The sequence below is a fragment of the Pelodiscus sinensis genome, chromosome 2 (assembly GCF_052426305.1).
Source record: "Pelodiscus sinensis isolate ZL-2025 chromosome 2, ASM5242630v1, whole genome shotgun sequence".
In the NCBI taxonomy this organism is placed as follows: Eukaryota; Metazoa; Chordata; order Testudines; family Trionychidae; genus Pelodiscus; species Pelodiscus sinensis.
This window is the reverse complement of record NC_143053.1, coordinates 27,140,421-27,428,778: the sequence shown is the minus strand read 5'-3', so window position 1 is coordinate 27,428,778 and position 288,358 is coordinate 27,140,421. Positions and strand designations below refer to the sequence as shown.

The following is a 288,358-nucleotide window of genomic DNA, read 5'->3' as shown; positions in this document are numbered from 1 at the left end:
GGTTAAGGTAATATCTACAATAAAGTGCTAAAGCAGTACAGGTACAGCTGAGCTGCTACTGCCATTTATGGGTAGACCGGGGTGGGCAATAATTTTTGATAGGAGGGTTGGGGTGCAGGAGAGAGAATGGAGTCTGGGAGGGAATTTTGTGAAGGAGGCAGTTGTGACCTACGGCAGGGGACTGGAGTGCAGAGGTTTGGGATGTGACCTAGGGAAAAAGGGGACTGTGATCTCGGGCAGGAGATTTGGAGGGGGTATGGGTGCTTATGGAGTAGCAGGGCATGAGTGGGGGGCAGAGAGGTGGGGAAGAGAGGGACTGAGGTGCTAGAGGTAGATTCTGTTAGGGGAAGGGGAAAGACTGGGATACCAGAGATAGGTTCTGGCCAGGAGACTTACCAGTTAGCAGCCAAACCAGCCTGCTTGCAGAGCTTAAAATGTTTCTGCCTACTCGGCCATGTGCATGAGTGAGTGAGCAGGAGGTTGGCTGCCTATTATTCAAACAGGCAGCTTCCATTGGCCAGTTTCTATCAAAATACGAGCCAATAAAATTGTGCTGGGGTGGGAGGAGAGTCTGAATCTTCCCTCCTCCCCTTTGGACTCAGAGAAAGCACCCTGCAGCTATGTTTCTGAGCAGCATGGGGGACTGCAGGTCAAGCAGGGGAGTCTGCCTGGGGCTTTCCACTGCCTCTGCAGGCTGGATCCGGTGGCTTGACTTAGGCCAGATGCAGCCCATGGGCTATATTTTGCCCAGGCCTGATGTAGACAAACACTTAAAATACTGCAGTGACACAGCTATGCTTCTGCAGTGCTTTAGTGTAGATATTATGTAGGTCTATAGATTGTATTTTCCCATTGACATAGGTCTGTGAGAGAGTAGTTCTCTACACTATAGGTTAGGAAAGCTACCTTTCACCCTGAGAGATGTAGTAATACAAATGTAAATTCCTAGTGTAGACCAGGGCAGATGGTAAACTATTAATGGCAAAAATTCTGTGTTCAATTATCTCCCATTGAAGCAAAACTCTTACTGACATCATCGAAATCAGAATTTCAAACTGTCTTTCTTGCATGTGTAAATGTAGTTGCTAATGCTAAATAAAATAATAATAGTTAATAATAAAGTTGAATGTGTCCTATTAATACCCTTATTTTAATTTTGTCAATCTACATAAAAGTTATATGAAACCCGGAGCTAGGAAACTATTCAGTTAGTGCCAAAATATTTTGTAACTGATCATAGTCAGTGTTTTCAATGGCATTTGTGATAAGACTTCTCAGAGCTGAATAATATAATGTTAATGTACCTAATCCTTATTTATAACAGTTTCTGTGTTTCATGATGTTCCCAGACCTTATCTTAAGAGGCATCCAGTCTCTAGCAATCAAACATCCTACCACTCTTACACTGTCACTTGAACTCTTTAGTTATAGAAGTCTATCAGGACCTGATGCTCTTCTAATTTGAGGTCACAGAGCATTTCTTCAGGAACAAGATACAGGATTTCTGTTGCCATATTCTACCTTAACTTAATATGCTGAATTTAAGAACATTTTTTCTCTCTCTCTCTCTCCCCTGCCCCTCCCCTCGCCCCCTTTTCTAGAGAGGAGGAAGCAAAAGGGTGTCTGAGAGTATTGGATGTTCAACGACAGCTCTGATGGTATCAGATCCCCCAAAAGGATCAAGATGGGAAGGTTAGGAGAGTTCCCAGGACACTGCTCTCATACACACTAGTTATATCACACTTTTTAAAGGTATCACAAGTTCCTTCTGAGTACTCCCCCAGAATTCACTTAACTTTGACCCTGAGCTTCCATAGTACTGACAGCCACTTATGTCTGAATGCAACGTCTCATCCTGGCCTGCTCCATTCAATCAAAATTGCTCTATTCAATCTCATTATTCACCAATTTTGTTGCAATTTGGCATTTTCTAACATATCACCACAAGATTAAGGGTGTTTCTGCCTCCTGTATTTTGAAAATGTGCCTGTTGGGATGACTTGTAGAAGAGAATATCATTTATAACGTTAATCCCCTTCGATAAAACTACCCATTTTACAGATAAACAAATTGAATCACAAATACATTAAGCAATTTTCCAAAAGTCACACCTGTATTAAAACAATCTTGTAGTGCATTGCATGTAGTCTCATTACAAAATCATCTCTGTTAATAAGCACAATGGTCAATGGATTCCCTTCTCAGCAGTGATCCTCCTCTCACTTACAGCAATGTAAATCTGGTGTGTTGTCTTACTTCAGTGTTAAACTGCTGAAAATAAGAGTAGAATCAAGTCACTAGAGCAGGAAACTAGGGGCTAGCAGGGCACATTTTTATCAGGATGCTAAGATAGTTTTATGCTTTAAAAAAGAGAATTTCAAGAGCAGTGGGAAAAGGGCAGGAGGTTAATGTGGTACATACAGCACTGAAGTCTTTGTTATTTTGTTAGTAATATAGATTTGCTTGTAAATGCAAACACTGTCTGGAACTCAAGCATTAAAAATACAGGAACTGACTGAAAATATTCCTCATGGGTCCATGGTAAAACACAATAAAAACATGCAAGAAAACAGAGCTTCCCAACAGAGGGAATATGAAATAAGGAAAGCAAAATGCATCAGAAGAATAGAATGGAAGGCAATAGGTCCATACTCACAGTTGCTCCAACTAAAATATGTTCCAATGATCTCTCTCCAAGCAAATTTTATTCCATAAGATTAATCATTTCCCATGGAACATATGAATATTTTTCCCCTAAAGTATTGAAATATCTTGCTAGCTCCTCAGATAATATTGTGTCAAATACTTTGTCACAGACACCAAAAAATTTCTTCACATAAATGATCTGACAAATATTTTGACCTCTGTCTATGAGCTACAGGAGATTCTTGAGAACCCAATGTGCCTTTAGAATCCCAGATTAATTTGCTGGACTGGAGCTTAGATAATTTCTTTTTAACTTTATTTAGAAGTGAAATAAATTTGATCTGGAATAATTTGATTTTTCTGGGATACCAGTTTACAGAACTGGAATCCATGACATAACTTCCCTTGTGTCCGCTAAAGCATTCTTTGTTAAATGGTTATAACATACTTTGGGAGTGATAGCTAATTGAGAAACTGGAGCTATATGGAACCATGCTATAAATTGCAGAGCTATGCTATATTGAGAATTATTGTGCATTTGTGATCAACTCACCTGTACTTTATCTTCAAAGAGCAAACATTTTAAAAATAAAATATAATTAATATTGCTGAGTGATGAATGATAATTACATCTTGTGACAATTTTTGAGATTTAATTTTTTTCTTTTCTTACTAGACCAAACCAAAAATCCTTTGAATATTTTTGCAAAATAGAATAGAGTTTGAAATGTCAGTTTTCCTCTTGAAAAGGTCAGGTTTTTGATTCTTTCTGTTCAGGCATGAGCAAATAGACCTGGATCTCAGAAAACCTGTGAAGAAAATCTGTCTAAATACACATCTGAGAAACCTTTGGCTTTCATGCAACAGTATACTTCAGGGAAAATACTTTTTCCCAATAATGTTGATGAGAGCTCTAAAAAACAAAACATTACAAAACAGCTACCTCCCCACAAAACCTTCTTAGATAAAGATTTTCTTTCCTCTTCATTCCCACTGTTTGTAATAACTGAATATGGAATATCATCCTGAAGTCAACTTGAACTGTGGCTCAGGATATGTACTAGCACTGTATTTAACATCTGATGATTTACAACACATAAGAATTATACATAACTCATTTTATATCACTACAAGACAGGGAAGTTTCTCAGTTATTCCACTGTGACTCAGTACTACTTTTTATCTCTGGGGGTATGTCTACACTACCCCACTAGTTTGAACTAGCGGGGGTAATGTAGTAATCCGCAATTGCAAATGAAGCCCGGGATTTGAATTTCCCGGGCTTCATTTGCATGAAGCTGGCTGGCGCCATTTTTAAATTCCGGCTAGTTCGAACCCCGTACCGCGCTGCTACATGCGGCACGGAGTAGCTAGTTCAGATTAGGCTTTATTCCTTAGTAACTTTTACCATAGCAATCATAGATATATCAAGTCTGCCTTCACTAATGGACTTGTAGAAACATGTATCTGAGTTCTTTTAAAGTTGAATTCTGGCTCTCTTGAAGTCGTTTTTCTCAAAGAGAAATTGTCTCCCAAATTTATCCTAGGCGTTGGAGTTAAATAGAGGACAACCTCTTGGCTTTTATTGAACAACAGTCTAAAACCTACTATCAGTTGCTTAGATTTATGTCTCTTAATTCTGTCATAATGCATGTATTTCTCCAGTCTTCTCTAGAGCATAGAAGTCAGATTAATACTTTGATAGAATTAATCTCTCTAAGATCATTTTCTAAAACTTATTAGATACCTATTTTAGATACTTAATGTTATTTTGTCTTTTTAATGTGATTGTTTTTATGGAATATCACAGACTTTTTACTACTGTAAATTCACTATAATACAAAGTGTGTAGGAAGAGAAATTATATCAATAGGATTGGCAGAATTCAGTTATTGGGTTTAACAGTTTCAACAGATAATATTAATGTTTATTTTAAGCATTTTATTGCATTTGTATCAATATAATGTTCATACATGCTCAAAACTATTTCTTTAAAAACAATTTCCTATTTTTATCTTTTGCATTTTCATAGTTTCAAGCAATTAAGGGGGGAAGGTCAGACAATAAAGTGATGAGACAATAATTACTTAATGCCAAGATGATGAAATTCAAAAAGTTAAAGCTTTATAATTGTTCAAACACATTTTCAACATTATATCAAAATATACAAGGTATATGTTCTTAAATATCTAACTCTAGTAAGTTCTCAAGCAGCATTTTTCTTACTTTATCTATATGTAAATTTTGATTATTATCTATGGGAATATTATTCATCAGGTTGTGTGTGTGGGATTGCATTGATGTTTACTGACATTTGCAGATAAAAATTAAATCCAAGATTATGTATGAATTAAACATTTTTCTATATTTTTATTTTGTTTTTGAACACACTCCAAAGTCATCCTAAGCATCTTCACAATTACTTGTTGCCACTAAATCCCTCACGTTTGTCACATTAGTGCATTGCCATAGAAACCATTTTCTATAAAAAATATTTTTTTTATTTGAACACTCTTCTACATAGCAAAGTCTATTTCTAATCTAACAAATACCACATTGGTTAGAAAGAATACATAGGAAAGACTCATCTAGAGAAAATGATTTTGCATGAGGTATATTGTAGTCTCAAAAATGCTAGTGATTTTTTGTTTTTGTCTCTTTAAAATGGAATTTATAATTTAAATTAACTTCCTTTGATTTAAGTACGTGTATTTGATATACATTTCAGCAACACTGCGGTAATAGGATAGTGCCAATAAAAAGGATACAGAAGGAAGTGTTGCAGTTAAATCTCTCGTTAGTACTTTTCAGTTGATAATATTCAAGAATCTGACCAGTCTATAAAATGCACATTTGAGCAGTTTGTGCAGTTCAAATAACTAAACAGTTTTGATATTTCCCATTTGCTTGTCTCTCTATATAAATTAAATTTAGCAAATCTTCTAGTCAAGAAGTAAGCTACAGCATCTAGTTTGCACAGAATTAGTGTAATAAACCTATGGATAAGGGCTTATTCAGCATGCAGTCACATTTTTATACTATACACCTCTGCAAAGTCTTATAAAATTCTATTACAAGGCTATCAAATTTAATCATCCAGTCAGTTTTGAGCCAGAGCCTTGCACTCCCTACATCTTAAACCTGTCATACTAATACAAAACAGGCACTAGCTGTTTCCATTTTTGAAATCTTATTTTGATCACATAAATAAGTAAAGCAAAAGATTGCCTCTGGCCAGATTGTTTTTCTGCTTTGCCATTAAAGCATTCAGTCACCTCCAACCCACCCTCCCTTTTACAGTTCTGCCATTTACAACTACATTAAACATTCCCATTATAATGAGACGACTCTGATTGTTTTGATACTATTTTCTGCAAGAAGGGAAAAAGCAAAACCAAAAATGCAATTTAGAGAATCATTAACTAATACAAATGAGGACATTTATTTCTTTCTCTTTTGTGATTTTTCTACACTCATATCATTAACTATATTAAATTTGTTCCAAAAATATGAAAATCTATAATGAATCAAGACAGGCTTCAATTACAAGAGTCAGAAATAATCCTTTAAAACACATTCACTATTTAATAAGATCCAATTAGAATAAACAAATGATGCACTATATAGTCAAGTGCTTCTATCTCATAACCAGCAGTACAGCTCTGGTATTTGTGCTTTGTTAGAATTGCTAATGGAGGCCCTTTTTTATGATTGAAGTTTCAAGTCTATTAAAGGTGAAATTATGCTACAGTTTGACTGCTCACAAAATCTTCATTTATTTGACCTGTTTATTATTTACAAAGATGACTTCTTCCTTGATATATCCATCTTTTTTTACTATATGTACAACAACAGCAAATACCTGTAATTGTTCTAAGTAGTTCAACTCCTGTAGCCCTTTGTCAGTCAGCATCCCCATTGTATTCAAAGGGACCTTTGCCTCAGTAAGGACTTCAGGTATGGCTCACATGATCCTTGCGAACATCGTTCAAACATGGTCTTTTTGAGAACCTCTGTAAGGGCGGGGAGGTATGAAGGGGGAATGTACCTACCTTAAACCCACTCCAATCTTCTGCCTGCATTTAGAATCTGGACATTTTCAAGGCTATCTTCTGCTGTTGGACATACACTCATGTCTTCTGTTCACTTTGGTGAGAGCTACATAAATACATGAGGGCAGAATTTCCCCCAAGTTATACCCTTTCTGTTTCTTTAAAATGCGATTTCCTTTCCTCCTTCCAAACAGGTGGAATAATCCTCATTTGATATTTTCCTGTAAAGGTCACAGGCCAGATTCTGTGAGCTCCTTACTGGATGTGAAATGCGCAGCAAGTATTTCCTGATTTGTCATCAAAGACAAAGGCTGCCCATATTTCCAAAGGATCTAAATCTGTCAGAGATGCCCCACAATTGTAGTCCCTGCTTTTGCAGCAATAAAGGAGCTAATTTGTATCTATGGTACCCAAGGCAGACACCAGTCCCAGCCCCATTCCTGATCCATTCTACCCCCTTCTCTCCCCTCATCCCTTCTCCCCATGTCAGGTTCTGTCCTCAGGTCCTCCCCTGTTGTATATCCCTCAAATAAATAATCAGAGTTTTGTATTCAAACAAAAATGCTTTTTTATTTGGTCTGCAGGGGAAGGTGGGAAGGGAGTGCTGTTGCCAGGGAAAAGACATTTAAAGCTATTATGTTCAAAATGGAGCCTCTTTAGATTCCATCTTGTTTTCCTTCTTCTCCCTGTGTTACCCTTTTCCCGCCAAAACCTAAGTGCACACGGTCACCTGCTCGGTGCACCCCGCACTATCGTTTGCACTCAGTCCAAAACTGTGCACTAGGCACTAAAATGAGCTGCACACCGCTCAGAAACTGTGCACCCCTCCCTACTGGAGTGCTGCACACGGCACCATTTGCTGCACACCACCCTTGTCACCCTTTTCCTGCCTTGAAGGGCTTATAAGCCCTGACCAAGGAAGGGTTCGGGTTCGCCTCCGTCCGTCCGTATCGTAGCCTGTCAGTCACTGTCTGCTGTTAGTGTCTGTTCGTCTCCCGTGGTGATCCATTTTAGTTTGTGGGTTCTGGTATAAGGATTTGTTCGAGTGTGGGAACGCCCGCACTTAAGGATTATTGGCTTCTGCCACATGGACTTGAACTCATTTACCATCATCCTTACCCGCTGGATTGGACTGGAAGTCGAAGGGCTACCAAGCACCGATCCCAGAGGGAATCTACCCGACTCACTGGAGGCAGAGATCCACCTGCAGGAGGGCTGTTCGACTGGACTACCTTTCCCTGTCAGCGAGGGACTCCCTGCTGTCCTCCCCTAAGGCTTTGCACTAGCCACAGGGTAGAAGGTCGCAGGCATCAATCGCCATCTGCCTCTGATTTGTAAAGTATATTCCTCTTTGTTGTATCCGGGACTTATCTATCTTCTTTTCTTCTGGGATAGGGTGGGTTCACGCTGTTGTTGTTGATGTATGGTTACATTGTTAAAAAATATATGGTTTGGCCCTAAACATTGGTCTAGCCTGATTTGTGGTTACCCAATCCAACGGTGATCAGATACGTAACACCAGGCCGAATCTGGCTTCTGGGAGGGGGACACCCGGCTTTAGGCTGTGGGCTTAGTCATTGCCATTAGCTTTAACTCCCACAACAATTGCTTACCTCAGTTCCCCAGGTAACAGTGCAGAGGAAGGGAGAGGTGGGGGAGGAAAGGCGCGCAGGAGCAATGCAGAGGCCTCTTGAGGGGAGGCCGAGGGGGAGTCTCTCAGGTGGCCTTGGCTGATAATTCTGCCTCAAGGCCTCCCCTATGTGCACAGTCCCCTGATGTGCTCACCGAAAGGCAGCGGTGCCCAGCTGCTAAGAAACCCTGAACAGTCACTCAGTTTCTGCCCTCCACCCTGGCAGGAAAGTCTCCCCCTTGTTCTCATAGATGTTGTAGAGTACACAGCAGGTTGCCACCACCTGCGGGATTTTGTGCTCTCTGAGGTCCAGATGGGTGAGGTCCTGAACCTCTCTTTGAGGCAGCCGAAAGCACACTCGACCACCGTGCAACAAGTGCTGATCCTGGCATTGTAGGTCTCTTTGGTGGAGTACAGGTTGCCCATGTAGGGCTTCATCAGCCAGGGGTAGGCTGTGTCACCCAGGATGAATGTGGATTTGTCTACATCCCCGACCCTGATGGTGCAGTCGGGGAAAAAAGTTCCAGCATGCATCCTGTGGAAGAGGCTCAAGTTTCAGAATACATGGGCATTGTGCGCCTTCCCCGACCACCCAATGTAAATGTCCCTGAACCATCCCTTCTGGCCCATGAGGGTCTGCAGTACCATTGAAAAGTACCCCCCCCCCAATTGAATTCAGAGGCACAGTGGTTGGGGGCCAGAATGGGAATATTGGTGCCATCGATGTCCACTCCCCTCCCGGGTGGGGATGCCCATGGCAGCACAGCCAGAGATAATGGGGTCCACATTCCCAGGTTGATGACCCTCTGCCACAGCAAGGTGTTGATATCCTTGACCACCTACAGAATCAAAGGATTGGCAGAGACCTGAGAAGGTCACCAAGTCCAACCTCCCTCCCAAAGGAGAACCAATGCCAACTAACCATCCCAGCTAGGGCCTTTTCAAGTAGGGACTGAAAAACCTCTAGGCTGTGTCTACATTAGCATCCCTTTTCCGGAAAGGGGTGCCAATGTAGACACAGCCCTAGAGATGGAGATTCCACCACCTCCCTAGTAAGATAGTCAAACCTGCATGTGTACAGTCCCAACTATGATGAATTTCCCATGCCAAACTGGTTCTCCACAGAGTGGTAGCTGTCTGGCATGACGAGCTTCCAGAGGGTGATGGTGACATGCTTCTGTAGGGGACTAGCAGGTCACAGATGGATGTCCTGTCTCCTGAGGGCAGGGTCAAGAAACTCGCAGAGCTCCAAGATGGTAACCTTCTGCATGCAGAAGTTCTGGAGCCACTGCTGGTCATCTCAGTATTGCAGGATGATGCAGTCCCACCAGTTGGAACTGGTCTCCCTCCATCAGAAGCAATGTTCCACAGCGTGCAGAAAATGTAGTAGAATTTGGTGCACTGAATGCCAGGGCCTGGGTGAAGAGGTCCCCCAGTAGACATTCTCTATGGGTGGAAGAAAGAGGCCGCTAGTTGCTACTAATGGGCAAAAGCAATCAGCCAGCCTTACTTTTTTTTGGTTAGTATTAGTTAATGAGATGTTCATAGAACATCAACAGACAAAGAGAAGGAAGTAAAGGGGAAAAGAAAAGAGGAGGGAAAGCTATGAGCTAGTATGGTGTCATTGTGAGCTATGACTTATTGTCACCTGCAGAGGACAACTTGCAAACTTTCATGCAACTGTTCATAATCTTAGTATTTCTGCTGCATTATACTGACACAATTCCACTTCTAGATAGACTAAATTTAAACCCATTTGTCCTCAAAGAGCTTCCCCCCCCCCCATATTTCAAAAGGATCTAAATCTGTCGGCAATGCCTTGTTTCATGTAATTTCAGTAACAATGTGTGGTCTGGAGGCAGAGAAAATGAATCTGAACAAGTACAAGCTTTCAAAATGAGTTTTGGACATATTTCATATATCTTGTAGGCTCACTACAAAGATAATTTATTTTAACACCCGCCAGTCCTTTTTAACGGTGATATTCAACCAAACATCAGAATTCTCCGAAGTGCTGAGGATTTTTAAAATAACGATCTAATCTTTACTTAAAAGATACATTTATCAGTTCTCTTAGCTATCCATGCCCCCTTGGAGCCACATAGCACTAGTTACCACAAACCAAACTCAAGGGAAAGCAAACAATTAGAGATATTTATGAAACTTTAAAAAGCCATTGCAGATCCTATTATGGAGCTAAAGGAGGATTTTCATGCTTAAGCAAACTTGGACAAATGAAGATTTGTACTAACATAATTTGACTTTTGAAACCTTTTGTGTGCCTTAGTTACATGTGATCGATTCATGTGTCTGAGTAAGTGCTGTCCCTCTCAAAACTCAGCTGTTACTTTTACTTAAATGTATAGCAAATTATTCTTGATTATTGGTTACTTGTGAAACACCTGCCTTGTGTTCAGTGCTATATGGAACATAAGAGAAAATATAACCCTTACCCTGAAGATGAATATCATTATCTTTTCTCCAGGAAATGAATTAAAATAAATTAAAATCCAGTGCTATATGATAGCTGCAGGTTCACACAGGAGGAGAAAACTGTGAGGTGGAAAAGAAAAGGGAAGGAGGGAAAGTTACGAGCTAGTATAGTGTCATTGTCGGCTATGAATTATTGTCACCTGCAGAGGACAACTTGCAAACTTTTCATGCAACTGTTCATAATCTTAGTATTTCTGCTGCATTATACTGACTTTAGAAATCCAGGGAAAAGTACAGGTATTCAAAGGGAGGCAGACGGGATGCATGCCCTCAACTCTTGTTTCTCTATTCCTCATAAACCAGTAAAACAGCCTGTTTCTCCTCAGCTCTTCTTTTATCTTCTGTAAGACCTCTTAATTACATAGGGTATGTCTACACTACCACCCTAGTTCGAACTAGGGTGGTTAATGTAGGCAACTGAAGTTGCAAATGAAGCCCGGGATTTAAATATCCCGGGCTTCATTTGCATCTTGCCGGGTGCCGCCATTTTTAAAGCCCCGGTAGTTCGGACTCTGTGCCCGCGGCTACACGCGGCACAGAGTAAGTAGTTCAAATTAGGCTTTCTAATTCGAACTACCATTACTCCTTGTGGAATTAGCCTAATTCGAACTCATAGAATCATAGAACTGGAAGAGACCTCAGAAGGTCATCAAGTCCAGCCCCCTGCTCTAGGCAGGACCAATTCCAACTAAATCAACCCGGCCAGGGCTTTGTCAAGCCGAGACTTAAACACCTCTAGGGATGGAGACTCCACTACTTCTCTAGATAACCCATTCCAGTGCTTCACCACCCTCCTAGTGAAATAGTTTTTCCTAATATCCAACCTGGACCTCTCCCACCGCTACTTGAGACAATTGCTCCTTGTTCTGCCATTTGTCACTACTGAGAACAGCCTCTCTCCATCCTCTTTGGAACCTCCCTTCAGGAAGTTGAAGGCTGCTATCAAATCCCCCCTCACTCTTCGCTTCTGCAGACTAAACAGACCCAAGTCCCTCAGCCTCTCCTCATAAGTCATATGCTCCAGCCCCCTAATCATTTTGGTTGCCCTCCGCTGGACCCTCTCCAATGCGTCCACATCCCTTTTGTAGTGGGGGGCCCAGAACTGGACACAATACTCCAGATGCGGCCTCACCAAAGCCGAATAAAGGGGAATGATGACATCGCTGGATCTGCTGGCAATGTTCCTCTTAATGCAACCTAATATGCCATTAGCCTTCTTGGCTACAAGGGCACACTGTTGACTCATATCTAGCTTCTCATCCACTGTAACCCCCAGGTCCTTTTCTGCAGAACTACTACTTAACCAGTTGGTCCCCAGCTTGTAACTATGCTTGGGATTCTTCCGTCCCAAGTGCAGGACTCTACACTTGTCCTTGTTGAACCTCATCAGATTTCTTGTGGCCCAATCCTCCAATTTGTCTAAGTCATTCTGTACCCTATCTCTGCCCTTAAGCCTATCTACCTCTCCCCCCAGCTTAGTGTCATCTGCAAACTTGCTGAGGGTGCAATCCATCCCCTCATCCAGATCATTAATAAAGATATTAAACAAAACTGGTCCTAGAACCGAACCTTGGGGCACTCCGCTAGAAACCGACCGCCATCCTGACATTGAGGAGCTTGCGAACAGGTGAGTGCTAACAGGGAGTTTTGAGAGGGAGTTGGGAAGGGCGGGAGGTTCTTTTTAAATCCCTTTTCCAGGACAGCAGTGATGGTTGGTGATGGGTCTGCTGTTGTTACCTGCACAGCGTGTGCCATGTTTGTCTTCCTCCCGGAAGAAAGAATGGATTTCATCTGTACCAAGTGCAAGCTGGTCGACATTTTGGAAGAAAAAATTAGAGGACTGGAGGCCCAAGTGTCGACCCTATGATTGATCAGAGAGGATGAAGACTTCCTCGATAGAAGGCAGCATTTGATCCTTCAAGCACAGCAGGCAGAAGAGCCAGAGAGGGCAGTACGTGACCAAGAAGAGAACTGACAGAATGTAACTTCTAGAAGGGGAAAAAGGCCAGCTTGGAAATCCCCCGATGCTATAGAGGTAAGCAATCGCTTTCAATCTCTCTCCACAGGCTCTGCAGTGCTGAAAGCTCTGGAAGGGACCTCACAAGGAAGAAACCAGAAGGGAACACCATCTACTGGAAGGCATGGGATGCGTAGTCCTGCAGATGGGGGTTCCACGGCCACCACCCCCAAAAGGAAATGACGGGTGGTGGTGGTTGGGGACTCCCTCCTAAGAGGGACTGAGCCATACCTCTGCTGTCTGGACCTGGAATCTCGAGAGGTGTGCTGCTTACCGGGAGCTCACATTCAGGATGTCACTGAGAGGCTACTACCTACTACTTGCCGCATGTAGCCGGGGGCACGGAGTCCGAACTACCGGGGCTTTAAAAATGGCGGCGCTCGGCAAGATGCAATTGAAGCCCAGGATATTTAAATCCTGGGCATCATTTGCAACTTCGGTTGCCTACATTAACCACCCTAGTTCGAACTAGGGTGGTAGTGTAGACATACCCAAAGTTAATTACGTAAAGCTGGTGTCAAAGTATCTTAAATTGCATTTTCGCATTGTCACACTCTCCCTTGAACTTCCCTTCCTCTTCATAGGAGCAGGACTACCAGCATCAACAGGAGTGCCCTCTCAGTTTGAATTAGCCAGTCTTTACCAGACCTGCTCATCTGAGCCCTGGAAGATTGACTGCGGCAGCTGCGATCTTCTCTGTAGTGTAGACAAGCCCTTCCACTTTACTAACTTCCCTCCTGATCAAAGCCCAGTGGGACAATAGCCTCACATTGCCAGGTCACTTCCAACTGTTCTTATTTTTTTCTGCATGTTATTTCACAACAAAGCCGCTGTGCATCCCAGACAACTTTATATTTCATTGGCTGCTTTTATTGCCACCAGCACTGCACAAGGCTACATAGCACAGTGAGGGTGCCAGCTAGGGGTGACAGGAGTGTTATTAATAGCAAGGAGCTCAGCTCCAGATTGACTTTCACTCCAGTAACCACAGGCCTTCTCTACTCCTAACACATCTTCCCCCAAAGTACCAAACTGCTCAGAGGAAAATAGCTGTCTAACTAACTACCCTTAGAAAATAAGGAAAGAAACAGCTAGTTCTTTAGAAATAGCCATTATTTCAAGAAAAATAAGGCAAAACCACATGCATTTTTATACTGTATTTTAACTCTCATCTGTGTCATGCTCCTTGAGAGCCTTTTGAATACAATACTTAGATGGTTCTGCTAAAAATATATATCTTTTTATTTCTGCTGAAAAATAAGTTGCCAATGGAGGATCACAAAACTGTAGGAATGAAACTTGCCTTCTTGAGAACCAATGGAGAGAGTCTCAAATCTTTCTGGGAGGATGGGCTAAGTCCCAAGTGAAAATGGTTTGCTTCTATAGTTTAGGTAGAAACCACGGTTTTATGTGTTTTCCAATCCAAACCAGAAAAAGCGCAGAGGTTTCCACAAGGCTGTACTTTTAAGATGGTTGTTCATTTGAACCTGAACTCAAAGGATATAATTGATACAAGGAGAAACTGGATGGAAACTGTAAAAAATGCTGAATCCACTGATAACTAAATGCACAGTTTTTACCTGGGTCTAAGTGAAATTGGCAGCCTTTTTTCCTATAATAATGGTTGCTGATAAAGATAATTTAACAATAGGCTATAGCTAAGTCATTGAAATCACTCAAATTAAATTCACTTCCACTGAAAATCATGTTTACTTTCAGTTTTCTACTCCTGATTGTAGTTTTCATCAGCAGAGGATTAGGCAGAGTCACACCAGTAAAGGCAGGTTAGCTAAAAAAAATTATTTGCTGTTGTTTGTTGGTCCATTTATTTATTCCTTTTCTATAATGAAGGAGGAAGAGAAGAGAAGAGTGAGAAGAAGGGGACAAGTGGCTGGAAGTAAGGGACTGGGGTGGGGGATTTAGCTTTTGTTCTTCCCCATTTTACCCTGCTAGAAGAGTGGAATAATGAGTAATGATTCTTGTGCCACTCAGTCACTCCTATTCTCTGCCTCTAACTCATAATGGTCTAGACTCTGAGGGCCGTAATACTTTGGTCTAATTTTAGTTGTTGGGTTTGGTGCATAGGTGATGGGTGGTAAGGAGGTCAGACTAGATGAGCTGATAGTACCTTCTGGCTTTATCTTATGTTGTACATTTCAGTCGCACCATAATGTGTTCAGGTTTTGAAGATAATGTTGATAGAATAAACTGCAAATTGTTCTCACAGAGAGGCTTCAGCCTAGCAGATGAAATGTTAGAGTGTGAACACATTATAGGGTTGGAAGGCTTAATTAGCACAACAAATAAATGACTGATATTCCTGGGAGATGCTCATGCAAATTCACATTGTCTTCCATGCTGTATGCACACAACTTCAGGGATAGATGACAATGTGAATTGAACACATGCACATTTCCACAGGTAATCAGGCCCTTCGATGAACAAGTCAGATTTGGATTTTGGTCTAGTGGAAATGCTGGATTCAAATTTGTTGCCTGAGTGACCAAGATGGGTGCAGAGGAGATCAGAATAAATCTCTAACATTTTCTTATCTGTCAAATAAACCTACCATTTTTTGCCATTCTTTTTTGGGGGCTTCATCCTTCCACTGTTCTTTTCCTGATCCCCAGACCTAAGACCATACCTGGACACCAAATTTCTCTGCAAGATCTGCTGGTATTCATGACTATCTATGGGCTGTGATGAAGAACAAGATTTATATATGGAAATGTATTTCTACCTAGGTTTTGCCAAGACAAGTACCTACTGAGTTAGAACACCTGTAAGATGTCAATAGAGTGCCCTCCCTTTTACTTAAATGAAAACTGTTCCTGTCACTTAGATTAAAATAAGTAGCCGATCTTGTTATCCAAATGTCCATCAGTGTCTAGAGCACAGTATTATATTCTTAATAACCATATATAGATAACTCATTTTTTTACTGGTTATTTATCATGGACTCTGTTTTTTATTTCTATCTCATTCACAATTTTCAATTCTCTTATTAACTAAATGTCAACTTTCGGTAGTCAGTGATTGAATTCCCCTATAATACTTGCTTAAAGCAATCACAATTTAAATAAAATAAAGAATTCTTTTTCATTCCAATCATCTGGTTCCAGAGGTTTTGACAGAAAATCAAATTACCAATGACTGGATTAAATGGATGTCATTATACATAAAATAGGAATGCTACTACAGAATACGATAAGAAATAGATAAAACTCTATATACAACAAAGTAATTTCCGAGGCAATTGCTAAATTTTCGGAATAAGCATTACTTACATATGTATAATTATCCATTAAATTATTTCATGGGATAGTTAAGGAAATAACCATTACAATCTATTCAGTTTTTCCCTCCTTAGTTATCATAGTCAATTGTACAAAAATGCTTATTAAAATTTTTTTTTCTTTCTTTCCGCCCGCCCACCTTCCCACCTTCCCTCCCTCCCTGTAGGGTTTTTTCCAAAGAAGATATGCCAAATGTTGGGAAAAAACCCTCTTTTAGAAGCCCCCTTATTCCTTGTAAAACAAAGTGTACAAGGGCTTCCGAAAGAGGGTTTTTTTCCAACTTTTGGCCCCATGTAGATGGGCCAAATATCGGTAAAGCCTCTTCTGGAAAAAGAATCGGAAGAAGGTATGCAAATGTGAGTGCAATTTCCATACCTTCTTCGGAATTCCTCCCCCCCCCCCATAGTGTAGCCGTACCCTTTCTTTCTCACAAAATCTGCTTCCTACAAGTTCTCTCCTCAAAGTGAAATTACAGGTTGAGCCTCTCTTGTCCAGCATTCTCTGATCCAGCAACATCCAAAGTCTGGCATGATTTTAGTTTGCTGGATGTCCACTCGTCATGGGTGTGGCCAAGTTTCCTGCATTCCCAGAAAGTTTGTTTACAGCCCCAGTTCTGTGTGTCAGTGTTCTGTGCTGTTATTGAGCTCTAATTTACCCCTTAATATCTTCTAACTGGGCTCTTAGCAGTGGAAGTGTTTTGTAATGCAGCTAATCAATATTGATCTCCTGTGATTCAGCAAGTTCTCAGGTTCAACACCAATCAGGTCCTGAGGGTGCCAGACTAGAGGGCTATGTCTAGACTGGCATGATTTTGTGGAAATACTTTTAACAGAAAATTTTTTCTGTTAAAAGTATTTCCGCAAAATAGCATCTAGATTGGCAAGGATGCTTTTGCGCAAAAAGTGCCTTATCTTAAAATGAGGGATAAGGGATCTTTCGGAAAAGGCTTTATTTTCCGAAAGATCCGTGTCTAGACTGATGCTTTTTTCTGGCAAAACTCCGAGGTGGAAAAAAGCAGCAGCCATTTCTATGCTAATGAAGAGGGGGGATTTAAATCCCCGCTTCATTTGTAATTGCGATGTGTCTAATTTGCATCCCTTTTACAGAAAAGGGATGCAGTCTAAACACAGCCATTAAGTTTAGCTCACAGGTTTAGCTATGGTGCTTTGCTGAGTCAAATCTCTTTCTTAGTCTCTCCTTGTTTGGCAGCCCCACACAGAACTAAAACAGGAAGAGGAAGTCTTGCAGCAACAAAACCAAAGTAAATGCTTTTTAAAAGTATTTTGTCCCATCAATTCACAATTCTTAAGGAATGGGCTATAGTGATGAGATCTGGAAAAGGAAGGGAAGGAAAAGTATGATAGGACACTGGACAGGGAATGGGATGCATTTTCCCTGCAATATCCATGTAGATTACTCGGATTCTGAGGTAACAGTCATGGTGTAGCAGCAGTCAGTACAAGCCTAGAATTTTGAATCTCAAAAACAGTATTGGACCATTTACTTCATTGCAAGCTACAAAATCCATGTCTTTCAAGCCATGAACCATGTTCTGAAATAGATGAAGCCCAGTCTTCTCTAGAGTTGCTTAGCAGCACCCGAGGGAAGGCAAAGCTGCTTAAAAAGCTACCTCTGTCTACCTTGATCTTCAGCAGCCCCCACCAAAATTGAAAACAGCTTCATGGAGTACTACATGAACTGAAGATCAGGGATGCACTACATAGAGCGCCCACCTCACCCACCCGTATGATGAAACTGTTCCCTCTCTGCCCTCTATACTGTGGTAGGAGTGGTGGAAAGGGCATTGTAAAGTGAACTACACTAGCTTTACACCATCTGAGGTTTCCCCTACTCTTCTACACTTATCTGCTGCCTCAGGGGTAGTGAAAGGTAGTTAGGGCCTACTACAAAGATCATCACAAATAACAATAAGTTACCAGTGAGCTTCAGGGCCTCACTGAGGGGTGCAGATCTGGCCCAATGAGCTCAAATGAAAATGGAAAGTGTGACCGTGCCTCAGCAGTCTTGTTAGAACTAGATGAACAACCTGTGGAAAATGCAAAATGAACGGCTGAGGAAAATTTGCCAAGAAGCCAGATGCTGAAGTTGGAAGAAATGTTATTGCCAACCAAAAGAAGGGAGGAAAGAAGAGAGAATAGAGCCATTAATCTAACAATGTGCCTTTAAAAAAAGCAGCACATTTTTATGGTCAACCTATTTCCAAGGTTTTATATAAATAGCTATTCTGCGAATATTTATATACTGTGAAAGTTACTCCCCTTCCAATAGTAAGATCTCACTATGTGCACCAGCCCCTCTGCTTTCAGGCTGTGTCAACTTTATACCGAGGCTTCCTGCTTTGAAAGTTTTATTGAAATGCTAATTCTTCATGCTTCAAGGACACATTGACATAGGAAATCTAGGGCTGCATTAATGGCGAGACAAAAGTACTTTCTGAGGTTGTCTGAATTGGCACAGTGTGATCCAATAAACAAGAAAGTGTGAATAATTTCCCAACATCCCCAAGTAGCCTGCTATTTTGTAACCACTGTAGTAAGTGCAAATATTTTCACCTCCCTGCTGCCACTCTTTGTTAACCATTAAATAGAAATCACTATGAGAGTGTGGCTTTAAAAGATCTGTTTGGTATATTTTAAATTGTAAAACACTGTAATTGACTGATGCACAATTTAATATTATAAAGAAATAATATAAATACTTTTTCAAATGAGTGCATATGTTTGTGAGAAATGCCCAGTTACACTGACATTGAGGCTGCAAATTAAATCTAGCATCTTTCTTCATAAGAAGATAAGAACATAAGAAAAGCTATAGTGGGGTAGATGAAATGTCCTTGTAGCCCAGTGTCCTCTCTTCCAACAGTGGCTAATGCCAGGCGATCATCAAGTGATCCATCCCCTAGTATGCATTCCCAGCTTCTGGCGCACAAGGCTAGAGACACCATCCCTCTCTGTCCTAGCTAAGAGCCATTGATGGACCTATATTCCGTGAACTTATCTGGTTCTTTTCTGAACCCTGTTATAGTCTTGACCTTTACAACATCCCCTAGCATATAATTTAACAGGTTGATTACACTGTGTGAAGAAATACTACTTCTTGTTGGTTTCAAACCTGCTACATATTCATTTCATTTGGTGATCCTTAATTCTTGAGTTATGAGATGGAATAAATAATGCTTCCTTATATATTTTCTCCAGCTCAGTCATGATCTTATAGACCTCTTAATTTCTCTTCAAGTGGAAGCTATTCCATATTGCCAATCATTTTTTCTTTCCTTTTTCTGTACCTTTTCCCTTTCTAAGATATCTTTTTTGAGAGGGGGTGACCATGTCCACATGCAGTATTCAAAATGTGGGCATACCACGGATTTATATTGAAGCAATATGATATTTTCTGCTTTATTATCTATCCCTTTTTTAATGATTTCCAACATTCTCTTAGCTTTTTGACTGACACTGCATATTAAGTGGATATTTTCAGAAAACTTGCCATAATAACTCCAAAGACTCTTGAATGGTAGCAACGAATTTAGAGACCATAATTTTTATGTAGTGTTGGAATTATGTTTTCCAGTCTGTACTATTCTGCATTCCTCAATGTTGTCAAGTCATCCAGCCTTATGAGATACCTTTGCAATAATAGTTACCTTTACAGTGAGGCCACTTTTACTTCCTAATAGTATCCCCAAAGAGTTCATACCCAGTCAATGTTAGATGTGGATATTAATGAGCATTGAAAATTGAAAGAGCTAAGTAAAATTATCTGGCTAAGTACTGAGAGGGGTGTGTGTGTGTGTGCATGCGTGCGTGCAAAGCATATACATATTTTTGCATATTCTAAAATTGGGCTTGTTCAAACTGATGCACACAAGACCTTAGGCATTGCATTCACATGTGCACATTTATTTATTCACAACCATAACTTTTGCAAATGGGTTTCTAGTGCTGGTGTGCCTCTGGATACTTTTCAAGATTGCTATTTGAAGGACCGCATCCTCAATTGCTATGAATCAAAATAGTGCCAAAGCTGTCCATAAAAGGGTTCCTGATCATTCACACCAGTGCTACAGTGTGAACTCTAGGAAAATGTTGTATCTGTTTCTGTATGTATACATAGGATGGGTTTTTTTCATTGAGTTTTGTAATGAGAGCTGCACTAGATAATGTTTTTTACACAGGATACAGGGCTGGGAATGCTTCAGTTCTAATGCTGGCTATGGCATGGACTCCTTCTGTGGCCTTGAATAAATTAATTAACCTAACAACATTAACTCTGTATGAGATCAAGTAAGGATTAATGAGTTAATATTTGCAAAAGTTGTTTGAAAAACATTGTATGAAGTAGAAGTAGATTCAGGTAGCCATATTTTGGTTGCCAAAATCAAAACTCCCTTATTCTACTGATAAGAAGGGGTTCAAATCTCAATTTGAATTTGATCCAAAGTTCAGAATCTTATGGGAGTTATTCCTACTGTTAAATTCTACCCAGTTCTATACCCCCTTCTCAACATATGTTCTTTCCCCAGACATCACACATTAGTTCCTACTTGGTTGTCTTTTAGTGCAAGGCCTGGTGTCTACCTACACTTTGGTATCTTCTAATTTTGGATGGCCTTGGCACCTAATGGCCTCTCTCTCCATTCTCCTCCTTTTACACTGACAGGAGAAAAGGGCACCATTGTGGGAGGATAGGGGGGCTAGCAGTCATGTGCTCTGAAACATGGCTTGTTTTTCATTACATTCCCCAGAGGCTAAGGGAGTGAGGGGAAACTGCTTGCAACCTGTGCATGCCCCTCACACCTGGCTGGTGAAAGGAGCTCACCAGCCAGGTGTGAGAGGCATGCACAGATTGCAAGCACTTTAGCATCCAGGGAATGGGATGAAAAGCAAGCTGCATCCTAGAGCACATTGCTGCTGCCTCCCCCTCTCAAAATAGCGCCCTTGACAAGAGACACCATTGACCACTCCCCATGACTGCATATTCAAGCTGAAGTGAGAAGAGGAATGTAAGGCTACCAGATAACAGTCAACGTTTTCATGCAGAATAGGTTTCACACACACCCACAAGTGAACCAGCTAGCTCCCTACTTCAAGCACTGTGGATTTGCAGAGAGTGTAAGCCATTACACAATTGCAGACACTTATAGGTCCTATGTGTGGCTAAAGTAGGAAGTGAAATATCTAATCTTTGTTGTCCAGGATGAACTATTGATGAGAAGGGGCTTCGCCCCTTATCTGGCAATACCCTCTCACAATAATCCTGCGTTGGGAGGGTAGGCACAGATTGCTCAAATGAAGAAGGAGGGAGTTGAACACCAGATGACCTGCTTTGCCATCAATAGTGGGAAAGAACTGGGGATCTTGTTCTGTGTGGGAATGAGGAGTCAAACTGTGAATGGTCAGAGGACGTGTGACAGAGGTGGAGAACATTTTTCTTCTAATAGCTCCTTTCCGCCTTTGCTAGGACCAAAAACAAGTCCCAGGTGTTTGTTTTTATAATAAACCCATTAAGACCAGATCCAATCTGGGTCCTTAAATCCAAATTTCCAAATAATTCAGAGGAAATGTGTTTGGTTTTAGTTCTGTATAGGGATGGACATAAGTTCCATTTATTATGCTTTCAGTTTCTCTACCCTCTTTTTAATCTATTGATCCAAAATTTGATACATACACAGCTCTTTGGCTGATTGCAGTCTGTGTCACTGCCAGTTATATTGTTGTCAAACTCAAAATCCTGAGCTGAAATTTGATCTGGTTTCATTTTGTGTATAAATTTTTCTTTTAAAGGTTGTCTGTTTTATGTCAGTAGGTTTAAACCTTTATTTATGTTCTGATTTAATAGTCATATTTAAAAACCTGCAACTATTAAAAGAAAATCAAGCACACTTTATAACATGGACATCCTTTTCAGAGTGTCAGTTAAATGGAAGGTTGGAGCCAACCTCCATGATATTTGATTTGGAACAGCCATATTCAGGAAATCTAGTTTTAGTTAAATGATGATGTTTATAGAAGGATTATCACGCAGATCTATTACTTCACTTGACATTGTCTCTAAAACTATAAAATAAAATTAAACAATAGCAAAAAGGGAGGCCAGAATTATAAAGCAGTATTTGTTAACATTTAATCAACATCAATACACAATGTAATTTGCAGCCAAGTACAGGGTATGGAAGGAGAAAAACTGAAGAACTGTACTTTATAAAGATGCAAACGAACAAACAAATGTAAAATTAATCTTCAGTGAAAATTAAGGGCTTGACTCAAAGTCCTTAAAGTCCATGGGAGTATCTCTATTTACTTCAATGGGCTTTGCCTCAAGCGCTATATTATTATTTACATACTGATGGTGCTCAAAGGCACCAGTGCCCCATATTGAACTAACTGTTGAATAAAATACATTAGAAGGCATGGTCCCAGCACTGTAGACCTTAGAATCTATCTTCTATATGTACCTAAATGTTGGTATAATTATGAACTATGTCTAATTCAATACACTCGAAAACAAATTTAGATTTGAGCATGGGGAAAATTCTTCTCTGCTACATGAACCAGAGCAGAATTTAGTTCCTCATTTATAGCCTATAATTATCACATGATGGTTGTACAAGGAAAAAACTGAAGGTAAGGCCCCTTCCTAGTAAGCAGGACTTCAGAAGAAAAACTCATCCCAAAGGCAATGCAAAATGGGGTATCTTTCAGATATTACATCCTCTCATCTGTATAGAACTGTAATTCTCTGGAGCAGCTGGGAACATACTAGAGGTTTCCATGGAGGCACTACAGGAATCCTTGACTGAACCCATGCATGCCAGAACAGTTGTGTGAAGGTTTGTTGATATTGGCATGGAAATGGACATGCTAGGAGACCTTCATTACCTATTCACATCCTGTGTATCATTTTTATCTGCTTTAGAGATATAGCATCCCATCTCGTCTCTGAAACAGATACTCCCTTTCCTAGGCTGCTTGCAAATTTTTGGACAAGCTCCATTATGTAGTAAATGAAATTTCAAATTTCTAAATTTTGAATTTCACCAGAAAGGTGGGATTTTTCTTTAAAAAAATCACAGTTCCTTCGTCCATGCTATGATAATGTGTGCTAGCAACTGTTTGGCTGATAAATGAATACACGTTCCTGCCTCTATACAAAATACACATTTGGATATCGTACATTACAAAGTTATCATTTAACATGTACCAATGCACACAGATAATCCACTCAACCATACTTTACAATGAAAATATTGAAAAAGAACCAAAGACATCTTAAATCACATGTAAATTACTTTCCTCTAATGTGTCAGCAAGTATAGTTTTGAAAGATTGTTATAGGCTGTAATATTTAGGAACTGTTAGGGACTCATTTATATGTTTAGTGGAATTATTCCTGATAAATCTGATTTAACTGGGAAGATAATCAGGACCTTAATATTTGTGAAAGAAGACATCATCATTTCCCTGGCTGGACTGAATTACAAATTATTATAATATTTCACTAAAGCATTCAAGTAGCTATTAGCAAATCTTATGTTAATCTTAAATAATATATGAAGAAATGGGCCCGTGAATCTCTTAAATAAATATTACAAATATTAAGTTCTTCCCTAAATAGTAGCAAAATCAACAAACCCTATCCATAGCCTGGAAAATTAGGGACAAATGATATCAAACTATTGTATTCAATTCATAGATAAAATTCTGTTCTAGAATACGCTCCATGGATGCGTTGTCTGCAGTAGAGATCACCAGAAGATACTGCATGCAACTTCCATCTCAAAATATATTATTAAAATCCAGAACTAAATCATCAGTTGGCTGGTCTAATTTGTCATTACCGCATGGACTATAATAGAGGTGTTACAAGTCTCACCAGCTGAGAAACTGACTCTCATTCTGTGGACTGGAGAATGCTGGCAAATCAGACCCTCAACAGGTATAGATTTGTGTAGCCCCCTGAAAGTCGATGAAGTGGTATAAATTTACACTGAGACCCTTAGTTTAGACCAGATTTTTTGCCCTATATTTGTATGGTAGTTTTTATATGAAACAATCATAAAAATGCATTGCAGCTGATCACACAACACTCTTCCCCTTTCGAGTTATAGGTCATATTCTGCCTTCAGAATTGTGCTTCGGTTTTAAAGTGATGTCAAATCTAGACTGTGGCTCCAAAAGTTGGGAAAAAAATAAAGCTAATTATAGTGTAAAATTTAGTGTCAGTTCTGTAGCAGAGTATTAACCAATGTTCTTACAGCTCTGAATTAAAGGCATGGCACAAACTCAATTCATTGCCACCATGGAGTTAGACTTTATAGCACATAGAGCAGAAAAGAGAGTGAAAAATTGCTCATAGAAGTGCTTTCAACTTTCAAAGCCTCCAGAGAGCTCTACATAGCTTTGTTAAAGGATTGGTTTTTATTCCATTTCTTTCACAGTCTTAGCAGCATAGACTCTAGATTCAGAGAGTGCATTATTTTTAAGACTTTTCCCTTATTGACAAACCAGTGCACAGTGATATAGATGTTTCCATCTGCTTCCTTGTTTCTGCTTTAAGTTTCTATTTCATGGTCGTTTGTTTGCTGTTTTGATAAGTTATACATACATTGTATGAAGAGCTTTCTAGGTCTAATCTTTCCTGGGGGTTCATCTAGGCATGGATTTATATACAGAACCAAAGCTGTATGGGTTGGGAAAGATTTAGGAGTGTGAGGTTTGCATTGAATGGATCTCTAGGAGATAATTCAATGTACTGCTGGTCTGATTGACATCTGAGAGAGACATCCTTATTTCAACACCTCAGGGTAGTTTCCCTTTTCACAGTAGAATTATGTGACTTTGGGGGTGATCTTATGAAACAAGGCAAAAACAGACATCAGATATTCCACTCGGAATATACAAACTTGAAAACATCAGTATTCCTTCATAAAAACTTTAACTGGTGCCATTAAAATTACTTTTTTTTCTTTACACTGAAAAGCACTGTAGGATCAAATAATTTCCTTTCAGGACATGCAGTTCAACCAAGATAAGTTCCTCTGTTCATCATCAGCACAAAACAACAGTGGATATGAATCACTGAATTAAATCTTATTAAATTCTAAGAGCTTTTTTCCAATAACACTTACACTGCAATACTTAGTGCATAACCCTAAAGAAGTAGAATAATTGAAACTATCTAAACATCACTAATCACTAATAGTGTCGGGATTTTGAAATTTAAGGAAGTGTCATGTTTCCCTTGGGATGTGAACTTTAAAAACAAGTTTGATTTTTTATTAAAAAATACCGTACATTTAAAGGTAGTATCCAGCGTAGATATTACCCCTGGTCCCATAACAATTTCAAAAAATAAAAAATTGGGATAGAACATAATGTATGGTTAATATACAATCAGAAAAAAAACCTTGTTTGTTTCAATGCTGAAATTTGATATTTTCAAATATTCACAAGAACAGTATGTTTCCATTTGGACATAAAACCATTGGTACCATTTATACAAGCTATTTGAAAATTAGTGTATAGAACAAGTTCTTTTTTGCCTCTATTTTTCCTTAAATTCATCGCTTTTCTTTTTGTCATGTATTGAAGATATTCTTAGAAAAAGATTGTAGGCCACAAGGAGTTTCACTCCCTCTCTGCAATTCTGATTCGGGTACCTACCCAAGTGGCTGGATTCTTAAAAATGCTGCTGAAAGCTCAGCAAGTTTGAAATGTTGGTTGCATATTTAAATATCTAGATGAGGGCTAAGCTCTTTTTTTGTTTTAACTTGGGCCCTAATTGTGGGTGGTGAGCACTTGAAACCATAGCCCTTAAAAGAGCCTTTTGCAGGGTCTTTTCCTCTTGCTCCAATCATACTTTCATTATTTTTTCAAGTAGAACAGCTTCTGTAGGAGAGAGCTGGGGAGCCACACATAAAAGTATCCCAGAGCTCAGTAGTACACTCTCCTGGGATATGGGAGATGCCGTTGAAATCCTTTACTTCTGGCAGTGAAGGGGAATTGAACGTGAGTAGCTCACATCCCAGGTGAATACTTTAACCATGGTGCTTGAAGTTGTAGAGAAGGGCACCAGGACCTCTTTGTTCATTTTGTGCGGAGCTAGACAGGTGACTAACTCAGTGCCACTCAAATGCCTTAGGGCCTCAAGCAGCTTGTTCTTATTCAAGAATTGCTGTGTAGACATAAGTGCCTTCTGCAGCTTGAATTTAGGTATCTAATTCCATCAGAAATGTTTACAACATACTCCTCTGGTTGGCATCTCCCATTGGCTAGTTTAGGCTGCTTCCCACCTACCATGCTGGATTATATGGATTGTATTCTGAGGTGCCCGTCTCTTCCCCATTCATTGTTTGGGAGCCTAGATGCCTAAGTCAGGTTTGGGGATTACATTGTTCCTATAATTTTCTAGGTACCTAAAAGGGAGGTGCTGAATTTGGGGATTGGTGCCATTTGCCCCCTAAACACAGAAAGCAAAGCAGAAATCATCCACACACCCTTTTATTGTGGCATTGTTTGCCCTGATTCACACTCCTCAGGTTTCACGTGCTATACCCTACCTCTGTCACAGTAATATTTTGTTCAGCAGTCAGCCTTCTTATGTCTCTGTAGCTGACTGTATGCTGACATGGGAAGGTACTGCAGGAAGGGAAGGCTTTGCCTAGCAAAAAAAAGTCATGCACTGCAATGTAGCCACCTACTTGACTGCCATGAGTCTGAGAAGTCCATTGACTGACAACACAGTTCCCTGCTGCAGCTGATATCAGCACAGCATAACATTCACTGTAGATGGACAATCACAACAGATGCACACCAGGATGACTCCAGTTCAGAAACCTTCACCAAAAGCTCTCCTGATGTGAGCTGCCTTCTTGCCCTTGGAAAGCTCAAGCAGCTACTGGACAATAAAATCTTATATGAAGCACAATCACCCACACTTTACTTGCTACAGCATAAAAGGCTGCAAGTTCAGGTACAATCAACAGCTGCACTGGTAGCCAGTAAAAAAAAAAGGAAGAAGATGTTTACCTATCATAGGAGTTAAAGATTGAGAATGTGCCTGCCTGATCCATCTTGTGAGCTGGAGAAAAGACAAGCCATGATATCCAATTTTCTAAAACAAATGATCAATGCAGCACTGTAGGAACTTGTGCAAAACAACTGCTAGTCAGGACTGATAACACAAGTGAATTGAATCCTCTGGCCACAGAAGACTCGATTTAAACAGGCTGAAGTTACTTAACTTGAAAACAAATGCCAGACAGCTATTTAAGCAGGAATGCTGTCTAGAGATTATCTGTTCCCATCTCTCTGCATATCATGTACTGAGGCAAAAATGATAGCTAATTTGTCCATTGCCCTTCCTACTGGCATAAACTATAACTGCTGTGCAACAAAAAGTGTTCTGCTACTACAGTGCTGGATCTGGGAGGAAGAAGGAGGATTGATACCAATTTATAGGCCTACAGCTTGAATTTCTGCCATCATTAAATCTAACAACCAAAGAAGTGTTCAAAGATTAATTGAAAACATTTACAAAATGGTATGCTGACCACATCACAACACAGTTACAGGAAAGAAAAACATCTGAACAAATCAATATTGATTTATCCATGTTCTACCTAAAAATCAAATGTGGTCCGTGTTTGTTGGGAGTGCAATTGAAAAAACAATTTGATTACATAAAGAGAGTGTTTTAAGAACTTTATTTTGGCAGAGTTTAAAGTCATCAAAAGTAATTCAGTCAGTATTACACTGTGCAGACTACCTATTGCAGTTAATCCTCTCACACCACAGGGAATTATAAGTAACTCCATCAAATTTCAAATATGACTCTGGGTCAAACTGAGCTTGCCTTTTCTCTGTCTTATTGCAGACACAGCCATTTCAGCATTTATGTATGGAGACCAAATCATCTTAGTGGCATTGGTGGGTCCTTGCCAGCTCCGAAAATCAAGCCACTTTTGCTTCGATTACTATTGGTTTAAGTGTGAATTTATTTAACATTTCTAATATTAAGCTGTCAAGTTGGAAGGTTTTGGACAAAAGTTCTTCTTCAGTCACCTTCATAACTATTTTAGGTATGATTCAATTACATGCAGTAAGCAGAATCTTAATACTCAAGTCCAAAAATTGGCCCTCACATGTCTATAAAGCAAATTAGAGTTAGCCTTTTAGATTTTAATGCAGTAATATTGTAACTGATAGAGGCTGTGCCGTTTCAGAGAGAAACAGTAAGCCACTGCACTGTGAAATTTCCTTCCTAATTTATTTAAAGAAAGAAATTATCTTAGAACATTTTTATTACAGTATTTTGAAAGAGTTCATTGAAAATTGAAAAGCTGTTCTGCTCTTTGGCTTTTGTGTTGACAGTTTATTTTTAATTGGCTACAAATCCATTAAATAGCAAGGGAATTGAGAACACAATGTATGGCCAATGTGTGCTAATTTTAAACATCTGTTTGTGGTTCTTTTATGGTGTTTCAGTGAAAGGCTGTGTGGTTTTGTGGAAACAACACATTCCATTTATAATCTGCCTTCATATTGTATTTGTAGTTGAAATTATCAAAGGCCCTGATTCTGTAATGTGATGCTCCTGGAAGAACCTCAGTTCATTTTATTGAGATTCCAAATGGCATAGGGGACTATGCATATGCATCACATTGCAAAATGAAGACCCAAGTTCACTCATACTGTGCAGTGTTAAAATAATCAATTTCTAATAACTTATGGCATTTATCAATGTATTGAAAGTGGTTTTGGGGCCAATTATGTACAGTGTTTAACTGAAGTACATTTCACCCATTTTCAGATGCATACATACAGTAAAGAAGAAATTACTTGTGCATTACTCACTATTGAGTCTTTGAGATGGGTCCCTCTGGGTGTGCTTGTATCCCTGTCCTGCTGATAGGAGAACTTTCAGTAGCAGTGTCTGTTAGGCCTGTCCATGCACTGTCTCTCCTCATGTCCCATGTGCAGGCTAGCCAGCAGGTACAAGTAAACAAAAGTCCTCATCCCGCCCTTAACCTAGGACACCCATACTCTCTCCCTTCCTTACCCCTTTTCTTCTCATCCCACAATACCTGGGGAGAGGGAGGACTATGTCGGGGGGGGGGGGGGAGAAGAATCAGTGGGGAGTGGGGTAGAACTCAGCCCCTGCATGGAGCTGCTGTATATATATGGAGGGCTGGAGGAGGAGGAACAGTGGGAAAAGGAGCAGAATTATAGCCTGGTCCCACTTCTACAGAGCTGCAATGCCTCTTGTCTGACAAGGTTGGGGGGCAGGGCTGGGGGAGTTCTGCTTCTTTCTTTCCTGGTCCCTCCCAGTGAGGAAAGGAGCAAAACTCCCAGCCCTCGCCCCCAGACTTATATGTAGATGCATCAGCTCTATAGAAAGTCAGGAGGCTTGCAGTCATGCCAGAGAGCATGAGAGAATATGTGAGGGCAGCAACTAGCTCAGGGGTGGGCAATAATTTTTGATGGGGGGGCAGTCCAAGAATTTGGTAAGTGGTCAAGGGCCGCATTCCTCCATCATATTAAAGGAGGAGGTTGGGTATAGAAGGGAGCTTGGGGTAAGGGATTGGGGTGTGGGATCTGGGTGGGCATTTGGGTGAAGGAGAGGATAGTGACCTGGGGAAACAGCGCAGGGTGAGGAGAGGTAGCAGTGTCTGGGAGGGGAATGTGACCTGGGGTAGGAGTGCAGGGGTTTGGGTTGTGACCTCGGACAGGGGATTGGAGTGCAGGGTCTGAGAGGGATGTGGGTGCAGGACAGGATTCTGGCCCAAGGAAGAGATGTAGGAGGAAGGAATGCAGTGTTTGGGACCTGGGGCAAGAGTGCAGGAGGGAGTACAGGGATCTGGGCTGTGGTAGAGAAGGAACAGTCGACCCAGGAGTGGATAGGATAAAAGGGACTGCTTTATTGCCCACGCATGTTTACACCGGACATTCAACACAATGTCTGAGTGGCAAAAACCTGGTGCCAGTCACACCCTTCTATCTATTTTAGTATTCTAATTCACACTTCCATCACTACTTTTCTTAAAACCTTATTTAGTTTTAGTTTTTTAGTTAACTCCTACACAATGGATATTAATATTCAGGTGATGAATACAATTCTACCCACCTATTTGTTGTTTACTGTTTTTTAGTTGAATCATCATTACCTACTGTCTTAATCAGCAGCTTATGGGGAGGGGCGGAGGAAGCGCTTCAACCCTAAAAATGTTTTTACAGACAAGTGCAAAGACAAAACAAGACACTGTTCAGTGCAACCATCTTCTAAGGCTACCAGGACAAAGGGGAGAAACATGTTTAAAGGGCAATGACAATGCCTATTCTGGGTACACACTGATGTATAGTCATCCCAGACCCCAATTAATTTTCAGATATCCCAACTGGCTGTGACCAGGGATAGCAGATTAGGGTGCAAGTTCTGAGAGGTGATTGTGACCTGAGGGGGGGGGGGCATAGGACAGAATACAGTGTCTGGAAAGGTGTATGGGGGTTGGAAAAGGGGTACAAACGGTTTGGGCTACATGGGGTAGAGGGGCAGAGGGTTGGGGAAGTGGAAGCTCAGTTGCCAGAGGCAGGTTCTGGCTGAGAAACCTTGTCCTGGCTCCTAGCCAGCAGCCCAAAAGGTTCCTTAGCCAGGGTCCCTGCCTTCTAGCTCCTATACATGCTCAGGGGAGCTGCAGGAGCCATTCTTTACTGCTCTGAACTTGAATGCTATGAGCTCAGTGGATGAGGGAGAGGGGCACTTCACATGTTGCCTGTCCTGCAAACAGTCAGCCGCTATTGGCCGAAAGCGGCCAATGGGAGCTACTGAGGCATGTGTCTCTGCAGCTAGTTTTCCTAAGTGCTGAGAGGGGGTGGATCAGGCAGGGAGCCAGCTGAGGCTTTTGTGGGCCAGATCCAGCAACTTGGCAGGCCGCATCTGGCCTGTGGATCATATTTTGCCCATCCTTGAACTAGCTCCTCCTGTTTTATTCTGGTACACTGTACTGGCTAAAAATAGCTTGTTGGTTCAGCATACCAGAACATAATATCTTACTTGTGGTACTGATTAAACTACCACCTCTTCGTTCCTTCTCGACTGAGGAGTAATAAACAATAACTCCAAAGTAGAGGTGAGAACTCTCCAATACTGTACAAGTGAGTAACGTTTTCTTCTTCTTTAAATGAAGTCCTTACGAATACTGTCACTGTATGTCCTGTAACATAATGAAGTCAGTTCCTATACATTTCAGGCATCTCACTCGAGTGCAAATTCACTTGTGGGTATTGATCTGTAGACCATTTCTGTAAACAAGGGTACGTCTAGACTACAGGCTTTTGTCGACAAAAGCTTTTTCGACAGATACTGTCAACAAAGCTTCTGTCAATAGAGAGCATCTAGACTACATCCAGTTCTGTCGACAAAGCAAAGTGCTTTGTCGACATGAGAGTGTAGACGCAAAGGACAGTGTAGATGCAATAATGCCTTCTGTCGACAGAACTCTGTCGACAAAAGGCATGATTCCTTGTAGAATGAGGTTTACTGCCGTTGACAAAACTGCCGAGTTCTGTTAACATTATGTCGACAGAACTCAGCGATAGTGTAGATACAGGAATAGTTTTGTCAACAAAACCCTGTAGTCTAGACATACCCCAAGAGACATACCCCAAGTATATCATAGCTTTGGTGCCTTGATGAATGTTTCAGAGATTGGGCTCTCAGACAACAATTACTCAGGCAAGGTTATATCTTATCCCTGGAGAATGTAAGCTAGGCCACCACTCAGAGAACCCTGGAAAATACTCTCAGGAGTGATCAGAGCATGCAGGAAAGCACTCTGCACTACTAGTGATCATGTCCCAGAGTGAATCTGAGGAATCATCTGTGAGCTGGTTGGATTGAGATATGAAAATAGGTCCCCTGAAGGTCAAGGGATGAAAACCAGTCTCCCCGATCTAACATTGGATGGATGATTGAGTAAAGTGACCACCTTGAATTTTTGAACCTTAACAAACTTTGTTGAAAACTCAGAGGTCTAGTGTAGGTCTCCAATCTCTCTTCCTTTGGGGAATGAGAGTAGAGTCATTAGTGTAACTGAAGTACAGGTTTTAGAGCCCCTAACTGAAGGAGGTGATCTATCTCTAGTTGTAGTAAACTCTCGTAAGAAGGATGCCTGAAGAGCAAAGAAGAAAGGTGTTGTTGAGGATGTAAGGAATTAAATGAGAGTGAGTATTCAGTTCAAATTATCTGTAAGTCCCATTGGCCTGATGTTATGTGCTCTTGGGCACTTCAGAACACCACAAATCAGAGGCTTCATTCTGTATTGTTATTAAGCTTCAGGTTGCAGACAAGGTATAACTTTCTTACTGGACAGGGAAGAGAGGTGTCAGAGAAGTTACAAAAAGGCAAATAGCATCAAAGTGTTTTGTCAAGAAGAAAATGGTAATAATTTATATGTACATAATTCCAACACATATGATTTGGCCTGGAAAATTATGACTGGAAACATTAAAAGTCAATGTCTTAGCTAGAGCAACAACAAAATAGCATCAAAATAAATAATACTATCTCCTTCAGCTTAATTCCACCCTAGCTAAGCAATATACAACAGAAAAATAAAATAGGTTATGTCTATCTGGAAGTGACTGATACCACATCAGAAATTTGCTCTTCATCACAGTATACCAGAAATCAGAAGGAACCATGGTCAGCTGTGCCTATTGGTGAAGAACCATGATTGACTGTGCCTATCGGGGGCAGTGGTCTGATGGAATCTTGACATGCCAATCAAAAGGGGGTGATCAGATGGAGAGGACTGGGACAAAGATTGAGGGTCAGATGATTTGTGTTTAGGGAATTTCTTTTTTTTTCTTTGTGACTTATAGTGGAGCTGAGTTTAGTATTGAGGCACAAATGGTGTGTGCTGGAATTGGGGCTAAATCATTAATGATTGGAGAGTAGTCCTGGAATCCTTCAGTGTTTGAAGGAAAGCATCAAACTTCTTGGTGAAGAGCTTCTATCCCTCACATGTAAGGTCATCAACTGTGGAATATACTGCTTTCAGAAAGCCTGACAAATGGAGTCATGATCCTCGTTGTATCACAACAGCCAGGGAGCTGGACTTATCCACTGTGTTGGCCATGTCAAGGGCCCACTGCAGAGATGTCTTTGCCTGTAATTGACCCTCTGTGATAATTTGCCTTAAGTGAGTTGCAATTTGCTTCTGGCATTTTTACAATAAAATCATTCAATATTGAGTAATTTATATAATTATATTTTCCCATGAGGACTTGTTAATAGGTGATACAGAATTGCAGAGTTGCTGAAGACTATGCCTTTCTGCCAAAAGTGAAATCAAGTGTCCACCACAATGGAGTTTGGTGGTAAGCAGGAAAATAGCAATTAAGTTTCCTTGGAAGGAACAGAGTATTTTTTGTCCTCCCATTTTCAGGTTGCCACCACTGATGTCCAGGTATGCCACACTATCTTTGCCAGTTCTAAAATGGCCTTATTACTCAGGAGGGCAATCTTTGATGGGGACAAAGAGTGGAGAATGTTAAGGAATGGTGGGTATCCTTGACATCCTCCAGTAGTATCTAGAGGGTGTCTGGCATTGTCTTTGTCAGCTCATGGAAGAGATGGAAGTCATATGCCAAAAATGGTGGAAGAGGTATGATGACTTCACCTAGACAGGAAAAGGATCCAGTCCTTGGTGTCACTTCCTCCTTAGTTCTAGGTTCCTGTTCCACTATTTATTGATGCAACTGCAAACACGGATGCTACTGCAGCCAAGGGAATGTTCCTCCAAGGCTCCTAAGAAAGGCTCAAAGCCCAAGAGGCTTGTTAGCTGTGTGCTGCCCAAGGTTCTAAATATGACCATTGAAGTGGTGGTGCCCATAGACCCCAGTGATCGTGCCCATTCACAGGCATACCAAGATGATGGTGATGGGACCACCTGTGGGCTTTGTTGGTAATATGGAGCTTGAAACGAGCACTGTGATACTACCTCCTCTGACTCACTGTCTGAATGCTCATGAGAGTATATGGGCATGGCATGGCAGTGGGGATACTTCTCATGTGTGATGGAGACTCAGTACAGAGGTCCTCCTGGTACTGAGTGGAGATTCTAATGCATCTGACATGCAGAAGTATTTGGAGTGATGGGATTCTAATGTTAATAATCATTCGAGTGGTAATAGTGGTGCTGTGAAGGGAATGAGGAACCTTGTCGACACTGGCCACTATGCTGCTAGGTGAGGCATCAAGGGTGGTACTGCTGTAAGAACACATACCAGTGTCCTCTTAGAGAAGTACTTGTCTCTGTTGCCTTTGTCTCTCAATGCCATTGACTCAGTGCTCATGCCTATCAGGCCCATCGTTTTTTCAGGTCTATAAAGTATCTCCTGCTGAGAATTGTCATGAACTGAGGGTACTAGACTGAGAAGATCTTGGTGCCATGGTACTGAGGATATTAAGGCTACGTCTAGACTGGCCCCTAATTCCGGAAAAGTCATGCAAAGCAGGTAAGTCAGAATAGGGAAATCCGCGGGGGATTTAAATATCCCCCGCGGGATTTAAATAAACATATCCTCCGCTTTTTTTCCGGCTTTTCCCCAAGCCGGAAAAAAGCGTCTAGACTGGCGCGATCCTCCGGAATAAAGCCCTTTTCCGGAGGGTCTCTTATTCCTACTTTCAAGAGCTTTATTCCGGAGGATCGCGCCAGTCTAGACGCTTTTTTCCAGCTTTTCCCCAAGCCGGAAAAAAAGCGGCGGACATGTTTATTTAAATCCCGCGGGGGATATTTAAATCCCCCACGGATTTCCCTATTCTGACTTACCTGCTTTGCATGACTTTTCCGGAATTAGGGGCCAGTCTAGACATAGCCTAAGTGTGCCAGTGGACATTTATGGCTCTCTTGGGGTTCATTGTAGGGAATGCCCACTCCATTTTTCACTTATTTGTGAGGGGGTCCTAGGTTTGTTTCTTTAAATCTTGAAGGCTATGGGGAAGACTCCTACCTGCCAGGTGATTTGTGACACACCTCTGGACAGTAGCCTCCATAAAAATAGTCTTTTGCTTGAGCTCCCTATTATTACAAGACTGGGGCCTGAATTGATGGCTAAGTCCACACTTTTGTGGAAAGTGTCCTTCCCTGAGGCAGCAGATAGACTTGGAGTGCTTGACTGAGACTGGGATTGCCTCTTGCCAAAAGAGGCACTTCTTGAAGCCTGGTGAGCTGGACACACACTGTTGACAGAGGGATCCCAAATAAGGGAAAAGGTGAGAATGAAACTAAAATCTTCTTTTTTTAATTTTAAAAGGGTCATATAAAAAATAAGATGGAATTCTGACTTTATACTACAGCTGCCAACTAGGATGATAAATTACTATGGAAATGCAGATAAAGTAATAGTACTAAAGGGCCGCAAATAGCTCCATCTCCAACTAGAGCAGTTGTGAAGGAGCTGGAGGCAAACGGAGGTAGGGTGGCCTATGTGCTGTCTAGCCTTGTGGTACTGCACAATGAGAGACAGCACATGTGGGAGGCTAATGGACATTGATACCAGAGTTCTCCAATCAGCAATGCATGCACATTGACAGTGGAGCCCCTTATGCTCACTACTCAACAAAGAAATATAATTTATAGTACAATTTTCAGTTTTTTCAACAGTTTAGAAGCAAAGGCAGAATTCAAATTGTTAGACTGTTCTTTTAAAGTATAGAGGAATTTTCCCCTCATAACATACTTACAATACCTATCATTTCTAAATTAAACTGATTCCTTCTTCTGTATAAAGGAATCTGCCCTGTTCACATATAAAATATTTAAGAACAGTTATTGGCTAAATAACTTAATTCAGCTATACAGGTTAAAGCTCTCTAATACGGCGCTCCTAGGTCTGGCATCATCCGTGGACCAGCATTATTTTAGTTAGTAGATATACGAACATAAGAACGGTCGTACTGGGTCCGCCAACAGTGACCACCACCAGGTGTCCCAGAGAGGGTGCACTAAAGACAATGATCAAGCAATTTGTCTCCTGCCATCCTTCTCCAGCCTCTGACAAACAGAGGCCAGGGACACCATTTCTATCCCCTGGCTAATAGCCTTTTATGGACCTAACCTCCATGAAATTAGCTAGCTTCTCTTTAAACTCTGTTATAGTCCTAGCCTTCACAGCCCCCTCTGGCAAGGAGTTCCACAGGTTGACTACACGCTGCGTGAAGAAGAACTTTCTTTTATTAGTTTTAAACCTGCTACCCATTAATTTCATTTGGTGTCCTCTAGTTCTTCTATTATGGGAACTAATAAATAACATTTCTTTATCCGCCCTCTCCACACCACTCATGATTTTATATACCTCTATCATATCCCCCTTCAGTCTCCTCTTTTCTAAATTGAAAAGGGGTCCCAGTCGCTTAACCTCTCTTCATATGGGACCCCTTCCAAGCCCCTAATCATTTTAGTTGCCCTTTTCTGAACCCTTTCCAGAGCCAAAATATCTTTTTTGAGGTGAGGAGACCACATCTGTACACAGTATTCAAGATGTAGGTGTGCCATAGTTTTACACAGGGGCAGTAAGATATTCTGTGTCTTATTTCCTATCCCTTTCTTAATAATTCCTAGAATCCTATTTGCCTTTTTGACCATCGCTGCACACTGTGTGGAAGTTTTCAGAGAACTATCCATGATAACTTTCCTGATTTGTCATAGTCAAATTAGCCCCCATCATACTGTACGTATAGTTGGGGTTATTTTTCCCGATGTGCATTACTTTACACTTATCCACATTAAATTTCATTTGCCATTTTGTTGCCCACTCACTCAGTTTGGAGAGATCTTTTTGGAGTCCCTCACAGTCTGCTTCTGTCTTGACTATCCTAAACAGTTTGGTATCATCTGCAAACTTTACTACCTCACTGCTTACCCCTTTCTCCAGATCATTTATGAATAAGTTGAACAGGATTGGTCCCAGGGCTGACCCTTGGGGGACACCACTAGTTACCCCTCTCCATTCTGAAAATTTACCATTTATTCCTAGCCTTTGTTTCCTGTCTTTTAACTAGTCCTCAATCCAAGAAAGGACCTTCCCTCTTATCCCATGACCATGTAATTTACACAAGAGCCTTTGGTGAGGGACCTTGTCAAAAGCTTTCTGAAAATCTAAGTATACTATATCTACTGGATCCCCCTTATCTGCATGTTTGTTAACCCCTTCAAAGAACTCTAGTAAGACATGATTTCCCTTTACAGAAACCATGCTGACATTAGTCCAACAAATTATGTTCTTCTACATGCCTCACAATTTTATTCTTTACTATTGTTTCGACTAATTTGCCCTGTACTGAAGTTAGAGTTATTGGTCTGTAATTGCCAGGATCGCCTATAGAGCGCTTTTTAAATATTGGTGTCACGTTGGCTACCTTCCAGTCATTAGGTACAGAAGACAACTTAAAGGATAGGTTACAAACCGCAGATAATAGTTCAGCAATTTCTTATTTGAGTTCTTTTAGAACCTTTGGATGAATGCCATCCGGTCCCAGAGATTTGTTAACATTAAGTTTTTCTATTTGTTCCAAAACCTTCTCTAATGACACTTCAATCCGGGACAGTTCCTCAGATTCATCACCCACAAAGGATGGTGCAGATTTGGGAATCTCCTTAATGTCCTCAGCGAAGAAATCATTTAGTTTATCCTCAATGGCTTTATCATCCTTGATTGCTCCTTTTATATCTTGATCATCTAGGGGACCCGCAGGTCTCCTCTTTTATCCACTTAACACGGGTGTGGCCAATTTCCCATGGTCCTTAAAGTTTGTTTACAGTCACCAGACTTGGTTCAGTGTTCTGTGTTGTTATTTAGCACTAATTTACCCCTTAATATCTTCTAAGAGCCTAATAAGCAGTGGAAGTGTTGATAATGCTTCTAGACCGTATTGACCTCCTGTGATTTGGCAAGTTCTTTTGTTCGGCACTGGTCAGCTCCCAGGATTGCAGGACTAGAGATGTTCCACCTGCATTTCTTTTATAGTCATGTTAGAAACCCAGATACACGATCCATCCTTATCTATCACTGATAATTGTTCCAAAATAATGGATATGTTAAGAAAAATGCAATATTAAATAATAAATGTGATTGGTTGGTTCTTGAACAAGGTGCATGGATGCTCTGCTGTGTGGATTATCCAGTTTCTGTCTATCACGTGACCATCTGGGCAATGATATGAAATGAAATGAGAATGTGATGAAAAGGAGACTTTCTTTGGAATGAGGAGTACAGCTATTTCGGATTGGGAAGCCTAATCCGAACTAGCTACTCCATGCTGCGTGTAGCCGCACGGCACGGGGTTCGAACTAGCCGGGATTTAAAAATGGCGGCGCCCGGCTTATGCAAATGAAGCCCGGGAAATTCAAATCCCGGGCTTCATTTGCAAGTGTGGTATGCCTACATTACCCTCCTAGTTCGAATTAGGAGGGTCGTGTAGACATACCCTAAGATTTCTATTGTTGTTTTTTACTGGAGCAGTCAGCTGTTTGCCATTATGACTTTCTGAATATGTGGAAGGTGAAGAAAAAAAACAAAAGGAAGGCTTATAAAAAGAGATATTAAAACAAGAGAAGAGAGCAGTAAAATAAAGGGAAGATGAAATCCTCCCTAATGCAATATAGTTTCTGATTTTTCTATCAAAGTCGTTTTTTAGAAATTCTTAGAGACAAGTTCTGTTCAAAAATTTCCTCCTTTTTTCTGTTTGTACATTCCATAAATTGCATCCATCACATTGTAAGAAGAACACAACATGCTGCACTAAAACCTTACCCAAAGCCCATTGAAGTCAATGGCAGTCCATGTACTTTTGATCAGTTCCTAAGTCTTTGTACTGTGATGAAGAGAAAATTTCTGAGGTGGTATCAGTTAATTCCAGATAGACATAACCTATTGTATTTTATTTTTGTGCTGTATATTGCTTAGCTAGAGAGGAATAAAGCTGAAGGAGATGGTATTATTTATTGTGTTGCCATTCTGTTGTTGCTCTTGCTAAGACATTGACTTTTAACATTTCCAGTCATAATTTTCCGGGCCAAATCATGTGTTTTGGAATTATGTACATATAAATTATTACCATTTTCTTCTTGACAAAACACTTTGATGCTATTTGCCTTTTTGTAACTTCTCTGACACCTTTCTCTTCCCTGTCCAGTAAGAATGTTCTACCTTGTCTGCAGCCTGAAGCTTAATAACAATACAGAATGCAGGCTCATTTGCAAAGCAAATACCTGAAGAAGAAAACTGAATAAGAAAAACAAATCACTAAAAAATGAAATAAACAAGAAGAGGAATGGAATGTCACTTTCTTTCATACTTCAGACTTATATCTGAGATGAGAAAAATACTCCCGTAAGACAAGGCTGCCTAGAAATGCATTGTAAGAGACTCTCCAAAGAGGCATTTAGGTAGTGACTAAGATAAATGAAAACAAATCAAATTGCAAAGCAATACTTTCAGTTTTGGGGGGAAATATAGCCATAATTTTTCCTTTCGGTTCTCATCAAATATTCATCATAGGCCATCTGTAGGTGGAGATCTACAGTAGCGGAACCATTAATGGCAATTTAAAACAGCTTTATATCGTATGCAACTGTAATTCTGAATCTATAACCTTTATTGAACCAACTGTTTAAAGAGATCTTAATAAGGCACTATTTTTGTTCCTGTAATCAATTGCTGGTGCAGTTAATTGTGGGTGTGCCTGAGAGGAATTAGTTGTCAGACCAATAGTTCACTGGACCTGCAACTGGCAGCCCTATATAAAGTTATATGTGTAAAATCAAGAGGTAGTCTTCAAGTTTGTCCAATGAGGTTGAAGACTGTGGTTTGTTTCATGTACTTATACAGTCAACATTGCAGTAGTATCTAAGCATATTATAATTGTTAGGATAGTGCCAAAATATTATTGAGAATGGCTGTGATTGCTATGAATGAATACAGTGAATGTGAGTTTGGTATGGCTTGACTTATCCGAAATTACTAGAAGATTTTGGGACCTGTTAGCATCAGACAGCTGGTATGTAAATTTACTGAATGTGCTGAAATTGCACTTGAATGGTTAATGAAAGGCTCTGTCCATATGTGTGTATATCATAGTTAAAACTTTGGTAGGTCAATAGCCAGTTCACAAAAGTAAAGACGATTCTGAAGACATTTGAATAGTGAACTTGATACAGAAGGACCAGGGTTAAAATAGTGATAGAAATGTAGCCGTGTTAGTCTGGTGTTGCTGAAACAAAATACAGGACTATGTAGCACTTTAAAGTCTAACAAGATGGTTTATTAGATGATGAGCTTTCGTGGGCCAGACCCACTTCCTCAAATCAAATAGTGGAAGAAAATAGTCACAGCCATATATACCAAAGGATACAATTTTAAAAAAATGAACACATATGAAAAGGACAAATCACATTTCAGAACAGAAGGGGGATGCCGGGGGGGGGGGGGGAAGGAAGGTGAATGCCAGTGAGTTAATGATATTAGAGGTGGGGAAGGGTAGATGTCTGTGAGTTAATAGTATTAGAGGTGATAATTGGGGAAGCTATCTTTGTAATGGGTAAGATAGCTGGAGTCTTTAAGTCCCCTGCGGAGAGTGTCGAATTTTAGCATGAATGCCAGTTCATTCATGCTAAAATTCGACACTCTCCGCAGGGGACTTAACAAAGACTCCAGCTATCTTACCCATTACAAAGATAGCTTCCCCAATTATCACCTCTAATACTATTAACTCACAGACATCTACCCTTCCCCACCTCTAATATCATTAACTCACTGGCATTCACCTTCCTCCCCCCCCCCCCCCGGCATCCCCCTTCTGTTCTGAAATGTGATTTGTCCTTTTCATATGTGTTCATTTTTTTAAAATTGTATCCTTTGGTATATATGGCTGTGACTATTTTCTTCCATTATTTGATCTGAGGAAGTGGGTCTGGCCCATGAAAGCTCATCATCTAATAAACCATCTTGTTAGTCTTTAAAGTGCTACATAGTCCTGTATTTTGTTTCAGGGTTAAAATGAGCCTTTAGGATGGCACCACATTAAGAGCTTAAGTGAATGATTAATGAGATGGTAAACAAACTGATCTTTGGTCTTTGCCCATTTTACCACCCCCTTCTAAAATAGTTATCAGAAAAACCAATAATGGAACACCTACAGGGCATATTTCTGGGACATGTGATTACTTGGATTAATTAGTTTCCTAATAAATATTTGAAGAGATTGTGATGCTGTAAGACAGGGGAAGAGAAAAGAAGAAAAGAATTCTCCATCTAGTACTATTTGTTATATCTGCTTTATTTGCCAATCAGTAAGGCCAACATAATAACTGAGGGTATGTGTATAGTATAGAGAAGATTGAAGCTGCTGCTATGGATCTTCCAGGGTTTGAATTAGAGAGTCTACTGAAGACATGCTAATTCGAACTGAGAAGGGAATGTCGGTTGATGCAAGTAGTCCTGCTTCCATGAGGAGTAAGGGAAGTCAAAGGGAGAGTATTCTCCCTTCAACTTCCTGTAGCGTAGACAGTGACAAAAGTCGAATTAAGATACTTCACCTTCAACCTTATCCCATAGTGTAGACATACCCTGTGGGTCTATTTTTGGAGAACTGAGTTTTATTAGACCTATTACTGCTTGTGTGATTCTTTCTCAGATAAATTGCTCTTCATTGAACAAACTGAATTCAGATTTTCAATGGTATCAGTAACAACCTGTCCAGCGGTGGTTCATTAAAGATCCATTTCAACAATAATTCCATACAACTCTCTGAGGTACTTATCAAACACATTTTTCCAGTAGAGAAACTGAAATAATGAGATTAAAGAATTGCTCAAGATCCATAGTACATCTACACCTTGAATGCTGTGTATATCAGAAAATATATATTCAAATTGGAAAAGGGTAATAAAATTATTAGGGGGTATGAAATAGCTTCTATGTGAGACGATATTAAAAAGACTTGAGTGTTCAGTTTAAAAAAAGAGAGATGACTAAAGGGAGATATGATAGAGATCTATAAAATCATGAATAGCATGGAGAAAGTGAATAGGAAAGTGTTATTTACCCTGTCACATAATAAAGTGACTAGAGGACACCCAATGGAATTACTAAGCGGTAAGTTTAAAGCAAAGGAAAAAAACTTACTTTTTTATGCAATACACAACCTGTGGAACTCATTACTATGTAATATTGTTAAGGCCCAAAGCATAATTGAGTTCAGAGAAGAACTGGATAAGTTCATAGAGGAAAGGTTAATCAATGGCTATTAACCATGATGGGAAGGAATGGTGTTCCCTAGCCAGAAGCTGGGAATGGGTGACAGGGAATGGATCACTTGATTATCTGTTCTGTTCATTGTCTCTGGGTCACCTGGCATTGACCACTATGGAAGACAAGATACTGAGTTAGATGGACCTTTGGTCTGTCCCAATAAGGCTAGTCCCATGTTCTTACTAAAGACCCTGAATGGAATTTTTACAAATACTCTTCAATGATCTAATTCTACTCTTATCAAAGTCAATGGGAGCTTCTGATACAGAGTAAGGCCCAGTGAGCCTGTTTAAAAATAATCCTATCACCACATTATCATTATAGCAAATGAATTAAACAAGTTATTCCCCTCCTTTTAACTTCCAGTAAATGAAGGTGGATAAAATGTAAATTACTCTAAACCATTCATGAAATATGTTAGATGAATATAAAACCATATCTTAATATATTTTGAAGTCTATCATATTGCATAAAAAATTGTCAAGACCTGGAAAGTCCCAAGCAAGACAACTGATGGAGAACAATAAGGTATCATGCTTGGATGCTTAGTCATAAGGAAATGGTAAACTAGGTTTATTTTCTTAGCTCTGGGAAACCTTTCTAAGCTTCAAACACTGAATAGCTTTGAAACTTGTGAATTTATAGGGAATTTCAGGAAACAGTCCAATTCTGAGTCCAATTCTTTTCTTCCCTGACACAATTCAGAAGTGAACTGGATCTATATCAATTTTAGTGTTGTGAACCAAACCTTCCTGTTTCTATTTCAGTGTTTTAAAGTTAGGTTCAACCATTTAATTTGTCTTTTCAGCAGTTCCCTTATTTGATAAAAAAAGAAAACATTTTGTGTAACATTAACTTATATTAATATAAAAGTTTGAATGATTCCTATTAAGTGACCTGTCAGGTACTTAATGAAAAGAAAGCAGAAGAGCTACAGAAGCATTTTATATGTATTGTTTACTGAATATGCTGAGTCACAAACTTCTTCCTCTATTTATTTCATAAGAAAAATAGAATTTACTAATTTCTTGTGGAATCCCATTGCATATAAGAGCATATCAATAATAATGGTATTCAGTAGCAATACTGATTCCAAAACAAAATTCTTATGGCCAGAAACAAGAAACTTTGATCATTTTAATATAAATAAATGGAATACAGAAACTGTGAAGTTAAGCTGATAACCAACTTGTATTACACCAACTTCTGTCTTTGGTATATATCACTTTGGTATATATGGTTGTGCTAATTTTCTTCTACATATTGATCTTAGGAAGTGGGTCTGGACCACGAAAGCTCATCACCTAACAAACCATCTTGTTAGTCTTAAAGTGCTGCATAGTCCTGTCTTTTGTTTCAGCTAGACCAAACTAACACGGCTGCATCTCTATCACCAACTTCTGTAACATTCTTGTGTTGGGGTTCTCTCCCTTCATTTGTAGGAGGAAACTCGCTAAATCAAGATATATATTAAGGTAAAATTCATTGAAACAAAATCAGTAGGCAGCTGAGGAGAAACTCTATTTTGCTGCTTTAGTATATTTTTAAAATCTATATTTGCATTTTTCTTATAATACTTACGCAAAGATTACAAATGACTGGAGCCGCAGGGCTTATTGCTGGCAGTAACACCATTTTACTGTCCCTCTGGTATTAGCTTCCAGACATTGATGATCTTCACCTCTACTCTTTTCTATTACTTTGTTCAAGCCCTGATGATTTTGTTAACTTTCATGTTATTCCCCAGACACTGATTTTCCTCTAGCTCTTTATTTTTCATTGCAAGTCTTGATAGTCTCGCTTTCCCATCCAACACCCAATATTTCTCAGGCCACAGTATTCTAATTAAAACTGTGTATTGATGTAGTACTTAGTTCGGTTTAGTAGTGCATTAGTAAAGTAAAAAGTAGATTGGTGGGTGAAGTTTCACACAGCAGTCTGAGACATTTAAATTCAGTTGTTGAAATGGCTTAAAGCATGAAAAATGTGTACTTTTGTTCAGCTAAAAGTCACAGGGCCACTCATTTCCCATCTTTGTGCACCCACTGAACATGGAAGGAATAGCAGCCCCATTGAATCTGTTCTCTAAGGGTACATCAAACAGCAGCATTATTTTGGAACAACTGACGTTATTCCAAAAAAACAACCAGCGTGTTTACACTACAAGATTTTATTTTGAAATAATAGCAAGCTGGAGGATTTCTTACTCCAACTCCTGTAACACTCATTTTATGAGGAGTAAGGGAAGTTGAAGGAAGAGAGTTCTTCCTTCAACTTCCTGCTTTGTAGACAGCACCAGAAGCCAAAATAAGCTATTTCTACTTAAGCTACCCAATTGATGTAGCTGAAGTTTTATAACTTAATTTGACTTTAGCCCTGCTGTGCAGACATACCCTATGTTACATAAAGAAATATAGTAATTACATCTTTCTGTTTAACAAGATGTTGCCATATTACAGAGTGGGCAGCATTACAATACCCATCATATGTTACTTCTAGTGATTTTCTTTTGTTGGGGAGCATTTCTATAGACACACATTTAAGAGACTAGGCACATCTATCAAATGCTAATATTTAAAAACATGGACAGACATACTATTTTTTTTGTTTGAAGATTAATGTACTTTAAGTATTGAATAAAAGATACCCAAAGACCTAGATATCTGTCTAATTTGTTGGGAACATAATTAGTGAATCAGTTTTTCCATACCAGAACTTCCCATATTTTAACCATGTCTCTCTGGATGGGCTATTTTCCTTTTACCATAGCTGAACAACTACTAGCCAATGAGACATTAGCATTTCATTTTCTTTTGTGGGACCATTTCCACTAAGAAGATCTAGGAGGATTATCAAAAGATCATTTGGTAATAAATATCCAAGGATAATGCATTTTATTTGGTTATGAAATGCATGCCACTACTCTTTAATGTCTGGAAATGTCCACCAAATATGCACAAAATCTTCTTTTTCAACAGTTTCTCTAATATTCATCCCAGTTTAATCTGTATGTTTTGAATATATTAAGGTATAAATGCAGGGCTTTCTCTCAAAGCACATTCTATGTTATATTAGTACCTGATTGTAGATAACAAACTTCTTGTTAGCTTCAGACTTCTCCTTAATCCTGCCTATTACTCATGGCTATCACAACCTGTACTGTGCCTCATCCAGTTCACTAAGGGTACGTCTAGACTACAGGCTTTTGTCGACAGAAGTTTTGTTGACAGATACTGTCGACAAAGCTTCTGTCGACAAAGAGCATCTAGACTACATTCAGTTCTGTCGACAAAGCAAGGTGCTTTGTCAACATGGCAGTGTAGACGCAAAGAACAGTTTAGATGCACTAACACCTTCTGTCGACAGAACTCTGTCGACAAAAGGCGTTATTCCTCGTAAAATGAGGTTTACCAGCGTTGACCAAAACTGCTGAGTTCTGTCGACATTATGTCGACAGAACTCAGCGGTAGTGTAGACGCAGGTTTAGTTTTGTCCACAAAAGTCCAGTTTTGTCGACAAAACCCTGTAGTCTAGACACACCCTAAATGCTCCCAGGAACAACTACATGAGTAAAACCTGAGTATCACTGAATTCCTGAATGAATTTACACACACAAATTATAGACAAAAACTATGGGGGAGCCTATGGAGGAACCCTCTTCAGAAAGCAATAGCTGAACTCTCATTACTCATTCTCATATCTTTGCAAGATTGTGGAAAAATCATGAAATAAATAGAGACACTGGAGTTATGGCTTATTATAAATTAACCCAGGATTTCCTTCTTCCCTCAGCTTTTTTTCTTGCTGTATACACTCTCCCCACACACACGCACACTATCTGGAGAGGTATTAACAGGCCACTTCATCTTCAATGGTACCTTGAAATATATGTTAACTACTTATGCTAAATAATCTGTTCCACTTTAAATTTGAACCAATAAAAGTTATTACCACAGCCACTGTAGTAAGTTGGGGGTCAGTAATATGGAGTCAGCACGCCTAAGGCCTGCAATATGGAAACAGCAACAGGCCTGCAATCTAATGAGCAAGACTTTGGTTCAGTAACACAGGAGCCAAGAAAGAAGCCCTATTGATAATTCTGTGATTGTGTAAGTTAGGTCGAGCATGGAAGGACACAGGGAGGCACTGGGTACAGACTGTAAACCAAAGGGGAGTAGTGGAACATCTTAATAAGAAATGTCTTGGTACAAAGACTCCCTAAAAACTAATGCACATACCAACCTAGGATCAGGACCAGGTTGAAATTGACAGCATGAAGGATAGTAAGTAAGCCCGCCTTCAATAAGGTGAGGGGTGGTAACTAGGCAACAGAGGGTGGTAACCTGGTACGTAAAGAAATGATGTAAGTTGTTTGTACCTGCCTATAAAAGGACACCGCAGAGGGTGCTCTCTGGCTGACCTTGGGGGAAGGGAGGCGCACTAGGCGCCTGAACGGCAGCTGTCATTGCCTGAACTTACAGAACGCACAGTAGCTTAACTTTGACTAACTGCTGTTAATATCTGTTATATGGCAATAGGCCTGCCCGGTGTTGGTACCTTGTCAACGCAGGCCTTAGTGCCCAGTGGAGTAACATTGTACTGTTACCAACGGGTAGAGCTTCGCATTTGACAATAAACCTGCTCGATTGATTTCAAACTTTGCCTGCATCTGTCATTTCCGGGGCCTCTCAGAGATCTCTTGTGTTGACCCAAGTGCCCGGGGTCTAACACTGTAGATAAAGGGAGTACCGATTGTTACGCACGCAGCCGAAAGTTTATCATCACCAACGGAGTAGAGGTCCTGTCAGGAGCGCGCCAGGATGACCCTGACCAGATGACGCTGACACTGACAGTCCAGACCACCGAAGGTACCGAGGTACGAAAATACCGAGGTGCGACAGCCACCTTGTCTCATTCTTTAATTTGGCAGTTCCAACTGTAAGTCTAAACTGCTATGCAGTCACTTGCAAGCTGCAGAAGTGCAATGAATGACACAGAGGGCTGAAGATTTCATAATGGACCCTTTCCAGTGGGAATGTAACTGAGATTGATAATCATAGAATACTAGGACTGGAAGGGACCTGGAGAGGTCATTGAGTCCAGTCCCCTGCCCTCATGGCAGGACTACATACTATCTAGACCATCCCTGATAGACATTTATCTAACCTACTCTTAAATATCTCCAGAGATGGGGATTCCACAACCTCCCTGGGCAATTTATTCCAGTGTTTGACCACCCTGACAGTTAGGAACTTTTTCCTAATGCCCAACCTAAACCTCCCTTGCTGCAGTTTAAGCCCATTGCTTCTTGTTCTATCCTTAGAAGCCAAGATGAACAAGTTTTCTCCCTCCTCCTTATGACACCTTTTTAGATATCTGAAAACTGCTATCATGTCGCCCCTCAAACTTCTCTTTTCTAAACTAAATAAACCCAATTCCTTCAGCCTTCCCTCATAGGTCATGTTCTCTAGACCTTTAATCATTCTCTTTGCTATTCTCTGGACCCTCTCCAATTTTTCCACATCTTTCTTGAAATGAGGTTCCCAGAACTGGACACAATACTCCAAATGAGGCCTAACCGGCGCAGAGTAGAGCAGAAGAATGACTTCTCGTGTCTTGCTCACAACACACCTGTTAATATATCCCAGAATCATGTTTGCTTTCTTTGCAACAGCATAATACTGCTGACTCATATTTAACTTGTGGTCCACTGTAACTCCTAAATCCCTTTCTGCCGTACTCCTTCCCAGACCGTCGCTTCCCATTCTATACGTGTGAAACTGATTGTTCCTTCCTAAATGGAGCACGTTGCATTTGTCTTTATTAAATTTCATCCTGTTTATCTCAGACCATTTCTCCAATTTGTCCAGGTCATTTTGACCCTATCCTCCAGATTAGTTGCAGTTCCTCCCAACTTGGTATCAACTGTAAACTTAATAAGCGTACTTTCTATACCAATATCTAAATCGTTGACTAAGATATTGAACAGAGCTGGTCTCAAAATAGAACCTTGAGGAACCCCACTTGTTATGCCTTTCCAGCAGGATTGGGAACCATTCATAACTACTCTCTGAGTACAGTTATCCAGCCAGTTATGCACCCACCTTATAGTAGCCCCATCTAAGTTATATTTACCTAGTTTATTGATAAGAATATCATGCAAGACCATATCAAACACCTTACTAATGTCTAGGTATACCACATCCATCACTTCTCCCTTATCCACAAGACTCGTTATCCTATTAAAGAAAGCTATCAGATTGGTTTGACACGATTTGATCTTTACAAATCCGTGCTGGCTGTTCCCTATCACCTTGCCACTTTCCAAGTGTTTAGAGATGATTTCCTTAATTACTTGCTCCATTATCTTCCCAGGCACAGAAGTTAAACTAATTGGTCTGTAGTTTCCTGGGTTGTTCTTATTTCCCTTTTTATAGATGGGCACTATATTTGCCCTTTTCCAGTCCTCTGGAATCTCTCATGTCTTCCATGATTTTCCAAAGATGATAGCTAGAGGCTCACATACTTCCTCTATGAGCTCCTTGAGTATTCTAGGATGCATTTCATCAGGCCCTGGTGACTTGCAGGCATCTAACTTTTCTAGGTGATTTTTAACTTGTTCTTTTTTATTTTACCTTCTAAAATTACCCCCTTTCCACTAGCATTCACTATGTTAGGCATTCCTACAGACTTCTCGGTAAAGACCAAAACAAAGAAGTCATTGTGTATCTCTGCCATTTCCAAGTTTCCTGTTACTGTTTCTCCCTCTTCGCTGACCAGTGGGCCTACCCTCTCCTTGGTCTTCCTCTTGCTTCTAATGTATTTATAAAACATCGTCTTGTTTCCCTTTATTCCCGTAACTAGTTTGAGCTCATTCTGTGCCTTTGCCTTTCTAATCTTGCCCCTGCATTCCTGTGCTGTTTGCCTATATACATCTTTTGTAAGTTGTCCTCCTTTCCATTTTTTATGAGACTCATTTTTTATTTTTAGATCGTTCAAGATCTCGTGGTTAAGCCAAGGCGGTCTTCTGCCATATTTTCTATCTTTTCCGACATAGCTTGCTTTTGGGCCCTTAATAATGTCCCTTTGAAAAACTGCCAACTCTCCTCAGTTGTTTTTCCCCTCAAACTTGATTCCCATGGGACCTTACCTATCCGCTCTCTGAACTTACCAAAATCCGCCTTCCCAAAATCCATTGTCTCTATTTTGCTGTTCTCCCTTCTACCCTTTCTTAGAATTGTGACCTCTATGATTTCATGATCACTTTCACCCAACCTGCCGTCCACTTTCAAATTCTCAACCAGTCCCTCCCTATTTGTTAGGACCAAATCTAGAACAGCTTTCTCCCTGGTAGTTTTTCAACCTTCTGAAATAAAAAGTTGTCTCCAATGCAGTCCAAGAACTTATTGGATAGTCTGTGCCCCATAGTGTTATTTTCCCAACATATATCTGGATAGTTGAAGTCCCCCATCACCACCAAATCTTGAGCTTTGGATGATTGTTAGTTGTTTAAAAAAAGCCTCGTCTACTTCTTCCACCTGGGTAGGTGGCCTGTAGTAGACTCCTAGCATGACATCACCTTTGTTTTTAATCCCTTTTAGCCTAACCCAGAGTCTCTCAACATTTCCATCTCCTATGCCCACCTCCACCTCACTCCAAGTGTGTACATTTTTAATGTATAAAGCAACACCTCCTCCTTTTTTTCCCTGTCTATCCTTCCTGAGTAAGCTGTACCCTTCTATACAAACATTCCAATCATGTATTATCCCACCAAGTTTCTGTGATGCCAACAATGTCATAATTGTACTTATTTATTAGCACTTCCAGTTCTTCCTGCTTATTTCCCATACTTCTCGCATTTGTATATAGGCAACTAAGATCCTGATTTGACCTTGCCTCCCAGTTTTGCCCTGACCCTCCTTTCTCTCTGCCATTGTAGCCCACGCTCCCTCCCATTTCCGACCCATCTCTCAGGTCTCCATGTTCTCCACTTACCTGTGGGCTCACCTGTCCCCGTCGAACCTAGTTTAGAGCCCTCCTCACTAGGTTAGCCATTCTGTGTCCAAATAGGGTCTTTCCCTCCTCAAAAGGTGGACGCCATCCCTGCTTAGCAGTCCTTCCTGGAATAGCACCCCATGGTCGAGGAAGCCAAAGCCCTCCTGGCGACACTATCCTTGCAGCCAGGCATTCACCTCCAGGATGCACCTGTCTCTGCTTGGGCCCCTACCTGCGACAGGAAGGATCAAAGAGAATACCACCTGCATTCCAAACTCCTTCACCCATACTCCCAGAGCCCTGTAGTCACTCTTGATCCGCTCAGTGTCACACCTCGCAGTATCATTTGTGCCCACATGGATGAGTAGCATGGAGTAGTAGTCAGAGGGCTGGATAATCCTCGACAATGCCTCCGTAACTTCTCAGATATGGGCTCCCAGCAGACAGCATACCTCCTGAGATGAAATGTCAGGGCGACAGATGGGTGCCTCCGTCCCCCTCAGAAGAGAGTCTCCGACCACCACTACCCTACGTTTCCTATTCGCAGTGGTGGCAGCAGACCTCCCAGCCGTGGCGGTACGGGGCTTCTCCTTCTCCAGTGTAGGGGGTGATTGCCGATCTCCTGTATAAAGAAGAGAATAACGGTTTCCTGGTACCACGGTGGGAGGGTTTGGAGAAGGGGTGGAGCAGTGCCTGCTGCCAGAAGTAACCAGCTCCCACTGTCCACCGTGAGCAGTCTCCTCCTCCACCAGCAGTGTATCCACAGTCCTGTGTACCATGACAGCTACCTCAGCTGTCTCATGAACATGGTCCAGGAATTTCTCATGGATGTGGGTGCTCCTCAACCTAGCCACTTCCTCCTGCAGCTCTGCCACCTGCTGCCTGAGAGATCCACCAGCAGGCACGTTTTGCTTTGGATGATCTCCCCAGCCTGGATATCAATAAGCGGGAATTGCAATCCACAGTACCTGCAAAACCACACCAGGATCTGGGTAGAGTCATCCATGCTCAGGTGCTCTGTCTGGCTACAGGTGCCGGTGGAGGAGACAGAAGCAGTGCTGGCACAGGTGTTGTGGGTCTTCCTGACCATCGTAGGCCTTCCTCTGCCAAACTCCCTCTCAAACTCCCCTGTCTGCAGCTCCTGTCTGCTTCGCTCCCTGGTTGCTCTCTGCCTCTGGCTTTGAAATCCTGCTTGCCCAGGCCAGGCCTGCCCCCGATGAGTCACACAGGGGAAGGCTGACCAGATGCAATCAAGAGAGCAATCAAGGGAACAAAAGGTCAGGCACTCAGTCCCAACTGCCACAGCAGCTGAAAATGAAATTGCAGTCACCGGAAATCAAATTCAGAACTCAACAAACAAACACAATTCAAACAGTCTAGCAAACTCACTCACACCAAAATCGAGTACTCTCACCAAGTAGCCTGTTCAGTGGTGGGATCTGTTGCGGTCCCTCTCAAACTCCCCTGTCTGCAGCTCCTGTCCGCTTCGCTCCCTGGTCGCTCTATGCCTCTGGCTTTTAAAGCCTGATTACCCAAAGCTGGTTCCATCTGCATGACATTTAAAAGCGATGCTAAATAAGTTTCAAATTTAGGACACATCGTAAAATCTTTAACCTGATTCATGTCCCTGTTGATGGCCTTATTAGAGAGGGTAATGACTGAAGACTGAACTGGCTTATTATTTTTAAAGAGGTCCACAGCTGAAGCCCACTGATGAGACAATTTGAATTGCTGCTGCCCATTCTGTCAGTATCTGTAAATGAAGTCAAAGCTAGGATTTTTCATAAGTGCTAAGTTCATGAACTACCGGAGATGCTTTGACAAAGCAAACTGTATGATCGAGATAGCAAAGGCTACACTATGAGACATATCTTCTGCTATTAATTGCTATGTACAGAAAAGGGAAGCATATCTTGCCACAATATGTGAGGCTCAGATTCAACTCAGAGACCAAGAACAGTCTGAATGGACTGAGAGCACTGCTAGATGAACTACCAGAAATATTTATGATGATGGGGAAGCTAAGGAGAGCAGCTAGTTGCAGGCTGAATAATTTCAAACTTTAATCCACTATGTGCATTTTAAGGTTCCTAGTCACGAATGACTTATGCTCTGGGTAAGGTCAATTTCCTCAATAGTGTGGATACCCATGGGAAATTGGTAAGATATGGGACTATTTATAATGTTGACACAGTAATTTGTAAAAGTAATCTCTCCTTGTGTAGTTATCAGAAAGATACTGAGGATCCTGCTGAAATGGATACTTTGAAAATTCAGAAACAAGAACAAGGGCTAAAATCAGAGCTCAGTGCCTGTCCAAATAATAGCAGTCATCTATTTGTATAAGGCATTAATAGATGTACAGCCAGTCTAATGGCTGGACTGGCTGAATATTTCCAATCAATTTTAAAGAGTGCATGCTTCATGTAATAGAAAAAAACATTCCAAAAGATACTGCCACCCTTTACTCAAACTTAATAGTGACTCCATAAATAGTTTCAGCATAGGCAATATGACTGGCCCTAAAGTAGATAATTTCTAAACTACCTGTTTGATCAGGTATACAAACCCCACCATGGGCAACAAATGGCACTACTTTGGCATCACATGTAGGAACTATTCCTAATGGAAATGGATTGAAAAGCAGGGGGAATAGTTGATTGGGGGGCAGACCAGATAAAAGAGGAGGCCTACAACCTGAAACTCTAGCAGAGGAGAGTTGAGGGAAGGCAGAAATCTCTCCTTAAGACAACTCCCCAAAGAGTGGAGTAGTATCCCCCAGAGTTCAGCACTGAGACCAGTGCTGTCCAATATATTCATATATTACCAAGAAACAGGGATGTACAGTCAGATGGAAAAGTTTGCAGATAATAAAAAATTACTACCTGATAGTTAAGTCCAAAGCAGACTGTTAAAAGTTACAAAGGGATGTCAACAAAATGACAAATGAAATTCAGTGTTGATAAATGCAAAGTAACACTTACTCTGTTATATATGCAAAATGACGGGGTCTACATTAACTGTTACCACTCAGGAAAGAGAACTAGAGACACCATGGATAGTTCTCTAAAAAAAACCGCTCAATGTGCAGCAGTAATTTGAAAAAAATGTTGGGAATCATTAGGAAAGGTATCAGTATTAACACAGACAATATCATAATGCCTAGCACACCTATGGTGCGCACACATCTTGAATATTGAGCAAAGTTTTTCTCACCTCATCTCAAAAATATATATTAGAAAAGAAAAAAGTACAGAGAAGAGCAACAAAAATAATTGAGGATACAGAACATCTTATATATTTAGTGAGATTATGAAGACTGGGACTGTTCATTTTAGAGAAGATATGACGAAGGGGGAGCGTGATAGAGACCTAAAAAATCATAAATGGTGTAGAGAAAGTGAATATGGAAGTGTTATTCACTCCTTCACATAACACATGAACCAGGGATCACCTGATGCAATTAATAGGCATTAGTTTAAAACAAAAAAAAAGGAAGTACACCACATAATGCATAGTCAACCTGTGAAATTCTTTGCCAGAGGATGTTGTGAAGGTCAAAATTATAACTGATTTCAGAAAAGAAAAGAATTAGATAAATTCATTGAGTATTCAATGGCTGTTAGCCAAGATGATGCATCATCATGCACCAGGTGTCCCTCAGATTGCTGGATGTTGGCACTGGACAACAGTGAAAATTTCCTCTTTCTGTTCATTCTCTTTGAAGCATCTGACATTAGCCATTATCAGAAGATCAGATACTGGGTTAATGGATATTGGTCTAACTGAGAATGGCCCTTCTTATGTTCTTATACCTTATTCCCATATTCCTTTCTCTTATGCAGCTGTGAAGGGGTAGACACAATATGTCCTTTAGTGTTTAATGGAAACGCTCAGTGAAGTCCATCACTTAACCTTTAGCTTATTTGAACAGTTTGTGACTATTTATTGAACCAAAGATGAAAAAAGGATAAAGTTGTCCTCAAGTGACTGAAAGAGGTGGTCCAAATTTGCTCTCTGTGGAAACGTGCTAGGAACAAAATCCAGAAGCAAGGTGGGATGCTAGAGAGCTTAAAAACTTCCACAAGTAGGCATGTAGGTCCTGGAAAACAAACAAAATCTACATGTGGAATAGTGGATAAGTTACTAGAACTCTTAGGAATAAAGGCTTATGTTTACTTTGATCTCTGAACAATAATTGATTAAAGAACTGATAAACCTTATTTGCTGGAGTTGTATACCAATAGGCATAACTATCATATATATATATAGTAGCCCAGTGTCTGTGCATCTGCAACGCTGACGTACATGGCCACACCAACTGGCCATGTATGTCAGCACCCTGCCACCCTTCCCCTTTTGCCATGGTGCTCTGCACCGCTCAGCTGGGCCCCGGCGGGGAAGCAGGCGGTGGCAAGCGGCCGTTTGAGGTCCGCACTCCCCATGGGGAACTCAGACTCCAAACGGCCGTTTGCCGCCGCTTGCTGCCCCGCTGAGGCCCAGCTGAGCAGTGCGGAGTGCCACGGCAGAAGGGGAAGGGGGTCGGGGCGCTGACATACATGGCCAGGGGGCAGGGCCATGTAAGTCATTGCCTCCCCTTCTCCTCCCCCATCATGGCCCGGCAGAGGGGCGCAGCACTCAGCCCAGCCACCACGGTGGGAGGGGAGGGGGGAATGCGGTGACATACACGGCCGGGGGGGGGCTGTGTACATCACCCCCCTGCCTTCCCCTCCCGCTGTGGCGCTCAACTGAGTGCTGCGCTCAACTGAGTGCTGTGTCCCTCCACCGGGTCGCCGGGGGAGCCAGCAGCACAAGGGGCCATTTGGGCTCTCCCGCAGTGGGAAGGGAAAGGGGGTAGGGCGGTGACATACACAGCCCCGCCCCCTGGCTGTGTACATCACCACCCTGTCCCCCTCCCTCGCGGAAGCCCAGCTGAGCAGGCAGGACTCAGCCGAGTGCCACGGTGGGAGGGAAGGAGAAGGGGGGCAGGGAGAGATGGAGGGGAGAGAGAGGCAGGAGGAGAAGGAGAAGAGAAAGGGAGAATGAGAGACAGGAGAGGGAGAAGAGAAAGAAAGAGACAGAGAGAGAGACAGGAGGTGGAGGAGAGCTGAGGGGGTGGGAGGCAGTAGGAGGAGAGAAAGAGAGACGGAGTGAGAGAGCTCAGGAGAGAAGACCTGAAAATCCCATCTTGTGTCGGGCTAATTGGCTAGTATATAAGAGTAATAGAGTCAACTCATATGTCCTTGCCTTGGCAAATTCATCATTAGCGTGACATATCAAACACCATAATATACATAAGAATTGTATCTACTCATTTTATATATGAAAGAATGATAGAATAAGTATAATGATATTTTAAAACAATGTTGCATTACAATATCCTGTGTTCTAAATGCTTTACATAAAATATCAAAATAAAACAAGCAATATTTGTTTATTTAAGTACTTTCCATTGTAAATGGCCTTGGCTGCTTTTATATTTCATAGTACTGTACTGTCAATGTGAGTGCAAGTGAAACTTTTGCAAAAACAAAAATGCAAAATACAGAGATCAGGATAAAGTTTTTCTTGGTGTATCCTGCCTACACTGGCTGCTTTGAGTACAATACTACATGTTAACCACAGTTTTTAGCAATCTTTTTTTCCATTGTGTAAAGGACTTTATTTTATGTTACATTCACTGCTCTGATTCAAAAAGTATAATGTAAATGGCCAATTTCCTTCTTGACAGGATTTTTCCCAGGAAGAAAACTTTTCACATTAACAATGCTGAGCCAACACCATCTCAGTTTAATTGCACTGACATCATAACAGCACCTTGGCAGCAGTTATGCTTCCAATAATGTATATAGTGTATGCAATTAAGGTACAGAATCCTAACATCATCAGTCTATGCTTCCTTCTGAATCTAAATACTGTCACTGAATATCTCACTGTGCAAATTTCCCTTGGAAATCCATGGGATTTTGATTACTAGAAAATTCACATTGTGTAACACTGAGGCTGTGTCTATATTGGCAAGATTTTGCACAAAAGCAATCGCTTTTGCGCAAAATCTTGCCATCTGTCTACACTGACCTCGAGTATTTGCGCAAGAACACTGATTTTGTAATGTCAGAACACTCCTGCTCAGGGATAAGTCCTTTTGCACAAGTGTTCTTGCACAAGAGGCCAGTGTAGACAGGTAACATCAATTTCTTGCGCAAGAAAGCCCAATGGCTAAAATGGCAAGAGAGCGTCTACACTGACACGGATGCTTTTGCGCAAAGACACATGCCAGTATAGATGCTCTCTTGCGCAAATACTTTTAACAGAAAAACTTCCATTAAAAGTATTTGCACAAAATCATGCCAGTGTAGCCTCACAGTTTTCAGTGTCAATATCTACTGCGTACATTGTGAAGAGAGGGTATGAGAGAGGTTGTGTCAATTTTAAATATAAATACTGTATTTTGGTCATTCTATTTACTTTTGTCACACCACCAATTTGTTTTAAAGCTAATTTTAGAGAATACAAAGAACCAGAAAATGCAAAGAGAAAAAAAATCCCTCCCTCAACTACCATCTGCCCCAGAAGAACTATTGGTTTTATTGCTGTTCTCTGATGAAGATCTTAACAACATTCCAGTGCTTTTTGTTTTGTTTTCTATAAGATTTTAGGTTGGTGACCTGAAGATCATGTTTCATTGCAAGGCAATTTAGAACACGAAAAACAGATTTTAATGGAAATTGTACCCAGCTTTTAAAAGGAGTGGCACAAAGACATATCATTAGTAAATTTTATTTGAGTTCATGGAGTCAAGACATAGAGATGGGAGGCTTAATGGTAAGTGTGATGAGCTGCTTTTTCATTTTTAGGAGTAGACACATCTATTTCCTATTTTCTGGAGCAGTGAGATCACAGACAACACAGAAGTACTTAGAGTAAAATTTTAACTAAAGAGAATTTTAATCCTATTTTTCAAGTAATTTATGTACAAATATGGGGATTCTTGAGTAAGAGTGGAGAGGTCATTTTCCCTCTAGATTTGGCAATGACATGTGACCACTGCTGGAATACTGTGTCCAGCACTGGTGTCCATAATTCAAGATAAATTGCAGAGGATTCAGAGAACAGGCACAGCCATGATTACAGGATTAGAAAACATGCCTTATAATGATAAATTCAAGGCATTTGATCTATTTAGCTTAACAAAAGAAGATATTTGATTACAGTCTATAAACTATAAGTATCTACATGGGGAACAAATATGTAATAACAGATTCTGTAATCAAACAGTATGATTAGGTGGCTAGAATTCAAACCTTCACAAATTCAAACAGGAAATTAGAAATATATTTATACAGTGAGAATATTTGCACATTGGAACAGAGGTGATGTGGTGATGTCATTGTCACTTACTTACACCATTCTCTGGGTAATGTAGAGATCCTTGCTGCATTATGTGGGTTAGGCTGCCCTAGTATGTATGTGCTCAAATAATTGTAAATCACTTGTTTACAACTATTCTGCTTGAGAATGGCTAGTAATGGTCCCTTAACACCTGACTGTTGGTCACTACTCCTCTGCCACTGAAAGACTAGTCTGTGAGTTTTCTTACTCACATGTTTCACTAATGAACATATGTAAAATGTCATAACTTCATATGCAGTGATGAAAAAATATACATGACAACAGGACAGCACTGGTCAACCAATAATACTTTTCCAGTGATACTTCACAAGGCATGCTTTGTACAAGATTTATCATAGTTTTGTATAGGTGGCAACCACCATAGCGTAGACTGTCACAGATATCATTGCAAATGTGATTGTTCCTAGAGTTTCCCTGTAGGACAATGTGGTCATGTCTACACTAGGAAAGTATTTCAAAATTAGTAAATTCAACTTAAATCCTGATTTAACAAAGTCAAACAGCGTGTCCACACTATGGGGAAGCCTTGAAATTAGTCCAAGGCAGGCTCCATTAATGTGGACATGCTACCCTGGACTTAGAGCCCTAGGAAGCACTGGGGAGTAATTAGTTCAAATTACTCTAGGGAATAGTTATTTTCAAGTAGCAGCACCAGAGCATCCACGCTACCATTATTTCAAAAATAACCATTTCAGAATTAGCATTATTCCCAACGAAAGGCAGGAATACAGATTTGTAATTACATAGCCTATTATTTTGAAATAACCGGCTTGGAGATGTGGACGCTTCACTCATCAATTTGACCTTAGAGGGGTTATTTCAAAATAAAGTCCTAATGTAGACCAGGGCTCTGTGCCACAGTATTTAGCTCCCTCTGCTCAAATAGAGAATCATAGAATCCTAGGGTTGGAAGAGAACTCAGGAGCTCATTGAGTCCACCCCCTGCCCAAAGCAGGGCCAACCCCAACTAAATCATGCCAGCCAGGGCTTTGTCAAGGTAGGATTTAAAAACCTGTAGGGATGGAGATTCCACCATCTCACTAGATAACCCATTCCAGTGCTTCACCATCCTACTAGTGAAATATTTTTTTCCTAATATCCAACCTAGAACTCCCCCACCGTAACTCAAGACCATTGCTCCTTGTTCTGCCATCTGTCACTACAGAGAATGACCTCTCTCCATCCTCTTTGGAACCTCCCGTCAGGAAGTTGAAGGCTGCTATCAAATCCCTCCTCACTTTCTCTTCTGCAGATTAAATAAACCCAAATCCCTCAGCCTCTCATCATACATTATGTGTTCCAGCCCCCTAATCATTTTGGTTGTCCTGCACAGGACCCTCTCCAATGCGTCCACATCCTTTCTATAGAGGGTGACCCAGAACTGGATGCAGAACTCCAGATGTGGCCTCACCAGCGCCGAATAAAGAGGAATAATAACTTATCTAAATCTGCTGGAAATGCTCCTCCTAATGCAACATAATATTCCATTAGCCTTCTAGGCTACAGGGGCACACTGTTGACTCATATCCAGCTTCTCATCCACTGTAATCTCCAGGTACTTTTCTGCTGAGCTGCTGCTTAGATACTTGGTCCCCAGCTTGTAGCAGGGCTTGGGATTCTTCCATCCCAAGTGCAGGACTTTGCCCTTGTCCTTGTTGAACCTCATCAGATTTCTTTTGGCCCAACCCTTCAATTTGTTTAGGTCACTCTGGATCCTATCCCTGCCCACCAACATATCTACCTCTCTTCCTAGCTTAGTGTAATCTGCAGACTTGCTGAAGGTGCCATCCATCCCCTCATCCAAGTCATTAATAAAGATTTTAAACAAAACCAGCCCTAGAACCGATCCTTGGAGCACTCCACTTGAAAACAATTGCCAATCAGACATTGAGCCATTGATCACTATCCGTTTGGCCCGATTATCTAGCCAGCTTTCTATCTACCTTACAGTCCATTTATCCATTTAGATGCTCTAATTTTTCTTCATCCAAGTTTGTGCCACATAATCCTCTTGCTATTATGATGCAGCATTAATCACCTTCTATCTTTATTCAGGATTTTGACACCTGAGTTTAGGAAGGTTCAACTGGTCAGCCCTACGGTCTTATACAGCATCTAGAAACTATCACCACAGAACAAGGAATTTTTGCCTTCACCAGGTTTGCATGATAAGGCCCTATCATTCAGAAGGCAGAAAGTAAACTATGTTGCTTTAAACCAGCTGAGGTTCACTTTCAAATTCAGGCTGCTTATTAGGATTCTAAAGAAATGACCACTGAAAATAAAGTTGAAGTTTTAAAATATTGTCTCTTAACAAAATGTTCCTCACCTTTTATTCACCTATCCAATTTCCATTTTCACAGAAATGGGATCAGAAACCTGCTGGCAGTCAGCAGGTGATTGAGAGAATGTTCACAGCTTTCTGCCCCTGGCTGTGTCTGGAGAATTACCATACACGTATGAAAAGAGGGAGGGAGTGAAGAAAGACAAACTTCAAAAGCAGAAGCCCTGTTCTCAGATATGTATACTAGCCTTCCAGTGATGTGAACAAGAATTGCATGGATGAATCTGAAGACAATATTGGCCCCTAGAGAAGGACAAAGTTTATTTTTTGTGATGTTCTATGGAATTTCATATTCACTGTTTGATGTGGTTCTGTACTCTCTCAAATTTTACTAGAGTGCAGGAAAGGGATGTAATAACCTTATTTCAAAGGGGCCTGATCTTAGGAGAGAGTCTCAGGTTGTGTGTGAGCAAGAGCAGTAGAGAAGGCAATAGTTGGGACCCGACTGTGGAGGGAAGATTTGGTGGAAGATGTCCAGAGAGCTGGTTCTGAAAGATGAATAAAAAATCAGATTGTCACTGGCATAAGGCCAGGAGCTGCAGCTGTCGCAGAAGGAGGTTACCACATAGGGTGTGTCTAGACTACAGGGTTTTGTCGACAAAAGTGGACTTTTGTCGAAAAAACTATACCTGCGTCCACACTACCGCTGAGTTCTGTCGACATAACGTCGACAGAACTCAGCAGTTTTGTTGACGCTGGTAAACCTCATTTTACGAGGCATAACGCCTTCTGTCGACAAAGTTTCTGTCGACAGAAGGTGTTATTGCATGTAAACTGTCCTTTGCGTCTACACTACCATGTCGACAAAGCAGCTTGCTTTGTCGACAGAACTCAATGTAGTCTAGACACTCTTTGTTGACAGAAGTTTTGTCGACAGTATCTGTCGACAAAACTTCTGTCGACAGAAGCCTGTAGTCTAAATGTACCCACAGTGTCCTCCAGAAAAGTGTCAGGCAACTGCATCTGTGCAACATAACTGATGAAAAGACATTGCAATAAGACACTATTACCTTTATTGCTTCTGTACTGGACTTCCACCAGGAAGCTTGGATGGGAAGTGTTGGATTGATCTTTTATTGCAACTTACAGTCATTGAACAAAATTCTGGCTGCATTGAAATCAATGGCAAAACTCTCATTTACTGCAGCAAGGTTTGACTTCACTCGTGCTGATGTTTTCTGCTACTTTAAAAGCTTTTAGTAAAGTGGTTATTTGTTACTCAGAAGGTACGTGCTTTTATTAGCACCCATGAAAGGCTGGAGCCTACAGAGCTTGCCTCCAAGCTTATAGTACACAAAGCACAATACCATACATGCACAGTCAAGAAGTTAGATTTTAAGGAGAGAAAGGACCATCAGATCTTCTAGTCTGCCCTTCTGTTTTTCACAGGCTGCCAACTCCACTAAGCATCTGCACACTAAATCCCACACTGTTAGCTTAAGCAGAAAAAAATGTAGGGTGAACGTACACTGGGGGACCAAGGAAATTTGAGAATGTTTGCCGATGGGGTTGTAAAATCTTTCAAATGGCTTCAGAATTCATCCCTAAATTCAGAGAGGGAAATACTATTTTTTCAATGCAGATATGTGGCCAAATGTTGTTTGGGAATAAAATAAGGGCCCCTTTTTAAGTTTTTTGAGCATCGCATGCGCATTTTTATGGGATTATTTGGTCCACCGTAAAATAAAATTCTTGGCCAAATTACAGATCTTTTAATCTGATATTTCTAATAACCTTCATAAAATAAGAAGGATACCTTTCTGCACTAGAAATGTGCCTAATAAAAGTGAGAGAGAAGTCTGACCATAGGAGTGGGAGTCATTTCCTGGGGTATAATTCAAACTCTGACACTTAATCTTCCTGTGGTCTTGGTCAAATGTCTTAAGCTCTGTTGCCATAAAATTTCCATCTCTACAATGGAAGTAATACACCAGATTCCTGCTTAATCTAACTATGTTGCTGGCTATCGATGAGTTATCCCAGGGTTAAATTTGACCAGTTAAACATTTACCAACCTTGCACATATGTTGACAATTCATTGGAGATGTTAATAAAATATTATTATTTTAAAATATGAACACTGTCATTTTATAAATATCCTAGTGCTAATGTATGTCTTTATAACCACTGAAAAATTGTTTAACTATTTTGGCCTCAGGAGATTTATGATTTCCACTGCAGCAATTAGTCTGTCATATTAATTGTGATCATTAAAAGAATGTGTTGCAAGTTTTTTTTTTAAATAGACATGTTATCTCTTGATAATATATCAAATGCTTTTTAAAACGGACATATGATATTTTTCAATATGTGTCAAGGGTCTGTCTACTTGCTGCGCTTTGTTTCAGAGTCTTGCACTATTACTCAAGGAAAGATTGTTTCCTCATTCATATGTAAATCATTGTACTGATTCTCATCCAAAATCTTTAGCCTTTGCTGAAAATTAGTCTTGCAGGACACAGAAAATTGTGCAGGTTCTGTTTGAGCTTTTAAAACCCCTGGTGCATTGTACACATTTCTTTTGGCAGACAAGTTATGACACAGTGACAAAGCATGGTGTCAGCATGACCTTGCTACCTGATGCAACGTATCAGTGAGAGCTACCATGAGACAGCCCTGGATGAGAGTTGGAAATTGTTGCAGTGAATTACCTCAAGGATTAGGCTATACGCATTGCATGGTTTTAAATAGCTACGGTGCCTGCTTCTTCATATAATAGTTTGATTTTCCCAGTTTTGCATATAATCATCAATTGTATATACAGCTTAGTGCCAGACGGGTAACAACACAGAGAGCCCTGTCTTCCTTCAATAGCCATTGATGGCCTGGACCCATGAAATCAGCACTGTTCCATTGCAGAATGGGTGCTCGCACCCAGTATGGGCCTGCACCTCAGTGTGCGAGAAACACTCTGCCAGGAACAGGGATATTCAGGTGGCAAGGTTAGTAGAATTGCAACTACTCACTAGGCACTTTCCCCTGAAGACAGGGAATGATGCATTCATCCTAGCATCTCCTGCCGCACTGAGGTGTAATTACTGACTGCATGTTCTGGTGTAGGAGAAATTTCTTCCACCCTTTCCCCAAAGTATATATTAAAAAGGCACCACAACTTGGTTTACCTATTGGGGTCAAGGTTTGTGCCCAGACAGAGACTGGCTATAGGTGAGTGCAATAAACCTAAATTAAAATGAGTCAGGCACCTAAGCCCCAATTTTAGGCTCCACTGCAATGCATAGAATTTCTCCTTGGCTATGCTCTAACCAGTAGGATATAGATATATGCTCATACTTGTGCTCTCTCTTTGACCCAAATTACTCTTTAAGATTTTGTCTTCACTTTCATGTGTGTGTCTTTCTCTCTGCTGGGCTGTGTCTAGACTGCATCCCTTTTTCGTAAAAGGGATGCAACTTAGACATATCGCAATTGCAAATGAAGTGGGGATTTAAGTCCCCCCTGCTTCATTAGCATAAAAATGGCTGTCGCTTTTTTCCAGCTCGGAGCTTTTCTGGAAAAAAGCGCCAGTCTAGATGCGGATCTTTCGGAAAATAAAGCCTTTTCCAAAAGATTCCTTATCCCTCTTAAAATGAGGGATAAGGGATCTTTTGGAAAAGGCTTTATTTTCCGAAAGATCAGTGTCTAGACTGGTGCTTTTTTCCGGCAAAGCTCTGAGCTGGAAAAAAGCGGCAGCCATTTTTATGCTAATGAAGCAGGGGGGATTTAAATCCCCGCTTCATTTGCAATTGTGATATGTCTAAGTTGCATCCCTTTTACAAAAAAGGGATGCAGTCTAGACACAGCCCTGGTGTCCCCATTGCTGGAGAATTTCCCTGCAGAGGGAAAGGCACTGTCAGTGGAAAGAAGCAGGACCTTACTCTGCTAAAAATAACAATGTAAACATGTGAGATGTTGCTGGTGTGAATAAAGAGTTATGTATAGGGTTGCCAGGTGTCTGGTTTTGAACGATACAGTCCAGTATGTGAGCTTTCTGTCTGGGAAACAAATTGAAAAAATATAAATGTCCAGTATTTTCTAAATAAGATGTAATGTAGATTGTGATGTAATGTCAAGTGTGTCCGATATTTTTTTTGAAACCATCTGGCAATCCTATTATGTAGCGTATATACCCAAAGGTTCTGGCATGTCTATATTCTACTTTCTGATTTCTGTACTTCTATTTCACAGTCCACTCTACTATTTATACCAGTGGTTGTTGGACGTGCAATGTGTGTATGCCATATAGAGTTATCAATCCTCCATTATTGTCCTGGAGTCTCCAGGAGTTAAGAATTCATTTTTAATTAAATATTATGCCATGCGGTGAAACTTCCAAGAATATGTCCAACCAGAACTGGTCATTCTAACTCTCCATGCAAGTATAGCCATAGAGAATGAGAGAGAGAGAGAACACACACAAAGCAAGGTATTATAATCTGATGGCTAGCACACAAAATCAGGTTATGGGAGTTCCAGGATCTTTTAATTATTTATTCAGAGTGAAACAGCTTCATCTGGAGAGACTGAGGGAACCCTTGCCCTATCTCCTCATACATAAGAATATCCCACAGCCCCAAAATTAGACCACTCAGCTGAGATGGCAGATCTCTGTTCAGATTCCTCCTTCCCCTTGTCCACATTAGGGAATTGAACTGGAGGTCTCCTATATTCTATGTGAATACCTTAATTTTAAGGGATAAAAATTATGAGACGGGTTGTCTTTCTCCTATTTCTGGACTTTTTTCCAAAAAGAGCAGAGGCACCTGACACCAAAGAAAATTCCCAGCTGTAAATCAGTAGTAGAAATTGTAGCTTAAAAAAAAGCCTCTGCCTGAGCTTACTTGATTTACAAACATGCATTTTCTGAAACTACACTAAACTGTAAGGTCTAAGATTTTAAACTGCAACTCATTGTAATCTTTGTCAAACTTTGCAATGTTTGTAACTCTCAGAAACTTACTGTAAGGTGCAACTTTGTAATCTTTGTAACTCTCAGTCACCTTGCTTGTAACTTACTCTAAACTGCATTCTCTCCTGAGTGAATGGAGAGAAAGAGAGAGAGAGTGTGAATGTGTTTTTTGGAGTTGCTAAGACTGGAGCACATGGTGATGAGTCATCACAAACTGCTGTTTTTTCTGGATAAAGGGAAGTCTGGGCATGTTCCCTGATGATGAGGTGAATGAGTCACAGGAGTCATTCAGACACTATTTAAGGAGAGGGAGCACATGCTCTCCCCTGCTCCTGAGAAACCCCTCTCTACAGCCAGTATCTCTCCTTCTGATCAGCTTCCACAGCCATGATGAGCAGATAGACCCTCCAGGATCCACATGTCTTGGCTCCTTCTGCAACTCATATGTCTGTGTAAGTGTGTGAGTGCTTGAGGGCAGGAATGAATGTGTGTGAATGAGTGAATGACTGGAGGTGTGTGTGTGCTTGCTTGTTTGTGTGTGTCTGAGAGAGAGAGTTCTGTGTTTTCTTTAATTTAAACCTTTGATGGCTGCTCTCTCCTCTTTAGTTTTACCTAGTGGAAATAAATGCATACTAGTGTAGCCCTGAGTGGTCTCCAGTGAGAATATTTTTTAAGTAATAGAAATGGGCACCTCTCACCCAGAGGGGGGTGGGGCTTAGCCAGGCCTACTGATGGGGATGGTAAAGGGAACCCAGTGATACAAAGGGGCACAGGGCTCCTGGCCACTGCCGTTACCCCTGTGGAAGTGGCCAGAGTCCCTAACCATTTAAATTGCAGCTGGAGTGCCATCCCTTGGACTGCAGGAGTGCGGAGCTTGGCCCACCCCCACCTTGCCCAGGGGTCCACTGAGGCTGTTGGTCCTCTTGGACTTAGCATATACCCCTCTCATTGTTTAGCTTAGGCAGTTCTTTGCTGGCTTTTGTGAATTATAGAATAAGATACTCATCTCTCTCCATTCTTTATAGAAAAGCTTGAGTCCCTAACTCAGGCTTTGTGAATCACAGTCATCTTCTAGTTGCCTGAATCCCTGGTATTATGATTCTCAAGATCACAATGTCTAACTCCTTTCATCATCCAGATCTAAGTGAGGAACATACAATCGGCAAATTAATTGGTGGTTGCTCATCCTATGTGATTAAATGTACTAGTGTACCTGAGCCGTAACTTAGGCTTTGTCTACAGTGTCAACTGAGTGACAAAACTTTTTTGTTCACAAGTGCTTCTCTGTCTACCCTCTCTCCCCCTTGCTTCCAAAAGACATGACAGGTGGCAGTTTAAATGGCTCACTGTCAGCAGGATTGCTCTCCTGTTAACAACACAAATGCCTGTTCATAGGGGGTGGAAGTATTTTGTCAGCAAAGTTGCTCACAAACAGTATGTACATGGCTCAACCTTTAGCAACATGGCCATGTGTAGACAAAGCCTACATTATGTATGTCTTGGAAGCAATTATTTGGGTGCAATTTGCATTGCAGTCACCATGTACAGGCCATATAAGTTACTATTAGCCAAGTGATGATTGTGTTATTCACATGGGGAAAATTGCAAACTCCTTATTTTCACTTGGAAAAAGCTTGTTGACTTCAGAGAGACTTTTTGTGTGTATAATTACTCACCAGTGGGAATAAGAAATTCATAATCTGGCCTATAGTTTAGATGTTGAGACAGTTTGGGGAAATAATGATATATTGGGCCAGAATTTTTAGAGGAGCCTAATGGAATTAGTTTCTCAATTTACATTAAATGTCAAGCAAAATCGAGCACCGAGCTCCTTAAAACTCCTTTGAAAATACCATCTTTGAATATTTAATCTCTTTCTGACATTGCAATATATACCGAGTGCAGTAGAGGAAACTGTTCCTAGGGTTGAAAAACTAACTGGAAATTGTGATGTAATCATCACCAGGGTCCCAGAAGCAGGCAATCAGCAGAATCCTTCACACTTATGGCTCTGCTGTGTGTAATTCTGTCTCCTATATATTGCTTCCAGTCAGGACTGTGCATAGGCAGATCTATGTTCAAAACTGGGTTTGATTTCTGTAGTTCTAGTCTGTGCAAAGAAACCACGAAAGAGAGTACAAACCAGTTAAGCTATGTGATAAGTGTTTAAGTGAAATGTAGTGGTGTGCGGGTGGGGAGGGGGTTGTATGACTCTGCTTTAGTGAGTTTTTCCATTGTCTGGGCTCCTAAAGCATTACTGCAACATATTCTCCAAGGGTTTGTATTCATTAGAAAGTTAAGCTATATGACCTAGAGGAGCCACGCTAACTAAAAATTTGTTAAATATTAGAGTAGCAAGGGACTTGGTGAGCTTAATGCTGTGTTGCCTGGGTATGGGTAAAGTCCAACTTACTAAAAAGATTTTTTCTCAAAAAAAAAAATTGTGAGAGTAAGAGGATAAAAGAATCTGATGAAAATAAAAAAAAATTAACCAAAGGTCAGAATAAATTTAACATTATTGAAAAAGCTTTGTTAATTAAGGTTTATAGGCATAACAGTTGACTGAATTTTTACTGAATTTTTTCTTATTCACTAGTGAAATCCAAATAAGCTTGTTTTTCTAATATAGCATTAATTTTTCAATGCAATTGTATCAGAGCCTAAAGTTCAGCAACTGTAAGTAACGTAGAAATCCCATAGAAGTATGGCTGTATATGTGGCAGAAAACAGTACATGTTGATTTATAATGTGGAGTTCACTCTCAAGTTTCCAGTCTAAGTATATATTTTAGAAATGTGCATCTGTCATGCTGACTGTGAGTCTGTTTGTTCAATAACTCCTAAATGGTAAGCACTAGAACCACCAAATCTGGTATGCAGCTTCCAATTATCCTAACTTAAAGTAAGGTCCATGGCTGGTTGCACCAGGAAAATGGGAAGAGCCAGGAATGAGACTCTTTTTCTTCAAATGGAAAGGGAGGGGACACAGAGAAGAGGGGTGCAATATTGAGAAAGGCCACTGGGGGCAGTGATCGCAGGGAAGAGCTATACTGCAGACTGATCACTTGGAGCAGTTACACTACCAAAAGTGTCCAACAGAGCTGGCGCTTGCAATCTTGCTTTCTCCAAACACTTACCCCTCTCCCTGTCCCCCGCCCTTGTCTGCAGCACCAGGGAAGGAGAAAACCTCTGCCAGTCAAGAGGCCTCGGGAGGAGGCAGAAGTCTCCTGCCAGTTTGTGAGGCTGTTGGGAGACAGAAGGTCTCTGCCAGCTAGGGGGTTTGGCGAAGACAGTCTCTAGTAAGTAATAAGCATCATGAAAGAAGAGAAGTCTGAGAAATTATAGCAAATACTGTCTTGGATATATATATCCGTGGATCATCACTTTGTAGTTGCAGAGAGGCTTGTGTATTCCAATCACCCCCCGAGAGTGGCCATCCTTGGAGTTATGTACTCTCTTAGAGTCACCCGTGGCATGTTGTGCTTAAAAGAAGCACCTGGGATCTTTTTCAGGGGGATAAGGCAACATGCCACATTTATTGAACATACATAGATCAATCAATACTTTATCATATGCATATGTTACATTACATTCATGCACTCATACACACACAAGCACACTCCGTCTTCTTGTTACCAATAGTCGCTCCCCCTGACTACACTGGCCAAGTGAGTTAGATGGGGGAGGGGTGGAGCTGGACTTCTGCTGATCTGGATCGATGCACCGATGTTGACAAGATGAAAACCTAGGGTCCCTCTTCAAGATGCTTCATATTTATCCCTTTCATGCACCCAATTAGTCATCATTTACATATGCAGTGAGATACTTATGACACCTTTTTAATGCTGCTTCGAAAAGGGTCCTTCAGGCACTTGCTGCTTGACTCCCAAGGCCGTCTATGTCCAATCTTCTTTTCAATGAGCTCACTTCAAAAGTCTTATTGTCTTTGGATCTGTCTCCCAGCTCCTCTCCACCCTTGCAACTGCTGCTGGAGGTGCTCACCTTTCAAAGTTTCTCCATTCACACCCTCATTCATTTCAATAGGACAATCCATGAAAGGTGAGCAATCTATTCTGCTCCTAGAAAAAGACATTTTTCTTTACCTTAACTGTTCCTAAGACCTATAACATAAAGGGCTTGATACAAAGTTTCTATGGAAAAGACTAGATACAAGACTTCTCTTAATACAAGGGATTCTATAAGAAAGCTTAACATAAAGATATAGTATCTCTAAAAGGACTATATATATAATATATATATATGGACTTACAAAATTTGTCAATACAAAGTTATATGAGAATGATACATGGTTATATGGAAAGGTTACAGAGATTTATCCACGGGAAGAATAGTCAAGGGCGAGTTTCCAGACAAAGTGTGATACAAGAAGTCCTCAATGGCAGAGTAGACAGAGGATAACTGCACAATGGAGGTGAAACTGTTGTGTAATGTTATAGCAGCTGTGAAGACAGATGAAGGCTGCAGCAGATAGAAGATCTACAATCGTGGTAGTGTTCATGCCATTGGTTTCAAGCCCTCTATCTGACAAAGACAGTGTGGTAACTGTTGTGCACCAGTCTCCCCGCTTTCAGAAGATGCCTGTACAGGACTTATTTTATTTTGAGGAAACAACATATGCACAAGTCAAAAGTCTAGTGGTGATTAGTGATTGGTGAGTGGCAACGGGAAAAGGACAGTGATATCTGGAAGTTCCTAGTCACAGATCAACATACAGTTGGTGGGTGTGTAATTCAGTCATCTTGCTTGAGGACTGAGGAAGGCTGAGCATCTCAGTAGCTGCACCCATGACTGAGCAGTCCTCTTTAGGACCCACTCTGCTCACCCAACATGAAGAGGGAGCTGGAAAAAAATGCCCTAAAAACAGTCTTGCCTCTTTTCCTCTTGGCTGGATAGCTACATACAGCAGTATCACCAACCCAGTGGTCGAAAATGTAAGAAATTGTACAGCTTTGGAACATGCAACGTATGTACCCTGATGGACAACTCAGTCAGTGACTGACCAGAGCAACACACAGCTATCATTGCTTGTGAACTGAATTTGTTTAATGTCAATATTGCTTCCTTGTCCAAAACTAGAACTGATGAAGGACAGGTGAGGAAGGAGAAAGGAAGATACACCCACTTCTGGAAAGGAAAATCTTTAGATGAACCACAATTGCATGGAGTAGGCTTTGCTGTAAAGAAAAAGCTTATAAGGTCCCACTCTGAGCTGCCAGTAAGCATCAATGAGTGGCTTATGACACTCTGGGGCTCGCCAAAAATCAACAGGTACCTATTGAGTGCCTAGGTACCAACAATGGATGCCAATGACAATGTAAACGCAATTTCTTCTCTCATCTGGAAACCATTTTATCTGAGACCCCTAAAGAAGATAAGATCATTCTTCTGGGGAATTTCAATACATGTGTTGGCTGAGACTCAGACCTGTGGAAAGGAACAACAGGGAAAGAAAAAGTTGGCAAAAGCAATGCAAATGGAATCCTGCTCCTTACCAAGTGTGCAGAACATGAACACCCTTTTCCAACCAAAGAATAAGTTCAAAACATCTTGGAGACACCAACGTGCAAATCACTGGCATCTTCTTGTCTATGTCATAGTTTGTGCTCGAGATTGTAGTGACATACTTCTCACAAGAGCAATGACAAGTCCTGATGACTGCTGGACTGATCATCAGCACATTCAATCCACAATGAAAATCAAGATTGCCCCCAAATGGAGGCTGCAAAGGAAGCAGATCAGGTGCAAGCTGAAGGTTCAAGATCTGAAGTACCCCATTAAGTGTGACCACTTCTAAGCAGGCCTAGAAGAAAAACTTTCATCAGTTTCCAGAAGAAATTGAGGAAAACTGAAGCCAGCTAAAAGCTGCAATCATCAGTACCTGTGAAGAAACCATAAGCTACCACACTAGAAATCATCAGGACTGGTTTGATGAGAATGATGTTGAAATCAAGCAACTCATCAATGAGAAAAGAATGGCATTTCGTGCTTTGCAGAATGATATGAATTGCAATACAAAGAGAGAAGCCCATGCTAAGGCAAGGGCAGAAGTCCAACATAAAACCAAAGCACTCAAGAACAAATGGTGGACTGAGAGTGAAAGAATTCCAACATTTAATGGATGCCCATAGTACATGTGGTTTCTTTAGTGCCATTAAGACTGTTTATGGGCTAGCTTGTCATGCCATAGAACCCCCTCACTCCAAGGATGGAATCACACTTTTGAAGAACAATGAAGTCCTTAATTTCTGCTAGAAAGAACATTTTGAAGATCTTAATCATAACTTCGTGGTTGCAGATGAAGCTTGGAGACTCTCCCAATTTAAATGAGATATACAATGCCATCGAACAGATGAAGAAGAACAAGGCAGCAGGTCCAAATGGGATCCACACTGAAATCTTTAAAGATGGTGGACCAGCGTTAATTTGGCTGCTTACCTTGCTTACCCTTAAAATCTGGATAAAGGAGGAGATACCTAATGAAATGAGCGATGCCTTGATCGTAACCCTCTTTAAGAAGAGGGATAAAGCTTACTGTTGAAACTGTCACACTATCTCTCTCATTGCTGTTGCCGGCAAAGTTCTGGGACAGGTCCTTGCAAACCATCTTCTGCCCCGTCAGAAGAAATTTTACACGAGTCCCGGAGTGCTTTGCAACCATGTTGTGGAACTGTGGATACGATCTTCATGGCACATCAGCTGCAAGAAAAGTGTCAGAAGCAAAACCAAATACTGTACATGGCTTTTATTGATCTAACTAAAGCCTTTTGACTCAGTGAATCACTGTGCCCTTTGGATTGTACTTTTAAAGATTGGATGTCCTGATTGATTATATATATATATATATAATCAATCTCAATCAATCAATAAACTGATTGTTCCTTCCTAAGTGTAATACTTTCCATTTGTCCTTATTAAACTTCATTCTATTTACCTCCGACCATTTCTCCAGTTTTTCCAGATAATTTTGAATTATGACCCTATTCTCCAAAGCAGTTGTAACCCCTCTGAGCTTCATATCATCTGCAAACTTAATAGCATACTCTCTACTCCAATATCTAAATCATCGATGAAGATATTGAACAGAACCAGTCCCAAAACAGACCCCTGCAGATCCCCACTTGTTATGCCTTTCCAGCAGGATTGCTGCTCTCTGAGAACTGCTGGAAAGGCATTAACTGCTCTCTGAGAACATCAAGAAGACCAAAGTGCTCCATCAGCCCTCTCCAAATGAAGTAACATACCTCACTTGGAGAGGTACTGCAATATTTTGATCATTTTCGCTACCTTGGAAGTTATTTTTCATCCAAGGCAGATATTGATGTAGAAATCCACATAATCTGAGCTTTGCCTGTGCAGCTTTTGCTCATTTGCAGTTTTTGAAGATCACGACATTCAAACAAACACCAAACTTCTTGTCTAGCAAGCAGTTATTCTCCCAATATTATATGAGTCTGAAACCTGGACAATCTATAGACATCACTTGAAAGTCCTTGGGAGGTATTACCAAAACTGACATGAAGATCACATGGGAAGACAGGTGCACCAACATCAGTGTTCTGGAAGAGGCAATGATCATCCATCAGCAACTTTGCTGGACTGGTCACGTTGTTTGGATGCCAGACCATCACCTCCCAAAATAGGTCCTGTTTTCTCAGCTGAAAGAACGATACCATAACATGGGAGGGCAATGGAAATGTTATAAAGACTTGCTAAAGGATAACTCAAAGAAGGGCAACATTAAAATTAACTTTGGGAGACACTTGCCCAGGATCGCTCAAAATGGAGAGAAATCCTGCACAATGTCTCCCTGTGTTCTGAATTTGCCCCCCAACAAGCTGAGGAGAAAGAGGTACAGGAGGAAGGGGAGACTGGCTTCTAGTTATCGTCAACAGCCTCCTGCTGTACCAGGAAACATCTGTCCTCAATGTAACAGAATTTATACTTGTGGTTCAAGGATCTGTCTTATCAACCACCTAAGGGTTCACAACTCCCATGGAAGATGATCATACTCAGCAACAAGTGATCACCATTATATATATAGTGCGTAATGCTGAAATCCTTATCTTAAATCAATGGAAGTTTTCCTACTGGTTTTATGGGAATCAGGTTTCTTGCCCAAAGTATGTGTTTTAATTAGTGGTATATAAAATCCACCAGAGAATGCTACCTTCCTATGCTAGCAATATAGTGACTTCTCCAAATGGGGCACACTATACGGCCATGCTGCTAAGGACATAAAAGGAGTACTTAATGCAACTATTGTTACAGGAGAATTAAGTAGAATGAAATTACCTGTGGCCAGCCATTGCTCCTGAAGTTCATGACTTTATGGAGCCTATTTTTAAATCTGCTGACTGAAAGCTGGCAGTGCAAGTTTGAGCTTCATTTGGACAGTGTTGCAATGTTGAAGGGAGAAAGCCCAGGCAAGATTGTAGTCATCCAGAAGAGGAAATTAATAAAACAAATAATAATAATGCTTGTTCAGATTTTAAATCTGGATTTTAGTGGAGAATCTATACAAGTATATTCCCTTTCTCACAAAATTCACCTACAATTAAGCAGGCTAATTTAATATTTCATCTGAAAAATTACATTTGTGCCTGTATAATGTTAAGCAGAGGTTCATCACTGACTCAGAATAGAATACTACCAATCAAATCACATCCAAATAATGAATATCCAAACCATACTTATTTGATACGAATATAGACTAGTAGGTTTGCAGGAAAAGGTGTCTTGGCTTTTTTCTTATAAGTTATGTGCAACAATGCTCTAAAGCTAGCTGAAAACTGTCTACATATCTCATCATTATTGCACTGAGAAGCCAAGGGTAATTGCAGAGCTTTCCTGCTGGTAAGTAGAACAGTGATTCCACAGACAAGTTCATCATAAATTATAACTGTTCAGTTTTATACCCTATGAATTTTAAGATATATAGAGAGATTGAATCGCAAAAGCTTAGTAAAAGGAAATAAGTTATTTTATGTTGCTAGAACAAAGTTGTGGATGTGGAATGATCTTGCAGCCCACTGGGTTTTGTTCTGTGGCTTTTCTAAGGACTCTGCCCCACATTTACCTCCTTATACTAAGATAATTAATGTAACAGACCAGAAAGTTAGTTCTGGAAAAAGATTACAAATCTTGCAAGTATGGATGGGCTCAAGGACTCAGCTACCAAAAGAATGAATTTCTTTTTGTTTTAAAATGCAAAGACCTGACAAGTTAGAGCATATAATTCATTGTCTTTTTCTTCAAAAATAAGATCTATTGACTGTTTAGTACCTATCCCTGGCTAACTGCCAAGCATTCTATACAAATTATGTTGGAGATGGGGAGAAGAGCAAAAGTATCATAAAGGACATGTTCAATGCCTTGAAGTCAACGGGACACTATCCATTGACTTCAGCTGGTTTTGCATCAGGCACAAAATGCCTCATTGCTATGTTATGTGGATATCAATTGAACGTTAGAATTTTATATAGGTTCCATATCTATAAAGTCCAAGGGGTCTTTGTACTGATTTGAGAACTTCAATAAAACTATTTAATATTGCTCTGGATTGCTATTTTTTTCTGTAAAGAATGCTTAAGCAAGTTCATTTTGTGTTCTGCTGTGTAACTCAGCCAGCCCATGATATTACAATTTGCAAATATTAATCTGTATATTTAATAAAACAGACCTTAGTTATGGTCATAGAGAACTTAAATATGTTGGTACACCAGTATAGTGCATTTATATAAAGGGGAAGGATTTTTTTTTTTGTAATTGAGAATGTGCTACTGTGTGCATCTGCTTTTTAACTGATGATCATAAACGTAAAATTATTGACAATAGTTTCTCACAAATGTATACTTAGGCTGTGTAATTATCATTTATATTTTATTTCTATACATTCAATTCTTATGGAAGGTTTTTTAAAAAAAGCATTTGCTCAGTGGTTATAAATAATTTTACAATATTTTAAGCTGAACCCTGAGTTTTATTGTCTCTCAATATGCCATAGTCAAAGTATTATCTTTACTACATAATTGTCTGTACATTCCCAGAAAGCACTGGGAATACCCTACAGCCAACATTTCCAAATTTGTGGGCTGGAGTTAAGGATGAGGAGTTCAAACCCCATACTGAGACAGCTACAAAAAATGATTCTCAGATGATGAGCACATGTAGCTTCCATTGGATTCATAGGAATTGGTGGGTGCTCAGAATTTTTGAAAGTTAGAAACATAGTATTTAAGTGAGGACTTTAGGTATCCAGCTTTGGAAATGCTGACCTGAAAAATAGGGAGCAGGTTCCCAGTTTTAACTCAAATGTCCTAACTTTACCATCTTAGACAGTGAGGGGAAACCTAGGCTAGTGAGTGGGCTGCATAAGTGGCCCTCCTTCATCTCAGTGGGTCACAAAATTATTCTAACCAAGACAGCCTCTGGGATAGGGTAGTTTTGATGACTGTGGTTGCATACCTAGAATTTGTGGAGTGTGCAAACTGAACCGTAGCAGTGCTTTGATTAGATGCAAAGGAAGCACATGGCTCTCACAATGTTGTGTGTAATTAGTATGCACCTCTTTTCACATTCCCTTGCTTTAAGTGCAGGTAACTTTTGTAATATAGCTAGTCCCCGAGTTGCGAACGGTCCACTTACGACCATTCTCAGTTACAACCGAAGCTGTCATAAATGGCGGATCCCGAGTTACGAACGCGATCTGCGCTTACGAACAGCACGGTCGTGTGTAACTCTAATTGGAATGAAGGTCACATATTGTGGGTGCCAAGAAGACTACACAAACTGTATGTGTCCTTTTTTTCTGTACATTCTTGAGTAACAGGAGAGGGATGGTCTTTATATACTTGTGATCCAGTTCTTTGGCAGGAAAACTGTATTTAAGAGATAATCTTAAATCATAAACATGCATATTAATATATACTTCTTTAAAATTCAATCTGACAGCTTCTCCAAATTCATAGATTGCCCTGCTAGAGGCCTTCAAGGTCATGGTCCTTCAAAGCAGTGTTTGTCAAATTGCCCTGACACACCTCCTGCTGGCAAGCCTACTCTCACATTATTAATATTCCATTAGAATGCCACATGGCCTTGAATATTGATCTTAAGCTGCAATAGAAATGTCAAACTGTTCAGACAGAATAAAGTAACTGGAGGGGAGAATAAGGGGAGACCAGGCTGTAGTATTGAAAGGCTTTGTGTCTCCCTCAGATATTTCTTACTTCTAACATGTTTTATGGAACATTTAGGGTGTTCCAATGATGCAAACCTCATGTTGTGTAACACACACATGAATAGTCAAATTGATGCCAGTGGGATTTTAGGTAGTAATCAACATGAATGAGAATTGCAGAATTATGTCCTGGGCAATAGTTTCAAGCACACCAACTAATCTCCTAAAACTGAAACAGTGAGTTAATTTCTTAATAACTTTTCATGAATGAAAGGCAGAAAATAATTCTGCATATAGTAAGCTTTATTCTGTGCCTGTTAATATCAGTGTAAATCATGAGTTATCTCTGTGTGACTCAGTGGAGTCACATAGTTGGAAATATGATCAGAATAAGGTCCAATTTTTTAAGTGCACATGCAAAATAATTATGAAAATATAACTTGAACAGATTAAGCTTCTGGATGTAAATGAAAAGTAGAACTCTTGAGTGAAAATGAAAGCTTTAGTGTATATTAATTTAAACCAAGAATTTCAATACATTTTCTGCTTGCAGTTTTTTCAGTTTATAATGCTTATAATGCAAATTGGCCAACTGAATGTGGTCACACAGTTTTTTGTTGCTGTAGGTGCCTTAAAATGGAGGCTTTACATAGCTCAAAATGCCTGCCTGTTTCAACAAGATGAAAAATTAATCGAGTGAGATCAAAGTAGTAAAGTGAATATTTATGCAATAAAACACATGCTTTAAAAGTGAATCATCAGCTAAAACACATACTATTGCTTGTGGGTATATGTCATAGTACATCCATAATCAATATGACAACCCAAGTTAGACACTGTACTAGCAGAAACTTCAAAAAATGTCTTTGAACATTTATTGTTCATCTGCATTGCATGTCATTGGACTTAGCCTGCTTTCAATTTGCATCAGTCTAAGCAAAATGCAATAATCACAGCAAGAATATTTTATAGCTTTTAGGAAGAGTACATGAAATCACTGCATAGTTTTTTAGCTTTGTAACATTGTTAGTATTTTTTTTCACTTTGTAATAAGATAAATAGAGTTACTCACAGGTAAACATGCTGACTTTTACACCTTATTATTTTAGGCTTATGAAATAAGCCTCTCTGGGATTTTTCTTCCAAGATAGGCATATACAATTAATTTGACTTGACTGCACATATTCTAAGCTCCAGAGTAATGGAAGTAACTTTAGGTGGAAAATATCAGGAAAGTTGGAGATTGAAATTTATTAACTAAGATGCTGCAAATGTAAATGTCAACTTTCATAACTCTAGTTCCTTGGAGTTCACAATAGATTTTTCAACTGTCTGGGCAATGAAAAGTGCATTTTTATTTCAATTACAATGGAATGGCAAAACACCTGATACACAAAAATGTTGTGTTTTATTCTCTGTTTTTTACCTAGAGGGCATTTTCAAGCAAATCAATTTATGCTTGATTTAATCCATACAATTTTTTCAAGATAGGCTTTGTTTATACATCACATAGAGAAGTATGTATTCGTATTGCCAGTGAAGATTTGTTCATATTTTTCTTACTTCACAATAAAGCACAGTATGAGAGGAGATGCACATATCATAGCTTTTGAGCAGATCTAAACTGGCAAGAAAATAATTACTATCATTAAGCTGCGGCTTGGGGAAAACTCTGCCTAGTGAGTGCCTAATGATCATCAATGCAGTGGAAGCAACAAACAGAATAAGTAGAACACCCCAAAAATTAATAAACAGAAATGGAAGGAAAAGAGTCATGAGAGAAATACAATGTTATTTATTAATTATTTTATTAACTTTGTATTGAGTGGATTAATTTCACACCAGCATAAGAGGAAAAAAATGTGTGATGATCCACAGATGCATCAAATGGCAGATATACAGCTCTGTCTGGCAGAAAGTTGCTCCCTGTTATATTCAATTACTAAACTTGGGAGTATGTTTTGGAAGATTACTCCTACTTGTACACAAAGAATCATTCACTATCCGTATGAATATAATCCTCCTGCACAATGGATTGTGTGCCATGGTACAGAAAATTTCAGTTACATCATTTATATATATTTTTTTATTCTCAACATACAGTTCTGCTGTTCTGTATGGATTTAATTCAACCCAGTTCCAAGGGATGAATTGGATCATATTAAAATGCCATATAATGATAACAATATAATAATGCCTGGCTCTTAGTGAGCATTTTTTATCAGTAGATCTCAAAACACTTTACCAAGGAGGTAAGTATCATTATCCCCATTTTACAAATGGTAAATCTGAGGTACTGGGAAGTAAAGAAACTTAGCCAACATGCTCAGTAAGTCAGTGACAGAATCAGAAATAGAATTCAGATCTCCTGAGCCGATAACCAGTACTCTTCCCATTAGACAGCACTCCCTATTTTTTTAGATTTAAAGCAAAAGTATTTACCTCTGAGTTTTAATAATGAATAGAAGGAGGAAAACTATTCACATCAATGAATTCATTCAAGCAATGTAGCTCTTTTTGCTCTTTGCAAATCATCCCTATTCTATTTTACAAACATTTATTATTTTAAATTACTCAGTGAATGGTTTATGTAAATATAGATTATTTGCCAACTATTTGCTTTGACTATTGCTTTGGAAATTCACTATTCCTATTTTGTGATAGTGGTATGATAGTGATGATGATGGAAACCTAGGGGCAGTAAGAAAGTTGTAAGCACCATTTCATCTAAGCCTGATCAGAATAGAACTACATATTAGAGCTAGGGCAATTCAAATCACAGTATACCCTAAGATATATCAGACACTAATCTATATGCATTGTATGGAATTATTAAATCCCAGACACATGCTGAAAATATAACTCTGGTAAAAAAAACCAAAAAAAAACTACAGAGTGCATTGGGACTGTTCCAAAGTTAAGCTTATTTGTCAAGCAAATACAAGTACAGGTTGAAACTAGTTAGTCCAGCACACTTTTGTCCAGTAACATCTGTGGGCCAGTGTGATTTTAGTTAGTCAGTTGTCCACTTACCACAGGTGTTGCCAAGTTTCCTGCTGTCCTGTTAAGTTTGTTTACAGCCACCAGTCCTGGCTCTTAGTGTACCTTGCTGTTACTTAACTCTAAATTATCCTTGAATGTCTTCTCAGAGTCCAGCAAAACAGTAAGTGCTGGTAATGCTGCTAAGCATAAACATTTTTTTATGCTTTATCCACTTATTTCCTTGTGCCAATACAGTAAAATTGTGTAACAACACTAACACTTTGTTATGAAGACAGCTGATAAGCTTTGGCTAGGCATAGGTTTATATAGGATATATCAGAACAGTCGTACATCATTACGCAGCACTGCACGTGCTGTACCATTGTTCACCTTGGTGAAATAAAAATAAGGAGAGCCACTCACATTAGTATTTAAATTTGGCTTTAAGAATTATTCTTTCCAAAGTCTCTTGCTGTGCGAATTATTCCATTACTGCCTCAGTTTCCCAGTGTGTGAAATTGGTTGCAGGCTTAATCCCATGCTGAATCAGGGTCTTTAATACGTTGCAATATTTGTAATTCTAATGATAGAGAAATGTAACCCAGAATGAAGGAAAAGACCCCACATTGAAATTAGATACTACAAGCTGATCACAAACAATTAATTTATAAAAAAGAGCTTTGTGAAAAAGAGACTGATTGCTGGTAAGCTGTGTGTGTATATCTTGTTAATATGTTCTACAAAGTGATGGCAACATGCTGGAACCAAGCCTGTGTGTCTGTTTGGCTGTGTCCAGACTCAGGGGTTTTTTCGAAAAAAGTAGCCTTTTTTCGAAAAAACTTCACCTGCGTCTAGACTGCAGCCGCGTTCTTTCGAAATTAAATCGAAAGAATGCGGCTTTTCTTTCAACGGTGGTAAACCTAATTCCACGAGGAAGAACGCCTTCTTTTGAAAGTGCTCTTTCGAAAGAAGGCGTTCTTCAAAGCAAACAGGCTTTTTAGAAAGAGAGCATCCAGACTCACTGGGTGCTTTCTTTCGAAAAAGCGACTTGCTTTTTCGAAATTCCGCTTGCAGTCTAGACGCTCTCTTTCGAAAGAGGCTCTTTCGAAAGTATCTTTTGAAAGAGCCTCTTTCGAAAGAGGCTTGCAGTCTAGACATAGCCTGAATGACTCGTCCTTTCTTTCTGGTGAGATTATTTTCTTCGTATTCCCTTTGTTTTTGAGCATTCTGGCCAAAAAATTACCCAGGAAATTAGTCCTCTCTCAAGACCTGTTTGCTGAACTATAATTGGCTACTTTGACATTATGCTAATCAGTCTGGTAACTACTTACTGAATTTTAATGAGCAGGTCATAAATAGCCGGTCATCCTTTTTTTTCCGGAAGAGTAGATAGACTTTTTCAGCATCCCTGTAAACCTCGTTTTAGGAGGAAGAAGAGATGTTCTGAAAAAGGGTTTTTTTTTCCCAACGTTTGAGATTTCTGTAGCTTTTTCTGGAGGAGCAGTGCAGTGTAGAACATAGCCATCTAGTTTCAGTCCCTGTCCTGAAAAACATTTCCAACTGAGCATTAGGAGATACAGAGGCTATGTGAAAAGCTGTTCCCTGATGCTTCTTCCTGCTATGTTTGAACTTTCTTTGTTTCTCTGCCTTCTGATGACCATTTATTGCTGAAAGGCATAGTAGGCAGAACACATATTCCTTAATTTAGAACAGACCTATGTGTAAGATGTGGGATTTAGAACACGTGTTAATAACATCCTACTGTGGAATCCTATAACTTCACATACAGTGTTGCCACACATGTTTAGGATCATAGAGTATGTCTAGACTACATGCCTCTGTCAACCGAGGTATGTAAATTAGACATACCGACATAGTCAATGAAGCAGGGATTTAAATATCCCCCGCTTCATTAGAATAAAAATGACTGCTGCGTTGTGCTGGCTCAGCTGTTTGGCGGCATGAAGCGGCAGTCAAGACGGGGATCGGTCGGCAAGGAAAGCCTCTGTCGATAGATCCTGTAAACCTCATTGCACGAGGCATAAGGGATCGGTTGGCAAAGGCTTTCCTTGCCAACCGATCCTTGTCTTCACCGACGCTTCATGCCGACAAACAGCTGAGCCAGCACAACGTGGTGGCCATTTTTATTCTAATGAAGCGGGGCATATTTAAATCCCCACTTCATTGACCATGTTGGTATGTCTAATTTACATGCCTCGGTTGGCAGAGGCATGTAGTCTAGACATACCCATACTGACCACAAATTATATGAGTTCAAATGACACCTTACAAGGCATATTTTGTAGAAAGATTAATGCAGCAGTGTGTAGGGTATGAATACAGGAATACAATTTGTCATAAATATAAATTATAAACACAAAAGTTCATAGGTTATACTGAATAAACATATTTAAATATGGCTGGATTATATTTGCATACAATCATAGAACTATCCAGAGTGGATGCCATAAAGTTATTTTTATTTAAAAAAACATTTTATTTGCTTTAAACAATCATTCACAAAGTTTCTCTGACTGCAATTGTTTGATCAGTCTTTCAACATGTCAGTCTCAAGTCCAGACATCTGTTGGTGGTGCACTTGTGCTTGTTGCAGACATTGTAGTCTAGTGACTATTTTTTTTCTGAGGGTGTTCAATTATCTGCAGAATAGTCTGGATCTCAGAAATGTGTCATCCTTACACTGGGGCATCAAGCTCAGATATGAGCATTCTGTTTTTCCTGCTGGCTGAGGTGATCAGGCTGTGGCAGCTGAGAGTGCCAGAAGAACTGTCTCTCAGGAAGTCTCACCCATCACCAAGGTGTGGTTGCCCTGGGGAAACCTAACTTGATGGCATTTCACAACTGAAGGTTCAGAAAATTGGAGGGGGGGAATCAATCCATGAGGTGAGCTAAATGTTCCTTTCCTCTCTGTCTCCACTGCTTTCACTCTCTTCTCTTTTAAATAGTAATAGAGAGGTAGCAGTGTTAGTCTGCTTTAGCAAAAATACCCCAGAGTAAGAGGGTACTTCTTCCCTTCCAAACATCGGGCTTTTAGAGTAATGAGCCAAAGTTCCCTCATCCAGGACATCTGGGTTGCTGATTCAGCTCTCTACCTCGGGCAATGAGTCCCCAATGCTTCTGGGATGCTATCTTTGGCTTGGGCGGGGTCCACCAAAGTTTTACAACACTCACCTTACTTACAAAAAGGAGGTTGGAGGTTACTTGGGAGAAGTAAATCAAGGTTTGTGAGGATGGAAAAAAATCTCTTAGGAATGAATGTCCTTTACATCAAAACCATGTCTTTCCAGCTAAATGGTTTTGCTGGACTCTGAAGAAGCTATGAGATATAAGTATGGTCTAGATCAGAGGTGGGGAACCCCCAGCTCACCAGTCAGCTGTGATTCAATGGAAATTAGCCCTTAGTGAGCTGCCAAAGGTTTTGTTTACCTGCACATCCACAGGCAAGGCCACTCATAGCTCCCATTGGCCACGGGTTACCATTCCTGGCCAGTAGGAACCGTGGAAAGCAAAGCAGACTGGGCCACTGGTCCCCTCATTCTCTCTTTATCTTACCTTTCTGTTAATCATTTCTTCCATTTCATATGTTATGCATGTGTTACTTCCATAACAGTCCTCTGATTTATCTCGGCCTTTTCCCATTGGCTCAGAGAAGTCAGTCTCTTTTCTTCTTTCATTTCCTATTTTGGGTAATTTCTGTCTTCTCTCCTCCTGAAATGCTATGGAATCATAGGACTGGAACTGAGGTTGAAGAGGATTATTAAGGGAGTAGGAAGGAATCCATTGATCATCCTTCATGTAGGAACAAATGATACGGCTAGATTCTCACTGGAATGAATTAAGGGAGACTATGCTAGGCTGGGGAGGACGCTCAAGGAAATTGATGCTCAGGTGATCTTTAGTGGGATTCTGCCTGTTCCTAGAGAAGGGCAACTAAGATGTGACAGGATTATGATGATCAATAGATGGCTTAGGCAGTGGTGCTATAAGGAGGGCTTTGGGATGTATGGTCACTGGGAGGCATTTATGGACTGAGGACTGTTCTCTCAGGATGGACTTCACCCAAGTGAGGAGGGAAATAGACTTCTAGGATGGAGGCTGGCTCAACTGATTAAGAGAGCTTTAAACTAGGAATTTGGGGGAGACAGTTGGGAGATGTCCAGGTAACCTCTACACCGGATTTTAACACTGAGAGGGAGGAAAACGAAGTAAGAAAGGATATAGCTGGGGGTAGGAGAATGTACATGAGGAAGGGTAAGGTGGATACTTGTCTAATAGGTCATATTGGAGGTACAATGTCCGTGCCAAATTGGGTAAAGAATGTGAATGAGGCCAAACAGCAAAAATTAAGATGTTTGTACACCAATGCGAGGAGCCTAGGTAACAAAAAGGAGGAACTAGAGCTATTGGTCCAGGAAGTGAAACCAGATATTATAGGAATAAAAAACATGGTGGAATACTAGGTATGATTGGAGTACAGGTATTGAAGGGTATGTGCTGTTTAGGAAAGACAGAAATAAGGGCAAAGGTGGTGGAGTCGCATTGTATATCAAAGATGAGGTAGATTGTAAAGAAATAAAAAGTGATGGAATGGAGAAGACAGAGTCTGTTTGGGCAAAAATCACATTGGGAAAGAAAACTATCAGATCCTCCCCTGGGATAGTGCTTGGGGTGTGTTATAGACCACCAGGATCCAATTTGGATATGGATAGAGACCTCTTTAATGTTTTTAATGAAGTAAATACTCATGGAAACTGCGTAATCATGGGAGATTTCAACTTTCCATATATAGACTGGAGAACAAGTGCTAGTAATAATAATAATAGGGCTCAGATTTTCCTAGATGTGATAGCTGATTAATTCCTTCATCAAGTAGTTGCTGAACCAACAACGGGGGATGCTATTTTAGATTTGGTTTTGGTGAGTAGCGAGGACCTCATAGATGAAATGGTTGTAGGGGACAACCTTGGCTCGAGTGATCATGAGCTAATTCAGTTCAAATTAAATGGAAGGAAAAACAAAAATAAATCTGAGACTAGGGTTTTTGATTTCAAAAGGGCAAATTTTAATAAATTAGGAAATTAGTTAGGGAAGTGGATTGGACTAAAGAATTTCTGGATCTAAAAGTGGAGGAGGCCTGGGATTATTTTAAGTTAAAGTTTCAGAAGTTATCAGAAGCCTGTATCCCAAGAAAGAGGAAAAAATGTATAGGTAGGTATTTTGAACTAAGTTGGATGAGCAAGAATCTCAGGGAGGTGATTAAGAAAAAGCAGAAAGCATATAAGGAGTGGAAAATGGGAGGGATCAGTAAAGAAAGCTGTGTAGACGCAGACTATGTTATTTCGGAATAACGTTAGTTACTCCACAATAATGCTGTTGTGTAGACATAGTGTTTTAGATGTTTGGAAATTGATTCCTTAATTATTTGCTCCATTATCTTTATAGCTACAGAAGTTAAACTGACTGGTTTTTAATGCTGAGGGTTTCTTTATTTCCTTTTTATAAATGGACAATATATTTTCCCTTTTCCAGTCTTTAGGAATTTCTCCTCTATTCCCTGGCTTTTCAAAGATAATAACTAATGGCTCAGATATCTCCCCAGTCAGCTCCTTGAGTATTCTAGGATTCATTTAATCAGGCCCTGGGTGACTTGAGGACATCTAAATTTTATAAGTAATTTTAGCTTGTTCTTTCCATATTTTAGCTTCTGATTCTACCCCATTTTCCCTGGCATTCACTATGCTAGACATCCAATTGCCTCAAAACTTCATGGTGAAAACTAAAATAAAGAAGACATTAAGCCCCTCTTACATTTCCATATTTTCGGTAATATTTCCCCCTCTTCATTGAATAATTGCCTTATCCTATCCTTGGTCTCTTAGTTTGTGGTGTGCCTGATGGATCTCACTGTTCTACCACTTTGTTCATAGTGTACTGGCAATGAATTGAAAGAACATTGAAGTCCTCCAGCCAAATTTTGCTTCATTACATGTGTATAACCCTGCTGAATTTCACATGGTTGCACATATGTGTCTGACCAATTGTTCCTCGATCTCTAAAATGTCAGCACACAAAATTTAACAGTCTGGAACTATAGTCAGGAGAACAGAGATAGGAGGACAAAAACAGGATAGAAAACAATCCCAAATAAAAGAGTTTCTGTAACTAATACATTTTCAATGCTGTTCATGAAACAGAAGACTCACCACAACCTATGTGTAACACATACCTTATTAATGTATGCCATTTTAGTCATAATCTATACTGTGATCATAGTGATTTTTCTAAGAGATGGTAAAAAAATGAAGAAGTTTTTGCTCAGTTGTTTAAACAAGATTGTAAATTGGTAGGCAAAACAAGAATTCACGTGAAATAATTTTTCATATGACTCTGAATATGGAAATCATCTTACAATTCCATCACATAGGGTGTGTCTAGGCTACAGGGTTTTGTCGACAAAAGTGGACTTTTGTCGAAAAAACTATACCTGCGTCCACACTACCACTGAGTTCTGTCGACATAACGGAGACAGAACTCAGCAGTTTTGTCGACGCTGGTAAACCTCATTTTACGAGGCATAACGCCTTCTGTCGACAGAGTTTCTGTCGACAGAAGGTGTTATTGCATGTAAACTGTCCTTTGCATCTACACTACCATGTCGACAAAGCAACTTGCTTTGTCAACAGAACTCAATGTAATCTAGACGCTCTTTGTCGACAGAAGTTTTGTCAACAGTATCTGTCAACAGAAGCCTGTAGTCTAGACGTACCCATATACCAATGCTAACAATTGCATTGCAGATTTTTCTGTGATTTGCATACCCCTTTCTTCTTTCCACCAATAGTTTACTTTCAATAAATGCAACTCGAATGCTTGCTCTAAAATTATTGTCTTTGATATGCTACTGCATGATGGTGTTCAGGTTGAAATTATGTCTGTTGACTTATAACATGATAAAGGTGTATCTTTGTAAAACTGTTATTAAAGATGAATAATTAGCTGAGTTATTAGTTAAAAAGTTCTTATATTTCTTGCCATGTATTTATGTTCTTATATTTGTTGCCATGTGTCCTTTTATCTTCCAGTAAGCCCACTTGTTTGTCAAACCTGCCTAGTTTTTTAGACACATGAATGGAGACAACTGGGCTATGGGAATGTGGGGGTTTTAAACCCGAGCACCAGAAATATGAATTTATTAATAAAGAAAAAACTGAGTAGACCTATTTAACTACTCACTAAAGCTACTTCTTAAAGCATGACTTTAAAAAAAACAGTAAAAAAATGACCTACAAATCTGAAAAAAGTTAAAAACAATTATCTTTATCCTGAGTTTCTTGAAATCAGTTCTGCAGCAAAATCTTTAATGGTGAGTCTTTAGTTTTGTGTGTGTGTGTGTGTGTGTGTGTGTGTGTGTGTGTGTGTGTGTGTGTAAAATCATATACCACTTGAGCTGTGATTATTCCATTGTGAATCAAAGCCATATTTTAATACAATGTAGAACACTGAAACAATGATCGCTTACAACAATGCTCTCCACTTTTTATTTCTCTGGGAGAGAGATATCTTCTATTTGAGTGAGCAAACTAAGATTTTTTTTTAATTGACGTCATTGATGTTTCTGTAAGATGACAGTTGGCTTGAAGTTGAGTGATCTGTCAGTCATGGTTGAAATTGGAACCATGCACCTGAAACATGTCTTGAACTTGTGTTTCTTAGGTTTGGAGTTATGAGACTTTCATGATTTTGAATAATTTTGTAGCTTCTCTGTTTAATACTGGAACAGAAAAATCAGTTACCTCAGGGTGGATACTTTAAAATTTTGATCATTGAATAGTTCACCTGTTACTATTTTCATTTTCTTGAGATCTTTTCTCTTCCTTGAAAGTTCAGGCATTGTGACTACTTTGAACCTTAAAGTTTTTTGATGGATTTTGTTTCCAGCATATGTTATAGCTTTCATCAAATGGAATGGACTAAAGTGAATTGTCTCATTTTCATAAGCCTACTGTTGCCAAAACATCTGACCCTTGCAGAAAGTTGGACAGATTGTCCACCAGGTTTAGAACTTTTGAGCTATTCCAGAACCAAAGAGGAAATCTTCTTTTTCCATTTGAGCTGCTGTACCACCAGTTCAACTCTCATTGCCGAGTATTTTGATGCAATCTACACAACTTCCCAAGCTGCACACAAGTGCAATGAAGTTCAGTTCTTGAAGCTGACATAAAAGCTTCTGCTTAGTGTCCTTGTTGAATGGAGGACATAAATGCATAGTAATGTACTTAACATTTCATAGTTTCTATCCTGAAATACAACATCTCAGGGAAATTTTTAAATCAATGTTGTAATACTGTAAATAGTTTCAAGTGTTTTTCTTAAGATTGTATTGTTTTGAACAGTGTCCTGGCATGCCAAATTCAAAGCATGCCAAAGCAATGAGTATATGTAGTTTTTGGTTCCTTTTATCACAGTCTTGTTTCTACACTTTATATTAAATCTACTGTATTAATGGCACCAGCACAGAATTGTCCACCACGATTACTGAATCTCCAATTTAGACATAATACATCTTGAATTATAAATAGTCTGTACAGAGATAATTATATCTTGCACAATCCTGTGAACTCTTCATGAATATCCATGTCACCAAACACATATCACAGATATAAAACTAGTTGCTTTTTGTTGGGGAAGTCTATTGTTTCATCTATCATGCACACTGTTCTCCAGAATTTTTTTCAGAAACTTCTATTACAATTTTAAGAACCAAAATTTCCATTAATTCACTTTGAATAAATGGATACATGTATTTATTTTCACTCATTTTGAAATACTAGGACACTGTTCTGCCTGAAAATGAAACAAGTGAATAAAGTTTTAGTTATTCTCTCTATTTAAGAATGAATTTTCAGCTTTTTATTTAGTATAATGACCTAACTGTGTAAGTCCTTGTGTGTTAAGATAATGTACACTATTTTGTACACTAACAAAGATTAGCTTCCTAGTTCATTCTTTCTTCTGAGAATATTGATAACTTAGCATTTCACCCACATTAGGTGTAGTCTCTTGGGCTACATCTACACTTCAGGTATTTGTCGGCAGAGAGTATGCTAATGAAGCACTCATTAGCATTTGTTGTGCTGTCATTTGCATATCTCTGCCGATGCTTTTTGTGCAAGAGATTTTTATGCAAAAACAAGCAATATAGACAGTCCATTTTGTGCAAAAACTCCCTTTTGCACAAGATCCCTTATGCCTCAAAAAAAGAGATATACAGGATCTTGTGCAAAAGTCTTTTTTTGCTCAAAATGGACCCGTCTACATTGCTTGTTTTTGCGCAAAAACCTCTTAAACAAAAAGTATCAGCAGAGATATGCAAATGACAGTGTAACAAATGCTAATGAGCGCTTCATTAGCATACTCTATGCCGACAAATACCTCCAGTGTAGATCTAGCCTTGGAAATATCAACTGCTTCATGCTAATACAGTGTTGCTTGATGCCTCTCAGATTTGTACAGAGCATGTTTGCAATTAGACTGTCCAGGCTGCATGAAAGCTCCATCAAAAGTACTTAGTGCCTAAAAGCTGTACAACTATAAAAATAAAATATACTCTGTCAATAGCTTCCAAATAATTGACCCATTGAAAATAATTAAATCAGGATTATACAAAATAAAGGCCTAGTTTTCCAAATTTTCACACATTCATGGGTGGCAGGTATCACTGGCAGGGGGAGACAAAGCCTCCCCAAAGTGCCAGGTGTGCTCCAGCCACAATGGGGGAGGCACAGGTGGAAGGGGTGGGGCATTAGACAGAAGGGTTGAGTCTCTCCAAGCCAGTGTTCCACCCATTGCCTGTGCACACATGGAAAGACTGAAGTTGTGGTTAATGAGTTGTCTCAGAAATTGAAATGTCAATTAACTGGCATTGGGTTCCTGTGGCAAAGGATGGTGGCAACAGCTCATTTGCTAAAATCAGTGGAAGCTTTTCTCTTTTATGCAGCTATGTTTCAAGTTATTTCAGCCCTTTGAGTATATATGGTTTGTTTTTGTATTTTACTGAATCAATGGTCACCTACTTAAAAAAAAACATTTTCTATATGCCTGAATCTGCAGACTCCATTGGGTCAGATACTGTCATTTTCTAATGATAGTATACACATTACCTCATAGACTCATAGACTCCAAGGTCAGAAGGGACCATTATGATCATCTAGTCTGACCCCCTGCACAGTGCAGGCCACAAAATCTCACCCACCCCTCCTAGAATAATCCTCTTACCTATATCTCAGATATTGAAGCCTTCAAATACTTTGAAGACCCCAAGATGCAGAGAATCCTCTAGCTGTGGAAACCTAAAGTGGTTTCAAAAGAATTGGCTTCTAGGCACAGAATAAATAATAATAATAATACATATACTTTTTTATTTGTCATAAAAGGCCAATTGGCACTTATTAATCATAGATTAATAATCAAAGATTAATACAAAGCCAGAAAGGTTGTATATTACCAGACTGATTCCGGAGAAGTGTCTCTGTAGTTGGTTTCTCATTCCTATGTAACTCTAAAAAGTTTCTTGTATACTATAGCTGTTCTATAAAAGGAGACAAAGGAATTCCCTTTTCCCCCAGCCTAATTATTTGTGGAATTTCTTTTATGGTAGCTCAGTTTACATGACTGATTAACTTTCTAACCAACTCATTTTTACAGGAAAAATTGTGACAAAAAGTAATTTCTGATGTGTTAAAATATTTCTCAGTGGTTCATAGCTCATTAATCACAGAACACATCCGCAATAACAAGTACTTTCTGTATTAGGTGGAGTAGTGATTGCATTCTCCCCTTAACTAGACCAGTTTGTGGTTCTTTCTCTTTTCTGGCACTCATCCTTCCTTGCACGTGGCATATAATTTTTGTTCCAAATTAGTAAAAGAAAGAATGTTGTTCCCCTCTTTGTCTCCTGGGACAGGGAGAAGCAAATAAAAGAGAGTTCAGTTTCTTTGGTACCACCGCTCTGTACCTGGTCCTTTCAATGGCAAGGGTAGCAGGCTCCACAACTGTCTACCTCTTTTCTGACCTATTCCTGTAACTAGCTATCTCAGGGTATGTCTACACGACCCTACTAATTCGAACTAGGAGGGTAATGTAGGCATACCGCACTTGCAAATGAAGCCCGGGATTTGAATTTCCTGGGCTTCATTTGCATAAGCCGGGCGCTGCCATTTTTAAATCCCGGCTAGTTCGACTGCGGCTACATGTGGCACGGAGTAGCTAGTTCGGATTAGGCTTCCTAATCTGAACTAGCTGTACTCCTCGTGGAATTGGAGTTCGCGGCACAGGGTACGAACTAGCCGGGATTTTAAAATGGCGGCGCCCGGCTTATGCAAATGAAGCCCGGGAAATTCAAATCCCGGGCTTCATTTGCAAGTGTGGTATGCCTACATTACCCCGCTAGTTCAAACTAGTGGGGTAGTATAGACATACCCTCAGGGACTTGTTGCCACCCCTTTCTATGGAAGGCTTTCCCCCTTCCAGCTTGCAAGACTTCAATTGTTAGTACTGGCTGGGCCCATATGAGCTCATTAGCTTCCTATCAGGGTTTGATACAAAATGATTTTGAGCTGGTCTATTTTGGTTCTTAAACACAGAACTGAAAATATTGCTTTTGTCACCATTAACTGAAAACAAGGAAAGAACTGAAATAAAATTAACTAAATTGGTAAGAAATGAGGTTGAAACAGAAAACTGTAACATTATGATGCATAACTTAACAAATAAGTATATAATAAAAAGAAGATACTTGTTTATAGTTTAAAAGTTTGGTAATTGAAGTATGGATACAATGTTGGCACATTACCCAGGACAGTGAATTGGGAGTTTTAAGCAGTTTGGCCTATGACTAGTGTGTTGGTAGCAGAAGTGGACTGAGATCAGGTAAAGTTTACTCTGAAAGTGAAGGGAGATACCTGTCAGGAATGCTCAGTGTAAAACTAGATGAGGATCCCCCGATCAGAACAGTAAACATTCCCATAATATTAAAATGTATTGTGTAAGAGCTTCAGTTGACAGACAAATTTAGCAGTTGTGGTTGCTATATAAGTATAGGGTTAGGGAATGACTGGGAATAGTGAACCATGGCCAAGGGATGTTGTGGGCAGCCACACCGATGGAGGCCAGCCAGCTGCTTATGCTGCCAAACTGCATGTGGGCCATGGGATGCAGGTTGCCCACCACTGGTATAGAGCATTCACAGTTTGGTTCATTTAAACAAGGGTCTGGGAATTTTATATACAAAGCATTATGATACTTTAATATTTCTGAACAGACCTTTAGATCACCTCATGCTTACATGGGAAGAAATGTGTACTATTGTAATTGAAATGGATATGCTTAGATGCATATTGTCTTTCGATTTGTTCAAAAAAACCCGAACTGAGCCAGATTCTCAGATTTTGTTAATTGGGGTAGTTCCATTGCATACATTAGAGTGTATATCACTTTTCCATTAGCTAAGAATCTGTCCCTTGTTAAATTTCTTATGTTGGCATTACCATTATTCCATTTCAGATTCAGAAGCAACCAAATGTGGGTTTAGTACTTCGTATTCTCCAGAGGGCTCTCAAACTGTATGTTTTGATAGGAAAGGTCCTCTAGACTGATAATATGTGAAAGAAATGTCTAAGTTTTACAAGGAAATATGGTGAACCTCTTTGAACAAACAGAGAGAGAATACTGTTTGGAAATATCAGAAAAATCAAAGAAAACTCCTTTGATTCCTCTGAATTTGTTGGTTGCAGACAAAATATGCAAAGCAAGGAGAAACCTCTCCACAGCTTCCATGGGAAGGAAGAAGAGGTAACCTATCTTGTGCAGTGACTGTGGTTCCTCTTTCTTCAGAGGAGGCATTATAGCTGTCAGTCACTATACTGAACTTCTGAGACTTTTCAAATTTGTACGGTAGGCTTAAATGCAAAATTGGTCTCCATCTTTTTTGGGGGTGGAGGGACACACAGAAATAACTTGAATAGAACCCCTTATCCTTATGAAAACCCATGATTGACTCTGCTGCTCTTAATCTTATGAGGGAGTCTTATTTCTTTCCTCAGTAAAAGCTCATGAGAGGGATCACTGCAGAGGGAAAGGGAAGGATGATCGTAGGAAAGGAGGGAAGTAGATTGGATGGTGTAGCCTGATGTCATGACTCCTATGACAGGCTTGTCCACTCTGAGCTGCTAACCAGTGGTCTCCAAATGTAGGGAGGTGCTAAACTGTACAAGTGAATTTTTGGATCCTTCTTAGGCCCAGGGAATTGAGAGAGAATTTAGGTCAATTCACACGTGCAGCCTTATATACCATTGGTTCCTGACACAGGACTACATAGGACACATTTGAAGGTTGAATGGGCACTGATAACCAAAAATATCTGATCACAGTTTTGAGAGGCGTATGGGCACCTTAATGGAATAATAATAAGGACACTATTCAAAAAAAACAACAACCAATTTCAGGTTCACCAGAAACTCAGTTCAGCTTTTTCCAGAAGATTGACAGGCTTTTACAGTATGAACTGTGTTTTGATGTTTCACATTTAGTTAAAATCTATTTTAATGTATTTTGTTTCTTTACCCCAATCTCTGCCGTATCTGATAATCTTGTTATCACTACCTGAGATATTGCTCTCATACTTTTTACTTCCTATTTCACCAATACTACCATGGAGCCATTTGAAGCACTTTTTTTTATGAAAGATGTTATAAAATGCCTTATTTTATCACCCAATGTAGTGGAAATTTACTAGTGATAGTGCAATTGCACCTGACAGATTTTGGTTGGAAAGAGAGCACTGATTGCCTAGCTAGTGGCAATGCCTACAAAAACAATGCCCCTAAAACACACAAACTACATTTTTGAATGATATTTTCAAGTGCTTGTGGATAGAATCATAGCTGCAAGTTTCAGAGTACATTGTGTTTCCTATATTATTTTTTTTTCAAAATTTCTGGCTTGTGAGAAATTTCAAAATTATGACATTTCTTGTGAATTGAAAATCCTTTGTTTCAGTTAGTTCACAAGCAAACACACACACTAGGAGACATACACACAGTAGAAGACATTGCTCTGGTCCCTCAAGGCAGGGCACTGGCATTGTGGTGGGAGGTGCAGGATTCAGGGCAGAAGAAGTAGGGAGCTCATGGCAGGTAGTGGGGGGTGCAGAAGTCTGGGAAGGGAAATGGAAGATGTATGGAGCTCAGGGCAGGGAGCTAGGAGGTCTGGGAGGATCATTGAGCTGCCTGTGATGGTCAGGATGGTGCTGCAGCTGCCAGATCCCTGGCTCCTTCTGGGGGAGGCAGGACTGCAGTGCCCACTCCTCCAGGGGGAGAAGCCCCAACACCTGACTATGGTCCTTCAGGAGGGAGAGATTGCTGATGCCCTCCCCCATCCATTTCTTTAGCTGAGGAATGGAGGAAAAGGTTTGGGGCAGAGTGCCAGTTACTTGGGTCAATGGCCATTAATGTGGAGAGCTGGCCACTCTCTTCCTGGTATGGCTGCCCCCATGGTCGCTCAGCACTATAGCTGTCCCCTGCACTCACTACCTCCAGTAGCCACTCCTTGGTATAACTGTCTCTCCTATCAGCCCCCTCCCTTTTCCATATTATGGAAAATAATCCCATTTTCCTGGCACAATCAAACACTGACCTTGCTTTAAGTTAGGATAAGAGGAAGCTGTATATCAAATTTTGTGGTCCTAGCACTTCTGGTTTGGGAGCTCTTTAACAAACTGCCTCACAGATGGATGTACAAACTCTTAAATATATGGAAAGGAGAAATATATATGTATGTCTGTGTAGTTAGACAACATGCCCTCTCTCCAAGTCTGATAGAGCCACTCTCCATCCTTGAGAGTCACGAATTTAAACTACTTACTGCTCCCAAGGTCAGAACCCTGAGAGTACTTGTTGTTCTTCCCTGCCCTGAGGGTCAGAGCATTTAAACTGTGAATTCCCCAGTGGAGCATTGTACTTCTAGACACAACATAGTGAGGGGAGCATGACCTGCCTCCTAGACTGATGGGAAGGAACTGTCACAGACCACTTCAGGAAAGTCACAGACCATTGAAGTCACAGACCACTTCAGTCAGGAAACATATCATTTAAAAAAAATCTTATTTTATGCTGAAGGAATGGTTTGCACTGAAGTTTATTACTGCTTTCAGCTCTTACATTTGGTATGAATGGCTTAACTGTGAGCTGTAAAAACTTTCATATAAACTCCTTAAATTAAAAATGAAGGATAAAAATTATCTCTCTCAGGTTTCCTTGGAATGAGACAAGGCAGTGGCTTTATTTTCCTAAAGATTTTTTTGAAACAATGCAAATATTTTCTCTAGCTCCTCTTACATTTGATGGTCTCCTCTGATCTCTCCAGTGATTTATTTGTGAATTTCCTAAGGCAGGGGGGATGCTGAGCCCAGATGTCCACGTGAAAGACTAAGATAAATGGCATGTGTAATGTTTTAGTGGAGGTGAGCAAAAATTTCTCAACAAATAATTTATTCATTGAATTTTTCTGTTCAGAAACTGTGAGCAGAACACACAATTTTCAGATGTATTCATTATTCAAAAGTATTTGTGCATTTCTTCCTGAAATGTAATTTGGTAACATAGCTCGAGAATGACTTGTGAATATTTGATATTCCAACACAGACATTCACCCAGTCTTTAGTAGTTAAATAAGTATAAATTATTGTACTGGTTCTGTGCCCTGATTGGATGATGAGGTAATCAACCAATTAAAAGTATGTAAATTTCACTTTTGGGAAATATTCAACCATACAGCCTTATATTTGCTATAAATGGGCATTGGTGCTAATGATGCTCAACATGTCATGGGGGAAAAAAATTAAAAGTTCATGACCAAACAAGGTAAATTCAGAGTAAGCTTTAGAATTTAAATGTGTTATATATATATATATAAAATATTTTACTTTATTTGTTCAGAAGCAAATGAGTCAAAATGGATTCTCTAGTTGTAAACGGATTATTTGGAACCAAGGCTGGGTTGTAATGGGGTGAATTGGGCAAGATAAACATGTAGTGGAACATGGTTCACCCCAAAGAGTATATAATATAGGACAATATAGGTTAGTTCTCAGTGCATAGGAAGACTCATGATTGCCAAGTTTTAAGGCATCAGAGAGGTAGCCATGTTAGTCTGTGTCCACAAAAACAATGAGACCTATGGCACCTTAAAGACTTAGGGTACGTTTACACTACAGCATTATTTCAAAATATCTAATTTTGACATAATTAATTCAAAATAAGATATTTCAAAATAACACATCTACGCACAGTGCATTTCAAAATAGCGTTTTGCTACTTCAAAATAGCACATCCACAGTGATTGGATGCTGAATCTCATTTAAGGGTGTCTGAAACCACTTCTGGCAGGATATCAGGTCAGGAGTTACTTTGTGTGGCTGCTGCTTGAGGCTATCTGAGGCCTGTGCTTAAAGGAACTTCCCTGGACAGCTGGTTCTCAGGTTTCCCTGCTTGTTTGCCTACTTTGCTGAGGGACAGCAAAGCATTTTTTTTCTCTCTATGGTCTGGTTGCCCTCACTCAGGACACCACAGCCCGGGCAGGCTCCTGGGAACTGACAGATTGGTCCTGGATAGTGGTGGAGGGCTGACTGGCACTGGCTGCCTGGCTCACGCTGGGGCCACTGGGTCAGGTGCAGCGATTGCTGGCTCTGGGCTGGCAGGGTTGGAGCTGGCACAGGCACTGTGGCCAGAGTCTGCCACTTTAAGGGCTCCGGGGGGGGAGGGGGGCTGGGGATGAGAGGAGTTTTCCTGGTTGGGGCCAGAGTGGACAGCAGGGCACCCTGGGAAGATCTGGAGGACCCCTATTTCGAAATAAGCATCTACACAGAGCTTATTTCAAAATAGCAATTTTGAAAATGGCGCTATTCCTCATGGAATGAGGTTTACCAATTTCAAATAATCCCTCCACTGTTTCGATTTAATTTCGAAATAGCATTTTGGCTGTGTAGACATTGGTAAAGTTATTTTGAAATAATTTTGCTGTGTAGACATACCTTAACAGTTTTATTCGGGCACAGGCTTTTGTGGGTAAAATCCCACTTCATCAAATGCAACCTGACCAATGAAACTTTATGCCCAAATAAATCTGTTAGTCTTTAAAGTATACAAGGACTCCTTGAAGAGTTTTAAAGAGGGATTTAAATGACTAAAATCAGATGGCTCTGCAGATGTTTGTGAAACTCCTCCCAAGGGGAAAGTGAAGCATTGGAGAAAGCACAAAGGTGCTTGTTTGAAAATATAAGTGGACAATGATAATTTGCAACATGGGTTGATTGGCAGTAGAAGCAACTTCTCAATAGTGTATGAATTCTGATATGTAGTGTGGGATGGGCTGTGAAGATGCAGTTGGAAAAGGGCAATCAGAGGAATGAGGAAGGAAAATTATATTTGCCTGGTCCTGTGTAACTACTGCAACATTAGGTCTGATGCTCCCTAGCAATAAGAGACCATAATTTCTGAACCAAAATAGGAACACATTAGCCACACCCCTGACTCTGCTAGCTATGTTCCTGACCCCTTAGGCCCCCCTCTCTGCCACAGGAAGTCCCACCCCAGGGGTAGTACTTCCGGGGTCAAGATAGACACTTGACCAGAAGTAAAGTGTGTCATATGACCCCTCTAAGAACCATCCTTTACAAATAAGGATGGCTTTGGGCACTATAGGACACACCTCCCCTAGCAACTATAATGCAATTGCATTAACCCAGTCCCCAGACCTAGGGTCCCATGACACTGCAGTACTAGGGGTCCAAGATAAGATTTCAAGATCCACATCCTATTACTTTGCAGTGTAAATGGAGCCCCTTTTGACTCACAGCTGGGAATAATTCAGAACTATCCCATCATTTCATGGGACAACTTCTTTAGTCCTCTTAACAGATGATGCTTACTAGCAGGGCTCGACAAAGTACTGAATCAACTCACCCATGGCAAGTAGATTTCAGCCAGGCGCCCCGTTCATTTGCGGCGCTTGCATGCACAATGCGGGTCTTGCGCATGCTCAGTGTGGGGCTGGCGAGTGGCTTTCACTTACTAGTACCAATTAACTGGTAATCAGAGACGCTGGAGCAGCTTCCCACCTGCTGTAGGCAGGGACTGCTTCAGCCCTGCTGCTGACCAAGGTTGCTGTTGTCCGTAGCAGCCCCTCTCTGTGGGGAACCAAGGGGCCCAGCAGGCAGGGACTGAGCCAGTGTCTAGAGACTCCTCTCTCTGTGGGGAGTCCAGTCTACTGGTTAATGTTAGGTCACTCTGGGACTGCTCTGGAGGGGGCTGGGAGCCGGTGGCAGCCCCAGAGTGTCCTAACATTGACCGGTTAACTGATTAATGGGAATTTACATACCTAATGCGATGTACTGCAACTGCATTTTTTGAAGCTACTGCAAAACTATTAAGTGTCCCCCATTTCCACAAGACATCATGACAATACTGAGCTAACCATTACTATTGCAGGGTAGAGAAGACAATTTCACCACCACTGCTTTAAAGGTATATTTCCCATAGAGATCGATGGGTCTGGGCTATTTTATATTTAAAGCTACTCAGAAATGTATATGTCAATATCATGATAGCAATGCCTATATTATTATAAAATGGAGATTGCCTATCTCCTAGAACTGGAAGGGACCTTGAAGGTCATTGAGTCCAGTCCACTGCCTTCACAGCAGGACCAAGTACCATCCTTGACAATTTTTTGCCTCAAATCCCTAAACAGCCTCCACAAGAATTGAACTCACAACCCTGGGTTTAGCAGGCCAATGCTCAAACCACTGAGCTATTCCTCCCATATTATATTATATTATATTATATTATAATATAAATAATACCTAATAATAATTGCCAAATGAGACCACTTCCCAGCCTGCTTGCAAAGGGGCTTGATCTAATTTAAACTTCAAGCTAGGATTGGGCCCAAAGCAATCTGCTGACATTACCCAAGAAGATCCAGTTAACATTTAGTCACCCTTCAAAAATATAAGGAGCCAATCAGCAAAAGCCCCACTGCCTGGTAGAGGCAATCTTTGAAGAAAATTGGAGAGACTTTGAATTTACTTCTTCTGACAGCAGCGCTTTCTCCCACTGGACATGGGATCTTGAGCACAGGTTTCACTTTGTGTGTCAGAATAACTCAGAAATGCGTTGTCACAGCTAACCCCATTCAGGCCTAGGCAATGTGCAGGCCAAAGACAGAAGAATAAATCCCTTGAAACTGGAAGTCAAAACATCTCACTTCTTCACAGAGCTCACAAAGGACTTGTTTACCCAGACACACAAGTCATAGCAATCTTCTCTGGAGAGAGATGATACATCCTGACACTCTGTGGACACACCAAGTGTTTTCAAGTGGCATCTTAACATGCTGTTTAAATCAACTGCTTGGATGAGGAAGACTCACAAAGAGTCTGTCCATCATCCACACTGGAGTGACATGGTGATTTCACTGCCTTTGTAACAGACCCCATTTCTCTGTGGACTCTTGTGGAGCAGCAGGGAGCCAGGGAAGGTCTCTCTGGGGCAGAGGGAGGCCAGGGGTGCCTCTGTTTCAGTGGTTCTCAGCCTTTTTTTGCCTGTAGATCACCTGGCTCAATGTAAACCTTACTGCAGACCATCAGTTAGTAATGAAAATTCTCCATGAATTATATAATTATGCTCAAGCCATTTCACTGATGTTGCAGCTGGGGAGAACAGTTTAATTTAAATTATTAAACAGCTTAAGTGTTTTAACCTTCTCACGCTAATTTATCAAATTACATTTTAAATAAAGAAAAATATTAATTCATGTCCAACACAAAAGGTTTCAATGTTTTCTTTATTTATGACGGGTGGACAACCTTTTGTGTGTCAGAAAAATCAGTTGGGGACCACAAGTGAGAGGCAAAAAACTCCTTTCCAAGCCCTCAAATCTCACTAAAGTGGCCCCCAACTGAGACACCTCACTCCTGGTGCTCCAACCCCAAGAAGTGAGGGGAAGCAACACGGAGGACTGAGGTTCAGGTCCCCATAGGTCAGATTTATTTTTCTGGTGGAATTTATGGACCCCCTTAGGTTCTGGAGTGGGAACAAAAATGCTGGGTTCAGTGTGTGGGACAGAGCTGCCAGTGAGTAGGATAGGAATGAGGTGCAGGATCTGGGAGGGAGGTCAGGGACAGAATGGGAAGGGAGATTGTGAGGTCTGGGAAGGAGATGGGGTGCAGAAGCAGCCTGGGAGTACGGTTGCTGGCCAGGGGGAGTGAGAAGGAGCAAGGGAGGATACAGTGTGTGGTCAGGAGGGAGGTTGCAGGATCAACAGTAGATGCAGGAGCAGGATGGGGGTAGGGTATCTAGCCAAGGGGGAGGGTGCAGGAACGGACTGGGGATAGGGTGTTTGGTCAGGAGGGAGGGTGCAGGAGTAGGCTGGGGGTAGAGTGTATGGCAGGGAGGGTACGGATTCTGGACAGGAAAGAGAGTGCTGGAGCAGGCTGGGGTAGGGTGTCTGGCCAAGAGGGAGGGTGGAGGAGCGGATTGCAATGCAATTCCAATTGAAGTCACCCCATGCTCTACTGTCTCCAAAGATGATGTAATAGTTTTCTTCCCTCAGAGCTATTAGAGACATTTTGCTAGTCTTGTAAAGTGTTCAAAAATCATGCCTGAGGCCTCTAAATCAAATCTGTGGCTACATCTGCACTTGGAGCTGAGGGGTGTGATTCCCAGTGTGCATACACATTCCTATACTAGCAGCATAGCCAGGATAGCTGCTCAGGCCAGCTGCTCAAGTTCATACATACCCAGGAGGTTGGCATTGGATGTATTAGGGGTGTCTAGTCTAAACTGCCACCCATTCAACCCCAGCTATGCTGCTATTTTTAGTCATTAGCTTGAGCAGAATTAGCACAGATACATCTGTGCAAGCTGAGAATTGCAACCCCAGCTCCAAGTGCAGATGTAGCCTATAAATAAATCTCTGAGTATTATGAGACAGGCTTAAAAACCATTAAATTAATAAAAAAATACACATTCTTTCTTTTTGTCACCTTCACGGTACATTCAGATCCTGTTTCTAAACTTCTATTTGCAACCCTGAGAACTAGAAACCTACTTTAAAAAAATGTGATGATTGCTTTACACCAAAAATCACAACCATATTCAGGTTATTTCCCAGTCCTAAGGTTCCAGTCACTTCATACAAGGTCAATTGTGCTAAGGTCTGAAGCCAAAGACAACCTCTGTAGCCAATCTTGTAATGAACTAGATAAACATTTATACTATGAAAAAGAAATAGGGGTCATTTATAAGTTTAAAAACAGGTAGTATATGAGATATAGTCTTGGGTTCTAAAGATAATAGAGACTTTTATAATAAACATTCTCTGAGTCCTTTAGAGCTCACCTGGGTAAAGCAGCTTGGGGTCCTTTGCTTATGCTAAGTGATTCTTCCCCCTAAAATGTCTAAGCAGCATAAAGAAATAAGTTTCTTCTTGTCTCAGGGACTGTTATCCTTTCCCCAGAATTCAAAATGACAGAAGTGTTGGCACTGTTTCTTCTTCATGTGAATGGGAAGGACAATGAACATAGCCTTTGTACTTTTTATGTTACACAGAAGCTGATTTTGTTTTAACGGACCCTTTTATGTGCAGGCTCAGCACTTCAGACAAATGAATGTTCCTTTCCCATTTAGTGAATTACAGAGTTTACAATGCAAACACTTCCTGTGGTTCTGTAAGGTGGAGTACAGCTTGGTGTGACTAATGCATGCAGCATCCTGCAAGCTAGTCACAGGGTTGAACAATAAACACCTTCTTATCAACTTAACATCTGTTTTAACAATGCTAATATACAGGTGAACTAGACAAGTTTTCAGCTATTCATTTGTCTGTGTTCAATGAGGCCCAGACATTAGTTGGCACCTTTTCTGTCAGTGCCACATTGTCATCCACAATTGTTAACAACAGAGATTATATAACTACTTCTAATTCATTGATGAAAATGTTGAATAACTTTAGGTCTAGTACTGAATCATGTGTAACCCCTTTAGACAGACTCCCCTCTCCCCATTTTATGATGACACAGTAATATATACTTTATAAAATCTGTCAGCTAGCCAGCTCTTAATTCATTTATCACATGCTATATTGAACAGTGTGATTTTTAAAGAAAATATCATGTGGTACTACGGTAAGTCAAGTGCCTTATAAAAATCTAAGTGTATTAAATCTATATAATTACTTCTATCAACTAAATTGGTAATCTCATCAAATAATGCAAAGAGAGGAAGACCTATTTTTCATAAAATCATGTTGACTGGCATTGATTATATTCCCATCATTTAATTGTTTATTTTTATTATCTTTTTTATTATTTTGCCTTGAAATGATGTCAGACTAATGGACCTAGTTTTGCCTGGGTCTTTCTGCATGATTTTTTTCTAATAATGGCACATTAGATCTCTTTCTGTCCTCTAGAATTTCCCCTGGTATTCCAAGATGTATTAAAATGAATATCATTGGACAGAGATCTTTTCAGACAACTCTTTTAGGACTCTTGGGTACAAGATATAAGGGTATATTGGTTTTAAATTTTTTATCATTAGAAGATGTTCTTTCATATGCACCTTAGTTACCACAGGAACTGGAAAGTACTTAATTATTCTCATATGATATATTCCATCATTCCATTTCTTTCCAAACAGAAGAGAAATATTTACTCCAAATTTCTGCTTTTTCTGCATCATTATTAACACCTTTACTATCTCCATCTAGTAATAGGCTGAGACCATTACCAATATTTCTTTCACTCATAATATATTTAACAACTCGTTCTTTCTGTCGTTAGCCTTCATAAACATGGAATTTCTTGTCTTCAGCATCCCTTATCAATTTTCTATACTTCTAATTTATATTGATCTCTATCTGTTTCCAATTTGTCCTTTTGTTATACATTGATATACTTTTAGTTGTAATCTTCACTTTGCCACTGAGTCAGGGTGGGCTTTATGCCAACATTTTCTTCTTTGTTGATTGTGGATTCATATGTTTTTGGCTGGCTAACATACTTTTCTTAAAGAACTCCCAATTTTCCATTCACATTTTTCTGTCTATTTCTTCCCATTTAATCTTGCTCATAATTTTCCTCATCTTTGAGATGTTGGCCTTTTTGAATAATTAAGTATATTAATTACTTAAGTACTGATTGAGATTGTCTTCTAACAATGATGAATGTAATCAAGCTATGATCACTGCTCACTAAGCAACCTGCAACTACTAGTCCCATTCCTCTAAACAAGTACTGATGTCTTGTTGCCAGAGAAGCCTTCTTATCTAAGTTATAACCTGTGATGTATAACATTCTAATATACTCAAAAAAATTGTATTCTTTGCAAGATCACTGGTTGGCCTTATCAAAGCTTCATAAGTAGCATGGGCTGTTTTTGCTTCAAATTTATTTCAGACAAAAAAGGGCTTTAAGTTCTAAACTTTCATTCAAAAGCTGTTGATGTTGCATGCCAATCTAAGTGACAGATTTTATATTCACTTTGTAAAAGCTTCAACAACTATCCATGTTTGTTGGCACCTCACTTAGTGGAATTGTAGTCATCAGCTAGACACTATAAAAGAGAGATGTGCAGTTTTTCAAAGGCCTTCTCCTAAACATTGATAGAATATTCAGGGTATGAAATGAAGCTAGCTGGATTTCAGTTGTATACATTAAATGTAGATTCAACTAATAAAAAAGAAACTTTGCAGAAAAGACTGGCGATTTTATACTGAGCTGTATAGTAAAATAGAAATTCAGTTGAGAGATGGTGTCTTATAGAATGTTTTAAGTGCTATAAGGTAGAACCATTCTGGGATTCAATCCAAAAAACATTAAGGGAGGATTTGAAGCTAGGAGATAGAAATAAAACCCATTTTGATTCTTATTCAGACACTCTAGGTAACAAAGGCAAACTTTTAAATTGGGGAGGAGGGATTATTTCTCATCCAGCTTCATCCCATTTTGAAGTCTAGAGCCTATATGTATTGTTACATATTCACGTTATAGACATGATAATGGTGTTAAGCTAGACACAGATAGCCCCCCTACAAACTAATACCTCACCAATCATCTTATCTGTAATTTTTCATTAAGATCTTTATTCAAACAAAAGTACTTTTTCCTTGACCAGACTGCTATTTCAATTGGTGGCACAGACCGATGCTGTCCATGAGATTCCATGTTATGTGATAATACTTTTCCCATGCAGTGAAGGTTATCAGTCATTCTCAAGCAAGTCCTGGGTGGCCTAGAAAAGGGCAACATTTACACTCTCAGGGGAATCAGTCAGCTTTCTCAAACAGCCTGATGTGGCTGCTGAAATATAAAAGTAGGGATAACAAGGAGTCCTGCAGCACCTTGAAGACAAACATCAATTTGGGCACAAGTTTTTGTGAGTAAAAACCACTTTGTCAGGTTCATGGAGTGGATATCACAGAGGTAAGGATCTAGATATATGTACTAGCATATCAAAAGAAGGGAGAAATTTGCCTTTGTGGTGAGATAACTATTCTAAGTCCTTACTTAGTTCTAATTTGATTGCATCTCTACTAAATCTTTTTGTAGTCTGCTTTTGAAGTTCTTTTGTAAAAGGATGTCTACATTAAAATCTGTCTCAGAGAGTCAAGGGAAATGAATGTGTTCTCTTACTGGTTTTTTCATGTTACTTTTCTTGATGTCTGATTTGTGACCATTTATCCTTTGTTACAGAGACCGTCCAGTCTGGCCAATATACATGGCAGAGGGATATTGCTGGGGGTGGCATATATTACATTAATAGATATGCAGGTGAATGAGCACCTGGATGGTGTGGCTGATGTGATTAAGTCCTGTGATAGTGTTATTTGTATAGATATATAGACAGAGTTGTTAATATGGTTTGTTGCAGGAAGAGGCTCCTGAGTGATTGCTTCTGTGGTGGGTGTGTCTGGGAAGGAGTACGGCAGAAAGGGATCTAGGGGTTATAGTGGACCACAAGTTAAATATGAGTCAGCAGTGTGATGCTGTTGCAAAGAAAGCAAACCTGATTCTGGGCTGTATTAACAAGTGTGTTGTGAGCAAGACACGAGAAGTCATTCTTCTGCTCTACTCTGTGCTGGTTAGGCCTCAATTGGAGTATTGTGTCCAGTTCTGGGCACCACATTTCAAGAAAGATGTGGAAAAATTGAAGAGGGTCCAGGGTAGAGCAACAAGAATGATTAAAGGTCTAGAGAACATAACCTATGAGGGAAGGCTGAAGGAACTGGGTTTGTTTAGTTTAGAAAAGAGAAGATTGAGGGGGGACATGATAGCAGCTTTCAGATATCTAAAAGGGTGTCATAAGGAGAGGGAGAAAACTTGTTCATCTTGGCCTCTGAGGATAGAACAAGAAGCAATGGGCTTAAACTGCAGCAAGGGAGGTTTAGAAAAAGTTCCTAACTGTCAGGGTTGTCAAACACTGGAATAAATTGCCCAGGGAGGTTGAAGAATCCCCATCTCTGGAGATATTTAAGAGTAGGTTAGATAAAAGTCTATCAGGGATGGTCTAGACAGTATTTGGTCCGGCCATGAGGGCAGGGGACTGGACTTGGTGACCTCTCATGCTCCCTTCCAGTCCTAGTATTCTATGATTCTATGAATATATATACAGCTTTAGAAGCTGCATGAAAATGTATGTTTATGGAAATACAATGGAAAGAAAGAGCTGTCCCTTAAGAAATGACAGCAAATATTTACATAGGTCACAGCAAATGTTATTTGTTGTAGTATTTGGGGGAAAATGTTTGAATATTAATACCCCCACTGATACCTGTTGGAAAGCAGGTGGGGAGAAAGGTGTCTCTTCATTTTTTGGTGGAAAAGCACAGATGTTCAAGGAGATTGGTTTAAAATTAGAGAATCAATTACACAGATGACAAACTGCATATTATTCACACATTATCCAGGGGTTCATTCAAAGTCTATACAAGTCAATTGACAGATTCCCATTGACTTTTGGTTCAGGGTCAGAGTGAATTTACTTGCACTAGCAGTAAAGGAAATTTAATATAGTTACAGAAGGTCTACACTGGCAAGTTTTGCTGCCAAAACCCCCTTTTTGGTAATACAAATCTAACAGTGTTCACATTGCAACATGATAAAAGTAGAAAAAATGCCCAGTTTCAGTGACACAAACCTTCTACCTACATAAGGAACTCCCCCCCCCCCCCCCCCGCCCGCCTCCCTTTGCTATCAACAACTCTGCAGTGTGTACCGCGCAAAGAGCTTCTTTGGTTGGTTGGTTTTGGGGGGTTTGTTTGGTTGTTTCCTATTTTGAACTCCAGAATGTTTGAACTTCAGGATGTGGCTAAGTAACCAATTGGGGAAGCACTTGTTGCTGCTCTGCAACCAGATAAACAGCAATCTGCCCCTCCTCTTTGCAAGCTCTGGGAAATTTAAATTCCGTTTCTTGCTGGATAGCTCAGCGTGGAGTGTGCTGAGTCTAATGGCATTTTCCCAGAGAACCGTGGCTGGCTATCACTTCAGATGCTCTTCTTCTTGGACTACCATCAAGCGTTAGGATCTTATCCGTGTGTGGGGAGAGGAGTGCAATCACAGCTGTGAGTGACCCATAGAAGGAACCAGGACATATTTCTCATTCCTTGTGTGAGAACCAGTATGATTGGGACACACTGCACTGCAGAGCAAAGATAAAGGAGCTGAGACAGTACTACCATAAGGTGAGCAACACAAATTGTCACCCTCATTTTGCTCCCCAAACATGCCGTTTTTATAAGCACTGAATGTAAACCTTGAAGGTCACCCGAACTCCACTCCAAGAACCCTGTGCATACTTCTGAAGGTACTGAGTCAACAGAAAGAGGATTTAACCTGAAGGATGAAATTATAGATGAAAAGTTAGTGTTACCTGCACAAATGTCTCTATCCCTTCCACACTATAGGGAAACACACCTTTACCCAGTTCCTAGGGCTGAAGGTGCAACCCTGTTAATTTACACACTCACCCTTACCCAATTCCTAGGGCTCAGGGCGCATCTTGCTGCCGGTTTTGCCACTGAATCTTTAGCCACTGAAAGAGCCTCACACAATTTTACTAACCAATCATAATAAAATTACCTAAAGAATCATATCCCATCACCTTAATACTTATCCTCTATTTATTGACAATTCCCAAACAAGCAGAATGCACATGCTAAGCACACAGTGTCTTGCTCACCAATCTGGGTGCAGGCAGACTTCCCCTGTTGGCCAGGCAATATCAGTCTCTCTGATCTTAGGCTGTGTCTCGGAGGTGAGTTCTTCTTTTCCAGGTCTTCCCCCTTCTCTTGGTGTTCCTGGTCTTCTTCCAGCTTTTTCTTCTTTCCTTCTGCTTCTGTTACTTCTAATCTGCTTCCTCCTGGTCTTCTTGGACCCCAGTTTATATAATGAAACCTGAGTCCTGCTTAGCTATACCTTAATCAATTCTTTTAGTATAATTCTACTAACTAATCATAACAAAATTACCTAACCAGTCATACCCCACCACCTTAATTGATTTACACCTAGAAAAATTAATTATACAGCAGACAGAAACAGTTACAACCCAGACAGAGATCACACAATCAAACAATAGGAAAGTGTTATAACAATGATCATAGAAAAAAGGAGTCATATAAAAAATGGAAACTAGGACAAATAACAAAGGATGAATATAGGCAAGCAACACGGGAATGCAGGGGCAAGATTAGAAAGGCAAAGGCACAAAATGAGATCAAATTAGCTACAGGCATAAAGGGAAACAAGAAGACCTTTTATAAATACATTAAAAGCAAGAGGAAGACCAAGGACAGGGTAGGCCCACTACTTAGTGAGGAGGGAGAAGCAGTAACAGGGAACTTGGAAATAGCAGAGATGCTCAATGACTTCTTTGTTTCGGTCTTCACCGAGAAGTCTGGAGGTGTGCCTAACGTAGTGAATACAAGCAGAGAGAGGGTAAGTTTAGAAGATAGGATACACAAAGAACAAGTTAAAAATCACTTAGGAAAGTTAGATGTCAGCAAGTCACCAGGTCCTGATGAAATGCATCCCAGGATACTCAAGGAGCTGATAGAGGAGGTATCTGAGCCTTTAGCTATGACTTTTGAAAAATCATGGCAGACAGGGGAGATTCCAGAAGACTGGAAAAGGGCAAATATTGTGCCCATCTATAAAAAGGGGAATAAGAACAACCCAGGAAATTACAGACCGGTCAGTTTAACGTCTGTCCCAGGGAAGATAATGGAGCAGGTAATTAAGGAAATCATATGCAAACACTTGGAAGGTAATAAAGTGATAGGGAATAGCCAGCATAGGCTTGTGAAGAACAAGTCATGCCAAACTAATCTGATAGCTTTCTTTGATAGGATAACGAGCCTTGTGGATAAGGGAGAAGCGGTGGATGTCATATACCTAGACTTTAGTAAGGCATTTGATACGGTCTCGCATGATATTCTTATTGATAAACTAGGCAAATATAACTTAGATAGGGCCACGATAAGGTGGGTGCATAATTGGCTGGATAACCGTAGTCAGAGAGTTGTTGTTAACGGTGCTAAATCCTGCTGGAAAGGGATAACAAGTGGAGTTCCACAAGGGTCTGTTTTGGGACCTGTACTGTTCAATATCTTCATCAATGATGTAGATATTGGGATAGAGAGTAGCAAGTTAGAGAAATGGTCAGAGGTAAACAGGATGAGGTTTAATAAAGAGAAATGCAAAGTGCTCCACTTAGGAAGGAACAATCAGTTCCATACATACAAGATGGGAAGCGACTGTCTAGGAAAGAGCATGGCGGAAAGGGATCTAGGGGTCATAGTGGACCACAAGTTGCAAAAAAAGCAAATATGATTCTAGGTTGTATCAACAGTTGTGTTGTAAGCAAAACTCGTGAAGTCATTCTGCCGCTGTACTCTGCACTAGTTAGGCCTCAGCTGGAGTACTGTGTCCAGTTCTGGGCGCTGCATTTCAAGAAAGATGTGGAGAAATTGGAAAGGGTACAGAGAAGAGCGACAAGAATGATTAAAGGTCTAGAGAACATGACCTATGAAGCCAGGCTTCATGAACTGGTCTTGTTTAGTTTGGAAACAAGAAGATTAAGGGGGGACATGATAGCGGTTTTCAAATATCTAAAAGGGTGTCACAAGGAGGAAGGAGAAAATTTGTTCCTCTTGGTTTCTGAGGACAGGACAAGGAGTAATGGGCTTAAAGTGCAGCAGAGGAGGTTTAGATTGGACATTAGGAAAAAATTCCTAACTGTCAGGGTGGTCAAATATTGGAATAAATTGCCAAGGGAGGTGGTGGAATCTCCCTCTCTGGAGATATTTAAGAACAGGTTAGATAGACATCTGTCAGGGATGGTGTAGACGGAGCTTGGTCCTGCCTTGAGGGCGGGGGGCTGGACTCGATGACCTCTCGAGGTCCCTTCCAGTCCTATTATTCTATGATTTTATGATTCTATGAATGAGGATTCCACAACATTCTCTATTGATTTGCAGTTTCTTGCCAGACAGAAAGGTGTTACTGAAATTTTCTTTACCCATCTTGAGTTCTGTTTCTTTATCTGGTGACAGTGGGGGAACTATAAGGACAAAGTCCCCTTCTCACAGATGGGTGTGACACTTTTTTAATACAATTTAGATGGAAAGTGAGTATGTGACTCCAGGCCTTACAACTAATGGCTGCTGCTCATTGCACCTCTCTGTCCTTTTCTTTTCCCATACCACTGTACACCAGGCCCTTTCCCCCTGACTCCGTACAGAGATCTGGGGGCCTGTTGTTGGCAAAAGTTACTGCCTATACAGGCTTCATTCTCCTGTACTTCTTTCCTTTTCCGGCCTGTCCATGTGTGTCTTGAAAAATTGTTGCTGCTCAAAAAATATCCTGCTTTAACTCTGGGAATCCCCTTCCTGGATATGGGGTCCTAAAACCACTTTCATTGTTGAATTCAAACCATCATGCAATGCAGTCTTAAAGCCAATGTATCAAAATCAGGGCAGTTCCTCGAACCACTGGCACAACCCCAGAGGCCATGGCCAAAATCTCCTTCTTAACCACACAATTTGAAGAGTCACCAGGGCCCTGTTCTGTTACATGGAACAATTTCTCCAGTTGTCTGGCTGACATCACTACCTTCATGACTTCCTTCACCCAATCCCATCCAGTACCAGCAACACCATTTCCACCTAGTTTCCCCTCAGCACTGCGTATCACTGCCCAATCAGAGGCACTAGTACAGGCCTGGGCCAGAACCTCATAATCTGCTGGCCTCCACCCAGTCTGGGACAACACCTTCACCATTAGTGCTAGTTGAGGATGTGAGGCACGCAGCAGGGTTGCTCAGTGTGGCAGACAGCCAGGAACTATTCTCAAGGCCAGAGGCTTATGATGAGTCCCAGCAGCAGTTTGACATGGAGCAGGAAGCCAGGGAAGGGACATAGGGCAAGTGTCTCTGCCATGAGGAGTGCAATGCAGGGAGGAGGAGAATGTCACAGAAATGAAGGAGTGTAGCTGTGTTTCTGTGAGCTGGCTTAGCCCTGCATAGCTAGAACTTATGACCAAACAGGGTGCTGATGTGCACTGAGATGTCCATTGAATCCTGCAGAGACATGCTCCAGTAACTTTGCCTGTGATACTTATTAATTTTCTCATGAAAATTCATGCATTACCACTGTCTCCTTTTCATCTACCCCCCTCCCTGGGGTGTGTTTCCAATACTGTTATAAAGTCAGTGTTGCAGGAACAAAGGTGGCACAAAGCTGGGCTGCATGAGTGGGATGACCCTTACTAGCATAAGGTATGTCTACACAGCAAAGTTATTTCAAAATATCAGCCGTTATTTTGAAATAACTTTCCTAGCATCTACACAAGCCAACTGCTATTTCAAAATTAATTTGAAATAGTGGAGGGCTTATTTCAAAATTGGTAAACCTCTTTCCACGAGGAATAGTGCCAATTTCAATGCTATTCCTCATAGAATAAAGTTTACCAATTTCGAAATTGCTATTTCAAAATATGCTCTGTGTAGACGCTTATTTCAAAATAGGGGGCCTCCAGCCCTTCCCAGGGTGCCCTGCTGGCCACCCTGGCCACAAGGTAACTTCTGACCTGATGCCCTGTTGGAACCAGTTCCAGCTGGCCTTAAATGTGATTCAGCATCCAATCAGTGTGGATGCGCTATTTTGTGTGTAGATGCGTTATTTCGAAATAAGATATTTCAGAATAACTATTTCAAAATTAGATATTTCAAAATAACGCTGTAGTGTAGACACACCCATCCAGAAGTAGAGTGTGGATTTCCCTGCTTACCTTCTGGAGTGAGATATCAGTAAGAATGATGCTAGCCTATGGACAAGTGGGGCCATCATGAGAATTATTTCCATGCAAACCAGCTGCACAAGACAGAACTGTACTTCCTTATGCCCCCCATGCACACCTCTCCTATCAATGTGACTCATTATCAGTGAAATGATATCAGATAGGGAGGAAGCAATTGCACGTGGAGAAAAGCTGAAGTACCTTCTGTTTATTACTAAATAAAAGATGAAAAGATAGAAAAAGAGAAGATACTTGCACTGAAAGCAATTAATTTTGCCAGAAATCTTCTATTTTTCTCTTACTACTATTGTTGACATGTAGATTTGAATAAGAACCTCTCATCATAATGAACTCATCATAATGTCGTGTTTATGACTCCTAGTCTAGGGCTTGGAAATATGTCAGTTGTCAACATGTCAGTCTGATGACTTCATAGCAGTATGAGGACTGTGTGAAGAACTGAATTCTCATCTTTTCAACAGAGATTCTCACCCAGGATCAGGGGTAGTGTTCCTGCTAAGTTGTGTGGCAGCACAGCCCCACAGCTGCTTAATGAGCTAGGCCCAGCCAGGGGCTCAGGACTCGGGCCCAGTGCTGCTTGCCGGGGGGGAGAGGCACTTCTCCCTTGGCGACCGTCCTCTGAAAGGAGCTGCTGCTGTTGCTAAGGGAGAAGTGCCTCTATTCCCACCAAGCAGCTCTGTGCATGAGTCCTGAATCCCTTGTGGGGCAGGGCTCTTTAAGCAGCTGCCAGACTGAACTGTCACACAGCTCAGAGGGAACACTGATCTGGGGCTTTCTGGGAAAGGGCTTGAGCACTTTTGAGGGGGTCTGCCAAACAGGGCTAGCATTGGATTCCCCAGGGTCCAGGACAGACAGCAAAGAAAGCTGTGCCATGCGCTGCTGAAGCCTGTGAGCCCTGCCACCCGGCGCTGAAGCTGTGAAGCCTGAGCAAATTAGCTTTGCAAGGCCCCCCTGTGGCATGAGGCCCCCTTGCCCTGCTTGCTACCCCCCAGCTTTAATATGCAGAAAACCAGCTGTTATGGCACAGGTGGGCCATGAAGTGTTTTTTAGTGGGGTGGAGGGTCAGAAAGAAGATGTTTGAGAACCCCTGATTTAAAAGGCAGCAGGGGAAGATTTTAAAGCTAATAAATGGTTTTCAATTTCAAGGAAGTTAAATATTAAACTTTCTTCTCAGTCTGGAGTCAAGTCTATTGTTAAGAATACTGAATATTACATTGATGATGCCCTCCCCAGCATGACCTTTGGAGTGCATCCAGGAACAGAAACACAAGGGGCTGCTGTTAACTGCTGCTTTTAGTTTTGTTCACGGGCTCTTGACACATGGTGCTCAGAGTTTTCAGTCTGTACTGCCAGCATAATCATTTCCCATTGCAATCTGATTGAACATGGTAAAGGAGTATCGGAAAAGTGCGTATGGAGTTCAAAAATTATAGATAGCCTATTCATCCAATTTCCTAAAAGTTGAACATAAGAGCTGATGTTACTTTAGGATTCAAGCTGTTCTCCCATATGTGTCAGATTACATGCAGGGAACCCATCAAATTCTCTGTGCCTTTCCTGTGCTACATCTCCTAGGAACTTCACTCAGGCTTCCTTCCGAAGTTTAACTTGCTGCATAGGAACTAATGAAACAGAACAAACTGTGAAACACTAAATAGGAATATTATGATTGTTGTTCCTTTAGCAATCTTAAAGGTTCCATACGAATAAATCTGTTTAAAACATTAGTTGCAAAAACTGGTATTCATTTGTATCCTAACTCCCTATTTATAGATTTATAATTTTCACATTTTTACTTTTTGCTTTGTTTCTGAGCTTAAGGGTCCAGTCATACAATCTTCTGTGAACATGCTTAATTTGACTTGTATATTTGCACAGAGCACAGGGGGGGGGGGAGGAGGGGGGAGCTAAATTGTTAACCCCACAGAAGGAAAAGAGAAGAACTAAAAAAAAACAGCTAAGAGGAAAGTTGTAAGAAGATGTACATTAAGGAGGATCATCCACAACTTCATCTAACATTTTACACCTAATTCTATCTTCTTGGCATGTGAGTTAGACCACTTTAGTCTGTCTTTCATATTGATAAGTGAATGCAAATAGGTGCAAGGTAGTTTGAGTGAAAAGATATGCAAAACATTGTCAGGACCTCTGAAACTGCTCTTTAGTCATTTGGTCTGCATCAGCCTCTAAAACCCTTCCCCACCATTTATCAGGCAGCTGGGAAGAAGCTGTCCATCAGTAGTTTGTGGAAGACAGAGGTGCTTACCCCAGTTGTTAACATGTGGCAAGGAATCTCAGTCTCTTCCACCGTGGTTGCTACACTGTAGCTCTGAGTAGGAATTATAATAATAATAATATATATAGTAGCCCAGTGTCTGAGAGTCTGTAACACTGAAATGCTGGTTGTTTCCTCTGGGCGGCACTGTTGCCTGAAATGCTGGCTGTTCCCTCTGGGTGGCCCGTGCTGCATGGGGAGCATGGGGCCCAAACAGAAGCTTGTGCCGCTTGCTCCTCCGTGGTGGCACGGCTGAGTGGCGCAGAACTCAGCCGAGCGCCACAGCGGGAGATGAAGGGGAGCATGAAGGGGGGCAGGGCGGTGATGTACACGGACAGGCCCCCCTCCCCTGGCCGTATACGTCACCACCATGCCCCCTTCCCCTCCCGCCGTGGCACTCGGCTGACTTCTGCACCGCTCAGCTGGGCCGCTGTGGGGGAGCAAGCGGCGCAAGCGGCCGTTTGGGCCCTGCGCTTTCCATGCAGCCGTCCCCCGAGTGAGCAGCAGGAGAGGAGGAGAAGAGAAAGAGAGAGACAGAGAGAGAGGCAGGAGGTGGAGGAGAGCTGAGAGGTGGAGGCAGGAAGTGGAGGAGAGATGGGGGGAAGGCAGTAGGAGGAGGAGAGAGAGAGAGAGACACGGAGCGAGAGACCGGAGGCTCAGAAAAGAAGACTGACCTGGAGGAGATACCTGAAAATCCCGTCTTATGACGGGCTAACTGGCTAGTAATTATATAATTATTATTACTCTCAAATGACAGAGCAACTTTTGTAGCTGCTTAGTCTGTGAAGGTGGATAAACCCCCATGATTTCTCTAGCTGCAAAGGTTGTTTTGCCCTCATAGCCCTGGTCCACACTAGGACTTTATTTTGAAATAACCCCCTTAAGTCAAATTTATAAATGGAGCGTCCACACTGCAAAGCCCATTATTTCAGAAGAGCAGGCCGCTTAATTTGAAACCTGTAGTCCTGTTTTTCATCAGGAGCAATGCTAATTCTGAAATAGTTATTTTGAAATAACTATAAAGTAGATGTTCCAGTGCCACTATTTGGAATAACTACTCCCCATAGTAATTTGAACTAATTACTCCCCAGAGTTTCCTGGGGAGGTAAATCAGAGGTAGTGCATCCACATTAACGGAGACTGACTTGGACTAATTTTGAGGCTTCCCCATAGTGCTTATTTTGACATGCTAGCTTAATTTTGTTAAATTAGGAGTTATTAAGTTGAATTTGCTAATTTCAAAATAGTTCCCCAGTGTACACATGGCCATAGGTACCTACGGCATTAGGTGTCTTGTGTAAACTTGAGAAAGGTGGATGGAAAACTTTAAAACCATAAGCCAAAAGGTGCGATTTGAGGAGCATCATGAGGATTGAAGCAAAAAAACATGTGGAGGGGGGGAGAGATTTCTGAATTTTAACTAGAAAGTGAAAATAAAAGGTTGTTTGTAGTCAAGACAAACCATTTTAAAACAAAGGGACTTACAATTGTGCAGTCATTACTGGAAATGTCTTTTTTGTTGTTAAATACTGACTAGAATGCAATGAGGATATTTTATCAAAAGGGACTGCTCATTGGTTACTAGTCACACAATTAAAGCAATTCACTGAAATCTTTATGCACTAGTGAAGCTATAAAAATAATAAAACAGCAGGGATCAGATATACATATGGCTTATTTTCCTCTTACTACCACTTTGGATAACAACTGTTTACATTTTGTTAGCACAAGCTAAGTCGCGGGCTTTGTAAATGGTTTTCATTATAAATGACTCCGTTGCATTCAAGGGCCAAATATACATTAATTTTCTAAAATTTACTCAAATAAAAGTTCAGTTTCTTTTTATACCCAGGCACATTGGGTCTGATGTTTTTTCTGCTGTGCCTGTTGGATAGTGCTTCACACCTGTGAAAATTGAGTTGCAAGTGCTCTCATTCTGATCTGGCAGCCACTTATACTCACTTTGTACAGGTGATGGAGATTCCACAAAGTTCAGATGTGTAGCAATCTGGAAGTACAGATCCTTCTAATATTTTTTTAAGAAAAATATTGCAATACACAGGGGAGAAGAAATGGTTTTCATGTGACTCTAAAGCACTGCTGTTCTTTCCACATGACTCTCTTCTGTTACCGTAATGTGTGCACATAATGCACCATATATCTAGTTCTTTTAGGACTGAGCAATGTAATCTATCGAGTGACCTTGAATCATCTGTTGAAAAGAGCTGCGTAAGTTTGCAATAATCACAAGGGCTTTCATGGGTTTGATTCTTGTGGGTTTGCATATCAGCTCCATTATTTTAAAAGTTCTTATTATCAGCCCTGCACATTTGCCTCCAACACTTCTGTACCTGCTACAGGCCAGGACTGGGGATCAGAGAAGTTGTGCTCCCTAAAAGTAATGCTTTACTTGTTCCCATAACACAAGACCTAGGGGTCACCAAATGAAATCAGCAGGTAGTAGGTTTAAAACAAACAAAAGGAAGGTTTTCTTCACAGAGCACATAGTTGTCCAGTGGAACTCCTTGCCAGAGGAGGTTGTGAAGACCAGTACTTTAACAGGGTTCAAGAAAGAACTAAATAAATTCATGGAGGTTAGTTCTATCAATGGCTATTGGCCAAGTGTCCTTAGTCTCTGTCAGAGGCTGGGAATGGATGACGAGAGAAGGATTGCTTGATGATTCCCTGTTCTGTTCAATTCCTCTGGAGTATCTGGCATTGGTCACTCTTGGACAACAGGATACAGGACTAGATGGACCTTTGGTCTGACACAGTACGGCCGTTCTAATGTTCCACTCTCCACCCAGAAGCTGAGAGAATACCAACTAATGCTTGCCATGGGATCATGCCACTTTCAATATGCGGCTCTACCTGAAAGATCTATTAGATCTCTTTGTTAATATTTATGGTAATGATGAATGAGCATCCAGATCTTTTCTCCTCTTAGTAAGGCTACGCCTAGACTGCAAGCTTCTTTTGAAAGAAGCTGTTCTGGAAGAGATATGCCAGAAAAACTCATTTCGAAAGAGAGCATCTACACAGCATAAGCACATCGAACTCCCCAGGGAGTTCTGCCGTCCTGTCCTCACACAGCTCTGCTGCTGGGGGGGATGGTCTCATAGGGGGTGGCTCCTGGGGTGTTTGGAGGGTGAGGGGGGCAGACACCTCTCAAGGGCTCAGGAACCCCCTCTCTCATTCTCTGTTTTGTGTGTTTGTTTGTCCCCTTATGCAGGTTGTGAGGGCAATCAACTCCATCCTGCTGTGCTGGGTCATCTGCCTGGGAGACCTGGACCCCATAGTCACAGGATTTGATACCCTGGGGTTCCCCAACTGTGGTGAAGCCACTGAAGGAACCCACATCCCAGTCCACACACCACATCATCAAGCAGCCCAATACATAAACTGCAAGGGCTATTTCTCCATGATGCTGCAGGCCTTGGTCAATCACCATGGACAGTTCACAAACATTTTTGTCAGGTGGTTGGGCAGAGCGCAGGATGCCCACATATTCAGAAACTCCAGCCTCCACCACAAGCTGGAGGCTGAGAAATTCTTCCCCCAGGGGGACTTTCACATGGGGGACCTGAAGGTGCCACTGTTCATTGTTGGGGATGTGGCTTATCTACTAATGCCTTATCTCATGAAGCTCTAAATTGGCACCCAGACCCCAGCAGGGAACAATTCAATGTGCACCTCAGCCAGGCCCAAATGCAGGCGGAGTGTGCCTTTGGCCACCTCAAGGCATGGTTTAGGTGCCTTTTGACCCGCCTGAACATGGGGGAGCACAGTATCCCTGAGGTGGTCACGTCTTGTTATGTTCTCCACAACATCGTGGAGAGGAAGGGGGAAGCCTTCCTCCTGGGGTGGGGGCAGAGGCCAGCCAGGAAGGGAGGACCTTTGGGCAGCTGTGGACAGCTGCCATCCACCAGGCACATCAGGTGAGAGTGCACATCTGGGAGGCCCTGAGAGAGAGTTTCTCACAAGGAGCCCAGTAACTCTCCCCAGGGCCTCCCCACTAGGGGCCTGTGCCTTCCACCCTTCCCTGCACAGTCAATAAAGACACCAGTTTGGATTGGAACAACAAAAAGTTTATATTTTTTTAAAGTAACTGGGGAGAAGGGGAGCTGAGAAACTGGAGGGGGGTGAGTAGGGGAGCTCAGGGCTGGGAGTGACATGTTGGGCAGCTGGTAGTGCCACCTCGGGTTTGGGGACCTCAGCAAACTCAGAGGTGGGTGGGGCCTGGGACAACAAGGGGGTGGGCAGGATGGGAGGTTGGAAGGGGTCAAAGATGGCAGGGGATAGGGGGTGGGGACAATAGGCATAGCAGGGGGAGCTGGAGTGGGGAGGCCTGGAGTGGGGGTGATTGGAGTGAGGACAGGAGCCAGGTGTGCCATCATTTTCTGGATGGTGTCACACAAGTTTTTGCCCTACCACACAAGCTGATCCCACATGCAGTTCCGCCACTCGGCATCATCCCAGACCTTTTGGGCCAGGGTCCGCTGCATGTTGCTCAGGATGGCCATGTGCTTCCTCATGAGGTGCTTTTGGGCCCTCCTGTGCTTGCAGCTCCCCCAGGGCTGGGCGGCTGGCTCGGGTGGTGTGGCTCACCCCTCAGTGATGGCTGGTCTGCCAGTGGAGAATAAAGAGGGAGAGGTGGTCAGTCATCCATGCAGACACTGTCCCTGAGGCTGTGCCCTCCTCTGTGAGCAGCGAGTAACAGTCCTTGGACCAGAAAACAGGGATGTCCCAGGAGAAAGGCCATGTGTGGCCTGCATAGCAGGTCCTGCATCACAGGGGCTCCAAGGTGCCCAGGGAACCATCCTGCCTGCTCTCCTCCCCCCCCCCCCCCTCTCCTGCCCATGGACAAGCAGGCAAGGGAAGTGTCTGGCTACAGTGGGATCCCAGGGGTAGGAGAGGGGCCTGGAACAGCCTGGCCTTCTCTGGGGTCCACACACACCTAGCAGCATTGTCTATGGGAGCAGGTGCTACCTTTCATGGGCAAGCATGCCCATGTGCTCTGTGCGACACTCCTTGGTGTGTATGGGATCATGCATTTGCCCTTGTGGCCAGCCTGCTTCCAGCAGTGGCTGGTGGTGGGAGGACGTCCCCGCCCAGGGCCAGATGTGTGTGTGGCCTCCTCTGAGCCTGTGAGCAGGATCCCAGGAGTGCTCAGGGGCCACGTGCATGGACTCCATGGACTGCAGCATGATGTCCAGCCTGAGCAGGCTGAGCGACAATCGCACTCCAACCCCTGCACCAGCCTCCTCTGTCCTGTGTGTGTGGAAAACTGAGAGCACTCACCTGATGATCTCTCCCCAGCGACAGATGATGCCTTAGACTTGTCCAGGTTTAGGAGTTACTGGCTCCAGGATCAGCGTGACTGTACTTGCTGTGTCCTCCTCCTCCTCCTGCCCCTGCTGTCCCTCCTCCTCCTCCTCCTCTGCGACCTCCAGGCAGGTGAAAATGAACATCTCAAGGCTGGAGTCGACCACCATTGGTGGGGAAAGGGCTTCCTCTCCCCCAGGATCGGGGGCAGCTCCTCATTATAGGGGCAGGAGTGGGGTCCTGCCCCGGAGCATAAGCTGCACTCCCTGGCTATCACATAGCCCTGGTGGAGCTCCTTAACTGTACTCAGGACCTGTTCTAAGGTCCAGGGTGGGTGTCTCCACTCCCCCAGGGCCTTGGCCATGCACTCACAGATATCGGTGTTTCGGTATCTGGAGCAGAGATCCTGTAGGGTCTTCTCTTCCCCCCACAGCTCCAGGAGGGAGAAGATCTCTGCTCAAGACCAGGAGGGTGCCCAATGCTTGGTATCTCTTGGTGGGTCCTGGGAGCCCTGGTGCTGCTTCCAGCAAGGGCCGGGGGGTGTCTGGGAGCTTGTGGCTCCTCCATAGCTGGCAATGCCTGTGACAGGGAGAGCTGTGGTCAGGTGCTGCTCCAGGGCTGGCTTCCTGTCACAACGCTTGTCCAGGGTACTTGCAGCTTTAAGAGGTGCCAGGAGACAAAGTATAGATTTCTGATTACTTTGGACAGAGTGGCCATCAGGGCACTTGTGTTATTTCCTGGAGGCCTCTTCTTTTTGAAAGAAAACCGTCTTCCCCATCCATACACACCTTTTCCCGAAAGAGTTCTTTCAGAAAAAGGTTTCTTCCTCATATAAAGAGGTTTACCTCTGTCAGAAAAACCTCTCCCTTCTTTCAACTTTTTGGTGACAGAACGTGATTGCAGTGTTGACATAAGTGACGTTTTTTTGGGAAAACAGATGTTTTCCCCAAAAAAACTCTGCAGTGTAAACATACCCTAAATGAATCAAACTACAATAATTTACTGATTCTTTATACGAGATCCAAAGTCACATTACATTTATAATTCTTTAATCTTAACTTTTGCTAATTCTAGTGTGTTATCAATATGGTAAATTTTTGCTAAGTATTAGCATGTTTCTAATGATGGATTGTATGTTCTTTTACTCTGACGTAGAAAATATATTTAGGTGGCCAAAAAGAGACAACTTATGATTGATGAGAGATGGCTGTAATTGATTAAATATTGATCTTTCTGAAGATGCTTCTAGCTTATCAGGAACTACTCTAATATGTTTTCTGTCAAATGGATTTGGTTACAGATATCTTTTGTGATTGATATAATAATGAATTATCAAACATTTGTCTTCAGTTTATTCATTATGCAAATCATATACCAAAAAAAGAGCTCTGTTAGTGAATAGGTTTTTTACTGTATTTTGCAAACATGCATATTGTATGCAAGTTCTGGGAGCTAGCTGATACTGTCCAACACTGCCTACTGTTCCTCAGACTGGTTTGGTATGTATGACCTTCCATTCTGTTTGTGCTGCTTTGATTAATACCCTTTGATTAATAAATTCCAGTGGAGTCTGATTGCTTGACATCTTAACAACAGAATTTAACCTAAATCCAACATTCCATAGTTTTGTCTGGTCTGCATTGCTAAGAGGCGTAAACAATGGTAAAGTCTTTTTTGTTGTTTGTTTCTATATTTAACAGGTATTACAAAGACTGTCAGGAATGGTTCTGTTATGGTTAGATATTAATCATTTTTCTCTCCACAAGCTCAATATAAAGATGAATTGCCAAACAAAACCAAAACCAAAACCTTCCACTGCTGCCACTTCTTGCTGCTTCATGGCGTATAAATATGACTCTAAACAGGGCCAAATGGTGCCTCTTTGGCACCTGGTTTGGGACAATGCAGAGCCACACTGTTTGAAAGGAAGCACTGAGGAGATATATCTCAGAATGCCTCCTTGACTTTCATTATGAGCAGGAGGACTCTGCTTGCTACTACACCCAAACACACAGAGCAACCAGCATCCTTCACCCTTTGGGCCACTCTTGTCACACAGATTTTGCAATTTGCCTCACAAAAAAAAGTGACTTTCTTCATTCTATTCCTTTAGCTCATTCATTTTCAGGATTTATTCTTGTTCTCTTCTTGTTATTGGCCAAATGTCCTGCTGAGCTGAAGTAGCTTTCAAAACAGATTCTGGGAATGGTGCCAAAATATCCAGTGGATATAGCCACAGATATTGGCCTCATGCATTTCTTTGTGTGCCTGTGTGGCAACTGCTCATTTCAGCAGGAGTAAGTAAGTGTCTATTGCAGCAGAGAAGGAGCAGTGGAAGGTATTTGCCCCCGCTGACTCTTAATTTTCATTATAACAATCTCTAAGGTTACAGACCCGGCTTCACAACATGTCCTGTCCTTCACATCACTTGTAAAGTTATTCTCTTGTAGCAATGAATGAACAGGAGAGTGCACCAAAAGAATTTTAGAAGGGAATCTTTTGGCTATTGTTCTTATTTGTGGTCATGTGGTTTTGTGGATAAATGATTCTTCCAGAATATGCTGACAGATACATTTCTGTCAACAGAAATAAAAATGTGTTGAACTTTCAGTGAAAAGTCAGGGCTGAAATGACATGTTGGTGGATGGAATGCTATCACTTGGCTGATATAGCTTCCATAGGACAAAGGTGATCCTCTGAAAGAGTTTGTGGCTTTGCTTCATGAATTAATAACTGCATAAAGCCCTCATTATTGCCAACACAGATATCAGTGAGGCAAGAGCTATTATGAAGGTCAGAGTTTAAATGGTCCGCTTAAATCTACTCTTAGCGTTGCTCTACAACTGGCACCTTGCGGTCACAGAACAAATTGCCAGCTAGATTTCTGATGTCAGAGTGATCCTGGTTAAGTTCAGAGGTTCTCTTATTTAGGACTAGATTTTGCTTGTATTGTGCTGTATGCAGGGTGCTTTGCTGCAGCAGGACTCTAAATGGATTTGATTCTGAACTCTGCTGACTGACTGTACCTTCTAAGATGCTGTTTGTTAGAACTTCTGAGCATGTGTGGTCTCTCCATTCACTTCCAATGGGGTCAAGGAGCTTTGATCCTCAAAAATAGTGAAGTCAATTGGGTGCTCTAACTACCTCTGTGCCTGACAACTCTATGTTTGATGTCCTTCTATTTCTCTTAAGGTATGCTTGCACCACCAACACTGTGGAACACCATCTCCTCTTCCCAGGCATGGTGTGGCTTGCCATGGTACACATACACACAGGATCCTGACACCTTCCTCCTGTTCCTCATATAACATTCATGCCAGGTGAGTAATTGCCCTACTTCCGTCTTCCTTTTTCTATGGAGAGTAGAGTTTGGATAACATGGCATACATATGTTTTCTTAAAAATTGCCTTTTAAATGTTATAAAGAGACTGGAGAGAGGTGAGATTCAAGTAATTTCAATACAAAACTAGGAATTTGGAAGTCTTGATATGTAATCCCAGCCCTCACACTTATTTCATCTATGGCCTTCACCTCTCTGCTTCATTTCCTAACTTGTAAAATGGGATTTGGGATGAAAACTGATCTTATAGTTCAGGTACTCAGTGTTAAGGCACTGTAGTTAATTCTCAGGTCTGCCTCAGACTTAGGGTATGTCTACACTACCACCCGAGTTCGAACTAGGGTGGTAATGTAGGCAACCGGAGTTGCAAATGAAGCCCGGGAGTTGAATTTCCCGGGCTTCATTTGCATCTCGCCTGGCGCCACCATTTTTAACTGTCCGCTAGTGCGGACTCCGTGCTGCGCGACTACATGCGGCACGGACTAGGTAGTTCGGACTAGGCTTCCTAGTCCGAACTACCGTTACTCCTTCACATGAAACGAGGAGTAATGGTAGTTCGGACTAGGAAACCTAGTCCGAACTACCTAGTCCGTGTACCTAGTTAGTGTAGCCATGCGGCACGGAGTCCGCACTAGCGGACATTTAAAAATGGTGGCGCCTGGCAAGATGCAAATGAAGCCCGGGAAATTCAAATACCGGGCTTCATTTGCAACTCCGGTTGCCTACATTACCACCCTAGTTCGAACTACGGTGGTAGTGTAGACATACCCTTAATGTGCTGCTGTTATTGAACATTATTATTATTATATTGTAGTGCTCAGAAGGAGTCATAGAACAGGACCCATTGTGCTAAGTACTGTACACAAACTCAAGACAATCCCTGCCTCATACTACATGCAAAGGAAGTATAAGACAAGAGACATCTGATGAATACAAACAACCAATGGAGGATTATAAGGAGACAATAAGTTCATATCAGTCAATATCACAGGCTGTGGTTTTGGTGCTCCAGCTGCCTAGCTGTTGTCAAGCTTTTTAGAGGTCTCATGGTGAAGGAAAGTTTTGAGGAGGGTTTAAAGGCACATCATGACTTAATTTTGTGGAGGTTTATGGGGAGTACTTCCCATGAAGGAGGGGTGGAGACAGAAAACATGAAGGTGCTTGTTTGAAAAATCAATGAATAGACAATGGAGGCTGAAATCATATACCCATGAGATCCAGAAACTGACCTCTCAATACTAAATTAGAAATGACAGGCAGGGTGCTGATCAATTCCGAAGGGCTTTGAAAGTGAAGATAACAACATTTTGGTGCATCAGTCCCCAATATGTACAGTGGGGACAGGCCTGCCAACAGAAGGATTAAATGGGACAGTTGCCCTGGAGCCTGGCAATTCAAAAGGGCCTGGGGCTCCTCCTGTCTGCTGCTCTACCACTGGAGCAGCAGCAGCTGAAGCCCAGGGCCCTTCCAACTGACACCAGAGCACCTGTGTTCTGGGTGGCTCTCAAGTCTGGCTACCCCAGCTCCACCCCTTCCCAAGGGAAGAGTTTTGAGACATTTGAGGTGGGGGGGCAGCAGCCCTGTGCACCAGGATGAGGCTCACTTTTCTTCCTGCTCCCCTGATGGTAAGGGAGCAAGGAGAAATATTTGGATTCCGTGATTTACACCTCTGTCCCCTCCCTTCACCAGCCAGGATTGAGAGGCATGCACAGAATCCACCCTTGCCTCTTCCACCCAAGACCCCGCCCCTTTCAGAATTGTTACAGTGTCTCCCTTCTCCCCCCCCCCCCCGCACCCAACACCAAATCTGTTGGCCCTCCTGCATGAATTTATCAGTACTCCCATCCTTTGTCTTGTTCCATAACCTTGGCCGTGGCTTGGGAAATTCAATAGTGGCCTTTACTCTTCTTCAGCCCTGTGCTAGTCTAGTCCCCCACATTAATTTAGAGCAGCTTGGCAGACTATGTCAACTCTAAGCTCTGGTTCTGCCAGTACTGCAATACAAGAGTCTGACTGTCAGTCAGTTTAAAAAGTTTAAAATACAAACTCATATAATATGAAAGTAGCCCTTCAAACCCATCACAATACTTAAGGCTATTATTAATCTCATCATTGAATTTTCTGAAAGGCAATGGTTGTCTCTAAGCAGCTACACTATACGGCTGTACATCATCACTTATAAATACTAAGAAAGTATAAAATACATATTTATGAATAAGGTCTGTGTTTTTAAAAGACTCTAAATATGTGTATCCAATTCAGAATCCTAGTGCTATATTACATAGTCATGTGTTAAGGACTTCTGCAAATCCATATGTGACATGACCATTCGCCTCTATTCTCCTCGATTAACAACAAATTTGTTTATATACTTTAGGGAAGCCATCTGTGTGCAACCACTTTGAGTGTGATACACTTATGTTCTTATATTTGTGGGATATATTTTATAGACTGTGAAGAAAACCTTATTGGAGTCTAAACTCACCCAGACCCTACATTTTTGCCCCTTGACATGCACTCTGGTTCTGCACTCTGAGGTGCCAGATGCCTTTCTCCTGCCTAAGCCCAAGAGCAAGTCACAAAGTAGGAAAGGATTTTTTTTGTCCAGCTAAGTCATGTGTGAGGGCTCAGTCTCATATACATTATCAAAGGCCACCTGCTCTGTTGGGCTTCTCTTGTGATTTCACGCACAATGGAGGGGAAGAGATTTGAATAGGAATCAGCCTCCACTCAGGTGAGTGCACTAACTACTGAACTATGGAAACCCTGATAAGGGGCTCCTTCAGCCTCTCCTAGTATATTTGTTCCACTCTAATTGAATAAGAAAATGTTATTTAGGCCAGAGACTAGGTCTGAGTGTCTTGATAGACTAATAATTAAGGTACTCACCCCTGAGGTAGAAAATCCTTAGTCAAATCCACAAGAGGAGGGGGAACTTGAGCAAGGGGCTTTCAACATCCAGGGTGAGTCCTCATCCACTAGGGCACAGGTTATAAGGAAGGCACTATTTCCTTGTCATTTTTCTTCAGGCTCTACATGTGACTTAGGCAGCCAAATGCCAATTTTCACCCAGTTTTTGGATCACACATAGTTTTCTCCCTGAAGCAAGGATACAGAAAGGGGAATGGCTTAGAAAACACCCAGCATCTCCTCCTGGCAACCATAAATGGCTCTCTACATGGCATGCAACGTTTGTGGGTCACACTCAAGTCATCTGTTTCTCCCCATTCATTGTATAGAATCTTAGTCACCTGCCTCAGTTATGTAGACAACAAGGCTGTTCCTCTGATTTTCCAGGTACTATGACACTCAACGTGCTTAAGTCCATTCATGGATCTCGCCTTTCATTTATGGTGCAAAGAATCTGTACAAGGTAGAGCGCGTGGTCCTGAATTTCCTATATTAGCTTAAAATGTCTCTACGTGACACATTTCTTATGGTCATTCATTTGTAGTTTAATAAGCATTTTAAATAGCCATTATTCCAGATGACAATTTATTATCATTGGAGTAAAAGGTTTTACTTGACCATAAGCTTTTGTTTTGTTTGTTTGCTATTAACATGCTGAGATTGTTTGTGGAAATATGAATTATTTAGTAATACTGGCACCAGCAGCTGTGAAGTGCAGAGAAATGGGATTATTGGATTTATCAAATCCTATCTATGTAAGTATGTTTGGTTGATAATTGAATGAAAACAAAATTTAAACAATAAACAAAGTGTCCTAGCTCAGGGCTGCTTCAATAAAATGTTAAAAGGGATTACTTAAAAGGGACTTTATTTAAAAAGAAAAAGCTAGCTGCAGAGTTCATAAACAATGAGTAAGTTCAGAGTCCTTTCATTTATTAAAGTACTCTTCCTTTGTCATAAATGGCCCTCTAGAGGATGTTGTACAATGCAAAACAGTTTCAGTCATCAAAAGAAGAAAACTAAAAAGAAAATGCACTTACACAATAACAAAATGAAATGTAAAAGTATCCCCCTTGTGATTAAGTGATTTCTGTCATAGATACAGAGTGGTGGGAAAGATGACCTCTGTCATGAAAGATTAAAAAACCTTCTCTGGTCCAAGTCAGCCTCAATCCAGTATACCCAGCTGGCTTTTTAGGGATGGGAAGACGGGGGTAGCCACTCACAAGTAAGGCTTTCAGGTCACTCGAGTATCAAGTTGAATCAAATGCTTCTTGATGAGAAGGAGCCTGATGACATTGCCGGACCAAGCCCTTAAGGTCAGCTGGTTTGTCTCTTCTGTTGTAATCTCTAGGACTAACTCTTGGCCTAAAATTACACAAGCAGATAGGAGCTGAGGCTCCTATGGAACTGAAGTAGGGGACCTGAGCTCTTTTGGTCTATGGAACTATTTTCTTTGTTTGTTTTGGACAGTTTTTACTCTGACACACTTTGTCCTCATACCCAAAAGAGGGAAGACTTGCTAAGAGATACGGTTGAAGGGCTATATTGTAGCCTGCCGTACTGCGGTTGTTTAGGGAATTATTCTGACTGAGGAGATATCTCAGGCTTTAAGGATTATTCTGAATAAGTCATTAAAGACTGGTGAGATTCTAGAGGACTGGAGAGGGGCAAATATATCACCACTTCATAAAAAGGGGAAATAAGGACAACCCACGGCATTACAGAATTACAGTCATCTTAGCTTCTGTACCAGGAAAGACAAGGTAACAAATAATTAAGAAATCAATTTATGGAACATTTAAAAGACAGTAAGGAGATAAGTAACAGTCAGCATGGATTTGGCAAGAACAAACCAACCTAATAGCTTCATCTGAGGCTTTGTCTACACTGTACGGTTTTTGCACAAGAAGCATTTTGCAGAAGAGATCTTCTGCAAAAACGTCTTGCACAAAAGCGCGTCCACACCTGAAAAAGAACATCACAAAAGCAATGTGCTATTATGCAAGAGAGCATCCACATTGGATGGACACTCTTGCACAAGAAAGTTCTGATTCCTATTCACAGAATGGCTATCAGAGCATCTGTGCTTTTTCTGACAGGTTCTTTTTGCGCAAGAAACTCCAGTTTAGCATCCATACACACCTTTTTTTGGGAAACAACTCTTGTGAAAAAAGGAGTTGTAGAAAGAGCTGTACTTACACTGCAAAAACTCTCTGTTCTGCCATTTTACTGTAAATTTTCTTGTGCAAAAACGCACTTGAGGTGTGGACACTGCGGATTTTTGCACAAAAACCCTGTAGTATAGACATAGCCTGACTGGGTAATAAGCCTTGTGGATGGGGAGAAGCACCAGATAGGTATATCTTGACGTTAGAAATGCTCTTAAATTGGTGAAAAATAGCCAAAGAGAGAGAAAATAAAGCAGCTTTTGCCCTTTTGTTGTCTTCCAGTCAGGTGACTCCCTGATCAGTCTGAACAGGAGGACCTTAGCATCCTTCCTGACTAGGTATCCTTTCTCTAGCTAAACTAGGGTATGTCTACACTACCACCCTAATTCGAACTAGGGTGGTAATGTAGGCAACTGGAGTGGCAAATGAAGCCCGGGATTTGAATTTCCCGGGCTTCATTTGCATGTCGCCGGGCGCCGCCATTTTTAAATGTCCGCTAGTGCGGACTCCGTGCCGCGTGTAGCCGCGTGGCACGGAGTCCGCACTAGTGGACATTTTAAAATGGTGGCGCCCAGCTTTATGCAAATGAAGCCCGGGAAATTCAAATCCCGGGCTTCATTTGCAACTCCGGTTGCCTACATTACCACCCTAGTTCGAACTAGGGTGGTAGTGTAGACATACCCCTAGTTCTTCTAGAAAGGGGGTGGCCTTTTCTGTAGATTGATGATGCATCACTCTACAAACACATACGCCGACAACCCTCTTTTGTTAGTTCTTTGACATTACCTTTGGAATTCTAACCAGTCTAGCATAGAGGAAAGTAGACAATAGAGAAGTCAAAGTGCAGAACATTAAAATGGAGTTTGCAGCTTGGTAAAGATGTATACAAAGAACTCTGTCTCAGACAGAATCAGATGTACAGATTTTCCCAAATTGTCACAGTGCCATGGTTTATAAATCAGATGATCACAGGAACTGTCAGTTAGGCTATTTAATAGCAAAAGTAGATATTGTGTGCTTATAACATATTACAAATTTACCTGGGTTTGTTTTCATCTATTTAATTTTGAATAAGCAAATGGAATTTATTTAGCCATGTGTGTATCCTCCGACTGTGTTCTTGCTTGATTTTTGTGATATTTTATAGTAGGTGATCTTGAAAAATTGAGTATAAAATTACAACCTCATCTCAATGATTCTTTGGTAAATGAGACCCCCAAAATGCTGAAATGTGTAACAATCTGTTTTGGAGGCAAATATGTGAGTTTGATTTTGGGTACAAACAACCATGGCATATCTCCTGCTTGAGATTAAAGTCTCTTTAAGCAGATGGATTTTTTCAACCTGCTCTGAACAGAATAAACACATGCTGCACAGTCTCATTGTACCCAGTTCCTGTGACTTAGATTTTGGTTTGAAAGTTTCATGCAGCTCCAGTGATAAGATATTATTAAACTGCATGAGAGGAGGAATTATGACCAAAAAAATACCCACGTCTTTTTTTTTTACCTTCAGTTTTTGCAGATAGGAGTGAGATTTTTAATTTGGGTCAACAGACGTGCTCTGCTAAAGGTTATATTTTTGGTCTGACAATTTGGGAACAGTTCAGGCTGTTACTAAGGAGATAGTGAATCTGAAGCCATTTCTAAGACGATGCAATGATGCTGATAGATATTTAATATATTCCATAAGGGCAGATCTTTTCCAAAAGTTCTCTGTTAAAATTGCTGATTTCTGTCACATATCCAGTTATCTAATTTCAGGTTACTGACACCGGAGGCATGACATTTATTTTAAAGTCTCTCTCTGTGTTTCTCTTTTTGGGGTGCTGTGTATGTGTAAAACACTTGCTTGTTTCCCTGCCTCCATTATCTTTTCTTTCTCATGCCCCTCCTTCTTTCCTTCTCTCATACCATTTCTATCCCCTCTAACATAAAATATGTATACATACAGATCATAGCACTGTAATGTTAAGATCCCCACACAACATACCTAACTAAAGACCCAATCCAATACCTAGTGATACCAATGGGAGTCTTTCTATTGACAACAATGGACATTGGATGGTCCATATGGCTATGTCTACACAATAGCGTTACTTTGTAATAACTGATGTTATTCCAAAATAATATAGTCCATGTCTACACACAAGCAGTTATTTTGACATAATGTCGAAATAATGTTGAGCTAGAGGACTGCTTACTCTGAGTCCTGTAACCCACATTGAACGAGGAGTAAAGGAAGTTAGGGAAAGAGTGCTCTATCTCGATATAACTACTGTGTAGACAGAGCCAAAAGTCGAAATAAGCTATTTTGACTTAAGCTACACAATTAGCTTAGCTCGAGTTGTGTAGCTTTTTTCAAGTTTAGCCCTGTTGTAGAGATGTGCCCTAAATGATTAAGCCTATTTCTGTCCTGCTCGTTCTCATTTTTCCCTATCAGGTTGCTGCATCTTGCCTTATATTTAGAAATTTATCCTGGCAGGGGCATTTTCTTATCTCCTTGTTTAGTGCCTCATTCATTTTTTTAAAATGCTCAGAAATAATGAATAATCAGAAAACATGGACCATAAGAATGGAACTGTTAGTTCTACTTTTGCAAAATTTACATTAAAATAGGAAGGGTGAACATATTTGTCACCTTTGAATTGATGCAATTTGGTTGATATTGTATTTTTGGAAACATGATTTTATGCTGATGTATTTTTGTTAAGAGTAAAGGAAAAAAGGGAGGGGAGAGAGGAGACAATTGTAGGAAGATGAGCTTATTGCTCACTTTGTAAGAGCCTCTGCTTGGGATCCCCTTACAGCTCTGTTCTGCAGCAGATGGGAAAGCATACTTCTTACATGTAAAAGTGCAACACACAGATAACAGAATCAACACTATTACCACAAGAGTGCTTCTCATGGGATTTGTCCTATTATGAAGTAGTTGGGAGCTGCTATCTGTACATGTGCTGCAGTCACCAGAGCTCAGGGAATACTAAAGAAATTAGAGTGATTAACACATATTTAAATGTGAAATAATATTAAATGATAACTCTTTACTGTCAGAAATAAATACATGTGCACTATTCTCCAGTTGCATCCATGTGCTTTCTTTGTGTTCCCCAACACAAATATATCTACCCATGGTCAACACCCCAAAGCTCTTATATACGTCATTTAAAATATACAATGTACTGTGTACAACAGACTTGGAAGCTGGACATATCCAGCCCCTTGTTCCTATCCAAAGAAAGAAGTGGGCAGACTTAAGATATGTCTTCATTCGCCATGTCAGAAATCAACATTCTAGTATAGATGTTCTAGTATAGACCTGTACTTTGAATACTGAGGATACCACCACCTGGCATCTGCAGTAATCACAATCGCTAAGGGTAAGGGAAGCTAACAGGAATGTTTGCTCCTATTGGCTTGCACAGTGGGGGCAGTGCCAAGCTCAGCTTAAGGTAAGCTGACATGAGCTATGTATTTCTTGTAACTGGAGTTGCACACCATAAGCCAAGCTGCTGGGTCTAGTGTAGATGTGGCCTTATTCTGTAATTAGTGTGGCCTTTGCATACATTTAAAGGAAAGCCTCAGGAGGGGAACACTCTGCCTGTTACAATGGTATGCACTGTGTAGCCTCCTTCTGAGAAAAATGTGACCCATTGTCCATGTAGCAGCGGCCAGCCAGGCCTCTATAATAAATTTTAAAAAACTGTCTTTGTAAATGGATGTCTTGAGCGCATTAGTGCACTATTGTCCTAGCATTAAGCAATCCATAACCAAAGAAATCCAAAGTTTCCTTCTGTAGAGCCAGTTGAGCTTTCTGGGTGCCAATAGTCTTTACAATCCAAGTCATGGGTACTCTTACAACTTTGTCAACCCTTCCTTTACATGTGTCATATCATGAGGTCCTTATTCAGTTTTTATTCAAGCCAAAAACTTTAGGATAAAAAAGGTTCTAAATATATGGCCATGTGACACAGATTTCACATTGACCTCTACTTCTTTCCTCCCCAATTAGGACATTGTGCAAGATTTCCAACCTCTGACAGTGTTCATCTATTTCAAACTAGTTCCCATCAAAGGGATAAGAATATATATCCTCAGATGACTATCAAGAAAGTAGGATACAGAAAACTGCACATATAAATGCACTTCCCCCCACCCCAAAAAACCCCTCTACCAATAGACATCTCACACTGTTAATATACACTATTCACAGTGGGAATGTGCCTACTCCCACTGAAGTCAAAGGTGGCAAGCTTAAATGAATCATGTTCCTACAACATATTCTAGCCATCGTGAAATTAAAAGTAGATTTGACCAGAGGTGCTAATGCTTTTAATAAGGATTGGAAATTAGATTATACAGTCACTCTTCCAATCTGATCAAGTAAAAGAGCCTGGAACATGGAATATATTCCTTTAGAATCAATATTTCTATTTCTGTAGCAAAGTAGGTCTTCCCAGAGGAAGCAATTAAGGTGATTTCGGCTAAAAGTCTGAAAGACTCGAGAGGTCCATGAAGACACAAGAGGTTTGTAGAAGGTTATCTTTGTGGATCGAAAGAAGATGGTTAAGAACATTCAGAATGATGTGTGGAAAGCAGGTACCTACATAAAATTGTGTACGTCACCATAAGCAAAAAGTCATTGTAAGTGTCCTGGATAACAATTTGGAGAATCAGTGCTTTGATTCCTTCAGGACTGATTCTGGAACCATTGCTATTCTGTTTGGTTAAAGACCTAGGCTGGAGCTGTGCTTCTGATTGGGAAATGTTTCTGAAGATAAAAGTACTGGAAACATTAATATCTTATGTAATACAGATGCCATCTTCATAAAGACTAACATACTTTAGGAGAGTTGGCTATTTTGTGCACCATTTTTTGTATAGATTAAACAATCTCTTCAGTTTAAAATGTGATAGCAGGCAATGTGCCCACAATTTCATTTCACTGAAGCTTAGAAAAGGACCTGTTCTATTTACTTTGAAACTCAGGACAGAGTTCCTGTTGTTCCAGTGCTCTACTTAAGAATTTTTGCAAATATCTTTACAGTTGAAACCATCTGTCTCTGTCTAGAATCCTTTAATTCCATAATTCCTGAACATCCATTTCTGAGAATACTGCAAATGAGAGAACATTCATATGTTGGTCCTGAATGTCTGCCAAACAGATCAATTTTTTTCTAGTTCTCTTCCTCATTTTTCAATGTTGCTTTCACCATCCAAGTGTACAGAAAATGCTCTCTGGTTCATTTACACTTAAGTTATAAAAACTCTTAAGCAGGCTGAGATAACTAAAGTCGTATCATTGTTAAACTATAGTTTAAACAAAACACTAGTCTATAGTAAATAATCTTAAAACTGTGACCAAATGTTACATTACATATATCATTACCATCTGCAGTTATAATTAAGTTTGCTTAACATTTTCCATATTAAGCCATTGTTTACAGCTGCTATGTAAGCTTTTGAGTTGAATTTTTCCATACTTTGTCCCAGGTTGACTTTTATGTTCACGTTTCAGCATAAACGGTTCAGCTGTGTTCAAGAATGAGGTTAAGGAAAATTAATTTAAGTAGTTTTGTTGACCTTTTAACAATGCCTAACTGTGTCAAGGATTTTAAGATGATGTCGGAGCAAAGCAATGGTTTTGAAAGTGTACTGGAAATGTGGGGAGAGAATAGTCTTGGGGGTTTGAGTTGCCATGAAAATCTATTTAGATAGGACCCAAATAATAAGCTTCTGAATATCACCATGTGTACATGCTCCTTTTAAAAAGAATTGTTTCTAAATTTTCTGTATATATCGTTATGCTGAGCAAGCTACCAGATTCACTGACCTTTTATCTGCTTTGCACAACATGTGCAACTTCAGTCTGACCTTAATCTCTGCAGTATGGGAAAATATTTACTTATCTAATCATTTTCTTTACTTATCCTTTGCTTCATTTATTTCACAGTATACACACTGAATGGGGCAGAGACTTATAAGTCAAAGTTGTTTTCTTGTTATTAAAACACTGACTTAGAGGCCAGGTGAGTTGGGTTTTATTCTTGGCTCTGTCACAGTCTTTCTATGTGATGCTGGTCTTTCACAATAAACTCACAGAAGGGGGCAAATTGCAGTTGCAGAGAGAGCCTCAGGTCTGGCATTTCCTATTCTTTAAAGAAGTTTGTTGTATGTAATTATGACAAGACTAACAGAACACTATTTTTTTCTACCTCTAACAGCCAATGCTGGGAGATATTTATTTTAGAACAGGGGTGAGCAAATCCAGTCTGCCAGGGTTAGCTCCTGGTAAGCCCCCACCACCATATTTACCTGTATGACCGCAGGTACCAGTGACGGTAGCTCCTGTTGGCTGTGGATCATTATTCCCAGCCAATGAGAGATGTCAGAAGCAGTGTCTAGGTCCAAACTGCTTCCTGCCACTCCTGTTGGCAAGAAATGGTGATCTGCGGCCAACAGGAGCTGAGATAGCCAGTACCTATGGCCATGCAGGTAAATATAGCAGCAACAGCCCACCAGGAGCTAACCCTGGTGAGCTGCCATTGTGTTATTATCCTGATTTAGGACCAAGATTAACATGATTCAGTCTTCTTTTTCTATCAGAGGGGTAGCCGTGTTAGTCTGAATCTGCAAAAGCAGCGAGGAGTCCGGTGGCACCTTATAGACTAACTGAAGTGTTGGAGCATAAGTTTTCGTGGGCAAAGACCCACTTCGTCAGTCTTCTTTTTGGTGGTCCAGATAAGATGGATAATATTAATTTGACTAACTTTAATACACATATCAACAGTGTGAGAGTCCTAATAATTGAGCCATGTGTACAATGTCTCCTTAGTGGTATTGTTAAGTGTTAATCAAATGAGACAAGTGTCTAGTGTCATTCACTTAATGGTCCCACCAAATCAATTTACTTTTTTTTCTTTTCTCTTTTAATTAAGTGACTGTATATTAACTGCTCACTAACTTTAAGGGTGAAAAAGTAATTTTAACACGGGTCAATGACAACTGAACCCACATAACTTATTATTATTGTATCAGACATAATCTCAATTAATCTTCTTACTGCAGGCTAAGCTTCTTTGATGCCACTAAAACCAAAGCTTAAGAGCTATAAGTGACTCCGAGCCCCTCTACTTAAGGGTTGCAAATGATTTTCTACTGCTCTGGTTATTGAGAAAGGCCTTCAATAGATAAAGTTATAGAGGTATGGTACATAGAAATATACTAGAGGTTTAAAGGGACGGAGGTAAAATCATGTGATCATATATAAACTGTAACAAATAAAAAAACAGGGAAGCCTATGACATACCAGGGTGCAATCCAGACAAGTGATGAGCAGTGTCACTCTTGCCTACAATTCTGGGTGCCTTATAATGCTTTGCTGTTGTAGCTTCCAATTTGGGTTGCTCCTAATTAGGATGTCAACATGTAGATTACACTCAGCATGTCCATGTACAGTCACAGAGTGAATGCAGCAGACAGCAAATTCCAGATACTCTCTGGATTCTATCAGCTTTGATTACTACATGCAGAGTTACCCCAACACATCACCTGTCCCCAAAAAAGTGTTCCTCACTGACAACGCCTCTCCCAGATAATCCAGATATCTTAGGTCCATTGTCTGTCTAAGGAGATCAAAATACAACAGATTGCCATTTCAAAATGCAGTTACCCACAGACTTCTCAACATTGGGTTGGTTCTGATTAAAGAATATAACTAAATGCAGTTATTAAGGTAGTAATGTCAGAAACGGTTGCAAGAAAAAATAAAGATAAAATACTTCCTAGTATTAATATTTAAACAAAACTTAGACGTAGTTCAAGGTGAAATTCTGAACACAAGTTTTCAGTACATTACTGACCAAACTATAAGATCAGAATATGTTCCCAAAATCCAGCAGCTGTTTCTCTTGTCTTCTTAGGTGAAAAGAAAGATGAGTAGGGAGATGTGGAGTCTTGTGGAAAAAGAATGGTTCATGCTGAGATGTTTTTGACAAAGATTCTGACAATAATGTGTGGGGCATGAATAGCCATCATGAAATCACAGTGGCTAAAACATTTTCGGCACAGTGCTAACAAGGTGTGGAAAAAGCTGCCCCCTGCCATGAAGTATTGTGAGACTCTGAGTTACAATACCTCCCCTGATTTCCCCTTTGTTCCCAAAGCATGTTATGTTACTACTGTTCTACACTGCTCTGGTTAACAAGTTGGGGACAGGGAGCTGAAGTGCTTCCCATTCCCTTTGAGGTTGCAGTAGGTCAATATTGTAAGGCTTCAGGGGTCTAAAACTTAGGCTTGTAGCATTCCCAAACAACTCATTTCTCCTGGGGTCCATCTAGCAGCAGCTATGAACATCTTATTCTCCACAACTGATGACTGGTTACGAACACAGACCATGGACATTGTGCCTCAGGCTTCAGACTCACGGCTTCTGATTCCCTCCCTGACCTGTATAACCTGAGTGGAATTCCACAACAAGTCTAGACAACAGTGTATATTTCCTGTTCCTGCTCCTGAATTCCTGGTTTTCACCTTGGCTTGATTTAGACTTTACCACATACTTAGACTCTCTGATCCTTGGTACTAGCTAGGGCCTGGAACCTGACTATGAATTCCTCTGCTACTTTCAGCTTCACATTAGCTTCTGCTCTGAAATTTAGCCCTAAAAATCAGGTATCCTCTTTACCCATTCATTGCATAAGTCTGAAAGATAAAAAGCAATCAATTTATCTGGGAAGAACAATTTATTATTTATAAAATGCTGGTTTATTGCTCATGATTGTTTTAACCAATGCAAGTTTAGTGAAATTTAATAAGTGCAAAAATAAGAGGGTTTCAACATGGATAAAAGATTACTTTTTTGTAATATTGGTGCTAGAAAGCAAGATGCTTTTCCTGTCTCTAAACATTCTTATGCTCACCTGAATGCTTGAGAATAAGGCTACATCTAGACTGCAGCTCTTTTCCGGGAAAAGCAATGCTGAGAGGAACTTGTCCGCTCTTCTGAAAAAAATGGTTAATTACACTCAATACTAAAAAAATTACACTTTATTTTTAGTTTGAATTTGTCTAGCTTTAATCTCTAGCCACTGGAAGTTGTATTACAATTGACTGCTAGATTGAAGAGACCTCTATCAAACTTCTGTTTTTTATTTAGACATTTCTACACTGTGATCAAGTTACTCCTTCACCTTCTTTTTCTGGAACCCTCAGTCACCGCAAGTACTGTTTGATTTCCATAGTTGCTCCCCATAGTCTCTGCTCAGTTGGGGTACGTATAGACTACAGAGTTTTGCCGACAGAAGCTTTGTCGACAGATACTGTCGACAAAGCTTCTGTCGACAAAGAGCGTCTAACCTACATTCAGTTCTGTCGACAAAGCAAGCTGCTTTGTCGACATGGCAGTGTAGACGCAAGGACAGTTTACATGCAAGAACACCTTCTGTCGACAGAACTCTGTCAACAGAAGGCGTTATGCCTCGTAAAATGAGGTTTACCAGCGTCGACAAAACTGCTGAGTTCTGTCAAAGTTATGTCGACAGAACTCAGTGGTAGTGTAGACGCAGGTATAGTTTTGTCGACAAAAGTCCACTTTTGTCGACAAAACTCTGTAGTCTAGACACAGGGTTGGTTACAAATCTGATTTTCCTTCATCAGTTTCTAGTCAGCCTTTATTCAGGAAATCGCCTGTAGTCAAGCTGTGCAAACTTGGAGCTAAGGCTAAAGATGACTAACGGTCCTAGATTTCTTAACTTATTTGAAGTTTTCTTTCTTGAAACACAAATATCTACTTGTAATGTATGTTCCTTCCTATGCTGTATTCAAGACACTCCTGGGTCCCCGGATTGAAGCCTCCATTTTTTAAAAATATTCTGAATTAGTATCTCTCTTGTATGATTCAGACTTGTATGATTTATCCCTTGTGCTATAGCTTTCTCCCATAGGTTTCTCTCCTATAAAAACTACTGACTAGGGTGATCAGAGGTCCTATTTTTAAAGGGACAATCCCATATTTAAGCCCTCCTGCAGGTGTCCCCACTTTTTAAAAAAAATGGGCAAATTGTCCCATATTTCCTGTCACTCCCCTCCTATCAGTACTGGTGGACCTTACTGCTGGCTGGATTCTTGCTTGCCCACCACTCAACCACCAGAAGTGAGTGTGCAGGTCAGTGGATGACTTTGGGAGTGAGTGTGCAAGACAAGTGGTTATGCAAAGCTGCAGAGTGCTGTGCCAGCCTCTTCCCCTAATGACCCAACAGCTCTTGACCGGCAGCACCTCCTCCCACTGTACTTCCAGCATGCACTGTCTTCTTGCTGCAGAGGTTGGTGAATGTAGGCAGGCAGTGGCCAGTTATGTGTCACTTCTGCTGCCCACCCATTTCCCTTTAAATGCTTCAGCATTTAGCCCTGGTCTACCCTGGGCAGTTACTCCAAAGTAATTCTCCCTATTTTGAAATAATCAAGTCCACACTACTTGTTATTTTGAAATGAGGGGCTGGTTATTTCAAAATAATAACTCCTGCTTTCCTTGGGGAATAAGTTTATTTGAAATAGTTATTTTGGGAGCTATTTCAAATGTAGTTATTTCAAAATAATTCCCTAGTGTAGTCATGTCCTTACCGTCCTCTCCCTGCTGTGCTCATTCACACCTTCCCACCACATAGAGGCACACATACACACTGCTGTTACTCCATATCCCCCCAGCAGGGTGTATCCCACTCCTGGCAGTATTTGGAGAACCAGCCCCTGGTCGGATCATTCAGCTCACTAACAGCCTGTCTGGCAAACTCCTTCCTTCTCCCACTGCCTCTGCCTGAGCTGACACAAAGGGGAAGCTCAAGATGCCCTGGCCTAGGGTGCTGGCCAGGAGGAGCCAAGCCCTGAACATGTCAAAGCCCCACACAGAGCTGGCATGGGGAAGCTTCTCTACCCCTCAGCTAGGCTCTGGAGTGCTGAGAAGTTATTTCCAGACAGTTTATGCCCAACCCTGTAAGTGCCCAGGCAGGTGCACTTAGCACCTGGTGTCCCCTACTCTAGAACTCACCCCCAGGGAACGTGGGCAGCTCTGTCCCCTAGGCATCCTCTGCTGCTGAGCCATGTCTTTGGCCAGGTTGGCTGAAGCCCCCGCAGTCAGGCTCCTTGGTCCTTAGTACTCAATGCAGCCTTACTACTTAACTCCTTCCTTTCCATGTTGTAGCCAGGAGATTGGAGGCAGCTGGGTTATGTCCATGGCCAGCAGCAACTTGGAGATATTATCTGCCTTTCTACAATGTACAGGCAGTAAGGAGCAAGCTACTTTTAGCCACAGGAGAGCGAGAGCTGGGAAGGAAGAAAGGACCTTTGGAGAAGTATGGGACAGATCATCTCTACTGCCACTTCCACTCCCCCTTCAGCTGTAAGCAGCTCCCATCCTTTCCCTCCTGCATGGTATCAAAAGGCTGCTATATGCCACTTTCTGGTGTGAACCCTGTCAAAAATCTTGGGCGGGGCCTGTGACCGTGCATCCCACCATCATGCTGTCTTAAGAAGACATGGCACTAGGTAACAGGAGAGGCAGGTCCAACCTGAGGGCCCAGCCAGGCAGGGAGTGTGGAGAGCACTGGGTAGGGAGGGTTGGGTCAGGCTGGTCAGTCACTCCTATGCCATGTGTGAGAGATGTGTGGGAATATGTATGTCACCTCTCCCTATGCTAACCTTACAGAGCAGAAGAAAAATAAAGACTCCATCTACGCACTGCTCAGTGCATCCGTACTTCTTAACTCCTTCCTTTCCATGTTGTAGCCAGGAGATTAGAGGCAGCTGGGTTATGTCCATGGCCAGCAGCAACTTGGAGATATTATCTGCCTTTTAACAGGAGATCAGTCAACGTGATATTAATTTGAATGTTTAAACTGCATAGTTCTGATTGATTGCCATTGAAACTCACTTGAATATGAGTAATTTTACCAGGTGTCCCATGTCTTGTATAGAGAAATATGGTCAGCCTATTGTTGTGTGTAGGTGCTGGGTGGTGTTGGTGGCCTGTATCATACAGGAGGCCAGACTAGAAGATACAGTGGTCCCTCCTGGCATTTAACTCTGCCCTTTACTCAGGGGATGGGGGTCTGATCACAGCTCATGCTGACATACCTGAGCCAGATTTAATCTAGCAGGCTTGGATCCCAAGTATTGTATAACTCAACCTATAATCACAGGTATGGTCTAGACATGTCCTGTAATGCAGTTATCACCAGTTGATGACTTGTGTACTGTCCACAGTAACACCTAATTTGAAGCCTGGTCCAAGACTCTCTGAAATGTAAAGGGTCCAAGCATATGTCTACATTGGAATTACATGATGCCTCAGCTTTATGGCGCTCAAGCCATGGAGCTATCAAATAGGGCTTGGGTTGGAATTTAGGTTCTGAGGCGCTTCCCACCTATGAGGTTCCCAAGCTTGGGCTTCAAGCTGAGCCTGAATATCTACCCACAGCTTTACAGCCCCATAACTCCATGTAAGTTGACATGAGACAGCAACAGAGGTTTCATTGTGGTGTGGCCATACCCTGTGTGGCTTCAGTGAGCTTTGAATGAGGCCTTCAGTGAATATTCTGTTCCTTTCCACTTTCTCACCCACTGCTAATGTTTCAACATTTCTCTGCCCTAACAGCTAATGCAGCAGTTTCAGTAAGAGAAGAGATACCAAAGAGCTGCAGAAAGCTTCATAATGCCGAGTTTTATAAATGTAATATTTATGTGACATTATTTATCATGCAACCTATGAAGAGACATGTAGCTGCGAGTAGATATAATAGAAGACAAATAGGTTTAACGTGTGGCTCATTCCTCTGTGATTCTTCAACACTGTGGTGAGAAAGTTTATTAGGTATAGTCTATTAGTTGCTCTGTAAAAGAACGTGAGAGATGGCAGATGCTGGTTCAACCCAGATTACAATAAATAAAAATAAGTAAATGATGAACTATGAAGCTCTGCATGTTTCCAAGTACTGCACTATGTCCTAAAACTAAAAAAATGGTGCCCAGGAGGAGATCATAAGCCAGGTGCTATAGCTTATTTAAGAAGTAACTGAGAAAAGTACAGTAATAAAATAAATAATTGCCAGTCTTCTAGTTACTAACTAGCATTATGGTAAAAGCTTCAGAGGCTCATATTGTCAAAGCTTATGATAGAACAGAGATACCCAAAATAATATTAAATGGAAAACAAAGAAGCAGCTGTGAAATAAAACAACTCAGCTTTGCTATTTCTAGAAGAAACATGGTTATCAAATAGCTTATAAGCAATCCCACTGAAATAACATCTCAATTCAAAGTTTATTCTAGTGAATATAGAATAGAGATGTAATTCACATTTTAACAGTTCAAGAGCTGCTGCTTTATATTGCAGCCTCCTTGGTGTAAAGGTTGACTTTATTTCTCTTTGTAAAGCACATACCTTATCTTGAATACTTTCAGGGACAATAAACACTTGTAACTCTTTGGGGGGCAGGAACTGGCTTCTTGTTCTGTGGCTATGTCTAGACTGGCCCCTAATTCCGGAAAAGTCATGCAAAGCAGGTAAGTCAGAATAGGGAAATCTGCGGGGATTTAAATATCCCCCGCGGGATTTAAATAAACATGTCCGCAGCTTTTTTTCCGGCTTGGGAAAAACCGGAAAAAAGCGTCTAGACTGGCGCGATCCTCCGGAATAAAGCCCTTTTCCGGAGGATCTCTTATTTCTACTTTCAAGTAGGAATAAGAGATCCTCCAGAAAAGGGCTTTATTCCGGAGGATCGCGCCAGTCTAGACGCTTTTTTCCGGCTTTTCCCCAAGCCGGAAAAAAAGCTGCGGACATGTTTATTTAAATCCCGCGGGGGATATTTAAATCCCCCGCGGATTTCCCTATTCTGACTTACCTGCTTTGCATGACTTTTCCGGAATTAGGGGCCAGTCTAGACGTAGCCTATATGTATAAAAACAATAGTATACTAGCCCAGTGGTGCGCAACCTTTTTATTATTTGCGACCCTCGGGGCCGGGAAAATTTTGGTTAAGCAAAAAACAAAAAGTGTGGCCCCTTTAATTTAAAGCACTGGTCCACTCACCCTGCCTCCACCATGCATACGTCAGGAGCTGAGCTAGGAAAACAAAATGGTGGCCAGCCCTGCACTGCGACCCCCCAGGAAAACAGCTGCGACCCCCTTGGGTTGCGCAGCGCTGTCCTAGCCCATGACTAGGGCCCAACATAAATAATGATTCTAACTCTAAAATTACTTACTTAAATAACAAAAAGGATATTTTGTTCTGTTTTACAACTTAAGTAGCAGGTCTGAAGTCTGTAATGGCTGTACCCTGTCCTTGTTCTTCCTCTTGCTTCAATTGTATTTATAGACTGTTCTCTTGTTACCCTTTATATCTCTGGTTAGCTTGATCTTGTTTTGTGCTTGACCTTTCCAACTCTTCCCCTACATAGTTTTGTTATTTGTTTATATTCATCATTTGTAACTTGACCTAATTTCCACTTTTTGTGGGATTTCTTTTTGATTTTTAGATCATTCAAGATGTCCTGCTTAAGCCAGGGTGGTCTCATGCCATTCTTCCTCTTTTCTTATACTGTGATCTAGTTTGCTCTTGAGCCCTTAATAATGTCTCTTTGAAAACTGCTTTTCCATATAGATTTACTTCCCATGGAATCTTATCTACAAACTCCCTGAGTTTGCTAAAATTTGCCCTCTTGAAATCCATGGTCTTTATTTTGCTGTTCTCCCTCCTACCATTCCTTAGAATCATGAACTCTAACACTGAACACTTTCAACCAATTGGTCTTCCATTTTTCTCATTCTCAATCAGTTCCTCTCTGTCAAAATCAAATCTAGAACAGCCTCTGCCCTAGTAGCTTCCCCCCCCCCCCCACTATGAAATAAATAAATTATCCTCAATACATTCTACAAACTTGTATAATCTGTGCCCTGCTGTGTTGTTATCCCAACAGAAGTCTGGGTAGCTGAAATCCTCATCACCACCAAGTCCTGTGCTTTGGATGATTTTCTTAGTTTTTATAAATTACTATAAATGCTCAATTTCATCTGAAGATTCATAAAAGGAGGAGGCATCACACAAAACTTGCAGCCCCAGAAAAGAAAGGGAAAAATGGGTTTAAATGACCTTTGAAATATTCTGATTCTAGCTGCCGTGCAAAAAGAAAATAGTGTAAATTTGGTAATCAAATTTACAGTGGCTCCTTACTAACCACCTATTCACAATGGCCTGCTCAGAACTATTATCATTCAGCCTAACTCACATTCTTCAGCTAATGGGCTTCTGAGAACAACTCCAACTCTCTAAAGCTGTGGGAAAATTCCTACTATGAGGAGGATGAAGGGACATTGACAGCCACTACCCACTACTGCAACAGGAGGCAGAATCCCAATATCCCTCAAAGGGTTGGGAAATATCAATCTGCCTTCCTGGTTACAACTAATTTATAGAGATTATCTTTTATTTCCTCCCTCTAAATATTAGCAACTGTAATAGAGTGGAGTGGCTGTCCACTGACCCAGAGGGGGAAGAGCCCCTGCGTGAGCCCTGTTAGACTCATAGGGCTGGAAGAGACATCAGGAGATCATCAAGTCCATCCCCCTGCCCAAAGCAGGGCCAATCCCAACTAAATTAATTCAGCCAGGATTTTGTCAAGGAGAGACTTAAAAATCTCTAGAGATGGAGATTCCACCACCTCCCTAGGTAACCCATTCCAGTGCTTCACCACCCTCCTAGTGAAATAGTTTTCCCTAATATCCAACCTAGACTTCCCCCACTATAATTTGAGACCATTGCTCCTTGTTCTGCCATCTGTCACTACAGAGAATGACCTCTCTCCATCCTCTTTGGAACCTCCTTTCAGGAAGTTGAAGGCTGCTGTCAAATCCCCCCTCACTCTTCTCTTCTGCAGACTAAATAAGCCCAAATCCTTCAGCCTCTCCTCATAGGTCATGTACTCCAGCTCCCTAATCATTTTGGTTGCCCTCCTCTGGATCCCCTCCAATGCATCCACATCCTTTCTATAGTGGGGGCCCCAGAACTGGATGCAATACTCCAGATGTGGCCTTACCAGAGCTGAATAAAGGGGAATAATCATTTCTCTAGATCTGCTGGCAATGCTCCTCCTCATACACCCTAATATTCTATTAGCATTCTTGGCTACAAGGGCACACTGTTGACTCATATCCAGCTTCTCATCCACTGTAATCTCCAGGTCCTTTACTTAGCCATTTGGTCCCCAGCCAATAACAATGCTTGGGATTCTTCCATCCCAAGTGCAGGACTCTATACTTGTCCTTGTTGAACCTCATCAGATTTCTTTTGGCCCAATCCACTAATTTTTCTAGGTCACTCTGGACCTTATCGCTGCCCTCCAATATATCTACCTCTCCCCCTAACTGCGTGTCATCCATAAACTTGCTGAGGGTGCAATCCATCCTCTCATCCAGGTCCTTAATAAGATGTTGAACAAAACCGGTTCTAGAACTGATCCTTGGGGCACTCCACTAGAAACTGGCTGCTAACCTGACATCGAGCAGTTAATCACTACCTGTTGAGTCCAACAGTCTAGCCAGCTTTCTATCAATTTTACAGTCTATGTATCCAATCCATACTTCCTTAATTTGCTGGCAAGAATATTGTGGGAGACCATATCAAAAGCTTTACTAAAGTCAAGGTATATGACATCCACTGACTTTCCCATATCCACAGAGCCAGTTACCTCACCATAGAAGCTAATCAGATTGGTCAGGCCTGCCTTGCCCTTGGTGAATCCATGTTGACTATTCCTGATCACTTTCCCCTCTTCCAAGTGCTTTAAAATGGATTCTTTGAGGATCCCCTCCATGATTTTTCTGGGGACTCAGGTAAGGCTGACTTGTCTATAGTTCCCTGGATTGTCCTCCTTCCCTTTTTTAAGGATGGACACTACATTTGCCTTTTTCCAGTCATCCAGGGTCTCTCCTGATCTCCATGAGTTTTCAAAGATAATGGCCAAAGGCTCTGCAATGACATTTTCCAACTCCCTCAGTACCCTCAGATCTATTAAATCCGGATCCATGGATTTGTGTATGTCTACTTTTCTAAATAGTTCTTAACCTGTTCTTTCTCCACCAAGGTCTGCCCACCTCCTTCCTATACTGCATTGCCCAGTGCAGTAGTCTGGGAGCTAACCTTGTCTGTGAAGACAGAGGCAAAGAAAGCATTGAGTACTTCAGCTTTTCCCACATCATCTTTCACTAGGTTACCTCCCTCATCCAGTAAGGGCCCCACACCCTCTCTGATCACCCTCTTATTGCTAACATGCCTGTAGAAACCTTTATTGTTACTCTTTACATTCATTTCTAGCAGCAATTCCAATTGTGCTTTTGCCTTGCTGATAACTCCGCTGCCTTCTCAAGCAATATATTTATACTTCACTCTAGTCATTTGTCCAAGTTTCCACTTCTTGTAAGCTTCCTTTTTGTGTTTAAGCTCACCAAGGATTTCCCTGGTAAGCCAAACTGGTTGCCTACTGTATTTGTTTTTCTTACTGTGCATCGGGATGGTTTCTTCCTGTGCCTTTAATAAGACTTCTTTAAAATACTGCCAGCTCTTCTGGACTCCTTTCCCCTTCATATTAGCATCTTAGGGAATCCTGCCCATCAGTTCTCTGAGACAAAGTCTACTTTTCTGAAGTCTAGGTTGTGTACTTTGCTACTATCCTTTCTTCCTTTGGTCAGGATCCTGAAATCTACCATCTCATGATCACTGCTTCCCAGGTTGTCACTCACCTACAATTTCCCCTTCTATTTCCTCCCTGTTTGTGAGCAGCAGGTCAAGCTGTGCATGAACCCCTGGTCAGTTCTTTCAGCACTTGTACCAAGAAGTTATCCCCAATATTTTCCAAAAACTTCCTGGATTGTCTGTGTACTGCTGTATTTGTCTCCCAACATATGTCAGGGTGATTAAAATCCTCCATGAGAACCAGGGCCTTCGATCTGGTAGCTTCTCTCAGTTGTCTGAAGAAAGCCTCGTCTACCTCATCTACCTGATCCGGTGGTCTATAGCAGACACCAACCACAACAACATCACCCCTGTTGCCTCCACCTCTAAACTTAACCCAAAGACTCTAAACAGGCTTTTCTCCCTTTATATACTGGAGATCTGAACAGTCACACTGCTCTCTTACATACAGTGCAACTCCTCCTCCTTTTCTCCCCTGCCTGTTCTTCCTGAATAACTTATACCCTTCCATGACAGTGCTCCAGTTATGTGAATCATCCCACTAAGTCTCCATTACTCCAATCAAATCATAGTTTTTTGACTGGACCAAAGCTTCTAATTCTTCTTGTTTGTTTCCCAGGCTTCTTGCATTCATGTACAAACACCGTAGATAACCAACTGATTGCCCTACCTTCTCCATTCAAATCAGGGGTCCTCCTTTGTTGCTCATTCTTCTTGTGTTTCTTCCCAGTATCCCACTTCCCCACTTATCTCAGGGTTTTGGTCACAGTCCCCAAATGAACCTAGTTTAAAGCCCTCCTCACTAGATTTGCAAGCCTGCCCACAAAGATACTCTTTCCTCTCTTGATTATGTGGATCCCATCTCTTCCTAGCAATCCTTGTGCCCAGAACAGAGTCCCATAGTCAAAGCAACCAAAGCCCTCTCTCTGACACCACCTGTGCAACCACACATTTACTTCCACAATTCAACAATCCCTACCTGGATCCTTTCCTTCAATAGAGAGGATGGACGAGAGCACCACTTGTACCTCAAATACCTTGATCCTTCTTCCCAATGCTGACCCTGCCTTCTCACCTGACTGGAAGTCAGGAGGTGTGGCCAGGACTATAAAAGGCTAGCCCCAGTGCTCAGTCAGGGCCCAGCCAGCAAAGGAACCTGAGCTGGAAGACTGAGGACTGGCCTGGCCCACCATGCCTGCAGAAGCCTGAGGACTGGCCAGAAACTCTGTAGCTGCAGGAGCTGGACCACTGGCTGAGACTGTCATGCATACAGGGGCCTGAGGACTGGCCTGGACCATCTAGACCCCTGCTGGTGCTGTCTAACCCCAACCCCAGAGCAGATCTGTTAGGAGACTAGGTATGCATGGCGGGGGACAACGGAAATAGCCCAGGGATAGCTGACCACATTTTGGTTGAGCCAGAGCTGAGGTCAGTGTTTTGTGGTCTGGATCCCTGTTGACCCAGCAGCAAACCACTTTGCTGCTGTTAAGACCCTGGCGGGGGCAGGCTTACATCCCCCTGCCACCCAACTGTGGTGTGGCAGTTTCCCCACTCCACTGCTTCAGGCTAACCACCTGGGTATCCTGGATCTGTGCCCAAGCAATGAGACCCAGCTGTTTGCTTTGGTGCCCCACCATGAACCAATGCTTGGACCATCCAACTCTGTGTAATTGTTTGGGTTACTGCCCTGCCATGCACCAGGACCTGGGCTTTGGGGATTATTTAGTTGTGGCCCCATCCTACACCAGAGCCTGGGCCTTTCTAATTGACTGATTGTTTTTCTGTTTCCCTCTGACCCCAAGCAGGAGCCTTGTAGAGATGAACTGTTGGCTTGAGCCTAGGATTAAAGACTGCCAACCCGGAAGAAGGCAACTGATGTACCAACTGCCATCCCATTCTGAGTACTGACTTGAGACCCGGGAATGCGGGGACTCTCATTGACCCAGGCAGAGTGGTCATCCAGTGACCTGGAGGGGAAGAACCCCTCTATGACTGCGTCTAGACTGGCAAGTTTTTCCACAAAACTTGCCAGCTCTCTACACTGGCCACTTGAATTTCTGCAAGAACACTGACGATCTCATGTAAGATTGTCAGTGTTCTTGCGGAAATGCTATGCTGCTCCCGTTCGGGCAAAAGCCCTTTTCCGGAAATGCTTTTGCGCAAAAGGGCCAGTGTAGACAGCTGAAAACTGTTTTGCGCAAAAAAGCCCCTATGGCGAAAATGGCTAACGGGCCTTTCTTGCACAAAACCACATCTAGATTGGCACAGACGCCTTTCCACAAAAAGTGCTTTTGCGGAAAAGTGTCCGTGCCAATCTAAACACTCTTTTCCACAAATGCTTTTAACAGAAAAAAATTTCCGTTAAAAGCATTTGCAGAAAATCGTGCCAGTCTAGACGTAGCCTATGAGTCTTGATGGACTACACAAACTATTCATTGACTATGGGATAAGAAGGTGAATACTTATTCCTGCAGTTCTGGGTGGTTATGTCAGAAACGGTATTCAATTGGGCCATGTTAAAATAGCTAGTAAACACTGTTACTGTAGCCATATATGATCAGAGTTTGGACAGAATGGTTCATATGCTTTAGGAGGGGAAGGTGAAAATGTTTTGCAGGCCCATTCAGCCAACTGTTGAATATACAGTTCCAAAAAGTCTGGGTCCATCAGTGTTATGATTGCCCACGTGTGTCTGAAATGTGTCTGTTTGTTTTGTTTGCCAGTTTTTCCTATGGCAATCACAGCAGTGACATCAGGTCTTCACATTACCCCTGCGTCAAATGCAGGGCTATGAAGAGTTGTGTGCGGCTTCAGAGCTGTGGGTTAAATATTCATACTGCAGAATATTTGAAATGCCTTGCAGTGAGAATTCAACCACTCTCTGAGTCCTAAATCAAAAAGAAAAATGTATATAATCTTCCACAGCACTCGGATAAATCATGTGAGTATGAGGAGGCAGCTGTAGTTCTCCATTAACTTAAACATTTCAGCCAATACTTTGCTTTGTAAAAGCTTTTTAGTAAGAAGATGGTTTAACTTGCTGAATCTAGCTGTATTAGTTAGCTGTCCAATGACATTTAAATAATACAGATAAAAGAGATCATCTACTAATTTGTCCCAAATTTTTCAACTAATAAAATATCCCAAGTAGTTGTGTTGAACTAACTTCCCAAAATATTTGTTTGCTTTTCAATGAAAATATTAATAACTTGTTATGTCTAAACTAGAAAAGCTAGACCAGTATAACTGTCAGGTAGGAGATTGTTAAAAAGGAACGGTGTAGTTTTATTGCTAGAATCTCTACTGTGAATGATGCTATACTACTATGTCGGTGCCATATACCCTATGGCCCTGGCTTTGTCTACACTTAAAACTTGCAGTTCAGTACCTATATTGATTTGGGGTATCATTTTCCTTATGATACAGCTGTGTCAGCATAAGCCTTAGTATAAATGATCATATACTAAAATAAAATTGCATTTGCAAATATAGTTTATATCTTTTGGATGTCTGATATGTCAACATGGGTAAGCTGGTTGAAGCTGCATCTCCACTAAGGTGATTTCTTAATATAACCACAGTGTACACGTTGAACCTCTCTAGTACAGCACTCTTGGGATCTGACTGGTGCCAAACCAGAGAATTAGCCGAACCCCGGGAGGTTGATATAGTCTAGCTGCATTACAAACACTCCCACTGCTTACTGAGCTCTTAGAAGACATTTAGGAGTAAATTAAAGCTAAATAATAGCACAGAGTGAGGACTGGTGACTGTAACAAACTTTATGGGACTGTGGGAAACATGGCCACACCAATGCTGAGTGGACACCTGTCCAACTAAAATCATACCTGATCATGAGACTGCCAGACCAGAGAATGCTGGACAAGAGAGGTTCAATCTTTATTTTGCTTTTATAACTAAAACAACACTTTATAAGCTATAAGCAGTCTCATACTGATATAACTGCATCCACACTAGTCATTAAGCTGTGCTGCCCTGAATCCTAGTGCTGTGTTACTGACTGTGGCCAATACAAGATGACAGGTACAGAATTTTTCTTTTGCTTGAGAAACCACACCTGAAGAAGAGATCTCTGAAGCTCTAAAGCTTGAACCATACCCCAAGAGAAACTGGTCCATTAAAAGAAATTGCCTTATATACCTTGTTCTCAGTTTCTAAATCTAACATAGCACACAATTCAGAAGGGGGTACTTAAAAATATGAACGCTAGAGGTGATGAAGAAGAAATGTTTATTTCTAAGGAAGAAAGGGAAGTGTGTACGAGGACCACCAATAAATTTACTATCCAATAGGTTTTGTTCAAAACCTGTACATGGTACTCTAAATACATTTTACAATATTGTCTTCGCATCACTTGTTTGCTTGCTAAGAAATGAAATGTTATCCTGTCTTTAAAGCTGACAGGGAACTATTTGCAAATTCTTATCAGGGTGTTCACATACAATAGCCCTGACATTTACATTCTGTAAGGCTTTCCAAAAAATCCTGCAGACAAAAATGTAGTCTGTGCTTTAGCTAAGAGTTATATTGAGGCGCAGGCAGCAGAGGAGTGTAATAGAATGGCATATAATATTGCCTCAGTATTCCTTTTCAGGCTGAGGAATCATACTTAAGACCTTCACTGTTCAGACTGGCCAACTACTATTTGACTCTTTATACATCCCAACTTTGCCAGTAAAGATTTGGATACCCAAAAACCATTTGAATTATTTTACACTATGTGGCAAACTACGACCCATGCTTAACCTTCAATGTACTTATCAGTTGCCTCCTTTCATATCTCCAAAAAAGCTGGGCTCCCTTCTGTGCAGTGAACAAGGTTGCAGAGAAAAGGGTTAATAACCCATCACAGTGTGAGTGAATGGCTGTCATACATTTCCTCTGGGTTAGCAATTGGGATCAGTAAACATTTTCAGAGTACACTGTGTTCAGGTTCTCAGAATATATTGTCTCCTAGCCTCACAGATCTGTTTATACAAATAATACTTTTGCAATTTTCCTTCCAATGCAGATTTCTTCCATCTCCATTTTGTTGAATCTTGACAACTAGTTAAAACTGTAAATTCTTTGGGGGTACCAATTGTGCAGTGTCTAGTATAATGAGGCTCAAAACCCTGCTTGTGGCATGTAAGCAATATCTCAAAACAAAGAATAGTGATATTTAAAGCTCAAGGATGTATATGTCTTATCATGCAGCATGCAGCAATATATCCCAAGAACTGTATTTATTATTCATCAACAAATATTTTGAGGTATTTGATCATCAAAATGTGAGCATATCTGGAATTCATTAGTTTCAGACTGAGCCACTCTGATGAAGTATCCACCACTGTAAAGGGTATTCGTTCATTTATAGCACATCTTGAAAGCAGCAGTTCAGCATTATAAGACACAGACTTTGTACTAATTAACCTTAGAAAGATATGTTGATATACCTTATTCCTAATGACACTGTCATTTGTGGTTCTCTGCTAACATAGAAATTCAGCCAACACTTATCTCAAGAAACACTGACATTTATTTCTTGGGCTACTTTGAGACACTAGTAGATTATCAACTAATTCAACTAATGGTGTCTCCAAGATCTAAGAAGATAGGGTTAATGCCCACAGTAATGTAATTTATATGAAAATTAGAATACTTTAAGGGGAATGATTTAACCTTTTAAGATCAAATCAAGATATCCAGCATCTGCAAGACATTTAAGAAGAGAGACACTTATACTAACATTTTCCATTGTATTTTAAGAAAAAGTGTCTGAAACTAAATTGGTTTATGTGATCAGAGGCATTTCAGTGTCTCTGTATTACGAAAGTACTGGGAAGAGCTAATCTATGAATAGGCTCATTTCAAATAATTACGCTTTAGTGAATGTACAATATTTTATACAGTAGCACTAGGGCACGTTTGGTTCTCTCAAAAAACTCAAGAAAGAAAGAAATTACACTGTTTTCCAGTTTTCCATCTAGGACACTAGGAGGGCAAATTGTCCTTTCAAAGAAAACTCACAGGGAGGGAATTGGCCTTTCAAGACACATGTGTAAGATCAGACAGCCTGTGCTCTGACATTGGCCACACAGCCACCAGCCTCAAGCTACATTTACTTTTCTGCAGATTCACAGCAGGGGTAGTGGGAGCATATGTTTCTCCATGGAGTGACTTCTAGCTCCTCCCATGCATGTATCTAGATTGTAGGGGAAACTGAGGCAGAAACTCTACATGTGGGCAAGATGAAATCAAAGTAGAAGGGGACCTTTGCACATTGATCTCATGGGGACTATGTGGCCCATTGTGTTTTTTCACTCAGTACAGATCTGAGTTACTGCTGTATAGAACAGAGTGCTCCATTTTATGTCCTTTGCCCATTTAAAGCTCCCAATGGAATTAATGGGAATTTGGGATGCAATGGCTGCAAGATCACACTTAGTTATACATGCATATTAATATTAGTGTTATTCCAAATAGATGCTGTTCTAATATAGGGAAAGCTATAATGTATAATGATGAACAAGACTGTCTATTTACTCAACATTTAGCACAATGGGACCTTGATGCTTGAGCAGGGCCTGTGGATGCTAGTTAACTCCAAATAAATAATTATTAATCTGAAAAACAAAAAGACAAAATTCATACAACATTTAAAGGAGTAGGCACAAAATTTTAAAGCAGATCTTGCCCTCAGAAATATACAGCAGTAAAAGCAGTTCATATTGCTTTTAAGAAATGACACTTCTTTGGAGACCAGAATGGTATTAAAATAATCTGCAGTAGAAATCAAATGTGCTGTGATTTTTTTTGTTTGGTTTTTGGACTACTTATGTCTAGCATGAAACGTAGCCTAAAAAGATGTAATTTGTTTATGCTTTTGACCGCAGTGCTTGCTGTTAAGGAAAACTGAGATAGTGAATGAAAGAACACATGGTATACACGGACTGGGACTTGTGCCCATGAAATGCCAACAAGACCTTTAAATACTGACAGGAGGAGAATTTCTGATGTTGGTTTCTGAAACTACAGGCTGAAGTCCAATGACATCCAGATGCAGTTGTGTGGGAGGAAGAATAGAACACCAGCAGATTGAAAAATAAGAACTGAAAATCTGCCCTCTGTTATACCTTTTTATCTTCATTGGCTAATGGGAGAATTTGACACTAGCATTATAGGAACATTTTCAAAATTACTATTCTATCCTTTCTCTTCTTTTCTTTTACCTTGCATCTTCACTGTTGAGATGGAATTTACTTTCTTGTGAGAAAGCATGTAATTTACTCCATAGCAGGAAATGCTTCCAGTATGCCTCAAACACAAGTTACAGAGCACAAAGCAATTATTACAGAGTGAAATGTTATGGCCTGTGTTGTACAGGTCTGCAGACTACTAGATGGTTGTTATGAACCTTTCTGGGCTTAAAAAAGAAGTCCTGGTCCCACTGAACTCAGTGACAAAACTCCAATTAGGATTTTATCCTAGGAAACTTAAATCTCAGGGCCTTTCACCCCACTCCAGGTTCACTGTTGTCATGTGTATATTTATATTTGTATAGTAATTGGCAGAAATTTGACCCTAATTTGGGTTGGAAACTTTGGGCACCACAACACTACAAACACTAACTGATACTCCTTCGTTTTGCAGGATTCTAAAAGTATCAACGGAAAATATATCTAAATCAAAATTTTCAAAATTTAGTGCCTAAAGGTAGCTTCCTAAATACCTAACCATATGGCTTAATTTTCAGCATTGCTGAGAACCTGTAGCTCTTATTGACTCTGTAGAGGTTGAAAGTTTGAAAATGTTGAAACTGGTTCTTGTTGCATGGGCCACTCTGAAGTCATTGTTGTCAATTACATTATTATAGATGTGAAGGTGCTTAGTGGTTTGGACACTCAAGACTAAGTTTTAATTGCTATTCAAGAATATATTGGCTGCAAGATTTTACAGGATGCTGAACTGTTTCTTATGGCTGAATTGATGTGTGTATATTAAGATTTGTTGTGTCTGATCTGCAGATGACTAAAATTCTTACTGCTTATTGACAAGTTGAAGAGTACAGTGGCTAAGCTCTAAAGCCAATATTTCCAAAAGTAGCCACTGATTTATAGTTGCATCAACTTCTGGGTGAGTAAAACCAGGTTGCATAGACCTCTGGTTGCTATGCCACGTCAAAGTAGTAGAAAATAAGCCTTGTTATAGGACAAAACTTTATGGCTAATCCAATGCCATGAAGTCCATGGATGTCTTTCACTTCAGTGGGTGTTAAATCAGCTCCTTCACATACTTTTTTTCTGTGCCTGCTGAGGATAAAATATGTAGGTTTATAAAGAGCATATTTTGAATTGAGGTTCTTAAACAGCATTAAGGAGTACTTATGAATAATGTACAACACCTACTTACAGAGTTGCTCCAAAGCTATTCCTAGGAATTATTTTAATTTAAATGTCTTGGAGTTTGAGAACCCAAACCCAGAATCTCATTATTTTAGTGTCAGCTTTTGAACTTGGATACATAGCCTGTGAAATTATTCCAAGGAATGCTTAATGTGTTTTAAAATAGAGATGAACACAACTGAAACTGCTTCCTATTCACTTCATTTGATGGATATCCAAAAATACTTGTACCTGTGAGAAAAACCTATCCATCAATTATGCATAAAAATATGTAGTGAATTGTAGCTGTTTGGTTCATTGTTTTTTATCTGGCAATAAGGTTTATTACTTAGAATGCCACAGAAACTAAAATGCAATTGTTACATAACCAACCATTTGAATCACTGTTTAAACATACATCCCTGCTGCAGCATAAAGAGAAGAGATGGAAATATGTTGGGAAGAAAAGGAAGACACAAACTACTATTATTTGTTTGTGCTCCAGGAATGTCTAGAAGCCTTAACAAAAATTGAGGATTTTCTGTGCTAAGTCACACCGGAAGTCTGTGACAAAGCCAACAATAATATTTCAAACTCCAGAGTAACAGTTTGGTGCCTTAGGCATAAGCCCATCCTTCTTTTCTGTGACTGTGGGTTTGGATTTCTACCTGGAACAAATAAATAGTGGTGAACTTATCTGATTTGCCTCAGAGTATCTTAGGCAAATGAATTGGTAAATGTGGCCACACTGGGCCAAATTCCTTAACGGTATCGCAGCAATAACTACAATGAAGTTACACCAACAAAGAATGTGGCCCCCTGAATTTCAGTAATTCAGCCAAGATGAATATGTCAAACCTTTTCAAAATGTCAGCATTTTTTGTGATCAGTATGTCTATTTATTTCTTGATTGCATGTGTAACACCTCCTGTTCACTAGCCTAGTATGAGGTTGTTCAACATGGGGGAAGCCTTGTGACTTTTTACACAACTCTGGGAGACTAGACCTGAGGCTCCTTTGTGTGCTCTGTGTTGTATAGTAGGGTGCACGAGGAGTAACGGTAGTTCGGAATAGGCACCTAGTCCGAACTACCTAGTTCGAGCCCCGTGTAGCCGCGCTGCACGGGGTTCGAAGCAGCGGGGATTTAAAAATGGCGGCTCCCCGCTTATGCTAATGAAGCCCGGGAAATTCAAATCCCGGGCTTCATTAGAAAGTGCAGTATGCATACATTACCCCGCTAGTTCGAACTAGCGGGGTAGTGTAGACATACCCATATAGACCAAGGACAGGGTAGACCCATTGATCAGTGAAGAGGGAAAAACAGTAACAAAAAACTTGGAAATGGCAGAGGTGCTTAATGACTTCTTTGTTTTGGTTTTCACCAAGAAGGTTGATGGTGACAGGTTGCCTAACATATTGAATGCTAGTGAAAATGGGGTAGGTTTAGAAGTTAAAATAAAAAAAGAACACATTAAAAATTACTTAGAAATGTTAAATGTCTTCAAGTCTCCAAGGCCTGATGAAATGCATCCTAGAATTTACTCAAGGAGCTGATAGATGAGGTAGCTGACGCTTTAGCTATCATCTTTGCAAAGTCATAGAAGTTGGAAGAGATTCCAGAAGACTGGAAAAGGGCAAATATAGTGTCCATCTATTAAAAGGGAAATAAGAAAAACCTAGGAACCTACAGAGCAGTCAGTTTAACTTCCATGCCAGGGAAGTTAATGGAGCAAATAATTAAGGAATTCATCTGCAAACATGGAAGATAATGAGGTGATAGGTAACAGCCAGCATGGATTTGTAAAGAACAAATCATGTCAAACCAATCTGATAACTTTCTTTGACAGGATAAAAAGTCTTGTGGATAAGGGAGAAGTGGAGGATGTGCTATACCTAGACTTTAGTAAAGCATTTGATATGATCTCAAATGACCTTTTTATCAATGTAGTTGGGGCTATTATAAGGTGAATGCATAACTTGCTAGATAACCATTCTCATAGAGTAGCTCTCAATGGTTCATAGTCATGCTGGAAGGGCATAGCAAGCAGTGTTCCACAGGGGTTTGTTTTGGGACTGGTTCTGTTCAATATCTTCAACATTGTAGATATTGTCATAGTAAACTTATTAATTTTGCAGATTATATGAACCTGGGAGGGGCTGCAACTGCATTGGAGGATAGGGTCATAATTCAAAATGATCTGGACAAACTGGAGAAATGATCTGAGGTAAATAGGATGAAGTTTAATAAGAACAAATGCAAAGTACTCCACTCAGGAAGGAACAAACATAGAGAATGGGAAATGACTGTATAGGAAGGAATACTGCAGAAAAGTATCTAGGGGTATGTCTACACTACCCCGCTAGTTCGAACTAGCGGGGTAATGTATGCATACCGCACTTGCTAATGAAGCCCGGGATTTGAATTTCCCGGGCTTCATTAGCATAAGCGGGGAGCCGCCATTTTTAAATCCCCGCTGCTTCGAACCCCGTGTAGCGCGGCTACACGGGGCTCGAACTAGGTAGTTCGGACTAGGGTGCCTATTCCGAACTACCGGTACTCCTCGTGAAACGAGGTGTACCGGTAGTTCGGAATAGGCACCCTAGTCCGAACTACCTAGTTCGAGCCCCGTGTAGCCGCGCTACACGGGGTTCGAAGCAGCGGGGATTTAAAAATGGCGGCTCCCCGCTTATGCTAATGAAGCCCGGGAAATTCAAATCCCGGGCTTCATTAGCAAGTGCGGTATGCATACATTACCCCGCTAGTTCGAACTAGCGGGGTAGTGTAGACATACCCTAGGTGCCATATTGGTCCAAAAGCTAAATATGAGTAATCAATGTGGCAGTGTTGCAAAAAAAGGAAACATGATTCTGTGATGCATTAACAGGAGTGTTGTGAACAAGACACAAGAAGTCATTCTTCCGCTCTACTCTGAGCTTATAAGGCCTTAGTAGGAGTATTGTATCCAGTTCTGTGCACTATATGTCAGGAAAGATGTGGAGAAATTGGAAAAGGTCCAGAGAAGAGCAACAAAAATGATTAAAGGTCTAGAAATCTTGACCTATGAGGGAAGACTGAAATAACTGGGTTTAGTTAGGAAAAGAGAAGACTGAGGGGAACATAGCCGTTTTCAAGTATCTAAAAGGGTATTATAAGGAGGAAAGAGAAAAATTGTTCTCCTTGACCTCTGATGACAAGATAAGAAGCAATGGGCTTAAATTGAAGCAAGGGAGGTTTAGTCTGGACATTGGAAAAGCTTCCTATCAAAGTGGTTAAACACTGAAATAAATTGCCCTGAGAGTTGTGGAAGCTCCATTACTGGAGATATTTAAGAGCAGATTGGATATACATCTATCATGGGAGATCTAGATGATGATTCATTCTGAGATAGGGGCAGGAGACTGGACTAGATGACCTCTGAAGGTCCCTTCCAGGTTATTATTCTATAATTATAACCATAAAGTAGTCTGATTCTGTTGAATTCACATTTGATATTTTTATATATATTAATAGCTGTGTTTGCTTTTAGGAAGATTTGAATTGCATCTGTCTTTTGATAAATGCTTGGTAATTCATCCATAAGATATCAGTAAATAAGTGTTTTATTTTTTTTAAAAAAAGAACATTCTGAATGAACACTGCTATATCACAATTTTAAACCGTGTGTGGGGGGGGGTTGTGTTTGTGTATGTGTGTGTATGTTTAAGAGGTCTCCCTGTATGTCTTGGTGGGAGACCACAGCTCCTTGCTCCACCCCATCCTGGAGTCTCTCAGTCGTGGGGAATCAAGGAGGAGTCACTAACAGTTAGTGGGGTCTAGTTGGCAATCAGTCTAGGCAACACTGGTCTACGATTTTTTAGAAGTCGTCTGCTTCAGAGATAAAATGTGCTATTTATTATGTATTTTGATGTGCTGAATTCAAATATGGCAATTAAAACAACTGATTGGCTACTGTTTCCAAGATATTTAAGTTTTTACATTTTACATCTATGTATATTGTATAGATAGTAGAGTTTTAATCATAAATTGTAAACCTAGGTCTTTTCATGTGTTTATGGTTGCTTTACATGATAATATTTCACCTGTCCTGTTTATGTAACACTTTAAAAATCAGCAAAAGGGTTATATAAATACAATTTATTATGAAACAAAAGGCAAAAAACTATTATGTACATAGTTTAGTCCTATTCAGTGTCTACTCAGCGCTTCTTGGCTTGTCTCTTGTATTCATTAAATGGTGCATCTCTTGTCACTGTCCAGCAATAGTCTGGGTTCCATTTGCCCTGATAGCGTTTCTCCATTGTTGCAATGTCCTGGTGAAATCGCTCGTTGTGCTCATTGCTAACTGCTCCGTAGTTCAGTGGAAAAAAATCTAGATGAGAGAGCAAAAAATGTATCTTTAGTGACATCTTGCAACCAAGGCTTTTGTATGCCTTGAGGAGGTTTTCCACCAACAACCTGTAGTTGTCTGCGTTGTTGTTTCCAAGAAAATTTATTGCCATTAACTGGAAGGCTTTCCATGCCATCTTTTCCTTGCCACGCAGTGCATGGTCAAATGCATCATCTCGAAGAAGTTCACGAATCTGAGGACCAACAAAGACACCTTCCTTTATCTTAGCTTCACTTAACCTTGGAAATTTTCCACGGAGGTACTTGAAAGCTGCTTGTGTTTTGTCCATGGCCTTGACAAAGTTCTTCATCAGACCCAGCTTGATGTGTAAGGGTGGTAACAAAATCTTCCTTGATTCAACAAGTGGTGGATGCTGAACACTTTAATGCTGCACTGCCGCTTTAATGCTTTAATGCTTTAATGCTGCACTGCCGCTTTGAAGCGCCACTCTGGCGCTTCAAAGGGGCAGTGCATTAGGAGTCTGGGATCAGCTGGAGTGCCCAGCTGATACCGGGCTCTGCCTTGTGCTGCCCCTTTGGAGCACAGCTGATCCCGGGCTCCCTCGGCGCTGCCCCTTTGAAATGCCACTGCTGCATTTTGAAGGGGCAGCTGCACTGAGCCTGGGGTCATCTGAGGACTACAGCTGATCCTGGACTTCCACAGCCCTGTCCCTTTGAAACACCATCACAGAATTTCAAAGGGGCAGCATGTGTGATTAGTCGCTCGATAAATCATGATTAATTTGTAATAGCTTGACAGCCCTATTTAAAACAGATTTATTAACAACAGAAATATAGATTTAAGTGATTATAAGTAGCAGGCAAAGAAATCAGAGTTGATTACTTCAGGAACAAAAATAAATTTGCAGTCCAAATTCTACAAACTAAATAGAATTTGAATCAAGAAGTGTTTCTCCCTACAGACGGTATAAACAGGTTACAGATCCTTAAAACCTCCTCCTCCAATTCAAAGTCTTTGTCCTCCAGATGTGTTTCCAGGTGTTGAGTTGTGGGGGCAGTGAGGCAAAGTGAGGATGTCTCTTCATGTCTTTAGTTTCTTTTTCCTTTCTGGAAAGAACTATGCTTGTCACCCCAAAGTGCTTACTCTGAGAAGTCTTTTGGGATGGCTGTTGGGAAAGTGGATTCTCTTTAATATCTCATCAATTTGTTTGGTTGCTGCACTGTTATACATGGAAGAGGTGTTTCCAACCTTACGACATATATCAGTAATGTACACATACCAAAATTTTGTAAACTTCACATACAACAATAGAACATAGTGTTCAACAGATCAAGACTTTTAAAATGACATCTTACAAGGAATATTTTGTACAAACTATATCATAATTATGTATGTTATATCTATGTATCAGTTGTGGGTTTGGGGGTTCCAGGATGCCACTCTGAAGTACAGAGTGTTCCAGTGTCTAACCTTATTACACAGTGGACCATATAAATCTAAGCACAATCTTGTGTGGACCAAACAGATTCTACAGAATTGAATAAGATTTAGAGTCACCACCATTTATTTATATTTTAAGTTCAGCTTGTTTCATATGTATGTAGGCAATGTGTTTCTATGCACAGTATTGTCTGCTTACCCAATTGTGTTCATTTAAATTATATAAACATGATGAGAAAATGCTAAAGAATTGAACACTAGTATTCTGTGTTGAAGCAGGCTGTCAGCCTTACAAAATGCTCTAGGGTCCATGTATGGCCAGCAGACCATGATTTAGTCTGTGCTCCTGCCAAAAAGTCCATATGACTGGACCAGGGCACAACTGTAAGGATCTGTCTGCATGGATCTCATTTTCAGGGCTGGGGTTTATTTTGTATCAATACTAATTCTCTCCACCACCTTAAATCACAATGTCCAAAATATGTTAGTTCTGAAAATCTGGCCTGAATGCTGGTGATATTGAAGTAACAATAAAAATTATTTTAGGTCCTTAGGAAGGCATATGGAAATATACTAGATATTTCAATATTCAAAAGTGCCAGACCATCATCCATAATTCTTATTCTTCTAATCAGTGTTTAATTAAATATCCATCTGAAAAAAGAAAGCAATAAGTGCCTCATATAAATACCTGTAGGCATTATTTGTCTACAGCGCTGCTCAGTTTTACAAAGGGATCTCATAAGTTCATACATTAGCATTATCTTTATAATTGTAAATTATTATTTGTGAATCTTAAAACATTAGTCAAACCTACCTTGTCTGTTAATAAACAGATGTTTAATAGAAACAATGAATATGCCTTTCTGTGTTTAGTTGACTTCAAGAAAGCATTTGACAAATTTAACAGGGAAATTATGTTGCCATCCTCCACTGAGAGGAATTTCTCCAAAGGTAGATAAGGTTATCAAATTCCATTATAGTACCTCTAAAAGCACTATGCTCATTGATGGAGACCAATCAGAATAATGCAATGTGACTAGTGGGGTGTTGCAAGGAAATATACTGGCTCAATTTCTTTTCATCACTGTCAAAGTAAGTCAGATTAAACTCTGAAAGCAACTTTCGATTCATTAGTCAGCCCAAGCAAGTCCCACACATGCTCCACCAAGGTCTTACTCTATCTTACAATGCAGATTCTACAGCTCTTCCACAGGAGAGCTCTAAGTATGCTCAGCAGTTTTCAAATACTAATGGCAACATGGTGAAGGTGAAACCCCTAAGCCAGCACACTTAACAGACAAATATCATTATTAATGTCTCTAATAACTGTAGTTCCATCTGAACAGTGACCTGATGGTGCACTTCCTGTGTATGAGTTGTTCCCGTTTGATGTAGTGTTGTTAAATCGTCTTTGTTTACTTCTGCTTGAATGAATATGTGACATGTTGATGAGAGTAGATTCAGTAATTACCTCTAATATAAAAAATCTTGGTCATGGTGAAATGCCACAGTACATTTTTTCTCTGTGGAGAGAAGGCATTTTAAATATCCGATATAAGGGATCCCATCCCTCTTAGTACCATAGCCTGGCATAGTGCTCTGTGAAGCTTCATTGAGAAGTGCATAGAGGAAGACTTAGGATGTGAGTTGGGCAGACTGTGGACACTGGTTCTAAGATAGCTTAGATCCACTGACCAATACACATGTAAGAATTTCACAGGAGCTTCAGAGCATTCCATCAGTTCTGCTTTATATTTGAAATATTTTTGAAAGATCAAGTAGGAACATTAATCTCAGACCCTAAACTATTTTGTTTTAGACATTTTAGACATTAGACATTTTAGGTTTTCACCATTTATTAGCTCTGTATATAATTTCTGTACATAGCAATAATTGTTTTGCATAATTTCATGGGCCTCAAACTAAAAGCTAGAGGGCATGACCAAAGACAGAATTGCTGGTATAGTATCCTGAAATGAGTTTTCTAAAAGGATCTCAGATTTCCAAGTTTATTTGTATTACTACTGCAAATGTTAGGAAAGTGTTGTAAAGATTTTAAACTTTTGCCAAAGTAATCAGTCTTCAAATGAAGGAAAATACCTAAGGATCTGTAATTATTTCCTACACACAGTTATATTGAAATACCTTATAAAATATACGGTTTTGTTACATTTATTACTTAGGAGGTTTTGCAATAATATATAGCTTTGATCCGGGTATGATAAAATTTAATGTGTTCTAATTATTGTTAAAGCTAAGTCATATTTTTAGACCAAATGAGAACTGTTCTGTATTGGCAGATTTTTAAATTAACCAAAAAATGTTCATGGGCTCTGCAGTGGTGTGACAAATCAAAAATGCATTCAGGATGGTAGCAACAACAAAGAACTTCTGAAAATTCATAAGTTTTATCTTGCAGTAAATTTAAGAGATCAACCACATTTATCAACTGTATAAATGTATCTAAATTTGTTCCATTATCTTTATCATTTTCAGAATATGACAATTCAATGTGGGGGGAAAAATTGGAATTCTTATTATCCAGATTCTACTCCTTGCATGGCTTCATTCATGCTGTCTGGTTTTTTAAAATGTATTATGTAATCTAGCCCCCTGTGCATTTTATTTACATCTCGTTCACTTTCGCTATTCCTCCTAGTAACCACGTACTCGCCCTCATATATTTTTTCTTGAGATCCTACTGGTGTTTATTACATATGCTATTAATTTATCCAATTCATTTTGTTTATCAGCAAGAGGTCAGGTAGGTGGTTTTAGTAGTATTTCAGCACATCAAGTGACAGTGTAAAGGAGATCTCTGTGACCAAACCTATCACATCCTCCAATATCCATTTTTATTCAAAATTATGAGTGGTTTTTTTCCTGCTCATCTCTCTAGCTAAAATTCTCATCCTCGCTAATGTACAGGGTTATATCAGAGTAAATGCCAACCCTTCCCGGTGCTCCCTTCAAATGTACTGATTTTAACTGACTTTAAACCTCTGATTTTAACTGACTGTTCAGAGCAATATCTGAGGAGGCCTTTTACTGGTGAATGTTTTCTGCCTTTCTGCCATGTGAGCTTCATGTATATGTAGAAGGACAAACCCATATTTTTCATGTCAGTGCACAAGGCCTTATTCACCAGATATTCTCTTTGGATGAGCAACTTGCTATCTTCTTAATACTTTCCCATACACTTTTTTCCTCAGACTTTTATGTTCTAGTCTATTCTAATCTTGTAGTTCATCTGCTCCAAAAGGTAATGTATTATCACATGGAGGTGGTCTGTTGTACAGAGAAATAAATGAATGTTGGCTTGTCATCACTGTTGCAATACAGTTACAGTGAGTGTATCTTTCACTACCTTAGCAAAAATGTCACTACATGAAATGAAGGAGGGGATTATATTTGTCATGCTTGCGTTCCCATCACCAGGCTGCTGATAATTTTTTTCCAGGTTGCTCTAGGTTGCTGCCTTTCTCTGCAATTTTCCACCATTTATTTGTGAGAAACTATTTCTATTTTCCCCTCACTAGTTGTATTAAAGCACCTTGTTACCTTAAAACTATCTTTATACAGGATGTTATTTTTTCTGATGTCTTTTTTGATTTTTCTTTTCATTGTCTGGTGTAGCATATTATATTTCATACACTCTCATAAAAGTCATAGAAAAGGAGGACTGGAAAGAGACCTTGATAAGTCATTTAGTCCAGTCTTCTGCAGTGAGGCATGACTAATTGTTCTCTAGACCATCCCTGACAGGTGTTTGTCTAACCTGTTCTTAAAAATCTCCAATGACAGAGATTCCCTGCATAATTTGTTCCAGTGTTTAACTACCCTTCCGTTAGGAAATTTTTCCTAATGTCTAACCTAAATCTCCCTTGCTGCAATTTAAGCCCATTACTTTTTGTCCTGCCTTCAGTGGTTAAGAGAACAATTTATCACCCTTCCTCTTTATAATAACCTTACACATACTTGAAAACTGTTATCATACACTGTTCTCTTTATCCAACTTTTCTTCTACCTTTGATTTCTAGTTTAATTATATTTCTACTTTTTTGGCAAGAAAATGTGCCAACGAACATAGGGCTTGATTCATCATTTCATTATGCCAGTTTCATTGTTGTTAAATAATTATAAAACTAAAGTAGTGAATATATCCCAATATAAAATGAAAGGAAAAATATGTAATACTTTAAAGACTAACAAGATGGTTTATTAGGTGATGAGCTTTTGTGGGCCAGACCCACTTCCTCAGATCATATTCTGAAAGAGAACTGGCATGACCATATATAACAAAGGAATACAATGAAGAAAGTGAACACATTATAAACTAACAAATCAGATTTTAGAACAGAAGGTGGGACGAGGGAATGGGAAGGAGGAAATAGTTTATTGTAAGTCAATGAGTGGCTAATCTGGAGTTACTAGGACTATCAATAGGCGGGGAAGCTGTCTTTGTAAAGTGTAAGGTTCCCCACCTTGTGATAGTCCTAGTAAATCCATTTAGCCACTCACTGACTTACAATAAGATATTTCCTCCTTTCCTCTCCCTCACCCCGCCTTCTGTTCTAAAATCTGATTTGTTTGTCTATAATGTGTTCACTTTCTTCATTGAATTCCTTTGTTACATATGGTCATGCCAACTCTCTTTCAGAATATGATCTGAAGAAGTGGGTCTGGCCCACAAAAGCTCATCACCTAATAAACTATTTGTTAGTCTTTAAAGTACTACATGCTTTTTCCTTTTGTTTTACCAAGATCAGACTAACACGGCTACCTCTCTATTACTATCCAATATAAAATAGTTATTAATTAACCAAGAGGAATACATTAGTTAAATATTTAATACAATACAGACCTTGAGTAATCTCTGATTAGATTTTTCTGTCACAGCAAAATTTGAATCTTGTAATTAGGGATGCAGAAATCAGTTCAGGTCAAAATAATCTGAGGAGAGACTGCAGAAGATGGAGGTTTATTGGCAACTAGCCTGCTGGAATGAAATGCACCCTGAAGGCAATGTGGAACTCATTTCTGGAAGTGTATCAGAAATGCAAACCTCATTGCCTTCAGAGTGAAATTTGCCCTGGCACAGAGGACCAACATTGTTCCAGTAAACTTTTTAAGCCATGTTCTGAGGTCCTATGGGGACTTTAGCAGTGCAAACCTCTTTGTTACTCTGTTCAGGAGTGAATTTTATTCTAAGTGCACAATGCAAACCCCATTTCACTGGTCTGGATTTCCAACTACATCACCAGCAGAACTCACAACAAAAATACTCATAAACTGGGGTTGGGGGAGAGAAGGCTACAGAGATCTTAAAGTATCAGCGGGGTAGCCGTGTTAGTCTGAATCTGCAAAAGCCGTGAGGAGTCCTTATAGACTAACTGAAGTGTTGGAGCATAAGCTTTCGTGGGCAAAGACCCACTTTGTCAGATGCATGGCATCTGACAAAGTGGGTCTTTGCCCACGAAAGCTTATGCTCCAAGAGATCTTAAAGGCTCAGACACTAGTGTGATGTTACTATATATATGGAGAAAATAACTTCCGTTTAAAATATGAGGGATTTTGAGCCATGCAAAGGCTTGAATCAGTTCTTCCTTTATTCTTTCCTTCAAGTTTTGTGTGTTATTATTTTCTCTGTTATGGACCTTTGGTTTGCTACAGAGCTTAATTCTTGCATTCTGGATTGGATCTGGGAAACTTCCATATCTCTGGAAATGTAACCAGAGATGCCTGGTTACTGTCATTGCCATCTGTAACTTATTGGGAGATGACTTAGAGTCCTAATGTGATGAAAGGAACATGACTGCTATGGGACATTGGGGAAAAGGCTCTCTTGCTTAATTTAAATTAATTTTGCTGAGTTTACAAAGTTCCAAACAGTCCTAGCTGGAATTTTAGCAATCCTTTCCCAGTAGAACTCAGGGCAGAATCATTTTACACCTTTGTGCCCACAAGCTTCACATAATCTGATACTCTTATGTATGAAAAAGCTTTGCAGTCATGGAGAACTGCCAGGCATTGTTGATGAGGAAAGGGCAAGTATCAGCAGACCAGAAGAGATACCATTCCTGTCAACATTAGTGACAGCTGCTGCCTAAGAGGAAGAGAAAAGAGATGGGAGGTAATTTTTTAAGAGAAATGTAAAGGGGAAAATGAGTTAATATTATTCCTCCTGGTTTTATTACTGTTTAGAAGAAAATGGAGATGGTAAGCAGAAAGATTGTTGTGAGAGACATTCACATGACATAGCTAAAAAATATCAAAATGTTTGCAGGTTTAGGTGAGTAAATTTGGAAAATTTTGGAGTCTGATCCAGACCAAACTAAAGCCCCAATTTAGCAAAGTTCTTAAGCACAAGTTTGATATTTTCAATTAGATTTAATCATAAGTGTTAAGTGTTTCAATGAATTGGATCACAAGTCTCCACATCTTTTGAAATTTGTCCTCCTGCAAAAATGACATAGAACATTAAATATGGATAAAGCTTGATCCATTTAATGCATTGCTCTGCATGTTCACAAATGAAACCTGCCTTTCAGCAGTGATGTTAATCTTGTCTATTTATATTATAAAATAAAAAATTATTCATGTAATTAGTGAAGTTTTGCAAACAATCTCCCCATTGATATTTGTTGTATATATAGTGCATTATTTATAAACTCTCCAGGCTTGTTTGTCATTGTGTTGCAAATCAGCACTGGATTCCACCAGAAATTAAAAAAAAAGAATCAAGTGTTGGGTATTCCCTCTGAGAACTTTTTCCACTCTACTTCCCCAAAATTTGGTTTGACTCCAGTCTTTGTCACTCAGCTATATTTATGTGGCATACAGCAACACTATACTGAGTTGATCAGACTTAAACAGAGAGGCATGGGTGAAATGATGGATGCATCAGAGTTCCAAACTTACACAAAAACTCTCTCCCTTTATATACCTTACATATAATTTGCTATACATTGTATCACACATTTTTGGCTTTTCTTAGTTATTGGGTTTGTCTACACAGCAGAGCTTACCTCAAAATAAGCTATGCAAAGTAAGCTATGTCAATTGTGTAGCTTATTTTGAAATAGAGCACTCTTCTGGCAACTTCCCTTACTCCTCGTACAATGAGGCTGAGTCTTGACTGGCATGATTTTGCGCAAATACTTTTAACGGAAAAGTTTTTCCGTTAAAAGTATTTGCGCAAGAGAGAGTCTATACTGGCATGTGCCTTTGCACAAAAGATATGCTTTAGCGTAAAAGCATTCGTGCCAGTATAGACACTCTCTTGAGCAAGAAAGCTCCGATGGCCATTTTAGCCATCAGGTTTTCTTGCGCAAAAAATTAACATGGCTGTCTACACTGGCCCTCTTGTGCAAGAATACTTGCAAAAGAGGGCTTATCCCTGAGCAGAAGCATCAGAGTATTTGTGCAAGAACCACTGATTTTGTACATTACAAAGTCAGTGTTCCTGTGCAAATACTCGCGGCCAGTGTAGACAGGTGGCAAGATTTTGCACAAAAGCGTCTTCTTTTGCACAAAATCATGACAGTCTAGACGCAGCCTGAGGGTAACAGGAATTGGAGTAAGAAGTCCTCCAGCTTAACAGTATGTTGACATTATTTCAAAATAACTACCTTCTTGGACACGGACTAAGTTATTTCGAAATAATGTTGCAGTGTAGACATACCCTAAAAGCAAATCACTGCAGCAGGTGCTGTCTGTGCATTGTCCATGTTTGATCTCCTCTTTACTACCTCTCTACATTCCTACATTATTTTACTCATTATTATCTTGTTTGCAGTAAATGGTTCTCTGGGTGTTCTCCCTGTTATCTTAGCTGATCCAGACATTTTATCTTTTTAACCTGATAGTCTGTTTACCTTTCAAATTCTGCCTTTTAACAAATGAGGACTCCCTGCGTGTATTAATCATGCATCTAATACCAGGTCTCAACTACACAGAGTTCAAAGTGTTTTTTCTTGGATTTGCATTTTCCGATATTTAAGAGGAAGAACAATCTTTCAGATTTTTAAATTGTCTGACAATGCAAATTTCTAACAAAAATATTTTTACTATTCAGTTGAGAACTGAAAAAAATGATGTAAATTAAATCTTATTCCCATGTTATTTCATGTCTTGCTTAAAAACAAGTATGTGGTTCAATTACAAAGTATGTGGTTCAATTCACCTCTATCTTATATTATAGGTAAGGGTCTTAACTTTGTATTAGAATTCACTAGTGCACCTATGCAAAGTTTCATTGAAATCAGTGACTACAGTGAGAGATGTACATGATAACTTCAGCCTTACACCCTTTGAAAATAGTAATACAGGATTTAATTACCTGTCTGAAAAATATTTTTCCTTGATGAATCAGCATAAATGTTAGGGTTGAAAATTAAAAGTGTTATAGTAAGATGACTGTTAAAATGGCAAGAAAGAGACCCCATGTGAAAATAAATAAAAACCAAATAGCCAGAACAAAGTAATGTGATTACACAAACATAAAGTAGTCATTCAGTCATTTGTTTCAAAAATTACCCAAGATGATAAGCAATGACCCTTCTGTTGTTACATATAATTTAAACCCATGAAAATATTTATAATTGGCTATATAAAAATGTATCTGCACAACATCAGCTGATTATAGCAATGGCAAAAAAAATAAAGAACAAACAGCATCCTGGGTTTAAATAACATAAACGTTCTGAAACAGTTTTCTTCTTTTGATAGGATTACAAGATTGGTGGATGCAGAGAACTCAGCAGATCTAATATATTTAGATTTTAGTGAAGCAGTTGATACTGTCATTATGAAATCCTAATAACATTAATTCCAATTGTTTTGGATAAAAATTACTTCCATGTAGACTGAAAAATGGTTAGAAGGTCATAAAAATAAGGATTATCACGGAGTTTTAAGTTATAGAGAAGTTTCCAATGGAATAATTGTTATTAGGTCCCTCTTTATTTCATATGTTCATCAGTGAGCTAAATAACACAGCATTTCTCTATATTGTCCCAAAAATTGGATTATGGGAGCATGAATAGCAGTGTGCACCAAAGATCTGACATTAGCCATAGTCATGAAATGTACAGATTATGATAACTTGGAATTTGATGGAGAAGTAGCCTGCCCTATGAAAAGGCATGTGGTTACCAACTCTTTTCAATTATGTTTTCAATCTCAGGGTGAAATTCAGCCATCATTGAAGCCAATGGATGTTTTGCTGCTGATCTCACCCTTCATGTATGCTACTTGATGCCTGACTTCCCTCAGAAACATCTGCAACCCTGTATGCTTAGCAAGTAGATTGTGACTAATTCTCTTAGCTATAGACCTTGGATCACAGTGATTCATGTCTTTGCCACCTCCAGATTGCAGAAGCATCCTGCACCATGCTAAAGTGGGGGTGCCCAGCCTTTTATGTTTAGGGTTTTTAGATTTAAATTTACCAGCATACATTAACAATAAACTCTCACTTGCAATAGATTGGCAATAAAAATAAAAGCATGGCAGACATGAAGAAATGCAGAATGACAAAGTTGGTGATAATATTAAAAACCTTTGAATTTTGGAATCAATGTGCACAAATACTGCAGCTTAATTTGCAGGCACACTATCACACAACACTCTGAGGGGAGATTTCACTATAAATCAGCAAAAACCTCTTCTAGTTAGTACAATATTTTTTATCTATTGTTCTTCTTTATTGTTATTTTCTAAAGGGGAAGTTTTAAAGCCCTCTGGATCTAAAGGATGTTGATACTATTGATAGTAGCTGGCAGACTATTGCAAACGTATTTTTCATATATTGTCCTCTCTTGCCTCTTTATCTAGGGCTATGATTCTGAGCCTTGAACAACTAAAGAACAATTTATCATTTAACAGAGAATTGCCATCAAATATATTCTGGATATTGAACTGTCTGATAATTTTATTGTAAAATAACAGTTAACATGCATCACAAAGGTGGTAAATAAGGGTCTAAGCTATATTACTTAAGAATCTTTATGTGAATTGTAGAAATCTTGTTTTATCATAGTCTGTGCCCTCAGCGTGTGTACTAGTGTGTATGTGTTTGTGAATATATATGTACATACCTTTGTGGATTTGACTGAAATTAGGATTTATACATGCAACAATTACTGACAGAAGATTGCATTAAGAAGTGTGGCTTGACAGCTACAGTTTGATTATTCCTGATTTAAGCATTTTTCTTCATTTACACTTTTGAAAATGGTAAATAATTTTTTCCCCAAGGACTTCTAAGTAAGTTGCTAACATGTGACAGGACACATCACACAAACATTTAATTGTATATATATATATATATATATATATATATATAATCCTTCTGCCAGGCTGAGTTAATAGCAGCAAGGGCCGAGTTCAGTATCTAGGTAATACAACACCAGCTTGAGCCCTTGTATTACCAACAAGGTAATACAACACCAGCTTGAGCCCCCACCCATTGCCCTGGGAAATCTTACATACACTCCTGGGCACTTCAAAGAGGCAATTCTTCTCCTCTTGCAAGCACAGAGCCTCGGTATAGCAGCAAATCTTTATTAACATGCGGTAACCAACCTCAGCATTAAATTGGGAAAACACCACAACACGGATTCATAGACCAAACATGAGCAAAGACCCACCCCCCAGCCATGAATCACCCAAAGTCCCAAAAGTCCAACACCCCAAGAGTCTTTTGAGTCCAGCAACCCAAAAATCACCCAAAGTCCAACATCCCAAAAATCTCTTCCCTGGGTCAGTGCCACCCCGGGGTTCAAAAGTTCACCCAGCAGGGTTTTACCATCCCAACTTGGAGGGGGACGGGGATCGATACACCTTACGTGGTCCGCCGATGGCTCCGCCTCTCTGTAGGGTTCTGCAGCTGCCATCAACCTGAGTCACTCTGCCACACTCTACCTGCTGTCCCATGAGCCACCTTGGCTGTCCCACAAACTGTTGTGCTCCGCCAGCCATCTCAGGCCATGCCCCTGGCTCCCAGTTGGTTGCTCCTGCAGCTGCTCCACTGGCTGCCTGCTGCTGCTCCAACCTGCCACAGGTCATCCCCGCCAGCCAGTCTGTTGGCCACCTGCACACGCCAGTCACTTGGCTGGCTGCCTGTGCTTGCTGGTTGTCCCTGCAAGCTGCTCTGCTAGTAGCTCAGCAGTATAGCATCAGGCTCCTTTTAGTACACAGTGACTTCAGCTCATAATAGAGGAGTCTCAGTGCTGGTGCTCCATTGGGCCACAGTAGCTCACAACTAGACTCCTAATGGAATCCAAATTAGCTCTGATATTCCACAGTGGGGAGAGTACACTCAGTGTTGTTTAAGCACTTAGACACCCCCCCGCCCGCCCGCCCGCCCGCCCGCCCCCCCCCACAAAGACCTGTCTCCACCCTCTCAAATTGACTGAGTTTGGAACCCATGCCCCTTGTCTAGCAAGTGCTACTTAGTTTATGGCGAATCCCTCTGTCATAAACAGTTCCACTATTCCATTGTCCTTGATTCACATAATCAGGGTAACAATACTTTATCCCCCTGCCTCAATAACGGAGAGACTGGGGGTCCCACAGTGGCCAAAGTGACCATTTAGGCTGCTGTGAGCACATACAAGGCGGGGTGGGTGTGCCTATGCAAATTAGATCAGTCCCTGAAGTCTTTTTTCACCACTCGCCACAATTCACCACCAGATGTCAGGGTAGAGCTTATCCTGACCCTGCTTACATATATATATGGCTGAGTCTAGACTGGAATGATTTTGCACAAATGCTTTTAATGGAAAAGTTTTTCCATTAAAAGTATTTGCGCAAGAGAGCGTCTATACTGCCATATGCCTTTGCTCAAAAGATTTGCTTTTGTGCAAAAGCATCCATGCCAGTATAGACTCTCTCTTGCGCAAGAAAGCTCTGATGGCCATTTTAGCCATCGGACTTTCTTGCGCAAGAAATTAACGTGGCTGTCTACACTGGCCCACTTGCGCAAGAATACTTGCGCAAGAATACACAGTACAAAGTCAGTGTTCTTGCGCAAATACTCGCGGCCAGTGTAGACTGGTGGCAAGATTTTGCTCAAAAGCGACTGCTTTTGTGCAAAATCCTGCAAGTCAAGACGCAGCCTATATTTATGAATGAAAATTTGAATACGAACCATCCCAACCACATTGATATCATCTGCTGGATGATATCTGGACGATATCTTAGCTATCAGGATGTTGCAGGTTCTTGTTTGATAGATATCCGCTTTGTACAGTATTGCATTTCAGGTAAGTCACTAAAACCTTGATTATTTCATAATATACGCAGAGGAGCTACTCTGCAGTCACTGTGAGCTAGTATCTTACTATTGACTAGCAGACGATCAGGACAGAACATGAAACATGATATAATCATTGATCTAATCCTGCAGCCTTTAATCAATTAAAGTTCTACATGGATTCCATAGGATTTTGGCCTGTGTAGTACTTGCAGTAATACATCATATGCATGTTCAGCAATCTGACTTAATCTGGGTGGGTAAGGGGACTGGTTCATAAAGAACATAGGCTATGCTTTCTGGCCTGTGAAACAATGTCCTGGAACCTAGTGACTCTGAAAAGGATTTTGGGGTTGTGCTGAACCTAAGCTTTCACTGTGATACCATGACCAAAAGAGTTAATGTGATACCTAGATGCATAAAGAAGAAAATCTCAAGTATGTGTAGAGAGGTTATTTTATTTACTTCTGTACTTTTTCCTGGTGTGACTGCTGTGAGAATATTGTGGCCAGTTGTGATGTCCGTGACTCAAGTGGGGTATTGACATATTGGAGATGGTTCAGAGAAGAGCTAAGAGAATGAATAAGAGATTAGAAAAAACTTATAATGATAGACTCAAGGAGCTCAATCTACTTTGCTTAACAAAGGGAAGGGTAGGAGCCGACTTAATGACTATGTGTAAGCATCCACCTAGGGAACCAGTATTTAGGGAACAGGACTTTTCAGTCTTGCAAAGAAAAGCATAACACCATCCAGTGGCTAGACGTTGAAGCTAGATAAATTCAGATTGGTGCAAATGTTTAACAGTGAGAATAATTAATCCTAGGAGCAATTTACCAAACATTGTGGTGGATTTTCTATTACTAGCAATTTTAAAATCAAGATCAGATGTTTTTCTAAAAGTGGTGTTCAAGGAATTTTTTTAGGTAAGTTCTATGGTCTGTTTTATACAAGAGGTCAGACTAGATGAACACAATAGTCCCTTCTGACCTTGGAATCTATGAAGGCTGTTCATAGCACAACCATGCAATTTGCAGCAATATATTCCTAGTGCAGACAAGGCCAAAGAACTAGTACTATAAAAGCATGAAATCTGACCCAGCATCTCACCACTAGCTGTGGTCCTTCCATATCAAAGTTGAAGCATGTCAGGTGAGTAGCATACTGAAAACTGCTTGGGCTTTCTCCAAGATGTAGTTACTATGTGCATATTGGCATTTGAAAAGGATCAGAGAAGGGCAACAAAAATGACTAGGGGTTTGGAATGGGTCCCATATGAAGAGAAAAGATGTGGATTTTTCATCTTAGGATAGAGGAGACTAAGGGGGCCTATGATAGAGGTCGATAAAATCATGACTGGTGTGGAAAAAGTAAATAAGGAAAAGTTAAGTATTTGTTCCCATAACATAAGAACTAGGGGTTGCCGAATTAAATGAACAGGTAGCAGGTTTAAAACAAACAAAAGGAAGTTTTTCTTCATACAATGCATGGTCGGCCTATGGAACTCATTGCCAGAGGAGGTTGTGAAGACCAGGACTTTAACAGGGTTCAAGAAAGAACTAAATAAATTAATGGAAGTTAGGTCTGTCAATGGCTATTTGCCAGGATGGGTAGCAATGGTATCCCTAGTCTCTGTCAGAGGTTGGGAATGGGTGACGAGAGAGGGATTATTTGAAGATTCTATGTTTTTTTCACTTCCACTGGGGCATTTAGCATTGGCCACAGTCGAAAGACAGGATACTTGGCAACATGGACCTTTGGTCTGACCCTGTATGGCCGTTCTTATGTTCTTATGTGTACGGAAAGATCATTAGTACCCATAAGAGCAGAAAGTAAACGTGAAGGCAATACATCAGAATCCCCATGTTTTGGTCCTGGTATGTTCATTGCTGGTGTGCTGGTGCTATGTTGAGGTCCCTCCCAGTCATTAGCCCCTACCCAGGGGGTCCATTGTCAGCCCCAGGATTCCAGCTGCTGCCCTGCTGCTGCTACGAGATCCCAGATGCCAGTCCTGCTTCCCATGCTTGGGGTCTCAGCCATCGGCCCTGGGGCTCCTCCACTGCCTGTCCCAGCCACCACCGTCACTCCCAGCTGTGGCACCAGCCTGGAGATGGAACAGATGGATTATGGAGCCTCCACTCTCATTTTTTCCCAAAGCTATTGTTAGTATCTTTAATTAGGTGTAATCTAGTGAAGCCTGAACTGACATTTCCTAGACAGTACCTGTTCTCAAGACAGAAGGGGAAAACACAAAACAGCTTGAATGTTTTAAGGTCTGCCAATATATGCACACTTTTTTTTGTGTGAGACAACTACCAGAAGAAAAAACAATGAAACCAGCCAATTTTTTTTTTGCATTTGTAAATTTGGTTTCAATGAACATTATGAAACAGAAACAGAATCAGAAATAAAATGCATCAAAGGTTCTAGTAATTTTCATTGTATGAACCTGTGATCCAATGTGGGTTTCTAAGAGTTTTTACCTAGATTGGAAATGAATTTTCTATAAAAATCAATCCTCTGTGGAGCTATAACAATTTATACTAGCTGATTATCTGCCCCTTGATTTCCAGCACTTTTAATTAGCCACACAAGCCCCTATTCACTGATGTACTTTAGTATGTATATAACTTTAAACCCGTAAGTAGAGTCCCACAGAGTTCAATAGGATTCTTTCAGACTTACAGCCTCAATCACTTACATTTAAAAGTAAATGAAAAGTGTGGCTTTATGGATATCAAAGTAACACTCCACTTACCTTCCAGCCAACAGAAATTATTCCCTTGGGCACAAAATGCATCCAAATGGATTTTTATAGTAAATTCATTTTCTAGCTAGCTAAAATCCCCTCAGAAGCTCAAAATGGACCACAGGATTGTATACTGTGAATTGTTAGAACTCTTTGATGTATTTGATTTCTGAAAGATTCAATTTCCTAATGTTTCACTAAAACCACATTTAAAAATGTTAGAAAGAGGGGAGTGTTCTTGTATTCCCCTTTCCCATTCTTTGTAAACCTACTGCCAAAAATAAAAAAAAAGATTGTGCTAATATATATTCAAGCTATCCAATATTTACTTATTAAGAAATTTCATTAAAGAATACAATTCCTTTCATCTGCATTCAAAAAGTCTTCCAACTTTTGTCATCAAATGGATGTTTCACACAGCATCCCCACAGTGGTTATGGACTTCCTTCTCTGTGAAAGTAGTTCCAAGAAACTTCACAAACCATAAAGCTTAATTTAAGATGGATAATATCATGTTGGTACTGGGCCATTCCTGTTGTCAGAGAAAGAGGAATGTTTGTCTCTGAAGAAACCTGAAGATGATTTGTGAAAACAACTCACTGTCCAAAAATGTATAAATCCAGATGCCATCTCTAGCCATTCCATGTACATTTAAAAGATTTGTGCTATTTTAATTCCACAGCAGCTTGAGTAAAATTCAAGGAAAACTCAGAAGTAAAACAAAATATACTTTAAGAATAAGCAATAAAATAGTGTTTTCTTTGCCAAGAAAAAGGAATGCTTCACATAAAATATAGTTACAATCAGTATATTTTAAAATCCAGGGAAGATTTTTTTTTATTACAGTGACATTCATAAATCATTTGAAATAGATTTAAGAAAATATATTCAGGAAGACTGGTCTAATGTTTGAGGTAGATGAGAGTAAAGAAGAAGGGTATTAAACTGTATCCTTTTTTAATATTAGGCCACATTAAGTTTCAAATAATATTTACAAGTACCTGCCTTCCTCACCCAGAAGGTCTGCATAAAAGGGGGTAAGAAGATTTAAAACAGTTCTGTCAAGAAGTTCTGTATTAATTTGCTATGGCTGAATTATATAATTGTGTACGAGTACTTTGAAAAAAATATAAACATACCATTTGCTGAGGCTCATCATGGACACAAAAAAGGGCCACATCTTTATTCACAGAGCCCAAACAAGGGTAGATAAGTAGTCTCCATAGAACCACTAGCTATTCCCTGGCAAGGCTGGAATGCCTAGGCCCTCACCAGAGCAAGCTGTCTTCAGGAGCCATCATGAAAAATCTGCAGTTGTGATTAACCACTATCCTGAGGTTACAGCTCGAGCAAGGGTGATTGCATGCAAGAATGGAATATATTAAAATTGTTTCAACCCATGACATCTTTCACCCTAGTGACATCTCGTATCTTCTTTTTTTTTCTATTTCCTTCCAACCAGTGGTTTATGCCTCATTCATTTTAATCTCTTCCCAATTGCCTCATTTCCTTTTTTCTTCATTTTTTCCTCCATCTTACTCATTTTCTTTTTTACTATTCTCTATCTTTCCCTTGTCTTCTCATTTTATCATAAGTTTATATGATTCCCTTTCCCTCTGTATATATTTTCTTCATTTCACCTTTATTCTGACACTTTCATTTACTTCCCCTTCCCTACTATATCTCCTTCTTTCCTCTTCTTTGCAGTCTTTGTATGACGTTCTCTTGCATAGTCACTGTAATTATTCATCATATATCCTGTGCCACTTGTCTCAGAGTTCATCAAATGTTCTTTAAGTTGCCAATCTCTTGATAATGTTTCTAAAGACATTTCTAAAGACATCAGGGTTCAATGTGGAGCCTCACATCAACCTTAACGGGTGTTTACAGTGTGTTGATCCAAATAAATGTAAATGGTGAATGCCAAAAAGTGTGGGACCCTCTCAAGAAAGGTGATGGGTCAGACTCACTGCTGGGATAGTCCCACTGGTAGCCAATAGCCCAAAAAAGACCATTCAAGGAATAACTGATCTTCTATCCTCCTCTTTCTCATTTCACTGGGGCGTCTTAGAGGGTTGTGATATGAGGGTATGTCTACACTACAACGTTAATTCGAGCTAACTTAGTTCAAATTAGTTAATTCAAACTAAGCTAATTCGAACTAACGGATCCAGACTAAAAAACTAGTTCGAATTAGCGTTTTGCTAATTTGAACTAGCATGTCCACATTAAGTGGACCCTGAACCGGGCTTAAGGATGGCCGGAAGCAGTGCCGGCAGGGCATCAGATGAGGACTTAGAGCGTGGAGATGCTTTCTCAGGCTATCCAAGGGCTGTGTTTAAAGGGACCCGACCCCCACCCCAGACAGACAGTTCTCAGGGGTGCCCCGCTTGCAAAGCAGTCCTGGCTTGGAGTGCCCTGAGTGCCCACACTGGGCACATCACAGCACTCGGCCATCAGACCGGCTGCACTTGCTGCAGGCTGCCATCCGGGGAGAGGGGGCAATTGGGGGCTGCAGGAGAGCTTCCACCCCCAGAAGCCCGCAGAGCCAGCCCAGTCCTCCCCATCAGGGGCTCGTGCCCCATTCCTCCCTCACCTCCTTCCACTTATCCTTCCCTAGCCCCTCTTCTTGATGTACAAAATAAAGATAACGTGTCTTCCAAAATGGAATCTGTCTTTATTGAACAAAACTGGGGGAGACTGGGAAAAGGAGGTGGGAGAGGGGAAGAGAGAGGCTGGGAGAGGGGAGGGCAACTAAAATGATCAGGGGTTGGGAACAGGTCCCATATGAAGAGAAGCTAAAGAGACTGGGACTTTTCAGCGTAGAAAAGAGGAGACGGAGGGGGGACAGGATAGAGGTCTCTAAAAGCATGAGTGGGGTGGAGAGGGTGCATACAGAAAAGTTCTTCATTAGTTCCCATAAAGAAGGACTAGAGGACACCAAAGGAAAGGAATGGGTAGCAGGCTTCAAACTAATAACAGAAAGTTGTTCTTCACAAAGCAAAGAGTCAACCTGTGGAACTCCTTGCTGCAGGAGGCTGTGAAGGCTAGAACTAGAACAGAGTTTAAAGGGAAGTGAGATCAAGTCATGGAGGCTGGGTCCATGGAGTGGTATTAGCCAGGGGGTAGGAGCGGTGTCCCTGCCCAAGGTTTGTGGAAGGCTGGAGAGGGATGGCATGAGACAAATGGCTTGGTCACTGTCTTCGGTCCATCCCCTCCAGGGTCCCTAGGGTAGGCCCCTGTCGTCAGACAGGCTACTGGGCTAGATGGACCTTTGGTCTGACCCAGGACGGCCATTGTAAGCTCAGGGCTCAGGGTCGGGGGTCTCACTGGACCCCCTTGATTCTCTTGCACACCTGCTCCTGGGTGGCCAGGCTGGCAGCTCTCCTGCTCTAGATGGCCACTTTCCTGTGCCTAGTGCGGAGATCGTGGACGAGGTACACAATGTCTGCACTAGTCCAGGCAGGTGCCCGCCTCTTGGTCCCGGGAAGAGGGGGAGGGCTGGGGGGCATCGGGTGGCTGGCTCGATCCGTGCCAGGTGCAGGGTCTGCTGGCTGGGTGCTGGCAGGCTTGCACCTGGCACGGGCACCGTAGCCAGCCCGTGTCCTTTTAAGGGGGCCGGGGCCGGGAGGGGGGCAATAGAGTTTCCCTGGTGTTGGCCAGAGTGGCCACCAGGGAAACCTGGTGAGGGCTAGCCTCCCACTAGTTCGAATTAAGGGGCTACACACCCCTTAATTCGAACTAGCTAGTTCGAACTAGGCTTAATCCTCATAAAATGAGGTTTTCCTAGTTCGAACTAAGCGCTCCGTTAGTTCGAATTAAATTCAAACTAACGGAGCGCTAGTGTAGTGCCTATGAAAGTTAGTTTGAACCAACGTCCGTTAGTTCGAACTAACTTTGTAGTGTAGACATACCCTGAGACTGTACTCTTGGAACCATGTAAGCCAGGACTGTAGGACTTTGTCTAGATTACATCCCTTTTCTCAAAAAAGGGATGTAAATTAGACACTATGAAATTTCAAATGAAGCCAGGATTTACATTTCCTGTGCTTCATTGGCATAATGGCAGCCGCAGTTTTTTTCAAAACGGGGCTTTTTGAAAGAAAAAGGCAGGGTGGACAGGGATCGATCGAAAATAAAACCTCAAAAAGAAGTACAGGAGGTTTCAGAAAAGGGTTTTATTTTCAATCGATCCCGATCTACACTGCCATTTTTCTTTCGAAAAGCCCCATTTCGAAAAAAACTGTAGCTGCCATTATGCAAATGAAGCACGGGAAATTTAAATCCTGGCTTCATTTGCAATTTCAAAGTGTCTAATTTATATCCCTTTTTCAAGAAAAGCACAGCCTAGGAGTAGTTAATAGAACCCAGAGGATACTGGAAAGGGCACCATGCACAAGTATGGGACTCATTTCAGTCTCTGTTTAAAATCATTGGCAAAACTCCATTTATTTTAGAGAGTGAATAACTATGTCTATATGGATAGATCTCTTGTCTGTTTTCTAGACCTGATCTTTTGCTGTAATTCCACTAAAGGAACTAAGGGTACGTCTAGACTACAAGTCACTTTCGAAAGAGAGCGTCTAGACTGCAACTACTTCTATTGAAAAACCAAGCCGCTATTTCGAAAGAGAGCACCCAAGCAGTCTGGATGCTCTCTTTTGAAAAAGCCCTGTTTACGTTCAAGAACTCCTTTTTTTGAAAGAGCACTTTCAAAAAAAGGCATTTTCCTCGTAAAATGAGGTTTACCTCGTAAAATGAGTCGAAAAAACTGCTGCATTCTTTCAATTTAATTTTGAAAGAAAGCAGTGGCAGTCTAGATGCAGGGGAAAGTTTTTTTTTTTTTTAAGGCATTTTTTTAAAAAACCCTTTAATCTAGACACACCCTAAGGATCTGGCCCTAAAAATATACATCAAGTGTGATATATTTTTGGAAATCTCACAAGATATATTTACTGTACAAAATTATTCCTTTTTTTTACTAAATTGCTACAGAAATTGCATCTCATAATGTGCTGATATTTTCACATTTTGGAGGAAATTTGCATCTGTGAACACATAATTAAGAATTTCAGCATCAAGTTTCCAATCAGAAAGAGGGACCATTTTTGCAGGTTTGGTTCTAATTTGGAATAAAACAATTAAGCCTGCAATTTGCATATTCCCGTGTCTTACACTTATATGCCTGCTTATTCTTTTCCACAAACCTCCTAGCCCTCAAGTGTCATGTACTGAGGGAAACTGTCCTACGTGTCAGGTTGTTGGTTCACCATTTGGTCTCTCACTTGTGCTTATAGAGCACCCCTTACCTTAGTAGTAGTGAATTATCAACTATCAAATACGCTTTCTCCTTATCTTTAACTATTTAGGATTATATTTTTTCTGTGATTGTTAGCAAAACATACTGTGCAGCAGCTGGCATATTGGGGAACCCTAAGAGCTACAAGAAAGAGGACTCAAAACTTACGTAGCACAGATGTCACTCTGTGGGAAATTCATGACACAATTTTCTGAGCCTATCCAAATTGCTATTTGTCTTTGGGTCATGATCATACAAATAAAAGATCTGGTCTGAGTAGTCCAAGAAATTTGGTGATTTTTTTTTTTTTTTGGTATGTGGCATATTCCCTGAGACTAGAATCTTTAATCGAAACAGAACTTTTTTATATACTAAGGAAAATTTACAAACCACGGTGAATGAGGTGAGATGAAAATCATATGAGCTAGTCTGATGGTTTCATCAGAACATTTTGGAACATGTTCCTTACCTGTTGGTTTCTAGTCTACCTGTTGTTGTTTCCTTTTATCACTGGATATTTTTCTGGTGGCAATTGTCACTGATGAAACAAAAGAAGCCCCAGAAGATACATCAGCAAAATCTCATTGTACGGTTCCATAGAGCACAGCTGGGCATGAAGGAGAGAGAGATGGCTCTACAGAGATAAGCTGCAACAAATCTATCTATCAGCCCCCTTCATGCCAAGTCAATGATTTATTCCAGTTTCTGTGGAGATTTCCTTAAAGACTACTTATTGCTAGAAAGTCTAAATTATGGGGGGAAATATCAGACAGTAAAAGAAGAAAGAGCTGCCTCATCAGAATGGGTATGTTAGAGGGGTCAGAATCTGCTTAATCATTCCTTCACTCAGGGCTCAGTGCCATTTCCTTGAAAACTTATATTAAGGATCCCCCTAGGTGGTAGGTTATGACAGCCTTCCAGTTGATTTGCAATGCTAGAGCAGCTCAAAGCAGCCAAGCGGGAGATGGGTTGATTGTCTGCTTTTTGACTTTGGAATTCACTTCCCCCTTGAATCAACACCTGAATTTGTTAACCTTCCAAAAATGTTTCATGCCTTATCTGTTCACAGAACCATTTGCTGAGAAGGATGGCTTTAATGGACTGGGAGTGCTTTTAGTGTCACTTTACTGTGATGTATGTTTTCAAATAAGCTATTTTCTTATATATGTACCTAGAGAATTATAATAGGTGTACTGTATACACAAATAAATTGTCCTTATATAATTAGACATAAGGTGTGGACCACTAGCAAAAGAGACATGCATGCATCCCCAGATATCACTGTCTTATGCTTTTTCAGGTGTGTTGGCATTGCTTCATTTAGCATTGATAGGCTTAAGACCCACATTTGTTAAAGTCTTGAAGTACCTTCAGCTAGTACCTTACTGGAAATTCCGAAGGACCTACATGCCTAACTCTCTGGCTGCGTCTAGACCAGCAAGATTTTGCGCAAAAGCGGCTGCTTTTGTGCAAAAACTTGCCAGCTGTCTACACTGGCTGCTTGAATTTGTGCAAGAGCACTGACTTTGTAATGTACAAAATCAGTGCTTCTTGCGCAAATGCTTTCACGCTCCCGCTCGGGAAAAAGCCCTCTTGCGCAAGAATACTTGCGCAAGAGGGCCAATGTAGACAGGGAAGAACTGTTTTGTGCAAAAAAGCCCCGATGGAAAAAATGGCGATCGGGGCTTTCGTGCACAAAATCACGTCTAGACTGGCCACAGATGCTTTTGTGCAAAAGCACTTTTTGCGCAAAAGCATCCGTGCCAATCTAGACGCGCGTTTGCGAAAATACTTTTAACGGCAAAACCTTGTCCAACACAAAAGGTTTCAATGTTTTCTTCATTTTTGTCTGGGGTGGGTCAGGGGTCACTGACCCACAAAAGAATCAGTTGGAGGCCACACAAGTGAGAAGCAAAAAAAATCCTCCAAAACCACCAGCGCTCACTGATGTGGTCCCAACTGAGACACCTCACTCCTCTGGAGCCCCAGCCTCATGGATTGAGGAGAAGGGAAGGAGGGAACTGAGGTTCAGGGCTTCCCAGAGACCAGATTTACTTTTCTAGGGTTCTGGAGTTAGTGGATTTTATGGTCTCCCTTAGGCTCTGGGGAAGGGACAAAAATGAAGGGTATAGTGCACGAGACAGGGCTGCCAGCAAGTAGGTTAGGGAGGGAGTGCAGGACCTGGGAGGGAGCTGGGGTGCAGAAGCAATCTGGGAGTAGGGTATCTGTCCAGGTAGAAGGATCAGAAACAAGAGAGGATATCGGATCAAACTGAGGGTGCTGGGTCTTGGGAGGGAGGGAAGTGACAGGATTGGGATGGAGGAGGTCTGGGCACGAGGGGGAATTTGATCTGGCTTTGTGCCCCCTTGCAGCTACAGCTGCAGCCTCACCGACTGCCCTGGAGGGAGGCCCTGCTGCACGGCTATGCCGTCCTGGAAGCCGGAGATACTGCTGCTGTGGCCTTGCAGTCCGGGGGCTGGCCCCAAGGCACCGCAGCCACAGGCCACTCCGGAGGCTGCAGGTGCTACTTCTGCAATCACACAGCCTGGAGCCAACCTCTGAGGCTGGAGACACCACAGGCCATCCCAAAGGCGCCACAAGCTGCTCCAGGGGCACCCTGGCCACAGATCACCCTGGAGGCACCACGGCCACAGGCCACTCTTGAGGCACTGCTGCCACAGCCACGCATCTTGGGGCCAGCATCGGAGGCACCTCAGCCATGCATCCCCAGGCTGTCCCAGAAGCCGGAGGTGCATGGCCTGGGCCCAGTCCCAGAGGTACCATTACTGTGCCCATGCAGCCCGGGGTTGACCCAGAGGCATGCTACCACAGCCCAGGGCCTGCCACAGAGGCACCACTATCACAGTCAGGCAGACCGGGACCAGCCCCAGAGCCACCGCTACTGTGGCCAGGTTGCCTGGGGTGGTCCCCAAAGGCATGCTACCATCACCTGGGGCCAGTCCTGGAGTCACCACTACTGTGCCCATGAGACTGGGGCTGACCCCAGAGGCACCACTACCACAACCATGCAGCCTGGGGTCGGTCTGGAGGTACTGTAGCAGAAGTGCCTTCAGACTCCTGGGCCAGCCCTGACCATGTGGCTGCAGTAGCGGTGACTCTGAGGCTGGTGCCTCTCCAGAGGCTGCATGGGGGGAGAAGGAGCGGGGCTGAGCTGCTTCCCCCGTGACACATGCCAGTTTGGGAGAGGGGCCTGGACTTGCCTCATGGGCCAGATCAAAGCCCAAGGCAGGCCAGATCCTGAGAGGCCTTTGCCCACCCCTGGGCTAAGGGGTTTGGGTTTGTTTAGTCTACAGAATAGTGAGGGGGGGGATTTAATAACAGCCTTCAACTATCTAAAAGATGGTTCCAAAGAGGATGGAGAGAGGTTGTTCTCAGTAGTGACAGATGGCAGAACAAGGAGCAATGGTTTCAAGTTGCAGTGCGGGAGGTCGAGGTTGAATATTAGGAAAAACTATGTTACTGGAAGGGTGGTGAAGCACTGGAATGGGTTGCCTAGGGAGGTGGCAGAATCTCCAACCCTAGGTTTTTAAGTCCCAGCTTGACAAAACCCTGGCTGGGATAATTTAGTTGGAGTTGGTCCTGCTTTGGTCTGGAGGTTGTACTCAATGACTTTATGAGGTCTCTTTCAACTGTATGCCAGTTAAAGTGGCAGACAGCTCAAAACTTCCTTGGGATTTCTAGAAGAAAAGAAGTTCCACTGGGAGATTTTTAGTTATGCTTATTGAAGGTTTTGACATCTAGTAAGGCAAAAGAACCATCAGTTCTTTCAGAACCAAAAAGAATTTTAAGTAAAACGTAATAAAATCTATTTTTCTAAGGTATTAATTCTATAATTTATGTTCAATAGTTAGCAGATGGCCACCATCATAGTTGTCTGCATTAATTTTAATTTTGGGGACTATATTAAATAATTGAGTTATAACTTTGTAGCCTTTCTGGGCATTTTTCAGTATCCACCTGTCCTGAATGCTTTCAGTCCATCTGTGAATGAAAAAAAAATTACCCAGGAATATGAAATGATAGTAACAACAATATTAGCATTCTCTTGATAACTATTCCAAGAAGAAAGTTTATGTATTTTAAAGTCAAATAGCATTCATGCTTGGATTTATGTTGTTCTGAGACCAGATTAATTTTAGTGGAAGTAAATGCCAATTATAGTCATACCTAATCAACTTTCCATCTGGTAGAAACAGAAAGCTGGCCTGAATTATAAAATCATACAGAAGATGCTCTGAAATATGTTCTTTATTTAGGGCAAGATCTAAGACCCACTGAAATCACTATGGCTACGTCTAGACTGGCATGATTTTCTTCAAATGCTTTTAACGGAAAAGTTTTCTGTTAAAAGCATTTGCGGAAAAGAGCATTTAGATTGGCACGGACGCTTTTCCGCAAAAGCACTTTTTGCGGAAAAGCGTCCATGCCAATCTAGATGTGTTTTTGTGCAAAAAAGCCCCGATCGCCATTTTCGCCATCAGGGCTTTTTTGCGCAAAACAAATCTGAGCTGTCTACACTGGCCCTTTTGCGCAAAAGGACTTTTGCCCAAATGGGAGCAGCATAGTATTTCCACAAGAAGCACTGATTTCTTACATGAGATCGTCAGTGTTCTTGCGGAAATTCAAGCGGCCAGTGCAGACAGCTGGCAAGTTTTTCCACAAAAGCAGCTGCTTTTGCAGAAAAACTTGCCAGTCTAGACACATCCTATAAGTCTTGCTGGTAACTTCAATGGTCTTGGGATAAAACTTTTACCAAATTCTCATTGTAGCTTTAAGTTTGTTTGTAAAGTGAAAAGGCTGGTGCATCTGATGAGGCATATTCACAAAATTAAAATTCTCTGAGCCTCAGAAATGTTCTGATTCTCAAAAATTGTTTCAAAACCAATTCAGGTCATTTGGGATCACTAAATACTAACAAGGTGCATAACTATGAATGATGAAACCCACCACCCTGCTCTCCCCAGGAAAACGCCCTAACCCCTAGGCCATGCCAGAACCCAGCCCACCATTTTACCTTCAGGGAATCCCTTATGCCTCCTTTCCCAGGGCCACCTGGCTGTTGGCTGTCTCATCCCGACCCAACCTGGGGGAGATGGGACTTGAACCCACCACCGGCAAATGCCCAGTACCATGCTGACATTAGGGGTTTTCCTTTTTGCAGTGTCTTTATCCTTTGTTTCTCTGGAGAAAACAAACCCTTAATAAGTGTACACCTTTACAACCTTATATATTAGCCAGACACCTATTAAAGGTCACTTGATGACCAAATGTCAGGCTGAAAATGCAGGATTCTTAAATATTATATGTGATCATTTCTATTTGTTTGTTTGTTTTAATATTTGTTCCCTCATCATAGTATCCACTGTGTTTAACTCATATATGAGCAAGAGTCTGAAGTTAATTTGTGATGTTGAATATCAAATAGTTTTTTAAAATGTCTATTGATTCATCCATCTATCTGCACCACATGCCAGTCTCTTCAAGAATAGTAACATGACCACTAATGTTTCTAACTAAAATATGCAAATCCTTCACCTTGGTAGACATGAGAGTCTCTATCTTAGAAATACCCAATACTTCCCTAGAAAAAGTCAAAGATGAATTGTCAGGCTATGTCTGCACTACAGAGTTTTTTCTTCTTTGTCACAGCCTTTTAGATACTTGAAACCTGGTTTCATATCCCCTTTCAGTCTTCTCTTTTCTAAACAAGCCCAGTTCTTTCAATCTTCCCACATATTCCATGTTTTCTATACCTGTAACCATTTTTATTGCTCTTCTTTATCCTACCTTTCCTGTACCTACCTCTCCAATTTGTACCTACCTTTCCTGAAATGTGGCATCCAAAACTGGGCATAATACTTTATAACATAAGAATGGACATACTGGGACAGAACAAAGGTCTATCTTGCCCAGTATCCTGTCTTCCAACAGTGTCCAATGCCAGGTGAATAAACAGAATAGAATGCCAGAGATAATAAATAGAACAGGTAATCAGCAAGTAATTTCTCCTGTCCCATCACCCAATACCACCTTCTGACAAATAGAGGCTGAGGACACCATTCTTACCTAGCCATTGATGAACCTATCCTACACGAATCTATTATATCTTTTCTGAACCTTGTTAAACTCCTGTTCCAACATCCTATGGCAAGGAGTTCCACTGGTTTACTGTGTGTTGTGTGAGGAAATATTTGCTTTTGTTTGTTTTAAATCTGCTACCTATCAATTTTATTTGGTGACCCATAGTTCTTATATTATTGGAGCAAGTAAATATTTTTTCCTTATCTATATTCTCCACACCAGTCATGATTTTATAGACCTCTATCATATCCCCCATAGTCTCCTCTTTTCTAAAGTGAAAATTCCCAGTTTTATTAATCTCTCTTCATATAACAACTGTTCCAAAACCCTAACAATTTTTGTTACCCTTTTTTTGTTAACTTTTTCCAATACCAAGATATCTTTTTTGCGATAAATTGGCCACATCTACACACAGGATTCAAGATCTTGGAGTACTATGGAGTTATATAGATGTATTTTCTGTCTTATTCTCGATCCCTTTTTGCAGTTATTCCTAACATTCTTTTTGGGTTTTTTTTGTCTGCTGCTGTGCATTGAGTGGATATTTGCAGAGAACTATCCACAATGACTCCAAGATCTCTTTCTTGAGTAGCAATAGATAATTTAGACCCATCATTTTATTTGTATAATTGGGATTATATTTCCAATAAGCATTACTTTGCATTGCAGAGACGAGCAGAATTAATTCTCATGTCTTGCAATGGTGTCAGATTGTTGACTCATATTTAGCTTGTAGTCTATTATGACTCACTAGATTCCTTTTTGCAGTACTCCTTCATTCCCTTTTTGTATGTGTGAAACTGCTTATTCTTTCCTAAGTGTAGGACTTTGCATTTGTCCTTATTGAATTTCATCCTATTTACCTCAGATCATTTATCCAGTTTGTCTAGATCATTTTGAATTGTAATCCTATCTTCCAATGCACTTGCAATCCCTCCCACCTTGATGTCATCTATATGGTTGCTCTTCTTCAAGCTAAAGAAGCTGGGAATGGGGAATGCTAAACTATCCAGTATTCATAGGCCTTGTGAAGTTTTCAGGCTTGAGATTCATCAGGGACACAGGGTACGTCTAGACTACCGCGTTTTGTCGACAGAAGTTTTGTCGACAGTATCTGTCGACAAAACTTCTGTCGACAAAGAGCGTCCAGACTACGGAAGCTATAGACAAAACTAGAGACAAAACTTTTTGCTTTGTCGACAGAGAGCGTCCAGACTGCAGGACGCTCTGTCGACAGAAGAAAGTACCTGGAACTGCTTTGCCAGGTCACAGGGGCAGCATGTACTTCTTGGTGCTGCTGCCTGCACTTTGCAGAGACGCATGCTAAAAGGGGCACCCCCCCCCCGACTAGCCCTTGCTCTGCTGCTGCAGCTGCCTAGAGGGATAGCAAAGGTTCTGCAGTGCCTGTGTGGAGTGCCCTGCTTCCTGGCACAGCACAGCAGTGTGGGTTTTTTGTTGGAAGGTTTTTCCAAACCTTTCTGTACCATGGAGCGAGAGCTTCCCCTGGCCAGGAGCTGGCCCCACTCCACAGTGCTTCAAATGCTGCTGCAACTGCATGAGATTATCATGCTGTTAATGCCTGGTCCGGAACCTGAGCCCAGACTGGAGCCGCTCCTTCAGGATGCAGCAGCACTGTTCCTGCCTCCGAACTTTTTCCTGGACTGGCGATGTTGGAGGAGGGAAACAAGTACGGACTGGTGGGACCGGCTCGTAATGGAGCAGTGGGATGATCAGGCTTGGCTCCAAAACTTTAGGATGCGGAAGTCCACCTTCCTGGAGCTTTGCAACTGGCTTGCCCCCATGCTGCAACGAGAGGACACCCACCTGCGCCCTGCCATCCAGCTGGAGAAGAGGGTAGCTATTGCCCTCTGGAAGCTGGCCACTCCTGATAGCTACCGGTCACTGGGACACCAGTTTGGTGTGGGGAGATCAACTGTTGGTGCTGTGTTGATGGAGATAAGTCCCTTGGGGATGGGGGAAGGGCAGTCCGTAAGGGGACTGTAACCAAAAAGGGTGGGTGGGGGGCAATGGAGGGGAGGTGGTGGAGGGCTCCTGTGCCTTACACCATCATACTACTAGGATCAATCACCGGGGGGGGGGGTCACCAAAGGACTTAGGCAACCCCTCTTACTTCATAATCTGTATGTGTTTGTATGTGTCTATTTTTGCAGGTGGTGAGGGCCATCACCTCAGAGCTGCTGAATCGAATTGTCCGCCTCGGAGACCTAGACACAATCATGGCTGGTTTTTCAGGGCTGGGATTCCCAAACTGCGGAGGAGCGCTTCATGGAACACACATTCCCATCCGTGCACCACCCCATCGAGCCGCCTAGTTTATCAACAGGAAAGGGTACTTTTCCATTGTGCTGCAGGCCCTGGTTGACCACCATGGACTATTTACGGACCTGTGTGTGGGGTGGTCGGGCCGGGCACATGATGCTCGGATCTTCCGCAATTCACACCTGTACGAAAGGCTGCAGACAGGAACCTTCTTCCCCCAGCGAACCTCTGCTATTGGGGACGTAGAGATGCCGGTCTGCATTGTGGCCGATGCGGCGTACCCCCTCATGCCCTGGCTTATGAAGCCATACACAGGGCATCTGACCCCGAGCAAGGAAGTGTTTAATGCGCACCTGACATGTGCCCGTTTACAGGTAGAATGCGCATTTGGCCGGTTGAAGGGAAGGTTTAGGTGTCTGCTAACTCGCCTTGACATGGGGGAACACAATATCCCAGAGGAGGTGGCAGCATGTTGCATCCTCCACAACCTGGTGGAGAGCAAAGGGGAGGCCTTCCTCCCAGGTCGGGGGGCCAATGGCTGAAGTGGAGGGCAGGCGGTTTGCGCAGCCTCGGACAGCTGCCATTCGCCAAGCCCATCAGGCGGGGGTTCGCATCCGGGAGGCTCTGCGTGAGCGCTTCTCAGCTGGAGCCCTATGACTCCCCAAGGTATCCCCAATGGGGTCTGTGGGCCTTCCCCCCCATCACAAAACCTTCCCTCCCACAATCCATCCCTACATCAGCCTCTGAAAAGTTAAGGTGCACACACCATGTTAAACTTCAAAAATATGTTTATAAAGGAGTAACGTAAGAAATTATATCTGTAATACAAAATAGAATTGTTCAAAAACAGTGAAAAATAAAGTTCTTTTTTTAACTAATAACATGTGTTTATAACTGAGGTAGTAGGGGGGATTTCAACCTGGAGGGAGGGAGAGAAGGAGGGAGGATGGATTTCCAACATGGAGTGAGGGAGGGAGGGAGCATGGATTTCCAACATGGAGTGAGGGAGGGACGGAGGGAGGGAGGGAGAGCAGACACCTTAAGGGTAATGGCGGCCTTGCCTGGGCCGCAAGGCTTTGCCACCCCTGGTCCGTGGACCCAGCCGTTCTCGGGCTCGAGTGGGGGCTGATAATGACTCTTCCCTAGCAGTGGGGGGGAGGGGCAGGGCTGGAGGGGTGGCAGGGGCGGAGGGAGAAGAAGGGGGATCAGAGGGAGCTGGGGGGGGAAGGACGGGGGGTCAGAGGGGGCTGGAGCGGGATGGGCAGGAGGAGTCCCCAGGGGGAGAGGACCTGGCACAGCCAGGGACTCCCAGATGGTGGCACACATACTCCTCCACTCTGGGAGGAAGTCCTGCAGCAGGCAAGTATGCCACCGAGCCTCCGCCCTCGCTCTTTCTGCCATGGTCTCGTGCATGTTGGCCATGGTCCTCTCCATCTTCTCCATGGCCTCCACATGATGCTTTAGGAGGTCATTGTAGGTCCTCCAATGCCTGCGGGTGCTGTGGGACCGGGTGGGTGGTGGCACAGGGGTTGAGCGGCGGACAGCAGCATCAGGTCCGGCTGTGGAGAAGAAGAGGGAGAACCGATCAGTGTTAGCAATTCACACACAAGTCCATACAACAAGGGATGGGAATGTTGTTACTGGTAGGCCACGTCTGGCCTTGCCAGCCGCCTCGGCTGCACAGGGGACCAGTTGTAGCTAGGAAAATGTCCACTTCCACCCCCTAGATCCTCCCGCCCTCCACTGTGGCTGTCCAGGCCAGATAAGTGTGCAGCCACAGTAGGACAGGGGCCTGCTGCACCTTGGGTCTCCCATGCCCCCCACCCACATACCCACCACCTGCCTGCCTGCTTGTACATGCACAGAGAGATGCAAGCAGGAGGGAGGACCAAGATGTGAACACTGCTCTGCATCCTCTCTGCTCCCACCTCCCCTGTTCTGTGTCTGCACTCACCCGATGTTCCTTCTTCAGCGTCGGACGGTGCCTGCGAGGCTTCCTCTGAATCTGGGACAGGCTGCAGACTCAGGGTCAGGGTGTCCTCCGTCTGCTCCTGTGCCTCCTCCTCCTCCTCCTCCTTAATATCTTCCATGGGGACCTCCTGCCGGCTATGCTGCACCGGTGTGTGCAAGCCTGCCTGCACAAGCACTGATGCAGACATTGGTTCCTGGCCTCCCAGGATGCGGTCCAGTTCTTGGTAGTAGGTGCAGTGCACTGGGGCTGCACCAGAAGCCGAGCTCTGCTCTCGGGCCTTCATGTACCCCTGGCGCAGTTCTTTGACTTTTGCCCAGACTTGCTGGAGTGTCCTGGGATGGTGCCCTTTATCGGCCAACCCCTGAGCCATGCGGCCATAGATATTAGCATTCCTGCGCCGGGTGTGCAGGGCCTGAACTGCTTCCTCCTCCCCCCACAGTTCTAACAATGTCAGGACCTCTGTCCCTGACCATGCAGGGGCTCTCTTTTTTTCAGCAGAGGGCACCCGAGATGGCTCCCTCGAAGGTCCTTGGGGGCCTCGTGGTGCTAGAGCTGCACACATGGCCACGTGCAGGTTACGCTGGGAGAGCTCTGGGCTGACAGGATCTCTCTGTGGCCAGCTTCCTGCCACAATGCCTGCCAGGGATGTCTGTGCCTTTAAAACATGGCTACAGACAGGACCAAGAAGAGGTTTTTCCTAAAGAAGGACTCTCCAGCAGGGGGCTTCCCTGGAGGTCTTGTAAGGCAGAAATGCAAATGTATAATATCTGGATAATATGAATTGGACCATGGGAACCTCTATGTAGTGTTTGGGGCTGATAATCTTTTAAATGTCAAGGTTAATTTGTTTGTTTGAACCTGTAAACTTAAAGATGAGGAAATTCTGCAAGTCTACAAAATGGAGCCTAAAACTCCATTTTGTATCTAAACATTCTCTCTAATGTCATCCATTTAAGATCTACATTCTAACACGTCCACAGGTAACTGTTAGATTTTAAACACTCACTTACCTGTTGGGTATGATTTGCATAGGTTATGAATATGCATGAGCATTCCAAAACCAACCTATCAGTTTGTACCACGCTCCAGGTGCATCATTTGACAACCAATCATTTTAAACCATTGCGGTCTATGCATATTCATGAGGCCAGGTTATAAAAGGTCTGACCGAACGATGGTTCGCTCTGGTCCTCGGGCTTATCCTGAGATCAGGGCGTCGTTCGCATCGGGTTTAGGCTTAGGCAATAGGCTAAGAGTGAATGTCAGTATGAAAAAGGTCCTGTAAAGATCTTGTCTTTTGAGAATTGGACGGAAGGTCCTCTTCTCTCTCTTTTAGGTTAGTTTAGTACTTAGGTAAGTTAGTTCACGTCGTCGTGTTTGTTCGTCAGGCTGCATCAGGTCAAAGCATTTCGGCCGTCGTCGAGTCTGTACATCGGGCGCGTCGCGTGTTAGCTTAGGGTTTTATTTTAGGTTAAGGTTAGAATACGTAGAGACAGAGTCTAGCTTCCATCGCCGGTTCCAGAGGCGCCGAAGGGCCTGAAGAATCGCTCTTCACGGAAGGTGAAGCCCGCAATTCTGCCCAGCTCTTTGTGGGACTCCTGGCTGTTCCTCTCTTGAGGTCCGGAAGGACCGACGGATTGAGGTCGCCAGCTTCGATCCAGAGACAGCCGGCAAGGGACGCCTGGTCGTTCCTCTCCTGAGGCTTTCAAATAGCCAAGGGATTGAAGGCCGCCAGCACCACCTCAATCGTCCTCCCATCGCCGTAGACTCTGTAAGTAGGAATAGGGACCTGGAGGGACTTCCCCTTCTTGTCCGTGTTGTTTAATAGGGGACTGCCCCCTTATTTGTTAATTAGAGGTATACCATCTTTTACAAATTTTTACTGTTTGTTAAATTTAATTCACTTAATATAGTCTTGTGGTTATCACTGAAAACCCAAGTCTTAAGTTTTTATTTCACGCGCCATCTCAATCTAAGCGCTGACACTCTGCCGGTGATCAGATACGGAATAGGGGTCCCAACCTGAAACACCATCCCTAAGCGGATGAGTCGGGTTATCTAATAACTCTCTGGGAAGTGTCTTTAGACATCTTTGACCTTCCTGATTCTGTTCGACAGACAGGTAACAGTCTCCTTCTGTCGACAAAAGGAACCCCTGCGTCCAGACTACCCTTTTTGTCGACAGAACTCTGTTGACAAAGACGTTATGCCTCGTAAAATGAGGTTTACCAGCGTCGACAAAACTTCTGAGTTCTGTCGACGTTATGTCAACAGAACTCAGCAGTAGTGTAGACGCTGGTATAGTTTTTTCGACAAAAGTGGACTTTTGTCGACAAAACTAGGTAGTCTAGACACACCCACAGTGTAATTGCTAAATATGAGAAAAACAAGCATAGAGAAGCCATTTGACTAAATGAGCACCTGAATTACATGACAGTTGGACAGGAGATCTTCTTGGTTTAGTATTGGAGGGAGAATCTAGAACTGAAGAAAAGGTGTCCTACTTCCTGAAAAAATAGATGTCCTATTAAATGTGGCCATAGAAGGTTATGGAAGCTGGATGTTCCCCAAGATGTTATATGGGCCTCTTGTCTCTTTACTTTCTCTCCTGTCAGCCATTTGGAGAGCCTGGGTGTTTAGAGAGGAGGCTCTGCTCAAGTGCCTCAGAGGATAGAAAAAGGACCATCTAAATAGAGGATATTAGTAAAATCCTGAAAAAGACAATTTAAAAATGTAACTAATGAACTGCCAGTGTTACTGAGATATTTTTCTGTAACTACTATATGCTCTGAATTGTGGGAAGTCTGGAGCTGCCCTGCTGCTTTGAAAAAAGGAAAAACTGACTTGGAACAGAGACAAACAGAGAGGTCTTAGCTCCAAGCTGGAAAAGGCTTGCTCTAGTTCTACCCCCATGAGTTTGCTTGGATACAAAGTGTACCCCACACATTAAGAGTGGAAGATACAGAGAAGATGAAAAAATATATTTTTACCCTCCAGCTATTTAAAAAAATGAAAGATCCCATGAGTCTTGCAATAAAATCTACAAAGTGAATAAAGAGTGTTCAGTTTAAAGGGAGAGTACAGCTGTGTAAAGAGTGATAGAACACAGGCAAGGAAGCCAACCTGAAAAGACAGATTTACATTTGCATTGATTCCATGCTTGAAAGATCTGGGAAGGATAGTGCAGTGTGTTTGGAGGGAAAGTTGTTCAGTCCTGAGATCATAAGAGGTGTTGGCAAGTAGCTCATCTTTCTGCATCACCTTCAGTGACAGCTATGGTTCCTCCTCATCAAGGAATGCCCTGGGCGCCTTGCTGACCCCTGACTCCCCTGCGGGAGGGCCAGGTCCTGCTTCTATTTCTGGGTCTGAGACCCTGACACCAGCTTTCTAGGGAGGGAAGGAGATTATAGTTATCTTTGGTACATCTACAGCCATTTTTCTGACAAAACCTGAGTTACATCCACACTGCAATCACATTCTTTCAAAAGTAAATTGAAAGAACAGAGGATTTTTCCAGCATCGGTAATCCTCTTTCTATGAGGAAGAAGCCTTTTTCCGAAAGAGCTCTTTCAGAGAAAGGCATGTGTGGACAGGGAAGAAGAAGTTCTTTCGAAAGAAGAGGGAAGAGGAAAAAGCACAGGTGTCCTGGTGGCCATTCTGTCCATAGCAATTACAGCATACATGTGAGAGAGCATCTGTTCAGTGTGGAAAAAACAGATCGCTTTTTCAATTCTCTTTTGTGTGTGGATGCTCTCTTTCAGAAGAAGTTTTTTCAGAAGACCTCTTCCAAAAAAAAGGATCTTCCAAAAGAAGCCTCCAGTCTGTACACCTCTGTAAACATATCCTTAGAGAGGGCAAAAAACTGTGCTCCATATGCATCAATAAGTTTTTTCAATATTTTAGTGCACATTTTTTAAGCTGCACTGAGAAGTGTGCACTTTGTTTCTATTTAATACTAAACATGTATGGTTGTTTATTGTATCTATGTAATATGTAATATTGTATCTATTTAATATGTAAATGAGAGGAAGGATGGTCTTCTGGGTAGGATGCTGGAGTGGGACATAGCACATATGAAATTCAGCATTTTCAGCCCAAAATCTCTGAAATAAATGAATGTTGGAAAATTTTAACCAGTGCCAAAAAAAAGCAGAAAAATGCTATTTAATGAATAAATTGAATAAGGACCATATTAAACAAATATCTCCACTCAAAAACATTTGGCCGGTCTAAGGTTATGTCTACACTACACTGTTTTCCCTCAAAAGCTATGTAAATTGCAAACCACAGAGCTTCTTTTTTCAAAAGAGGTTTTTCTGACATTTGGCCTACCTCCACTGGGCTAAATGTTGCAAAAAAACTCTTTTTCAGCATATCCCTTCTTCCTCATAAAATGAGGTTTACTGGGATGCTGAAAAAGTGCATCTGCTCTTCCAAGAAAAATTTTGGAAGAGCAGACGTATTCCCTGGACATGGCAGAGTTTTTTCTGGGAAATCCTAATTGAGGTAGGTCCAATTAAACTGCCAAATATAAAAATGTTGTCCAATGTGTCTTGATATTCTTCAAAAAGCTAATAGTTGACTGTCAGATCACTAAATTATGCCCCAGGTTCAAATGTGACATATACAGAAGCATACATATACTATGGCATAGCATAGGATTCCAAAACTATTAGGCTATGTCTACACTGCAGGCTTTTTGTGCAAAAACTTGCAGAGCATCTGCACTTGAGAGTTCTTACGCAAGTAAATTTACAGTATAGTGTCGGAAAACAGGGCTTCTTGTATGAGAGTTATTCCTCTCTCCACGAGGAATAAGCCCTCTTGAGCAAGAGCTCTTCCACAAGAAGACAGTGTAGACAGGCAACATGAATTTCTTGCACAAGAAACCCTATGGCTAAAATGGCCATCAGAGCTTTCTTGCGCAAGTGAGCATCCACATTGCCATGGACACTCTTGCGCAAAAGCACATCTCTTCCACAAAAGCACATGGCAGTGTGGATGCACTCTTGTGGAAGACCTTTAGCATAAGAACACTTGCGTAAAACAATACTTGCGCAAGAAGCCTGCAGTGTAGACTGAGCCTTATAGTATAGTTGTTGCCTATGACAGGTTTGTAATATGTAACAGTCAATGTATGATTAAACAAAGGCCAAGCCCTGCAACTGCAAATCTACATGTTTTATAAATTATATAGTTATATTAGACATAATTAGATAGGAAGCTATATTTTCCTTCCTGGTTCCAATATAACATTGCAGAAAAAATATTCTGTTTCATGGATGATAACTTCATTCCAAATAGCAATGGAACCTACAACTTTCAAAATTCTCTATCAAACAAAATTCTCAAAAATGTTTTGTTTCAGATTAATCAATATATTTGTTTTTATTTTATAATAGTCCTGTAGCACCTTATAGACTAACAGATGTGTAGGGAGTAATATCCGGACATACTGGGTGCAGTAGAAATTTCAAGAGGCAGGTATAAATATGCAGGCCAGAATCAGGCTAGAGATAATGAGGTTAATTCAATCAGGGAGGATGAGGTCCACTTCTAGCAGCTGATCTGGAGGTGTGAATACTAAGAGAGGAGAAGCTGCTTCTGTAGTTAGCTAGCCATTCACAGTCTTTGTTTAATCCTGAGCTGGTAGCCTGTGTCTACACTGGCACCCTTTTCCGGAAATGCTTAAAACGGAACAGTTTTCCGTTATAAGTATTTCCGGAAAAAGCGCGTCTACATTGGCAGGATGCTTTTCCGGAAAAGCACTTTTTCTGGAAAAGCGTCCATGGCCAATGTAGACGCGCTTTTCCGGAAAAAAGCCCCGATCGTCATTTTCGCGATCAGGGCTTTTTTGCATAAAAGACTACTGTGCTGTCTACACTGGCCCTTTTCAGGAAAAGGACTTTTGCCCGAACGGGAGCAGCATAATTTTTCTGGAAAAACACTGACAATTTTACAGTAGATCGTCATTGCTTTTCCGGAAAAGCAAGCAGCCAGTGTAGACAGCTGGCAAGTTATTCCGGAAAAGCAGCTGCTTTTCCGGAATAAGTGGCCCAGTGTAGACACAGCCATGGTGTATACCTGCCTCTGGATATTTCCACTACATGCATCTGATGAAGTAGGTTTTTGCCCACAAAAGCTTATGCTCCAATACATCTATTAGTCTATAAGGTGCTACAGGACTACTTGTCACTTTTGCAGATCCAGACTAACACGGCTACCCCTCTTATACTTAATTTTATAATATCATTCAATATAAAATATAACTAAAACACAAAGTTGTTTCTAAAGAAAAAAATTGTCATGTTTGTTCCAAAATTCTCATGATGGGACATTTCAACATTTTCAGAACATTTTCCCCTTGTTTTATCTCCAAAACCAACTTTTAGTGAAATCAATGTGATTTTCCACAAATAGATTCCATGATTTCATTACTAGAATGCCTCATTGGAATCCTATGCTCTGATCCTGCAAAGACTTATGCATGTGCTTATCCTTATTTTATGTGACTAGTTCTATTGAAATCAATGAGATTTCTTATGTGTTTACAGTTAAGCACATAAATCCTTTTGTAAGACCAGGCACTTGACTTTTTTTATTTTCTCCATAGAAGACATTTACATGTTTAAAATTATAACATTTATTTACATTTTTAAGTCTTTCTTGTTATTTTCCAACATAGAACATAACCTTCAGCCCATTTCTACACTAAGAAAATATTTCAAAATTACTAAATTCGACTTAATGACTCCCAATTTAACAAATTCGAATTAGCGTGTCCTCACTATGGGAAAGCCTCTAAATTAGTTCAAATTGGTCCAAAATAGCACTTCTACAATGAACAGAACCTGCCTCGGACTTATTGTTCCCGGAAGCACATAGGGGAGGGCACCAGGAGGACACATACTTTCTGTGGGTGCTTAGTCCGGCAAGCTGTGATGCGTGCTTACAGGGGCTCCTTTCTACAGCAGTGTCTCACAAGCCACTCCTCCATTGCCTCCCACATCGCAGAACAGTAAAAGGACAAAGTGGACACGTACCTTCCTGTGCTCTGGCTGTCTTCACAGAGGCCATAGCACTCACACCATGGAGACAGAGCTGCTGCAAAGCAGTACCAGGCTCATGGGCCTCATGTTGTGCCTCATGGCATAGTATATCCAAATTGCCTGCATGTTGCTCCAGCAGGACGAGGATGAGGAGGATGAACCCCAGTGTGGTCCTCAAGCTCTCCTCACCCAGGTCCTGGAGTTCTTACAGCTATGCATGCCCCTCAATCCCTTGGACACCATGGAGTGCTGTGGAAGCTTGCCACACCAGACAGCGACTGCTCAGTCAGGAACCAGTTTGGCATGGGGAAATCCACAGGTGTGGGGAAATCCACCGTGCTCATACAGGTAGCCAAGGCCATCAACCACATGCTGCTACAAAGGATCATCACTCTGGGCAATGTGGATATCATCAGTGATTTTGCCAACATGGGCTTCCCCAACTGCAGGGCGGAGAGCATATCTGGCATGCACATCTTTATCTTGGCCCCAGACCACATTGCCTCAGGCTATGTCTACACAGCACCCCTCTTCCACAAAAGCCTATGCAAATGAAGTGTGGATTAGCATATTGCCTTGCTTCATTTGCATAATTAATTAGGAGCCATTTACACAGTGCCTTTTTGCACAAAAACCCCCTCTTGCACAAGAGCCATTCTTCTTCATTCTTTCAGGAAGAACAGCTCTTGCGCAAAAGAGTTTTTCTGCTCAAAAAGGCACTGTGTAGATGGCGCCTTTTTGCATAAAAACCTTTTGCGCAAAAACGTTTCCTAATTAATTATGCAAATGAAGCGCAGCAATATGCTTGTCTGCGCTTCATTTGCATAGGCTTTTGCGGAAGAGGGAAGCTGTGTAGACATAGCCACTGAGTTTATCAACAAAAAGGGGCACTTCTCATGGATCACAAGGGACACTTCACTGACATCAACATTGGATGGTCGAGAAAGTCCTGCCTCTTCTGAAAGATGCATTCCAGCACTTTTTTATACCCCACCCCTTTCTTACACTACCCCCCCCCCCCCCCCCGCCCCTGCACAGCAAAGAATAAAGATAGTGTTGTTGAAAAAACAGAACTCCTTATTTGGGGAACATACAACAGGGGAGCCTTGGAGAGGAAGCCAGGGGGCGGGCAAGATGATGGCTGGTGGCCAGCTCCATGAATTATGCCATCATTGAGGTAAGGGTGGAGAATATGGCATCTTGCTGGCATGCCAGCTGGTTCCAGCCAGCCTTTCTCTGCTCCAAGTAACCCCGGTGCGCCTCTGGGTCAGCCACATTCTCCTCTCCCCTTTTTCGAAAAGCCGTGTAAACCACATTTTTTGAGGAAGAGCAACTTTTCAAAAAAGGGGAGGGAGGTTGCTGAAAAAACTGCATCCCGACTTTCACTTTAGAAAGTGAGATCAGAAGATGTGCAAATTGCCATGGAATTTGCATATCCTCTTTTGAAACTTTAGCGTAGTCTAGACATAGCCTCAGTGTAAAGATGGCAGGTGGGATTGGGCCTGCAATCTTAGGAGCTAAAGCCGTGTGCCTCTATAGCATGAGCTAAAAGCCAACTGGCACTTACCTAAGATTATAGAGCAGACATCACTATCTCTTTCTTAATGGTTTCAGTGTCTCTGGGGTACATCAGGATGTTTCCACAAAGGCTAGTGGCAGGTTAGGGTGGGGTCTATGGAAACTATATGGATGCAGATCCAATGGTGACAACACATTGTGCAAGTCATGAAGAGGGGCTGTGATACTGCTCCAGCATGTAAGAGGCAGGAATAGCCTCTGCAGAGAAAGAGTTGCAGCTCTATTTTTTCCTTTATTTTATATCATTTTTAAAAGTACCTGTAGAAGGAATTGGACTGACAGCAGTGGAAGCTGGCATGGTAGTGTAATGAGCAAAGTGACCCAAGGTGACTGGCACCCTGAAACTATCTGGGCCTATCTGGGCCTATCTGGTAAATGGGCTATTATTGTCTGGGCTATTATTGTTAGTCCAGAAGAATCACAGACCTCATTCAGAATGGCTATCCAATGAACCATTCGGGCTAGGAATTCAGCTTTCCACTACATACACTAATCTCTACCTTCTTGTGACCCAACTTTTGTGAAATGTAAATTTACTATTGTATTCCTTTTAAGTTTCTCAAGTGGTAGAGTTAGTACAATGACAAGAAAATTACATCTAGAATTGTTCAAAACAGTCAAGAATCTTTCCCCCCACAAAACATAACTTTTACCAAAAATACTATAAGTGCTACTAATTTTCCATTTTATAAGCATGGAGTAAAAAGACAATCCCTGCTATAAGGTGCTTACAATCTAAGTATAAGACAGGAGGCAACAGATGTTTGCTTGCCCAAAGAGGAAGTACAAGAAAACAACGAGATAATACTGCTCATCATGCTGGGCAATGACTACTTTATATTGACCATATAACTTGTATTTTCAGATCTATCCAGTTGACATGTTCATTATATATATCAGTATATAAATATAGTATTTGTTATGGATTTGGTTTTTGTGATTCAGTAGGTTTTCTTGAGATGATATTTTGAGTCGTGTGATTCATTGTGAGAGAAGTATGCATGGGCACTATTATAAAACATGAAAAAGATTTAAGTGAAGGGGAAGAGCAAGCAGATCTGATACAAATATCCCATACTGTATGCACACGCACATGCACGTGCGCACACACACACAAACACAGTCCCCTGTCCAGAGCCTCTCGGCATCCCCCAATCCTTAATTCTGTTTTTATTGAATTGGTTCACTCATCCCTAGGAGCAGGAATGTGTAAACATGACTGATTAGGGACCCACATGTGCATACAACTTTAAGGGCCTGATGAAAAGCTGATTGAAGCAGATAGAAATCTTCCTAATCTTTCTATGGGCTTTAAATCAAGTCCTAATTATTTTTCAAAATTGAGCTACATTTTCATGCGTGTCACATTCATCTAAAATACACTGAGAATAAATGATTTGCTTGGTGAAGAATCTACTTTAAATAAGATTTAACTCTTGGGGTTTTTTTTTCATCCTGAAAAAAGAAACATGTTAAAATAATGTCAAGGTCGTGACAGCTCATTTCCACCCTAATTAATTCAAACTACTGTGACTTTAAATAGAATATCTATATTAACATTGAATTGTGTGGGTTTGGTGCTATTAATTAAGGGTATATAGATATACTCTTCAACTATATATTTGAAAGAGTTTGTCTATCTGTCTTTGTTTGTTTGTTCAAGAACTTCTAAATGGTAAGAGCTCGGACCACTCAATTTAGTATACAGATTCCTCTTTTCATAACGTAAAGCAACACAAAGGTTTGGTTCTGCCAGGAGAATGGGATGTTCCTGGAATGGGATTGCTTCTCATAAAACCATACAGAAAAGAGACAGAATCACCTGGCAGGTGAAAGGGGCTCGCTGAGATCGCCTCCCCTACCTCTCATCCAGGACTGCCCCAGCCCTGAGCCTCCTACCGCCACAGGCATCCTTTAGGGGGGGCTGGGATGCTGAAGCTCCCACCTTCCAAGATTCATACAGGGACATTGCTGGCTGTTCCCATTTGGCAGAGAGTGAGGGGAAATTGCATAATTTGCTGCATTCCTCACTCTGGCTGGGGAGTGCAGAAGGAGGATGGTCTGTGCACTTTGCTCTAGTTCCCTGACTGGGACAGGAAGAGGAAGATACAAATGTTGGGGGGAATTTTCTGCCTCCCTGCCCCCCTGTATACACACACGCAAAGAGTCCCCATCCAGAGCCTCTCCTCATCCCCCAACCCTGAATACTGTACCCCTCATACCCACAACTTCCTGCCCTGATCCCTTCCTTAAGGACCCAAGCAATGTTGGGTTATATATATATATATATATATGATAAATAGTTGCTACTTTCAGTGGGAATTCTGAACAAGTATGTAGAAAAAGGTGACAGTGCTTGATAAGTGAGGTGAAAGCCAATGGTATAGAATTTGGAAATACAGACATTGCATTCAGGAGTGGCATAGCTCTTCTGGCATTAAAGTTGCAAGCCTCCTTCACACTTCGCCCTTTATTCTTTTTTTCATTATTACTAACCTTTACCATCTCAATACTTTTATATATATATATATTTTTTAAGTTGAACGACAGATAGTGGTGAATTATGTCACATCATAAAAACTCTCATTGATAAAAGCATCAGATTAACAGATACGCCAAAAATGCTACCCAGTTAAGCCATCTTGGTAGTAAAACGTATATATTGCCAATTCTCTTTAAGAAGGCAGCAGGAAAACCATCCCTCTGGTTCATTTTGAAAGGGATATAAAAGACCAAATTGTATTCCCTTCACTTATGTACTAGAGGAGGATTCACTATTGAGATTAATTAATATGACCCAGTGTGTTCTAAGGATTTTTTTTCTTTTAAATCTCTGGAAAAGGAGAGAGAGAAGGTGGTTCTTGTTAACACAACAGTCAGCTTCTTTCTTTTTTTCTTTCACATAATTTGATTCGTGTGATTTCTCGTTCCTTTCTTCAGCAAATGCTTCTCTACCTGACCTTCTCACTGATCTATTGAGATTTATGTGTGTGCATGTGTTCATGTATGTGTGTGTGTAGAAACAATAACAGAAAATGCAGATGTTCTAAATGGCTTTTTTTTGTTCCTTTTTCACCAAAAAGCTTAATAGTGAGTGGATGTCTAACATAGTTGATGGTAGTGAAAATGAGGTAGGATTAGAGACTAAAATAGGGAAAGGACAAGTTGAAAATTACTTAGACAAGTTAGACATTTTCAAGTCACTAGGGCCTGATGAAATACATCCTAGAAAACTCAAGGAGCTGACTGAGAAGATATCTGAGCCATTAGCAATTATCTTTGAAAAGTTATGGAAGACAGGACAGATTCCAGAGGACTGCAAAGGGCAAATATAGTGACAATCTATAAAAAGGGGAATAAGGACAACCCAGAGAATTGTAAACCAGTCAGCTTAACTTCAGTACTCAGACATATAATGGGAGTAAGTGATTAAGCAATCCATTTGCAAATGCATAGAAGATGATAAGCAGTCAGCATGGAATTATCAACAGCAAATTGTGTCAGACTAATCTTTGAGAGAAACCTTTTAAATGGGGAGAAGCCAAAGATATGATATATCTCCTCACCTTTAGTGAGGTGTTTGATACTGTCCCACTTGACCTTCTCATAACAAACAAAGGAAATACAACCTAGATGGTGCTACTATCAAATGGGTGCATAACTGATTGGAAAGACTGATTGGAATAATCATGAGATTCATACTCAAGCTGAAAGGGCATGTCAAGAGGGGGCTCACTTGATCAGTCACTTAAATAATGTCATAGAGAGTACACTTAAAAAGTCAGTACGCAATACCAAGCTGTGAGGGGCTGCAAACACTTTGGGGGATAATATTAACATTGAAAATGATCTGGACAAACTGGAGATATGGGCTGAAGTAAGTAGGATGAAATTCAATAAGGACAAATGCAAAGCACTCCACTTAGGAAGGAAGGATCAGCTGCACACAAACAAAATGGAAAATGACTGTCTAGGAAGGAATACTAGAGAAAAATATCTAGGGAAAAATGGATCACAAACGGAATATGTACACAATATTTTAAATGTTTGCATTGTTCTGCATATTTTATTTGTCAATAAATAAAATGTGAAGTCTTCAGCATGGCAGTAGAAAGCAGGACACTGAGAAGAGGTGTCAAGTATCAGAGGGGTAGCCATGCATCTGACAAAGTGGGTCTTTTCCACGAAAGCTTATGCTCCAACACTTCGGTTAGTCTCTAAGGTGCCACAGGACTCCTTGCTGCTTGAGAAGAGGTGGAGGATCTCCCACCCATGACACGGATTAGGTGTTGGCTGCACCTGACCTTGACATGGAGCAAGGCATTGGACTGCCCCAGAAAAATTCTGGTCCTGCCTCTCTGTTCACTGAAATCGATGTCTGAAATCCAGGTGCACCAAGATCTCAAACTGGAGGGACAGAATGTCTCACACCCAGCTCTGTCTTCCAATCAAGGTGTGGAGCAGGCAAGCTCAACACTGATAGATTAAAGTTTGGGGGGCCTTGGTGTGGAGTGAGAGGGTCGGGGGGAGGAGGGCAATCTTGATGGGAGGTTTGGGGATTGGACCAAGCCTAGCCCATTCCAGGGAAAGAAAAAAATCCTGTCCTCACCCCCACTCCTCACATCCAGCTGAAACTAGCAGCTGAGTCCTGTAATGATCAGCCCTCTCCATGCTGATTTACTTCACTCCCAGCTGCTCCAGACACCTGAAATGATTCACCCTCGGTGCTGGGGAGGGCACATGTCCATCCTTATGGCTTCCCTTTGTTTTCTGATGAGAAGTTATTTTTCTGCACAGAAGCAAAGAAATTTGACAGGGGAATGAATTCTGAGTGAGCACAGTAGTGCAAAATTCCCCAGGAGTAATATTCTATTTATATTAATTTTGGTCCTCCATAAGGGTGATAAAATAAAGCAAATAAAGTTTTGTTTGATTCCATAAGTCATTATGTTTTGAGTATGCTTAAAATCTCTACGCTACATCGTTTGTTTCTGGTTCTGTGGATAGTGCTATGCTTTAAAACAGTGGTGGGTAACCTGAGGCATCTGGGCTGCATGCAGCTTCTCAGGGTAAGCCACTGGTGGCCAGAGAGGTTTTCTTACCTTACATCTGCAGGTACAGCTGTCCACATCTCCCATTGGCTGTGGTTTGCTCTCCCTAGCCAATAGATGCTATGGAAAGTGGTGCTGGCCGTAAGGATTTGCTGGCTACCACTTCCCACAGCTCCCATCAGCTGGGGATAGTAAACCATGGTTGATGTGAATTGTGGGCATCCGTATCCATAATCTTGAGAAGGTAAACAACCTATTTGGTGGCCTGCAAGCGGCTCACCTTAATGAGCCATGTGCAGACCACAGGCTGCAGGTTTCCCAACACTGCTTTAAGAAAAAGAAAAGCTGACCATTTTATTTAAAAGTCTGAATTTAATAATGATATGAGTGAATAGTACTCTGCAAATTATAAGATACTGTATAATGTCTGTCATTAACCAATTTCTAAACTCATCACAATAAAGTACTTGAATGGAAGACCTCCAAGGTGCATCTCAGTATTGTAGCAATGAGAACAGCAGGGAAATTAACTAGACATATTTTTAATGAATAATTTATTCAGATTTAGATTCTTTCCCCCTTCATTTGGGAATTATTCATGGACAAAATTTTTCAGATTTTTCATTATTAAAAGTTGTTTGAAGAGTGTATGCATATGCATATAAGCGTATGGATTGTTTCTGACCTATTCTTTTGGACTATGTCCTCAACAATTTCTTTTCATTGTTTATTGTTTGTATTGTATGATAGGTCACCTTAGTGACATGATATTATTTCTGTTCCTGATTAGATAGCTGAAAATTTTAAACATGAAAATAAAACATATGCAAATTTTTGTCTGTCAACTTAGGCTGCAGTATTTGCTCACATCCTAAGTAATTAAAAATTAGCAATGCCAATTACTAAAGCAAATTATCTCAAATGCTCACATAAAATATTGTAAAGAGTTAGGAATACCTTCAAAGCATATTTAATAATTTTGATTAAAAAACAAATGTTTTAAACATCGCACTATTAGTTCAGCTCTACTTGTTGGTGACTAGGGCTATTTGTACAAACAAATAATCCATTTCAATGTTCATTCAGCAGCCAGACCCAGCTACAAATTTTTGAGAATCTAACACCTGCTGACACCGTGCCAAGTGGACTTGAAATGAAGATTAGAAATACCAGTTTATAGAGCTTTCTGGTTTTAGAGGAGCTAACAGAGCTTTTACGTAAGGGTGCATCTGTAGAGCAGGGCTTAATTCGAAATAAGCTATGCAAATTGAGCAAATATCAGTTGCAAATATCAGTTGCGTAGCTTATTTGGAAATTGGGAATATCTACATAGCACTTATTTTGAAATAGAACACTCTTCCTCTGACTTCCCTTACTTCTCATACAATAAGGCTATGTCTAGACTGGCATGATTTTTCAGAAATGCTTTTAACGGAAAAGTTTTCTGTTAAAAGCATTTTTGGAAAAGCGCATCTAGATTGGCAGGACGCTTTTCCGCAAAAGCACTTTTTGCAGAAAAGCGTCTGTGGCCAATCTAGACGTGGTTTTCCGCAAAAAAGCCCCGATCGCCATTTTCGCAATCAGGGCTTTTTTGCGGAAAACAAATCTCTGCTGTCTACACTGGCCCTTTTACACAAAAGTTTTTTGGAAAAAGACTTTTGCCTGAACAGGAGCAGCATAGTATTTCCACAAAAGCACTGACAATCTTACATGAGATCGTCAGTGCTTTTGCGGAAATTCAAGCGGCCAGTGTAGACAGCTGGCAAGCTTTTCCACAAAAGCAGATGATTGTGCGGAAAAACTTGCCAGTCTAGACACAGCCTGAGGGTTACAGAAGTCAGAGTAAGAAGTCCTCCAGCTTGACAGTATTTCAACATTATTTTGAAATAACTGCCTGTGGGGTAGACACAGACTGTGTAGACATACCCTAAAAGGGCACCAGAGAATACAGAGGACCTTTCTTGAGATGTCCACGTCCCCCAGTAAATCTGCAAGATCCAGGGATTTGGCAACCAAGCCCTGCAACTGAAAAGACTCATATCCTTATGGAATGATATAGAGGAAAACTAATGATAGAAACCTGGCAGAGCTTTCTTTACCAAGGAGTATGCAAGATGGACATTTGCATGCAAATTATTCCATATTTTATTCTGCACAAGGGGATATTAAGATGCAAAAGAAAAGAAAATTCCTGTCACCGGCCAATGACTTGTCAGTATCATGACAGCATTCTTGTGAAGAGCACTCCCTTACTGAGATTATACAGAGATCATTGATTTGTAGTGACAACAGGACAACTACTTAGCATAGGTTTAAGAGCCTGCCATTTATTTGTTTTCATTAGCATGTTTGTTTGTTTTTCCTAAAAACTGCTTTTGGAATATATAAGGAAATTGCAGGCAATCAGTTGACTAACATGTGTACTGGATGTACCATTCAGTATGTTTAAGAAGGATGTTTCAGCTTTAGGGCCATATAAATAACAGTATCTACACACAACTGTATCTCCCTTTGACTGCAAGCAAGCATTCCCTTGCATCCAGTTTCAATGGGGATGTTCAAAGGATTTTAAAAAGCAGTTTCAGACAATTTCCCCTCAACTTTGAGTTATTCATTTCTTACATGTTGCTTGTCATTCACACATTGAGAGAGATAATAAATAATTTTGTGTGGCATTTTATTAGGTAAACTTAGTTCACTGATGTATCTTATAAAGTAAATCTCACTCAGGAGAAAACAATCAACAGTGACTATATGATAAGTAAGAAGCATATAGCTAAATCTTCCAACATTTCAGGTATGTTTATAATGCTACATTTATAGCTTTCATCCTACCATATATACCAAAAAGATCATCTCGGTACCTGAAGTATTATATAGTTCATTATAAACAATAGTGTGGTTGCTGATTGTATTCTTGAAGTCTGACATTTGAAATCACATCACTATGTTATCTTAAAGGACAGAAATTATCCCTTCCTGATGTGTTTATCAATGTGAGGCTGAGCTAGTTAACTACATGGATTTCTACTTTAGGTGCTGAATTCTATCACATGGGATAAAATTTGTACAGCCCATGCTGCCACAGCTGTAAGTAAAAAGCAGAAAGGTATATGGTAACTAATTCCTCTTGGAACAAAATGTCTAAATTCATGTTGTACTCAATAAATCTCTTTCCTGAAAGACTAGGTATGATGTGACTTGTGTGTGGATAATGAATTCTGACTTACTTCATGTGCAAATACTGTGTGCTTCACTCCTCCCAAGCCACTTATCTTCTGTCTACACAACAATTAAACACTGATAGCCGGTTCAGGTCAGCTGACTTTCACATGCTATCTTAAAGTAGGTTTTAATCAGCAACTCACATGCCATAGAATCATAGAAAACTAGAACTGGAAGGGACCTTGAGAGGTCATTAAGTCTAGTCCCTGCCCTCATGGCAGGACCAAGCACCATCTAGATCATCCCTGATAGATGTCTATCTAACCTGCTCTTAAATATCTCCAGAGATACAGATTCCACAATTTCCCTGGGCAACTTATTCCAGTGTTTAACCACCCCGACAAAAAGCTTTTTCTAAAATGCCATAGCCTCCTCTCAGTTGTGAAATAAAAATAGTCCATCAGTTCTATATTCTTTAACTCCTATTCTTCTCCCCTCCACCCACCAACCAGTTTATGCAGGAGCTCAGATGACAGACCAAGTCTCCTGCTGATACTGGATGCCTCATAGGAGCAGAAGAGGGGGTTTCCCACTGGTTCTGGTTGGGAGTCAGTAGAAGATGAGTCTTTTATGCCTTGTGCTGGGAATCAAGGGGAACAGTTCTCCTTTGGTTGTTGAGTTAAGTCTGAGGTTGTCAAGAAGGAACAATTCTCTTCAGGGTAGTCCTGGGTAGTTGGTAAGGAAAGGGTGGGTCTCCAGACTCCTCAGTAATAATTGCATTGTCTCAAACAGGGGCTGGGCCAGCAAGATCACTAGAGCAAATCAGGCTGAGGTGGATGCAAGGAATTGTATTCAGTGCCATAGTTGTTAGACCTAATTTCCTCTTGTCCTTCCCATGTGCTAGCGGAGTAGTTGGCTGAAAGAGGTAGATGTACTATTAGATGTTCTTAGTGGTACTGGTGAGACACACAGGAGGGGAGTTCATCCTAAAGCAGTTACTATGACAATAATAAGTATATATTACATATCTCAATAGTAATGGCACAGGTGAGCTCTTGAGTTTGGAGACTTCAGCTCAATTAGGAGGTCAATTCCACATACTTATCCTTGCATCTCTCTATAGTTTCTGTTCAGGCAATAGCTTCACACTTCCTGATGGGCTCCATGCAAGGGCTTGTGGGATCAATCCCTACAGTGCACAGTTTTAGCAACCATTTATAGCAGATGGCTCTACATCTCAGAAAGGTTCAGTTATTCCACAGAAAGGCATGGCTGTATTAAATTAGCCTTTTTTGAAGGGCAGAATATAAATTTGTGCAGAGATGGATTAAATAAATTGATCTTTGGGGCCAAATTATACTCATTTATGATTGCCTGGATGAAGTCCACATGTGATGTAAAGCCATTCTTAGAATTTGAAAGCATCTGGGGCATGATTCTGTAAAATGTTTAATTAGAATCCATCCCTTGGCAAACCCATGAATATCAGCCCCAATCCAAAACAACTGCCAGCTTTGGAAGGTAGTATTTCTACAAAGTCTGCACGTCCAATTTCAGCAGCAGTTGTCCATTACCTGTCACTATAATCTCAACCTGCAGGATCCATTTTCTGTAAACAAGTTTCCATAGGGCTAACTGAGTTCAAATCAAGAGTAAGAAAGGCTCTTTAGCACAAATAAAATATCACAGAATTCCATCTTGTTTTCTAAGTTGCATCCCATGTGATCTGATGCTACATTTTAGCCTTATATCAGCCTCATACTAGTATTCATATTAATCCTTCTACTTTCAATGATTATAAATATTTAGAACGTAAGAACATAAAAACAGCCATACTAGGTCAGAGCAATGGTCCATCTAGCCCAGTATCCTGTCTGCTGACAGTGGCCAATGCCAGATTCACCAGACAGAGTGAACAGAACAGGGAATATTCAAGCAATCCCTCTCCCATCACCTATTCCCAGCCTCTGACAGAGGCTAGGGACACCATTCCTACCCATCCTGGCTAATAGCCATTGATAGAACTAACCTCCATTAATTTATTTAGTTCTTTCTTGAAAAAACTCCTGGTCCTCACAACCTCTTCAACCTTGCACTGTGTGAAGAAAAACTTCCTTTTGTTTGTTTTAAAACAGCTACCTGTTAATTTCATTTGGTGACCAAAGTTCTTATGCTATGGGAACAAGTAAATAACTTTTCCTTACTCACTTTTTCCACACCAGTCATGATTTTATAGACCTCTATCATATCCCCTCTTAGTCTCTTCATTTCTTAGCTGAAAAGTCCAAGTCTTTTTAATTTCTGTCTGGGACCCATTCCGAACCTCTAATCTCTAATTTTGTTGCACTTTTCTGAACCTTTTTGAATGCCAATATACCTTTTTTGAGATGAGGCGACCACATCTGTATGCAGTAGGGATATTAAATATTGGTTATTTGAATAGTCAATTAACCTCATGAATTATTATTGGTTAGTAGACTATTGTATAGTTCCCATGGGTGGGGCTGGCATCCAGTGCACTCCAGGCCCACTCCCAGGGAGCCCCCTGCCACTCTGCACTGCTATATCTCTATCAGAAGCAGCAGTGAGGGGTGCCAGGCAGGAGCTGGTCTATGAGGGGAGCCAGTTTAAAAACCAGCTCCCCTCATGGACGACTGCTTGCCACCCCATGCTGCTGCCTCTAATATGTACACATCTTGAATACTGCATACAGATATGGTCGCCTCATCTCAAAAAAGATATATTGGCATTGGAAAAGGTTCAGAGGAAGACAACAAAAATGATTAGGGGTTTGGAATGGGTCCCAGTCAGAAATTAAAGACTTGGACTTTTCAGTTTAGAAATGAGGAGACTAAGGAGGGATATGATAGAGGTCTATAAACTCTTGACTGGTGTGGAAAAAAGTGAATAAGGAAAAGTTATTTATTTGTTCCCATAATATAGGAATTAGGGGTCACCAAATGAAATTAATAGGTAGCCAGTTTAAAACAAACAAAAGGAAGATTTTCTTCATGCAGCTCACAGTCAGTCTGTAGAACTCCTTGACAGAGGATTTTGTGAAGACCAGGAAGTTAGCATGCTTCAAAAAAGCGCTAGATAAGTTCATGGAGATTAGGTCCAGCAATGGCTATTAGCCAGGTTGGGTAGGAATGGTGTCCTTAGCTTCTGTTTGTCTGAAAATGAATGACAAGAGAAAGATCACATGACGATTACCTCTTGAGTTCACTAGCTCTCGGGCATCTGGCATTGGCCACTGTCAGAAGACAGGATACTGGGCTGGATGGACCTTTGTCCTGACTCAGTATGGCTGTTTAAAATTCAGCCAAAATTCAGAGCCGCAGCAGGGGTTGGTGCCAGACTCAGCACAAGTTGGGACTGATCCATGCTGCTGGTCAGCCTGCTAAAAAATTTACTGGTGGAGGAGGGGGGGAGAAATGCGTGTTGTCTATAGCATTAACATGTAAACTTTTGCTTATCATTTAATCGATTAATCGACTATACTATTACATCCCTAGAATTCAGTATTCAAGATGTGGACATACCATGGATTTATATAGAGTCAATAAGACTCTGTCTTATTCTCTATCCCTTTTTAAATTATTCCTAACATTCTGTTTGATTTTTTGACTGCTACTGAACATTGAGTGGATGTTTTCAGAGAACTATACACAATGACTCCAACAGCTCTCTCTTGAGTATTTATAGATAAATTAGTCCCCATCATATTGTACATATACTTGGGATTATTTTTTACCTCTCTCCATTCTGAAAACTTACCATTTATTTCCTACCACCTGCTTCCTGCTTTTTAACCAGTTATCAATACACGAGAGGATCTTCTTTCTTATCATATGACAACTTTTTACTTTACTTAAGAGCCTTTGGTGAGAGAGGTAACCAACGGTATCCCTCAAGGGTCTGTCCTGGAACCAATGCTATTCAACATATTTATAAACGATCTGAAGAAGCAGTGAGGTGGCAAAATTTGCAGATGATACTAAACAGCTCAAAATATTTTAAGACCAAAGCAGACTGTGAAGAGCTTCCAAAAGATCTCACAAAATTAAGTGATTAAGTAACAAAATGGCAAATGAAATTTAATGTTGGAAAATGTAAAGTAATGCACATTTGAAAAAACAATCCCAAGTATATGTACAATAGGATGGGGACTAATTTAAACTGTATTAGAAGCCAGGTGGGTAGGCAGGCTTAGTCAAAGGTTTTCTAGAAAACTAAGTACACTGTATCCACTGGATCCCCTTGTCCACATGTTTGTTGACCCCCTCAAAGAACTCAAGGAGATTAATAAGGCACGATTTCCTATATAGAAACCATGTTGACTTTTCCCAAAGAAATTATTTTAATCTATGTGTCTGCAGGGGCGGCCCGCATCGCCTAGGGCGCCACCTTCAACGGGGCACCCAGGGCTCCCAATGAGGATGTCACGCCGACGTCATGCAGTTGAGGACAATGTAGATAGGGGCGCCGATCGCGCATTCCGCCTGGGGTGCCAGCTGCTGCAGCCTGCCTTGGGCTGCCCCTGTGTGTCTGACAATTTTATTCTTTACTATAGTTTCAACTAATTAGCCAGGTATTGAGGTTAGATTTACTAGTCTCTAATTGCAAGGAGCCCTTTTTAAATATTAGAGTCACATTAGCTATAGGTACAGAAGCTGATTTAAAAGATAGGTAACAAACCACAGTTAGTAGTTCCGCAATTTCACATTTGAGCTTTTCAGAACTCTTGGGTTAATGCCATCTGGTCCCAGTGATTTGCTACTGTTAAGATTATCAATTTGTTCCAAAATCTCCTCTAATGACACCTCAATCTGGGACAATTCCTCAGACTTGTCACCTAAAAAGAATGGCCCAAGTCAGGGAATCTCCCTAAAGTCCTCAGCCATGAAGACTGAACCAAAGAATTCAGTTTCTCCACAATGACTTTATCATCTTTGAATGCACCTTTGGCATCTCAATCGTCCAGAGGTCCCTCTGGTTGTTCACCAGTCTTCCTGCTTCTGATGTACTTAAATAATATTTTGCTATTTTTAAATTTTTGGCTAGCTGTTGTTCCTTTTTGGCTTTTCTTATTATATTTTTACACTTACTTTGACAGCATTTTTGTTTTGGTTCTCTGACTGTTTTTATTTATTAAAAAATAAGAAGGTATATTGTGATCATCCAGTTTGACTTCCTTTATTCATTCCAGTTTGAATTAGAGCATATCTTTTTAGAAAACCATCCAATCTTGATTTAAAAGTCGTCATGAGTAGAGAATCCACTCTTTCCTTTGTAAAGGGTTTAAAGTTGAAGCTAGACATATTGCAGGAGGAGTAATGGTAGTTTGAATTAGGAGCTTTAATTCGCACTACCTAGCCTGTGCTGCGTGTAGCCACAGGTAGGTGGTTTGAATTACTAGGCATTTAAAAATGGTGGTGCCCGGGAACATGCAAATGAAGCCCGGGATATTTAAATCCCGGGCTTCATTTTCAAGTTCAAATGACTACATTAGCCACCCTAGTTCGAACTAGGGTGGCTAGTGTAGACATACCCTTAGTTCCCACTGGGTGGTTTGCTGGCTGCTCTGTGCCTGAGGTACCTGGTATGGCAGCCCGTGGGCCATATCTTGCTTGTCCCTGAGTTAGCTAGTTTTAATCAATTTAATGTGTGTCAGGGTGATTTTGTACTGCTCTTGTATCTTCATCAAAATGTCATGTCATACCAAAATCAAATGACTTATTGAAGTCTAAGTATATTGCATCAATAGTATTACCTTTAACAGCCAAACATGTAATCTCATAAAAAAAAGAAATCAAGTTAGCTTGACAGGATCTATTTTCCATAAACTCATTCTCATTGGCATTAATTATATTGCCGTCCTTTAATTCTTTATTAATCAAATCTCTTAGCAGTTATTCCATTATTTTCCCCATGATCAATATCAGCCTGACATGCCTATAATTACCTGTGTCATCATACTTATCTTTCTAGACATTGCACATTAGAGTTTTTTTCTCCCCAGTTCTCTGGAACTTCCCCAGTGTTTCAAGTTATATTGAAATCATCAACAGTCCAGAGAGCTTCTCAACCAGCATTTTTTAAACTTTCAGATGCAAGTTATCTGTGCCTATTGATTTTAAAATGTCTTGCTTTGGTAGCTGCCATTTAACATTATCCTGAGTTACTGCTGGAGCAGAAACTATTTTCATCTTCTTCTTCTTCTTCTTCTTTTCTTTGCAATATATGTATTATGGGGCTCTTGTCACATATGGAAAATAAATATTTATTGAACACGTATATCTTTTCTTTTCTTCATTATTATTTACATTTGTGTCATTTCCCTTTGGTAATGGACCAGTGCCACACTTAGTATTCTTTTTTGCTCTTAATATACTTTAAACTTACTTTTCCTTTTTCTTAACATCTCTGGCCATTGAGTTATCCTTGCATCTTTTGATTCTCCTGTCAATTTTCCAAGCTTCCAATGTATATTCAGAATTCCTTTCTTCTTATTTATATTCAGTAATATCAACTTCTATTTTCTCATTGGGGAGCAGGAGGAGTTATGTATATACATTTTAGAGCTGCTTTTAATTCTCTTCTAACCAATATTAATTTTAAGCAGTTTATGGTATAGTGCAAGGGTGAGCAATATAGGGTCTGTGAGCCAGATCCGTCCTGACAAATTGTTTGATCAGACCTGCAGCTGCCCTGATGCTTCCCTGCCCCCAGATCAATCAAGACGTGGGGACGGGGGAGAGTGCAATGTCTCCTTCCCCCACTGGGAGCACCAAAGGGAAATGCCAGTTGTTCAAAATAGCTAGCAGTTCCCTCTAGGCACTGTGTGCCGCTGGCGGGGAATAGGGTGGGAAACTTTGCACACTCTTGAACCCTAGGCTGGTGGTTCTCTCTAGGCACTGCATGCCCCTGGCAGGTTGGAGGGTTAATTTGGGGGTCGGGAAGCACACAAAATCTCCTCCCCTGCTGGGGCAGGCTGTATCTAGAAGGAACATCCCCCTTCTGTGCAAGGCCCTACCCCATCTGTTCATGGCTCTGCCTCTTCGGGCTTAGCTTGCAACCACTTTCAAAATTTGTGAAGTGGCCCCCCTGCAAAACTTATTTCCCACTCCTGGTATTGTGTCTTTGGTGCATCTAGTAAAATATTCTTAAACAATTTCAAATTATCAATCATATTTTTCTATTTAAATTCTTTCTCCAATCTAATGTGGCTTTATGAAATTACCCCTTTTAAAAAACACATATATACAATAGTGGTTTGGAATGTATATGACCATAACAATGTAATCAAATGTTGAATGCAACATTTGGCAATAGGAAACCATATCTATAATTTTTAGAAACACTGAGGACATTTTAGAATTGACAGAATGAGAACTCCATCTTATATCAGTCAGTCTGAAGTCTCTCTGATAATGTAGCTTTTTTCCCAACACAAAACAGATAGGGTAACTGAATCCTTAGGTACCTATTCTCTACAGTGATTGGGTGATCCATAGTAGATACATTTGTGCTTCATCTGTTTATGTATTCACGCAAAAATGTTCAAGAGCATTTGCTTATCATCTGTCATCCAGTCCACACGTTATTTTTAAAAAGGAAAAAAAAATATCTAGCAAACCAGCTACATCTCGGCGGGGTCATGTGACAGCGTCAGGAATACATATTGTGCAACCTTCAATAGCATTAGCTAGTATGATTAATGCCTTTATTTTATTATATTGACATCAGATTATATTGATGCCTTGATTTATGATTGCAAAAAAATTACTGTTGCCCCACAGCTGCTCATGTCATCATAAGTTACGACAACTATCCTCACAAACCACCTTAGCAAAGAATTTCATGAAAATCACACGAATGGGCCAAACATTTTTATTCATTTCTGGTGCCATTATTGCAGATTGACACATAAGCACACACACAAACATAAACGTGCATGTTGTTTTCATAATAAACTTATGCCTTGTCATGCCTTTTAAGAAAGTTCACGGTTTAGCTCATACCCTAGTCTCTGCCAAATGCAAAAAGATTCTGGAATATGTTTCCAGTATCCACCATGGATACTGCAGCATGATAACACAGCAGATGGATATTTGACCTTTTAAAGTTTACATTTCCAACCTTGAAGGAAGGAACTTATTTTTAGTTAGTAGACATTGAGTTGTATTGACCTGTCTCCAGGAACTATATCAGAAAACTCATGGTAAAATCCTGTGAGCTGGAATATGGGGTGAATTCATCTTCTGGATTCATTAACAAATATATGATTCTGAAGAGCCCTACTGGGGGTGCATAATCATGTAAGAAATCTTTATGCTGTTGTTGGATGCAATGTCAGAGGTTTGGGAATGAGTGACTTTCTCCAATGTAGCCATTCATACTCCTAGGTAAAGCAGAGTGAAACAGAAGTGGGAGCTTCCAGTCCCTCAGCCAAGGAAAGAAGAGGAGAGGTGGGGAAGCACTGCTTAGCCTCATAGGCTAGTAAGGTGAACTGTTTTTATTGTAATCCTTCTGTGCTCCCATCTTCCCAATATCAGAACCGCCTAGGTATTAATATAGAAATAATAACAATTCAGTTTTAAGAACTCTTTCACTTTTATCATGAGTCTTTATGTTTTGAATAAAATCCAAGCTCCTGCATACATGGGGATCCATGAGAGTCTTAGTCCTTATTAAAAAATAAACGAAGTACATAAACATCTAGCTATCCTGCTTGAAAAGCTTGCATATGTGACCCGAACACACGCTGAAGACTCAAAATCCAGACAAGAAATAAAAATGGGATCATTGGAAAAAATATAATAATCAGAGTCTGGCTCAAGATTTTTAAATGTTTCAGGTTGACAGTATTGACAAGGCCTGTGGGGGAAACAGTTAGATCTATTCATAGATTCGGAGCCACTGCTCTAAATCCTATTTCAGTTTCCCTTGTCTCTCACATACTTCCACCTACCCATTCTCTTTCCTTATTTCAATGATTTGCTTTCAATCAGCTGCTCCTACATTTATTCTTTAAGCCACTTTAATACCAACGTGAATAAAACTATGCAAAAGGAATTTTACCTTTTCAAATATCATTTTAATAAGAAAGTGAGTAAGATGGGAGAGAAAGAAAAAAAGATTTTTTTCCCCTTGCACATTTCTAGACTGTCAAGCTCCGAAGAGCTGTCAGTGCTATTCAACTCTTCAAAGCTATTCTCATAGTGCTGCAAATTTTATGAAGCTTTACAACGTGTATCTGAGCTTATTTAAATACCAGCAGTTCAAAGTTCTTAAAATGTTCTTTTAAATGTGCAGATTATTAATAATAATCATATCTAATTTGCAGGCCAAAGCTTCACATAGTAGATTTTGTCATTATAGGATGCTAAGGCAGACAATAAAACCCAAGGAACATGCCCTCAGAAGATTATATCCCCTGGAATTTGGGACTTTCAGAATCTCTACAGCACAGAACTTCTTGTCTATCAAGGGAAATGTGTATTTCCTGTCATTTTGCATCATAGAGTCTAGTGATACTCTACAGCATTAACCAAAAGAAGAACATCCAAATTCTTATTAGTTAACACATAAATGTCAACAAAGTCAGATCACTGGAGAAACATATAACTCACAGTCCTCATCCCAAAAAGCTTACAACTTATGCTCTGTGGCCTACGATAAAACTAATGGACTGGGTTAGCATGTATCATCATACAGTGACATAAATTTACTTCTGATTTCTTTGTGATACACAGCAGGCACATAAGAACAGCCATGCCAGGTCAGACCAAAGGTCCATTTAGCCCAATATCTTGTCTTCCGACAGTGGCCAATGTCAGATGCCCCAGAGAAAGTGAACAGAACAAGTAATCATCAAGTGATCCCTCTCCTGTCATCCATTTACAGCCCCCGACAGAGGCTAAGGACACAATATCTACCCATTTTGGCTAATAAGTATTGATGTAATTAACCTCTCTGAATTTATCTAGTTCTTTTTTTAACCCAATTAAAGTCCTGGTCTTCACAACATCCTCTGACAAGGAGTTCCACAGTCTCCTTATGCACTGCATGAAGAAAAAGCTTTGTTTTGTTTTAAACCTGCTACCTATTAATTTCATTTGATGACCCCTTCTTCATATGTTATGGTTAAAAGACAGGAGACAAAGGGTAGGAATAAATGGTCATTTTTCAGAATAGAGAGTGGTAACATTCATTTTTTCTACATATAGTCCATGATTTTATAGATCTCTATCATCCCACCTTAGTCTACGTATACACTACATATTTTTGTGGCAGAAAATATGCTAATGAGTCCCTCATTAGCATAAGTTGTGACATCATTAGTATATTTTCTGCCCTTTCTTTTTGTGCAAGGGGTTTTTGCGCAAAAAGAATCAGTGTGGACATTTTCTTTTTGTGCAAAAATCTCATTTTGCACAAGGTCCTTATGCCTTTCCAGGACAGGCATAAGGATCTTGCACAAAACGGGGTTTTTGCACAAAAAGGAAACATCCACACTGCTTCTTTTTGCGCAAAAACCCTATGTGCAAAAAGAAATGGTAGAAAATATGCTAATGATGTCACGACTTATGCTCATTAGCATATTTTCTGATCTATACATCATTGTGTAATGCCAAAAGAAGTGTTGGAATAAAAATATTTTCATGGATTTTGGAAACCTGGACAGGAACATCTGAACTGAAGACCTTAGCACCCAACTGAAGTTGGATCTAGTTTCATCCAGTTCTCTAGATGTCTCCCTGTGGTCACCAAGAACAAAAGGAGCCATCACTCCTGGCCCCAGTGATTTAAAAGGGCCTGGAGCTACAGGCTACCACTGTTGTTACCATGGCTGCAGCAACTTCTGGAGCCCCTGGATCTTTTACATGGGCATTCGAGTCCCACACAACACGGTTCAGGTGGCACTAAGCACTGGCTGCGAGAGGCATGAGGCAATCCAGGTGGCACTGAGGACTGCTTGCTGATGGCCCCGCCTCTTTCCCCTTAAGGCCAAGCCCCATCCCCATTGCCCAGAGCCCAGTGAAGTATGTCACCAGCCCTGTGTCTTCTAGCCAGGCACTTTTCTCAGAATTTTCTCCTGATGGGGAATTCCCAGCATATGACCGTGGTGGCCCAGAAAAATAAGACAGCATCTGGCTACATTAATTTTCATTTTCATCCTCTGTGCGGACTAAAAAGGAATGATATGCTTCCTTTTGGGCAACTGTCTTTGCTTGTGGATTCGTAGACCCGTAAAAAACTCCATAAGGTTTCGAGGAAAATGGCTGCTAAAAAGACATCTAATGCCCTCCTCAGATCTCCAAATACACATTCAATCCACTCACCCTTCTGTCTGACAGGGATGAGAGTGTCTATGGAGGGACAGCACAACTGAGCCCCCTGGCTTCATTTATTTTACAAAAAGGAACAAAATTCCAAGAATCTAAGTTACTGAAAAAACACAAGCGTTAAATCAATGTACATCTCCCATATGCCTTAGCAGAGATTCTTTAAAAATATAATATGCCAGAAACATTGAAGATTAAACTATTCTTAACTGGGAGTGTAGTGATGAAATACTGTCACAAAGCAATACAGATCCAGATTGTGTCTGTAAGCCACTAGTCACATTGGGTGTCTCTAGACTACAGGGTTTTGTTGACAAAAGTGGACTTTTGTCGACAAGACTATACCTGTGTCCACACTACCGCTGAGTTCTGTCGACATAACGTCGACAGAACTCAGCAGTTTTGTCGACGCTGGTAAACCTCATTTTACGAGGCATAACGCCTTCTGTTGACAGAGTTTCTGTCAACAGAAGGTGTTATTGCATGTAAACTGTCCTTTGCGTTTACACTACCATGTCGACAAAGCAGCTTGCTTTGTCGACAGAACTCAATGTAGTCTAGACGCTCTTTGTCGACAGAAGTTTTGTAGTCTAGACGTACCCATTATGAAGGGCTGCAAAGCCACCTGATATTCCAGAGTAATTTTTTTAGAGCCAATCAGGATTCTTCTTGGTAGGGAAGTACATGCTGGATTCAGAGTCCACTATCCTTTCAAATAGAGTAGGAGGCAGTGCACTGCCTAGATAACTATGCTGGTGAGTTTGACAAGGCAAAGTTATAACCCTAGATCTCAGGAACTATCTTGATGCAAAAATGTGGTTTGGTATCATGTTAGCGCCACCAAACAAGATTTAAAAGCCTTCTTAGTGCTTGTTAAGATGCAGACTAACACATATGAAAGTGTATTAACTAGTCATGATACAGCCTTGGCTATTACACAGTTAGCTAATATGCCTATCCAGATAGAGCCACAGTGCCTGCATTGTGACTATAGCTAACTCCTAAAATGGGGTTGTAACCAGCGTTCCCTCTAAGCTCCAGGACAGCACAGCTTCACAGGTGATTAATCAGCCCATACCAGAAAAAGGCTTAGGGCTCCATGCATGGAGTTGGCTGACTGACTGACTGGGTGGCACTGATTAATCACCTGTGAAGCTGTGCTGCCACCCATCTTAGAGGGAACACTGATTGTAACATGGTTTTGTGTGTTACATAGATACTATTAGCTTTGTACTGTAGAATGGCTTATTGTTATACCTTATGCCTTTGCAATTGTTTAAAATATTTGGCTGTGTATCAAACATGGAGTCTAATTGTCCAAATAGACCTTCTTGCCAGACAACAGCTCAACACCATCTTTGGTCAGTATCTTGGTGAAGTTTATTCGCACCTTTTAGAACTTTGGCAAGAAGGGCAGCTTATAGACAAAAAATAACAGATCTGAATGGACTCCAGCAGGGCAACTGCCAACATACCTCAGAATTGTGGTGCTCTTGTGTCATGATCATGAGAGATGGCTGGCAGCCTGGAGACTAAGGGGTTAACTACACCTAGCCAGGTGGAGTGGCCAATGGGAATGTAGGTAGGAATTTCAAACTGGGACAAAGGAATTTTTGGTTTGTCCCTTTTTTCTGGGAGTTCCCTCCAGCTACTGAAGGAGACAGACATGTCTCTCTCTCCAAGAAACAATTCTTCACTTTTTGTAAGTAGGGTAAAGTTTAGAGAAATCCGTTTAATTATTTTATGGTTTGGGAAATGGGATCTGATGTTTTGGCTTTCCTTTGTAACTAAGTTCCTGGCTCGTGGTAAATTTCTCCTCCATGAGTATATTATTTTGTTACTGTTCCATCTAGTCATTATGCTTGCAACAGGAATATTGTGGCGATAATAAAAGCTCTTTCTCTTTTCTTTTACATTAACCTGATATTGGTTAATTTTTGTGTCCTTGTTTGAACTTTAGGGGTGAGATCTCTCTGGTTGCTTTATTAATATTTGGGTGGTGGCAGTGGAGATTTTATCCCCAAAATGTAGGTTTTTAAGATTTTGGGGGAAGTTTTATACCAAAGCCTGATAGATAAGGTTGTGGGGTTCTTTTTCTGGCCCCCACTTCTGCATTTATCATGCCAAAGTGGGGAAGGAGCCACGACAGCTTTTGTCTGTAAAAATGCTGAATGCTTGCTGCTCAGCTGTTGTCCATCATGAAGGCTGCCCTGGTACTATTGTATTTGCAGTGATGTTGACTATCAATACTTGCAAAGGAAAAGAAAACATCAACACTAAGCATGTCAACTTAACACCATTTCCTGGGAAAGGTACAGAGGTCATATTGATCGCTTGGAATGATCCCTCACCCTCAGGTGATCTCAGAGCCAGGCTTCTCCCTAGCATCAGTAGATCCTGTTGATCTCTCGGTAAAGAACAATTTCAGAGATAGGGCCCACCAGTTGCCTACAATCACCGTGTTATTCCATCTACCACTTAACAAACATCTAGAGACGATGTAGGATATGGGGTACTTTGTATTGGTTTTGTTATTTCTTTATTACCAGGGTACATATTTTAGTGGAACCTGGGTTTCAAACCCAGATTGTCAAAACCACATCTCATTGTTTTTGACCATTTATTTGCCAGTTTAAATTGATACTCTGATATGTTTACTTTATCCTTTGCAGTTCTTTATTGACTTTTGCATTATCAGGTAGGGAAGTACACTAACTTTTTTTCCCTAGTGGCCCCAAGTGATTGATGCCAGACAAGGATCAAAGATCCTGCTAAGTAGCTGCAAGGTATAGCTCGCCTAAACCTGCTCACCAACATAATTAACATTGCAAGGTTAACAATGTGAAGGGGGCTCCTAGGCACCCATGAGGGGACTTGTATTTTATTATCAGACACAGCTTATTTTCTGAGCATTGCCATATTTAATCATCATCTCATTCTTATGATTCTAGTTTCCAAATAAAGTAGAATCCTTTGCATTGCAGTCTTGTTTCTAAGGAAGTGTAATGGAGCTGTGCAATGCATGGGCCCAGATGCTCATGCATGCCGCATCTCCACTCAGAATTCCTAATAAGAGGGCAGGACAAAAAAAGGTGGCTTACTCTCTTACTCCCACAGCTTCTAGTATAGCTAGATTAAGGTTTGACTGCTTAATTTCTTTCAGCTGGTAAAAACCCCACTAGTATCTCATAAACAAGAGAGCATTGCTGGAGTGCAGCATGTGTCATGCCTTGACACACTTATTATGCTGATGGTACTGGAAGGTTATGCACATATTCAGCTGGCTTTGCTAGCTTTACGCTAGTGGGAGATTCCCTTAATTAAAGGAATCCTAAGACCCCTTAATGCCACCACAACACAGTTCAAAACATGATCCCAAAACAGGGAAATCTTTAAGATAAGGAATTCTTTAATACTTCATACATTTCCGTCTACACAAAATTCTGAAAAATATCTCCCTTTTTTCACCAAAGTTTAGTTTTGATGTTGTAAAGTACTTGGTGATGGGAATGAAGGGCTTGGAGGAATTGATGGGTTGGTAGCTTGGATGGAGATGTTCAAATCTTGGAGAAGAGAATGGTGTTAAGTGTCTCTTGTCTGGTAGAGATGACCTTGATGGATCCCTTCTAACTCCAGTAATAGAAATGTAGCCGTGTTAGTCTGGTGTAGCTCATCATCTAATAAACCATGTTGTTAGTCTTTAAGGTGCTACATAGTCCTGCATTTTACTTCTAACTCCAGATGACCTACCACCGGCCACACCAGTGAGTCAGCTTGCTGAGTTCACCTTCTTTTGGAGTTCTTCATTGTCTGGTCTGCCTGAATTGAGGCAGAAGCAGCCAGTGGAAAACCCTCTCTGTACAAGTATGTGGAAGCTCTCCCACAAATGATCATTCTTTTGAACAGTGCAAGAAAATGGCTTTCTGAGGGTATGTCTTATATTACAGGACACGGTCTAATTAAGATATGCAACTTCAGCTACATTAATTGCATAGCTGAAGTTGAAGTACCTTAACTCAACTTATGGCACTGTCCACACTGCAGGAAGTCAAAGGGAAAACACTCTCCCTTTGACTTCCCTTACTCCTCATGGAAGCAGGACCACCAAGTACCCCTCTCAGTTCAAATTATCATGTCTTCACTAGACCCGCTATTCTGAACCCTGGAAGATTGACAGCTGCAGCCTCAATCTTCTCTGTAGTGTAGACATTCCCTGTGACAATATGCACATTCCACAGACAGAGACAGGCCTTTGAACTAGACGTAATTGAATGGAACAATGAAAAGAAAAAAATGGTGCCACAGTTTTCAGCAATTATTAATTTTATTGACCCATCTGCACACCTGTTTTATAACCAGAGGGTTTCTTCTGACACCGGTGTGATTTTGCAAGAAAAATGTTAGATCTGTGCAGTAGTTCCTCCTCACCATTTTATTATTGCCTGAAAAATATCAATAGAGTTTCAAAACAAAAGGATTTATTGTAAGTCTAGGAATAAAAACAAATGGTCTCTGCTTAAGAAATGTATCTATTCCCCTTATATTCCTGAGAATGGTTTAAAACAAAGCTGTGAAAATAGCTTTATTTCACTGGTTGGCGTGGGGAAAAAAATGAAAATTAGTGAATTTTTGGTGAACTGAAAAAAATCTCAATACATCATTTTAGGTTGGATGAAACATTTTATTTTACCCAAAATGAAAGATTTTAATTTACATTTTTAGTTAATCTTTAACAAAAATGTAAAATTTGAGCTAATATAGAAAAATAAAAAAGTTTCATTTCAAAAAAGTGGAAAAAATAGATGTTCAACCAAAACACTTTGATACAAATATTGATACAAATATCAGTCAACCTAAATCTGCATTTTTTTCAAAGTTTAATAAAAAAATGTTATCCCATTGTATTCATAACCCTTCTGTTTTATTTAACGCAGGGAAATGCTAACAATTCCCCCTAAATATCAGTAAAGTATTTGTCATTTTAAACTTAAATCTTCAGTATGAGAATGAGGTGAGAAACTGAGAACAGAGCCAAAATCCTACATCCATTGAAGTGTAGATCTGCAAAATGGGATGAGGGAGGGGGGAAGGGAGGAGTAAGATGTATTGCTCTGAAGCTTCTGGTACTGGCAATTCCTTAATTCCTCTGGGTACGTCTAGACTACACCTCTCTGTCAACAGAGAGATGTAGATTAGGCATGTCAAAATTGCTAATGAGGCAGGGATTTAAATATCCCGTACTTCATTAGCATGAACATGGCCACCACTTTCTTTTCGAAACTGAGCTTTTTTGAAAGAAACAAAAACAAAACGGTAGTCTAGACGTGGATCTTTTGAAAAATAAACCCTTTTTTGAAAGATCCTGTATTCCTCAAAAAAAGAGGTTTACAGAATCTTTTGAAAAAGGGTTTTATATTTCAAAAGATCTGCATCTAGACTGCCATAGTTTTTTAAAAAGCTCAGTTTACAAAAAAAATGGCGGCCATATTTAAAACAGAGGTGTCAACAGAGAGGTGTAGTCTAGAGACAGCCTCAGATGCATTGTCTGAACTTTCCATATATACTGTAAATAATTCACTTGTAAAGAGGATCTGATCCAAAGACAATTGAAATGAATAGGAGTCCTCCTACTGAGTCCAAGCATCTTTGAATCAGGCCTTATGTAACTATATCTTCTAGTGGCATAAAATGTGTTCATTGATTGTCATTAAATCAGTTATCAACCAAGTTTTTTGTAACCAATTTCCCATTATCAGTACATAGCTCTGGACTCATAACTTGTAACTATTCATGTATTTGATTAATTTATCACATTTTCTATTTGAGAATCGTTAGTGATTTTTCTCAGCTATGTATATTACTCACACTTTTCGTATTTTATTTAGATTTTGAGCTCTGAGGATCAGGGCATTTCACCTACAATGTGTTTTTACAGACTATAGCTTAACAGGGCCCCAAAGTATTATCATAAAGCAAATAAGTTAAATAATATGAGCAAATAAATATTGATCTTTTAGTTTATGATCAGTTTTCTGTAAGTTCTCAATATTTAAAATTTGAGCTAATTTGATTGGAAACAAAATTTTCTTCTTTTCCCTGATTGCTTGATTATTCATTATGGAACTACTAAGGTAAATATTTACGATTATCACTCTGAACTCAGTTTTCCGTCATATTTCCTTAACATCATCATTTTTGTTAACGTTTCTCACAGTAAGCTTAGTTGATAGTGAACATTAATATTGTGCAAACAAAGTAAAAAGAAACTTGAAAAAGTATTTGTTTTGTGCTGTTTTTCTGAGTCTAACCAGAAGCATTATTTAAAATCAGTAAAAAGTGACATATTACATTTAAGCCCCTTTTTCTTCCTAGTCTGAAAACTATGCATGAAACATCCCAAGCATATGAATTAATCTCTCCATCAGATTATAACCTCTTCAACAATAAACAAACAGATTCTATGCTTGCTTTTTAAGAAAAGGCTAGTTTTAATGTATTTTTAGAAAATATTGTAACTCAAAACTTACATTCCTTACCGCCTCATAGCAGCAAACCAACAGTGCCATCCGCTGTTTCTCTGAATCACAGTTCCCTAGTATTCTCTCTCAAGATGATCTTAAATGACGTATGACATAAAAATGAAACCCATTTTGAGTTGTGCATATAATGGACACCCGATATAGATTAAAAGTATTTTAATCAATAAAGTCAAACTGAAGTCTAATGGCAATAGATATTTGCAATTTGCAGTATTCCAAGGTTAACATCTTATTAGAACTTGGTGCAAAATAGCTCAGATCTACTGTCTTTTAAGATGTTACAATTTTATGGAATCACGTGTTTTATTTTAGATGTTGAAATAAATAATAGATGAAACTGTGCTATACTTGACAAAAATAACATCTAAAATTTGGAAATAAAAATTACCAACCCTATGAGAGTAATAACTAAATTATTAGATTTGATGAAAGACCAAATTTTAGTCTTATATCTTCTAAACAAAACTCTGAAGGACATTGGATAAATGCAATTCATATCAGTTTATAAAAAAATACATACAGGAATCACATAGAAATCATGGGTGAAATACTAGCCCCATTAAAATCAATGGCATACCTCCTGTTGGCTTCATTGGAAATATACCCATGGTCTAAATAATTTAGAGATTTTGCTCAAGTACTGCAAAATACCAATAAATATTTCATATTATTGGAAGGTTATATTTGATTAGCAGCCTTCAATTTCCTGAAGGGAGGTTCCAAAGATGATGGAGAGAGGCTGCTCACGGTAGTGATGGATGGCAGAACAAGGAACAATGGTCTCAAGGTATAGCGAGGGAGGTCTAGGTTGGATATTAGGAAATACTATTTCACTAGGAGGGTGGTGAAGTACTGAAAGGAGTTACCTAGGGATGTGGTGGAATCTCCATCCATAGAGGTTTTTAAGTATCAGCTTGACAAAGCCCTGGCTGGATTGATTTAGTTGGGATTGGTCCTGCCTTGGGCCGGGGGCTGGACTGGTTGATCTTGTGAGGTCTTTTCCAGCTCTATGATTCTATTATTAGAAATGCTATATTAAATACAAGATTGCATCATTAGGAACTGAAAAATAGGTCTCTACATTTAAATTTAAATGATCTTTTCTAAGAATATGCTGAAGGTAACTGAAGTGTTTAGAAAATGTCAATGGTTACACTAGAGGGAGTTAGAGAGGAAACAAATAAGGGCTATGTCTAAACTACATCCCTCTTTCGAAAGAGGGATGTAAATTAGATATATCTAAATTGCAAATGAAGCCAGGATTTGAATTTCCTGTGCTTCATTTGCATAATCCTGTCACGGCATTTTTTCGAAAAACACTGTTGAGAAAGTGAAACCGCAGTCCAGACATGGTTCTTTTGAAAAGAAAAACCTTTTTTGAAAGATCTTATAACCTCATATTTTGAGTACAGGATCTTTCGAAAAAGGCTTTTCTTTTCGAAAGAACCATTTCTAGACTGCATTTTCATTTTTGAAATAGCTGTGATGCCATTATGCAAATGGAGGATGGGAAATTCAAATCCTGGCTTCATTTGCAATTTTGATATGTCTAATATACATCCCTCTTTCGAAAGAGGAATGTAGTTTAGACATACCCAAAGAAGGAGGAAGACAAGCAAGATGGCCCCCTTTGCTTGTGTCTTTTAAAGGTGTATTTATTAAACTAATTGTCTATTTCATTCCTTACTCTTTACTTGATTCCAAATATGGCAATCATATCTTAACTCCAAATTGAAAAATTTGTCAGGAAGCACAAGCAAAGACTTTTTATTTCTTTTTTTCCCCCTTGATGTCTTGCAATTTCCTTTTGCTACGACAAACGGAAATATTGAGTAGAAAAGTTTAATTTATATTCTGATTCCTGTGTAATTTCCTTCTATTAAAGGATTGCCATCTAAAGAATGGCAATGCTTGTTGCTAAATAAGGAAATAAGAAATAAGAGGAAAATATATATTTGTTAATTTTATAAAGGAAAGAAACTGGCTTCCTAGATAAGAATTAAATTCAACCTGATATGACCTATACATATTTAGTGGAGAAGAATTATGTTATCTCTATTTTATTTGGTTTACTTTCCCCTTACAGAAGGAGATCAAAAAAGAAAATGTAGAAATCATATTATAATTACAATGAACAAATAGCTATTATGGAATATTTAACTCAATATATTAGAAACAGAATCCACAATGCACATCTCTGGAAATTAATTCAATTATGTATTTATTAATGGCTGAACATGTGGCTTCCCCACATGTATACACTGAATATTCTACATATACAGATCCTGTATACTGCTTATAGACAAAATACCTACTGGAAATTGTTTATACTTCATTCAAAACCTTCTATAATAAAAATAGTTCATCTTAGCAATCACTTTATGAACTTTATTCCAAACTGATTCATTTATTACCTCTTTATGAACTCTATTTAAAATTGGCAAAGCTGCTCCCACACTACTGTTTGACTGGAATTTTCCATCAGTACTGTGCCTGCCACACATTAACATAATGAATGATTCACTCACATAGAGAGAAAAGGAAATAGATCCTTTAGTAACTGTAGAGTTGTAACAACTAACTTTTTCTGTCTGGATAATTTGTTTTTGCATTATAATTACAGTTGTCTTTTATTTAACATAAGGAATAGGCCTTCTTTAATTCATAGCAATTATGTTGTAAGTGTAGTGTGTTAATTTACATATTGATGAAGTTGTATTAAAGGTACTATAAAGAAGAAAGTATTGGTAATTGAAATGTACCCACGGAGTTTCAGTGTCCAGATGAAGAGAGCACAACTGAAAAATCCATTTGAAATGATCAAGATAATGGTATAGATTGGGGGAAAATATCATGGGAAATGCAACACAATTATGTCAATACAACTTGCAAAGGAAAAGAAGGAAATTGACTTTGGTAAATGAACTGATTTCAAATAACAAGAAAGGTGTCCACCTACTCTAGCAGAATTCAGATGCGTGTTTTCCTCCTATGCTAGCAGTGGTGGAAATAGCAGTGTTGACATCCTGCCTTCATATTTTTTAATCATAAACCAGGGTGAGATGACACTGTGAAACTCTTGAGCCCTGTCTACACTAGCATTTCTAGAGGATAACATATCTGATTTTTTACTCAAGTGCACTAGACTTTAGAGCAGGAGCGGGCAAGCTGCTGGATCCAGCCTGCGAGCTGCCCAGCCAGGACCCTTAGGCTATGTCTACACTGCAGTTATTTTGGAATAAGCTATTCCGGAATAGTTATTCCGAAAGGCTGTGTCTAGACTGCACCCCTTTTGCGGAAAAGGGATGCAGATTAGACACAGCGCAATTGCAAATGAAGCAGGGATTTAAATCTCCCCCGCTTCATTCGCATGAACATGGCTGCCGCTTTTTTCCAGCTCGGGGCTTTGCCGGCAAAAAGCGCCAGTCTAGACGGGGATCTTTCGGAAAATAAAGCCTTTTCCGAAAGATCCCTTATTCCTCTTAAAATCAGGAATAAGGGATATTTTGGAAAAGGCTTTATTTTCCGAAAGATCCCCGTCTAGACTGGCGCTTTTTGCCGGCAAAGCCCCGAGCCGGAAAAAAGCGACAGCCATGTTCATGCGAATGAAGCGGGGGAGATTTAAATCCCTGCTTCATTTGCAATTGCGCTGTGTCTAATCTGCATCCCTTTTCCGCAAAAGGGGTGCAGTCTAGACACAGCCAAATAGTTTATTTTGAAATAGCACATCTATGCTGCAGGGAAGCCTCAAAATTAGCCCGAGGCAGGTTTCCCTAATATAGGGTCAATTTAGAGCCCCAGGAGGAATAACTTGGAATGGCCCTGGTGAGGGGCTATTTTGAAATAGTAGAGGTGGAGCATCTACGCAGCCCCTATTCTGAAATAATTATTTCAGAATAGAATAAGGTTTACAGAAGTCAGAATAAGCCGTTCATTATTTCGAAATTATTTCTAAATAACAGAATTGCTGTGTAGACACTCGCATAGTTATTTCAGAATAACAGGCACATCCTTAGAAACTGAGCAGCATGTTGCTTTAAGGCAGCCCTACACCACTCTAAATGGCTGGCTGCTCCCTGTGGCTCCTTGCTCCAGAAATCAGGGGGAAGGGGAAGCTTCATGTGCTGCCCATGTGCCCCCTTCCCCCAGCAAAATCTCTCAGCTCCTATTGGACAATGGGAGCTGAGAGATTTTGCTCAGAGATGAGGGCAGTGTATGAAGCCTCTCCCACTCCCCCACACATGGAGCAGAGCTGCATGCAGCAGCCAGCCATTTTGAGCAGCCTGGGACTCTGGCAGGCAAGGAGACTGCTGGCCAGAAGCCTCCTAGGTAAGCACCTCTTGGCCAGAGCCTGCATCTGGCACCCCAGCCCTCCTCTCCCCAACGCCTTGCTACAGGACACCACTCCCACCTGTTCAAATCCTGTTTACCACCTGCCTCTAGATCATAACATCCACTTAGACCTTGCACCAGCTCCTACACCCTCCCCCAGGCCAGAATCCTCTCCTGAACCCATACCCCTTTATGGATCCTGTACACCAGATCACAACCCCCTTCTTCACCCAAACTGTTTTTCAGATCCAACATCCTCTCCTGCACTCCAGTCCTTTACCCTGAACTCCCTTCTGAAACCAACCCCGATCGCAGAACCCACACCTCCCATATAGAAAAGTGTGGCCCTTGACCACATACCAAAATCTTGGAGTGGCCTCCCATCAGAAATTATTGCTCACCCCTGCATTAGAAATAATTCTAGGAGGCTGGCTCAAAAAGGGGCAGGTTTGCTATTTATTACAACTTTCTTGTGTAACTGAGACCTATGGCTACCTGAGGAAGTTTTCAGTCAGAAAAAAGGAAATAAACAAGGAGTCAATTCTGGTCATGAAACAGAGTTGTGAGCATGGAAGTTTTGAGATTTCATTTGAAAGTGGCAGAGAATTGATACAAATGCCAAGAAATAGTGAGTCCATGCCACAGGGACTACCAAAAGAAGGCCTTTTGATCTCCCAGTTATAAGTTTGGACCCTTTATAGACTGAACATGCCTTCACACAGATATTTGTCAAGATAAGGCTGACGGTGAAGGTCTTGAATTCAGAATGCATTTACAAGAAGAAAAAACACTTGTATAGCTGGCAGTTTCAGAGCTAATTGTGAGTGTGGTGGCTGCATCTACAGCCCTACAATAAAAGCAAATTTTTGCAGCATTGTAAATATAGCACACACAATGCATAATTGCATCTGAAAACACCAACTTAGAAATCAGACTATGTTTTTTGTTTCCTATGTATCTTCAGAAACAATTTTAGGCTAGCTATAGATCTACTATTTCAAATGTGATTCAGAAATGAGATTTGTTGTCTCCACTAGTTTCCTGGAATAGAACCAAATAAGCACTATGGAAAATGTATTTAGAATAAAACTGTCATATTCTGTCTTCACCCCACCAGAGTGTAAGGAAATAGCCAAATACTATTCCAAAGTCAACACAGAGTATATTTCTGGCACATTTTCATTTATTTTACATGTAGTAATATGAACAAAATACTAACATTAGGAGACGGCACTTTGGGACAGTGATGAGGAGGTGGTTCAGGGTAGAGCCAGCTAGCATATGGCATAAGACCAACCATGTAACGGTATGACAGGATTCCACCCGGTAGCATTGAGTTTGGAGATGCTACTTGTTGAACTACCCAACTGCATGAGCTTGTGACACGTTCCATGCTGCTAACTACAATACAAAATGCAGGACAATGTAGCACTTTAAAGACTAACAAGATGGTTTATGCTACATTGTCCTGCATTTTGCTTCAACTACCCCAGACTAACAGCTACATTTCTATCACTAACTACAATACAGACTGCATCCAGTTGGGAGACTAGAGATAGCCCTTAGGCCTCAGCACATATCCGCTTGCAGCTGGATGGACTGAAAGTTTCCATTCCTAATCCCATCTAGAAATGAAAGAGAGATTCAGCCTTTCAGTTTAAAGGGTTTCTTGTTTTTTTGTTGAAAACTTCTCTTTACAGGTCACGATTTCAGCCACCACATTTTGAAAGGTCTAATCTGTAGTTCCTGATGCTGCACAAAGGATTTGTTGTGACTATGAGTAGCAATGATGACAGGCTTGTGTTCTTGTTTAACTTTTCTGACATATTCATGCACTCTGTGCTATAGAAGTTAATGTTGGGTCAGTGCTCAGGATTACATAAAACAAAGTTTTATACACAGTGACTCTTAGACATCAAGAACAAGTCCATGAAATACAATTTCATGGAAGGAAAACCACAAGATTCAATGGTACTAAGAATGCTATCCATGATGCCTTGGATGATAATTTTATTTTAAGGCCAACAAACCATGAACTGCTGTAATGAAATTGTGCAGCTATTGTCTAATTGGAATAAATGCACACAGCCTGAATTATCCATCATGAGGAATTTAGTGAAGTCATGCAGAGTTGTAAGTAACAAAACATCGTGAGACAGAGAAGGAAATATATATGCATATGATATGAACCCACAGAAGCTGGGGAAAGAGAAGAACAATGAAGAAGGGAGACAGAAGAATATAGCAGTGAATTTATTCATGATGTCTTTTTTTAATCCTTGAATTACCTGTTGTGTGATGTTTCTAAGAGCTAAATAAGCTTAAATAACTGGTCATGGAATTCTAAGGGAGAAGATTGGAAGGAATGTGGATTTATGCATTGTTGCGTGGTCCTGAATCTGCATTAGTCTCTGATGATCAATAGAAAAGTGGATCCACTCCTTCTGCCCCTCTCCTCCCTAAACCACCTTGAAATTTCACTGTACATACACACACAAAGCTATGGCTGAGTTGGGATTTTCAGCATCAAGGGATGCAACACTGCTCTTCAGGCTCCCTGAATTCTACTCCCTCTCACTGTCACAGTGATATTGCAAAGGTATATGTGAATTTGGGGTCCTCTGAAACTTCAAGGTGTGGGATTTGACACATGGAGGTAGGACTGGTGCTAAAGTCCATCCCCAAATGCGCTTGCAATAGTCTGAGGATTTGGCCAACACTATTTCTGGTCAATCATTTTCCATCTTTCACAAGGGCTAGATTTTCAGAAGGACCAGCTATCCTTTCTGCAGGAGCAGATTAATTCCATTATATTTGCACCCATAAACATGACTTATAGGTTCACATAGCAGTTCATACCCTTCTATGCCCCAGATTAGAAAGAAGCACAAGTATGCTGTGATACCAGCATTCTTCTCATCCCTGCTCACTCTTATTCTGTCATTCTTAAGTCAAATCAATGTGACTTCTCACTTAGCAAAGTGATAGTATAGTTTTATCCATGTATATCCCAAGATCCCTTATGCTTCAGCAGCAGCAGTAGGAGCTATAAATTGTTCATTACAAACTGTTGCATGTTGGGAGAAGATGCTGTTTTCTGCCTGGAAATTCCCTCTGCCCCTCCCAGCAGGAAGTTTCAGCTCTGACTGAATTTCAGAGCATGAGGCAAGGAGAGAGGAGGCTTCTGGACTGGAATCCTGTTCTATGTTTCCTGACAGGGTATGTCTAGACTACATGGCTCCATCAACGGAGCCATATAAACTAGTTTACCCGGCATAAGCAAAGAAGCGGGGATTTAAATAATTCCCGCTTCATTAAAATAAATATGGCTGCCGAGCTGTGCCGACAATCAGCTGATCCAGCACAGTGTGGCAGTCTAGACACAGATCTGTTGGCTGGGGAAGCGTTTGCTAACCGATCCTGTAAACCTCGTTTCACGAGGCATAAGGGATCGGTCGGCAAAGGGATGGGCTTGTTTGACCTTTCCATTCAAAATCAGAATAGAGTTACTATATCAAACACAGATACCCAATGAACAGAGAAACGAAGGTCAGAGGGTTAGAGTAGGGAATAAAGACTCTAAGAGGACCTGGATTTGAACAGAGCAGGAAGCTGATTTGCTCATTCAGTTAGAAGATATACATGCAGGGAAAAGGAATATAAATAAGTATATTGAAAGTGAGCTAAGGATGAAGACCAATAAACAAACTGTGGATAAGAGACACAAATTGACTAGGAAGAGGATTAGGAAAGAGGATGTGGTTGATGAATTGGGGGATGAAGCAATAGGTATAGACTATATTTTAGAGATTCTCTCTCTTAGGAAGAATATTAAACCATTAAAAAAGCACAATTTTTTGTTGAGGTGAGAGAGTTATATAGAAAAGTAAATGGAAGAAAAGAGCTGGACTAATTTTAAATAGGGTGGGTAAGACTGAAGTAATGATGTAACATATGAATATGGCTTCAGTTGGATGAGCAATGATGGAGAAAGTCCATTGTACATTGGTAGAAGCTGAGGTAGGTAAGGAGGGTGAAGATCAGGAGATTAAGAATGGGTGTAGAATGGTAGGAAAGGTGGGTAGCAAGAAACAGTCTTCAGTTTGACATTATGCCACTATGAAAGCTTGGTAAAAATTTTATCAGCAACTCTTTGGAAATGAGAAAAGATGGTTAGCACATATTATTATGGAGAATCAGACAGAGTTAGGTGTCATATGTCTCTGAATTAGATTGAGGATATTATGTGGAAATATTAGGGAAGGTTTGACATGGAAATATGATAGGGTGGCCTCAGGACACTAAAGTGGTGGATAATGATATATTACTAAGTCTGATCTCAGTGTGGAAGGTGAGATATATATTGAGAGAGATTAAGAAAGATAGTGCCAAGGCCATAATAAGGTTACTGTTAAGGATCGATAGGAAATTTTTAATTTGGACTCTCGTATACTTATTATAATTTTTAATATATGGTTTTAAACTGAACAGATTCCAGACAGTTACAAATAGAATAAGACTATTTTAATCCCAAAGGTACAGGAGGAGGAGGAATTAGCTATATTATCTTTCTTGAGGCCATTGCCAATTGGTTCTGTTAGGTGAGGTTATAGCCAAAAAATGTAGTGAAAAAATTGATGTCTACAATTAAGATTTGTAGGAGACAAAAGGTTTTATTTCTGCTCTGGGTTGTGAGGAAAATATAGTGATTTTAGACAATTTAACTAAAGGGGCTAAATGAAATGGACAGGTGTTAGCTATTGTTTTTATAGATTTGGCCAAAGCATTTAACTCAATTGGGCACAGATTTATTATGGTGGCCTTAAAAGGATTAGGATTAATGAGGGATTTATAGATTTTGTTAGGGATCTTTATATTACTTGAATCACTAGGGTATGGATGTATGATAAGTGTGCTGAGTTTATTAACATAAGCAGTTGGGTCTAGAAAGGAGACCCCTTATCTCAAATATTATTTAATATAGCTATTGATTCTTTTCTGGCTAAGTTGGAGTTCACTGTTCAAGAGAAAAGTATTACGGCCTTAGCTTTTGTCAATGAGGTGGCCATTTTAAGTGGGAGATACCAAGGGATGATTAGGAAACTTGAGATTTTAAATGGTTTCTACAAAAGTATTAGTTGGAAGATAAATGTTAGGGAAAAAAAGGAACTTCATATATTAGCTAAATTTAAGACTTTTATGATTAATCCTCATGATAAATGGAAATTAGGTAAAGAGAAGACTATGTGCAAACAAGACAGTCTAAAAATATTTGTGTGGAAATATAAACCTTTGAACAGATAATCCATTGCTTAAGAAGAAATTGACTCAATGGTATAATAAATTATGTGAAGCACCTTTGAAACATGCCCCAAAACTGATAGTTTAATGGATGTATATTTTACCCAGGCTGTTTTATACTTTGCTTTTAGCTGAGCCTCCTTTTTATGTTTTAGATAATTTGGGTGTTTTAGTGAGGAATGTTGTTAAAAAGAGTTTACATCTCTCTCAGGGCATACCTGACAGGCTATTTTATGCTAGAAGAAGATATGTGGGACTTGCCCTCACTAAATTTAGTATTCAAATCCCAAATATGCTAATTCAGAAGTGAAGAAGACATATTGTTTCTTGATCTTTTTAGTTAATAAGATTATAACGTGCAAAGCAGTTACCTCAAACTCAAAGAAGTGGATGGAGGTGGAATTTGAAAGATGGTATACTTTAAGATGCCCGGGAGTTGGGACTAAGTATTTGTAAATGACCTGATTAGTATTTTTTTTAAAGACGGAATATGGCTATATCCTTTTCCTTTGTTGCTGCATTACAATTAAAAGCTAATGTTTTACTTACCAGAGAGACACTAGCTAGAGGGAGAAATGAAATTCAGGCTATGTGTAAATAGTGTGGGAAGGTTTGGGAAACAATCCTGCATGTATCCTGGCAATGCTTTAAAATGAAGATACTCAGATAAAAAGACTTAATAGGTAGTAGCTGTGGCTATTAGTAAAATAGGTAAGTTAGGATGGAAAGCAATATTATAACCAAATTTAAGGAATAAAGATGGGTATTTGCCTATGCCTGATATTGTTGGTTTTTTCAGTGGAGAAACTGCAGTGGTGGTAGATGTTGACATTAGATGGGAAGACAATTCTGATTTTTTGAGAAGGCCCACAAGGAAAAGGCAACCTATTACTCCAAATTTGGAGGAAGATATAAAAGAACTAACTGGGAATAGAGATGTCCATTTGTTTGGCCTTGCAACTGGGGCTTGAGGCAAATGGAACCAAGGTAATGATGAAAAATTACTGAGGCTCCATTGAATTGAGAGAGGACAGAATTTTAAGGAAAATATATGCAGACTTGTGTTGTATGCCTCTACCAACATGATGGCTATGTTCAGTGACAAATAATGATTCCAGTGCTCCATTCTGTGTTTCCTAATATATTGATATTATACATATTTCTCCATATTTTTTTAAATGGATTGGTTGTCAGTACCTCTATATCCATGGTTGTATTTTCACCTGTCCTTTTATATATGATGTTTTAACTTATTTAATAAATACTTAGCAATTTGGATTATTATTTATTATATTTTAAATTACCTATATTTTATTGGACATGACTGTGAGCTGGCCACAAAGAGTAACCACAAAAGGCAGGTAGTCACATCTATGTATCTAAGGCCACCACAGATATTCTGCTTCCCAAAGTTTACTATGAAGCAGCGGGCCTCCACCCCATCCCTTTACTATGGGCTGTGTCTTCAGAGCCAAATGGAACCCTTCATTATCTATCAAGCCATGAAAATATCTGACTGATGAGTTCTCATCTGTTTGCTTACCTCCCTCATTTCATTTTCTTAGCAAACTCACTGGAAAACAGCTGAGTGAGAGGCTGTGGAGTTGAGATACAATGGTCTCATTTGCTTCCTCCTAGGTATTCTCCCATAGTGGCACAAAGAGGCAAGAAATGAATGAGCTAAGTAATATTGGTTTGTATGAGAAAACACAATGCAGAATATTGACTGCTTGGGATTGTATCAGATTTGATAAGTCAGTAGTTAGTTCTGCTCACCTGCAGAAGACATGCTTTCTCTACCCATATCAAAACACAAGTCAAAGAGATGCTATGGCAGGAAAAGTGGCTTTTCTGGCAGGTTTGTCCACGAAAGCTCATGATACCATCTACATGTTTTGTTAGTCTTTAAAATGCTTCTAGACTATTTGTTGTTTTTTAAGTTTTTTTCTGGGGAAGTCATTGAAATGTCACAGATCACTTAAAGAACATCCATTTTGCGCATGCATGCAATTCTGTGTTTTTAAATTGTTTGGGGACACTTTGAACTGCTGACAATCATAATGCAAAAATATTGTGTGTCAATGTTTCTTAATTGAAAGAGAGGAGGAGATTGACAGTGGTATGTTCTGGATCTCTGTGTTGGTGAGTACATCTTTTCAGTTATTTATACCTTGAAAGGCTTAAGTAGGGTGCCACCCACTAATAGGCTAATATATTATAGTTGTCAGACTAACTATAATTAGTTACAGCTGAAGAAAATAATGGGAATTTATTAATGAGAAAGGATAATTAGGGTGTGAAGCATGCGCATGTGAATATAACCAGTGCCATCAACTTTAATTTTATACATTGTACTGTGATAGGAGGGCTGCTGGTAAAAATTCAAATTCAAACTAATTTAGACTAAGGTCCAATTCAAACTAAGGCCTAAATCCTGCAATTAGATCCATGTAGGGTCCAGATATGGGATCAGAGCCTAAGCAAAGAATCTGTTACCTGACAATATGAAAATGAAGATTATATATATATATATATATATAATGTGTTTTTTAAAAAATTGTAAGCCACCTCAAATATTTTAAATAAATAAATGGATCAACTTATATTTGGCAAAGTAGCCAGTGTTCTTGCAGATAGATTTCGGCTGTGGAAGTAGTTATTACATAGGAAAAGAAAAGCCAGATTTTGGCAGGCAAATTGTCAAGAAGATATTCCTATCAGGTTTTTAGACTGAGAAACAGTCTCCCAGTGAAAGTGGTAAAATCTGCATTGCATGGAAATCATAAAAATTGACTGGATAAAGCAGACATTTTGTGAGGTAATTTAACACACTATTTCGTAAAGCAAAAAAAGCCTTTGATGGTCGTGAGCCCTTAATTCTTAAAACCACTGCTGGTTTTATGAGATTCTTATATTTTTTATATAATATCTGAGTTGTGCCTGGTGGATATACTGGTGCATTGCTGAAGCATATAAAGCAAATGGACACACTTCTTCAGTAGGCACCAGAGCTTGTTCGGTACTAGTGGTGATAGCATCATAGGAGGAGAAAAAGCAGCCCTCTTATAATGAAGTCTATAAAGCTGCAATTTGGTCAACCTTGTATACATCTACAGCATTTTATAAGGAAGTTACCAAGTCTTCAGCTGATGCAGCCTTTGGTGGGTCTTGTACTCTTTAGTGACTCCTTAGAGTAGGGCAATCCTTTTCTCCTAGCAACAATATTTTGCAACTATCAACATGTTGTTGTGGCCCCGGTATTGGTAGGCAATTAAAGCATACGAAATATAGACAGACCACAATGTTCAAAGAACATCATTTTACTCAAAATACAGCCAATAATTTGGGATTTACATACTGTGATAAGATGGAAACTTTCCATGTGACGGTTACAACAATCTTCAAAGGCCTGTGCCAAAATTCAGTCCTAGGACTAACCTTGGAGTGCTAAAATTCAGCTCACTGCCCCCCTCCAGTTCATTTTATCCTATATGTGGCTAGTGGAAAATAAGGATTCTAATAGGTCATATCTCAAATCTTCATTCCTCTAATGGTGCAATACTCATTGTACTACAATGGAGTCAACAGCCTCACCAGGGTTCTGGTCAAGGTGTTGCAGTCTCCATCAAATCTACCTCCATGAAGTATCCTTATTCTCATCCCACTCACCCAAATACACATGACTATGGATCATTGAAAATACTTAATGATAAACAGTTCATCAGTGATTATTTCTAGCAATGACTATTTTGATGTATTTTTTCATGGTGTTTTCCAGATGTCTTGGCGCTACAGGCTTCAGCAGTTACAGTGTTGTCTGAAGGTACCTCAGTGTACCAGGACAATAGTATGTAGTCAACCTTGGTCGTTTCAATTTTTCAGCTCCCAAGGCCTTCATGTTGCTGTATTCCCTATGCAGGCTAGCTGCCCAGACTGCACTTCTGAATCCATTTCACCCTGGTTGTGAGGTGAAATCTAGTTCCTCTGGTTCCCAGATCCCATAAATGCCTGGTTCTATAGAGCAATCCAAGGGACATGCACTGTAATCCAGATAATTCCCCCTTGTGGGAAAAGTTGCTAGATAAGAAGTCGCTATAGGTAAATCCCAACAGGAGAGAGAAAAAAAATGGAGGGTATCTCTGTTTACAACAAAATATGGACTTCTTCAGCAAAATGCTGAATTTTGTGGCAACTTGGAAAAATGCCAGATTCTTCAGCTGCACATTCATGGAATCCATAAGGCCCTGTAGATAGTCCGTGTCTCTCAAAGCCATTATTTTAAGTTCTTTACAGACTCAGGCATCGGTTCACACTCAGTTCACAGTTTTGAGGACAGAAACTAAACTTTAAAACAATGAAAGGTGAGATTCTGGAGCAGAATTCTGTAGCTGGGAGAATTCTGTAGCAAACTCCATGTTCACAGAGTACATAGAGCCCTGATTATACTCTTTAAACATTAAAAAAGATTTTTGTTCCCCTATCCACAAATTCTTTTCCCTTGAAATATGTGCAATGTGTGTGTCCGTGCATGTGTGTCTATATAAAAGACTTCTGCTGGCTGAGGAGAACTGGGGGGTGTCAAGGCTGTGCCCCCATCTGGCACTCCAAGTGCAAAAGGTGGGGGCCAACAAGAGACCTTAAAAATACCTTGCTTCTATAGACTTATGCTTAAAAGCTCCCCAAGGTCAGAGATTCCTTGGCTTTGGGAGGTAACTGCCTCTACCAAGTGAAAACCCCTTTCTTCTTGAACCCAGGAAAAAGCACTTGGAACCTCTTCCAGAGGGGTATCTTAACCTCTTCTAACACAAGAGAGCTTGAATAAAAAAGAAGAAAAGACCCTGCAATCTCTGATAGCTAAACTTTCAGTCTTAGGAATTCATACATAGACCTCCTATCGCTTTCCAGGACAAGAATCAAATCATAGCCTTAAAAAAGTGATTTTATTAATAAAACAAAAAGATATACTTGGTAAAGCATACTAAGTTGCTAAATGTTATATAACAACTGAGAATAAAACAGATTAAAACAAAGAAAATTGTTTTTCTGGAATTCAGCTTAATTACAGTGTATGGGATGGGGGGGAACACATGGACTCAGCACAGAAGCTACGTCTACACGGGCACCCTTTTCCGGAAATGCTTAAAACGGAACCGTTTTTCCGTTATAAGTATTTCCAGAAAAGCGCATCTACATTGGCAGGATGCTTTTCCGGAAAAGCACTTTTTCCGGAAAAGCGTCTGTGCCAATGTAGATGCGCTTTTCCGCAAAAAAAGCCCCGATTGTCATTTTTGCGATCAGGGCTTTTTTGCGGAAAAGACTACTGTGCTGTCTACACTGGCCCTTTTCCAGAACAGTTTTTCCGGAAAAGGACTTTTGCCCGAACGGGAGCAGCATAGTTTTTCCGGAAAAACAATGACGATTTTACATTAGATCATCATTGCTTTTCCGGAAAAGCAAGCAGCCAGTGTAGAGAGCTCACAGCTTATTCCGGAAAAGCGGCTGCTTTTCCAGAATAAGTGGCCCAGTGTAGACACAGCCAGAGAGTTTAACCTAACAACACAACAAAGAAAATAACTTAAATAGACATTTCTATCTACTCACGCATTTGTGCTTCAAGGTCTAGTCTATTACCATGCCCAGTATTCTTTGTAGGCATGGTTGTTCTGCCTGGTTTAGTTCATCTTGTTCCCCTAGCTCCTAGGTTGAAACACCCAAGAAAAAAACAGCCGGTAGATATATCTTCCAATTCAAATTTAAACACCTCTTCCATTGGATCTTCTGGCTCCCTGCCAACACTCCTTAGCTATCTGAGTTTAACCCTTTTGTCACTGAATGCTGGGATGTTCACAAAAGGCCAGCACTCATCCTACCCATCACAGGGAAAGAGAAGGATCCTGCTAGCTGGGAGGACTGGGAGGAAAGAGAAGACCCCTGCCAGCCACAGAAAGCTAGGAGTGCAGAGAAGGCCCCTCCTGGCTGAGGGTGGGGGCTGGAGTGGAAGAAAAGACCTTTGCTAGGGCTGGGAGAGAAGAAAATGCCCTGTCAGCTAGAGGAAAGAGAAAGCCCCATCAGATGGAATCCCCCACTCTAAACCCCTCCTCATCCCCAACTCTCATTCGCACCCCTCCACAGACATCCCCAGCCCCCTGCCTTGAGACCTTTCTCCTTGGACCCCTCCCCAATTCCCCAAGGCCCTACTCTGACTCCTGCATCCCCCCATAATGCCAGACTCCTGCCCTGAAAGATCTGGGTAGGATAAGTCTGCTAATATATGTATAGATGCACATACATGTAAATTATAACTGATTCAAATTTATTTAAAATTAATCTTTCCTACTTTTGAGGTGTTCTTATTAGTTTTTAAGGTGATCTCCTGTAAGGAATCACTGCTTATCGCTCATTTACTTATCAAGTTTTACCTTTTCCTCCTGTTTTTGAGCCAACTAACAAATTCCATGTATCCACATGTATAATACTATTAATATTTTCAGAGGAAAACATTAAAAATAAATGCAGTTATCCAGTAGGCAAAATAAATTTTAAGTATCAAATACAAAAGCATTACTTTTCTTCCCCTCTTAAAATAATATCAGAGGCTAAAATAAGGTTGTTAATCTCCATTTAGGCACATATTTCAAAAGTGGTCACTGCCCAATGTCTTTCAGTAAGGTAAATTTTGAAAATCAAACAGGTGTTTAACTAAGGATTTTGGAGCATAAAGAGTCATGTGCGATCTTGAATAAAGCATTAATGAGACAATGTTGAAGTCACCTTTCGATTTCTTAGATCACTTAATCTGAGCGATCATTTTCTCCATAGTCTCAAGTAAGTATTATTCTTATTTCTGTAATAAAGGGATTCTCCTGGAAAGACAGGGTCCAGAGTCCTTCTCTCATAACTTTGAGTGACACAGGAGGTTATCAATACCTCTTGGCACATCATAGAAACATATGAAGGTACCTTTCACTAGAGTGGCCTCTGAACTTATTGGGAATGTTGCAGTTGGGAAGTTTCTAAGTGCTGCAATTCAGGCTTTGAGAAACCATAACTCCCATCATGCCTTGAGGAAGGGAGAGAGACTTCCACTAGCATGGAATACAACGAAAGCATGGGACAAGTTTCATTTGGGGTATGTCTACACTATAGAGTTTTGTTGGAAAAACGGCCATTTTTCCAGCAAAACTTGAGGAACGTCCACACTGCAATTGTATTCTTCCACAAGAAAATTGAAAAAATAGAGGGTTTTTTCCAGCATTGGTAATCCTCATTCTACAAGGTAGAAGCCTTTTTGCGAGAGAGCTCTTACATGCGAGAGAGCATCCATTCAATCTGGATGCTCACTTTAAAAAATGCAGATCACTTTTTTGATGCACTTTGGCAGTGTGGACACTCTTTTTCGGAAGAAGTTTTTTCAGAAGATCTCTTTTGAAAAAAACCTTTTTCCAAAAGAAGCCTGTAGTCTAAATGTAGCCTTAGGAAAGAAGCTGAAATTGTTTTATGACGTTCTGTCCAGATTAGGCACTTGTACTAGATTGCTGCTAGAAAGCCAGAAGTTTCTGCTGAGAGTCTGGTGGGGAGCTTTGATAATGCATGGAGCCTCAGAGCTTCACTGGATCCTGGGCCAAGTCCCAATGCTCTGCTCAAAGCTGATTGAAATGGGCCTGCAGTGAAGGCCCCATTCGTAGTCATCACCTTTATGTGGGAAAGTGCTTGCAACAGAAGGAGGACAGCAAAGAGACTTTAAGGGGTTGTCTGAGAAAAGGTGAAGTAGTCTTGTCATCTAATCAGAATTCATGGTTGCTGGCATCTAGGTTAAAACAACCCCAAATGTATTATAGCCAGAATTCCAAACTGGGGTTTCACAAGCACATCAATCTCTAGGTGGCCTAACCACCACTATATGGAGACAGGATTGAATAAGCAGGGGGTTGCATACATCCTGTGGGCAGTGAATCATGTGTCCCAGCTTTGGTGATTTCCCAATTGCATTGCCTGAAATCACTTGCATTGTAAGGAAGAAAAGGTGTAACACATCAACATAAAACTGTAAGGACATTCTGCCAAATTAGACTTGTCCTCATTGTACACTTACTAGAACGCTCTTCTGCATGGTTTTAACTGAGCTAAGCTCTGAAGTTTCTACTAATGAGTACAGGCTGATATATGTCTGTCAGGAATTCTTTTCTGCTATTCGGCCTCAATTTCCTGCTTCTTAATTCAACTCGATCATTCCTAGTTACATTCCTTTTTATTATGCTAAATAATTGTTCCCCTTCATTACTTTTATTATGCCCTTCAAATACATATATATTATTATCACATCCCTTGAAGCTGCAATTTAGCCATGCTACAGAGGTCACTATTTAAGTGCTCTGCTACTGAAAATAATATTGTTTGCAAGCAGTATATGTGAGCATTTTGATGCTGACCACTTTATTCACTTTTAATTTTTCTTTACTGCGCTCTCTTAGCTGTGTAACATTTTGGTACCTCATGTCTGGAATCTCTCTAATGAGTTTATCTTTCTAGTAACATTGCTCCCAGAATGTAACACAAAATCTGAATAGTCCTATTATTTCTGTTATCAGCGTGTAGAATGATCAATATTCTTGAGAATTGTGACATTATGATGTAAGTTCTATTTTGCTGAGTGAGCATTTAGGGTTAGAGTACTGGCATCCATTCTGAAGCTCAGAAGGTTCAATCTGGAAGATTCTTCTGTGCTTACCAGAAGCAATAACAATTGCTATCAATAGTTCCTTGATGCAGGAATTCAGTTTGACCCTTTTTCCTCTGCTGCAGTCAAACTCCCATCTAAGGGCTCCAGACTCTGTCTGGCATTTACCCACGGACTGTGGTTGATTCTTTCCCCCTGCTCACATTGCCACTACTTTGATCTGTGTCTAAAAGGCCCATCTGTTTTTAACAAAACATTCTGCTCACTCTTTTGGGGAGATGGGGAAAAGCTAGGACTGTCAGCTTCATTTCCATGAACAATAATGACTTACTTATGATTCTTTCTAATAAGCTGAACCTCCCAAATCCAGGACTCTCTGCTCCAGCAACATCTGTGGTCCTGCAGGGAACCCCAGCATCAGCGGGAGAGGCAGCATTTGGGAAGCCCCATGTCCCACCCCAGCTGAGGAACCACCGGTGTTAGTGGGGCCAGGTAACCAGGGAATCCCGGCCCCAGCTGGGGAACCCCTCGCTGCAGTGTAGTCACCTGCAGCCGGGCAGCCTCAGCCAGGAATCGTGGCAAACTCCCAGTGGCAGCAGGGTCAGGGTGATGAGGCAGCTTCTGCTGGGGAACCCCCTGGATGAAGCAGAGCTGGTGGAGGTGGGAGGCCAGAATCCCCAGCAGCAGAGGGGCCAGCCCTAGCAGTGGGGTGGGGCAGCTGGGTACCCTGGCTAGAGACCCCTGGGCAGCAGCTGGGCAAGCAGTGCTGGGTGGCCCAACTTGGAATCCTGGGGAAGACCCTGCAGCAGCGGGGACGTCAGTGGCCAAGCAGTCCCCACCAGGAAGCCCAGCAGACCCTGAGGGAGCAGGCAGGCAGCAGGGTGGGGACCTGTGCCAGGCCAGTGTTAAGGGGGCCAGTGACAGGGCCGGGAGCCCGAAGGAAAGGAGCCCGGAAGGAAGGCAGCAAAGGAGCACTGACCTCTCCTCGTCCAGCAAACTCCCTGGTCCGGGAAAGCTCAGGTTCCAAAGGTGCTGGATCAGGGAGGTCCAACCTGCACTTAATTTTGCTTGCTTTGATTAGTATTTTTTACATTTTGATTTTGTAAATGCTAAGTGATTATTACTATTGTGGTGCATGTGAAAGAGCATAAGAACATTAGAGAGTCAATTCCCTACTTGAAGATTCTGTGCCCTGTGCAGGGTGAATCTCCGGCACTGTAACAGCAGCAGTCGAGTTTTAGAGAAGCGTGGAGTAGACTCTGATTAAGCCAGCAGCAGAAACTGTGTAGATCTGGTTATGACCAGAACTACAGAGGCAGTGGGGTAGAGAACTGATCTTACTTTGAAGCCTGACCAGCCAGCAGCAGAATGGAGATGACTTCATGCTGCCCCAGCATGGGTGGTGGGTATGAAAGGCAGAGGAAGGCTGTGCCTCCCCAAACTGCCTGCATGGCTCCACCCACACTCCAACCCTAGGCTCATGCTGTCGTTTGCTGCGGATTTTCCTACCCTTATGCCTGGGGCTCTGAACCACAGGCGCAAGAGCCAGGGTTGCCAGAGAATGATGGCCCTCCCAACTCTGCCCTTCTACTTCTCTCCCCAAGGACCCACTGCAGTCAGCCCTGTGTGGCACTCAGCCATGGAGACTGAGCAGCTATAGGAAGCTGGGATTGTCTACCCAGAACTGGAGGGGTTGGAGTGGGGGCTCTGGGCTCAAAGAACGGCAGGAATGGCAGGGCCTCTGGGCTCTGGCAAGGGCGGGAAGGGTACAGCCCCAAGCAGAAAGAGGAAAGACATGAAGGTGCACTCTTTCCTAAGCCCATGGTTCATCGACCACTCATATGCCCTAGCCCACCAGGCAGGAAGAAACAGAGCTTAATATTACAAAACTGAACTCCCTGGTGCAGGACTTGGCAATTTTTTTTCTGGACTAGAGCAAAGAGACAAAGGAAATCAACCCCTTGCTACAACTTGATTACCCCTGATTTTAAGAGGACACAGGAATGGACTATTAAATTGGTGTGGTGGGAATAAGAGTTTTAAAACCTATCCAACTAATTGAGATGGATAATAACTATTTGAGTGGACTCAGCTCTTGATGCATTCATTTTCTCTCTTCAGTTTCTTGTCCTTAATTCTTTTTTTTAATATACTTTTGACTGCGTTTCCCTTCATCCCCTCCTAAAAAGAGGATAAATAAGGTTCTATGGTCCCAAAGGAGTGTAGGGCAGATTTTCAAATGTATTTAGCTATGTAGTGGAATTTTCAAAAGCGATTAAGGAGGCAAAATTAACAACTGACCCAGGGCCTGGAGACTTAAAAGGGCCACTGAAGAGCTGGCTGGTGGGGCCCAGTGTGGTCCAGGTGTCACTGAGGGCTAGCTGCCCCCAGCCTTACCCCTCCCCCACACCTTGCCCAGGACCTGTCAATTCTGTTAATTCCCCCTCCCCCCTTTACATCTTGGTTTCCAAGAACCATTGAAATTAAACAGCCTGCAAAGGTGACCAGAACATTTATTTTATTTTCCCAGACAGAGATGCTAGCATGGCTTTCAGTGGGCCTTGAGCCGATACTTTATTACAGTAAGAAGAGGGTCCCTTGACAGATGAAACTTGGACTTTGTTGCTGTCATTGGCAGCTTGCAAAAGGGTTATACATTTTACACTTTAGGAAATTGATCTTTTTGTGAGGGTAAAAATCCTTAGAGGAGATCAGTATTATGCTACTTTCCAGAAGAATGAGACACATTTTTGTAATTTGGTTACATTGAAATACAAAAGAAGGCTCAGAGCTATTTAATTCCAGAAACTCCCCTTTGGGCGATGTGGTTTTTAAGTATTTGAGACAGTCTGTGTGAAATGGCTGAACAGTCATGAATTGATTTAGGAGCTGTCTTATCTGAGGGTGGTGGCAACAGCAGGAATAGCAAGCTGTTATGGCAATTCATTTGTGAGACTTCATTTGACTTGTGAGCTGTGAAATCACCTAAACAATATGCTGCAAACTAATGGCATGCACAAATTCATTGCCTGTAGTGCCACATCTCCTTTTAGTAAAGAGTTATACTCAAATTTCAATACTCTTAGCTTTGCTAACATGCCCAGTTCTATTGTGTCTCTTTTGTTTAGCTTATCCTAGTGTCATTAACTGGAATTATAGTCCAGTTTTCTTCTTAAAATTAAAAACAACTATAATTTGACTCTAGCAAACAACGTATGTTAATAACAATAAGTATGTGCTATGTTCCAGTTTTCCAATGTTTCCTAAAATATTTACATGAGGAAATCCTACACTCTGTCTTTAAGGAGATTTAATATACTTGACTAGTTTCACTGCCTAGCTCTTTTGCAAACCCAGGGAAAAATCTTAACCTTTTATAAAGAGTTCTATTGTTTAATAACCCTTCTTTTCCTCCACAATTAAGCTCTGGCATACATTCATAAGAGACAAGCAAATCCAAAGACTTCACTTTCAGAGTATAACACATACATTTTATATCCATAATTCTGTAATCATTGCACATTAAACCAGCCTCTGAAATAAACCGATGGGTCAACTCTGTTTCATGAGCTAATAAATAAAACATGCAGTCTGTTGTGCAAATATAATTTAGCATTCAAATAACAAGCATTTAACAAATGCATAACTAATCCCAAAGCCTGAATTTCCCATCACATTTTTCTTGGATTCATATCCATGCTCCTTAATGTACCAAATACAGTATAGCAGACAGAAGCTTATCTGTAATCCCTACCTTCAGGGTTTGACACTCATAAAGAGTGTTATAAGAAGTATTCTGTTAAACTTTGATAACCATTAAACAAAAGATTTTACAAATTTCAATCCAGTCATGTCTGATTACATTTCAGTACATACCCAATATAAGGTCAACAAAGTGGTGATAGCAAACAACAATACTACCACATATGTATATATTCAGGGTCACGTTTTCCATACTGTTTTTCAAGTTATTTTATTGTTCTGTTCCTTTTAGTTACATAAATGTTTTTAACCATTAGTAAAAACCAATATGATTTTAGAGTAGCAAAAACATGGCTGTAAACTTGTTACAGACATTAACAGTCAGACATTAACAAAACAGACATTAACAAAAACATGGCTGTGTCCAGACTCAAGGGTTTTTTCGAAAAAAGTAGCCTTTTTTCGAAAAAACTTCTCCTGCATCTAGACTACAGCCGCGTTCTTTCGAAATTAAATCGAAAGAACGCGGCTTTTCTTTCGACGGCGGAAAACCTCATTTCACGAGGAAGAACGCCTTTTTTCAAAAGTGCTCTTTCGAAAAAAGGCGTTCTTGAATGCAAACAGGGCTTTTTCGAAAGAGAGCATCCAGACTGCCTGGGTACTTTCTTTCGAAAAAGTGGCTTGCTTTTTCGAAAGAACTGCTTGCAGTCTAGATGCTCTTTTTTGAAAGAGGCTTTTTTGAAAGTATCTTTCGAAAAAGCCTCTTTCGAAAGAGGCTTGCAGTCTAGACATAGCCTGAGTTACCAATAATGCATGTTTACAGTTTATTAGAATGCCTGTATGTATAAGACAAAAACCCACTGGAAACAGAAAATCCCTTGGCTGAATCCCAAATTAAAAATACAGGTTTTGTTGCTGTCTCTCCCTAAGAAAAAAACTACAGCAAGATACATGTGAGAGGGATTGGAAGCTGGATAGTTTAGTGCAGATTTAACCAGGCCTCCTCCATTTTTGCACCCACCAATGATTGCAATCACTTTTACATCTCTAGTTGTTTGTATATCTACATCTCTGATCTGTGATCCCAGTCAAGTGCTTAGTTATGCAAGGGGTGTTAACTGAGCCAGGCAATAATCAGGGAAACTATGTGAGAAACACAAATTGGACCCTTTTGTAAACATGCCTCACTCCTGTAAGTCTAAATCTGGAAACTAACTTCCAAAAATCTGGCCCCAAATGCCCACCAAATCCAACCCATGTCTTCCTGGTGGCTTCCCCACTGTCTCTAGCACACTTGGATGTAAGCAACAACCCTTTACCCACCCTGACTTCCTCGCATTTAGTCCATCTCTCTGGGCAGGAAGGAATAGTAGCTGTGGAAATATTGTGAACTGATGCAGGGCAAGGTTCCCCCAGCTTCTATGTATGGAAAACTGCTAGAGCCAAGAAAAGATATCTGAGGATTGCATGAAGCTAACAACAATACTACCATTGTATCTCCCCACATTCAAGAAGGGAATGGTACCAGATAATAGTATATTTGATGACTGTGCTGTGACGAATTCACACTGAACAATTTAGAACAATTTAGAGAGTTTTTAAAATTTGTCTGCCTGCCTAGAAAAAACTAGTTATACATTTATTCCAGTATCTTGTTTTGGACATTGACCAGCATTTGGTCATTCAGAGAAATCCAAGAAGGTATAATCTCATAAAAGCTTGCCCAAGGGAATTGTCTTCCGAATGCTGGGCAACTAATGACTGTTTTGTGCCCTGATTCAAGAGCTTCAATATTTTGTAAACTGTTTTTCTGGTCAGGTAATGGTGAAAGACCTCATTAGCCATATAAATGTCCAGTTCTTACTACAATCTTACTCAGCTCTTAACTTCAAAGATGGCTTGCAGCAACGAGTTCCACAAATTAAATGTGTCCTATAAAATTATTTTTGTATCATCTTAAAAATTGTTGCCTTTCAAATTAATTGAGTATCACCTTCTGTTGCATAAAGATAGAAGAAATGGAAACTGTCCAATTTAACCTGTACCATATAATTTAGCCTTTTATATATCCAGTACTCTGATCCATTTTATTTGCCCCTGTCCAAACAAAGCAACACTCCTAAGATTTTACTGTTTTGTCATGTGGAAACCTTTGCATTCAAGTTGCTAATTATTTTGGCACATATCTTTAGAATCCTTCCATTTGCACAGTATCTTTTTTTAAATCTTAGAGGTGACCAAAATTAAATTTCCTGCAGCTTTCTAGGTCAATGTTTCATTCAGAAAGAATGCAAGTAAATGTTGAACAAGTGGCAATTTATTAAAATGTGAGGGTGACTCTGCTCATGTGGATGAGTTGCTTCCAATGGAATGTATTACATTCTCTGTTCTATTGCTGTACCATGAATATCAGTCCACCCCAGGGAACACTTGCTTTCTCCTTCCAATTCCACTGGTCATGATACAGTATGTCCATATTATAAGGATTGAAGACCAAAATATTATGAAGCATATTTACTAAGGAATGTTGTTACATGGTCAGTGATCACATTGTCACCAAAATCTTTGGTGGCACAATAAGATCATCAATGATAGACACTGAACAACCTGAGAGACCATTTTAAGAACTTATTTAGACATTAATTTGGATGGTACTTGATCTATCAGAATGCTGTGTCACTTTGGAATTTTCCCCAATGATCTTGATGAACACTAACCATCAGTTTTGATGGCAATGTAGTATTTTCAGTATTTTCCACCATCACACATTTTTTGTTTCTTTCTGTACCCCTATTGTGTTTTTACTTGAGCTGTCCACAGTGATGCCTATCGGTAATATTTTCTAAAACATCTATTGTTAGAAATCTAAATCATAGTGAATATCATTGAGAATTAGGTCCTACATAATGCATACACTTTTGAAATGTCTATCCTAGGGCTCTTTCATGAATAAATATAAAACCCAGCAATGTGTATAAACAGTCCAATTTATTGCATTACCTTGAATTTGTCAACCATTAATTCAATTTGCTATCATGCTGCCAATTGTCCTGTTTTGCTTGGTCTTTCAGGAATGCCACACATACTTCTTTTCTTGACTGACTCAACTTCTATATCATCTGCAAATTTTGCCACCAAATTATTCACTCTTAGGACCACTAATAAATATATCAAAATGACATAAACAGTACTGCAGATCATCGGAATAGTCTTTCTCTCTTTATGCATGTAGTAGTTTGTAAACTCTCATTGTGGCATTTGCTAGTTTCTAATTCTCTGAAGTGGCACCTGTTGAATGTGCCTAAGCATATGCAATTATTACTTTGTGCCCAATTAGGCATGCAATTGCCAGTTTAAAGTGTGAATCTTTATGAAAATGTATTCCATGGTGTCACAAGTTAACCTTAACATTATTTAAATGAAGAGAGAAAGGTTGTAATTTTGTGTATTTTAATTAATCTTGTAAATATTCAACCTGCTAATACCTGCAGCAGCTATCAGATTGAGTATCAGCTATAAGAACTTAATTAACTACAGGTTGAATCTCTCCTCCTCTAGATGAAAACGGTTTTTGGCAAGGCTGTTTATGATATCAGCAGGAAAACAGGAAATGACTTGGAAAACATGATTAGAACAGCAGCTTAAGGGTACTTTAGTCAGCTTTCATTGCTTAAGACTAAGTGGCTGCAGCAGGATGAGAGAATTCATGATGAGAAAGCTAGGAAGCAAAGAAAATGACTTCATTTGGTTTGAAATTGATTCAGTTTGGCACCTTGTATCACTGTCCCCGTTTATAGTTGGTAGTAGAGAGACATTCTTTAGCTTGCTTTGAGATTCATTTTAATGTTCAAATCTCATTCAGTTTTACATTTGGCTTTACATACTTATCCTTTTCTCAAGCTCTGAGATACTATTTATTTAGGCAGGCCACTGAACAAATGGCTTTCTTCATTAATAATAATCATGTAACATTTGAAGTCTCCGACTCTGCAGCTACTTATAGAACAGTTAGCTTAACTTTCATATTTTGCATGATATTGGCACAAATTATTAAACCATCAGTCTATGAGCACTGAGGTGATAATACGTTACAAGGAATAGCCAGCATGGATTGGTTTAAAACAAATCATGTCAAATTAACCTAACATCCTTCTTTCATAGGCTTACTAGTGTAGTGAATAGGGAAAAGCAGTAGATGTGGTATATCTTTATTTTAGTAAGACTTCTGACATAGTCCTATGTGACATTCTCATAAGCAAACAAGGGAAATGTGGTCTACATGGCATTAATATTACAGTGTGAACAACTGATTGAAAGACCATGCTCAAAGTCTAGTTATCAATAGATTCCTGATAGTCTGGAGCATGGCTCAAGTAAGGTCTCACAGGGAGCAGTCATGGGTCTGGTACCATTCAATATTTACATTCATGACTTGAAGAATACACTCTTAAAATTTGCGAATGGAGGACAGGATTAGTGTTCAAAATTATCTTGAAAAATTAGGGAACTATTCAATAATCAACAAGATTAAATTTAGCAAATATAAGTCTAAGTTCTACACTTAGGCTATGTCTAGACTGCATTGCTTCTCTGGGGTACCTCAGAAATTTTTTTTGAAAAAGCGGACATGCTTTTTTATCATCCCTGTAAACCTTGTTCTGTGAAGAATAAGGGATGTGTTGAAAGAGCACTTTTTTTTCCAAAATTTGACACTGTTTAGATGTGCCAGATTTTGAAAAAGCCTCTTTTGAAAGTAAATCAGAAAAAGATACGCAATTTGCATACCACAAATTGGGTATCGTTTTCCAATTTAACTCTGCAATCTAGATGCAGCCCTAGAAAGGTAAATCTAAAAGGACATCTACAACTTGAGGAATAACTGGTTAGGTATTAGGTAAGTGGTGGTATTGCTGAATACTTGGGGTTATAGTGGATCACAAATTGAATCTGCAAAAGCGGTGAGGAGTCCTGTGGCACCTTATAGACTAACTGAAGTGTTGGAGCATAAGCTTTTGTGGGCAAAGACCCACTTTGTCAGTTAGTCTATAAGGTGCCACAGGACTCCTCGCTGCTTTTGCAGATTCAGACTAACACGCCTACCTCTCTGATAAATTGAATATGAGTCAACAATGCAGTATAGTTGCAAAAATGGCTAACATCATTTGGGATGGAGGGATAACAGCAGAGTTTAAATTCTTATCAAGTTCTTTCCAGAGCCCTTGACCCTTTGAGAGGTGCTGAGACTCAGGTCTTTTGTGTCACAGGGTACACCAGGACACCCACATCTTTGAAGATATTTAGCTCCATACAAACCTAAAGGTGGAGCTGCAGTGTAAGAACAGCACTCAATACGGGGTTCTGAAGATTTACACCATAAGTGAGATCAAAATCTGTCTCTTCTGTTTTCATGTTTGTTTGTTTTACCACCTGTTACACTTTTTAAGTAATAGCTATAATAAATATTCCCCTCTGTCACACAGAGTTTCTCTGTGACTTTGGACAATTCACTTAGTCTGTAAAATCGGTCTAATGATACCCACTGTGAAAAGGTGAGCCTTAATTAATGAAATCTAGTTCTGCCCCTTCTTTCATCATCATTGTCCCAATCTGACACCATCATCTGCTGAGTGCTAGTAGATGTCCTGAAGGATAGCTACAGAGTGGACAAGCAGTGACACAAAATCTGTATATCTTGTTTCATCCACATGTAGCTAAATAGCAGGCAAATAATCCCTTCTGTCAGGAATCTTGGCTCAGAGAGCAAATCTGCCTCAGGATTTAAGTGTAATCTGAGATGCTGGCAAAGATCAAACTTTTCTGCTGTTTACGTATCTTCATCTTCAGAGATCATTACCTCTAGCAGAACTTTGTTTCAGAAGAATAAACACTCTGCAGCATCTTCCAAACTCTGAGCATTTCCTCTCATGCTAAGTAATCTATGGGTACGTCTAGACTACACTTCTCTGTCGACACAGAGATGTAGATTAGGCATGTCAAAATGTAGATTAGGCACGTCAAAAAAATGAGGTTTATAGGATCTGTCGAAAAAGGGTTTATTTTTCGACAGATCCCCATCTAGACTGCCATTTTTTTCGAAAAAGCTCCGTGTCGAAAAAAGGCTGAGGCCATGTTTATGCTAATGAAGCATGGGATATTTAAATCCCTGCTTCATTAGCAATTTCAACGTGCCTAATCTACATCTCTCTGTCGACAGAGAGGTGTAGTCTAGACACAGGTTATATGTAACAATGCCACCTGCTGATACCTACATGGTGCTAGTAAAGAGCTGTGATAGCCTCAGATGAAAGGTGTTAAATAAGTGGAGTTTAATCTGTTTACATCAGTCACTTCCTTTTGTTTGGATATGGGGATTGTAAAAAAGATTCACTTTTTGGAACTTCAAAATAAATGTTTCTGGTCAGCAAAGTCTGTCTAAATCTATTATGAGATTTTGTAGATGGCTTTACTTTTGTATAGTTCTGTAATATAAAGATTCTGGTCATCCCTTTTTACTGGAATACTTTTGAAATGTAACGTAATTCCTCAGATATTTTATATTTCTTTCATCACCAGTATTTTTTCTGGCTAAAACTAATTTTCTTTTATGTTGTAAGTGACTTATTTACAACAAATAAAACCAGTCTTAAAAGAGAAAAAATGTAATTATCACCTAGACCTCATCTAAATTACATTTCCATGGTATAATACAATTTATTTTTATACAGTGTCCTTTACACTATTTTGCCAAATATTTTAAGGAGGAAGTCCATCATCAGCAAAAGAGAAAGGGAAGTTTTTACGGTGAGGCTTAAATAAGATAAATAAACCAGTGACTCAAAGGGAAGTGCGAGTTTCATTAGGGCAAACACAATTCCCCAGGTATGGAGGGCAATGAGGACGGGGAAGATAAGTGGAAGAGAATAGGTAAATAAAGTGTTATGACATAACAGAGCAAGTGGGATGGAGAGAATCTATTTCCTTTGTGGCTTACATCCTCTTGGTGTTCAATGCCTCCCAAAATACAATAATATGGAACTTCTTTCATAGTCTCATTTCCCTCTAGTATGCACGGACTGTATATTGTTTAGTTTGTACTGTATTTTTAATGTGCCATTATTGTGGGAATGCTGGGGAATGGAGTTTTGCATTTTGTGCTTGTCACGCTGAAGATTACAATCATCTTGAACCCAATCAAGAGTGAGCTCCAAGTTCATGGGCCAGTTCCCTAGAAAGCTCCATCTCATGCTTGAGACTGACAGTTTAACTGTTTTGTTGCAATTGTTGTCATGGAGGGGTGATGATCATTTGGGGTGAGGGGAGAAGTCCCTTAATGTAACTTTGAGTCAGTTCCTTGGAGGAAATTGAAGATGAGGACTGAAACCTAGAATTTACTTAGACATTGTAAGGAGATTCAGAAGAGGAAGAAACAGGGAGGACTGAAGGGCTTCACATAGGCCACATTTATTTTTCTGGGGTTCTGGAGTTAGTGGATTTTATGGACCCCCTTTGGCTCTGCGGTGGGGACAAAATGAGGGGTTCAGTGTGCAGGACAGGGCTGCCAGTGATTGGGATAGGAATGGGGTTCAGGATCTGGGAGGGAGGTGGGATGCAGAAGGAGATGAGGGTGCAAGGTTTCAGTAGTGACGGATGGCAGAACAAGGAGCAATGGTCTCAAATTACAGTGGGGGAGGTCTAGGTTGGATATTAGGAAAATCTATTTCACCAGGAGGGTGGTGAAGTACTGGAATGGGTTACCTAGGGAGGTGGTGGAATCTCCATCCTTAGATGTTCTTAAGTCTCAATTTGACAAAGCCCTGGCTGGGATGACTTAGTTGGGATTGGTCCTGCTTTAGATAGGGGGCTGGACTCAACCCTCCTGAGGTCTCCTGCAGTCCTATGATTCTAAGGACTGGGTGGGAGGTAAGGTGCAGAAGCAGGCTGGGAGTAGGGTGTCTGGCCAGGGGTAATGAGCAGGAGCAAGGGAGGGTTCAAGGAGCAACATTGGAAGCAGGAGCAGACTGGTGGTAGTGTGTCTGGCCACCGGCAGGGAGATGGGGACAAGGAGTGCCTGGGGCTAAAGCTAGGGGGCAGAGTGGCTGAGGGGGTTCAGGAAGATGGGGGAAAGGGTGCACCTTGGAACAGGGCTGGGGTCAAGGTGGCGCAGGGGGATTCAGGGAAATGGAGGGGTAGAGGGAATGGAGGCTTGGTGCGGCAAGGCAGGGGTGGGCAGGTAGGTGACCCCAGGGTGTCCAACTCTTCAGGGGATATGATACCACGGGGTCCAGTCCATGGCACCCTTGGGGGCTGAGCTTCTGCTCAGCTCCTCCCACCAGACAGAGTTCCCATGGGTGTAAAGTAGTGTTCCCTCTAACATTTTCTATCCTTGAGCGGGCTGAATTTTCTTTTGAGTGGATTGAATTGTCTTATGTGCATCACCAATATTGAGGTAATGTGTCAATATACACTATGAATACAAAAAAAAAAACCCTCATACAATATATACATATATTTTAAGCAGTCCATATGTGGGAAATAAAATATATTAAAACAAGACACCTGTGACTAGTTGCTGTGAGGAATCCTTCCTGACTACAAAGGTGCTGTAAAAAGGTAGTGCATTAGCTTTCTTCCACTGGAGGAAAGTAGAAGCCCCAAAACAAATTAACACATGGCTTCAGGATTTATAGACATTGGCATGTTTCAAAGAGCTTGCAAATTAGTTCTAAGGTGCTGTGGGACTTTTCACTGTTTTTTCAGTTAGGGTATGTCTACACTTACCCCCTAGTTTGAACTAGGGAGGCAAATGAAGCATACTGAAGTTGCTAATGAAGTGCAAGATTTAAATATCCCGTGCATGATTATCATATTCGCGGCCAGTCACCATTTAAAAAAGCCAGTAGCCCGAATTAAGTCGCCGCATATAGACGCAGTAGTCCAAACCCCAAACCCCCCGCTGCATGGAAGAGGGAGGGTGAGCTCCTGCTGTGGCCCCCGCACTTTGAGACCCACTACCCCAACCAGGCCATGGTCTGCAAACAAACTGTCCATGGGCTGCATGCAATCCAAGGGCCACTTGTTGAGGAACCCTAATCTAAAGCTTTCTCACGAACGGCAGTTGGTCCAATAAAAGATATTACCTCACCCATGTTGTTTCTCATTTCTTCCTTGCATGAGCAGACTAAACATTTGTTTAGGGCCCCAAGCAGCGAAAGGGGCCCCCTATTAATTATTAGTATTTTTGCTTAGGGCCCCCAATGGGCTAGCATCAGCAACAATGGTGTTTTATAGTTGATTCTAATTTAGTCTGTGATTCACTACAATCACTAAATCCTTTCTTCAGTACCAGCTCTTAGGTAGTCATTTCCCACTTTGTATTCGTGCATCTTTCCTTGGTGTGGCACCGTTCATTTGTTCTTGTTAAAATTTCATCCTATTTATTTCAGACTATTTCTCCAGTTTGCCAAGATCATTTTGAATTCTAGCCCTTTCCCCCAAAGCACTTGCCATCCCTCCCAACTTAGCATTGTCTGAACAATTTATAAATGTATTTAGTGAGGCAGAGTGGCTTCCCTCCAAGCCATGTCATGATGGTGAGTGGACTGAAGCAAGCCCTGCTCCTCATGCCAGAAGCAGAGAGGTAGAAAAGAAAGTATTAGAAGCAGGGCCTCTAGCTCGGTTAGAAGAGACCCAGGAAAGAAGTCAGATGTTTCTGCCTCACTGCTGGTTCCCAAATCAGAAACTGAGGTAGGCCAACCCTGCCATTGGAGGTGAGGAAGGGGAGCTGCTAAGATTGCTGCCAGATAAGCACCCATAACACTCCTAGGACTGCTGCCAGACAAGTATAGCCATTTTCTGAGTACCACAAAGAGACCAAGGATCAGTGAGCAATGGAGCCCTATGGACAGATAGGGGTAAGTAGTAGCTCAGGGAAACCAGACATTAGTCTGGTCATGTGGTCAGGGCATTAGTCAGCATGTCACAGTGGGATATCTGCTCACCCAACAGGATAACCCACCACCACTGTTAGGCCCTTGGGCTAGAGCCAGTGTAGTACATGGGCACAGATTTCCCTGTTTCCCCTGCTGCTGACTTCACCTCTTCAGCCAACTGAAGAGTATTCTAGAATGTATCTCATCAGGCCCTGCAAACATGAAGACATCTCACTTGTCTAAGTCATTCTTAACATGTTATTTCCCTATTTAGCTTCATATCCTATCCTTCTTCTCCTTATGTTCATTAGGACAGCCAAATGATTCCTGCTAATTTTTTTTATGAAAACAAATTAAAAAAGGATTTAACACTTTACCAATTGTTGCATTTTCTATTATTGTTTCCCCCTCATTAATCAGTAATAGTCTCACCCTATTCTTGTTCTTGATCTTGTTTGTAAGGGCATGTCTACACTAGGAAATTATTTTTAAATAACTAAATTCAACTTATTAATTCCCAATTTTACAAAATCGAAATAGAATGTCCCCACTATGGGGAAGCCTTGAAATTAGTCCAAGGCAGGCTCCATTAATGTGGATACACTACCTTAACTTAGACCCCCCAGGAAGCAGTAGGGAGTAATTAGTCTGAATTACTCTGGGGAATAATTATTTTGAAATAGCGGTACCAGAGTTCCACACTAATCCTATTTCAAAATAACTATTTCAAAATTATCATTATTCCTCATGGAAAGAAGGAGTATAGATTTTGAAATAAGCTGCCCATTATTTCAAAATAACAAGCTTAGTAGTGTGGCCACTCCACTTATAAATTTGACCTAAGGAGGTGTCATAATCAGGAGTGCTGACCAGCAGTCGGTGACTGTACCTAGCAGGTATCAGGTGGTCAGCCAATAACAATTCAGATAGGAATTTCAAACTGGAAAAGAGGGCTTTTTTCTCTTCTTCTGTGTTTGAGAGGCAGAACAGTTTCTTCCAAGTATTAAGGGAGATGGGAGACACTTCTCTCTCCAAGAATAGATTTCTTACTATGTGTAAGTAGGGAAAAGTTTAGCTAATCCATTAGGATTTATTGTTTTCCCTGTTTGGGATTTTGGAAATAATGTCTGAGCTGTTAATTGTGTTTTTTTTTCTTTGTAACTAAGTTTTAGACTAGGCGGTTTCCCTGAGTATCTATATCAATTGATGGGTCTTTCCATCTAGCCACTTCACTTTGCTTGAAACTGTAGGTTTGTTTTAATAATAAAGAATTGTTTTCTAATTAACTGAGATTGGTTGATTGTTGCGTCCTTAGGACTCAGCGCCTAGTTACAAGGGCAGAGTCCATTGTTGTCTGTGAATTCCCTCTGTTTTTTCCCAACTCCAACTAAAACAGAGGTTGGGGCAGGGGGAGAGTTTTACCTTAGGGAGGAGATTTTCCCAAGTGATCTCTTTCCTGTTTTTTCTTGGAATTACTTGGGTGGTGGCAGCGGATTCCCCAAAATCTGGGTATTAGGATGGGGGGGGGGGGGAGAGTTTTTATACAAGAACCTGTAGAGGCAAGGTTTTGGAGTGCTCTTGCATTTGTCATGCCAGCCTTGACAGGGGGGTTATATTTAAATAATGCCCTAGTGCTGACCAGGGCTCAGGTATTTGTAAAATATTGTGTTGTGATCCTATTTGTCCCTAGCTAGTTCAATCTAGTAGAATCTCAGAGACAAGGCTGGACATAACAGATGTATAGATTGTTCGAAACTAACTCTGCTTCCAGCTGATGGGAATTCAGTTATGTTGCCCAACACAGATAAACAATGGATTTTTGCAGTAGAAATTATTTTGGTATCCAGAAGCAATGAGGCATCCATACGGATGTTGATGTTGCAGAGTCATTTAATAATCTGAGAGTAAATGCCTTGTTGATGAACAGTGATGATACAGAGTTGCAAATTCATCCAAGTGTTCTCTTTTCTGCACCAGCAACACCTTAGTCTATCAAGGATGCAGCTCCAGAAATGGAAATTAGACTATCAGGAAAATTACAGGATATGGAAGTGAGATAATCTTGCTTCCTGGAGAAAAATATTTCAGCTGCAGCATATTCTCCATCTATGAAAGTGGGATTTGTGTAGAAGAGGAATTAATAATAATACCTAACTCTTACATGGTATATTTAATTAGTAGATCTTAAAGCACTTCAAAATCTTTAATGTACTTATCATCCACCACACCTCATCAGTAGAGAAGTAAGAGAAGTGCTTTTATCTCTGTTTTACAGATAAAGGAAAGAAGAAAGACAGTCAAATGACTTCCTAAGATCACTCCACTGTGGTGGATCAGAGAACAGTCAAGAGGGGAAAGCATGATAAAGACTCGGAATCTGTTAATGAGACGGTGAAAGAAAACATTGAAGAAAAACAAATTCATAGGAAGGCTCTGGATTTGGAGAAGGAGCTCCTGAAAGGTAGTCGATCATTAGCTCTGAAAAATAAAATAGCTGATCGATCTGCAGAGTAGTCAATTTAGTTTTTAAAAAACAGCTAATAGTAAAGAACTGTAGCTAAACTGTTTACAGCGCAGCTTGCAACTTTAATTATAACAGAACTATATTTTGACATTATAGAGGAAGCAGTGATTTAATATTTATTAAAAATTCAAATGAATTCTCTGCAAATTGAAATGGATGCTAGCTATCACTTATATTAACTCACTTCAGAGCTGTATATAGGGACATAATATTTAACAGAACTCACAAATGTAATAACTCAGTGGGGAGATCTGCTTAAAAACTGTCAACTCTAGAGAAAGTGAAGTTTTTTGGTAATCTGTGGTACTTTGCTAAAGAACTACAAACTTCTTTTTAATAATATTATTTTTAAAGTTAATCAGTGTGTTAGGAACAAGTAATTTTTAAATTACATGTTACAGCTTGTCTTTTTGTTAAAGAACAAATCATACGGGTGTAACTAACATTCATTTTATTTAATGCATGTGAAACAAGATGAAAATAAGCTGGTATATCTTATTTTTAATCGGAATTAAAAAGCATAAGATCTGAAATGCAATTTCTCTGGATAACTATTTTTAAAAAGATATTTTATGTTGTCATTGCATATTGTTCAATTCATACATTTGATAGTCCAAAGAAATTTAGTTGCTTGGTATATATTTGTGGCTCACAATAAAAATGTTTAATCACTTCTTTGAAAGCAACTCATTTTTAATTAGCCTAAAGATTGTTGTATTTAATTTTTACTCATATCCTTTAATTCATAAAATAAACTGTAGTGCTTCTATTTCAACAATGCTAGCCTGAAAATGAGTTTATAAAAGCTACAGGCTTTTGACAGTGTTTGCAGATCACCTTTCATGTCAGGAAAACAAAGATATAGCCATTTATTTTACCACAATACATTTTTAGAATGCTTCTAAATCCTTACATGTGCTATCATTGTATAAGTAGAACATAGTCCTGCTTACACTAGTCAGTGGCAAATTTTCCAGAGACTTCAATAGTGTATGATTAGTTCCATACAGCATTTCTTATTATATGGACAAATTTGAAACAACTTATATTAAGAAATAAAGGAATGGTGTTCCAGTGATGGAAACTATCCAAAGTTATAAATGCTTATGAAGTTTATGGCAGTCAGAATGTAATAGGCAACATTGCAAAGCAATAAAAATGTCTAATGCAAGGTATATTCTTTTAATGCAGAAATGAATATAGATAATAGATATATAAAATTCATAGCAACATTTAGACAATAAGATCCACAACTTGGAAGAACCATCAATGCATAAAACTTATATTTGGAAAGTCTATATCCCTAATTTTTTTATTCCATCTAATCTATATAGCTATCTAATACTTTCTTACAGCTCTTGGCCTCAATAATACTTTATGGCAGTGAATTCCACAAGTTTATTATATAGGGTGTAAAATATATTTCTTTCTATCAATTTTAATGTACTGCCTTTTAATTCTATTGGGTATCCCTGAGGTTTATATTATGCAAAAGGGTAAACAAAATACAGACTAACTTTTCTATGTCTTATTTCTCATTTTATATACCTCTAGCATATCCCTTGTTAACCATATCACCTCTAAATTTCACAATTATCCCTTGTCTCTAATAATTTTTAATTGCCACCCCATCTCCAAATCTAGTCTATTTCTTGTATATTTTCTAGGAGGCTGAATTACCAGGACTGTACACATCACTCATGCAGAGGATATACCTTCAATTTATATAATGGCATTAAAATTATGGAGAAATACAAGAATATGTTCTGACAATGCTAAATTTGTATGACCTGCCACTTTCATTGTTCTGAAGTCTGGTGTGATCACACCCTCTTCCACTCTTACTGTTCACACTCGGACAATGGGTCAAGGGCAACACTTAAAATCATCACAAGATAAGATGAATAAAATCAAGTCTTGTTTTAACAGAAACTTCAAACAATTGGAGTAGAAGGTCACTAGGCACTAACACTCACTTTTTCTTTTAAATTGTGAGTGAAAAATGACTTGCCTACCGCCCCATAATAAATAATTTCTTCAAGTCTTCTTACAAAGGTTAGAACTAACCCCTTGGAAGAAGGGTAAATAAAAGACTTAGGAACAATATCTGATGCATGCCAGCACAGCATGAGTACAGTGAATAAAGAAGAAAAAGAACTAGAATATAATTTAATGTAACAAGAAGTAGTGCAGGCCTGAAGTAGTAAAAAGTTATGTTCATATTTAACATTTGGAGAATGGTCAATAGCAGTAAATCTCTTTGGGGTAAATCCTCAGCTGAGCAGCCAGTCTCTTAAGTTGGAGTGGGCTCTAGGACTCAGGAAATTCAGAAGGAGAAAGGAATCTTTCCCTCCAAGCTTTCTGGTGACTCTTCAGTTGCCCCACTACCATAGCTTCAGCTCTGAGGCTGCATTAGGACCTGCATCTGTAACAATCCCTGGAGCAATATTATTTTCAGTGGCACTGGAATTAGAGGGCCCATGTTCCCTGGAGGGATAGTTAATGTGAAGGATCAGGTTTTAGACAGTCCTGCCTAGTGGTTATAGCTGAGCTGGGGTCTGCACATCAGGGACAGTAGTCACTGAGCAAGAGTCAGAGAAGTCACAAGAGCCAGGTTCAGTAAGCAAGAGACAAGGTTAGTATCTGGCTGAGATCAGAGACTGTAATCAAGAGACAGGAATCAGAGTCAGAAACCAAATATCAGAGATAGTATGATTTAGGAGGCAAGTATCAAGATCCAGCTGAGTCTGGAGATCAAGAAACAAGGCAAAGTCCGTAGCAAGCAGGTCAAAGTCCATGTGGTTGCCACAACAGCTTCTTGAGACATCCCACCAAGTTTAAATAGGGCACTTGGCCAATAAGAGGACTGCAGAGTACTGTCACGTTGGCTCCTTTAGGTGGTGCTTTCTGCACAGTACTCACCACAGTGTTTGTAGCATCATTAGCTGTCTCAGGTTCTGCAGGTCCAGGTTCTCATTCCCAGCCCTCTAAAGTGATTCATAAGAATTCTAGGAAATTAAAGAGTTGGGCTGGAAACAACAACAGCTTACAGGGGTTACAAAAGTTCTACATTTTGAGCTGAATTTGCATTCACTGACACCTTGCAAATGAAACTGGGTGGCAGTATCTTGATTCTCTGAAGTTGCACAGTATGCAGCATGAGCCATTGAACATGATCAGGAGCTTCCCAGAGTCCTGGATTTTGCAAATCAAACTCAGATCATTAATTAACCCAGTGAAAGGGAAAGTTTAATCTGTATGTAGACCTGGCCATGAAGAAGGACAAAAGCAACAGTACCTTATTGGGGAGCAAGGCACTACAGGAACTACTCTGGAGGTCAACACTGCCTCAAGCCTCATTTTAGTCCTAGGGACTTGTTACCCCTCAAAGCAGAACAAAACTGGATTTCAGAAGAGACAAATCATAAGGGGAAGGGATAAACCCCTGCACTGGTGCTTTACACCCATGATTAGATACTACATGGAATTTTGGGGACCTGATAGGCTTCCTGATTCAGGGCTGGGTAGTCTGCAGGACCAATGGTGGGACCACCAAATTAGACAGAGCTTAGTCATAGGTTGTTCAGTGGAAGCCACAAGAGAAAAGATGAAAGCCCTAGAAGGTCAAACACACCCAGGCTGTGTCTAGACTGGCAAGTTTTTCCACAAAAGCAGCTGCTTTTGCGGAAAAGCTTGCCAGATGTCTACACTCGCTGCTTGAATTTCTGCAAGAACACTGTCTTCCTACTGTAAGAAATCAGTGCTTCTCGCAGAAATACTATGCTGCTCCCGTTCGGGCAAAAGTCCCTTTTGCGCAAAGCTTTTGTGCAAAAGGGCCAGTGTAGACAGCTCAGATTTGTTTTGTGCAAAAAAGCCCCGATTGTGAAAATGGCGATCGGGGCTTTTTTGCGCAAAAGCGCATCTAGATTGGCACGGACGCTTTTCTGCAAAAAGTGCTTTTGCGGAAAAGCGTCCATGCCAATCTAGATGCTCTTTTCCGCAAATGCTTTTAATGGAAAACATTTGCGGAAAATCATGCCAGTCTAGACGTAGCCCCAGGGTACAAGCAGGACAAAAACAGCAATGGAGAGCAAGAGGCCATGGTTTCATGCCCATAGTAAGGTACATATAGTGTGGGAAACAGCATGAGTTGATATAGGTGATCGGCCCCATACCAGGGCATTATTGCAATGATTTTGTGACTAATTGAACCGTTTTAGGATGAACAGAAGAAGCCCTCAAAAAGATTGTCAGACTTGTACAAAGGGGAGATGGCCCACTACACAGGAATGATGGTATCATGAGTTCTCCTTCAATCTGAAAGCATCTCAGTTTCAGACTCATAACAGGACATCAACAAAAAGCAATGCCATCCTCTCTGCATGCAACAATAGTAATGAGGAAATGTTCTATTCAGTGTCAGCTGGATAGTGGGTCCTCCGCCAATATGATTCCTTGGAATGAATCGGGGTCACACACATCTATAACAAAGAGCAGTTCCAACTTAATAATGTATTATGAAAATATAATGCAGACCATAGGAAGACATGGTCTCATAGGAGCTACCTGAAAATGACAGATGCTACCAAACTCAAATTTGTGGTAATTGATAGTAAGCACTAAAGAGCCTTCTGGAGAATGAAGCCATAACAGCCATGGTTCCTTTCAGGCTGAAGCATCAGGATTTATAGCTGCAGTGCAAGAAACAAAAGGAAGAGCCTCGTAGACATTGCAGACAACTGAAAAACTATATGGGAACAAAGGTGTTTCAAAGGACTAGCAAAGGTGACAAGTGACTCAAAGGAAAGCTGTGATTAAATGTATACCCCTCACTGGAACCTATTTGTTTTCCACAAAGGAAAATTCCAGGGGCATTACATAATCCAGTATACGAGGAAGTTAAAAGTCTGCAGAGCAGGGGTATCATGACCAGTACAGTACAAGACAGTAGCATGGGGGCAGTAAATAAACCATCTGGCATATTTAGGATCTGATTCAGATGCTGAAAAGATGCCACAATCCACACTTGTTGGCAACTTAGCAGAACTCTCCAAAGTCAGGCTCTTTATGGTCTACAACGTGAGGAATGGATTATGATACATAAGCATGGACAAAGTCCGGCAAACAGACAACATTTGCAACATCATTTAGTGGCTACAGGTGGCTGTGCATGCCAATAGACATATACTCAAAATTACAGCCCTGGAAGGACTGCTCAGCATTAAAGTAATTACTAATGATAACCTCATTATAGATGAAGGAAGCAAAGCTCTGAATGAAACCGTGAAAGGAAACTACATGGATAGTGCATCCACATTAGGGAAGCCTGCCTCAAACTAATTTTGAGGTTTCCCTGTAATGTAAATGTACTATTTCGAAATAAGCTATTTTGGAGTATTTCTTCCAGAATAGCTTATTTTGAAATAAGCGTGCAGTGTAGACATATTCTTTGTGTGGTGCTAGACAGCTGAAACTCAAAGGACGCAGCTTTGCATTTCCTTGAACTCTGGGAAACCTTCACAGTCTGAAGTTGCCTCCCCTCAAATGGTATATTCAGAAGATCATGGAAGCTCATATATAAGCTAACACAGTTCTGCTGAACCTTCCACTGCTACTACCTGTGCTCTTCTTGTTAGGTAGCTAAAGATATGGAGACTGCATGGCTGTCCACCAGGGACTTCTCACAAACATGAAATTCAGTTCTCGTTAAAAAAAGAATAAAAAGGCTTTAACTGTTTTAACAATATATTGCCAAAAGTAGGATACAAGTAGGCTATAGGAAAAAAAGACAGAAAAAATTGTTCTGTTTTTAATATTTAAATTCTTAAGGTTATTTTTGTGTCTTCCTTTGAAGAATTATATTTAACACCTAACTTTAAATGTATACCATTTGCTAAATTTTGCAGACATCTTTGCTGAAAATTGCTTTCTTCAGAGGAAATTCTACACAACACGTGTGCCAATTTCTTGACAACTCATCTAATATATCAAAATAGAAAAAAAATCCCCAACAATTATGCAAAGGCACCTTTGCCTTTCTCAGAAGTCAAAGTTGGGACCCCTACATCATGTGGAGTTGAATCAAATATGTAAAGTTGAACAAAACTGACTTCAAAAGACTGGTTTTGAATTGAGTGTAGTTACTTCTTTCAAGCCTGAAGCAATTATATAATTTAATATCATTTCCATGAATTCTGCGGTCACATAAATTGGTTTGAGACAGCTTTCTACCCCTACCCCCACTCCCTTTTGAACAAAGAAGCAATACAAAATGAGCACAAAAATGTGACCTTGGAAATATTATCTCCTATACTCCTTCATGTGTGTGTTATTTTCCTAATTAGAAGAAGCAACCAGAATATAGAAAATATAATATAGAAAATACTTCACATAAAGAATGACATTGTGTCAGGAAGGGGGGTAACAGAAATGCCAGGTCCTTAGGCAAGATAGGAAGGGGGGGGGGGGTGTCCCAGATCCATGCTCCTAGAAGGATTGGGACAGAAGCAGTGGGCCAGAGAGCTAGGCTCCTCCAGCCAGCCCTTCAGTACCATCCACGGCTCTGGTGGCAATTTAAAGGGCCTAGGAATCCGGCTGCTACAACAGTAGCAGTGGCAGTAGCTGGGAGCCCTGGACCCTTTTGAATAATTGGGCCCCAGGGAAGATTTTCCTTTTACCCACTTATCTCCCCATTGGCATGTCTGTATTGTGCTATCATTATTACCTCAGTGAAGTTCAAAGTTTATCTCTTTCACTTACAGAAGTTTGTCCAATAAAAGATATTACCTCAGTCACCTTGTGTCTCTGGTTTATTTAATTAAATTTAATACCTTTGGGGTCCATTGCATTAAAAATTCAATTGTGCTTGTGTTATTGTGGAATTGTGTGTACCTCCTCTAGCAGACAGATTAATGCAATCTCTGGGAATAATCAGGAACTTCAAAGGGCTTTGGGGGACAAAATGTGTGAAGTGGATTTTCTGGAAAATATTTGGGAGTAGGGAAATGCAAATTCTTCCCTCTGAAGACAGCCTTTTGAAGCTATAACCTAGGAAGAGAGCTATATTGTCTGCTAATTACCTGCTCCTGGAAACTCCTGATTAAGGATACTCAAACTGTATAAAAGATGGAGTAACTTTCATGAATGTGTTTGTTCTTTGCTGAGGCTATTATGAACTTAAGACGGGATTTTCAGGTCTCTCCTCCACGTCGGTCTTCTTTCCTGAGCCTCCTGTCTCTCGCTCCGTCTCTCTCTCTCTCTCTCTCCTCTGCCTCCTGCTTCTCTCTCTGTCTCTTTCTATCTCTTCTCTTCCCCCTCCTGCCTCTCACTCGGGGGACCATGGAGCCCAAATGGCTTTTTGGGCTCTTCACTCCCTGTGCTGCCTGGGAAGCACGGAGCCCAAACGGTCACTTGCGCCACTTGCTTCCACGCAGCAGCCCGGCTGAGCGGCACAGAAGTCTGCCAAGCACCACGGCAGGAGGCGAAAAGGAGGTGGGGCGGTGACATTCACCGCCAGGGGGCGAGGCGTGAAACCGCTGTCATGCTGCACATCACTGCTCCATCCCCCTTCCCCTCCCACTGTGGCGCTCGTCTGACTTCTGCCACTGTGGGGGAGCAAGCGGAGCAAGCGGCCGTTGGGCTCCCCTGCAGCAGCCCAGCTGAGCGGCGCAGAAGTCAGCTGAGCACCATGGTAGGAGGCAAAGGGGGCGGGGCAGTGACGTACAAGGCCAGGCCCCACCCCCTGGGCAAGTACATCACCACCCCGCCCCTCTTCCCCTCCCGCCATTGCGCTCGACTGACTTCTACACCGCTCAGCTGGGCCGCTGTGGGGGAGCAAGCGGTGTAAGCGGTCGTTTGAGCCCCGCGCTCCCCATGCAGCACAGGCCGCCCAGCAGTAATAGCCAGCATTTCAGGCAACAGCACTGCCCAGAGGGAACAGCCAGCATTTCAGCGTTACAGATTCTCAGACACTGGGCTACTATATATATGATAACCGCAGAAGAGAACCCTGTGCAGGGACTGAAGGACTTGACTGCCACAGCATGTGTTGGAAACAGTTGGGATGATCTCTAGGAAGTTTATTAATGTGTGTACATTATTTTCAATATGTTTTATTTGTAGTTCATTGTACTTAAGAATAAAATAGGTTTTCTTACAAAGAGCTATGTAATAACTTATAACGGCTGGCAACTACACTGAGTAACAACTCTGAGGGGAGAAGGAAACCTGTCTGTTTAGACAGTCTTTTCCTGAGATAATCATAATATAGACAGGTAACTATGCAGCCTGAGGATACTGTAGTCAAGAGGAACTGAGATGCATGTCTCCACATAAGAGGGGTAAGGGCTAGAGCCTCCGTGTCCTTGCTAATTGTTGGAAATAGCTATCCCTCGATACAGAGATGATTGCCAAAGGGGAAAATGTCCTTAATGAGAGTTAAGATGGCTGAGTGAGGAGTCCAATCCATGCTCTGCAAGTTTTTGAACATGTATGACAGGTGGTTTCTTGGAGAGAGCACAACTGCTAGCTTGGATGCACTACTCTTTCTTTTTTCTTTGCCACTTTTTAAGCCTTGTCAGCAAATTCTTTTGAGGAAAGTCTCTTCAAAATGGCTGAGGCATGATGTGATACCATTGAGTCTATGGGATCATTTGCATTTGTGGGGGTCTATGCCTCCCTTCCTAATATAAACTATTCAGAGTGTCCTGCCAGTATTTCCTCTGTTCTCCCTGAGTCCTCTTGCCTATTAAGTTGTGAAAAGAAGACTTGTTTTGGAAGATGAGTATCAGCTATGTGCACAGAAAGGCCCGTCCAGAAAAGCTGATGTTTCATAATCAGTGGATCAACATTGGGGATGTTAGTTGCAGAGAGAATGTTGGCATTGGTACATTGATCATCCCATCTGATATGGAGAATCTTCCTAAAGCAGTGATGATAATATTATTCCAGATGCTTCTAATGCCTTCAGCATGTTACCTATGTCACACATGCATAAAGAGAGGGAACAACTACTTCATTGTATACCAAGCTCCTAGTTTCCATCTGTGATGTAGTGGGGATTGTATTGCTGTGTTGCTTTGTGTGTTGTGTGTGGTTCCTGCTGTCTCGGGAACTGCAACCCTGTCTGGAGGATGACTCACTGCATAAGTATATTGGGCCCAGATATCTAAAGGCTAGACATAGGAGATAACAACTCCTGCCAGAGAATGGAGACAAAGGATAAGCGGGGCTGACACCAGGCTGGGGGAAGAGTCCATCTGTGCTGAACTAAGAGAAGGAGAATGACTGAGGGCAGGAAAGTGGGGAGAAGGGTCTAGAACCTCTTCTCCCCCAGAGGAATAATGCTGCCTGTTCTTGGTCCTTGTGTTAACATCGGTCCTATGCTACCGATATCAGACTTCCTAAGGAGATGGGAGATGCCTTCCCAATGTTGAAGGAAAGTCCTGGACTATAATAGGTGACTGAGAAAAGATCTAGGGTGTATGGCAAGTCAGTCTCAATGTGTGTGAGGATAGCTCAGTCATCAGAATAGTAAAGGTTAATAATAACATTCTTGTATACCTTAGTTTTAGAATAAAGACATTCCATGTTGAAGAGCTGGCTGATATATTGAATCAAAGTTCCAGAAGGAAGGCGATCTGACCACCTCCATCTTCTTTCAGTTGGCATTCATCTGCGTGAGGGCAGCAGCGTCAATCTCATACCTTTCAAATTCTGAAGCTATTTTGGTATTTCAGGATAGTCGCTGCTCAGGGAATCCATGAAAGTATGAACATTCCAAGTAGTGAATTTCATTACTTTGCTTCATTTGTTCTCATCAGTAGAGTGATCCTGCTAGGCATGGGATGGGGACGGAAGTTGAAAGAATTTGTTTATGGTGCCTTTTCTGTACCCTTCCTCATTCAGAATAAACAAAGGGAATCCAGAAAAGAACTGCTTATTTGCGGCTGCTATTGAATTGTGCTTCTGTCTCACAAGTGCAAACGCAAGATGACCAACAGAAAGCCACCACCTGCAAGCAGATTTGTGTGTAAAGACTTCTGGTACTGTCCCCTCCACCACTCATTCATTGCCACAGGTCTCAGTTAGTGTGTGATGGCTGGCAGGAGACCTGTGCATCATATCTTTATAATGGGAGAGACAGTGTGCAGATGTCGACATCATGAAACCTGACAGGAAGGAGTCCTAGACTAGTATCAAAGAAGTCCAAGACAACTGGAGGTCTCCATCCTGCATCCTGCTGCAGTCCTCATCTGCTTCCACAGAAGCAGAGAACTTACAGGTCCTCACAAGAAAGATAGCAGTCCAAAGAGAAGACTCTTGCTATACCAGAGAGGAGGAATGCAGGTGCAGTTACCCTGAAGTGTGACACAGATAACTCTTGCCATCATTTGATCAGTGATGAAATTGCATTCAGTGGAAAACGCATTCCTCCACAGTCATATAAATCCCTTCTCCTAATGTGGTCTCACAGTTCCTTGGACAGGAAGATACGTAAATCAGATAAACACATACATTTGCTTTAAAAAGAAATTGTCACCTGCCAGTGAATTATGTCTAAAAGATTGAATATTTTACTCAGAACAATGAGCTATTTAGTTCATCTGTTTTGATAAAAAATTGTTAATATCAATTATTTGCTTGATATTTGTTTTCTCATTTTGCCCCAGACCTGCACTTACACAGTGTACATTGACAAGATGAGTGAGGTAGCATCTTTTATTGGATTATTTTCCATTGGTGAAATAGACAAGTATTTGAGCAACACAAAGCTCTTGTTCGGGTCTTCGAAAGAGCATCATGAAGGTCTCTTTCACCAACAGAAATTAGTCCAGTAAAATTAATGGAGATTGCCTAGCTCCTAGAACCAGACAGGACCTTGAAAGGTGATCAAGTCCAGTTTTCTGCATTCATAGCAAGACCAAGTACCATCCCAAACAAATTTTTGCCCCAAATGGCCTCCACAAAGATTGAACTCACAACCCTGGGTTTCACAAACTAATGCTCAAACCACTGAGCTATCCCTTCCCCCAAAATATTACTTCACCTATCGTGTCGCTCTTATATCTTGGTATTGAAGCGGTCATAACAACACTGCAAACAACAATTTTCATTGTGACTTTTATTTAGATTTTTGAGTATTCTATACATTTATTTCCAATTATCAGATTCCTGAGTTATATGGGAAGTCTATGGGATTTTTAACTCAGAGAAGAATTTGGCCTACAGCACTTTCAGTCCCAACTATAACACAGCCACTGTCTTCATCTCTGGCACTGGTTCCAAAAGCCCAGAGACCTTATAAATTACCAATTTATTTTCCTTCCAAAGTATGGAACTTTTTTAGCCAGGGATTATGAATCTCTGTATATATCATTCTGTTGTATGTTTACTATAAAATAAATAGTAAAATATAGGATATCTATAGTTTTCTCTATAGTGGGATTTTGTATGTCATTATAAATTATGGTCATGTGTGCATTTTATAAATTCTGATCAGTACTCTTGGCGAGTGAAATCTTTTGGATTTTTTTTTAATTTTTACTTGATAACTTTACAAATATTTGAACAAAGATTTTTCCAAAAACATTCAACTATTGGCAACAACAATCAAATATAAATTGTGGGTTTAATCCAGGAGCATTTCTATCCAGATTATTGCCTTAAGTATGAGCTATAATATTCTGAAAGCAGCTACAGATCATGCCTGTGAAACACTTTATCATCCAAACTGCAGGATCCAAAGGAGAACCCAAATGTTCTATTGCAGCCAGGAAAGCTGTAGCTGACAGCTTGTCCAAGTGTCATTTGCAAGATACATTAGCTTTCTGCTCTAAAATATTAGCACATTTATCTATTTTATGATCAATAAGACCATACATTTGTAGCACTTAGATGTTAAAAAACATTTCATGATATGATGAATTGTTGCTCTAAGTGTAACATATGTATAAAAATCTTAAATTTTCCATCTCTGTATCCCTTTCATGCTACATCCTTGTGTTATTCCAATAGCTGCAAAAAGATTTCAATCTTATTAATAAAGGAATATTTTAGTGGCAAAACAGCCTGAAGGATTTAAAATATAAGGCCAATAAACCATTACAGCTACCCTACTAGGATGAAATGTATGTCTTAAGGCCCATTTTGAACATTTGAGTGGTGCACAGGCCTTGTACTTGTCTTCTGCAAAGGGGGTGTTTTACCTAAAACTATCCTTGTAACCAGGGATAGTTTGGGCAGATGCTCAACTTCCTATAAACCTGCACAGATCTCCTGGGTTCATTCTCAGATAGTCAGTCATAGCCACTGCCCATGCATAAGGAGGGACTGAAGGACTGTTGCAATGCAGCTAGCTGAAGTTGTTTAGCCCTGAAATATAATTAACTGTTGATATGTAAATACAGCTCATGCTAGGATGGGGAAGGAAGCCGGGGTGTGGTTATATAAATCCAATTCATTGTAAGGGGTCTCAGATAAACAAGCTTCTCCCTTCTAGAGTTGAGTGAACTGAGATGGGGGAAAGCGCTTGAGCCAGTGTGCTTTATGCGTGCAGGGTGTAAGTGGTAAGACTGGTTCAACCCCACCCTCATTCTAAGTATAGACCTAAAGCAGACTCTATCAGGAGTCTTTTTGTTATTTCCTTGGAAGCTGGAATCTTTTGGCCAGCCTAGGTGGTGGCTAAGAGTTGAAATTGCTAAGGCTATGTCTACACTGGCAGGTTCTTGCTCAAGAAAGGCTGTTCTTGTGCAAGAACCCGCAGAGCATCCACATGGCCCGCTAGCTCTTGCACAAGAAGATTTATAGCAAAGTGTGGGAAGACAGGGCTTCTTGTGCAAGAGTTAAGCTCTTTTCTAACAAGTGTAAACTCTTTTGCACAAGCTCTTGCACGACAAGACAATGTGGAGACGCAGCATGGGTTTCTTGCGCAAGAAAGCCCTAGGGATAAAATGGCCATCAGAGCAAGAGAACATCCACACTGCCATGGATGCTCTTGCGCAAAAGCACATGGCCGTGTCAACATGTTCTTGCACAAGAGTTCTTGTACAAGAACCCTTGCTCAAGAACCTGCCATTATAGACATAGCCTAAGAACTGAAGTCACTGGTTTGGCCTGGAGTCAGACCTATTGAGACTGGTGAGCACCTGGTAGGAGCAGTGGCAGGTGGGAATGACTGGCGGGCGGCCGGTAGGAGAAACGGCTGGCGGAGCAAGCGGACCACAGAAGCAGTACAAAGGTGACATGGCCTCAGGCTCAATGAGTGGAGTCATCAGGGTGATGAGTTGGGGTCCGCTGTAAGTTGACAGAGCTGTGAGTGGGGCATTTGAAGTGGGGTACAGAGAGAGTATGGGTAAATGAATGGAACCCTTACATTGTTGGACTAGTGAGCCTGAGAGACAAAGGACATTGCTCAATCCATTTGAGCTGGGACAGTTACTTGTGGTGGGCTATGAACTCTGTGATATTTTCCCAAGTTAATGCCATATAACTTCTCTCTCTCTTTCATTAAAAGTTTCTTTTCTACACTCAGACTCTGCTTGCAAGTGTGGAAGCATTGTCTCTCAGTGGCGCCCAGGGGTGTGTGAATTTCCCAGGCTACTGAGTGGTGGTTGGAGCTGGGTCTGTGTGAGATGGATGAAAAGGGACCCCCAAATATTGAACCTGGCCCCGGGCTGCTGCCTGCCCTACCCAGCAGAAAGGTTACACGTTACCCTGGCTACACTTCTATTTTCAGCCCTCTATCTTGAGAACTAACATGTGTCAGTCTGCCAGATTTTGGACACTCCCTGTTACAAATATATACTACCCTTAGAATAAGGCCAGATCCATACTAGATCTACATTAGGAATGTTTGACTAGATTTACTGATATTCTATACCAGTAAAGTGCTCCTAGTGTGGAAGCAATTTTTATTGGCAATAATCCACTTTTGCTGGTATAGCTTATTCCAGTACTGCCCTTTCCCCTCTCCAGCAAAATCCACAATTTTGTCCATAAAACTAGGACTATACTAGGAGCTTCTGCCAGCATACTATGTTAGTCAGGGATCACTGATGTCTGTAGCATAGACAAGGACTTAGATACATAGGCAGTGTCTAGACTGGCAAGTTTTTCTGCAAAATCAGATGATTTTGCGGAAAAACTTGCCAGCTGTCTACACTGGCCGCTTGAATTTCCAGAAAAGCACTGACGATCTCCTGTAAAATCATCAGTGCTTTTCCAGAAATACAATGCTGCTCCCGTTTGGGCAAAAGTCTTTTTCCGAAAGACTTTTGCGCGAAAGGGCCAGTTTAGACAGCATAGTACTGTTTTCCGCAAAAAAGCCCCGATTGCGAAAATGGCGATCGGGGCTTTTTTGCGGAAAACCGCATCTAGATTGGCCACAGACACTTTTCCACAAAAAGCGCTTTTGCGGAAAAGCATCCTGCCAATATAGATGAGCTTTTCCGAAAATGCTTTTAATGGAAAACTTTTCTGTTAAAAGCATTTTCGGAAAATCATGCCAGTCTAGACGTAGCCAGCATGTCTTCTGAAAACAGCAATTCTCAGCACTGTCAGCAATGGATCCATTTCATCTTAGTGTTAATTCCAGTGATATCAACAGTTACACTGAGATGAATTGGACAAGGCATGTTTAAGATTTGTAACATACTAATGTCTCTTTTGGGTTCACATGTGTCTCACATTCACTAATAGTGAAATTTTCATTCACTAGAGTCGTGCATAGGCCTTGTGCAAATGGTCGAATTTTCCCTTGAAGTCATATGTATTACTATTTTGAAATACAACTTATTTTTTTCCATTAGGCCAATGGGGGAACGCCAATATGTCTATCATTTCTTTTAGAAAAATGTGAATATTGCAAAAAGGGTGGGGAGTACTTTGAAATCCAGTTCACTCTGTGGGATAAAGTTATCTTTTCTGACAAGGGTAGTATAATAATACTGCCACTTTAACACTAAGAGTTGCCAATGTCTATAAACGAGTGCCAACTACTAGTGCTGTTTGCAATCTTTTTCTGATCAGCTGCTATTCTGCAGGATGACAGCTCTCTCAATATTGCTTTTGCTTTCCCCAAACATTTTTGTGTATGTCCCTGCTGATTTTCTTTTTAGCAGAGCAAATGTATAGTCTTTCATGCGTCTACTGAAAAGGTCTTTGGAAAAAGTACAGCTACACAAAGATGTCATTGATGTAATATTTTTGTCTGTCTGCCAGATATGCAATGCAGCTTGATTTCCCCACAGTGGATACTTCTCTGTTTACTATTCAGTTTTTTTGCTGTCATTAATTTTTCCCCTCCACCCCTGTTCCTTACCTTCACCTTAGGTATCAGCTTTCCCTTTATTTTTACTCTCTTTTTTCTTCCACGTTCTTGTTTTTAAGGTTTGATCAAAAGATTGTTGAAATAAGTTGGGAGTCTTTCCATTACTTTGCTTGGGACTTAAATTCTAGCTCCTTTTTATTCAAAGTTAGTCTTGATTAAGCTTTTCACATAGGTCAGACCCTGTGTCATTTTGTTAAATGAGCATTAGTCATACTGCACATCTTTAGCGTTGACGCTGCATCACAACAACAACATCACCACATTACTGGAGGTTAAACCTTGGCTTCACATACAGCTCTGAGCAAGACATACTGCACAAGAGAGGCATTATGTTTTATGGCTGGTCCACCCTGGGAATTTACATCATCATAGCTACATCTCTCAGAGGTGTGAAAAAAACACACCCCTGAGAGATGTAGCTATGCTGACATAACCCCTGGAATAGATGGGTGCTAGGTCAGTGGAAAACTTCTTCCATCAACCTAACTACCAACTCTTAGGGAGGTACATTACCGATGCTAATGGGAGAACATCTACACTGAAGCACTACAGCTGCAGCTGAGTCTTATACATCGAGAGGTACTGTTTTTATTCACTGTTTCTCTCTGACTTTCTCTTCATTCCCAAGTCATAGCATATTAATGATGGCTTATAGCAGCACTATATTCATCTCCAGGTAACTGAGATAATGTGGCATGGCTCTATGTACTCCCTGCTTACTAACCCCAGGGACAGACTAAATGGGTGAGTAGCCTTCTTTATGTCTCTGCATCCAGACCCTGGGTCTGAACAGCTTTCAAGGTGTGTGTGTGTGTGTGATTCCCTTACACAGGTGTTTGGTACAACTTAGAATCTAGCCTAATGTTAAGGTTGACATGAGAAATCTAAGGGTCTAGTTGAAAGGCCACTGAAGTTAAAGAAAGTCTTTCTATTGACTTAGTGTGCATGGGATCAAAATGTATTTCATATCTGTGAAAATAGAGAAAATAATGTGTACCTGTATTTCAACCACATTGTGAGAAAGGATGGCAGAACCAATAGTCTATTATTTACATTGATGGTCACTTGTAGTATCCCTTGTTTGCAACATTAGAGTTCTATGAAGAAGCAGCTCACAGAATGAGCTGGAATCCAGTTAAAATGCAAAACACTTAATGGTTTTGATTTTTTGCTGATAAATGGAGTAAGGGTTTCAAACTTCCACCACAGAGAGCAAACATTGCAATTCCCATGTTCTGGGGTAAATTGCAGTATGTGTCATTAAAAGACAATCCTGCACATTCCAGATGTGCGTAGGAGGACGGCCCACATGGCTCCTTTCATCTCTTTTGCACGTTGCCTAATCAAAAAGACTTTGTGAAACTGATAACCTGTTTGAGAAACACCCACTGTAGGATTATCTTGTGCTAACAGCTTTTATGTCATCCCTTTCAAGTACATTTATCCAATTTCTTTTCAATCCCTGACAGATTATCCTTTCAGTGGATTTCACCCCTGTGCAGAAGGCCAGCACAAGGCATAGGCAATACTTAAGTCTTCCCCACATGGTCAAATTTAACCCTCTCTTTCTCTGATTCCAGTGATGGTAGGGGCGGCCTATACGTATAGGCCAACTCGGTCGTCGCGTAGGGTGCCGCATTAAACAGGGCACCCAATGATGACATCACGCCATTAAGGGCTGTGGAGGCAGGGGTGCTGATTGCACATTCAGCTTGGGGCACCAGCTGCCAGCAGCCTGCCTCGGGCCACTCCTGAGTGATGGATACTTTTCTAATGACAGTTTGGTGGGTTACACAGTTCTAAGAATTTGTACAGTATACGTTTTGCAGGAAAAATCAGCACTCCAATCAAAATTCTACTACAGCAAGTTCATCCAGCAAAAGTTGTCCTTAAGTAAGAAAGATTAGCAAAGAAGGTTGTACTCTCCTTGCTTTTAAATATACCAACCAATAGAAAACTAATTTTTACCAATTTCAGTCACCAGCACCTCTCCATACTCACCTAAGAGCCAGAGAGAGAACAAGTATGCAGTTCTGTTGTTTCAACTATTTTTCATTATTTGTCTAATAGGAAATGATCTTAGTAACAAAACCAATTCACCATCACAACGTATAATGCAACAAAATGATGTATTTAAATGGCAAATGGGCTACCAAGTGAGAATTTAAACTTTCTACAGGCTTTTCTAATGATGCAAATACTTCATAAGCCATACAGGAAATTGTTTCCTCTGTATATACTGCACCACTACTACCTTGATTCCTTAGCTGAATTAACTGAATTTCTGCCAGGATAGGCATTGGGGAATTCTGTACTCAAAATTAAAAATTCTGCTCACAATGTTTTAAAATTTTGCAAAATTCTTCATATTTTGTCAAAATAACACAACATAATAACTCTAGTTTCAATTATTTTGGTAATTTATTTCAATATACCTATCAGCAAGTATGTCTGTAACGATACAGAAAATACAAATGATTCAAGAAATGTTTTTGACAAATTGATTATTTACTAGGCCTATTAATATAGAAATTGGAGTAATCATTCATTTAAATTCTTGTACAGAACTGTGTAAGCAGTGCCTGAATAACTGCTTGCAATGCAGCCAGCTGAAAGGAGAGAGCAGCCCTAGGAGTGGGTATGCTCACTCAAATTGTTTAACCCTGCAAGATAATCAACCTTTGATATGTAAATACAGCTCATGCTGGAATGAGGAAGGAATCTGGGGTGTGGTTATGTAAATCCAATTCAGCCAGGGCTGATGGAGGGTGAATTGTTGGAATGGAATGTGGTGTATTGTAACTAATTTGGCTGTTGTGGGGTCACAAATAATGCTACCCCCAAATATAGGAACTGTAAAATATGACACTGTTTATAGGAGACACCCCACAATTGTACAGGGTCTCAGATAAACAAGCCTCCCCCTTCCAGATTGGAGTGGACAAGTTGGGGCTGGGGCAGGGCCCTGAGCCTGCACCATGCCTGCCAGCTATGAGCTATAAGACTGGTTCAACCTGCCTCCTTTCCCCCCTTTTCTAAGGATAAACCTAAAAGCAGACTCCATAAGGAGTCTCTGTGGGTATGTCTACACTACAGCACTAATTCGAACTAACTTCATTCGAATTAGTTAATTTGAACTAAGCTAATTCGAATTAGTGCATCTAGACCTAAAAACTAATTTGAATTAGCATTTTGCTAATTAGAAATAGCATGTCCACTTTGAGTGGACCCTGAACCAAAGTTAAGCCTGGCTGGAAGCAGTGCCAGCAGGGCATCAGGTTAGGGCTTAGAGCGTGGAGCTGCTGTCTCAGGCTAGCTGAGGGCTGTGCTTAAAGGGACCCGACCCCCACCCTGGACAGACAGTTCTCAGGATTCCTCGCTTGCTTGTCTACCTCGATGAGGGACAGCAAAGCAGTCCTGTCTTGGAGTGCCCTGAGTGCCCTCACTCAGCACATCACAGCAATCGGCCATCAGCCCGGCTGCATTTGCCACAGGCTGCCATCCGGGGGGGTCAATCAGAGGGCTGTTAGGATCCAGGAGGCCCTGCAGGAGAGCTTCCTCCCCGAGGAGCCCACAAAGCCACCCCAGTCCTCCCCATCGGGGGCTTGTACCCCATTCCTCCCTCACCTCCTTCCACTTACCCCTCCCTAGTCCCCCTTCCTGATGTTAAAAATAAAGGACACGTGTGTTCAAAAATAGAAACTCTCTTTATTTAACAAAACAGGGCGGGGGGGAGGATTAACCTCTGGGGAGACTGGGAAAAGGAGGTGGGAGAGGGGAAGAGAGAAGGTGGGAGAGGGGAGGGGGAAACCTGGGAGGAGGGAGCTGGAAAGGGGAAGCTAGGGGAAGAAGGAGGAGAGGAAGTATCAAACTATGGTATGCCATATCTTCAGTACTGTGTACAGATGTGGTCTCCTCACCTCAAAAAAGATATTTTGGCCTTGGAAAGGGTTCAAAAAAGGGCAACTACAATGCCCTTATTCCTCCTGCAAGGAGGTTTAACGGTAGTTTGAATTAGGAGCTTTAATTCGAGATACCTAGTCCGTGCCGCATTTAGCCATGGGCAGGTAGTTCGAACTACGTGGCATTTAAAAATGGTGGTGTGTGGGAACATGCAAATGAAACCCAGGATATTTAAATCCTGGGCTTCATTTGCAAGTTCGAAAAGCCTACATTAGCCACCCTAGTTCGAACTAGAGTGGCAGTGTAGACATACCCACAGAGACTGGTGGGTAGCTGGTAGGAGCAGTGGGCAGGCATCCAGTAGGGCAGCTAGCAGGAGAGACTAGCGGGTGGCTGACAGGAGCAGGATGGCTGGTAGGAGCAGTGGCAGGCAGCCAGCAAGATGGCTGGTAGGAGCAGCAGCCAGTAATCAATAGGGTGGCTGTCAGGACTGACTGGTGGGCAGCTGGTAGGAGCAGCAGCAGCCAGCCAGCAGGGTGGCTGGCGAGAGCAGGTGGCCAGCAGGGTGGCTGGCAGGAGCAAGTGGACCACAGGATCAGCACAAAGGTTGCATGGCCTCAGGCTCAATGAGTGGAGTCCCGCACTGACTGGACAGAGCTGTAAGTGGGGCATTTGAAATGGGGTATGGAGAAAGTTTGGGTAGGTGAATGGGATCCTTACCTTGTTGGACTAGTGAGCCTGAGAGGCAAATGACATTGCTCAATCCATTTCGGCTGGGACGGTTACTCAAAGGTTGGTTATGAATTCTGGTTGTGGTATTTTTCCAAGTTAATGCCATGTGACTTCTCTCTCTATCTTTCATTAAAAGTTTTTTTTCTATGCTCTGACACTGTGCTTGCAAGTGTGGAAGCATTGCCTCTCAGAGGTGCCCAGGGGTGTGTGAATTTCCCAAGCTACTGGGTGGAGGCTTGAGCTGGTTCCGTGTGAGATGGATGAAAAGGAGCCCCTAGTTATTGAACCCAGCCCTGTCTGCTGCCAACGCTACCTGGCAGAATGGTTACAACTGTATTTCCCACATCCCTCAGAATGGCCAAGACTTGGGAGAATCAGGGGCAACTGAGTAGCTGAGGAAGAGATAACTAATTTCTGGGAAGAGACTGAGGTATGAACTTAAAGTATTGTTGATTATGAGTAAGAAAAGTATAGAACAGGTTGTTTTGAAGTGTGGAGGGAAATTGTTAGGAAGCATCCCCCATGAAGATTTGGGCTGTTTTTTAGCCTCTCCCATTCAGAAAGACACATCTGCTCCTTTCCACATGTGGCCCTATGCCCCTCCCCCCATTTAGCTATCTCCTGTCCCTATGTGTCCTTGTCCCACGTGTATTTATGTCCTCATTCAGTTCCCCATTCCCATATATCCATGCATCCCTTGTCTCTCATGTCTCCAAGCCTCCAGTCAGCCATACCCTATCCTCCTGTAGCTTTCTACCCCCTCCTCTTATGCCCAAGTGGCCCTGGACCTCCCTCCCCCACCATGGTCCTGTGCCTACAGTCCCATTCAGCCCAAGCCCCAATCTGTCTACCCCTTTAGCCCTTATAAGCCTGTCCGTGACTCCCCTGCACACTGAGCAACCCCACCCTGTCTGTCTCCCCATAGATCCTTTCTCCTGACTTGGCCCAAGAAGTGCTGTGAAAAAGACACTGAACATTCTTTCTTCTCTGTGTTGTAGCTAGGGCTGACCAGGAATGGCTACTGAATTCTAGTGCTGAAGCATGCTCTGGTTGGCAAAAAGGGAATGGCAGCAACTTTTCAGCAGAAGCTAGTTTCAGCTGAAGCTACTCATCCATCTGGGCAGAAATGATACTGTGAGACATGACCATAAGAAGATCAGAAGTGACTACAGGGCCTTGGGAATAAGGATGAAGGAGTTTGGAGCACAGGTAGTGTTCTCTTCTATCCTTCTGGTCATATGTAGGGGCCCAGAAAGAGATGTGTCCTGGAGGTGAGTACCTGGTTGAGAAGATGATGTTGCCAGGAGAGCTTTGGCTTCCTTGACGACAGTAATGCTGTTACAGGAAGAAGAATTGATAAGCAGAGATGGGGGGTCTACCTATCAAAGAAGGGTAAGAGAGAATTTGACTACAGATTGGTTAACCTAGTAAGGACAGCTTTAAACTAGGTTCAAATGGAGCAGGTGACCAAAGCCCAGAGGCAGGTCAAAAACATGGGGACATGGAAGAGGGATCACAGATTGGAGAGGGAGAATGGCTGTAATAGCAGGGATAAAGGAGAGACAAGACTGAACTGGGAGGAGGAGCAAAATCAAATACGTATCTTAGTTGTCTTTATGCTAAAGCAAGAATTATGGACAATAAGCAGGAAGAAATCAAAATAGTGTAAATAAACACAATTATGACACAGCTGGCATCTCAGAGACTTGGTGGGATAATATACATAACTAGACTATTGGTATAGAAGGGCCCGGGAAGAACAGGGAGGGAAGAATCAAGCTTCTGTTGTCTTGTATATTAAAATGTATATACATGGACTGAAGTTGAGATAGGCTAGATCTACACTACAAAGAAAAGTCGAGAAAAGATACACAAATTGCAGTTCGCAATTTGTGTATCTCCTTCTGCTTTTCTTTTTAAAAAGGCTTTTCCACAATTTGGCACATCTACAGGGCACCAAAATTTGGAAAAACATTCTCTTTCAAGCCACCCTTTCTTCTTCATGAAATGAGGTTTACAGGGCTGGTAAAAGAATTTTTTTTCAGAAAAGCAGATGCATTCCTTGGACGCAGCATAGCTTATCCAGGATACCAGAGGTATCCCAGAAAAGAGCTACAGTCTAGATATAGCCACAGAAATAGGACACCAATTTGAGAAGATGTCTGAGTTAAAGTTAAAGAAAGTAAAATGAGAGGGTGATGTCATAATAGAGGAGTCTACGATAGACTAGCTCACCAGGAAAATGTGTTGGATGAGGCCTTTTTCTAAACAACTAACAAAATCATCAAAAGCAAGGACTTGGTGGTGATGGGAAATTTTAACTATCCAGGCATCTGTTGGGAAAATAACACAGCAGGGCACAGATTATCCAAAAAGCTCTTGGAATATATTGGAGGCAATTTTTTTTATTTCAGAAGAAGAGGAAGCTATTAGAGCAAGGTTGTTGTAGATGTAATTTTAGGAGGAACTGTTTTTTCCTCATTTGCAGGTGGAGAAGACCCAGACACAAATCCTGCACTGGTTCTTCTGGCCAGGGATACATGAGGACATCTGGTGATACTGTACCTCCTACCCAGAGTGTCAATTACATAGCCCTTGCCACCACATGAGGGCCCCCCTGGTGATGCTACCTATCATCAACGTCCCCTTTGAATGGATCACCATGGACTTAGTGGGATCACTAGAGAGGATGACTCGAGGCCACCAATATGTACTCATTGTCCTTGACTATGCCACCAGATATCTGGAATCTGTTCTGCTCTGAAACACTCCCTTCCAGAGCATCGCCAAAGAGTTGGTGGTGTTATTCTCCCTGGTGGAACTCCCAAAAGAAATCCTTACAGACCAGGGGATGCCCTTTCTGTCCAAGTTAATGAAGAACATGTGTTCCTTGCTTCATATTAAGGATTTGTGGACCTCTGCCAACCATCTCCAGACCTATGGTCTGATGGATAGATTTAATAGGACTCTCAAGGACATGATTAAAAAGCTAGTAAGCAAGGATGGAAAAGACTGGGACATGCTTCTGCCTTATCTCATGTTTGCCATTCATGAGATACCCCAGGCATCCACAGGGTTTTCCCCTTTTGAACTGTTGTATGGGCACCACCCTCAAGTCATCTTGAACATCACCAAGGAGGGCTGGGGAGAACAATCAAATGGCAGGAGAAACATAGTAGAGTACATACTGCAGATGAGGGACTAGATAGCATAAGTCACCCCAAAAATGAGGAATCATGTGAAAGAAGCTCAGGAGGCCCAACATGCATGTTACAATCAACAGGCCAAATTTCAGCAATTCAGCCAGAGAATCGAGTCATGGTACTCGTACCCACTGCTTAGTGTAAAGTGTTGGCCCAATGGCAGGGCCCCTATGAAGTAATTGAAGCCACCCAGAACCCATCCCACCTCCTGGGCATCCCTTATCACTCCTTCCTAATGCAGGAGCCAGCTCCATCCCTGGCACAACTTGGGTTGACTGCCTGAGTAGGTGGAGTTGGGACATGAGTCCACCATCCTTTACCAGAAGAGGTAAATTATAGGATACTACAACCGGGGTGCTGGAAACCTGAACAAATATACCACGTGAACCTTCTAAAGCTCTGGCAGGAGTGGAAGGCTTGTGTGGATGCCCAGAGGGATCCAGTCCCCTCAACCAAACTCCACAATATAAGTAAAGTTAGCTCCTAAGCTAACACCATCCCAGAAAAAGGAAGACACCTAAATGATCCTCTAAAACCAGGACATGTTTTCAACAAAACCTGGCCAAACATCAGAAGCTGTACACTGCATCATCACTAACCCCTGTGACCAAATGACAATGAGACCCTAAAGAGAAAAGATAAGGGTAGAGGTGGAAAAGATGCTGGAGTTGAGGGTCATAGAGGAATCCCACAGCCAAAGGTCTCGCATGATAGTGCTGGTTCCCAAACCCAACAGCACTGTGTGCTTCTGTAATGACTTCTGGTGACTGAACAAGATATCCCAGTTCAATGCAAACCTCATTCTTTCCATAGATGTACTAATAAACCACCTTAAAATATGGAGATATACTTACTTATCTCATAGACCTGGAAGGGACTTTGAGAGGTCATCAGGGCCAGTCTCCTGCCCTCACAGCAGGACCAAGTACCATCCTTAACAGATTTGCCCCACATCCTTCAATGGCCCCCTCAAGGATTAAGCTCATAGCCCTGAGTTTAGCACACCAATGTTCAAACCACTGAGCTATCCCTCCCCTAATGACACTGGTGGGATTTGAGCCCATAACCTTTGAATGAATGGCCTGGCTCATGTTGAGCACCACAGCTTAGGAATCCAACACCCTTTCCATTGCACCACAGAGCCCCAATCTTGGCAGGGTCTAATACTTAACCACTCTGGACCTGATGAAAGGCTATTGGCAGATCCTGTAGCCAAAAATGCCAAGGAGAAGATGGCATTCTCCACCCCAGTGGGCCTATTGAAATATACGGTCCTTCTGTTCAGCCTCTATGGGACCCCAGAAACGTTCCTATGCCTCATGGATAGGTTGCTACACCTCATGCAAGGTCCCAGCTGCCTACCTAGATGACATAATCATCCATACCCCAGACTGGGAGACCCATCTCAAGAGGATAGAGGCAGTCCGAGAAACCTTTAGGCAAGCTGGCCTTCCTGCAAACCTGGCCAAGTACGCCATGAGGTTATTGAAGCCAAGTACATGGTGGGAAAAGGACTGGTGAGGCCACAGTTAAATAAACTAGAGGCCATCCAATAGTGGCCCTGCTCCAATCACAAGAAATAAGTTTGATCATTCCCAGGAGTCATGGGGTATTATCAATGATTCATCCCTCACTTTGTTACATGAGCCAGTTCCCTAACAGATTTGGTAAAAGCTCAGAGCCCTGACATAGTTAAATGTCTGTCATGGTCGAAAGGGCGTTCATGCACCTACAGACTGCCGTCTGCAGCAACCCGGTACTAATAGTGCCAGATTTTACTAAGGAGTTAATGCTGCAAACTGACGCATCTGAGGTGGGGCTGAGGGCAATTGTATCCCAAATGGTACTGGAAGAGGAACACCCTGTGTTATTTCTTATCAGGAAGTTGCTGCCAAAGGAGGGTAAATATGCTGTGCTCAAGAGGAAGTACCTCACTGTGAAATGGGCTATGGAGGTTCTAAGAAATTAGCTGCTTGGGCGCTGATTTGTCCTGGTGATGAACCATGCCCCTCTCTAGTGGATGCAGTGATACAGAGACCCAGGTAACCAGACGGTTTATATCCCTCCAACCTTTCCAGGTTTAGGTACAACACAGGGCAGGGAGCTGCCACAGTAACGCCAATGGCCTATCATGCATGAACTGCCCAGCATCCCAAGCTGCCCAACACTGTAGCATTGAGCGGGGGAGGAGAGGATGTGTGGCAGACCAAAGGCTGCAGGAATTTAGTGGAGGGCAGGAATTCTGGCAGTTGGGTGAGTGGGTTTGTCAAGGCTGTTCCCCACTCTGGCACTCCGAGTGCAGAAGGAGGAGTCAGCAAAGACTTTAAATATACCTTGCCACTACAGGCACTGGTTACAAAATTTTCCCCCAGAATCACAATACACAGATTTTGGGGGGTTGCTGCCACCATCAAGTGATTTTTATCCCTAAAACTGAGGGCAAATACTTGAATCCACCCCCAGGGTACACCCAAGCTCTTCTGCCACAAGAGAGCTTGAAAAAAGAAAAGAGAAAAACAAGCTGAAGTCTCTAGTAGCTGATCTCTCAGTCTGAGGCATGCAGAGACAGATAGATCTTCTCTACCTTCCAGGACACAAGAATCAAATCATCACCATAAAAAAAAGTGATTTCTACTACAAAACAAAAGGTATACTTGATAAAGCATACTCAGTGGCTAGATGTTACAGAGTAACTAAGGAAAACAAATTAAAAACACGGAGAAAATCTCCAGGAACAATGTTTAGATGGTAAATGGGAAGGCATAGATCTACACAGAGGAGTTCAAATCAAACCACAAAATAAAGAAAATACCCTAATCGTGACTAGTTCACCTTTTCCCCCTTACTTACTTCCAATCTTTTCTTGGTTCAGTCAACTTCCGTAGTCCTGCCAGGATTTAAATCATTCTGTCTCTCTCAGCTCCTGGTTTTTCTCTCCCACACAAAGAAAGCAGGCAAGAAATCGTATGCATTTCAAATTTCAGCACCGCATGCCCATTGGTTCTTCTGGCTACCTAAGTTAAACCCCAAAGTTAACCTGTCCATTGCAGGAATCCTGTTCCCTGAGTAGACTGCCAGAGACTGCTGCTTAGCAATTAAGACAAGTGGGCACCTGAGACTCATTAAGACCTGGCCTTAATGAGTCTCAGTTAGGGCCTGCTGGTCCATTAAAAAAGGTTTCCCCTCAGACAACGAGGGGGAAGGAAAAGAGGGAAGGACTAGAGTGGAGGAAGAATCACAGAGAGAGACAATCTGTGAGTGACAAGCAGAAGAGGTTTTACCTAAGATGCCAGGGAGAATGTATTGCAGGAGTGGCTGGAGAAGTGGCCCAGGGACAGGCTGCTACATGGAGGGAATAAAGGCAAGAGCTCGCACTAGTAGCTGCTATATAGGGCCCTGGATTGGACCCTGGATTAAGTGGACTGGACTGGATTTCCCCAAACCTCTCCTCCTGGTCCAGTGGGCTGCCCCCAGGGAAAAGGGAGCTTTTGGACTATAGAAGGTGTTTTCTTTCCAAGCTAGTGACTAGCTGATGATGAAAATGGCTCATTAAGCAGGTTACCCTCACATCTAAAAGAATCAAAAGGGTTACCATAAGCCTTTGAGGTGTCTTAAAATCCACCAGGAAGCACAGGACACAGCTATGTCCACACTGCAGGCTTCTTACGCAAGAAGTTTTTAGCAGACGAGATCTTCCAAGAAAGATCTGATTGCCATTAACAGAATGGCCACCAGGGTTTCCCGTCCACGCACACCTTTTTGTACAAGAGCTCTTGCGCAAAAAGGAGTTATTCCTCATACAAAGAGGACTACCTTATACCTCAAAAACCCTCTGTTCTGTCGATTCACTGTACATTTTATTGCACAAAACCACATTTAAGGTGTGGATGCCTCATGATTTTTTACACAATACCAGCCGTTTTTGTGCAAAAACTCTGCAGTGTAGAAATAGCCAAGGGGCACTACCAGAGCTCTGCCACAATACATAAAGGATAACAAAAACACATTCTGCAAATATATTAGAAGCAAGAGTAAGACCAAGTACAGGGAATGCTGATTACTAAATGAGGAGGGAAAAACAATAACAGAAGGTGGAAATGACAGAGGTGCTTAATGACTTTTTTTTTTGATTGGATGGTGGGGATTGGATGCCTAACTTAGTGAATGCTGGTGAAAATGTGTCAGGTTTAGAAGTTTAAATTAAAAAGAACAAGTTAAAAATTACTGAGACAAGTTACACATTTTCAGATCACCAGGGCCTGATTAAATGCATCCTGGAACACTCCAGGAGCAGATTGAGGAGAGATCTGAACCATCAGCTGTTACCTTTGAAGATGGGAAAGATTACAGAAGACCTCGGTGTTTTCGTACCTCGGTACCTTCGGTGGTCTGGACTGTCAGTGTCAGCGTCGTCTGGTCAGGGTTGTCCTCTTGCGCTCCTGACAGGACCTCTACTCCGTCGGTGATAATAAACTTTTGGCTGCGTGCGTAACAATCGGTACTCCCTTTATCTAGAGTGTTAGACCCCGTGCACTTGGGTCAACACAAGAGATCTCTGAGGCTGTGTCTAGACTACATGCCTCTGTCGGCAGAGGCATGTAGATTAGACACATAGGCAAAGGCAAATGAAGCTGCGATTTAAATGATCGCAGCTTCATTTACATTTACATGGCTGCCGTGCTGAGCCAACAAACAGCTGATCAGCTGTTTGTCGGCTTGCGCACTAGTCTGGATGTTCCCCCTGTCGACATCAAAGCCCTTTGTCGGCAGCCCCGTTATTCCTCGTGGAATGAGGTTTACCGGGGCTGCTGACAAAGGGCTTTGATGTCGACAGGGGGAACGTCCAGACTAGCACGCGAGCCGACAAACAGCTAATCAGCTGTTTGTCGGCTCAGCGCGGCAGCCATGTAAATGTAAATGAAGCCGCGATCATTTAAATCGCGGCTTCATTTGCCTTTGCTGAACAAACAAATCTACATGCCTCTGCCGACAGAGGCATGTAGTTTAGACGTACCCTGAGAGGCCCCGGAAACAACAGATGCAGGCAAGGTTTGAAATCAATCGAGCAGGTTTATTGTCAAATGCGAAGCTCTACCAGTTGGTAACAGAGATCAGTACAATGTTACACCACTGGGCACTATGGCCCGCGTTGACAAGGTACCAACACCGGGCAGACCTATTGCCATATAACAGATATTAACAGCAGTTAGTCAAAGATAAGCTACTGTGCACTCTGTAAGTTTAGGCAATGACACCTGCCGTTCAAGCACCTAGTGCGCCCCCCCCCCCCCCAAGGTCGGCCAGAGAGCACCCTCTGCAGCGTCCTTTTATAGACAGGTACAAAAAACTTACATCATTTCTTCACGTACCAGGTTACCACCCTCTGTTGCCTAGTTACCACCCCTCACCTTATGGAAGGGGGGCTTACTTACTATCCTTCATGCTGTCAATCTCGACCTGGTCCTGAACCTAGGTCGATATGTGCATTAGTTTTTAGGGAGTTTTTGTACCAAGACATTTCTTATTAAGATGTTCCAATACTCCCCTTTGGCTTACAGTCTGTACCCAGTACCACCTCCCTGTGTCCTTCCATGCTCGACCTAACTTACACAATCACACAATTTATCAATAGGGCCTCTTTCTTGGCTCCTGTTACTGAACCAAAGTCTTGCTCATTAGATTGCAGGTCTGTTGCTGTTTTCATGTTATAGGCCTCTATTTAGGCCTGCTGACTCGTTACTGACCTCAACTTACTACACAGGAAATACAGTGCCCATTTATAAAAAGGAAATAAGGACAATGCAGGAAACTACCGAACAATCAGATTAACTGTACCAGGAAAGATAATGAAGTAAACATTTAAGGAACTCATTTCCAAATATCTAGAAGATAATAAGGTGATAATTAACAGTCAGCATGGATTTGTCAAGAATAGATCATGTCAGACCAACCTGTCAGCTTTCTTTGATGGAATAACAAGCCTTGTGGATAATGAGGAAGTGGTAGACGTGGTATACCTACACATTAGTAAAACTTTGTATAAGTTTTGCATGACTTTCTCAGTAATAAATTCAGGAACTAAAACCCAGATGGAGCTATTATCAGATGTACTGCTATCAAACCGCTTAAGTGGTTTTATAATCATTTCCAGGCCATAGATATCAACGGTCCATAGTCATGCTGGAAGAGTATAATGAGTGTGGTTGTGCAGGGATGAGCTCTGGTTCTTTTATTGGACCAACTTCTGTGAGAGAGACAAGCAAGGACTCTGTGTCTTCAAAATGTGTCTCTCTCACAAACAGAAGTTGGTCCAATAAAAGACATTACCTCACCAACCTTGTTTCTGTACTTGCCTTTGGTAGCACATCTAAAATAAAGCATGCTCTGTGACTTCAGCTGCAATCTCATTCCTTAAATCCCACTGTAGTAATTAAGTGGCAATGCTCTTGGAATTGTGCCCTCCAGGATTAGTGGGAAAGCTTTCTATGTTGAGGGCACACTATACCATACAGACACTGCTCTGCTAACCATTGTACATGTGTATATAGTTTTAGATTTTCTTTCTATGTATATGTGTACAATGATTAGCAGAGCAGTGTCTGGCATACTACATGAAATTATATTAAAGTCAAAGACTTT

General features: G+C 41.0%; 1 long non-coding RNA gene across 1 annotated transcript; it reads left to right on the top strand.

Annotated features, from left to right (window-relative positions):
* The first annotated feature begins 65,431 nt into the window (after positions 1-65,431).
* On the top strand, positions 65,432-259,181 carry LOC142826697 (uncharacterized). The gene is made up of 3 exons (XR_012900900.2): positions 65,432-65,580; positions 121,549-121,676; positions 258,305-259,181. It is a non-coding gene; the product is annotated as an uncharacterized LOC142826697 (long non-coding RNA).
* Positions 259,182-288,358: the final 29,177 nt, after the last annotated feature.